The 288,358-nt window shown below is 40.0% G+C and overlaps 2 protein-coding genes across 6 annotated transcripts; one reads left to right on the top strand and one right to left on the bottom strand.

Annotated features, from left to right (window-relative positions):
* Positions 1-55,581: 55,581 nt before the first annotated feature.
* eipr1 (EARP complex and GARP complex interacting protein 1) lies at positions 55,582-151,784 on the bottom strand. 2 transcript variants are annotated; one of them, XM_059981992.1, is made up of 9 exons: positions 151,605-151,784; positions 139,903-139,986; positions 128,563-128,695; positions 102,732-102,888; positions 83,081-83,180; positions 79,844-79,980; positions 68,404-68,571; positions 64,117-64,284; positions 55,582-55,883 (listed from the first exon to the last, which is right to left on the bottom strand). In XM_059981992.1, exons 1-9 carry the CDS (start codon positions 151,644-151,646, stop codon positions 55,712-55,714), a joined length of 1,161 nt encoding a protein of 386 aa, XP_059837975.1. In that variant the 5' UTR covers positions 151,647-151,784; the 3' UTR covers positions 55,582-55,711. The 2 variants fall into 2 exon arrangements, with proteins under 2 accessions (XP_059837975.1, XP_059837976.1); XM_059981993.1 differs by lacking the exon at positions 151,605-151,784 and having other exon boundaries at positions 128,563-128,631; positions 139,903-139,979.
* A 19-nt stretch (positions 151,785-151,803) lies between these two features.
* trappc12 (trafficking protein particle complex subunit 12) lies at positions 151,804-263,476 on the top strand. 4 transcript variants are annotated; one of them, XM_059981990.1, is made up of 13 exons: positions 151,819-152,073; positions 157,237-157,303; positions 158,065-159,318; positions 173,916-174,032; positions 181,432-181,545; positions 182,226-182,364; positions 194,594-194,706; positions 198,750-198,822; positions 215,243-215,316; positions 231,406-231,504; positions 249,717-249,820; positions 254,676-254,763; positions 262,380-263,476. In XM_059981990.1, exons 3-13 carry the CDS (start codon positions 158,071-158,073, stop codon positions 262,620-262,622), a joined length of 2,412 nt encoding a protein of 803 aa, XP_059837973.1. In that variant the 5' UTR covers positions 151,819-152,073; positions 157,237-157,303; positions 158,065-158,070; the 3' UTR covers positions 262,623-263,476. The 4 variants fall into 4 exon arrangements, with proteins under 4 accessions (XP_059837972.1, XP_059837973.1, XP_059837970.1 ...); XM_059981991.1 differs by having other exon boundaries at positions 151,836-151,858; XM_059981989.1 differs by lacking the exon at positions 157,237-157,303 and having other exon boundaries at positions 151,804-151,858; positions 262,380-263,475.
* Positions 263,477-288,358: the final 24,882 nt, after the last annotated feature.

Genomic DNA, 288,358 nt, shown 5'->3' with positions numbered 1-288,358 from the left:
GTAATGTTTCTGTATGCTGATGGTCTTCTGAATGAGGTCACAGAGTCAAGCGCAGTTAGGAGCCAAGGGCTTGAGGCATAGCTTTTCTTTTCCAGAAGCCCTTAAGTGCAGAAAATACTGATGAAAGAGTATACTGACAGGTTGCATCATGGCCTAGTATGGAAAAGGCTGCAAAGTCTAGTAGATGTAACCTATTGCATCACGAGTAAAGTCCTCCCCACCACTGAGCACATCTACATGGAGTGCTATCACAGGAGAATGGTATCCATCATCAAGGACCCTGTTGTGTTCTTTGTATTAATACGTACCGTGGGTTTCTAATAAAGAACCATATTCTGGAAGAAATGGAACTTCTATTTAATGACAACCACACATGTTTACAATGCCATGTTTTCTCGATCTTTCTATCATCCCTGCGCATGCACAGAACTCTCTCCAATCATGTTCTTACACGTCATATCAGCACATCTTCATTTCCTTAAAATGAAAAACAATTAGCAACATTGACCAAAGCAAATGCATAATTTAACATATCCCTCTCAGTCTTTCTGGGAGTTTATGAACATGAGTTGACCTTGGTTCACACAGTTCTTGTGTTTCATTGTTATTTCCATGTTTTGTCTGGTCTGCATCAGTTAACTGAAACTCTGACGTTGGCTCTTCCTTGAGGTCTTTGCAAATTCTTCTCAACACTGCTCCTTCTTCTGTTTGGACCATGTATGACCTGGGTTGTACTTCTTCAAGTACTGTAGCTTTCTGTGTCCACTTTGTCTTGTTACTTCATCTCCTTGATGTAGTTCCGGTAATGGATGAGAGCATCTGTCAAAGTATGTTTTCTGCTTTGCTTTGTGTTCATCTTTCCAGCTTTTCACTTGTTCACCTCCTTCTGTTCTCAGAAGGCTCTCATCTATTGGCAGGTTGGATCTCAAACGGCATTGCATCAAGAGCTGAGCAGGTGAAAATCCACATTCAAGTGAAGTATTGTGATAGGCTAACAAAGCTTTATAAAAATCACCTCCACTATCTTTTGCTTTGTGGATCAGTTTCTTGATCATTCCTACCAACTTCTCAACTAATCTATTGGACAGGGGGAAAATGGACAAGATGTTGTAAGGACAAAGCCCCATTCATGAGCAAAATGTCTCATGCATTCACCACTGAATTGTGGACCATTGTCTGTGAAAACTTCATCAGGTACACCATGTCTGGAAAATAACTGATTTCATGCATGTAATTGCATTCTCTGCAGTTGTTCTGCTCAGACCACACACTTCAGGATACAATGAGTAGTAATCTGTTATTAATAGCTAATCTTTGTTGTCAGTTACGAAAAGATCAATGCCTACCTTCTCTTTGCTGATGATGTCACCCACAAAGGTAAGTTCATTCACTCCCAGATTTGCCTTGCGTGTTGCTTCAAAGACTTGTCTGAGTCTGGTGTCATGCTCTTGTTTAGGTGATCCCCAAACAACAATATCTTCCATGGAAGTATCCATGCCCTCAATGTGTTCATATAGCAGTCTCTTACAGGCAGATAAACCCAGTATTGACTGTACATTCTTTGGCACCATCACAAATGAAAGCATGTGCACAATATTTATGTGTGATACTTTTGCCACACATGTTCCTTTAACTGGAAGGTCTGCACCTGAATACCCAGTCAGTTTTATATTTGTCTCATGTAACTTTGGTCTTGGGTTTAATGCATTAAACTCAGTTTCTGCAAGAATATTTACTTGTGCTCCAGTACCAAGTTTATACAGAATATTGTTTTGGTTCAATTTCAATGGACTTGTCCATTCATTCTTACTTAGTTTGTTTTCACAAAGCACATCTGTATGAAACTCCTCAAGTTCATTTTGAAGCACTGCATTTACTTGTTTTATTTTCTTACAACTTCTGCAACAGCATGAAAAATGATTACTTTTACCGCAATCGTTGCACATTTTCCCATATGCTGAGCACTGTTTTGGCCGATGCTGCTGCCCACAGCGATCACAGTCTTGCTCTCTGTCGGTTTTGTTATTGTTTTATTATTTTATCCAATATGTTCCAGTTTCCTCACAGTGTCTACGTTGCAGCTCTCAATGAAAAGTTCTTTGGCCGGTGATGTCATGGTTTCCAAAGCTTTGCAGAGCATCAAAGCTTTTTCTAAGTGTAGGTCTTGTTCTCTTAACAGTCTTTCTCTCAGACCATTATCCAGAATGCCACAAACAATTCCGTCCTTAATGAGAGAGTCTGTCAGCTCTGCAAACTCACTTGTTTTACTCTGGTGTCTCAACTCAGTAACATATTGATCAATAGTTTCACCAGCTCTCTGCATACATGTTAAAAATCTATGCTGCTCATACGTCATTTTACGCTTCAGTGTACAAAATGCTTCAAATTTGTCCATTATCAATTTTAACTTTAAATCATCTCCATATTCAAAAATAAAATGATTATATCCCTCAATTGCATCATCACCTATTGCATGGAGTAGAAGCGCAGCTTTCGTTTTTTCCGGTTTTCTATCCACATCGATCGCTGATAAATACAATTCAAAATGTTGCTAAATTTTCTCCAGTTCTCAGTGACATTCCCAGACAATTGAAATGTTGGTGGAGGCTGCAAACCTTCCATTTGTAAAACTGTTAGCAACACCAAATCAGTTCAAAATCTTTTTTTCAGAAAATTATCTTTGATTCTCCTGTGTTAGGAAACGTATTATTCTTCCAGACCAACTTCTGACACCATGTTGTGTTTTTTATATTCATACATACCATGGGTTACTAATAAAGAACCATATTCCAGAAGAAATATAACTTCTATTTAACAACAACCATCATGCTTTTGCAATGCCATGTTTTCTCGATCTTTCTATCATCCCTGCGCATGCACAGAACTCTCTCCAATCATGTTCTTACACGTCATATCAGCACAGACCCCACCACCCAGGCCATACTCTCTTCTCGCTGCTGCCCTTAGGAAGATGGTACAGGAGCCTCAGGACTCACACTGTAATGTATGAATCTATTTCCTTTAGAGCAATGATTTCCCTTAGCACTACATATGGACTTATAATTTACCTATGTGTTGCCAATGCATGTGCATTAATCTGCTCTGTATCTCTCTCTGTCTCTCACTACAATGTGAATACACCAGATAAAGTCAGCTCCCACGTGGGTGCTTTTATTTATTTCATATGTAGCTGTACAGCCACAACAAATTGGCAATGAGTACGAACCTCAAAGATGGCAAGTATCATCAACTGCACAAACAGTTACGGGAGAGAGACAGTGAGAGGAAACAGTTAACCATGGCGGATCTGGCATGGATGCTATCAAATGACTGCATAGTACACAGTGAAAGACACGCTGATAGCAAAGTTAAAGTAAAAATAATATGACGGTGGCCTTAGTTGGAAAGTTGATGAACTTGATAGTCCTAATGAGGACTGGGAATTGAATATCGAGGTGGTTGAACTGTATTGTAATGAGAACAGCGTGAATGAGGAAAACAAAGTATCCGTGCCTCTTAGCTTAATGGATGCTAAATCACATAGGCTTTCATGTAACTTAGCAACTCCTGGAAAGCCAGTAAGCAAGAGCCCTAAACTGTTGGTAATAGCTAAAGGAATTGGATTTAACAAAGGGAACCAGCCAAAGGATAAAAGTGTTTCTGAATGCTTTGCAGAACTGTGCAAACTTTCCCAATACTGCGACTTCAAAGATGGACTTCCTGATGCATTAAGGGATAGGCTTGTATGTGGTATGCATAGCCAAAGCACTCAAAAGCAGCTATTGGCAGAAAACAACCGAACCTTAAAATTTTGAGAGAGACTGCAGAAAAGGATGCAGCAGAACGACAGAAAAAGAGTTTAGAACACAAAATGCAAGTGTCCCTGAATGATGCAAAAAACCAAAGATGTTATCGATGTGACAAATCCTCCCATGAGGCAAATGACTGCAGGAAGTGTCACAAACGATGTCACATAGAGAAAGTGTGCGAGTCAGATAAAAAGCACAATCAAAGAGAAAAGACACACAGTGAAAAGTGTCAAACACAAAACCAAACAAATGCATGAAGTGACTCAATATGCAACTGAATGAGACAACATAGTCTGATAAAGGTGAGCATCATGCCTAGAACTACATGACATTACTGAAGCAGGTCGGTCACAAAATCATATGGATCACAATAGATGTGTGTTTTGTAAAACTGAAAATGGAGATGGATACAGCATAGCCTTCGTCTATAATTTCAGTGGCTGACAAAAACAGACTGTAGAGAAGGCAGAGTTTAGGAAGGTTAATGGCACCTAACAGTGACTCCTTTGCTTGCATCTTCGGAAACAGCTCTATTCCATCTTTAGTAAATCTATTTTTTTCTTTCAGTGTTCTTTTGAAGACATTAACCTGGAGTTACGTGCTAACTACTGTTCTTTGTGGGAATGGGGCCCGCTTTTGGGGTTTCACAACTGGCCACTGTTCAGCACACCAAGGGCTCGGCCTAAGAATCCGCTTGCCTTTGGAGGCTCGTGACCTCGTGGCTCTGGAGACGGGGGATTGGAGGTTGGTGAATCTACAGGAGATCAGTGTGTCATTGAGGATGGAAAATCTCTGGCTGTGTGCCCAGAGACCCAAGATCTTTGGGCACAGAGCTCAGAAAAAAAGTGATGCAATGAACTTTTAACCTCGTAAACCAGCAAGTTGTTTGTTATGTCTCCCCTCTTGCTGTGAAACAGAGACACCCCATTCTCCCATATTAAAGAGAGACAGAGCCTATGGTATGTTGAATGCAGGATGTACTGCAAAACTGTTCTATGCCGTTGCCTTGCTGCTGTTTAAGTGCTCAATGGCGGGTGCTGATGCTTTTTTGCAGGCAGAGGGAGGGGGGGTTGTTGCTTGCTGCCATTTACGTGCAGGAGGAAGTGGAGCTGGGAGTTTACTTTGAGATTCTAACATTTAACTGCCGTCCATTCCTTTGGGGGTACTCCTCTGTTTTCATGGATGGTTGCGAAGAAAAAACATTTCAGGATGTATATTGTATACATTTCTTTGACATTAAAATGAACCTTTGTTGTCTAAGCTGCCAGTAGAAAAGATCTCAGTGATGCTAAAGACCTACACAGGTGAAAAAGTGCCTCCTAGAGGCAAACTAAAAGTAAATGTGACATACAGAGGCAAAACACAGTGGTTAGAGCTTTATTTATTGAAAAGTGGAGAGCCAGCACTCTTCAGATGTGAATGGTTGAGAAAAAACCAACTAGACTGACACACTATCAAAGAACTTAATGCGACATCAGCAGCCCAAACAGTTGCACTAACCAGGCTGTCTCAGTACTTAATGCTAACGAGAAGGTGTTTGAGAAGAGTATTGGTAAATTCAAAGGCATGAAGGCCAGAATTGAACTGGATGAAGCAGCAACACCAAGATTCCATAAAACACATCCAGTGCCTCACGCATTATGTCCTAAGGTGGATGCTGAACTTCAAAGCTCGGAGATATCCGGAATTCTCTCCAAGGCTGAGTGGAGCAATTGGGCCATGCCCATTAACCTGCTGATCAAGAAAGGAAAGGCTGTCTTGCATATGGTGACTCCAAAGTGAGCATCAACCCAGTGCTGCGTATTGTACAGAATATCCTGCCATGAATAGCAGACAATTTTGCATCTTTAGCAGGCAGGAAGAGGTTTTCAAAGACTGACTTGTCACAAGCCTATCTGCAAATGGAGATTGAGGAGTCAAGCAGGAAGTTCCACACGATCAACACACAGTAAAATCGCTTTGTCTTTGGTGTCATATCAGCTCCAGCAATTTGGGAAAGGGCAATGGACAAAGCGCTCCAAGATATCCCAGGAACACAATATTACCTTGTCATTGTGACTGGGAATAATGATGAAGAGCAGCTCGAGAAAGTGCTCACCAGGCTGAGTGAGTATGGTCTGCATGCAAAGTGGGAGAAATGTGAGTTCTTCAAGAATGAAATCTCATATTATGGGCATGTCACTGACAAGCACAGCTTACATAAGTCACAAGAAAAGATTGAAACAGTGCTGCAGGCACCCAATTCAGAAAATACGTCACAACTCAGGTCATACTGGGCATTGTAAACTACAACCACCAGATTCTCCTAAACATTGCTGCAGTGCTGCTGCATCTATTGAATGCACTGTTACAGACAGGTGCAAAGTGGGAATGGTCAGAAAGATGTGAAAAAGCATTCAAGGAAATAAAGGGACTAATAACCTCAGATGAACTTCTCACCCATTATGACCCATCACTGCCTATCAGACTGACATACAATGTGTCTCCTTATGGCATTGGAGCCATTTTGTCACAAACTATGAAGGATAGATCTGAACGCCCGATTGCATTTGCTTCAAGATCACTACTGAGGGCAGAACTCAACTATGCACAGATTGACCGAGAGGCCTTTAGTCTAGTACGGGGAATAAAAAAAAAACTTTCACCATTAGCTCTATGGAGAAAAGCTTACTCTAGTGACAGACTACCAGCCCCTTGTGTCCATTTTCAATCCCAGAAAGGAAATCCCAATTATGATTGCTACCAGGTTACAAAGTCAGGCACTAATAGTTCACTCTTATGGCACCGAGTTCAAGGTATCAAACAACATAGAAATGCTGATGGCTTTTCACTTTTTCATTGCTGGCAAATGAAGCAGATAAAGCTTCTTGCTGTGATCCAGCAGAAATGGTTCACACAGCATTGGTGGACCATTTACTGGTTACATATTCCTAAATCCATAGAAAACCAAACAATGACCCAACATTTTCAAAAGCCTACGGCATCACCATTCAAGGATGGCCAGCTCATGGTAAACCTGTTTCCAGAGTTTGCAGTAAGACAAGATCAACTGTCTGTATATCAAAGAATGCTGATGTGTGGATCTTGTGATGTGATTCCCTCTAAGCTACACACCAGCGAGTTAGACAATCTGCATGAAGGACAACTGGGTACAGTCAAGATGAAGAAACTCGCCCAGAGTTATTTGTGCTGTTCAGGAATAGATGGACAGATTGAGGACTTGACCAAAAACAACTTAGGAATCTAAGAAGTCCAAATGCATCCCTCCCACCGCCCCCCCCCCCCCACAGTTACAGCCTTGGAAATGGATGATTTCACCATGGCAAAGAGTACTTATTGACTTTGCTAGGCCATTCATGGTCTTCCTGTTTCTCATTGCTATGGATGCTCAGTCAAAGTGGCCAGAGGTCATACCAATAAAGTCAAACACCTCTGAAAGGACTGTTTCCACTCTGAGGACTCTCGTCACCAGAATGGCTTACCTGAGTGACAACAGACCACATAATATGTCAGAAGAGTTCTGACTATTCATGAAGAAAAATGGCTTCAAATATTTCAAGTCAGCTCCTCACCACCCAGCAACAAATAGGTTAGCTAAAAGGTTTATCAAAACTTTCAAGAAGTCCATTAAAGCAATGGACAAGGAGGACATTTCTCTACAGCACAAGGCAGACTAATTCCTTTTTGTCTATTGGAGCTCCATTCATGTGACAACAAATAAAACACCTGCAATGCTGTTCATGAACATGAATCTGAGATCTCACATTGACCTCATAAAACCAGATCTACAGAGGGTAGTGCAGAATAAGCAGTTCAGCCAATTGCCAAGTGAATCAACAAGGAGCTTCGAGGTTCAATAGGAAGTCCTAGCACATGATTACCAGGAAGACAAGTGGGCACCCGGTAGAATAGCTACAAGAACTCGACCACTGACGTTGGAGATTAGACATGGCGACATCATGTGGAGCAGATACTGTATGCTCAGCCAAAGAACATACCCGAGTTGACAAGCCTCTTCACAGATGCATAGACACTATCCTGAAAGAAACAAGCACCACCGAAAAGACTGAATCTTTAGTATAGTGAAGTTGGTTGTGGACTGTTATTGTGAAAGCATGTTTACTTGAATATGATTTGTTAAAAGGAAGTTGAATGTTTTGTTACGTACACAGTTTTATGGTACATTAATCTAAAGGGGAGGAAGTGTAATGTATCGGTCAATTCCTATCAGAGCAACGACTCTCCTTAGGACTAACTATGGACTGATAACTTACTGGTGCATTGATCTGTTGTCAACATATGCACATTGATCTTCTTTCTCTCTCTCTCTCACTGTAATGTGAATACACTAGTTCAAGCCATCTTCTGCATGTGTGTTATTGATTTGATATGCAGTCGTACAGATACAAAACATACCACCAGGTTCAGGAACAGTTATTACCCTTCAGCCATCAGGCTCTTGAACCAGAGGAGATAACTTCACTCAGCTTCACTCCCCCCATCACTGAACTGTTCCCACTGAACTGGACTCACTTTCTAGGACTCTTTATCTCATGTCCTCAATATTTTTTGCTTATTATTTATTATTATTATTTCCTTTTTTATCTTTCTTTTTGTATTTGCACAATATGTTGTTATTTTTGCACTTAGGTTGTTGTCTGTCCTGGTGGGTGTGGTCTTTCATTTAATTCTATTGCATTTCGTGTACTGCCATTGCCCACAAAAAGCAAATCTCAGGTTTGAATATGGTGACATATATGTACTTTGATAATAAATTCTCTTTGAGCTTTGGAAGGCATCAATGTTAATACATCCCTAAGATCAAATAGTTTCCAAATTCCAGGATTTCAAAGGAATCACTTGAATATATTGTGTACTGTCCAACTCTCAAAGACCTTCTGATTTGGAAGTGTGTGTGTGTGTGTGCACACGCACACACGTGCACACGCACACATTTGTTTCTGTCTGTACTACTTGACAAAGGTGAAAAAGAGGAGTCTAGAAATACTATTATCGGTTGTTGGGAAATAAATTGGTTTATGTTCAAAGGTGGAGTGAGTAAACATCTTGGAAGTGTTCAGGTATAGCCAACATTGATTTGTAAAGAACAGGGCTAACATACAAACCTGCTTTTTGAACAGTTCACTGGATTAGTTACAGAAGTAACATTAATGAGCTGAAGGCTTGAATTTTTCATGTATGCTCTGTGCTGAGTCAAATGGACATTGGTAGTTTCCAACGCTGTTTCATTTAGTCCATCTCATTTGCTGCATTACAAAGAAACAATAAAAATATTTTCTGGTGACATAATCTGTAAGTTTTTCTTTCAGCTGAATCTGTAGTCACGTGAATATCTTACAGATCAGAATCAGAGACCACGCCATCAGCCTTTGTCACACAACGATGTGGGAAAGCTATGCTGTGAGGGCAAACGTGTTCTGTACAAGTCGATGCATACGTCAAGAGAAAGGGCAAGAAGATGGCAAATGAAGAATAACGTGAGATCATTCATTTTAATAGGAAACATTTATAAAATATATGATGAGAACCTATAGTTAGAAAATTTAGCATGCTGGCCTGCAGAGAGACTGTGATGTGCTGGTAAAGAGGAAAATGACATGTTGCCTACATTGCTAGAGGTTCAGAAAACTCATGTAAGGAAGTCTGAAAGATAGCGTATGGGGCCATCTGTTACTTTTCTCCATGGAAGAGTTGTCTCAGTTACCAACACTGGGCTCTTTTTCATTGCATGTAAGTCTTATCCAAATATAGTCCTGTTTGGCTTCTTCTTTTAGAACACCACATCAAACCAATCAAATGTTGATGGCTATTAGATAAATTATTATATGCTATTAACTATATTAAGGTAACTGTCCTTCAGCTAGCTTAACTTTATTTCTCATCTTGTAGACCAAATTTGGGGTACTGCTGACACCATCTCCCTGACCCTATAATCATTTCCAGACAGTAAAGGCACCTCCATCAGACTATTGTTTATTGACTGTGGTCTGCTTTTAATACTATATTTCTAAACAAACCCAACACCAGACTCTATACTCTGGGAGTCTTCCTCTGTCAAAAAACTGCAAATAGCAAGGATAAGCAGCAACACACATACCATACACACAAAATGCTGGTGGAACACAGCAGGCCAGGCAGCATCTATAGGGAGAAGAGCTGTCAACATTTCAGGCTGAGGCCCTTCTCTCTTTGGAAGGGTCTCGGCCCAATATGTTGACAGCGCTTCTCCCTACAGATGCTGCCTGGCCTGCTGTGTTCCACCAGCATTTTGTGTGTATTGTTTGTATTTCCAGCATCTGCAGATTTCCTCGTGTTTACACACATACCATGACTATTCTCAACACTGGCGCTCCAGAAGTTTGCATTCTCAGCTCCCCACTCTACTCCCTGCACTCTCATGAATATGTGGCCAGATTCTGTCCCAACTCCATTTACAAATTTGCACATGATGCAATTGCAAGAGGGCTTCCTTTCAAATAATGATGAGTTAGAATGCAGGAAGGAGACAGTAAACTTAGCAGCATGGTATCAATCTAACAACCTTTCCCTCAACATTAACAAAGCAAAAGAGCTGGCCATTGATTTCAGAAAGGAGGCAGTGTATATGATCCTGCCTACATCAACAGTGATTATATCAAGAGGGTTGAGAGTTTCAAGTTCCAAGGAGAAAACTTGTAAGTGCCACAGCCAAGAAAGTTCACCAATGCCTCTACTTCCTCAGGAGGCTAAAGAAATATGGCCTGTCCCTGTTGACCCTTACCGATTTTATATCAATCTATTGTAGATTGTAGAATCAATCCAGAAAGCATCCAGCTGAATGCACAACGTCTTGGTATGACAACCATTCTGCCAGTTTTAAGAAACTGCAGAGATACGTGAACATAGTCAGTACATCATGAAAACCAGCCACCCCACTATGGACTCACTGCACTTCTCACTGCCTAAGTAAAGCACCCAGCATAACCAAGAACTCCACCAGACATTGTAACCCTCTTACATTGGTCCAAAGATACAAAAACCAGAAAGCATGTGTCCCCAGATTCACAGACAGCTTCTACCTCTCTGTTATAAGACTATAAAATGGTTCAGTAGTATGATAAGATGGACTCTTGATCTCACAATTTACCTTGTACTGATCTTGCAATCTATTGTCCACCTGAAATGAACTTTCTCTGCAGCTATTACATTTTATTCTGCAACGTTATCATTTTTCCTTGCTTGACTTCAATGCACTGAGTAAAGGTTTGATCTGTATGAAAAGCATGCAAGACAATCTTTTCTCTGCATCCCGATACATGTGACAATAATAAACCGATTCCAATTCCATTTCTAATTCTATATATACTGCCCAACCTGCTGTGTAGCTGCTGTATTTTCCATCCTTTCTTCAGATTTCCAGCATCTACAAAATTTTTCTTTTGGACCACAGATACAACTATTCATTTTCCCTGGTACATGTCGACATCTCCTTACATGCACTCTGTCAGAATAAGGTACCCAATCAATAATCCCATTTGGCCTCTGGCTCGATGTAGTTTGTGTTGTTTTAACTCTTATTTTGCCAAGTCAAAATTAATCTCTTATGCTTTTGGAATTGTACAAATAAATCCTAGAATTTAACCACCACTGATTAGACATAGTGAAACAGAATGGTGCATTTATCGATGAAACAGACACTTCCCTTCACCCCCAGTATTAAAATTAAGTCTGATCAGTACTTCGGAATCCACAATTAGTAAAACTAATTACCTCCTTGAAAACGGAACCACATAACAAATTGTAAAAGAAAAATTACCAAAGTTCCAAACATCATCTTCCGGTTTAAGATGGTGCTGGTGAAGCACAGCGACACCTTACTGGCAACAAACAAAACTACTAACTGCAGGATCCGTTTTCGAGCTTCTCAAACAAAACTACTAACTACTTTATTAATCACAGTGTTACTGGAAAACAATCACTGCAATCAATTGCCTGTAACTTCCCTTTCAGAGTTGAGCTTTTGAACTAATTGTATAACTTGGCATTTTTGCAGTGTGAACTAAGGTCTCGAAAGTGCAGGATGGTTGTGGCATAGCATGTACAGGCCAAATCAAGGAATTGGGGCCCAGACCTGAGAGAAAGAAATGAGTCAATGATTGGCTATTTCTGGAGCGGATTTGTAGCCAATATAAAATGACAGATCCAATGTGCAATAGAGTTGAGGCAGTGGGGTCAGGACCCAAGAGTGAGTAACAAGCCAACATTTGACAAATTTAAGAGCAGAGCTAGACTGGAAAGTTCTGGTATGGGCAAAATCAATGTGGTGATGTCCGGGCCTGAGAACATGTGAAAGTGGCATGGTCCAGATCTGAGAGTGGGGAACAAACAGAGGTTTAGCCAAATTAAGCACCAGGCCAGATTGAAAAGCTCGGGGTGTCAGGGCAAAGGACAGGCTGGTGTTTAGCTCTCTGTTCAGTGAGATTTACTCATCTCTGTGCTGAGCTAAGGCTGTGGCCTGCAACTAATTGGCTCCAGGATCTACTGCGGCAATGAACTGGCCTTGTGACTTAAGTGAACTTTAGTTCTGAATGTAATTTGATTACTTTTTATTGTTTGCACAATTTGTTCCTTTTTGGCACATTGGGTGTTTAACAGTCTTTTTTTAATGGGTTCTATTTTTTTTTTGGTTTTGTGGCTGCTTGTAAGGAGATGAATCTCAAGATAGTTTATAGTATATATATTTGATAATAAGTGTACTTTGAACTTTGAAAAATGGTATTCTGTTTGTGTCATCCCTCTGCACAAATTGAACAAGCAAACTATTATTTTTGATGTGATTTTAAATTATTTTTCTTTCATTTCATACTTCAAGTTGAAAGTTGGAAAATTACAATTATTACTATCAGCAATACTCTTCTGCAGTGTGGAACTGATCTAACCTTCATGCACTGATATGAAATCTTTACTACATCTGTAGATCAAACCCAAATGATGATTTTTCTATTTATGTTTGTTACTTTAGTGAAGTGTTCCCTGTTTGAGTTATTGTCTGTAGCAGTTTGATGAATGATAAAGCAGTATAACTCAGAAGTATGAAATACTTTGAATAAGACAGGAGTATGTAATGAAATATATAATAGACTATAAGTCATAGGAGCAGAATTAAGCCATTCAACCCATCGAGTCCATTCCACCATTTCATCATGGCTGAAATACACATATTTCATGCTATGTATGTACAGAAAGATTATATATTATTGTAATGGAACAGCTAAGGAACAGAAACTGGAAAAGGCACCGTCTTCATCATGAGAGAATTTAGAAATAAATTTTTGAAAGACGCTTTCAAAAGACTTTAAATGTGTTCATCGACTCACATTCAGAAATCAATAGAATGCTCTTTTCCTGGCCCATTTGTAAGCAAATTATCAAAAATATGCTCATCAAGAAAAATTCAACAAACTAGACCCTTAACAGAGGTAATTAAAATGTTAAAGGGTTTTGGAGTAGATGTAAGTAAATAACATCTTTATCGTGCATACAGTACATCAAAACATATAGTGAAATGTGTTATTTTCATTAATAGTCAATGCACTCAAGGATCTGCTAGGGACAGCCTGCAAGTGTCACCACACAGTCCAGCTCCATGGGCAGCGTTTGAAGTGAATAGTATGGGTTTCTTTTAAGATGGGACAAATATTTATACAGTACAGTAAGAGAGAATGGAAGTAATGCTGATAGGTTTAACTTGGGAAGTTCAGGAGGAGGCTCAGGTAAAGGGTACCAGTGCCAAGATCTGTTTGGGCTGCATGGATGTTTCTATATTGTATATTGTATGTCATTCTACTGTCTCCTCTTCACCCCATGTTCGCAGTTATGCAAAGAGGATGGAAACCCTGGACCCTGCACTTCCTGTCTTTGAGAAATCTTCAGGGGAAGAAGAAGAATCATGTTTTTACACAGGATTGCCCAGCAATTCAAAATATCGCTATGTACGTTACAAAGTGGCTCCTGTACTTACAAAACTCAGTTGTAATACTAACCCACTTATGAGAAACACATAATCAGTTCGCTTAACAGTCATCTTCCATAAACACCAGTTATATAATGACAAAATAACTTTTATTTAGGTGAGGTATAGAATATTGGGCAGGTTTTGGTTGTGGGGGTAGTGGTATCCACTGTATTGTCAGCACAGTAAAACTGACCATAACCCTCATACTAATTTCAACTTCCACTTGGCCATTCAAAGATTTGGACATAATATGTTTTCTTCTTTTGATATTTGAGGTACTGTTTCTTCTTTGGGAACAGTTAATCAATCTGGCATTTCTTTGGTGAAGTGCAACATTGTATTTTCGGGGGTGCCCTGCATGTACCCTAAATGTACCAATGTTATGCAATTAACATTTATCAATTGGCATCAATTAACATTAGATATTAATTACCAAACTGAAGCTCAGTATAACCATGAGTGGATGGAATCAATATTATACAGTGGGCAATGTACCTGTGAGGAATAGAAGCAAGAACCTCAATGGTTTAGATCTTCTACCTCTCTCAGAGCCTGACATTGACCTGAGCAGTTCTCTGGGCACATTCTTCTACTAGGAAGTTAATTCTCAGATTACAAGGGGCAGAATCTTCCCCTTCATACATCCCATGTTTGAGGCCTACCTGTCAATGCTGCAAAAGAGATTGCCTATTTGTGAATGTCTCTGGCATTCATATTCATTCAAAAGTTGATACACTGCTTTTAATATTGAGGAAATCATTTAAAATTATTAGTATTAAAAATTAACACATTAAAATTCTTGAAACAGTTGGACACAGTTTAATTAATTCAACGATAAAATAAAGAAATTGAATTTGTACTTTGGTCCATAGATGTTCCTTTCGATCAAAATGAATGAGTACACTGAAAACACGAGGAAATCTGCAGATGCTGGAAATTCAAACAACACACAAAAAATGCTGGTGGAATACAACAGGCCAGGCAGCATTCCTAACCTAACTACTAGGTAACCTGAAGTGTCTGTGCTTCCCCAACTCCATAAGTTGCCCAGCAATTGGGTACGTTTGTCCTTTGAGGTGCAATTGATCAGCTGTATAAAAGGCTGAAACTTTCACCTTTGCTCACAAATCCTGAAATCCACACATAGGGAAAATTAGCAGTTATGGGCAGACATGTCCCTTACTGCAGGGAAGGAGGCCAGTGGACCTAGTGAGTTTATGATGGCTCATCAAAACTATCCCATGACCCACTTATTTCCCTTTATCATATTCCATTGACATGACTATCAACCCCAATTGATTTTCCTCCTGCTATTACGCGAGGTGCTATCGAGAGTGGTCAGTTAAACTACCAATAACCAGGATACATTTGATGAAAGGAAACACAGATGGTTATGGGAAGTACATGCAAGCTCCACACAGACAGCATACAAGAGCAGAATTGAGGCCAGGTCACAGGAGCTGAAAGGCAGTAGCTTTGAAGGTTCAGCATTTTATAATATGTTTGTTTTTTAAATTATTTTTCCAAAACTCTCCCGAAGTCGAATAACATTACTGACTTTCCTCGTGATGTGAATATTTGCATGATCAATCAATTGTTTGGGTTGCCAGTGCAAAAAATTCAAAGGAAGGCAAACATAGCTTTATAATCTGTTCCAAATTTAAAGATTCCAGTCATTTATATGCACAGATTTAACATCTCATAAAAAGTAAGAAAAATACTTTACAAAATATCAAAATATTTTGTTTTATCTTGTATTTGATATTTTTATGTTTTAAAAAAATGATTACCAATTTATTTTATCATCTCTAAGAAGTTTTATTCTTAATAATTTTCCATTGGAGGAGGTGGGATTTGCATTAATCATGGTGTGGATTTTAAGTGGTCAATGGTGATATAAATCATAACAGAAATGTGAACGGGTGCCTGCATATTAATACTGGGAAATGGTGGCTGCTAAATAAGGTCTCTTAGAAAAATGGTGACACATCAGGGAACCATTACACAATACGTTATTCTGCTGATAAGAAAAAAAAATGTGCTCATTTACCTGACAGAAAATGGGTAACTAAGACTGAATCAGGCACAAGGCAATGTGCCGGATATACTCAGACGTAACCATCAAAGTATTCGGCTCCTTAAGCATGTTAATGAGAGGCTAACAGCTGGTCAATTGCCTTGTGAAATAGGCCCTTAGTGTGATGGTTGCAGACTGCCAACAATGATGTATTCTTCATTTACATGAGTCAAAGAGGGGGTGCAAGATTGATCCCCTCAAGCCCTACACTCCAAAAGGTCACTCCCAGCTGACAATGACTTCACTTTCTTTCTCCTCATTGTCCCAGAAAGCACAATGGTTGCTGGCAGCCGGTCAGCAACCACATATTTCAGATTGAGAAAGGGGCTTGAACTATTTTCCGAGCCCAGAAGATCTAATTACTGTTAAGTAAACAGAGGAAATGATATTCTCCTTGAATTGTAATTGCATTGTCAGCTAGTTTTATACTCTGCCTGCTTTAGTTCAATTGAGATTTTTTCTTTCCTTGCCAGGCAGAATTATGTGAAATATAGAACATTAAATCCTGCTGCATTTCAAGCTCAAGTCCTTATAGTTTGTGACACGTTATAAATGTCTATTAAATCTGTCTTTGATTTTTTTTATATAGTGGTAACCCAAATAAATGGTGGTTCATGCACAGCACTTGGGAAGGACTATAACATCTCACAGGCCTGTAAACAATTTTGAATAAAAATTATGATTTTTTGAAGACCCAGTTCTCCCCCATAAAAGACATTAACTCTGCCCAGACCAGCCAACTTTTACCGATATAACTTTTTACCAATACAAGTGCAAATCATGATGATAATACAATTTGTTCTTTTTTCTCACACACTGGGTGTTCAAGGGTCTTTGTTGGTTTTTTTTATGGGTCCTATTGTGTTTCTTTGTTTTGTGGCTGCCTGCAAGAAGATGAATCTCAGATATGTATATAGTATACATACTTTGCTGATAAATGCGTGTTGAACTTTGAACTGCTATGAGATATGGCATTGGGGGCAGGGTTTCAACATGGATAGAAAACTGGTTGGCAGATAGAAAGCAAAGGGTAGCAGTGAATGGGTGTTTCTCGGACTGGCTGGAGGTGACTAGTGGGGTACCACAGGGCTCTGTATTGGGACCACAGCTCTTTACGATTTATGTCAACGATTTAGATGAGGGCATTGAAAACTATATCAGCAAGTTTGCTGACGATACTAAACTGGGTGGCAGTGTGACATGCGAAGAGGACGTTAGGAGAATACAGGGAGACTTGGATAGGCTGGGTGAGTGGGCAGATACTTGGCAGATGTCATTCAATGTGAATAAATGTGAAGTTATCCACTTTGGAAGCAGGAACAATAGGGCAGAGTACTGTCTGAACGGTGTAGAGTTAGGTAAGGGAGAAATGCAAAGAGACCTAGGAGTCCTAGTTCATCAGTCAATGAAGGTGAATGAGCAAGTGCAACAGGCAGTGAAGAGGGCAAATGGAATGTTGGCCTTTGTTACAAGGGGAATTGAATACAAGAGCAAGGATGTTCTTTTGCATTTGTACAGGGCCCTGGTGAGACCACACCTGGAATATTGTGTACAGTTTTGGTCTCCAGGATTAAGGAAGGACATTCTGGCAATTGAGGAAGTGTAGCGTTGATTCACTAGGTTGATTCCTGGGATGGCTGGGATGGCAGGGCTGTCTTACGCAGAGAGATTGGAGAGATTGGGCTTGTACACGCTGGAATTGAGGAGATTGAGAGGGGATCTGATTGAAACGTTTAAGATAATTAAAGGATTTGATAGGATTGAGGCAGGAAATATGTTCCAGATGTTGGGAGTGTCCAGTACCAGAGGGCATGGATTGAGAATAAGAGGTCAGTTATTTAAAACAGAGTTCAGGAAAAACTTCTTCTCCCAGAGAGTTGTGGAGGTGTGGAATGCACTGCCTCGGAAGACGGTGGAGGGCAATTCTCTGGATGCTTTCAAGAAGGAGCTAGATAGATATCTGATGGATAGGGGAATCAAGGGATATGGGGACAAGGCAGGGACTGGGTATTGATAGTGAATGATCAGCCATGATCTCAGAATGGCGGTGCAGACTCGAGGGGCCGAATGGTCTACTTCTGCACCTATGGTCTATTGTCTATATATTGAGTGAACTGGCAGAAATTTGCCAAATGGTTTGCTAGGGCTACAGGGCAGACTTTAAACTAGTAAGATGGGGGACTCGGTGAGATTAAGAGTTCGGCACGGACTAGGAGAGCTGAGATGGCCTGGTTCCGTGCTGTGATTGTTATATGGTTATATGTTTATATGGAGTTTAATGTGGGGAAGTGTGAGATCATGCACTTGGGTAAGAGAGGTCAAAAGATTACCTTAATAGGAAAAGGCTGTAAAGTACAGTGTCTTCGAGGTATTCTTTTGCGTGAATCTTTATCTGGGTTAAAGCACAAGATGATTTTGTTTTCTTTATGATTTAATTGAGTTGTTTTAAATATATTCTATTCAATTTTTGTATTTATTCAATTTTAATAGTTTCAAACATTTTTTTCTTAGAAGCTGGGGAAGCAGGAATCTTTCCCCTCCCAATTCCAATTTCCTGCAGACACAAGCTTTCCCCAGTCTATTGTGGCGAGACAGGCTGTTGATTTCATCACTTACACTCATTGGTGATTCATACCAGGAGGCACACTCTGGTAAGCTGGTCCAGAAGGTTAGATCACATGGGATCCAAGGTGAGCAAGCCAATTGGATATAAAATTAGCTTAGTAGTAGGAATCAGAAGATGCCAATGGAAGATTACATTTTTCCAGATTTGTGTGTGACAATAATTAACTAATTCCAGTGCCAATTCCAATTCAACACTTGTCTTTGCACCTCCTCCTTCACCACCATCCAGGAACCAAAAGAGTCCTTCCAAGTGAGGCAAATGTTCACATGCATTTCCTCCAGCTTCCTCAACAACACTCTGTGCACCCTGATCTGGCTTCCTCTACATCGGTGAAACCAAGCCAGACTGTGACTGTTTCACTGAACACCTACACTCAGTCCATGATGGCCATCCCAAGCTCCCAGTTGGTACAACGAACCTCCACAAATTATTTTCTTCCTCTGTGCCGACACATGGATCAAGATAAATTGGGATGTGTGAGTGACAGAAAGGGCTCCGTCTTCTGACTGTGCAAGCCATGGATCTAAGTTGACAAACTGGAAATGGCTATCAATGATGCAACTAGATTAGGGAGAGCTCAAGCAGATGAAGCAAATTCCAAATCTCCCCCACCCCATTCCCTCACTGCTCTGTCCATTCGTGGCCTCCTCTACTGCCAGGATAAAACCCTATGCAAAATGGAGGTGCAACACTTTCTATTCCACCAGGATAATCTACAACCAACGGCATGAATATTGAGTTTGCCAAACTTAAGCAAACTTTCCCTTTTTTTTTATTCCCCTCCTCCCCCACCCCACCCACCACTCCACAATTCTCCTTCTCCTTCTGATCCTCCAGTTCTCCCCATTTTGTCCCCCTTAACATATTTACCCCAGACCCTCGTCATTCATCTTTGTCCCCATTTCCCTGACTCACTCCTTGCTCCTATTTCACACACAAGTTGCTCCCCTCTCCCCAATCTCATCTGTCATTCATCTCTCCCTTCTCCTCTAATGGTTCCCATTCTCACATCCAGTACAACTGACTCCAACTCTGGTCTTCCTATTTATTTCCCTTCAGTAGCTGTCTCCCACCTTCACACTCCCCTCCCCACACCATGATCTATCTGTTGTGTTCCTTTTTACTCTCTGTTTTAGTCTGCCTCCATCTATCATTCACCTACCAGTCTTCCAATTCCACCCCCACACCTCTGCTCACCTCCTCCACCTGGCACTACCTACCTATCATCTTACATGCCTCCTCAGTTGCCTCAGAATCATTCCTCGCCTCTCCCTTTTCCTTCTCTATTGAGGCCACCTTGCCTCTCCACTCTCTGTCCTGATGCAGAGTTTTGAACTGAAACATTTTCTTTCCTCCCACAGATGCTGTTTGATCAGTTGAGTTCCTCCAGAAGATTGTGTATTGCTCCATAATTCCAGCATTTTCAGACTCGTGTCCTCATGTAAGGAACGATAAACATCTGTCCTAACTGCACAAAAGATCATCAGTTGGTGCTAAGGTGTATCAGTCTAGCTTTATATTTCCTTTGGTTGTGATCTCATTACCTCAACAATGCTGTTTGCCTTCACCACATGAACAGTCAGGGCAGTCCAGTCAGAAAATTCCATGGGTTCATTGTTAATGCTTTGTGTTCCTGCATACTGACAACCTCCAGCAAATGTTTCCAACTTTCACCCTCCCCTCTTCTCACCTTAATCCATATGCATCCCATTTTTTTCCTTTGTCTGCCTTCATCTAGTATTCACCTCACACTATCTCTCAACTCCAATGCCCTTCCCAGCCCGTCCCCTAGCTGACGCTATCTACTCATCATCTTTCATCCATCTGCAGTACACCAATCAACTCAGGCTTCTGTCTCACCTCTTTCCCCTCTCAGTCTTGATGTATGGGTTCAACCGGAGACAACAAAAAATCCTTCTCCCCAATCCACAACCTTCACCCCCTCCCCCTCCCCCCCCCCCCCCCCCCACAGTTGCTGCTCAACCCATGGAGTTCTTCCTACAGATTGTTGCTTTAGAAATTTCCTCCATGGTCTTGAGCTCTCCCCAATCTAGCTGTATCATTGACAGCCATTTCCATTTTGTCAAATTAAATACATGCACTGGGGCAATTAAAAGACAGTACTTTCACAGTTCATCTCCCACACATCCCTATTCTTCTTGATTCTTGAGCAGGGACAGAGGAAGAGAAATATTTTGTGGAGGTCCACTGTAATATCTGGCCAAAGGCATTTGAATTCTGCTCATATACTATCAATACTATTGCAGCAGTGTCATTTTTGATCATCTTTTCTTCGATATTTATCAAAATATGGAATGTTCAAGTAATCCTTTGGACTTGCTATGAAGAGCTAATATAATCTCTCTGTCTAATTAATAGTTTATGTGCATGATACCTTTTGCTATTTGTTTCAATGGGAAAGTATAAGAAAAAGATTTGTATATGACTTTGTAGCTTGCATTTATCATGCTTTGGCTTTGCTTTCAAGCAAGCTGATATTCCTTGATACCACAAGTCAAGCAAACAGACTGCTTGTATACATAGCCATTAGCTCAAAGTCTTCAGCTCATTTAACCAATTGCAGCTGCAGATCTACCAAATGAGAGTAAATTAGATGTTGTTCCTACAGTAAATAGTATTGCTTCAGCAAAATGTGTGTTCTGACTTTCCCATATATTCAATGGAAATAGTTGAAGAATCAAAAGTACTATTTACAGTGTTATTGATGGTCCTGATATAACAGGTGAAAGCAGAAATGACTAAATCAATCCAATTAATTAAGTAAACAACGTTGCACCATAAAATGAAACCTCCCAAATCTCATGAACACCAAATAATGCTTTCCAGATAATATCCTGATAAAGTATCTTTAATTTTTGCAACCAATTAGCATTTTGATGTCATTCAATGTATTGAAATCGTAACGGGGGTTGGGGGGGGAGGGAAGAGAGAGAAGGTAAGCAGCGCCTTAAGAGGCACCATACCTGACCGACCGTTAGTAGAGCAGGCACTTCCCAAAAAAAGAGCATGAAGCACTGGAACACAGGAAGAATGATAGCTCTGCAAGCTGTGAGCACTTATTGTCACAAAGCACCTGAAACTCATCCGAGCTTACCAACCGTACAGACATTATTAGGGATGCATAAATTAGCAACCAGGGTGCCCAACAGTTCCCCTTGACTTGCAGCATGGAACATGTTCATGCAAGTTAACAGTGGTAAGTCAATACACCCTCTCAACTTTCTCTACAGATCTATGGAAAACACGCCGTTCAACAATACAGCACTGGCTGGAACCGAACAGTGAAGTAGCCAATCAGAGAACATGCCGAACCTGAGGATTCCTCGTGAGAGGTTCAAGGTGTCCCCAGCTTCATACGTGAGGTCAAGAACTATCTTTGGAGATACAAAACCTCATACGATTGGTCAATCACACTAATTGAAGTAGTATAAATGTAGCTTGCAGAATACCACCTTTATCCCAACTATTAGACCATTCAGATTCCAGTCTGAATCCTTGTCAACATAATTTTCACTGCTGTGACCGTCCTCAGCTCACCGTTCCTTTATGTGTCACTACCATAGTTCCATCCATGCCAACTTGCAGCTGCTGCCAACATCTGATGGGCATTCCCAGTTTGCGTTAATTTTTAATTTTAATTTAGCTCCATTAATGATGGACAAATACATATGGCATGATCTCTATGAGTCTGGAGATGGTAAAACCTTCAATTCTAATCCTGCTAAGAAACAGAAACTACAATAAGTGCATCAATACAATGATACGTAACTAGAATATGGTTTTAGTCCATTCCGGTCAGGTCAGCATCACCCCATGTGTCTTATTTGTAATACTGCGCTGTCTAATGAAGCCATGAAACCATCAAGATTGTAGGAACACTTCCATAAAAGACACCCTGAAAAGGTTATTTATGGTATTACTCAGTTCCAGAAAAGGAGAGAAGCATTTGAAAAGTGTTGCACACTAGAATCATTTGCCAAGAAAGCTAAAAATGACCTTGATAATGATTTCATTGCTTCTTATAATATTTTCAAAACGATAGCAAAGTGTGGAAAATTTCATACAATTGCTGAAAGATTAATGAAGCCTGCTGTATCATAAGGGCTCACCACTGTTCTCAAAATGGATGCCAGTATTTTAAAATCAATTCCTCTGAGTAATAACTCTGTAACTCATCATATTGATGAAATGAGTGAAGACATTAAGAATCAACTATGCACAGAGCTACAAAAAACAGAATTTGGGATACAACTGGCTGAGTCAACTGTGTGAGAGAACAAGGCATTACTAATGTCATTTCTATGGTTTAGCAAAAGTGGGAAAGTTTCTCTTTTGTAAAAAGTTCAAAATAAATATCAAAGGAAAATCAATCTACAATAAGCTCAAAGTATATATTGAGGATAAAAGTATTCTGATTAGCAACCACCTCGGATCACAAGACCCTGCAGCGGATAGGGAGGTCAGCTGAGAAGATCATCGGGGTCTCTCTTCCAGCCATCACGGACATTTACACTACATGCTGCATCCGCAAAGGAACCAGCATTATGAAGGACCCCATGCACCCCTCATACAATCTCTTCTCCCTCCTGCCGTCTGGGAAAAGGCTCGGAAGCATTCGGGCTCTCACGACTAGACTATGTAACAGTTTCTTCCCCCAGGCTATCAGGCTCCTCAATACCCGAAGCCTGGACTGACACTTTGCCCTACTGTCCTGTTTATTATTTAATGTAAATGCCTGCACTTTTTTTGTGCATTTTATGCAGTTCTGTGTAGGCCTGTCATCTAGTGTAGCTTTCTCTGTGTTTTTTTTTTAATTACGTAGTTCAGTCTAGTTTTTTGTACTGTGTCATGTAACACCATGGTCCTGAAAAATGCTGTCTCATTTTTACTATGCACTGTACCAGCAGTCATGGTCGAAATGACAATAAAAGTGACTTGACTTGATGATTTCCTGTGCAACAGATGGAGCACCATTTATGTGAGTTTGCCATGCTGGTTTAATGACATTTGTGAAAAAAGAAATTCCAAGTCTGGTCTCATTGTTAAATTCACCATGAATATCTTACAGCCAAAATCCTCAACCAATGACTTTTTTTTTTAAAAGTGTGACTATTGTAATATCTGTTATCGACAAAATTACAGTTCATCTATTAAATAGCAGAATATTTTACCAGTTGTAAGAAAACGATGAAGAGCTTGAATGCTTGTTTCCTCTCACTGAAGTGCATTGGCTGTCAAAAGGCTGCTACTTAAAATGTTTCTTTGATCTTTTTGAAACTGTGCTTGAATTTTTGCTTGAAGTTGGCAAGAGCTTGGGAAACAAGATTGAACTTCTATGTGGAAATGTGGCATACAAAGCCAAACTGTATGACAAAATGAACATTCGAAATATGAAATTGCAGGGTCAGCATTTCAATTTAATCCAGGCAAAAAATAGTGTCCACTTTTATCAAAAAATTGGAAATATATAAGCAAAATATTGGGAGAAGAGTGTTTCCACAGTTTTCCTACATGGTAAGTATGGCACTCTCTTTCACTGATGGCGATTTGTAAGAGTACTGCTTACACCTGCAGTCTCTGAAGAAGGATTTTCAGAATCGATTCAATGATTTGTTAAATCTGGAAATTCCGGACTGGGTAACTAACTGATTTCTTTGAAAGGTGAAAGAACAGGAAGATAGCTTTCAAAAAGAAATTATCAAAATTCAGAATGATGAAACAACAAAAATACTTTTCAAAAATATCAGCTTTTGTGTTACGTAGCTACACTCTCATACAAATTTTCCTGGTCTTTGGAGAGGAGCCAAACTGCTCTTCATTGCATTTCCATCCTCCTACCTTGTTGAAAGAGGCTTCTGTGCAGTGAATCACACATACATAAAAACAGAAACTGCTTGGACATTGTTACGCATGGGGCTTATGGCTTTGCTGTCACAACTTGAATCAGATATTTCAACTCTTGCTAAAGAGTTAAAAACCATCAAGCACAAGAATCACATTAATATTGAAGCTGCTGTACAGCGCTCAGGTACTGTGTATGCCAGGTTTAAAGACAAAAAATTAAAGCAGAATTGCATTTCTCATTTTAGCATATGGTAGACACGTTTTTACACAATGGGGGCACCAGAAAGTATATTGTGCCTAAGAGAGACTTAGGCAAGTATGAAGGTGCTTTAAGGGTGGCATTGGGCTAAAAAAATGCTGGAAAACACTGTGATATGGTTATTATTCTGTTATGGATTCATTAACTGTCCCCACAAGAAAATGACCTGTATGGATTTTAATAATAAATTTAATTTAAACTTTGAACTTTAAAAATGATCTCCATAAACTGATGATCAGTAGAGCGTAATTTGGACTCTGTCTCTTGGAGACTGTTCTATGCCTGAAATACTTCATCCACTCATTTTCCTTCTTCATCCGCAAAATTAGATTAAAGCTTATTTTACACTTAATTTTAATTTTGTGATCCTTATTATTTAATAATTTAAATTTAGAGCCATCTGGACATTTCAATTCTGGTTTTGTCTTATCGGATACTTATCCTTCAATTAACATCACTAAATAGACACAAAGTTATTATTACAAAGCTGGGACTTTGTTCCTTGGCTGCCACACTCTCTATAACAGAGACATACTGTATTTTAAAATAGCCATTTGGCAGCAAAGTGCATTGGGACTCATAATGGAAAGGGAATAGAATATCGAATTTTAACTTGAAATATTGGACTCTGTAGAGATGAAAAATTAGTTAAAGTGAAGGATTGGTACACATCTTTTTTTTTAAGCCATTTATAACATTATCTTGCGGTACAACTATTATGGGTACCTTGGTCTATAATCATGTCCAGGAATAAAATTAATTTATAAATTCTTATCAAGCCTTGCAAACTAACCTTTGGCACCATGGTAGCGTAGCGGTTAGAGTGACACTATTACAGTTTGGGTGTTAGAGTTTAGAGTTCAATCCCAGCATCCTCTGTAAGGAGTTTGTAAGTCCTCCCTGAATTTTCTCTGGGTGCTCCAGTTTCATCCCACGGTCCAAAAATGTAAGAGTTAGTAAGTTAAATGGTCATTCTAAATTGTCCTGGGATTGGGTTAGGCTAGGGATGAACCAGCAGATGCTGGGCAACACAGCTCAAAAGACCAGACTGGCCTATTCAGATTCTATCTCTAAATAAGTAAATCTGAAATAAATTGAAATCCTTCCTCTCCATTTCCTGTGTGAACTGAGTGCCCCAAAATACATTCCGATCACAATTTATTCCACGTCATCTATACTAAAACAGGAAGAGGCTAATTTCAAATATGTTTAGTTCATCTCCATTGTACAGAATCATTCCATCTCTCAATGTTCTCTTCAATGTCATCCAATCTGGTTTGCATTCTGCTAGACTAAGTTGGTTCAAAAGTTAAAATTTAGCAATTTCCAATAAACCATAAATGAGAACTAAACTCCAGTTAGAATCAAACTTACTATATTGAATTGGATAGTCAAGTAAATTCATTTATGGACCATAATCAGTTGACAATGTTAAGCACATGGATTATTTGCTTGTACATTTTTATGATTGTATTTGTAAATCAAGTCAGAAAGTCACATTACATTTGTATAAAATTGTATTTAGACCACACTTAGATCATTGTGAACAGTTTTCTTTGCAGCAGTATAGTAAAGGAGATAGTGACCATAATATGATATGCTTTAACCTACAATTTGAGAAGGAGAAGGGAAAATCAGATGTGTCAGTATTACAGTTGAACAAAGGGAATTATGGAGCTATGAGGGAGGAGCTGGCCAAAGTTCGATGGAACAATACCCTAGCAGGGAAGACAGTGGATCAAAAATGACAGCTATTTCTGGGAATAATGCAGAAGGTGCAGGGTCGGTTCATTCCAAAGAGGAAGAAAGATCCTAAGGGGAGTAAGGGGTGGCTGTGGCTGACGAGGGAAGTAAAGGACAGTATAAAAATAAAAGTGTAACATAGCAAAGATAAGTGGGAAACCGGAGGACTGGAAAGCTTTTAAAGAGCAACAGAAGATAACAACAAAGGCAATACATGGAGAAAAAATGAGGCACGAAGGTAAACTAGCCAAGAATATAAAGGAGGATAGTAAAAGCTTCTTTAGGTATGTGAAAGGCAAAAAAATAGTTAAGACCAAAATTGGGCCATTGAAGTCAGAAACAGGTGAATTTATTATGGGGAACAAAGAAATGGCAGATGAGTTGAACAGGTACTTTGGATCTGTCTTCACTAGCGAAGACACAAACAATCTCCCAGATGTAATAGTGGCCAAAGGAACTAGGATAATGGATGAACTGAATGAAATTTATATTAGGCAAGAAACAGTGTTGGATAGACTGTGGGGTCTGAAGGCTAATAAGTCCCCGGGACCTGATGGTCTGCATCCCAGGGTACTTAAGAAGGTGGCTCTAGAAATTGTGGATGCAGTGATAATCATTTTCTAATGTTCTATAGATTCAGGATCAGTTCCTGCAGATTGGAGGGTGGCCAATGTTGTCCTACTTTTCAAGAAAGGAGGGAGAGAGAAAAAAAAACAGGGAATTATTGATCAGTTAGCCTGACGTCAGCAGTGGGAAAGATGCTGGAGTCAATTATAAAAGAGGAAATTATGATACATTTGGATAGCAATAGAAGGATCAGTCCAAGTCAGCATGGATTTAAGAAGGGAAAATCATGCTTGACTAATCTTCTGGAGTTTTTTTTTGAGGATATAACTATGAAAATGGACAAGGGAGAGCCAGTGGATGTAGTGTACCTGGACTTCCAGAAAGCTTTTGATAAAGTCCCACATAGGAGATTAGTGGGCAACATTAGGGCACATGGTATTGGAGGCAAAGTACTGACATGGATTGAAAATTGGCTGGCTGACAGGAAACAAAGAGTAGAGATTAACAGGTCCCTTTCGGAATGGCAGGCTGTGACCAGTGGGGTACTGCAAGTTTCGGTGCTGGGACCGCAGCTGTTTACAATATACATTAATGATTTAGATGAAGGGATTAAAAGTAACATTAGCAAATTAGCCGATGACACAAAGCTGGGTGGCAGTGTGAAATGTCAGGAGGATGTTATGAGAATGCACGGTGACTTGGAGAGGTTGGGTGAGTGGGCAAATGTATGGCAGATGCAGTTTAATGTGGATAATTGTGAGGTTATCCACTTTGGTGGCAAGAACAGGAAGGCAGATTACTATCTAAATGGAGTCAGGTTAGGAAAAGGGGAAGTACAATGAGATCTAGGTGTTCTTGTACATCAGTCAATGAAAGCAAGCATGCAGGTACAGCAGGCAGTGACGAAAGCTAATGGCATGTTGGCCTTTATAACAAGAGGAATTGAGTATAGGAGTAAAGAAGTCCTTCTGCAGCTGGACAGGGTCCTGGTGAGACCCCACCTGGAGTATTGTGTGCAGTTTTGGTCTCCAAATTTGAGGAAGGACTTTCTTGCTATTGAGGGAGTATAGCGTAGGTTCACAAGGTTAATTCCCAGAATGGCGGGACTGTCATATGTTGAAAGATTGGAGCGACTGGGCTTGCATACACTGGAATTTAGAAGGATGAGGGGGATCTGATTGAAACATATAAGATTATTAAGGGATTGGACATGCTGGAGGCAGGAAGCATGTTCCTGCAGATGGGCGAGTCCAGAACTACAGGCCACAGTTTAATAATAAGGAGTAGGCCATTTAAAACAGAGATGTGGAAAAACTTTTTCACCCAGAGAGTGGTGGATATGTGGAATGCTCTGCCCCAGAAGGCAGTGGAGGACAAGTCTCTGGATGCTTTCAAGAGAGAGTTAGATAGAGCTCTTATAGATAGCGGGGTCAAGGGATATGGGGAGAGGGCAGGAACGGGGTACTGATTGTGTATGATCAGCCAGGATCACAGTGAATGGTGGTGCTGGCTAGAAGGGCCAAATGGCCCACTCCTGCCCCTACTGTCTATTGTCTATTATAAAGTCGTGGAGGTTTGAGAACATGCAGAGGAGCATGCACTGGACAACAAAGATTTTGATTCCTGAATACTTTTGGATGTCTCTTATGGATTTTGGGCTGCTGATCATGAAAGTCACCATGAAATTTCCATGTCATGTACCATTAAAAAAAACCAATATATTTATTCAATTCATAATTCAAGTCAATTAAAATGTTGCCCATGATGCAAGCTGAGAAGATTTCAATCTTGACCAGGTATGCCTGGGCATGCTTAGATAGGGTGGATGCTGCATGCTAGGACTGTTTTTAGAAAGGCTATAAATTTCCATGAAGGATTTTGATATTTGAGGCAGATGTTTCCCAGAATAACTGATACCAAGATTAAGGGAGGCATTTTTAGTTGGTCCACAAATCAAACAGGTCATCAATGACAAGCAATTTGAAGAACTTCTAGTGAGAGCAGAGAAAACTGCTCAGAAGGCATTCAAGGATTTTGTCAAAAATTTTCTTGGCAACTACAGTGCACCAAATTATGTTCAGCTGTTTGACAACATGCTTCAAGCATACAAAACCATGAAGTGCAATATATCACTAAAGATTCATTTTCTGCATTCCCATTTAGATTTCTTCCCTGAAAATCTTAGCACTGCCAGTGATGAGCATGGTGAAAGGTTTCACGAGAACATTGCAGTCATGGAGAAATTGTATCCAGACAAATGGAACCCATTGATGTTGGTCACTTAAGCAAGAAACTTCAGACACTGAGTACAAATGAAAATCATTAACAAAACATTTTTAGCTTAACTGAACTATTGCAAAGCCTCAGCACTGTTATGCAATTAAATGCTTTATATTCAATAAAAGTTAATTTCTTGTATCTACATGATACAAGTAGACTGAAATTATATTTGTGGTCAACTTCAAGTCGTCTATCATAAACCAAAAGAAATTCCTGAAGAAGCAACAATTTCAAAGAAAAAATTGTTGTCCAGTGTTCGTTATGTAAATTCAAGGATCCAACACTCTTGTAAGTATCAATGAAGGATATTATGAAGGAATTTTTTAAGGGCTTCTCTGAAGTTGTGGGTACAGGAGATGTGTTGCATCCTGTCTACTTGAAAAAGTTGGCAGTTTCCTGACAGATTTTTTATAAGAATGCTTGATCGTGAAAGCTATTCAGTTCCTTATTTAGACATCATTAGTTTTCAGATTTATATCCAAAACACGTCTCTGTCATATAGATTCATAGAAACAAATTTGCAGACAGGGAGGTGATAAAGGAGAGTGGCAGTTGTAAAATTCACTAAAATCCATAGGGAGCTTAAGGATGTATGTGCTACTGGTTACTTTGCATTGGAACTTATTTTTTGCTTTGCTCATTTCCAGTTCAAAGTGGAAAGAACTAACATTTAAAACGTGTTTCAGTTCTTCTAGCAAATGGTTCATTATGACAAAAAACATCTAAGGTTTTTCTTTGCAACACACACAAAATGCCAAAGGAACTCAGCAGATCAAGCAGCATCTATGGAAATAAATAAACATTTGATGTTTCAGACCGTGACTCTTCAACAGGTCTGGAAAGTAAGGAAGATTGAGGAAGGAGTACAAGCTAGAAGGTGAGAGGTGAAGTCAGGTGGGTGTGGAAGGGTGGGGGGATGAAGTAAATAGACAATAGACAGTAGGTGCAGGAGTAGGCTGTTCGGCCCTTCTAGCCAGCACCGCCATTCACTGTGATCATGGCTGATCATACACAATCAGTACCCCGTTCCTGCCCTCTCCCCATATCCCTTGACCCCGCTATCTATAAGGGCTCTATCTAACTGTCTCTTGAATGCATCCAGGGACTTGGCCTCCACTGCCTTCTGGGGCAGAACATATGGGACAGAATAAGAAATTAGGAGGTGAAAGATGGAAAAGGTAAAGAGCTGGAGAAGAAGGAGTCTGATAGGAGAGGAGAATGGACCACAGGAAAAAGGGGAGGAGGGGGAGGTGATAGATGAGGAGAAGAGAAAAGATTTTGGGGAGGGGGTATTGCAGAGAGGAGGGAAAAATTACCAGTTGGAGAAATTGATGTTGATGCCATCAAGTTGCAGGCAGCCCAAATGGAACAGCAGGTGTTCCTTCTCCAACTTGAGAGTGGCCTCACCCTGACAGTAGAAGAGGCCAAGGTCCAACATGCTAGAATGGGATTCTAGCATGGGAGTATAGATAGCATAGACAGCATAGATAGCCATGGGAGTAGGTAGGTTTATACAGATATCGGTGGACATTTTGTCTCCATAGATGGAGATGGACAGATCGAGAAAGGGGAGAGGGGTGTCAGAAATGAACCAAGTAAATATAAGAGCAGGGTGAAAGCTGAAGGCAAAGTTGATGAAATTGATGAGTTCAAAATGATGCAGCACCAAAGCAGTTGTCAAGGCAGTGCAGAAAAAGTTGGGAAGCATTACCAGGGAAGGCTTGGAACGTGGACTGCTCCACAGAGCCAACAAAAAGGCATGCATAGCTGGGACCCGTGTTGGTGCTCATGGCTACACCTTGAATTTGGAGAGAGTGGGAGAAACTAAAAGAGAAATTGTTGAGTTTGATGAGCAGTTCTGTCAGATGGAAGAGGGTGGTGGAAACTGGTTGAGCCTATTGTTGAGAAAGAAGCAAAGAGCTACAAGGCCTTCTTGATGGGGAATAGAAGTGTATAGGATCTGGACATCCATGGTGGAAATGCAGTGATCAAGGCCAAGGAATTGAAAGCTGTTAAGAGCAAGAACATGTGAAGTGTTGTGGATGTAGGCGAGAAAGGACTGAACCAAGCAGGTTAAAATGGAGTCAAAATATGTGGACACAAGTTCAGTGAAGCAGGAGCAGGCAGAAATAACGAGCTTACCCAGACAGTCAGGTTTGTGGATCTTGGGCAGGAGGAAGAGATAAGCAGTGTGAGATAAATGAACCATGAGGCTGGTGGCATGGATGGGCAACCTCTAGATTTGATGAGATTGGTGATGATATCAGAACAATGTCCTGATGGTCTTGAGTGGGGTCCTTTTCATGGGGGAAGTAGTCTGAGAGTTGCCGGTGTTAGATTTTTCTGTGAAGCTCTGTTCCATTGTCCTGTTATTACATGCAGGGATCAGCTGACAGTTTAAGTTGGGAAGTGATAGAGGCAAGAGGTCTTTTAATATAGGAAAAGACTATTACAGTACCAACTATAAATTTAACCAGTGTGCATGAAAAGTTAACATTCTTTCAAACCAATTTTGCCAGTTTTAGAAAGATGCAGCTGAAACACATGTTGGAGTAAAATGTTGCAGGGTACAAGATTTTTAACATATTGTTGGCATGAACGGGTGCAAGTAATTTCTTTAATTGTTTACCTTTCTACATCTACCTATTTTTAAAACTGATTAGTTATTTTAACCCTATCTATGCCCTTCATAATTCTAAACACCTCTGTATGATCACCCTTCATAGAATTTGTTTTAGCATTGTGTTGTTGTTGGCAAACATAATCCTAAGGCTGTAACACATGGGTAGTCACTTGTTCAATCTGGTCAGTGAAAAACAGTATCTCGTGATTACGTTCTTTAGAACATAAAAGAGTTCAACACAGGAGCAGGTTCTTCAGCCCAATACATCTGGCAGAACACAACGCCAAATTAAGCTAAATCTCTCCTGTTTAAACATGATCCATATTTTTCCATTTTCTGCATTCATATGACTGACAGCCTCTTAAAATCATTTAATTTGCTTACATTGTTTTGCTCAGTCATGAAATCTGTAAAATCTATAATATATTTTTAAAACAAAATTTAACTTGCAATTTGTTGAAATTCCAACTGTACCAACTTTAAATAGTGCTCTTTCAAATTTTTATAAAACTAAGTCCCAATTCTCCAAATTAACAGATCTTACAATTCACATATCATGAGTGAAAGAACAATAATTCGAAGAGACCAAACATTTCTTTTCCAAGATACTGCTCTCTACCATCAACCACTAGGAGGGGTGCTAGGTCAATCCAGTTTCTTTGTATTCCCTCACATAAATCACAGGGAAAAATCCCAGACTCAGCAAGGAGCACATGATATTGCAAACTTATCACTGTGGTATCCGTTATATGATTCCAACTATTAGATGGTAACTAATGCAACCTTAATTTCGGTTTTATTCAGTATGGAGGCATAGAATCACAATGACATGATGTGATTGAAAACTTAACTGGATGTATAAAAGGAAGATATTCATGAAGGGGTTAATCGTTCCAGTCAATACAGTTTTTTAGGAATTTGGTATTTTTTTGAATAATATATTAGCTGTTACAAATGGGATTATTTTAAAACATTCCAATATAGAAATATGATTTCAAGTGCAAGCATTTTCTTCCAAACTAATATTCCAATTAGTGACTGGCCAAACAAGCTTATCAATAATGTCTAAAAAGAAATTATCTACCACAAACCCTTTATCTCATTATTTCTCAGAATATTATGTTTTTCTGTTGTTTTCTAGAATCAGTGACACATCAGGACAGATTTAACCAAACCCCAATCTAAAATTTACAGCTCATTTTCCAGAGATGACCACACAATTTCACAGTTGTGTAAGTAAGAACACCGTTCTCAATGTGATAATGTTGATAAGGGCAGGCCCTAATTGACATTCATTATTAGCAATTTTCTTGAGTAAAGTGAGTTAGTTTTAATATCTAAAATTCCTGATTAAATATTTTAAGAGTTCCTTGTACATTAAGTATACTTTTTAGAAGGTCTCCTCCCACAGCCCCAAGATTTGGGTTGGGAGATTAGTTGTGAGTTTAGAAACTGGGGGAAGGAAGGGGGTGATATTGCAAGGAATATGGAGAGAACACAGTGAGACTAGTGCAAATAGGTGCTTGATGGTTAGTGTGGACTTGTATCCTTGCTGGGGGTTGGGGGGGGTGCTGTGTGTTCTGTGAGTACAGTTGTTTCAAATTACGTATCTAGAGGGATATCTGTGTCATACAGTTTTATCCATCTCTTATAACCCTGGCTTAAACTTCTAGCATTGTCACATTTCACAGGTGGCATATCGGCATTACGTCATTGTTTTGGTGACCTGGGTTCAGTGCTAACCTTGGGTTCTGTGTCTGAAGTTTACATGTACTCTGTGTCCACACAACTTTCTCCTAAATGCTCCAGTTTCCTGCCACATCCCAAAGAGGGTTTGGTAGATGAAGTGATTCTTGTAAAATTGTCCCTAGCATGTATGCAAGTGGTAGAATTTGGAGGTGGTTTGACAGAGTGGGAGAATAAAATTGTTTACTGTAGGGTTGGTGTAAATGGGTAGTTTGTGTGGATTCCATGGGCCAATAGACCTGTTTCCATACTGTGCCTTTCTGTCATTCTATGACAACAGTGACTTAACTTCGGAAATGCACTCTTTTTAATTTGGGAAATATCATGTACAATGGACAATGCTTCCAACAAGACTACATGTGAAGTTACTTAAAGGTATCTTGTAGCCAGAGAGGGAAAACAAAATGAGGAATCTCAAATTATCTTGGCTTTCTTCCATATCGAATTTAAAAGGACACACACACACACACACACACACTTTCCTGAATGAAATAAGGTAGTACAATATGACTTTCAAAATAAATTTGTTCACAGTAAAAGCATAAAAAAAGGTGTATGCAATTTGACCATGTGTATCAATAAAATGTATGTCAATAAAATCATGAATAATCTTTTAACTCAACACTGTTTTCCTGAACTAAATAATATTGCTTAAACCCTCTAACTATTTAAATTCTCTATTGATCCCTGCAATCACACATGTTCATATTCTCATTAAAATGATTACATCATTTAATACCACTCAGGATTCTGCCATTATAGTTATTAGCAATCCGATTGATTTATTTCCTCGTTAAATAACCTCTTCCCTCTTATTAGATCAGTGCCTCCCTGTTAACTTAAAGAAGGCTGGATGGTTCAACATCTAATGTGCCAGGAAGGTCACTTGGATGAGGAATGAGGTTATCTGTTTTCCTAGTGCCTCACATCTGCTACAAAAATTTTCATATATTTTTTAAAAAGTTGTCCTGAAATCTGTGATTCTTTTGTTTTGTGTGATCCTGCAACTTTAAGCAGTCTTTCACTTCTGACTGAATTTCCAGAACCATAGAATCATACAGAGCAGATTGCGAACACCCATTGGGTGGGCATCTGAAAGGTGACATTTAATAATGTTATTACTACAATTTTACTTTGCCCCTAAAACAGAAAATGAAATTGAAATTGGACTGTAGATTGCAATGTTCTTCAATTCCAACATAAAAAGAATTACAAACGAAAATCATTACAACTGTCAATTAGCGGAGAGCAGAACAAAACTCTATCTTAACAGCAGGAACCTATTTCTGTCAAGTATTAAGGTAAAAATATAACAGTTGTGCCATCTCCCATTTGAGAAAGCCAGTACCCCTCCCTCACCCTGCTTAGAATTTACAACCCACGACTGGTCTTGATCATCACTCTTATAACCATATAACAATTACAGCACAGAAACAGGCCATCTCAGCCCTTCTAGTCTGTGCCGAACGCTTACTCTCCTTCCACTTACATCCAGCTCAGAATCCTCCAGTTTCAGGACAGATCCCACTATGGATCTTCAGGCCATCTCTCACTGTACACTATTGACTGATTTAAAAGTTTCCCCACTCGTAGGTCAGTTTCCATGGTGTCAAGGGCAGAGTTCCTTTCATTCTGCACTAATTGACACGAAGTTCTGGTGAACAAGCCACAATAATAATGTAGTCTAAAAGACTGAAAGTGATGTTGTGTATTGGAAGTTAATGTACTTCTGTGAAAAAAAACAGTGCCTTAGAAATTTGAAGATATCAGTTCCTGATCAAGATATTAATGAATATTTTGGCTACACTTGGAAAAGGAAAAAAGCCTTTCATCTCACAGAATTTATATTTGCTTGAGATATCAAGATTGATCTGTCCCATTATGATTGAGTTGTCATTCAAGCTGACTATCAGGGTTTAAAATGCAGACAGCACCAAATGAAACCAAACATGCATTCTCATTCTTGCTGTGCCGACACAGATTCCCATTTGTCCAGTGTGAAAATCTGACGTTTATGGTTCTTGGAATTTTCTGAATTGTGAATCAGAAGTAGAATCAGGTTTATTATCACCGGCATATGTTGTGAAATTTGTTAACTTAGCAGCAGTGCATAATATACAAGAAAAATAATATAATAATAATAAATAAATCAATTACAATATATGGATATTGAATAGGTTAAAATAGTGCTAAAAACTGAAATAATATACATTAAAAAAGTGTGATGCAGTTCATGGGTTCAATGTCCATTTAGGAATCAGATGGCAGAGGGAAAGAAGCTGTTCCTGAATTGCTGAGTGTGTGCCTTCAGGCTTCTGTACCTCCGACCTGATGGTAACAGTGAGAAAAGGGCATGCCCTTGGTACTGGAGGTCCTTAATAATGGACGCAGCCTTTCTGAGACACTGCACTTTGAAGATGCCCTGGGTACTTTGTAGGCTAGTACCCAAGATGGAGCCGACTAAATTTAGAACCCTCTGCAGCTTCTTTCAGTCCTGTGCACTAGCACCCGCCCCCACCCCCGTACCAGACAGTGATGCAGCATGTCAGAATGCTCTCCACAGTACATCTATAGAAGTTTTTGAGTGTTTTTGTTGACATGCCAAATATCTTCAAACTCCTAATGAAGTATAGTCGCTGTCTTGCCTTCTTTACAACTGTATGTTGGGACCAGGTTGGATGCTCAGAATTCTTGACACCCAGGAACCGGAGACTGCTCACTCTCTGCACTTCTGATCCCTCTATGAGAATTGGTATGTGTTCCTTCGCCTTACCCTTCCTGAAGTCCACAATCAGCTCGTTTGTCTTACTGACGTTGAGGGCAGGGTTGTTGCAGCGACACCACTCCACTAGTAGGCATATTTTGCTCCTGTACATCCTCTTGTCTCTGTCTGATATCCTACCTACAACGGTTGTATCATCAGCAAATTTATAGATGGTATTTGAGCTATGCCTAGTCACATAATCATGGGCATTGAGAGTAGAGCAATGGGTTAAGCACACACCCCAGAGGTACACCAGTGTTGATCGTCAGCAAGGAGGAGATGTTATCACCAATCTGCACAGATTGTGGTCTTCTAGTTAGGAAGTTGAGGATCCAATTGCAGAGGGAGGTACAGAGGTCCAGATTCTGTAACTTATCAATCAGGATTGTGGGAATGATGGTGTTAAATGCTGAGCAATAGTCGATGAACACCATCCTAACATAGGTGTTTGTATTGTCTAGGTGGTCTAAAGCTGTGTGAAGAGCCATTGAAATTGCATCTGCCATTGACCTATGGTGGCAATAGGCAAATTGCAACTGGTTCAGGTCCTTGCTGAGGCAGAAGTTCAGTCTAGCCATGCGGGTGGGCATGGGTCTCCTCTGGCAGCATGACATCAGACATTCACCACATGGAGCAATTTTAAACTGGAGTTATTTATAATCAATGCAAATGACATAATGCAATTTGAAATATCATTTACAGAAAATTATAATAGTTTATTTAAAAAGAAAATTGTGTTGGTGCACAAAATGACTCAGATTACTGTTATTCTTGATGAAATATTAATCTTATTTGGATAATATTACAGGTCCTGATGGTGCACCTGGTAGGGCTCTGAAAATCCATGCTAACCACCTGGCAGGAGTTTTCAAGGACATACTCAGTCTCTCACTGCTATAGTTGAAGGTTTCCACCAACTTTAAAAGAGCAACAATCATACCAGTGCCCAAGAAGGGCAAGGTGAGCAGCCTCAATGACTATCTGCTGAGATGATGTGCTTTGAGAGGTTGGTCATGGCTAGAATCAACTCCTGCCTAAGTAAGGACCTGGAGTCACTGCAATTTTCTTATCACCACAATACATGGATGCAATTTCAGTGGCTCTCCTCTCAGCCTTGGACAATAGTAACACCTATATCAGGCTCCTGTTTAATGATTACAGCTCAATGTTTAACACAGTCATACCCTCCGTATTAATCAAAAGCTCCAAAAGCTGGACCTTTCTACCTCCTTCTGCAACTGGATCCTCGACTTCCTCACTGGGAGACCACAATCCATGTGGATTGAAAATAACATCACCTCCTCACTGACAGCCAACAACGCCACACCTCCAGGATGCATGCTTAGCCCACTACTTTACTTTCTCTACACCCACAACTGTGTGGGTGGGCAAAAGTCAAACACACCTATAAATTTGCTGATGACACATCTATTGTTGGCAGAATTTCAGATAGTGTTGAAGAGGCAGGAGTGCGATAGATCAGCTGGTTGAGTGGTATTGCAGCAACAACCTTGCATCTGATATCAGTAAGAATAAAGAATAGGTTGTGGACTTCAGGCTGGGCAAGATGAGGGAACACATACCAATCCACATTAATGGATCAGATGTGAAAAGGGTGAGCAGTTTTCAGTTCCTGGGTGTCAATATCTCTGGGGATCTATCCTGGGGCCAACATGGTGATGCAATTACAAAGAAGGCATGACAGTGGCTATATTCCATTCAGAGTTTGAAGAGAATTGTTATGTCACAAAAGACTCACCAATTTCTACAGATAGAAAGCAGTCTAACTGGTTGCATCACTGTCTGGTATGGAGGGGCCACTCCACAAGATTGGAAAAAGCTGCAGGAATTTGTAAACTCAGTCAGCTCCATCAATGACACCAGCCTCCCCAGCATCTCAGACACTACAAAAAGGCAAAATCCATTATTAAGGAGCCCTATCATGCTGGACATGTCCTCTTCTCATTGCCACCATCAAGGAGGAGGTACCAAAGTCTGAAGACACACACTCAATGGTTCAAGAAGAGTTTCTTCTCCTCTGCCATCAAATTTCTGAATGACTAATGAACCCATTGAACATCTCCTCAATACTTTTCTCCTTTTTTTTTTTTACACACTATTTATTATTTTTTAGATATATATAGTAGTTTATAGTTCTTTATTACTATGTATTGCAGTATTCTACTGCTGTAAACAACTAATTTCACAAGATGTGCTGGTAAGGCTCTGTGCTTAGCCCCTGCTGTACTCATGTTATACTTATGACTGTGTGGCTTAGCACAGCTACAATGCCAGATTTAAGTTTGCTGACAACAGCTTAATTGTGGAAATCAAATGGGGTGACAATACAGAACATAGGAGAGAGACTAAAAATCTGGCAGAATGGTGCCACAACAACCTCTTACTCAACGTCAGCAAGACCAAGCAGCTGACTACGGACTTCAGAGAAGGAAACTGGAGGTCCATGAGCCAGTGCTCATCAGGGGATCAGAGGTGGAGAGAGTCAGCAACATTAACTTCCTCGATGTTACTATTTCATGGGATCTGACATGGGCCCAGCACACAACTGCAATTATGAAGAAAGTACGACAGCACCAGATGCATCACAGCCTGGTATGGAAACACCAAAGTCCTTGAATGGAAAATACTACAAAAAGTAATGGATAAAGCCTAGTCCATCACGGGTAAAGCCCTCCCCACCAGTGAGCACATCTACATAGAGCATTATTGCAGAAAGTAGCATCAATCACCAGGGTCCCCACTACCCAAGTCGTGCTCTCTTTTCTTTGACTGGACAACAGAGGTTTTGACCAGAGGGGACTTCAATCATTTCCACTGCCCGAATACAAAAGGGTCACTAATGCAAAAAAGAGCTTTGACCAGTGACCAATTGGAATTTGGCATTAATTAGCAAGAACAAATTAAAGGAAGCAGGGCCAAGCGCCACACATGTCATCTGAGTGGACAGAATCAGAGTGGTGATCTTGAGGCTTTAGCTCTTTGTGGCTTCGGTCAGATAAAGCAAAGGAAAAGAAAAGCTCAAGTTTTTTTCCACTCCCTTTTTTATATCTGCTTAGCTAGGATAGTGGAGGTGTTAGGCAGGATAGTGGAATGACCACAACTGCGAGAAGTGCATCCAGCTGCAGCTTCCAGCAACCTGTGTTAAGGAGTTTAAGCTAAAACTGGATGAACTCCACATCATTTGGGAGGCTGAGGGGGTGATTGACAGAACACACAGAGAAGTAGTAACACCCAAGGTGCAGGACACAGGAAATTGGGTGACAGTCAGGAAGGGGAAATGGGTTAAGGAGCCAATGCAGAGTACCTGTGGCTCACATGGGAATAGGGGAGAAGAGGCATGTTGTAGTGATAGGGGATTCATTAGTTAGAGGAACAGACAGAAGTTCCTGTGGGTGAGAATGAGATTCCAAGATGGCACGTTGCCTCCTGGGTGCCAGGGTCTGGGATACCTTGGATTGAGTTGTCAGCATACTTGAGTAGGATGGTGAACAGCCAGAAGTCATTATCTATGTAGGTACTAATGACATGGGTAAGATGAGGTTCTGTATAGGGAGTCAGGTGCTAGGTTAAAGGGCAAGACCTCCAGGCTTGTGATCTCAGAATTGCTACTTGTACACGTGCTAGTGAGGCCAGAACTAGGAAGATTGTACAGTTTAACTCGTGGCTAAGGAGTTGGTGTAGGAGGGAGGGCATAAAATCTTTGGATCACTGGGCTCTCTTCCAGGGAAGGTGGGACCTGTACAATCCCCTCTGGAAGGGGATTAATATCCTTGCAGGAAGGTTTGTTGATGCTGCACGGTGGGGTTTAAGCTAGAGTTGCGGGGAATGCAAACCAAAGTGCCAGAACGGTCAGTGGAGAGGTTGCGGAGGCAAATATTAATAAGAGCTCAGACAAATTTAGGAATCAAAAGGTTGAGCATGGTGCAAGTAGTCTCCTGAGCTACATATATTTCAATGCAAGCAGTATGATAGGAAAGGCGGATAATAGTGCCGAAGATGAAGTGGCTGGTTTACAAACAGAAGCAATGTATAGTCAGGAGAGGCTTTTGATAGTGCAAAATTACAGTCAACAGGATGAGTTGCAATGTAAAAGGCAGACAAAATCAGAAAGTGTGAATACAGGTGTTATATTTGAATGCGCTCGGTATATGGAATAAGATAGATAAGCTTGCAGAACAGTTGCAGAATGGCAGGTCTGATGTTGTGGGTGTCACTGAATCATGGCTGAAACAAGATTATAACTGAGAGTTTCGTGTCCAAGGGTACACATTGTATCAAAAGAACAGGCAGAGGGGGGTTGCTCTGTTGGTAAAAAAGTAAATCAAATCATTAGAAAGAGGTGACATAGGGTCTATAGATATTTATTCATTGTGGATAGAGCTAAGGAACTACAAGGGTAAAAAGACCCTGATGGGAGTTGTATACAGACCCTCAGGCAGTAGAAAGGATGAGGCCTACAAATTACAATGGGTAATAGAAAATGCATGCCAAAAGGGCAATGTTACAACAGTCATGGGGGACTTCAATATGTAGATAGATTGGGAAAATCAGGTTAGTTCTGGATTCCAAGAAGGGGAATTTCTAGAGTGCCTATGAGATGGCTTTTTAGAGCAGCTCATGGTTGAGCCGACTAGAGGATATTATTCTGGATTGGGTGTTGTGCAATGATTAGAGACCTTAAAGTAGAAGAACCCTTAGGGGCAAGTCATAATATGATCAAATTGACCCTGAAATTTGAGAAGGAGAAGCTAGAGTCAGATGTATCAGTATTACAGTAGAGTAAAGGGAATTAAAGAGGAATGAAGAAGAGTTGGCCAAAATTGACTGGAAAAGAACACTGGCAAGGATGACAGCAGAGCAGCAATGGCAGGAATTTCTGAGGGCAATTTGGAAGGCACAAAGGAAGAAGTCTTCTAAAAGGAAGGTGATATAACCAGGACTAGCAAGAGAAGTCAAAGCTAGCAAAAAAAGCCAAAGAGAGATCATATAATAAAGTAAAAATTAGTGGGAGGTTAGAGGATTGGGAAGCTTTTAAAAACTAACAGAAGGCAACTAAAAAGTCATTAAGGTAAACATGGAATACAAAAGTAAGCTAGTCAGTAATATTAAAGAAGATACCAAGATGTAAAAGAGAAGTGAGAGTGGATATCAGACTGCTGAACAACGATTCTGGAGAGGTAATAATGGTGGATAACAAAATGTCAGATGAAATAACCAAGTATGTTGCATCAGTCTCCACTGTGGAAGACACTTGCAGCATGGTGGAAGTTCCAGGTGTCAGGGGTCATGAAGAGTGTAAAGTTACCATAACTAGAGAGAAGGCTCTTGGGAAATTAAAAATTCTGAAGGTAGATAAGTCACCTTAACCAGATAGTGTAGACACCAGGGTTCTGAAAAAGATGGCTGACAGGATCATGGAGGCATTAGTAATGATCCTTCAAAAGTCACTAGATTCTGGTATGGTTCTGGGAGACTGGAAATTGCAAATCTTACTGCACTCTTCAAGAAGGGAGAGAGGCAGAAGAAAGGAAACTATACGCTAGTTAATCTGACCTCAGTAGCTGCAAATATGTTGGAGTCAATGATCAAGGATGAGGTCTCAATGTACTTGGACACACATGATAAAATGGGCCATAGTCAGCATGGTTTCCTCCAGGGAAAATCTTGCCTGATAAATCTGATGGAATTCATTGAAGAAATAACAAGCAGGATAGACAAAGGAGAATTGGTTGATGTTGCTTACTTGGATTTTCAGAAACCTTTGACAAGGTACCACACATGAGGCTGCTTAACAAGCTACAAGCCCATGACATTACAGGAAAGATACTAATACAGATAAAGTTGTGGCTGATTGGCAGGACACACAGAGTGGGAATAAATAAAAGGAGTTTTTTTCCCTTTGACTGTCAGTGAGTAGTGGAGTTCCACAGTGGTCCGTGTTGGGACTGATTCTTTTTACATTATATGTCAATGATTTGGACGATGGAATTGATGGTTCTGTTGCAAAGTTTGCAGATGACATGAAGATAGGTGGAGGGGAAGGTAGTTTTGAGGAAGCAGAGATGCTACAGAAGTGCTTTGACTGATTAGGAGAATGGGCAAAGAAATGGCAGATGAAATAGTGTCGGGAAGAGTATGGTCATGCACTTCGGTAGAAGTAATGAAAGGGTTGACTATTTTCTAACAGGAGAGAACATACAAAAATACTGAAACTCAAAGGGACTTGGGAGTCATTGTGCAGAATTCACAGAAGCTTACCTTGCAGGTTAAGTCTGTGGTGAAGAAGGCTAATGTAATGTTAGCATTCATTTCAAGAGGACTAGAATATAAAAGCAAGGATGTAATGTTGAGACTTTATAAAGCACTGGTGAGGTCTCACTTGGAGAATTGTCAGCAGTTTTGGACCCTTTATCTTAGAAAAGATGTGCTGAAACTGGATAGGTTTCAAAGAGGTTTACAAAAATGATTCCAGGATTGATCAACTTGTCATATGAAAAGCACTAATGACTGTGGGCCTGTATTCACTGTAATTCAGAAGAATGAGGGATGACCTCATTGAAACCTATCAAATGGTGAACAGTCATGATAGAATGGATGTGGAGAGGATTTTCCTGTGGTGGGAGTGTCTAAGACCAAGGGGCACAGACTCAGAACGGAGGGGTATTCCTTTAGAATGGAGATGAGGAGGAATTTTCTTTATCCAGAGATTGGAGAATTTGTGGAATTCTTTGCCACATACAGCTGTGGAGGCCAAGACTTTATGCACAGTATATTTACGACAGAGATTGATAGATTCTTGATTGGTCAGGGCATGAAGGGATATGGGAAGAGCAGACTCGATGGCCCAAATGGCCTAATTCTGCTTCCACATCTTATTGTCTTTATGCTACTGCCATCAAGAAGGTACAGGAGGACACACACAACCGGGTTCAGGACCAGTTATTACCTCTCAAACATCAGGTTTTTGAACTAAAGAGGATAGTTTCACTCAACTTCACTTGCTCCCATCACTAAACTGGTCCCACATCCAATTAACTCAATTTCTAGCTTATGTTCTTGATATTTGTTGCCTATTTATTCATTATTATTTGCACAGTTTGTTGTTTTTTGCACCCTGGTCGTCCGCATTGTTGGTGTGGTCTTTCATTGGTTCTATTATGACTGCTCCATTAAATGAGTATGCTCACAAGAAAATGATTCTCAGGGCTGTATATGGTGAAGTAAATGTACCTTGATAATAAATTTACTTTGAATTTTGATATTAAATCTCATTCTGATTAGGCTGTACAGCTGTGTGTTTTGCATATCCAGATGAGTCAATCATAGTTCTATTTCAAGTTTTAGGTTTTCTTTCTCATTGAACCTTTTGAGTCAGAGCAAAGGATCATGAGAAAAGCTTAGGTGAGAGGAATCACTGAAGCATGAGTAGTGCAGTGAATGAATTGAGACAAATAACAAGATAAATTAGAATAAGTGCTCATGACTGATAATGAATGAACAGAGAGGACGTTTTGCTTAGAAGATGAAATACTGATAGAGGAATATGACTATTGGTTGTCATTCCTGCAACATGGTCAGGCCTTTAGTTTAAGTTCATTGGAGTGGGGTAGGGTAGAAAAGTTAAATGTAAATCATTCTGCTGCACTGTGCATATTCAACCATGCCAAAGCCCCTTTATCTAATCAGTGGGTCTATGGTTACAAGCCACAGCACAATTTTTTCTGCAATGCAGTATGTTTGGAAACCAGTTAATACTTACACTATGAAGACGTACAAGCTCATCTTTCCCCAGCTAAGGATCGTCACCTGCACACAAGTGTTTTCTGAATAAATACATGTGAACCCCGGTAAAATGTTAAGCTTCTTCTCCATAAAACCTTTTCATCTGGTCCCTTGAGCAATGTTGTCTTCCAGCCAAAAGTAATCTGGTCCTTTGAAAGCTGTACTCCCTTGAATTATCAAGGCCCCAGCCAAGGCTGTAATCTTTGTTCTTTTCATTCCTACTAAGTACTATAAGATTTGTTCTTTCAGCAGCTATTTGAGGTATGTAACCTCAAGTATTCATTAAGACCATAAGACATAGCAGAATTAGGCCATTCTGCCCATCGAGTCAGCTCCACAATTCTATCATGGCTGATCCCGGATCCTAACTCTTTTGACAGACTGATAATTCCAGTGTGAGCACTATGCTGCTCCTGGGCTGAAATAACAATGTCAAGTCCATACAGAGTTACCACCAGCAGTAAGATTCAGTTATATTTCAAAATTTGTTTGTATTTTGGAATTAAAATTGACATCAGATTATTCAGCAATTTGCTTTCTACATGCAGTCCTATCAGCCCCAGAATGAGTCCTTTTATCATCACAATCTTCCAATGTATCTCGTGTCTTCTTCAGGGTGTAATTGGTTTATGCTAAGCTTGCAGTGAGTGGTAGAGATGCCGCTGCAAGGCTTGTGACTTTGATGGAACCGAGATTAGCAAACTTTGCCTTTACTTTAGCAATCATATTTGATTGCTTTGAACTTTGTGAGAGGGAGATAAATCATGTCTCCATGAGCAGGTGTTGAACTTTCAGATGATTCCAAAAGCCACTGAAATTTAGGAAGAAGGTATGGATGAAATTTTGAATAGCAATGGATTTATATGGAAGCTTACCCACATGCAGGGATCTAAATAATCCTGTAGCAAGATTAGAAGATGCTAGAAGTACTCAGCAGCTTAGAAAGAATATATGGAAAGAGAAATAGTTAATATTTCAAATCTATAGCCGTGCATGAGAACTAAAAAAGGGAGAAAAATAGAGTGTTTTAAATTGTTGTGTGTGTGAGGGGCGGGGAGTGAAGTGGGAAGGGAATAACTGATCCAGTAGAGGCTAGGATTATTCAGGTCATTAAACAGAAGATGTTAATTCTGTTTCTCTCTCCACAGTTGCTGCCTGACCTACTTAATATTTCCAACATTTTTGTTTTTTTTCTTATATGCGATATCTGCAGATTTCTTTAACTTTTCAGCTGAACTTCTGTACCTGTAAGAAATGTATACTTGGTAGGGTAATGGGATGTGAAGATGATACAACCTTTATGGGGTTTCCTTTTGAGTAGCTAACTTTCCTCCCTATGCTGTAATTCACTCATTGAGGAAGTCAACAATAAATCCCCAGGTAGGAACTTGTTCATATACAGAGCTGTATTTTGAGAATTTGCAAGCATCAGTCACAGAATTAGCAGAAATCACAGAAATCAGAATTTGAAAGCATCAGCTTATGATTATTGTTTCAGTTATGTGCTAGGCTCCAGCCATCACTTTTTTAAAGTTATGATGCTACCTAGTCCTTCTGAATTTCTCTCCCAGCCAAAAGCCCATCTTTCAAATGACTGAGCTACATTTGATGGAGGTTTCTACTTCTCAGGCCCATGTTCTCAGTTTTGACCAGATCCAATAGGATACTCAAGTTATTGCAATGCAGAGTTTTAAGTAAGGCGAACTTACAAATCCTGGAAGATTGTTAAAAGTTGCAAAAATTACTAACACTTATGAGCGATGATATCTCAAGAAATAGTGACTTAAAGAAATTATGTGATTCAAATTTGAAGCAAGAAACACAGCACAAGCAGAGGTCTACAGAATGAACATTAAAAGAAAGTGCACATTAAAGAAACAAAAATACCATCAAGGCTGTGTGTTTTGACAGTGGCCTCATGGACTTGCCTGTTTCCTGCTCTATTTGCGCTGTGTGATAAATTGCAGAAAATATCTGCAAAGTATGAGAAGTTGCCCAGATACTCAAAACTGCATGGGTACAACTCTCAAAAGCCAGAGACATAGATTTCATCTGTCTCAAATCACATTACATTTGACTTCCTACTTGACCTTCCAAGCAAGCTCTTGCATTCAGTAAGTGTGCATTTCTCTGAGCCAACTGTTCAGACTGCTGTAAAACTAAACAGCATCTTTACTTCCAGGGGCAGGATGATCACATCTTTGGAATTTCTTTTCTGCAGGGATGTGGAAATTTATTTTCCACTGTTCTTATGATGTCTTCCCCCAGCCATTTCTGTAACCTATGGAACAAGATCACCTGATGTGGTATAAGGGAATAATCTTTTGAAGTTTGAAAAATGGGATTCCCTCAGGGACTCCGATGATTTATGATGAACATGTTGGAGGCAAAAGGAGCACCAGCAGCTGGAGGCTCCACTGGATTAGAAGGCACTCCAAGGAGAGCGAGTCCAACCCTGCAGTAACTTTGGTGCAGGAGTAATGGCAGGCAGACTTCCCAGCATCTTTCATGTGTTGTGCCCTTGGAGGATGTACTTCAACTAAAATGAAATTAGTCATGTCGCAGTAATGATTTTGCCATTCAAAACAATGAATAGCCTTCATTGTGACACCATTTACCATGCCTCAGAAATGTAAGCTTCAAAGTAATTGCTTCATATGTGAAAAATATCTTGAGGGATTTCTCCAAGGTTTAATGAGATATAGTATAAGCATGTTCCTATTTTTACATTGAGCTTATTGTTCTGGTTCAGAAAGACAAAAAAAAAGAGAAATCTGATACACAAGAAAAAAATGTCTCAGGTGAATAGTTCACTCTAGGCTAATGTCATATTTGACTGGATGGTATTCCAGGGATAGAATGGATTTCGGTGTTTATACTTATCAGTCTTTTTGCACAAAACCCTCTAAACTTGATTGGTAAATCATGTCGTTGACCCTGTGACTGAGAAGACTGGAAGAAGTTATCAATGTTTAACCTATGAACCAGCTGTTTGCAACCCAACCCTTGTCAATTTATCAAATATACATCTTCATAAAGACTCAGATTCCTAGGTTTGGATACTTAATCCAGCCACACTGAGGAATGGATCTGGCACCATCATGTGAGTCCAATGATTTAGGCTAATCAATCAATTTAATTTCCAGCTGAGAAACCTAGGCGTAGTTTTGAATAAAATCATGTTCAGCCAATTTATTGAAGTTTTTTGAGAATGTAACTAGCAAGGTTGATAATAGAGTAATGTAATGCATTTGGACCATCAGAGTTTACAGCACCAGCTAGTAGAAATCATTAGAATTCTTCAACACTGGATAACTTCATCTGTCTTTCTGTCTGGGACCAGTTTGGCCTGCCGTTCCTTCTTTTTGTTTTCATTTGCATATTCTGGCTTATTAGACTTCTTAATATTAAAAATCTGTGCAATGAGAACCTCTACTGCAACAGGCAAGACTCTTAACATTGACGATAGAGAGAGGGATCTTGGGGTTCAAGTCTACAACTCCCCGAAAGTGGCTGCACAGATCAATAGGGTGTAAAGAAGGCATTTGTCATGCTTAATTTTATTCGTCAAGCCATTCAGTACAGGAAGGTATGTGCAGCTGTATAAAGCTCTAATTGGGCAACATCTGGATTATTACATTCAGTTTTGGTCATTGCAGTATAGGAAGTATGTTGAAGCTTTGGAGAGGGTACAGAAGAGTTTTACCAGAATACTGCCTGGATTTGGGAGCATGTTCAAAAAGGAGAGGTTGGGGGTTGTTTTCTTGGGAGTGATGGAGGCTGGGGGGAGACCTGATAGAAGGTTATGAGTGGCATAGGTAGGGTAGAAAGCTGGTATCTTTTTCCCAAATGCTAAATACTAAAGCACATGCATTTATGCTGAGAACAGATAAAATTAATGGAGAGGTGTGTGGCAAGTGTTTTATGTAAAGAGTGGTGGGTGCCTGGAATGCACTGCTGGAAGTGGGAGTTCCATTCAAAGGTTCTTTGATAGGCACATGAAAGTGCAGACAATGGACCTTGTGTAGCCAGAAGGGATTAGTTTAGTTAGGCATTTAATTACTACGTTAATTAGTTTAGCACATCATGGGCTGAAACCTACATAGGTTTCATGAGGAGTCCTTACAGACAGTAGTGGGAATTGAACCCCGATCTTACAGCTAGTGCTGTAAAGTGTGACACGCACTGCTACACTACCCAAGAAGATCAACTGTTCCATTTGATGGCTACATTAATTCACCTTATCAGAGCAAATTGCCTTTGTTCCTCCCATTGCCCCTCTCTACCACCTAGATTAACTTAATTTCTCTTTCTCAGGTATTCAACCTGTAATGTTAACTGTTCCCACTTCCGTAGATGCCATCTGAGCAGCTGAGTTTTTCCAGCACTTCTTGCTTTTATTTTAAGAGTATAGCCAAGTATTTCCAATATCTGCAGTAAGTTGCTTCTCTGGTGTTTGTATCCCTTTGTTCTAGCTTTGCTTCCCTTTCGCTCTTCTATCCCTTAGGTCATCTCTCGTTTGCATTGTTTCCAGACCAATTAGCTATAATTAACAAGCCTTCACCCTCTCTCAGCCACAACCATTACTCATCATTTTTTAGCCTTCCTCCTATGACAGAAGTTCTCTCAACCCCCTCACCTTCTCTGCAATTTAGAACAACTGATTTATAACAATCCTTAGAGCTGATGAAATTTAGAGTGTTAGAGTGGTCAGGATTTAGCTCAATCGGCTTGGATAGGAACAGGTGGAGTTTCTAAGTTTACATTAAGTTCTTTTACTGTTAATGCATTGCTGGCGCACTAAGAAGCGGCAAGTTCCTTGTGTGAGATGTGGGAACTTTGGCAGACCTCCAGTCTACCTGATAACTACATGCTGCAGCTACTTAAAAACTGTGTTTAGGAACTGGAGCTGCAGTCGGATGACCTTCGGCTCATACAAGAAAATGAGAACCAGAATTAATATCACCAACATATGTCGTGAAATGTATTGTCTTTGTAATGTCGATGTAATATATAGTAATAAAGAAAAAATACAATACATAAGTATTCACCTGCCTTGGAAGATTATTGTTTTACAACATTTAATCAATGGACTTAATTTGGGCTTTTTGACACATCAACAGAAAAAGACTCTTTTGTGTCAAAGTGAAAACAGATCTCTACAAAATGATCTAAATTAATTACAAATATAAAAAAAAATTGATTGCATAATTACTCACCTCCTACAAGTCAGTAGTTACTGTATGAACCTTTGGCAGCAATTACAGCCTCGAGTTTGTGTGGATTGGTCTTTAACAGCTTTGCACAGCTGAACACTGCAATTTTTCTCCATTTTTCTTTACAAAACTGCTCAAGCTCTGCCAGATTGCATGGGGATCATGAGTGAACAGTCCTTTTCAAGTGCAACCTCAAATTCTCAACTGGATTGAGGCCTGGACACTGACTTGGCCACACCAGGACATTAATGTTGTTTTTAAGCCATTCCTGTGTAGCCTTGGCTTGATGCTTGGGGTCATTGTCTTGCTGGAAAACAAATCTTCTCCTGAGTCACAGTTCTCTTGCATGCTGCATCGGATTTTCCTCCACAATTTCCCTGTATTTTGCTGCATTTATTTGACCCTCTACATTCACAAGCCTTCCAGGGCCTGCTACAGTGAAGCATCCCCACAGCATGATGCAGCCACCACCATTCATCACTGTAGGGATGGCGTGTTCTTGTTGATGTGCAGTGTTTGGCTTACACCAAACATAACGTTTAGTCTGATGGCCAAGAAGCTCAGTTTTGATTTCATCAGAACATAAAACCTTCTTCCAGCTGACTTCAGAATCTCCCACATGTCTTCTGGTAAACTCCAGCTGAGATTTCATGTGAGATTTTTTCAACAGTGGTTTTTTTCTTTGCCAAGCAGCAACTGGTGTAGGCAACAGTTGTATGTGCAGTCTCTTCCATCTTAGCCACTGAAGCTTGCAACTCCTGCAGACTTGTCATGGGTCTCTTGGTAGCCTCCCTCACTCATTCCCTTCTTGCATGGTCACCCAGTTTTTGAGGATGACCTGCTCTGGGCAGACTTATAGCTGTGCCATTTTTTTTCTAATTCTTGATGATTGACTTTACTCCAAGGGATATTCAGTGACTTGGAAAATTTTTCTATAATCAATTGAAACAACTTGACTGCACACAGGTGATCTCCATTTAACTAATTATGTGACTTTTAAAACGAATTGGCTGCATCAGTGATGATTTGGTGTGTCGTTTTAAAAGAGGCAATCAATTATTGTCATAATGCAATCAATTATTTTGTTTTATATTTGTAATTAATTTAGATCACTTTGAAGAGATCTGTTTTTACTTTGACACAAAGTGTCTTTTTCTGTTGATCAGTGTCAATAAAACCCAAATTAAATCCACTGTGATTCAATGTTGTAAAACATAAAACATTTAAACTTCTTCAGTTAGGGATCCTCTGAAGGTCCAAATTGAGCTCGAAAATGGATCCTGAAGCCAACTGGAGTCAGTTGGCATTGGAGACACATTCCAAGGAAGGATATATGGCTGTAATAGCGAGTACTGACGAAGGGTCTCGGCCTGAAACGTCGACATCGCTTCTCCCTATAGATACTGCCTAGCCTGCTGTGTTCTACCAGCATTTTGTGTGTTGTTGTTTAAACATTTAAACTTCCAGGGAGGGGGGAGCCTGAACACTTTTTTATATGCACTCTAGGTATGTGTGTATGTATATATTTTATATAATAGTAAAATAAAATAAGTAGTTCAAATTTGAAGACAGAATATAGTATTAATGGTAAGACTCTTGGGTGTGGAGGATCAGAGAAATGTTGGGGTCTGTGTTGATAGGACACACCAAGCTTCTGCACAGGTTGACAGTGTTGTTAAGAAGGTGTATGGTGTGTTGGCCTTCGTCAAACGTGGGATTGAGTTCAAGAGCCGTGATGTAATGTTACATCTATTTAAGACCTTAGACCCCGCTTGGAGTACTGTGTTCAGTCTGGTTGCTACATTACAGGAAGGATGTGGATGGTATAGAGAGAATGCAGAGGAGATTTACAAGGATGTTGCCTGGATTGGAGAGCATGCTTCATGAGGATAGGTTGAATGAACTTGGCCTTTTCTCCTTGGAGTGACAGAGGTGACCTGATAGAGCTGTATGAGATGATGAGAGGCATTGGTTGTGTGGACAGCCAGAGGCTTTCTCCCAGGGCTGAAATGGCTAACACGAGGGTGTTTTAACGTGCTTGGAAATGGGCAGAGAGGAGATGTCAGGGTAAGTTTCTCACACAGAGAGTGATGGGGTATGGAATGCACTGCCGACGATGGTGGTGGAGGCGTATACAATTGTGTCTTTTAAGAGACTCATCAATAGGTACATGGAGCTTAGAAAAATAAAGGGCCCTGTGGTAGGGTAATTCTAGGCTGTTTCTAGAGTAGGTTACATGGTTGGCACAACATTGTGGGCCGAAGGGCCTGTAATGTGCTGTAGATTTCAATGTACTATATGCTCCAGGTGACTTACCTACCTTCAGACCTTCTCCTTAGTAAAAACAACTATATTCACTTCTGCCCTCCTGACACTCTTGAATTTCTAGCATACTACTCATGTCTTCTACAATGAAGACTGTCACAAAATACTTATTCAGTTCATCTTCCATTTCTTTGTCTCCATTACTACCTCTCCAGCGTGATTTTCCAGTAGTCCAATATCCACTCTTGCCTCTTTTTCTCTCTATATATCGGAAAAAAAAACCTTTTGAATACCTCTTTCATATTATTCTTTAGCTTACCTGCATATTTTATCTTTCTCTCCTTGTGGCTTTTTAGTTGCCTTTTGTTGGATTTTAAAACCTTCCCAGTCTCTAACTTCCCACTAATTTTTGCTATTATATGCCCTTTCTTTTTCTTTTTATTCTGCCTTTGGCTTCCCTTGTCACCCATGGCTGCCTCATTCTCCCTTTAGAATACATCTTCACCTTTGGGATGTACCTATCCTGAGACGTCAGAATAGCCCATAGAAACACCAGCCACGGCAGTTCTGCTGTCAACCCTGCTCGTGTTCCCTTCCAATCAACTTTGGCCAACTCCTGTCTCATGCCCCTGTAGTTTACTTTACTCCACTTTAATGCTGATAGATCTGACTTTATCTTCTTAGTCTCAAACTGCAGGGTGAATTCTATCATATTGTGCTTGCTGTCTCCAAAGAGCTCCTTTACCTTAGGCCAGGGGTCAGCAACCTTTACCACTGAAACAGCCACTTGGACCCGTTTCCCACAGAAAAGAAAACACTGGGAGCCGCAAAACCCGTTTGACATTTAAAATGAAATAACACTGCATACAACGTTTTGTTTTGCCTTTATGCTATGTATAAACAAACTATAATGTGTTGCATTTATGAAATTGATGAACTCCTGCAGAGAAAACGAAATTACATTTCTGCATGCAACAAAAACATTTTGAACTCCGAAAAAAAGACGTTGGGTTGAAGGTTACTTTTAAGTAAAATACTCAACGTCTATTTGAGTCCTTCTTGTATTTATGAAAAACGCCAAACTTAAATTTGCCACCAGCAGCAAACCAAAAATAACGTCAGCCAGCTGTCAACCTGAAAAATAAAAGGACTATTTCACTGAACAATGAAAACATATGAATATACGTAAAATAATAGGCAATTAAAATATTTATCATACTTGTTCAGGTTGACTCACACCTGACAATGCAGTCGTATTCAGTAGGGATGGATCGATGCTTAGGGGAGTGACCGGGAAGGATAATGTGTTTTTTTCCTCTCTGAACTCACAGAAGCGTTTCCCAAACGATGTTTGCATTGCGATGATTGCAGAATGTAAATACTCCGAATTTATCATGTCGTGACCTTGTTTGAACTCTCTCAAATTGGGGAAGTGAGACAATGTGCCTTTCTGTAAATCTCTGGCAAGCAACGTCAACTTGCGCTCGAATGCCAAAACATCCTCCAACATGTGCAGGGCTGTACGTCCTTACCCCATTGAAGAGCTGTGTTCAGCGTGTTCAGGTGCGCTGTCATGTCTACCATGAAGTGTAGCTTTTCCAGCCATTCTGGCTGTTCCAGCTCAGGAAAGGTGAGCCCTTTGCTGCCCAGGAAAGTTTTCACTTCTTCCAGACACGCGACAAAGCGTTTCAGCACCTCCCCTCTGGACAGCCAGCGATAAAAACACGTTGTAGTGGTGTGCTACACGCAGTCAGTAAACTGCAGTCAAAGATAGCTTTATTCGAACTAAACAGCCTTGCTTTTAAGCCTCCCTCAACCCACCCCCCATGGGCGCGGATGCTGCAAAAGACACGTACTCACAAACCCCCGTAGGCTATCTCCCTTAGCCTGAACGCTGGCCAATTGTGAGCCGGTTCGGATGTGTCAGGAAATGGGTCGCCACAACGTCTTATTTAGATTGTACAAGATCACCATAATCTTCAAATTTAGATTTACATTTCAAAAACTAAAAAACTAACATAAAATACATTTTAATTAAATACTGACCATGTAGCGGTGTGCTACACGCAGTGCTAAAATTACGACACGGAGTCGGTAACTGCAGTCGAAGGAAAAAACTTTATTCGAAATCCTCAGCCTCACTTTTAAGCCTCCCTCAACCTGCCCCCCGTGGCGCAGAGGCTCCAAAGCTCTGTGCTCGCAAACCCCTGTAGGCTATCTAATTGTGAGCAGGTTCGGATGTGCCAGGAAAAGGGTCGCCACAACCAATTATTTCCCAAAGCAACAGGGAGCCGCAGCACAGACGTAAAAGAGCCACATGTGGCTCCGGAGCCGCGGGTTGCCGACCCCCGCCTTAGGCTCTCGAATTAAGTCAGCTTCATTACACAGCACCCTATCCAGAAATGCCTTTCCCATTGTAGGCTCAATCATAAGCTGCTCTAAAAAGCCATCTCATAGGCATTCTACAAATTCCCTCTCTTGGTAGGAGATGAGTTACTAACAGACAGACATACTTTATTGATCCTGAGGGAAACTTCCTGTGTAATCACTCAAAGAGTTGAACTGCACATGCATGTAACGAGAGTTGTGTAACTCATCTCCTTCTACTCTAGGCCATGAACTTATCAATCACCCCTGCTGTGGACACTTTCTGGAGGTCCAAGATGCTGACTTCTACAAAGAAGGGATCCACATGCTCCATGATCACTGGACCAAGTGTGTAAATGTAGGAGGGGACTATGTTGAAAAATAAATGTGCTTGGTTTTCTAAAATTGACTCCTCCTACCTTAGGCCACAAGCTTATCAATCACCCCTCGTGATAACACCAAGGAACTTAAAGTTGCTGACCGTCTCCACCTCTGAAAAGGACTAGTTCATGGACCTCTGGTTTCATTCTCCTGAAGTCAATAATCAGCTCTTTGGTCTTGCTGACATCGAGTAAGAGGTTGGTGTTCTGGCCCCTCAGCCAGATTTTCAATCACCCTCCTAAATGCTGATTCATCACCATCTTCGTTTCGGCCTTTCACTGTGGTTTCGTCAGCAAACATGAAAATGGCATTGGAGCTGTGCTGTGCTTAGACACACAGTCATAAGTGTAAAGTGAGTTAGTGCAGGGGGCTAAACAGACGGCCTTGTGGTGCACCAGTGCTGATGAATATCATGGAGGAAATGTTGTTGCCAATCCAAACTGACCTGGGTCTGCAGACTCCAGCAAGTTTAAGCCCTCCCCAACAGCTCTAGAAAACTTACCCTCAAGGATAGTTGTACCCTTTGAGGTCAGGTCTAACCGGTTCTTTTCGCACTGGTCCTACCTTCGCCTGAAGAGATTACAATGATCTAGGAATCTGAAACCCTGCCCCCCTGCCTGAATTCATCTGACATATCATCCTATTCTTACTCTCACTGGCACATGGCACAGGCAGCAATCCAGTGATTACTACACTCGAGAAGATTAATTACTTTGTGCTACAATGCTTCGTAAGCTATTGAGAATGTGGAAAGAAGCCAGTCAGTGTTGAATGTTGTATTGTTAAGTTTGGGCTGATATTCTGACCATTATACTCTCCTTGAGCTGATATAGTTCTGAATGGGAAATAAGTTGTAAAATCCCTATCTGGAGATTAAATATACAAGCTATTTCAATGTGGTCTATGAAATTCACTGAAGATATACTACTAGAATGTTATTCAATTTCTTAACAAATTGGTGTAAATCTACCTGTTGTGATCTTGCACGTTATCATTGATCAGCAATGTACTTTTTCCAGAAATTTTACACTTCGTTCACCATTATTATTGTTTTACCTTGCACAACGCACTGTTTAATGATTCGATCTGTATGAACAGTGTGCAAGGCAAGCTTTTATACCGTATTGTTACATGTGATCATAAACTAATACCAATGCAAACACATCAAATTAATGTTTGTCATTATTTATTGTTTTCAGCAATGCAGCAGATATATTACAGTTCAATGTTAAGTTATTTTCAGAGTTTATATAACAAAAATTATACTTATCTAGTTTAAGAACAAAAACTGAAATTATTGCTAAGTTACAACAAAATACGATACTTTAATGCTCTTGGTACCCGGTTTATCACAAGTCTTCCATCATAGCTTAAAGATGCAAACAGCCATGGATCAGCTGAGGACCATTCCACTGCATAAACGCTATCCTCATGTTCTTCATATGTAGCTATTATGCTATCCTGTAGTGGTTCTTTCCTATGAAGAAAAATCAATAAATCACTAAATACTTTTAGCATCTGGTAGATATCTCCTAGTAGGTGCCTACATAGCATAACAATACAGCCTTATGGAATACTACCTTCAATTACATTATTTTGTAGTACTTATTGCATAATAGTGTTGGTTGTGTGATTAAAGCCACCGAGTTTCTTGCTCAGTGTACTCACACAGTCAATGTTATTAATTTTCCTACAGGTGACTCAAGACAAATTGTTTAGCCTCTTTGTATTTTTGATTTAATGAATGGATGTTAATGGATATTATCTGTCATAACTACTTCCATTAGGTGCAATTACTCTGGAATAAATGCATCCGCATTTACTGTGCTCCCTTCCCTTTGTATTTCCGAAGATAACATAAGTTTGTACTTCTTGTCCATAATTTATTTTGTTGCAATGCATATTTACGCTTGGACAAAACTTTCCCACTGTAAATTCCTTAAATTTCATCTAATTTTGCTATCAGAATCATCAGTATATGCTCCCCCAATACCCATCTTAAGGAGCAAGTTTGTGGATTATATAGTTTACATTACATTTCAGTTCAAAGTATGCAATTGTTTCATTTCTCATACACCAATGAATTACTCTATCCCCAAGAGTACTCCTTTATATATAATAATCATGCACGATACAGTATGCTACGGGTCCTCATATAATGGAAGAGAATCCAAGCTTCAAGTTCAGTGTCCACATACAGAACCTTTAACTTTCTTTCCTTTTGTTTCATTTCTAATATTCCACCTGTTTCTCATTAATATCCTGTAAAACATATTCCTAAATTTCTTTCTCCACAGCAAAATAACCATTGGCCCTTATATTGCAGACAAATTCAATGTGCAATGTTGTTTTCTTGCTGCTCTTAATTGGGCACTATTACCAGATGAAAACGAAGACAGAAGGACCCAATATTCTCAGCATCTCTCACAACCACCACTGCCACCCCGCCCCCCGCAATCTTTTATTTAGCAGTGAGATAATCAATAAATAAAAAGAACTAGTTAGTTGTTTCTCATTAAGTCAGAAGGCAAATAAATACACAAAATATACCCCCCCAAAAAATAAGTGAATACTTAAAGTGAAGAAAACGCTCACACAAAGAATAAGGGTTCAAATCCGGCTCTCTGAATTGAACATAAAACCTAACCTGGCATACTTGAGCAGATTAAGTGCTGCAACAACTTTCACGTATTATTAAACCAAGGCTCATCAACCTACTCAAGTGTACAGAAAAAATTCTTGTGGCATTATTTGATGAGCAGCAAGGTTGTTGTAGTGTGCTGACATTCATTTACCAACTGAATGGCATCAATAAAGAAGATCATGTAGTTGTTAATTTCATTGTTAAGACCACACTATTTTCTCACAGTGAGTATACATGAAATGTACTTCATTGCTTTTGGGATATTTCAGTGCCATGATGGAAGCTATTTAAATAGAATTTTTGTGTTTAATTGTTCTTAGTAATTTTCTTCCTAATGCTTTAATTTATTTTCAAACATATCTTCATTATAGAAACATAGTAAACCTACAGCACAATACAGGCCCTTTGGCCCACAAAGCTGTGCTGAACATGTCCCTACCTTAGAAATTACTAAGCTTACCCATAGCCCTCAATTTTTCTAAGCTCCATGTACCTATCCAAAAATCTCTTAAAAGACCCTATCATATCCGCCTCCACCACTGTTACTGGCAGCCCATTCCATGCACTCACCACTCTCTGAGTAAAAAACTTAACCCTGACATCTCCTGTGTACCTACTCCCCAGCATCTTAAACCTGTGTCCTCTTGTGGCAATCATTTCAGCCCTGGGAAAAAGCCTCTGACTATCCACATGATCAATGCCTCTCATCATCTTATACACCTCCATCAGGTCACTCCTCATCCTCCGTCACTCCAAGGAGAAAAGGCCGAGTTCACTCAACCTGTTTTCATAAGGCATGCTCCTCAATCTAGGCAACATTCTTGTAAATCTTAGCTGCACCCTTTCTATGGCTTCCACATCCTTCCTGTAGTGAGGCAACCAGAACTGAGCACAGTACTCGAAGGGGAGCCTGACCAGGGTCCTACATAGCTGCAACATTACCTCTCGGCTCCTAAAATCAATTCCATGATTAATGAAGGCCAATACTCCATATGCCTTCTTAACCACAGAGTCAGCCTGCACAGCTGCTTTGAGAGTCTTGAGGACTTGGACCCCAAGATCCCTCTGATCCTCCACACTGCCAAGAGTCTTACCATTAATATTATATTCTGTCATCATACTTGACTTACCAAAATGAACCACCTCACACTTAACTGGGTTGAACTCTATCTGCCACTTCTCAGCCCAGTTTTGCATCCTATCAATGTCCTGCTGTAACCTCTGACAGCCCTCCACACTATCCACAACACTTCCAGATTTGAGATTGTTCCTGTAGGATTACTGGAACCATTTTTGAATGAAAAGGTCGACAACTAGCTTTGAGTTCTAAACTTCGCACTGTGCTCAAGGAACATCATTATGTGACAAGCAACCTTCAGAGTAAAAATGGACATCACTTTTATGACAGAGTAACCTTCCATATGACATTTCTGTATTTCTTTCTTTCCAAAGTTTTTGTTTTTGTGCAGGTTATTGCCTATATAGCCAAAATGTTGTTAAGTGATAAAGATCTTATTTAAATTTAAGCTGGAACTGTTAGCTATAAAAATGTCATTAACAGTAATGTGAAAAGCTATCCTCAAGGATCAGTATATCTGAACAATGATACGAAAAGCATTTATACTAATGCAAAAGATCAATTTTTTCATCTGTTATCAACATTTCTCAAGCATATACACTCAGTAGCCACTTTAATCGGTACACCTCTGCACCTGCTCGTTACTGCAAATATCTAATCAATGAATCATGTGACAGCAACTCAATGCATAAAAACATGCAGACATGATCAAGAGCTTCAATTATTATTCAGATTAAACATCAGAATGGGGAAAGAAATTTGATCTAAGTGACTTTGACTGTGGAATGAACTGGTTAGCGCCAGATAGAATGGTTTGAGTATCTCAGAAACTGCTAATCTCCTGGGATTTTCACGCTCAACCATCTCTAGAGTTAACAGAAAATGGTGTGACAAACAAAAGATATCCAGTAAACAGCAGTTCTCTGGACAAAAATGCCTTGCTAATGAAAGAGATCAGAGGAGAATGGCCAGACTGGTTAAGGAGACAGGAAGGTGACAGTAACTCAAATATGCATGCGTTACAACAGGAATGTGCAGAAGAGCATCTGTGACTGCACAACACATTGAATCTTGAAGTGGATGGGCTACAGCAACATAAGACCACAAACATACACTCTATGGCTACTTTACTGGGTACAGGAGATACCTAATAATATGGTCACTGAGTGTTTTATATCATTCGTTAATGTAGATAGGTTGTGCTTATTTAAAATTATTTGGAAAACCCTGAAACACAAAGTCTAGTTTTTAATTCCCTGCATTTTTAAAGTACAGTTGTGGCACAGTGTCTTGACCTCACAATCTGTCTCGTTATGATCTTGCAGTTTGTTGTTACTCACAAAGCACTTTCTGTGTAGCTGTTATACCTGTTCTGCATTGCAAAAGGATCTAGTGGTTTCCTGGCATATATGATGAATAAATTCTCCTCCGGCTTCCAGACTAGTACAGATATCGAATTTAACCAATGTTTCGATGACAAACTCTGCCATCTTCATCAGGGATGATGCCGAGACATGTCTAAACCAGTGGTATATATACCCCTGTTGTCCGTCTCTCCTGATTGGTTCGTCCACAGCCAATCAGGTTTCTGCTGTCCCACCTTGTTTACAATCAAATTGCAGTTCTTACTTAGAGTGAGACCTTCATCTTTGTTAAAATTCTTTTCTTCTAGTTTTATTTCAATGGCTTTCTTCACCAGGTGGTCCAAAAACCCATTGGCCTGGCAGAGTAGTTTTGTGCATCAAAGTCAATCCTGTGGCTATGGTGAGCGCAATGTTCTGCTACCACCAATTTCTCTGGGTAGCCCAAATGGATACACCTCCTGTGCTCATAGGAACTGACTTTGTGAGGAAAGCCAGAAAGTAGTAGCCGTAAGTTGTTGCCTTTCTGACTTGAGGCCTGTGACTAGTTGGGTGCTACAGAGATCAGTGGTTGGTCTGTTGTTGTCTGACATCTATATCAACAATCTGGGTGAGCAGGCAGTAAACCCAATCAGCAAATTTGCAGGTGACACCAAGGTTGGGGGCACAGTCGACCGTGGAAGACCATCAAAGCTAGCAGTGAGATTTGGATCATCTGGGCTGAAAATGGGCTGAAAAATAGCAGATGAATACAGGCAAGTGTGATGTGTTGCAGTTTGCGAGGATCAATCACAGTAGGTCCTACATAGTGAGTGGTCGGGCACTGATGAGTCCAAAGGGATCTGGGAATACAGGTCCATAATTTCATGGAAGTGGCATAACAGGTAGATAGGGTTGTAAAGAAAGCTTTTGGCACATTAAAGTACAAGTATTGGCATGTTGTGTTGAAGTTGTATAAGACATTAGTGAGGCCTAATTTGGAATACTGTGTGCAGTTTTGGTCACCTGCCTACAAAAGTGATGAAAATAAGGTTGAAACAGTACAAAGAAATTTCCTGAGCATCTTCCCAGTCTCTGCACCTACTTTGTTTCCATGTTTCTACTTTACTTACCCGACATTCTTGAATGTCCAGTATACTGAAGATGTCTTCCACTATGAAAACTGATGCAAAATACTCATTCAGTTCCTCTGCCATCTCTGCGTCTCTCCTTACAATATCTCCAGCATCATTTTCTAGTAGTCCCAAATCTACCCTCAACTCTCTTTTATCCTTTATATACTTTAAAAGCTTTTAGTATCTTCTTTGTTATTAGTCACCAGCTTCCTTCCATAATTGATCTTTTCCTTCCTAAAGACCTTCTTGGTTTCCTTCTGCAAGTTTTTAAAAGCTTCCCAATCCCCTATCTTCCCACTAGCTTTGGCTTCCTTGTATGCCCTCTCTTTTGCTTTTACCTTGGCTCTGACTTCACTTGTCAGCCATAGTAGTGTCCTTCTTCCATTCAATATTTCTTCTTATTTGGAATATCTTGTCTTGTACTTCCCTCATTTTTCGCAGAAACTACAGCCATTGCTGCTCTGCTGTCCTTCCTGCTGGTGTCCCTTCCAGTCAACTTTGGCCAGTTCCCCTCTCATGCCATTGTAATTTCCTTTATTCCATCGATATACAGACATTGGAATTTAGTTTCTCCTTCTCACATTTCAAAGTGAACTCGATCATATTGTGATCACTGTTCTCTAAGGGTTCCTTAACCTTAAGCTCTCTTATCACCTCTGGATCATTGCACAACACCCAATCCAGCACAGCTGATCCCCTAGTGGGCTCAACAACAAGCTGTTCTAAAAAGCCATCCCTTAGACATTCTACAATTCTCTCTCTTGAGATCCAGTAGTGGCCTGGTTTTCCCAATCCACTTTCATGTTAAAATCCTCAATGACATTGCCCTTCTGACATGCCTTTTCTATCCCCTGCTGTAACTCGTAATCCACATCCTGGCTGCTGTTTGGAGCCTGTAGACAACAGTCATTAGGATCCTTTTACGCTTGCCATTTCTTAACTCAATCCGTAGAGATTCTGCATCTACCAATCATCCCTCTCTAATGATTTCATATTATTTCCTATAATCGGGGCCACAGCACGCCTTTGCCTACTAACCTATCTTTCTGATACACCATATATTCTTTGACGTTCACCTCCCAATAGCAGCCAGCCTTTAGCCCAGTTTCAGAGATGGCCACAATGTCGTACCTGCCAATCTGTAGCTGAATTTCAAGATCGTCCATTTTATTTTTTATGCTGCCGGCATTCAAATATAACATTTCCAGTCCAGTATTTGTTGCTTTCTGTTGTAAATCATCCCACTGGCTGTGATTATGCCTCATCTCCTGCCTGTCCCTATCATCTCTGTTGCACGCTATCTTCGATTTATTTCTGTTTTCCCCTTCCTCAGTCCTATCACTCCAGTTCCCATCCCCCTGCCAAATTAGTTTGAACCCTCCCTAACAGCTCTATTAAACCTGCTTGCTAGGATATTGGACTCCTTTGGGTTCAGGTGTAACCTGTCCTTTTTGTATATATTGTACTTACCCCAAAAGAGGCCCCAATGATCCAGGAAGCCCTGCCCTCTACACCAGTCTCTCAGCCACACAATAATATGTCTGATCATGCGACTCTTGCGCTCGTTAGCATGTGGCATAGGCAGCAATCCTGAGATTACTACCCTGGAGGTCCTGCTTTTCACTTACTACCCAACTCACTGAACTCTCTCTTCTGGACCTCCTCCCTTTTTCTACCTATGTCATTAGTACCAATGTGTACCAAAACTTCTGGCTGTTCACCCTCTCCATTCAGAATACTCTGCACCCGATCCAAGACTTCTCTCACCCTGGCACCTGGGAGGCAACACACCATGCAGATATCTCTATTAGGCTGACAGAACCTGTTGTCTGTTCCACTCACTACAGAATCCCCTATGACTACCACAATCCTCATCTTCTTCTCTCCCTTCTGCACCAGGAAATCAGGCTCAGTGCCAGAGAACCAATCACCGTGGTCGTCCTCTGTCAGGTCACCCCCCACCCGCCACCCCCCAATGCATCCAAAACGAGATAACGATTACTGAGGTGGATGGCCACAGGGGAGCTCTCTCCTATCTGAAGTCATATTGCAGCAAGATAAGATTTTGGTTAGTCCATACTTGATGTGGAGGCTTTGGAAATGGTGCAGAGAGGTTCACCAGAATGCTACTTGGTTAGATGCTTTGAGCTGGAAGGAGAGGATGCACAAACTTCGAGCTAAGGAAGGACCTTTTAAAGATTATAAAATTATGGACAGTATAGTAGACTGTCAGAAACTTCTTTCCACTGTAGAAATGTTGAGCGCTAGAGGACATCCATTCAAGGTGGGGGGTGGAGTTTAAGACAGATGCATGAGGTATTTTGTTTTATAAAAATGCAGAGAATAGTAGGTGCCTGGAATCAGCTGTCAAAAGTAGTGGTGAATACAGATTTGTCAGTGGCATTTACAAGACCGTTAGACACATGAATATGCAGCAAATGGAAGGATATGATTCATGTACAGGCACAAGAGATTAGTTTAATTCAGCATCATGTTTGGCCCACACATTGAAGGTCAAAAGGCCTGTTCCTGCACAGTTCTGCTCTATTTTTTGTTCTCCATGTGCAAAGGCACAGTGAACAGGAAATAGAGAAATGGCTAATTTATAAATTAATCCAAGATGCAGAAGCATCTTATCTGGCTGTTAACATTCTGATAAAGAATGAAAAGAGACGACAGAACACTTTATATAAAACATTAGTCTTTTGCAGTAATCTTCACAACCCTGAGGAACTGGTTCCAGAAACAGAAAGAACCAATCTCAAATCCAATGCCAGTCCTAAAATGGAAGGACCTTGTTCTATGAACTCAACATTTCTTGACTGTGCTATCTTATCTATCTAAAGCTGATTAGTATGATTTAGTTGCTGCAATAAAGCACAAGTTCAATTTGTCTTAGGTATTTGTGACTGACCTGTTTCAAAGGACAATGGTTAATTGAAAGAAATTTGCGGATGAAATTAATTGTAGGTTTTATCAACTTATTGATGATAAGTTGCTCTGCACTGGCACGAAGTCTCATGATAATAGCAACAGAGGAAGGGCTACAAGTTTATTAGCTTAACTTTTCCACTTGATTTTTGGCTAGGCGCCACATGTACAGTCTTATATAAAATCTAAATTGATTTGAACATTTCAAATTCATCTAAAATTTACAGTTTTATTTTTAAAACCACATTTTCTATTCCCACAAACTCATATTGAAAGGTACTTGCAGATGATGAGTAGAATTAAGATCAGTGATAATTGATGGAATTTTCATTTTGGATCTTGTGGTTTGGGTAACACAGGCAAGGCAGTAACCATTCTTGCTTCTCCCAAAGCATGAACCACACTTTGTGAGAATGGGGGAGGTTTCTTCAGGGGTTCCTTCTCTATTCTATGGCCAGAAAATTACCAAAATATTACAAGACTATTCATATTCATTAGTTGTTGATACTGCTATAGAACTTCTCATACACTTTTTAAAAGACAGTCTTTCAAAGGATATAATCATGTGACCATTGACATACTTCTCTTCATGCTGGTTCTCCTCTTGGTCACTTAAGTCATCATCATCCATCAAGTGGCCGAAGGGCTCTGACGAAATAGACACCATGTTGGAAAGAATGACTCTGCTGTCACTGCTGGCAGTCAACACTAACTGATCGTGTGAATGATTGTATCGGACACTCCAGATCCTGCACACAGAAGGAAAGAAATATTTTTGTAGTAATCATAGAGAACAATTTTGCTGAATACTCTAAATACATAAAAAGAGATAAAAATAAATGTAGCTATATACTTGCCTCTACTGCTGATTGATTAATTATTTTGACAAAGGTTGGATATTATGGCTAAGAAATTAGTTATTCACAGGTTTACCTAACCATTAACATTATGGCTTGCTCTAAATTCACCTTTAGTCTTCCTGTCCATCAGATCAGCACGTCACAGACTAATTAAGCAGTGGGACCCTTTGGAAAATCTGCAAAGCCACTCTCCATGCTAAATTCCAGGTCGGTTCAGAAAGTTTGAGGCCAGCTGGACAGATTATATGAGTTAGGATGGCAGCAATCCACAGATCTGCTGTATGGCATTTAAAAATGACCGCTGAAATCATTGATTTGGTTAGTGAGGAATATGAAGCAACAGGGGAGGGAAATACAGTTTGGCACCTTCACTACCTGTGCTGGATTGTATTACCTGCAGGCTGTATTTTTTTTAAAAATGTCCAGTACAAATTGTATTATTGAAAATTAAAGCTTATTGGAGAAAATAAAAGGAGAAAGACTGATATCTGTATTAATCTTCAGTACAAAAACTCTGTAGTTAATAACAAAGTAAATGTTAAATAAACACAATCCAATAAAGAAAACAAGATTTGGTAAGGAGAGCACAATAGTGATGCAACTCAAGCTTGAAAGCAAAGTACAAAAGTCAGCTACTACTGTAATACTCATTTCTCACACAAAAATGATGTTTTACCACCAATTTGTCTTTAAGTTACAGAAGTGTTCTGTATCTGAGTTAACTCATTGCATTGTTTCATATAATTTAAAAACTTTGAATTTATTAACTGCTCATGTAGTTTAATGAATACCCAAAGGAAAATCAATTATTGTGCTTTGAATCACAGTATATATAATCTTTGCATTGAATGATCCAATTTTCATGAGAAAACTGACATCATTGGGGAATGTACAGAGCATTTCCACGGGTCGGTGAGAGCTTCCCCAAGCAATCATTTTATTTATTGATTGAGATACAGTGCAGAATAGATCCTTCCGGTCCTCAGGCCATGCCGCCCGGTAATCCCCCAATTAACTGGTAACCTAATCACAGGAGAATTTACAATGACCAATTAACCGAGCAACCGGTAGGCCTTTGATCTGTGGGAGGAAACTGGAGCACCTGGAGGAAACCAGCACTGTCATGGGGAGAAGGCAATGGTGGGAATTGAATCTGGGTTGCCTGTACCGCAAAGCATTGTGCTAACTACTATGTTACTGTGCCGTCCTATGCACATACACAGAGAAAATCAGTTTCACTGTGACATCAATCTTTTCATCTGCCTCCATTCAATCCCCAGTCTTTTGCTTGGTCATTCTGGCCTTCTTGCTGGTATCGAATACAAAATTTTGCATCTCCTAACCCTACTGTAATCCTGATACTACATCGTGATCTCTTACTCCACGACTTTCTTCCACCCTCCACTCCCACTTTGACTTCCGCCAAAATAATTTCCTCATCTAGTTTCTACATTTACTCTTATTTTGAAAAATCATGGAGCCAAAGGTTGTAGTACATTTTGTACATAAATGTACATGGAGATCTGCAAATTACCCATCCAAACACTCTGGCTGCTTTGAACATTGTGTGGTAATGAATACTGGATCACTGGACCTTTAGAGCAACTGGTATATTCAGTCAAGTTCAAAGTGTGAAAATAATGTGCCAGAATTATTAGCCTTCCAAAAACATTTAAGATATATTTTTCAAGTTTCACATCAAACATCCAAGTTAGAAAACAAATAAGTAATTCTGATGGGATAGAAGCAGAGAATCAATCTCAGGAAAATATAACCGGCTACTTCTCTCTGAATTTCATTCTGCAAAAGTTACTTTCCAGTGCCAGTATCTGGGCCTTTGAACACAGAGCAGTACAGCACAAGAACAACCCCTTCAGAAGAGGATGTGCCAAATTAATTAAACTAAAAGTCTAAACAGTCTCTTCTGATTACAAGAGTCTGTATCACTCCATTCTCTGCAAATTCACATGCCTATCAAAGAATGACTTAAATGCCTCTATAGTACTTGCCACTACTAACATCACTGACAGCACGTTCTAGGCCCAATCACGCTGCATAAAATATTTGACCCGCAAATTTCCTTTGAACTTATGTCATCTCCCTTTAAATGCATGACCTTTGGTATTAGACATTTCAAATCTGGGAAAAAGATACTGGCTGTCTGCTCTACCAATGCACCTCATAACCTTATCAACTTCTATCAAGTCTCCCTTCAAACAACCCATGTCTGCCCAACCTCTCCTCAAACACATGCGCCCTAACCAAACTTCTTCCGTAATCTCTTCGCCCCCTTCCTAGAAAAGAGTGACAAACATTGAATGCAGTACTGAAAAGGCAGCCTAACCAGAGTTTTATAAAACTACGACATGACTTCCCAACTCTTAAACTCAATGCCTTAACTAATAAAGGCAAGCACACTTTCTTTTACTACCCGACCAACTTCAGGGAACAATGGACTTGGACCTCAAGATCCCTCTGCACAACACTGTTAACAACCTTGCCGTGTCCCACCTCAAACTTATCCAGATTAAACCCCTTTGCCACTTCTCCACCCATATTGAAATTGATCTATATCCTGCTGTATCCTTTGGAAATCTGCTACACTATCTGCAATGCAGCCAATCTTTGTATCCTCTGCAAACTTACTAACCCACCCATCCAAGTTTTCAGTTACAATGCATTATATGATTTGTATGTTTTTAAGTATTATGAACAATAAAATACACTTTGGTTAAAAAAGTAATTTTTCTGAAAGTTATGTTGTTTACAACGTGGTTTCCCACTCTGAGAACTGACAGACTGTTCAATGGCAAAAAGAACACTGCAGTTTAGTCTGAGTGTATCCTTATCTAATATGCAGGGACAACCAGGAGCAAGGATACACACACACACACACACACACTCTCTCTCTCTCTCTCTCTCTCCATCAGAAATTACTAGACAAAAGTTGTAACTGTTATCTCAAGCTCAGTTGTCAGTTGTCCTTGTTAACTCTGAGATGCTGTGTTATCACTGACTTGTACTTAAAGAGCAAACCTGGAGTGTTGATCTTCTGGTGTATACTGCCCAACAGGAATAAGCTCACTTTGGATGCCGAATAGCAGAACAAGTGTCTAATGGAAATTGTAACTCTTCAGCCACAGCACGAGCACAATACCATCCTGCATTTGCCAGAGTACGTGAACTAAAAGTGACCAGTTTTATAATTTGATAAGCCAATCAGATCAGAAACAAACTAATGTTAACATATTATCAGAAAAAAAATCCAAAGATATGATAGTAACAAGACAACCCAACTTCATGCCCACATAGCACTGTAGCGAGCTCAGTGAAACCTCCGTCTTTCCATAGCACTGTAGCGAGCTCAGTGAAACCGCCATCTCTTTCCATAGCGCTGTAGCGAGCTCAGTGAAACCGCCGTCTCTTTCCATAGCGCTGTAGCGAGCTCAGTGAAACCGCCGTCTCTTTCCATAGCGCTGTAGCGAGCTCAGTGAAACCGCCGTCTCTTTCCATAGCGCTGTAGCGAGCTCAGTAAAACCGCCGTCTCTTTCCAGCCTTCAGTGTAGTGGTACACATTTTCCATGACTACGGGGGTCTCCTCCCACACCCCTAAGAGAGGTAGCTTGGTAGAAAGTTGGCCCCTGTCTATTAACCTACATAAATGGATGGTTAAAATTGTGACTGGGGGAAAGAGGGTAGTTGATGATGATGTGGGGAGATTATTGAGGACATTATAGGGGGAAAATTGAGTTATAGTCATGTCATTGCCTCTTAGGTGGTAAGAAAGCATTAAAAGAGACTAGTCTCCATAATAGTAGACATGCAATTTCAGTGAGAAAATGTCAAATCCTGCTAAAGAAGAAAAAAATCAGCTCCTCGCATTCTAAACTATTTAGGCACAGCTCTGAGAAGATAGATCAAGAAACACTGCTAATTATATGCCTCAAGAAATGAATGAACTAATTGAGCCTGAAGCACAGTCTGAGAAAAATAAAATTGTTTGTTTACCAGTGGGAGTGTTCTTCTAAAGCCTTGACTGGCTCCTGGACATTTCTGATATCCCAAAATTTCACTTTACAATCATCACCACAGCTTGCTAAGTAGTACTGCTTGTTAGGATTGAAGTCAAGGTCTCGCACCAACTGGCCATGGGCATTTTCCACACAGTAGACTTGACTGTAGAAAGAAAAAATAAAGTAGTTCACTTCTGAACTAGCACACTGAATATACACTTACTTTGTCTTTTTCTGGATAAATAATAACCTTCAGAGGCAGTAAGGAAGAATTGTTCAAAGCACGTCATAACCATGCAAATCTAAACAACACTTTTCAGATGCAAACACAAGGAATACTGCAGATGCTGGAAATTCAAGCAACACACACAAAATGCTGGTGGAACGTGGCAGACCAGGCAACATCTACAGGAAGAAGTACAGTCCATGTTTTGGGCTGAAACCCTTTGTCAGGACTAACTGAAAAGACTGTACTTCTTCCTGTAGATGCTGCCTGGTCTGCTGTGTTCCACCAGCATTTCGTGTGTGTTGCTTGAACACTTCCAGATAGATATGTGCAAAATGACTGTTTTTTTCTCTGATATAGATAATGAAAATGTTTTGTGAGATGGAATTTTCCAAATTATCCTTCACGGGAATTTTTCTTTATCAAAATCATGTCTCTGAAAAGCCTAGCTAAGGATAAGCTTGTGGTTAAGAAATGTGCATCCTGATATTCATTAATTTTACGATGGAAATCTGTATTTGGACACCCTGGAAACGTGGCAGTTTATCCAGATCTTGTGGAAGACCTTGGGCACCAGCGCACATTGTCCCATCTTTCTTTTGGTGCTCAAGTTTGAAATGAATCAACTCCATGTTTTTCGTAAGTAATAATAATAATCATAATGATGTTATTTCTAGAACACTTTTCATCCAGATGATGTAGAAATTGCTTTACAATGAGATAAAGTGGAATCATGGAAATAAAAGATAAAAATGTTAGTTAAAAGCAAGGTTAAATAAATAAATTTTGAGCTGGCATTTAAAAGTGTCAACTGAGTCTGCATCCTTTATAGTAATTTTATAAAGAATACAGCCAGTACTCAGGTTACATTATGATTCACTTCCTGAGGACTGTTTATAATTTGATTTATTCCCATTCAGAAATATCTGCTTTCTATAGCTACTATATTGTATTGCTCTGCATATACTTGAGAGAATTCTGCCATTTCATTGTATAATCACCTTAACACTACCCATAATTAAACTAATGGAAAATATCCTGCATCCAGTCATTTATGAAAATCATGAAGCATATTATTATTATTATTAGCTTAAAATGCATTAAAATATATGGGAGAATTTATATAAAGTCAGAGTTCCATAAGTCAGATCATTTGTAGCCTGGAGGGCACTCATAAGCACTTAAAGACATAATAGCAATAAGCCACTGAAACTATTGTGCCTGCCCTACCATTGAATCAGATCATGGTTGATCTTTTTACTTAGTACAGCTTTCCTGTACTAACCCCATTGGTCTTGATTCTCTTAGTATAAACAAATCTATTCACCTTGTGGTCACCACGTACAATCACCGAGATCCCTCTGTATATGAAAGCTTCAAAGAGTCCTGCCATGTATAGTGCATTTTCCTCATATATTTGATCTCCCAAAATGTAATGCTTCATACTTGTCCAGATGAAATTCCATCTGCCCAAATTTTTCAAATAATCCCTGCTGTACCATTTAACACCATTCCTTGTTTTCTACAACTCCACCAACTTTCATGGTGTCCTGCAAACTTACTCAACAGACCTATTTAGTTTCTGGAGGAGAGAGGGGGAGAGAGAGGGACCCCCTTTTAAAGCAAGAGATCTGTTCAGCCCAACACTACACAATATTGTACATGCTAAAGATCAAAGGACAATTCCATATTTGCAATGCTTCCTTTGAACTGTATGTAATAGTTTCAAATGCCTGGATCTTCCCATCATCACACCTCCCTGTTTGTGCCTATATTACAGATACCAAAATTCATACAAGTAAGAAATTCAAATCAGCAACTTTCTATTCTTTCAATTTTAATTTGGTTCATGGATCTTAGGAACCCATTGTTCAGAGCTGCATTTTAGATTTAATCCACAATTCATATTTGAATTTGATGGCTAGTGTCTGAAATCAGTTGGTTATTTGCTACATACAGTATGTGCTAACCCCAAAAAATTGCTCTAAGAGTGAAATGTGTCATTTGCAGTAACAACCAACACAGCCTAAGGATGTGCTGGGGGCAGCCCGCAAGTGTTGCCAGACATTCTGACGCCATCATAGCATGGCCACCATATTCAGAGAACACACAAAGACAACAACAACAACAAACTACAGCCAAACAAGACCCTTACCTCTCTGTTAACATGCAAGATTCCAAGAGGCTGCAAATGGGTGGCAGACACTTGCTACTTATTCTGCACCAGACTACCATAAGGAACCTTATCAAATACTATGCTAAAGTCCAAGTAGGCAACATCCACTGCATAACCTCAGTCAATCAGCGTTCCCATCTCCTCAAAAAAACTCAACCAGATTTGAGAGTCAGGGCCACCCATACACAAAGCAATGCTGATGTTCCCTAATTTGCTTTTCCAAATGTATGTAAATCCCGTTTCTACGATTTTACTTCAATATTTTCTCTAAACACTGATGTAGGAAAATTCAAAGTAAATTTATTGTCAAAGCAGATATATGTTACCACAGACAACCCTGAGGATTACCCCCCAATTCATTTGTTTATCAAATATTGATACATTGTTACTGCTGAAATCATTTGAATGAGATCCAATCTTCTCACCAGGATGCAATACAACTGATGGTAATTTTGGAGAAGAGCAAAATGTTCTCCTAAATCCCTATGCAATATTCATCCTTTAAATAAAAATCACACAAATTATTAATTAAGTAGTTAGCACTTTTTATTTATTCTCAGGGAGCAATTGACACTGACAGGACTGTATTTATTGCTGTGATGATGATGATAGCCTTTCTCTTGCACCTGAACAACTCCAGGATGATAGATGTTTCATAAAGAGATTAGGTAATGAATTCTGCTACTGACTTTACACCAATGGAAGAACAATAAGTTATATCCAATTTCAGTTGCATATTAATTGGAAGGATATTTGCATAATGTTGTTCTCACAACATTCACACTCCAGTTCATCTCAACTCTAGATGTCTCCAGGGAGAAAGCTTCAGCCAAAGTAATCTTGGTTTTCTGCATGTACTGCAGCCACAACGCAAAGGTACATATTGGTGGATACTGAGCCTAAGATCATTGTCAAAAACCAATTAAGTCCTTTCAGCTTTGACAACATTGAGCCTTGATTGTTGTAGATATATTGTCCAGGCATAAAATGGAGTAAATTCTAGATGCCAGCTTTATTGTAATACTGGCCTCACAAAGTTATGATAGACAAAAATCTAAAAAGGGAATGAACTAACCACAATCTGACTTGTTAATTATCTTTATTCAGATATGCACTAGTGCCAAGCCCAGATGAAAGATCTGAAGCCAACTTTCCCTGTCACACTTGGAGTATAACTCCTCCTTTAGATAGTAGTTTGGCAAGATCATTGTGTCACTAGTCAAGTCTCTTAGATGGGGTAAAAACCAAATAAAGGGAGAGGATGGCCTGAAAATACCTTCTCTCTCTCCATAAGCCAAACTGAGGTCTGACTTGACTACCACCCTGACATCACCATCTGGGAATGGCAACAAAGAGTGATGGGGCAGTCAGGGTAGGGAAATCTAGCTTTATACTTAACTGATATTCCTTATATAGTTGCAAGAAAAACCTTCGCAATTACCTGGTCTTCTACATTGATTACTCAAGTAATGCCCTGGTTCACATGGTTCATATTTTTTCTTTGTTATGCTTTTCTGCTCTCTCTGTAAGCTGCTTGTTTGGGTTACTGTTGAAGATAAGAGATAGGAGAAACATGTGCCATCCATTTGGGATGAACAGATTCAGTGGAGGTTTCTCTGGTGAGGGACACTAGACAGACAGACAGACAGATCCCGAGGGAAATTGGGTTTTGTTACAGTCGCACCAACCAAGAATAGTGTAGAAATATAGCAATATCGAGTTTAGGGCTTTTGAGAGAGGAGAAGAGAGAAGACGCCAGAGAGAAGAGGTCAGAGAAGTCGACCCGGAGTGGGGCTGTGATGTGATGGAGCCCGGGGAGATCGAAGGAGGATCGGTGAAGGGGAAACCGTGAGCTCCAACTTGTGCACATTAGACTGTTACATTTAAAATGAGCCCTTTTCTTTATTTTTTGCATTTTCTTTACTACCCCTTTAGACAAATTAAGAATTATACAGCTAAATCTTTTAACTGTATGTGGTGTCCTACCTGTTATTTTGTGCTACTGATTTGTAACAGGGTTACGAATCACGCAGCACTCACACAAAACAGGGGGATTTGGGGGGCTTGCACTTCAATCTCCCACGTTTGGCGAGGCCGGTGGGTGTCCTTCTGCAGTTGACAGAACCAGAGCGTTACACTCATAAAATGTGGTCTGATCTTCATCCAAGTCGCAATAATAGGCAAACACAATCTGCCTAAACTAATAACGAATGAACGATTGTACTTCTCATCAATAATACGTACACCATTTAAACGATCACAGTCTTGCTTCAAAGAAGTCTGTGAACCTCTGGGGTAATGCCTTCTACAAAAGCTATTTGGAGTCAAGTGAGTCAATGAGATGAGATTGGAGGTGTGGGTTGCAGAGGTGCCTAGCTCTATAAAAAAGACACACAAAGCAGGTGACTGACAGAGCCTGCGCTTTTCAAGAAAAATCTATTCATGAACACCATGCCTTGATCAAAACAACTTTCATAGGACCTTAGAAGAAGAATTGTAGAGATGCATGAAGCTGGAAAAGGCTACAAAAGCATTTCTAAAGACCTGAGTGTTCATCAGTCCACAGTAAGAGAAATTGTCTACAAATGGAGGAAATTTGGTACTGTTCCTATTCTCCCTAGGAGTGAATGTCCTGCAAAGATTATACCAAGAGCACAATGTGCAATACTGGAGGTGAAAATGAACCCAAAAGTAACAAAGCTCTTCAGAACTTCCTAAGGTCTCTGTGTCCACTATAAGAAAAACACTGAACAAGAATGGTGTTCATGGAAGGACACCTATGAAGGAAACCACTGCTCTCCAAAAGAAACACTGCTGCACATCTTCAGTTTGCAAAAGATGTTCCACAGCACTTCTACGACAATGTTCTGTGGACAGATGAGACAAAAGTTGAACTTTTAGGCGAAAAAATGCACACTACTATGTTTGGAGGCCAAAAGGGCATTGCACACCAACACAAAACCTCATCCTAACAGTGAAGCATGGTGGAAAGAGCATCATGGTTTGGGGCTGCTTTACTGCCTCAGGGCCAGGACAGCTTGCCATCATTGAGGGAACAATGAATTCAAAATTGTATCAAGACATTTTACAGGAAAATGTCTGTGTAGCAGTCCATCACCTGCAGCTGAATAGAAGTTGAATGATGCAAAAAGACAATAATCCAAAACACAAGAGCAAATCAACAACAGAATGATTTAAAAAGAAGAAAATTTGTGCTTTAGGATAGCCAAATGAAAGTACAAACCTTAACCCAATTGAGATGCTGTGGCATGACCTGAAGAGGGCTGTTCATGCAAGGTATCCCAGAAATATTGATGAAATGAAACAGTTTTGTATGGAGGAATGGTCTAAAATTCCTCCTCGCCGTTGTGCAAGTCTGATCATCAGCTGCAGGAAATGTTTGGTGGAGGTTATTGCTGCTAAAGAATGTTCTACCAGTTATTAAATACAAGGGTTCACATTTTTTTTCCCAGCCTGGCCTGTGAATGCCTAAACAATATGTTCAATAAAGATATGAAAAGTTCTTGCAACTGTATCAGTCAGGAGTGCAACTTAGTTTAGGAAGTTTCGTCTGTATACCAGCACACATATGTGTGTGGGTGTGTGTACATGTAGCTGTCCAATGTGCTGAGTTTGACGTCAACTACCTTGCTAAACTCAGAGAGTAAGATATTCATGTACTTATGGTATTAATGGAGGGAAAGTCAGAAATTAAACTGATGAAATTTTCTTTTTTATTTTGGCATTACAATCCCCAAATCCATATATTTTCTAAGATACAGGATTACAAAGGCATGTTATCACTCTGAAATTTGAGCTGTTGACAAGTCAGGCTGAATTTATTTTATCTAAGACTCCATCGATGGTGCACTTCAATTCAAGCCATCTTTCCATTGCATGAACATTAACTGAAATAAAGCAGCCTTTAGACAGCTGGAATGATGAACATGTGTATTTATACTACAGGGATAAAACTGCTTCTTTAAGGTACCTGCTCAAAGCAGTCTCCATAGCAACAGGATTATCTCTCCACATTACCAAATTCATAACCAAAGAACATTTGAATTCTCTATTACACCCTGTGTCAGTCTATCAAAGCTGGTCAGGTTACAATGCCTGTGCTAAAGTGTCTTTAACTTTGAAAAATGAAATTGCTGTGGAGAGGTTCAGGATGATTTAAATATTTAAAGAGAGTGACCAGTTTACTGGATTTACAATTTTCTTTGTACATAATTTTTTCTTTTTAAATGTTGTTAATTACTGTCAAATTTAAATTGAACTATGTTGAGTATATTGAATATACTGCAATTCATTAAACTTTATATTTGAGGATCAATACATTTTTCAAAGCTTGAATATAGCATTCACAGCATTGTTTTACTTAAAGTGGAAAACTTAGACAAAAGTTGTTTATCCCCCTGTTTGAGCTTAAAAATCCCAAATTCTTAATTTTTAATCCCAAAGGTTAGGTCACAACAAAAGCATCAAATGATGTGTAAAGTTTCCTTATGGAAATGGAATTTTCTGTTGACAAATTTGGTTGTAAATGGCAATGTGACCATTAGCCCAATGTACCCAAGTACAATGTATTACAATGTATTACCAGTTCCAATGTCAAAGCATATTCTTTGGGTCCAGACTGCGCTATTTGCTGAAACTAATCTCAACATCATGCAACCTTTTACAATAACCACAGATACGCTGCTTTTATTAGCGTGAGAAAATGAAAACAATGCCTCGATTGGCATTGACGTCTACAGTAGAAATTTCAAATTTTAAGGAATTACAAATAACACACAGGGGACTAACATGCAGACCAAGGTAATTTTATTGACCCTAAATTCCATTCCATAGCCAAACTCAAAGATGCAAAAGATGCACCAAAACATGATGAAATATGTGAACTTTAAAATTTAAACAAATTGAGAAGAAGAAAATATCTGCAAATGCTGGAAATCCAAGCAACACACACAAAATGCTAGAGGAACTCAGCAGGTCAGGTTGCATCTCTAGAAAAAAGTACAGTCAACACACACAAAATGCTAGTGGAACACAACAAGCCAGGCAGTATCTATAGGACGAAGCACTGTCGATGTTTCAGGCCAAGACCCTTCGTCAGGACTAACTGAGAGTCAACATTTTAGACTGAGACCCTTCAGCAGGACTCTTTGAAAATTGAGACCCACTTTTTTAAGGAAATGTTTGCTTTACAACTAGCACTCAGCCACTTTGTTGCAGTTCATGCCACAGAAATGTAATTAAAACTGAAAAATCTTAATTTATTTGGATAATTTTGGTAACAATGACAAAATTATGATTACCATTATAAAATCATAGGATTATGACCTTGAAGAAACTGCCAACCGATTATATTTGTTCTGGTGATCACTCTTAAAAGTATGATAACATTATTTTTCTGCTCCTTCCAGAAATCTATAATCTATAATCTTATTATTAAATAATTAACTATTCCTTTTAACTAATGGAAACATATAATGCATGTTCTGACAACTGAAAAGTAGAAATGAAAAATGCAACTTCCCCATCATTCTTTTAACAATAATTCTGACTTTACTTCAGGAAGAAAATTTATTTTGTTGAAAGTGAATACAAGATTTGAGACTTGAGACTGTCTGGAATGGACTCACCAAGGCAATGAAGTTCACTTTCAAGATTGATGTCACATCATTGGTGTTGTCCTTGCAACCAACATTGACTACCTTCTATGATCCTGCTGCTGCTGACGACAAACCTCAACCCTTTGTGAATTATATTATTCAATATTAAAGGTACCAAATGGTTATAAACTAAATACATATACATGAACCACACATACATACACCTACACGTAGCTCTAGGTACATGGTTAAAAGAAATTCCAAAATTAGTAGATATTGTCAATCTCACAGGAAATAGGGGACTGTTCTTTTTTGTAAATCCTGCTACATTTATAAAACCATTAAAGTGAATGTTCTTTAAAAAATAATCAATATAATTCCTTGGATGGTATCTATTTGCCTTGGAGGAAAGTGCAACATAGAATTATGAAAATGATAATTGGGTTCCAAGGATTAAAATCCAGGGGAAAGAAATAGGTCAGATAGAGTTCAAAGTAAATTTATTATCAAAGTACATATATCACTAAGTACTACATTGAGATTCATTTTCTTGCAGGCATACACTGTCAATAGAAAGAAATACAGTAGAATCAATGAAAAACTGCACACAACAAAATGGACAAAAAGTGATGTACAAAAGACAACAAAGTGTGTAATTATCGAGAACATGAGACGACGAATCCTTGAAAGTGAGTCCATTGGTTGTGTTCAGTTCAGTGTTGGGGTGAGTGAAGTTATCCCCTCTGGTTTAAGAGCCTGATAGTTCAGAGGTAAAAACTGTCCCTGGAGCTGTTGGTGTGGATCCTGAAGCTCATGTACCTCTTCCTGATGGCAACAACGAGAAGTCAGCATGGCCTGTATGGTGGAGGTTTCTATGATGGATGCTGCTTGCCTACGACAGTGCTTGTGAAAACCAACTACCTCTAAACACTTAGAGTAGTGGTTGCCAACCCGTCGATCGCAATCGACCAGTCGATCTTTGAGACTTTCCCAGTAGATCCCGAAAACAAGAGTAAAATACACAAATACTGTTGAGAGATTGTTTCCGGGTTGCAGGGTTTTAGTTCTGTTCTTTCTGCCCAGTGTGCATGCATGTAGCTCCCCCGCACTACACAGTGTAATTAAGTGGTCCCCAACCACTGGGCCGCAAGGAAACAATATGAGTCAGCTGCATCTTTCCTCATTCCCTCACGCCCACTGTTGAACTTGAATGCACGCGAGGTCATCAGTCGCCTAAACACAGTGATACACTCATGCCAAGGATCACTGGTTGGCCTCGGGTAACCAGCCACCTCGCGCAGCCGGTGAGAAGTGCCATCGCTACTGGCCTGGAGCGCGAACGGATGGGCACTGACTCTAAACCTGTTTAGCACATTGAATGTTCGTGGGGAACCTGGTGCTAAAATTTTTCCAGATGACCTAATTCGGGCCCAGGGTTTCGTAAGTAGCAGAGCAGTTACCGCATTGTGATCTATTGATACAAACTTTTGTCGGCCGATAGATCCTACGGGGCGGTGGTGGGGGGGGGGGGGGGGTGTGTGCTCGCTCCCAGTTGCTCTCTCCAGACTGTGACCCTCGTGGCCCCGGTATGGGGACCTCCGGCCCTTACCTTATCCTCTCACCCCAGCCACGACCAGCCGCACCTGGCCAAGGTGTCTGGCGGCGGGCAGGCGGGTGAGAGGCTGCAGTTTGGGCCCGGAGGCTGTCTAATGAGGCAATGAAGCCCTCAAAACTGCTTCGATACCCTGAGTCCAAGCACCCCGCGCTGAAAGACAAACGCGTTGAGTTTTTTCAGCGGAAAAAACGTGAGCAAGCAGGACAGAAGCTAAGTGCTGAGAGCCGTGAAAACTAAATTGCGGAATAGACTGGACATAAGGAACCTGCTTCGAGTATCGCTGTATTCCAGTCATGTTTAACACCATCACCCCCGTCGGCCGGTCTACAAGAATGTTGTCAATATTAAACTGGTCCGCGGTGCAAAAAAGGGTGAGTGTTTATACATATTTCTACTTCTGGGTTGTGGGGTTTTACTTCTGGTCTTTTCTGCCCCACTGCACATACGTATAATGAATCGATCTGGGGTCAATCTCACCTTTAACTAAGATCGAGGTAGGGGATCTTGGGCTTAAAAAGGTTGGTGACCACTAACTTAGAGGATTTTCAGAAATGACATCTGCACATAGACTTAGAAATTTAAAAACCACCCCCATAAAAGGAAATTGATGCCACATCAATAATTAATATGTAAATCTGAGATTGGTAGGTTACTGTTATCCAAAATAGGGGATAATTGTGCTTTTGGGATTAGGCATGAATTTATCGAATGGGGACACCAGGCTTTGGTGCCTACTGGCCCACACCTATTCCATGAAGGTAAAATAGATACAATTCTCCATAACATCTTAAATTAATTAAAGTATTAGATGATTAGAAGAATGACCTCACATAATTTTCAAATTTAGGAATTCGAGTGTGCACCATTAAATAACTGAACATTACACGTATTATATTTTCAATGGTATTATATATTAGTAATAGATTTTATACAATTTTCTGTGTATTTTGTAATACTTTATGTACAGAATTTTCTAGAAATGTGGCTTTTATAAGAAATTGCATATTTTTCCAACCCCGCTAAATGTTACTCAGTATTATTTAAATAAGGGAATGTGGCCCTAAAACAAATTTTGGCTGCTATCCCTCCTCAAGGTTTCCTTGGGAAAATCTTTTTGTTCTTTATTAATGGATTTGACGCGTGAGAACTAGTACAGTTCCCTTTGAAATAAAGAACCTGCATTTGTATGAAAACCTTAGATGTTCTTAAATCTTTTCTGATGATTAAGTATTTTTGAAGTCTAATCACTGTTTTGATGCAAGTAATCAATGAGTAGAGCTTAGCAGGGAAATTTGCTGCAGCTTTCTGATCAATGAGGTGTCGCAGTGAAGTCAGAATTGCTTTGAAGATGTTTATCTGCAACATTTGCAAAAATCTGCTTGATTTTATGAAAACAGTATTAATTGCTATCTGTTTATGTGTGTCCAACAGAATTTTAATGATTGCAGAGGCATGACAAAAAATTATAACGTTACAGTTTTGGGACCAGGGTTGCACAAGCGACTCAATGAAATAGCATGAACTGATTTCCCATTACCAACTGAGTAAGACATTTGTACATATAGAACAACCTGTTTAAAGGCTACCTGTATAGAAACAACACTCAGTTACAGTAATATCAATTATGAACATGCCAGTTAATGAAAAGAAATTGATTTACTAAATAGATCAACAGAAAGGATGCCTAAAGATTGTCTTTACACAGGGTGCATTTTAATAAGTTTAAAATAGCAACTATTTCCAGATTATGCATTATAGCAAAGACAATGGAGCATTAACCGAGGGTCACTTTGTACTTACCTCATAGTCCTAGTGTCCCAGCCTCGAATCACAGTGTCATTAGCTGTGGCAAGTTGTGTGCAGTTGTGGTGAGGACTCCATTGTCCAGAAGTAAACTTTAACTGACCTTTTCCTTCCAGGGTTGCTGAATTTGAGAGCTAAGATTCATGACCCAAACAAATAGATGTGATAAAAGAAAAACAATTCAAGAAGCAAGTAAATTAATGAACTGTTCAGAAATACACAATCAAGAGATCTCGACTGTAAAATTGTAGAGAAATGCAGCACTAACACAGGCCTCTTAGCTCAATGACCCGCACTAAGCATAACACAGTACACCCATTTATGATAATCCGATATTAATTCCACATCTCAACATTCTCATGTTTCTTGCCAATCCAAAATAGCTGTAATAAATCTTTAGACTGAACAAGAGTTACTTATAATTTCACCAATAATTGGCTACTCAATAAAAGTAAACACACAAAAATAACTGTCTTTCATAAATGTATTCCTTATAACTCTGACAGGGAAAAATATTTGGCCTGAAAATGCTGCACTATCCAGTGCTCAGCCTTTCACTACGACCTACAGCAAGTAATTGTACCTAATCCAATTACCAACACATTAAGATCTCAATATGCCATACAAATAAAATTAAATCCAAGTGAAACAAAATTATAAATTTCACAATTATTATACTGAAATTTTGTGATGATATGATTATGACTTTTCTTCCATTCTTAACCACATTACCATGCTGGTTACAATTTATGAAAATAATTTTGCACTGTTTTTACCTTGCTACAATGCTCTGGAAGTAAAGCAGAACTAAAATTAGTAATTTCCTGTACAGTCTATTAAATAATGAACAATTGGGAATTACTTGCTTGTAAAATTGATTTTTAAAATTTATATGGGATTAATAAATAAAGCATGCTCAAGTACTTTTATTATCTTTTAAATCTTAGAAAGAATCTAGTAACCTCAAACTCAATAATAAAAGACTATGAAGCAAAACACATCACTATAAGTTTAAACCTCATTTAAAGCATTATACAAACGTAACTAACACAAACTTTATAATTTCTTTCTTTTACTTAAATTCTTTCTTTACTTTTCAACTTATTTTCCTATTCCCACTGTTCTCTGTAGATAGCCACACAGCGTAAAGTATGAACTTAACTGCAGGGTCACTGCTAATACCGTCAAACAAACTAGTTACTATACAGTAAAGACAATTAAAAAGTCCTGCAAGTAACTTGATACTTTACTGAGAACTCTTTTCACATTCTTGCCAATTTTGCTAATAGATTCTGATTGAGTGAACACTTACTAGAATGGTATTAGGGAATAGGAATTTCAATTTACAGAGAAAAGTGCTGGGATTAGTCTCTCTAAAGAAAAGGTTTAATAGATATTTAATAAAACATTCAAAGTTATGAGCAATTTTGAAAGAGTTCAAGAGAGAAATAGTTTCCACCAGCAAAAGTAACATTTATTAGAGGACAAATTCAAAGTAATCAATCAAAGAATCAATGGTTGATCTGGAGAATATTGCTTTTAAAATATGCAGCCGATGTGATCTGGAATGGAGTGCTGAAAGGATGGTGAAAGCAGAAAGGAAAAATTATGCAAGTGTATAAACCAGGTTGTATACCACTTCCAAAACACTTGACACAACAGTGCGCCAATGATTTTTTGAAAATTGGCTAAGTGAGATTGACTTAATGATAGCCACTGCTATTAGCATCTCTTGATGGATAGAAAACACCAAGGATTTGACTAACTGGCAGAGATCTCTTGAAGTAAAATAAATTGGGATGCATACACAGCATTGTTTGAGTTCACTGTGAAAAGTGAAAACTCAACAATGCAAGAATATATGTCTTGCTTGTTGACCTTAAAAACTCTTAACACAGAGATTTTGTTATGTAAATACATAATTATGAATTATGTGTATAATTTGTTTATAATTAAATCATAACATATTGAAATTCCACTATACACATAAGTAATAAAAATTAGCTTGATCCAGGGAGAATGTGCTGATTTAAAGGACTATAACTGCAGGGGCTGTTTGAGAAATCGTCATGAGGCTCCAAGTGTGAATAAAGGCCCCATGACCATCCGTGGAAAACGCAAACTTAGAGCCATTGTGAAAAAGTTACATTTCTGAAATACTCATCAGGTCTAGGAGCATCTGTGGAGAGAAAAGCAGAGTTTCGATGAAGGATCCCTGACCTGAAACTTTAATTGATTTTCTTTCCACAGATGCTGCCGATTTGCTTTTTCCAGCAATTTGCTTTTATTTCAAATTTACAGCATCTATAATTTTTAAAAACATTTACTTAAATAATTCCTGAATGTGGGATCAAAGAGAAGCACCCTGTAAACAGAATGGAGAATGATGCTACAGACACCCCATCACCAGATTGTCGGCAATCTCCAGTCTAGCTTGTTTCCAACCCACGCGTGTTTAAACGTGGATGTTGTGCCTTAGATTATACTGTCTTAAACTCGCCACAAAATTGCCTGTCATGAGTAATACGGCTTATATGAACTCTGGAGACTGATTAGAGGATTGAATGGGTTTGGAGACAGGTTTGCTCTGGGACTGTGAGGGGGCAATGTAAGATGGGATAGAGTGAATGGAAGGAGCTGTAAGTTTGCAGATTGGATTCTAAGAGACTGTGGGTCAAGTGTAGAGCTTATGCTGGAAGAATCTCAGGACCGTGAGCTTTCATGTTAAGTACTTAGCTCAATTCAGGGACAGTGTTTGGGGTTGTTTGGTCCAAGGCATTCAGCAGCAATGCAAAATAGATTTTTAATTTGAGTCTTGAGCATTTTTAAGCCCTTTTATTTAAATTTGCAAATGGTCTAATACCTGCTTCAGGAGAATAAGGCACCTTATCTGCCCTTATCCAATCAGAACTAGATACAAACTTCCTCCCTGAATTTTGGCACTTTAGGAGGATATGTACTACCTGGCAACAATCCTTGCACGGGCTATTTTAACTTCCACTCATTCTATCCTTACTTTAGCATATTAACAATTATAAAGAAAATCAACAGTATAAATTTATCACATTACAATTTTGTTGCCAATTTTGGCAATGCACATTCAATGGATAAAGTTGGTAATTACTGTTTAATAAGTTTACAAAGGACGTTTCCAGTAAAAAATGCAAAAATAACAACTCTGTACAGGAAAACATAAGGTTTTTAATCACAAAGGTAAACTCTAAAATTACTTACCACTGCCTTGCTTGAGCTTTCTTGCAAGTCCCAAAGAAGAAGATGATTATCAGCCAAAGATGCAATCTTTTTACCATCTCCCATTGGTTCCCATAGTACACTGCAGAACAAAGCTCCTTTAAAAACAATCCCAACAATACTGACCAATGCACTTTTACAGTAAAATGTAATTAATAACCACATCATACACACCTGAAGCTTTGGGCAGTTTAGAACATCAGGAGTCAATATGGAATAATAGTAGAGGAATTCTGAGGCACTTTGTTCCTGTTGTGTTTAAATTTGCTAACTTACAAAGGAAGAATATATTGCAATGTCCTAGTTATCATAAAAGTTCCATGTGGGGACTCACTGCAACTTGCAAATATTGGTGGCTGAATGCCTCACACTTCTCATTGTTAAAGCTAACGACAGAATACTCACTCAAATATACTCTCAATAGTTTCTTGATTATCTATTGTAAAATCTTGTAACAAGGTTTCTGCCTTGAAATCTAAGCGCACTGAACCGTTAGGAAGTGGATGAAGCAGAAGAGGTTAAAGTGACAAAGGTAAGGAATTTCAAACAAAACAATCCACTTTTCTGAAGACATGCTAGATCATTGGAACCTATTAATGGAAAGAATGATAATGTCTTAGAGTACATGTGGAAGTATGCTCCAATAGATTACAAAGCTTCACATCATCACTGGAAGAAAATATTTACAGATAATTTTGACTGCTCAAACTCATTGCCCCTGTAGCTATCACCTTACTTAAAACTAACTACTTCTAACGCCCTTGATGATCTCATTTTGAATGAAGTAAAATCTGAATTAATAAAAATGCCATTCACATTCAATGTAAAAACTTTAAAATCTAATTTCAACATGTCTGAAATAAAAGCTAAACACACTTAGCTACCAAAAGTGTATTTATGAGGATTCAAATTGAGAATCTTGTCTGTGATCAAATAGCTTTTCAGCTATCACTTTACTGGTAGATTCTTTTGGTGTGTTACAGTTTAGTGAGAGGAATGTTCACTGCACATAATGGATAGAACCAGGACCTTTAATTTTCAATAACTAAGTAACACAAATAGCACTCTTTCTAATATAAAGTTACTGATTCAAAACAAAGTACATTAAATGCAGGAAACAAAAAGTGCTGGAAATATTCAACAGGTCAGGCTGCACCTACAAAGCAACAGAAGTCCATTGCATGATAGGTTCAGGTGTGATTGAGGGATTTAAAATGCAGGGTGGGTTGCATTACTGGTCAAACAGGTCTTCATTGTAGTAACAAGGGAGGATATAATTTAAGACTCTTCAAATGAGACAGTTTAAATAAAAAAAAGAATTAAAACTATGGAATTACTTTGCTGGGATTACACTACAGGCTTCCCAATGGAGAGCAGGAGATAGTGGAGTAAATGTGTATCAAATTAGAATCGCTTGCAAGAGGAAAGTATTTGGCTGTAATAGAAGGGAATTTCAGTTTGCACAATATGAAGATGAATCACTTAGTGTGAAAGGATTACAAAGGATTGAATTTTTTAAGCGCCACCCAGAAGGGGTTTTTGTCCTAATATCTAATTGTCCTAATTCAGGAGAGGATTTTGCTTTACAAAGATGGGATAGTGTGAGACCTAATCCTGTAGAATGAAGCCAGACAAGTAGACAACATGTCAGTATGCAATCACTTTGAAGATAGCAACCTCAACTTGGTAACTTACAGAGTAGTTATGAAGAGGATTAATGATAATTCTGAAATTTAATATCTGAATGGGGGAAAGCCAAATTCAATATCATTTGACAGAACTTGGCAAACACAGACTGCAAGCAGCTACTTATGGTTAAATCTACATCTGGGATGTGAAATAGCTAGAGCTCAGAGCCAACCTCTCATGGTGAAATGCAAAGACAGCAAATCCAGGATCCCAGTTTATAGAAGGATATTGTGGGTTTGATAAAGAGTAAAAGGAAACATATGGCAGGTCCAGAACCCTGCAAAGAGGAGAAGACTTTCAGTACAAAGAGTGTAAGGAAATACTTAAAAAATGAATTTAAGAGAGAAACATTAGGCTGCAAAATATCGTTGGCAGATAAAATTATGGAAAATCCCAAGGCATTTTTTTAAAAAAGTACTTAAGAGCACGAAGTTAACTAAGGAAAGAATGGAGTTCATTTGGGAAAATGTGTGTGAATGGAACTAGAAGATATGTGTGAAGCCTTAAATGAATACATTTCATCTGAATTCAGCATCGAGAACCAGAGTGCATGCGCAGATTTCAGTTAAGTCATTTAGAGCACATGAAGCTAGAAAAAAGGTTCTTCATATTTTAACAGGTATAAAGTTGAAGAAATCCCCAGGGCATGATGGGATGTATCCTATGTTGTTATGGGTGGTGAGGGAGGAGGTTGCTGAGGCCCTGATTCTTTAAATCTTTACTGCACAAGTGACATGCCAAATTACCGGAAGGGAGCAAATGTGGTACTTTTACTTTTGAAAGACAGCATGGATAAGCCAGTGGATCTAACATCAGAAGTAGGAAAATCATTGGAAAACATCTTGAGAGAGGGGATTAATCTACAATAGGAAAGGCAATGATTGATAAGGATAATCATCATGGATTTAATGGTGAAAGATCCTATCTAACAAAAGAGGTAAATATACTAATGAAAGCAGTGCAGTTGATATTGTTTACGTGGACCAGTCCAAGGCAAGTTGGCAAACGGATCCAACATTGATCTGCCAGTAGGAGACAATGGGTCATGGTGGTTATGGTGGGTTGTTTTTATGACTGGAAGCCTGTGCCCAGTACTGTGCACAGGCATTTGAGCCAAGAACTTTACTCTGTTTTTATATACATTCAAGATTTAGATGTGATATAGGAGATATGATCAGTATATTTGTGATGACACAAAAATTGTTGGTGCTGTCAGTCAAAGGAATAATCTTAGGACACAGAACGATATTAAGCAGCTGGTAAATTGGCCAGAACAATGGCAATTGGAAATTACTCCTAGCTTATATATGATATGATATATTTTAAGAGTTTAAAAAGCTCTGGACATGTGTGTATTAATGCAAAGATCCTTGAGGGTGCTATCACATGCAGATTGAGTGGTGAAGCAGGCATCTGGTACAACACTACAGGAAAGATGTGACTATTCTGAGGAGATTCACCAAGATGTTGCCAAAGGTGGAAAGGTTCAGCTATGATGAGAGACTACACAGGCTGGGTTTGTTTTCCCTTGGAGAAGAGGAAAGAAGAAGCTTATGAGATACCTGATAGACAGGTACAGAATACTGAGAGGAAGATAGCAAAATGTTTCCCATGGCAGAGGTGTGAAAAGCCTGAGAACATAGATTTAAGGTGAGGAGCAAAAGATTTAAAGGGGATTTGAGCAATAACTTTTTTCTTCACCATTGCTGAAACCTGTAATGTGCTACCTGAGAAAAGTACTCTCACACCATTTAAGAAGCACTTGGGAACATCGGAATTGCTAAGGCATTGTTTCCTAAGGACCAAGTGTCAGTAAATCGGAATAGAATATACAGGTAATGATATGCACAGTAATGATATGGTGAGCCAAAGGTTTTGTTTCTGTGTTATATTTTGTATTTAATATTTCAGTAATACTTGAGTAATACTGTAAATTGTTGTTTGATTAAACATTCTTTATTTAAATAATTCATTACAGGCTATATGTAAAAGTATGTAAATGGCATATGTCATCATGACACTTTGTCATATGTGTGCGCCTCCCTTAAAGTAAAATCAAAGTTAGACTTGCATTCTGGAATCCTTTCAGTTTCTTCTAATTATTTTAAATTTGGGAATTACAAGACATAAGTGGTGAATAGGTATTTTTTAAAATGAACCCAAGATGACTATCTGTTGAAGTGCCGTGAGACATTTGAGTTTAAAAAAACAATGTAGTAAGTTTTCTTTGCAACAGGAAAGATGACAGTTAAAAAATGACAGAAGGTGAAAGAAATCACAGATTCATAAAGTGATAATAATCATTAAAACAGGCAGAAATAGCTGGCTTCATCTGAAAGATAGATACTTTTGATTCCACAAGTGATAACTAGATTTTCTATACTGAACAGATTGAGCAGTATTTTAAAGCAAATGGAATAGCCAATGAGAAACAAGTACCAATTTTGCTAAGTGCATTGGATTTAAAGGCACATAGTTTGCTTATAAATTTAACTGCTCCAAACAAACCAACCAAAATAAGCTTTGCTGATATCATTAAAGTAAAGCAGGAACCAAAGCCACTGTTCATTGAAGAATGCTGTAAGTGTCATTGGTGTCATCGGCAGAATCAAAAGTAAGGGGAGTCCATTTCAGCATACATTACTGAATTGAAGAAGTTGTCTGAGCACTGTCAGTTTGGTAATGGACTTAATGCACTGAAGCACAAACTTGCAGAAGGAAACTAAGAAGGAAAAGCTGAAGAATGAAATGAAGCTGGCGACTAATGTCAAAGAAGATACTAGAAGATTTTTTAAGTATATAAAGGGTAAAAGAGAGTTGAGGGCAAACATAGGACCAATAGAAAATGACATGGGAGATACTGTGATGAGAGATGCAGAGATGGCAGAGAAACTGACTGCGTATTTTGCATCAGCTTTCACAGTGGAAGACATCAGCAGTATACTGGACATTCAAGAGTGTTGGGGAAGTGAAGTAGAAACATAGAAACAAATAAGGTGCAACTGAGAAAGTGCTCAGGAAGCTTAATGGTCTGAGGGTGAATAAATCTCCTGGACCTGATGGAATGCACCCTTGTGTTCTGAAGGAAGGAGCTGGAGAGATTGCAAAGACATTAACAATGATCTTTCAAGAATCGATAGATTCTGGCATTATATCAGATGAATGGAAAATTGCATATGTTACTTCACTATTTAAGAAGGGTGGGAGGCAGCAGAAAGGAAACTATAGACCTGTTAGCCTGACATCAGCAGTTAGGAAGTTGTTGGAAACAATTGTTAGGGATGAGATTACAGGGTACCTGGAGGTACTTGACAAGATGGCCATGACAAGATGGTTTCCTGAAAGGAAAATCCTGCCTGTCTAACCTACTGCAGTTTTTTGATGAAATTACAAGCAGGGTAGACAAAGGAGATGTTGTAGATGTGGTGTACTTGGATTTTCAGAAGGCCTTTGACAAAGTGCCGTGAATGAGGCTGCTTAGTGAGGTAAGAGCCCATGGAATTACAGGGGAGTTACTTACATGGGTGGAGCATTGGCTGATTGGCAGAAAACAGAGAGTGGGAATAAAGGGATCCTATCTTGGCTGGCTGCCAGTTACCTGTGGAGTTCCACAGGGGTTGGTGTTGGACTGCTGCTTTTTACAATGTATGTCAATGATGTGGACTATGGAATTAATGGATTTCTGGCTAAATTTGCCAATGATAGGTGGAGGAGCAGGTAGTATTGCGAAAACAGAGAGCCTGAAGAGAGACTTAGCTAGGGCAAAGAAGTGACATATAAACTACAATATTGGAAAGTGTACGGTCATGCACTTTGGTGGAAGAAATAAACAGGCAAACTATTATTTAGACAGGGAGAAAATTCAAAATGCAGAGATGCAAAGGGACTTGGGTGTCTTTGTGCAGGATACCTTGAAGGTTAACCTTCAGGTTGAGTCGGTGGTGAAGAAGGCAAACACAATCTTGGCATTCATTTCTAGAGGTATAGAATATAAGAGCAGGGATGTGATATTGAGGCTCTATAAGGTGCTGATGAGACCAATTTGGGAGTATTGTGCGCAGTTTTGGGCTCCTTATTTTAGAAAGGATATCCTGACATTGGAAAGGGTTCAGAGGTGATTCATGAAAATGATTTCAAGAATGAAAGGGTTACCGTATGAGGAACATCGGGCAGCTCTTGGGCTGTATTCCTTGGAGTTCAAGAGAATAAGATGGGACCTCATAGAAACATTTCAAATGTTAAAAGGCCTGAACAGATTACGTATGGCAAAGTTATTTCCCATGGTAGGGGTGTCTAGGACAAGAGGGCATGACTTCAGGATTGAAGGAATTCCATTTAGAACAGAGATGCAGTGCAATTACTTTAGTCAGAGGGTGGTAAAACTAGGATTTGTTGCCATGACTGGCTGTGGAGGTCAAGTCATTGGATGTGTTTAAGGCAGAGATAGATGGGTTCTTAATTAGCCAGGGCATCAAAGGGTATGGGGTGAAAGCAGGGAAATGGGGATGGTTGGAAGAATTGGAGCAGCCCATGAATCAATGGCGGAGCATACTTGATCGACCAAATTGCCTACTTCTGCTCATATATTTTATGATCTACGGACTTTCATTTAAAAGAGCAGTTAAAATAGCTTTATCAACAAACAGCAAACAAAGACACATTTGAGTTACAGTCAGGAATGAAAGTGATTCTGAACAAAATTGCAGTGTCTAAACAGAAACTAGCCTATCTGAACAAATTGTGCTGCCATTGTGGCAGGGGCTTACATACACCAGACCAATACAGGTTTAAAGGCAAAACTGCCAGAAATTGCAACATACAAAAAGTACGTTGGGCAGACAGAAATTAATGGACTGCTCAGAGAAGAAAAAAAGAAAAAAAGTCAAGTTTCAAAAAGTCAGTTTCAAAAAGTGCACATGTCTATATCCTGTTGATGAAAAATCTGATAATGATGGAAATGGAAGAAGATGAAAAAAACGTAATTTCTCAAGAAATTAGAAAATGCAAAGATACTCACAAGAAACTAGAAGGGCGAAAAACAGAAAGTCAAGAAGTTGAAATGGAGAATGTGAGTGAGAAAGAGAAAAGCATAAAAGAAAAAAGGAACGTGGCAAAGAAAAAAAGAGCATGAAAAAGAGCAAGGAAGAAGCAAGGACTGGGTAAGAAGCAAGGATTGAAGTAGATCTGGAGAGAAAAGGAGAAGAAAGGTGTCCACAGCTGTCAAAATCACTTCCTGCAGCCTCAGAGTTAACTCCCACAACCACCACAGAGGAGGCCCACAGCCACAAGTCTCATCTGCCGAGCAGAGGGTCCTTTCTTGTTAAGAAATACGTTTCCCCGTAAGTGTAAGAAATCCTCCACGGCAATTAAATCTTTAGGCCTGAATGGAACAATTTAAAATTTACTCTGCCGTGAATGTTTATATAGCAGTTGTATTACATAGTATTTATATGTATATAAATTGAGATGAATTAACTTGGAGTTTATAGCTAAGTAGGGAGTAGTGTAAATACTGAAATACTGTAAATATATTGTTTGACTAAGCATTCTTTGTTTAAATAATTCATTATGGGTTATATGTAAAAGTACACAAATGGCATACATTATCACACCACTTCATCATACATGCGTGCCTCACTTAAAGTTTTTATGTTTTAGGGTTACAAAACATAATAGTATTATTGAATGACTCTATGATATTTCATCATAACACGTCCAATGACCTGTTACACTCGTTTTTTATTTGTATTTCTGATTATTGTTAATGATAACTTACTACTTAATTATTTACTAAGATTAGAGATGGAGGTTATCCACATCCCAGCATAATAATCATATCAGTCCAAAACCCTTTGTCTGTATTTCCCTATACCCTGCACCTTGATCCATCTCACATTAATTCCTTTGCCATTTTCCTACACTAGAGGGAATTTACAGAGGTCAAAAGCCTATCTTTGGGATATGACAAAGTTAGCGCTGTGCATAAACTCATGTAGTCACAGATGTTGGATCTGACTGTTTCATTGGTACTTTCTTTGCAGTCTGACAACTAATTGTCTGTTGGTATATCAAGTAGTTCTTATATACATGTGACTGTTCAGTATGTTTCCTAATGACTATGCAGTTGTTCAGTGTGTTCCATCGTGATTATATTTGTATGATTCTGAGAAGTTCTGGAACCTTCTCCTGGTATTGCATTATTTTAATAGGAACTTTTTGAATGGCTGGCTTTTATCTGCAAATTTGAATGGAACTTTTAACTATGTAGCATAAAAAGAGCTGCTCCACATTGGACATGATTTTTTGCCTTATTTTTTTTACTTAGTAAACCCTCTATCAGTCTATTTTCCATCTCCCTTTGCTCTATTAACACTTAATAAAACTATTGTGAAACAAGAAGTTTTGTGCCTCTTTCCTGACTTGAAGGAACTTTGGATTAAAACATCAAAATCCAACAATTGGTGTAGTCAGAGACCATGATTGCAAAGTCTTAAGGACTTGGAAAAATCACAGACAAAGTAGAAAATTTTCTGACTTGAAACTAAATGGAAGGTAAGAGCTTCCACCCTAATTCCAAATTGCCAGAGAAAAATTAGGTCTGGCTTCAATGCATTGTCAGATAGAAGTAGGATTGAGGAAACTACTACATTTGTAGTTTGAAAGAATAGATTTGTAAAAATCAAGACGAGCACTGAAATTAATATCAGGCTCGGCAGTACAAGCCAGCAGAGTAGGGAAGAATTTTCAGTTGCAGGACAATCTTTTAAAATTTCGGTCACACACGACCTATTTCAGTAAGTAGTGAAACTTCAGTTGTGTAATTCATTTAGTTGCAATCTATTAATTTGGTTGCTGGACAATCTTTTTAAACCTCAGCTGCAACCTCTGAATACTTTGAGATCGTGGACAAAATAATAAAAAGTACATACAAATTAGAATTGAATCAAAACAATGGTCAAAGTCCTGAAACCTACTAACAGCTCTTACTTGAATGAAACATCTTAGTTTGATAAAGTTAATGAAAAGTTCAAAGTAAATTAATTATCAATGTATATATGTCACGATATACAAGCCTGAGATTCACTTTCTTGCAAGCATACTCAATAAATCCATAATAGAATAATAACCATAATAGAATCAATCAAAGACCACACTAACTGAATGCTAGACTGCAAAAGGTAACAAGCTGTTCAAACACAGAAAGAAATAATAATGAATTAGCAATAAATATTGAGAACATGAGACGAAGAGTCCTTGAAAGTGAGACCATAAGTTGTGGGAACAGTTCAGTGACTGGGGGGAGGGAGTGAAGTTGAGTGAATTTATGAATTTATCCCCTCTGGATTACAGCCTGATGGTTGCGGGTAACAACCGTTCCTGAAACTGATGGTATAGGTCCTGAGGCTCCTGTAACTTCTTCCTGATGGCTACAGCAAGAAGAGAGCATGGACGAAATGGTGGGAGTCAATGTTAAGTTTATTAACAAGACATGCAATAAGATCTAGAGAATGCTTGAGGGAACAAAAATAAACATGGAATTATGATTTAGAAATAGGAATTCGTGATCAGTTTGATCAAACGTGCAAGAGAATAAAAGGTAATGGGCTGAGTATAGACTTCTAATCAATTGGAAAAGAATTGCGGAACTTCAGAAAAACGCTATGATATAGATTGTAAAAAGTCTAAAGAACAAATCTGCATTAACTGATTACACAGAAAAACATTGAAGTGGGACTTAGAAGCAACTGAAACAATATGGAGAAACTAAGCAGGGACTTCAAGGGAGCAGTCCTGCTAATGACACATCTGGTGACAATGCCAGTGGCACTACCTCTGGCACTCCGCCCTGGGAAACACGCTCTACATTGGACAGTCCCCCTAGGACAACACCACCATCAGAAATCTAAAGAATTACAGCCTACATTGGACAGCCTCCCGAAATAGAGCGACCATCTGAACTTCGAAGTTGGACATGGCAAGCACTCTATGGCGACCCCTTGTGGCTTGAGTGAGGATAACAGTGATGAAACAAAAAAAATTGACAGCTATGTCAAGAGCTTGATCTAATAAGATCAAGAAAGTAAAAACACACAGGACTGAAGATGAAACCATTGCTAAGCAATGTATTTTGATACAGGAACACCATTTACACTGTATGTCAACAAGAAACACATGATGGCTGTCTTAAATATGAAGACCGATGGCATCTGTTGGTTACTATTCCTCCAAAGATCTGATTCCGTACACTGATGGCTACTCAGCGATAGAGAGTGGAATTTGAATGGCTGGGTGGACTGTTGTTTCTGGAACTGAAGCACCAGCATCAGGAAGTATAGCTCCTGATACCTGTGTGAAACAGGCTACAAGGTTTGATTGAAGCCTGCAAGTTTGCAGAAGCAAGATCAGCTAAAATCTACTTTGATTCTCATTATTCATAATTTTTAAAACTTTTGGAGACAAAGAGGATTTCTTATGGTGGGAGGAACCCCAATCAAGAATGGCCAACTGGTACACAAACTCATGGATGTCATACAATTGTCATCAATTGGTGTAAAAGCCACTCCAAAATGATTACAATGGAAATAAATAAAAGAAGTAAAACAATTAAAAGAAATAGCAAGAACAAGTGCAGTGAACCTGAGAAATGGAATTATGAAAACAAAGTTGAAATCTGTATCTGACGAACATACAAGATATTTAAGAGGTACAAGCTCTAACTGGCAAAAGTGGTTCTGTGTGGAGAATGGTGGGAGGTCAAACAGTGGCAGAGTATGGAGATATGGCACTAGTCATCCACAGGTAGCTCCAACTAGAGTGCTTCCTTATCTGGAACAGCAGATACACTCCCTGGGACCCACTGGAGTGCAAAAGATTGACAGATTCTCCCAGTGGTGACAGAATCCAAAGTTCAGGGCAAAAGTTCAAGAAGTGTTTCAAAGATGAATGACATGCCTGAAAACAAATGCAGAAGCAGCAGAGAAGCTGTGATAATTAAGTTCTCCTGCCCCACCTGACCATTGTTACACTTATATTTTTCAAAATTTATTTTTTATTGAAATTCAGCATCATACAACCATTTCCATAAGATACTGTATGTATATATCATATATTCATGTTTGCCACAAATCTCCACATAGTGTTTATCTGAGGTACACACTTTTAGAGAAGAAAGAAAAGAATGAATAAACAAAAGAAAAACTACATACAAGTAGGGAGTGGTTTTTTTTTAAAACTTAATCGTTGATTTGTGAGAATAAAATCAGGCCTAATGGGGTATTATGTAGTTAAACCATTTTTCCCAGTATGATTCAAATTGTTCCAGTTTAAGATTGACAGATGCTGTTGTCTTCTCCATTTTATAAATGTCCATTGTAATTTTCACCCATGCGTTTAAAGTTGGGCTCTCCCTTGATAACCATTTCTTGGTAACAGTCTTTTTACCAGCCACCAGCAGTACATTCATTAAATATTTATCTCTTTTCAACTATTCTTGAGGTATATACCCAAAATATATGGTCTTACTTTCTAAGGGTATTTCTCATTTAAAAATTTCTTGTAGGGCATTGTGTGTCCCCCTCCAATAATCTTTGATAACATGGTGATCCCAGAAAATATGGTAATGGTCTGCATTTTGATTTCCACAATTTCTCCAGCAAACAGGGAGGTTACTATCATAATGGGATTTCTGAGAGGGTGTAAAAAAAAGTATTTTATCAGGTTTTTCCACCCAAACTCCCTCTATTTCTGTGAACTGGTTAACTTCCATTGATATCTCCATACTACTGTCCACTCTTCCTCAGATATAGTTATCCCTCCTTCCTTCTCCCATTTTTTTAATATATGAAGTTGAGTGTGTTTTAAGATTTGACAGACCCTCATACACATGTGCAATGATTCTACTACCATTATCTGAATCATATGCTTTTCTAAACAGTTCTATCAAACATGTACTTGCCTCGGTTACATTTTCCCCCCTCCAATTAACATAACATCACATCTGCAAATACCGATAAAAGTCTTGTTTTTCTATTAAGTGTTTCTCTTCAAGCATTTCAAAACTGAACAACGTTTCTTCATTATATTGCATAGAACTGTTATTCCTTTAGCTGCCCAGTCCTTAAATCTAGCATCCAGTTTATTCAGCGTAAAATCCGAGTCATATGCACACCATTTAAGAATTACAAAATCTCCCTCTAGTTTATATTCTTTTATAACAGTTTTCCATATTTTCAGAGTCCTTTTCACCTATGGGTTATCAATAGTATTTACATAACTTTGTAGGTTGTTATCAGCCAAAATTGCCTGTATGGGGATGGAAGGTAACTTCTCTCCAATGTTTTTCCATCGAGCAGCATATAATCGAGCAGGTCACAGCTCTCATCTGTGCTGCAAAGTAATAATCTCGAAGATAAGGCACGCCCCATCCCCCCTTTTCCTTGGCTGATTGCAAAGCTTGGAGACAAACTCTAGGTCTTTTACCTTGCCATACACACTGGCATGCAAAAGTTTGGGCACCCCGGTCAAAATTTCTGTTACTGTGAATAGCTAAGAGAGTAAATGATGACCTGATTTCCAAAATGCATAAGGTTAAAGATGACACATTTCTTTAATATTTTAAGCAAGATTACTTTTTTTATTTCCACCTTTTACAGTTTCAAAATAACAAAAAAGGAAAAGGGCCTGAGGCAATAGGTTGGGCACCCTGCATGGTCAGTACTTAGTAACACCCCCCTTGGCAAGTATCACAGCTTGCAAACGCTTTCTGTAGCCAGCTGAGTCTTTCAATTCTAGTTTGGGGGATTTTCGCCCATTATTCCTTGCAAAAGGCTTCCTGTTCGGTGAGATTCTTGGGCCGTCTTGCATGCACTGCTCTTTTGAGGTCTATCCACAGATTTTCGATGATGTTGAGGTCAGGGGATTGTGAGGGCCATGGCAAAACCAGCTTGTGCCTCTTGTGGATTTTGAGGTGTGTTTAGGATCATTATCCTGTTGTAGAAGTCGTCCTCTTTTCATCTTCAGCTTTTTTTTTTACAGATGGTGTGATTTTTGCTTCCAGAATTTGCTGTTATTTAATTGAATTCATTCTTCCCTCTATGAGTGAAATGTTACACGTGCCACTGGCTGCAACACAAGCCCAAAGTGTGATTGATCCATCCCTGTGCTTAACAGTTGGTGAGGTGTTCTTTTCATGAAATTCTGCACCCTTTTTTCTCCAAACATACCTTTGCTCATTGTGGCCAAAAAGTTCTATTTTAACTTCATCAGTCCACAGGACTTGTTTTCAAAATGCATCTGGCTTTTTTAGATGTTCCTTTGCAAGCCTCTGATGCTGAATTTTGTGGTGAGGACACAGGAAAGGTTTTCTTCTGATGACTCTTCCATGAAGGTCATATTTGTGCAGGTGTTGCTGCACAGTAGAACAGTGTAACACCACTCCAGAGTCTGCTAAATCTTCCTGAAGGTCTTTTGCCGTCAAACAGGGGGTTTGATTTGCCTTTCTAGCAATCCTACAAGCAGTTCTCTCAGAAAGTTTCCTTGGTCTTTCAGACTTCCACCGTTCCCGTTAACTGTCATTTCTTAATTACATTACAAACTACTTGAAACACTTTGCTATCTTCTTAAAGCCTTCTCCTGCTTTGTGGGCATTATTTATTTTAATTTTCAGAGTGCTAGGCAGTTACTTAGAGGAGCCCATGGCTGCTGATTGTTGGGACAAGGTTTGAGGGGTCAGGGTATTTGTAAAGCTTTGAAATTTGCATTACCTGGCCTTTCCTAATGATGACTGTGAACAGACCATAGCCCTAACAAGCTAATTAAGGTCTGAGACCTTGGTAAAAGTTATCTGAGAGCTCAAATCTCTTGGGGTGCCCAAACTTTTGCATGGTGCTCCTTTCCTTTTTTTCCACTCTAAAATTGTACAAAACAAAAATAACACACTAATCTTGCTTAAAACGATGAAAAGAATGCTTCATTTTTATAACTTTTGGAGATCAGTTCATCTTCTACCCACTTAACTATTCACAGTAACAGAAATTTTGACCAGGGGTGCCCAAACTTTTGCATGTTTGCAGAATCACTGTATACCTTGATAACATTTTGTGCCATTCATTGAATTGATTTTGGTTAATCTTTATTGGTAGGGCCTGAAAGAGATATAATAGTCTGCGCAATATATTCATTTTAATGGGTTCAATCCTTTAACTGAGACTAAAGAAGGGAATTAGATTCCATCTTGTTATGTCTTCCTTAATTTTTTTATATATAGGCAAATAATTGCATTCTGATAACTTTGCCAAATCTTTTGGCATGATGATGCCCAAATACTTGAAAGACTCTGTTTGCCATGTCAAGGGATATCTAAATTCAATTTCTCTTGATGGGCTATAATTATATGAAAGTAATTGGGTTTTACCTATGTTGATCTTGTATCCTGATAATTGACCATATTGTTCAAAGGACTGCATCAATTTAGGTAAAGGGTATGTTGGTTGCCCTAGATAGCTTACAATGTCATCTGCATAACAGGCCAATTTATGCTCTGTCCCTTTAATAGTAATAGCAATAGTAATGATATCTTCATTTTGTCTGATGTATTGAGCAGGTGGTTCCAGATATAATGCGAAGAGTAGCGGTGACCATGCACAATCCTGTCTCGAGCCTCTTTCTAGGGTAAAGCTATTTGATAAATATCCATTGATTTTAATCCTAGCAGTGGGATTGTCATTTCGTGCCTGTAAAGTTTTAATAATTGTGTAATGTGGAACAAATCCATACAAAACTCTGTAAAGAAAATTCCAGTTAACCGAATCAAATGCCTTTTCAGCGTCCATGCTTATCACTATTGCTTTAATTTTACTTTTTTGTATATGATCCATAATGTGTAGTGTCCTTCGTATATTGTCTTGTGCTTGGTGTTGTTGTATAAAACCTGTCTTATCATTACGTATCAGGGTGGGTAGAAACTCCTCTAATCATTTGGCCATGATTGAGGTGTTACACTTACAACAGGGCTACATTTCTTCACCAAAGTGTCAAGGATACTCAAGTGTACTGCTAACAGTGGACAAGTTTTTAAAATGAGTAGAAGCTAATTTAGCAAGGAAAGCCACTTCCACATACACAGCAAAAGCAGTAATCAAGGACTATATTCCTAACTGGGGATTGTCGTGTCACATCAGCTCTGTGCAAGGAAGTTGGTTTGGGAGTGTGTCAGGAATTGCTGACTGATGAACTTTGAATGGTCTTTTCATTGTCCACGTTGCCTAGAATCATCAGGACAAGTCGAACAAATGAATGGAACCATCAAACAACAACTAAGTATCACTAGGAAGTCGTACCATGGCTTACGGCTCTTCCTATGGTCTCAGGTGACAGAGCAACTTCTGATGAGAAAACTAAACTAAGTCCATTTGAGGTGGTAACAGGGCATCCTATGTCACTGCTGGGAGCCCTCAATCTTAGAGAGGCTGATATCATGGCAGAGAGTGTTGTTAACTGTTGTATGAAATTAACCCAATCTGTACCGACTGCTCCTTGACAAATTTCTGCCACTTTGAATGATCCAACAGGAGGACACACCCTGATTCGTGGTGAGTGGGTCTTGATTAAGAAACTATATAAGGAACCACCGGGAGCTCAATGGGAAGGTCCTGATCAAAAGCTGTTAATTGCCAACTCAGCAGAGAAGGCAGATGGCAAAGTAGATGCGTGCCAGCCATGGTAAGTGAGGTCAAGTGCACACACAAAATGCTGGAGGAACTCATGATCCATAGAAATGAACAGTCAATGTTTCGGGTCGAGACCTGACAAGGACAACAAGTGCCCTGGTAAATGTGCTAGTAAACTCTTGACCCAGTGTCCACACTGCTGAGATGCAATGAGCATATCACCAACCAGCCAGAAGACTTCGAAGAAATTCAGCAGCTACTGGACGTTATGAAGCTTACTCTAATATTATTTGTTGATTATATTTTTGTCAATTTTCCTTATTCTCGAAGTCCCAATTGAGATGACTCATAATGCATACCTCCAAGTATCGCCTGAATTTGCTGATGCTGTTAATGCCTCTTACTGTTGGGTATACCAATATATACCACACACTTCAATTATTCACCAATGCTGGGCATTCCTGCAGATCCAGAATAAACAAGCACCCTCTTTACTAAAGCATTACTACTGATTTGGTTTCTTCCTTTCCCAGGAAAACCCGAATAGGAAAAAACAACTGACAGGAATCTAGTTACTCATAGTGGAAGAGAGTGCTGGCTGGCAAAGAAAGCAGTAATGATCATTGGCAGTAATGGAGGGGTTGCTGATGGGTTAATCCATGCATCAAATCTTTTTATTTATTCCCCTGTCACCCTTTTATTCCTTCTGGCTGAGCTGTAAATGTTCCATATAACATATAACCATATAACAATCACAGCACGGAAACAGGCCATCTCAGCCCTCCTAGTCCGTGCCGAACTCTTAATCTCATCTAGTCCCACCTACCCGCACTCAGCCCATAACCCTCCACTCCTTTCCTGTCCATATACCTAACCAATTTTACCTTAAATGACACAACTGAACTGGCCTCTACTACTTCTACAGGAAGCTCATTCCACACAGCTATCACTCTCTGAGTAAAGAAATACCCCCTCGTGTTTCCCTTAAACTTCTGCCACCTAACTCTCAAATCATGTCCTCTCGTTTGAATCTCCCCTACTCTCAATGGAAACAGCCTATTCACGTCAACTCTATCTATCCCTCTCAAAATTTTAAATACCTCGATCAAATCCCCCCTCAACCTTCTACGCTTCCTTTATCTTTTTCCTCTCACAAGGTCCAAACTCAACTCATCGCTTTCCCATTTCAAATACTAAAAAAGTAAAACTTTTCTATTCATAGAAACATAGAAAATAGGTGCAGGAGTAGGCCATTTGGCCCTTCGAGCCTGCATCACCATTCAGTATGATCCTGGCTGATCATCCAACTCAGAACCCTGTACCTGCTTTCTCTCCACAACTTCCTCTTAAATATAGCCAATGAACTGGCCTCAACTGTTTCCTGTGGCTGAGAATTCCACAGATTCACCACTCTCTGTGTGAAGAAGTTTTTCCTCATCTCAGTCCTAAAAGGCTTCCCCTTTATCCTTAAACTGTGGCCCCTCGTTCTGGACTTCCCCAACATCGGAAACAATCTTCCTGCAACTAGCCTGTCCAATCCCTTTAGAATTTTATATGTTTCAATAAGATCCCCCCCTCAATCTTCTAAATTCCAGTGAGTATAAGCCTAGTCAATCTAGTCTTTCTTCATATGAAAGTCCTGCCATCCCAGGAATCAATCTGGTGAACCTTCTCTGTACTCCCTCTATGGCAAGAATGTCTTTCTTCAGATTAGGGGACCAAAACTGCACACAATATTCTAGTTGCTGTCTCACCAAGGCCTTGTACAATTGCAGTAGAACCTCCCTGCTCCTGTACTCAAATCCTTTTGCTATGAATGCCAACATACCATTTGCCTTTTTCACCGCCTGCTGTACCTGCATGCCCACCTTCAATGACTGGTGTACAATGATACCCAGGTCTCGTTGCATCTCAGAGTAGAAAGGAGAAGAAGAGGGAGAAGATAAAGTCATTTGATCTTATGGTATTGACCTCCAGTTCAGGGACTGACGCAAAGCCCATTTTAGAAATTACAAAAGAAAGGTAAATTTGTCAAATCAATCTAGAGAAGAGATTTGCAAATCTTGTCTGAAGTCCTGTTATCACTGTCAAAGAGTATGAAGAAATCCAGCAACAATTCCACATAGGGCTGAATCCAAAACTCAGGACTCGTTCTTTTTAATATGGAAGAGCCGCACAACCGTGGTACCATCAGGTTGCAATACTGAATTACCATGTCAAAAGAAGATTTTCATGCTGCTTGCAAGTCCACCCTGCTGCCATCTTTTTTCTTAGAAATATCTCGTTCATTACATTGTTATAAATAGATCAACAGGACTATGAAAGTGACAGCAGCTCTATAAAGATCCGTGCCTTTTTTCTGCATTTTTGCTCCCAAGCCCGAAACTCTTCAGACTCTTTGCTGTTGCTCATATGCTGAACAGAGTCCACATCTGTAGCCGAGGCCGAGAAGCTGTTCAGGCCACGTTGCTCAGCCCAGAACTCTCAGAAGTTACTCTCCAAGGCTATTTTTAATCTCAATTGGAAGGTTAATAACTTTGCACTAGTCCGCTCCAGCCATTGAGGAAGTACCTCAAGGGAGTATAAGGAGAGACAAGGGTGCAAAGAGGCACTATGAGAATACAGAAAGGTGATTAATTCCACTTTATCCAGTGATTGAATTTGGTTGAATGCACATGTGGTCATTTTCATTTCTTGTGTAACTGGAAAAAAGCTAATATGTTTTAAGTTGTTGAAGAATAGCAAGGAGTGTTGGTACATTGGGTTGCCATTCTGAAGTTACTTACTAAGGAATAATTTGAACTGCAGAGCTTGGACAGAAGGGTGAACGTCTCACTACCTTACTACTTCTCTACTTGCTGTTGTACTTCCTACTCCTTCATTTCCATATCCACCTCTCTCCGTGTAACTTCACATTAAGTCACGTCAGGAGGAGTTAACTCCAGATGTTTAAGAGTTTGTGCTTGAATTGAAGTGATGTTTGAAACATAAGCAGAAGAGAGGATGAGACAAAATGAATGAATAATAATTAGGTGTCTACTTCGATTAAAGACAAATGGCAGCATGGTGTATTGCCTATGGTTGCACCTTAACATTGTGAAATAATAACCCCACCCCCGTGAAATTAGCCAAGTTCACACAAACCAAGTTGTTCATAACCTGCACCATTAGAAGACCGTCTTGTGAAAAATGGTATGTTCATTTTGCCCACTTGAGAGTGAGAGGTGAAATATGATATTGAGTGCTGTTTGCGTGCAGACAGATCAAGTGACCTCCTTCATAAACCGATGACTTCACACTGCACCTTGTAGCTTGCAGCAGTTTGAAAGGAGCTGGATACATAACTTAAGAGAAACAATCACTTTGATCGCAATCACTCTGATTTGTGTATTTTGAATCTTATTGTAGCCAAGAAAACCGCCCCATAAACTCTATACCGGCTGGTAGCAACTTGTCATGTTATGTGCAACAAATGCTGAGCCTTAAAACATGTGCTGTAAAATCAGCGTTGCCTTAATTTTGATGCTTTGAATGCTAGCATAAGCACAAAATCTCTTATAAAAGTCTTTTTAGATGTGTGGCAAAGAGAATAAAGAGTATTTTATGGCCATCTTGGGTCTCATGTGTGAAAACTGCCATTTCAGTACCATTTCCAGGGAGTCATGGCTAATGCAGGTGCAGAGTCCAATTAAACATGCACCTTAAAAAGTGACTTTTAAAAAATGCATTGATTTGATTGCTGGTGTTATCAAAACCTGAAAATTAGGTTCTTCATTAAACACAAGTTAAAACATACCACCTTTAAGCTATATACTTAATGTTCAATGATTATCATAAACAGCCAATTATAATTGTTGCAGATTTATTAATGGATTAAACAGATTTGTAAAGGATATAATGTAAAGGATATCAAAATTATTGTTTCGTATTTGGCAATATTTCAGTCACTTATTTCCTATCTTGATAATGCATATTCCCCAGTAACATTTACCTTAATCAGCTGCAAGTTAGAATAAATGAAAGAAAATAACTTGTTAAACTGAGCAGAAAACTGATGGATAATTACTTAAATAAAATAAAACCGTTTACTCATGTAAGACATACACAAATTATATTTTTCCCATGTATTTCTCCTGGATTTTCATTTTATTTCTACAGGATTTTCATTTTATTTCTATGTTTTTTTTTATTGCTTAGATGCTGCAATTAAACATTTCACACAGTTCCATTCTGAAGGAAGCATTTGAAATCTTTTAAATCAAAACTGAGCAACCTACCATGAAACGTTGCCATGGGCTGTGTTGTCAAGGTGACAAAGCAGCTCTAAGTTCTGTGGGTTGCTTGATGAATCATCAGGAGATTCATGACTGCCTGATTCCAATTCCTTCGGCATTCGCCACACAGCAGCACACGTCAGGACTCTGCTGTCCGAAGCTAAGCACCAAAGGAAAAAAAATAGGCTGTCAAAAAATATTTTAATAAATGTGCTGAAAATTTAACCCATTGTAATCTCAGGTGCAGCTATCTTTACCATAATGAAAACTCATTATTTGATAATTTAACCAGCTTAGTTACAAATATAAAAAATGTGTTCACAATGTAATTAATAATCTAAGCTGATCTACTTGAAAAATTCTTTTTTTATAATCACTGTTTTTGCCAGTGTTCACTTTCCCAGTACTGAATTGGACAATGTGCAACTAAAAAGCAGGGTTAAATATAATTAACCATTTTAAATAAATATTAACTATCATTTTCCAATGAAGAGGTAGAGAGAGAATAATACAGCAGGTTTCATTTATAAAACTGCCGGTAAGTGCTGCAATCCAAACCAGCAGCTTCTGAGGCTATACAGATTTAATATTTTATGTGTTCTAGACACCCTCAGTGTTTTCAAAAGATCTTTGTGACAATCATTGCATAGGTATCATAATCTAAGCTCTCATCAACACCATCATTTTATCCAAAGTTAAGAATAGAATGATTCTACACTGGAGATTACTTAATTGCGATTTTAATAACCTTGGTAAAAATCTTGAAAATTGGTATGTTGGAATCCAGCTAAGCATTTATTTTCATTAAGAACATTTGCAAACATTTAAAAAGAATAAATCTTCCACTTCAAAGCCTTTCCAAAGTTCTTATTAATAAACTCCCTCGCATCCCCTCTTCAAAGTGCAAACTAAAAATGGGATGACAGTTCCCCACAAGCGTTCCTTAACCAAATCCAGGTGCATTTTCTATGAATAGTTTTGATGGTCAGTGTCTGCAAGTTCTTGAACTGTGGGTGCCATGACAGCAAAACCAATCCTTTCCTTACCTGCAGCGTGTACACGTCCATTTCCTGTATGATAGCACAGGGAACTTGAAGTGTGATTAAAATGGAAGCCCTGGCTGAGGAGAATTCTCTCAAAATCAAACAGCTAAATGCTAACTTTAGTGCTTGAATGTTTTAAAGAGCTTGCTTGGATTTGAGTTAGAAATGGATGAATCTGTCAGATACCACCAGACAGAATGTGAATAGGGAATTGCTCTGTAACAGTTCAGTGGCAGAAAAGAATAAAATGGGTTCAGTTTCTCACACAAAATACTGGTGGAACACAGCAGGCCAGGCAGCATCTATAGGGAGAAGCACTGTCGACGACTCGGCCCAAAACGTCGACAGTGCTTCTCCCTATAGATCCTGCCTGGCCTGCTATTTTCCACCAGCATTTTGTGTGTATTGTTTGAATTTCCAGCATCTGCAGACTTCCTTGCGTTGGGTTCAGTTTCTGATTCTTTAACTCCACTTTTCAAAACCTCATGTGCATTGTTAAAGAACATTTTGACCAACAGGGAAGAAATAATTAGTGTCCTGATGATTAGTACCATCCTCAAAAGATAGTTCAAAATCAACACTATTGGAAGCCTTGAGTAGGATCAATCCTTTTTTTCCTCCGGTTTAATCATAGAAACGTACAGTAAGAGGTCCTTACAGCCCAACTTGACCATGCAATCATAATGTTAATCCCATTTGACTGCATCAGACCTGTTGTCCAAATGCCTTTTAAATATACCAGTATCTACTTCCACTATCTCTTCTGGCAACTTCTTCAAACTTCATCAACTTCTGTGTGGAAAAACATACCCCTTGGATCATCTTTAAATTGATCCCATCTTACCATAAAAGTGTGCCTTCTTGGATTAGACTCCCTTACCCTTTGAAAAAGATTATGACTATATATCCTACCTGTGCTAGCCATATTACAAGCCTCTATAAATTCAAAGCTTAGTCTCCTGTGTTCCAGTGGAAATAAAGTCAGGCCATACAATCTATCCTTAAAATGACAGCACTCTGTTCCAGACATACTGTTCAATTTCTAACTCAAGGAGAGTTAAAGCTGCAAAGATTATGTATTTTAAAGTGATTTATGCGTACATATATTTTTTTTAATAATTGCAAGAACAGAACCAACAGATTTGCCTCAAATATGTTGCAAATTTGAACTATAGTTTGAATATTCTTAAAAATGACAAATAAAGAAAATTAAGCAGCAACATTTTAAATGTTTTGCTCAAGTATCTTTGCAAGTGCCATACGCTTTTACTGATAATGTTCATTCTTTTATTTGAGTGAAAGCTATTATTAAAACACAAAACTATTTTAGCATTTGCAGGAATTAATGCACATTGAATCAAAAATTAACGTTTCACAATTTTTTTTACATGATTTGTTTCCATATTTTTTGGTTCTGATATGGTGCAAGCTCCATGCATTTCTTTTTCAGGAAGCTATTGCTTAGGCTTTTCATTTGAGTGGGTTTTACTTGTTTACATCAGTTTTCAACAAATTTAAGATATGGTCACAACTCCTACTGATGCCTTTCTGGCTTGGGTAATGATCAATAGTCTTAAGATGTTGCCAAATTCTTTTTTTGTGCAGTGCATCTGTTTTCATGCTGAATCCAGGTATGGCTACAGGCAAAATAATGTATTGCTCATTTTTTTATTTAGCTATTAGCCACATACAAGCAGTCCATTCCATTTGATATGTGTAGGCTGTGATGTCCTGCCTCATTTCACTCTAAATGTTACTTTTTTCTTTCTGTTGTTGCTTTTTTGTTATTAAGTCATTGCATTACGTGAAGATGTATGCTTAGAAAAGTAATTTGCTAATTTGGCTACTGTAACTTGGTCAATAAATTGACTTCCTCACTTTTACACTATTTCATATTATGCCCATAACAAATTTCCTGCTTCTGTTTCAAAAAATTCCCCATCCACTCAACTTATAGTGGATTTTCCAGTGGAAAGAAACCTTGCGTTAGCAGCAGCAAGAAAGAAATCAATAGAGCTGATCAGAGAGACTCCATCCTGCTGCAGAGATAATGAGCCTTGAGAGGCAAAGGAGAAAGAAATGGGAAACAAGACAAAGTGGAACAAGAATACACCTGGAAGGAAGCCCACAAATAAATGAGATAGAGCCAGAGATTGGGAAGGATAGAAAAATGACAAAAAAAAGAGAACTGGAATAAATGGCAAGTAAAAGAGAAATTTGAAATTACTTTTTAAACTTTATATTTTTGAAATACATACAAATTAAAATGTCTTGCGTTTTTGTATTTTTGTCTTTTCTAAAAATATTTCCAGTGTTAGCATTTGTAAACGGAATTCTGTCAATAGAAGTACAATACACAGAATTGCTGGAGAAACTCAGGAGGTCAGACAGCATCTATGGAAATGAATAAACAGTTGATGTTTCGGGCTGAGACTCTCTACCAGAACTGGAAAAGAAGGGGGTAAGCAGCCGGGACACGAAGATGGAGGGAGGACAAGCTCAGAGGTGATAGGGACAAGAGGTAAGAGGCCAGAGTGGCAGAAATGAAGAGGGAAGGGGGAAGGAAAAAATATTTTAAGTTGGAGAAATTGATATTCATGCTATCAGGTTGGAGGCTACCAAGACAGAAAATGAGGTGCTGCTTTTCTGGCCTGAGAGTGGCCTCATCTTAACAGAAGAGGAGTCCATGGATCAATATGTCAGAAAGAGAATGGGAAGAGAAAGAGAATGGAATTGAAATGGTTGGCCACCGGGAAATTTTGCTTTTTGTAAATAGAGCTGACAAAGCAGTCCCCCAATCTACTTTGGATCTCACCAACGTACAGGAGGGCAGCACCACGAGCACCTGATGCAGAAGACGACACCAAAAGATACGCATGCAAAGTGTTGCCATGAATACTACCCATAGTGTTAATGCAGCAAAAAATTAATCACATCAAATTACACCAGACACTCAATTAGTATATATTTCACTGAATATTCCTTAAAGATTACAAGCTTTGTGATGCAACCTAATGAGTTCTGGATTACTTCTATGAAGGATAAAGGAATAATATACGCAGAAAAATTGAGATAACTATGTCTAATAGTAAGAAGTTTGCGTGCAGTAGAAAAAGCACAGAATCACTACTCCAATCAGAGCATTTTAATGATATAAAATTCAAGCAGTTCTATGTAAATACTCACCATAAATGGTCCCAATACCTGTCTAGTACGTTGATTGATAGTTTAAAGCATCACATGAAGTTCCTTCGGATATTCCTTCTATGCAGTCTAATTTATTCAATTACTTTCTACTGCCTGCAGTTCACAGTACTAGGTTTCATACTCCAGCACAAACACACTGCTCTGAAGCCCAAGTTTCCAGTTTCAGGCTGCGCAGACAAACCATTGCTTTGAGCAACAAATTATTACATGCCCTGAAAACTGTGCTACACTTTTTTTTAAATATGCATACAATGAATATTTAGAATGAAAATTTTTAAATCACACACCTTTGATTTTATTTATTTATTGAAGGGTATGATTGAACAGCATGTGACGTGAAATTTGTTAACTTAGCAGCAGCAGTTCAATGCAAAACATGATCTAGCAGAGAGAGAAAAAAAATAATAATAATTTTAAAAAGCATAATAATAAATCAATCAATCATGTATATTGAATAGATTATTTAAAATGTGCAAAAACAGAAATACTGTTTATTAAAAAAAGGTGAGGTAGTGTCCAAAGATTCAATGTCCATTTAGGAATTGGATGGCAGAGGGAAATCAGGAAGCTGTTCCTGATTCATTGAGTGTGTGCCCTCAGGCTTTTGTATCTCCTACCTGATGGTAACAAGTGAGAAAAGGGCATACCATGGGTGCTGGAGGTCTTTAATAATGGACACTGCTTTTCTGAGACACCACTCTCTAAAGATGTCCTGGGTACTTTGTAGGCTAGTGCCCCAGATGGAGCTGACTAGATTTACTACCTTCTGCAGCTTCTTTCAGTCCTGTGCAGTAGCCCCTCCAAACCAGACAGAGATGCAGCTTGTCAGAATGCTCTCCATGGTACAACTATAGAAGTTTTTCCAGTGTATTTGTTGACATGCCAAATCACTTCAAACTCCTAATAAAGTATAGCCTTCTTAATGACTACATCAATGTGTTGGGACCAGGTTAGATCCTTAATGATCTTGACACCCAGGAACTTGAAGCTGCTCACTCTCTCCACTTCTGATCCCTCTATGAGGATTGGTATGTGTTCCTTCATCTTACCCTTCCTGAAGTCCACAATCAACTCTTTCGTCTTATTGACGTTGAGTGATAGGTTGTTGCTGAGGCACCACTCCACTAGTTGGCATACCTCACTCCTGTCCGCCCTCTTGTCACCACCTGAGATCCTACCAACAATGGTTGTATCGTCAGAAAATTTGTAGATGGTATTTGAGCTGTGCCTAGCCATGCAGTCATGTGCATACAGAGAGTAGAGCAATGGGTTAAGCACACACCCCTAAAGCGTGGCAATGTTGATCATCAGTGAAGAGGATATGTTATCACTAATCTGCACAGATTCTGGTCGTCTGGTAGGAAGTCGAGGATCCAATTACAGAGGGAGGTACAGAGGCCAGGTTCTGCAACTTCTCAATCAAGATTGTAGGAACGATGGTATTAAATGGTGAGCTATAGGCAATGAACAGCATCCTGATGTAGGTGTTTATATTGTCTAGGTGTTCTAATGCCATGTGAAGAGCCACTGAGATTGCATCTGCCATTGACCTATTGTGATGGTACGCAAATTGCTATGGGTCCAGGTCCTTCCTGAGGCAGGAGTTCATTCTAGTCATAACCAACCTCTCAAAGCATTTCATCACTGTCAATGTCAGTTCTACCAAGTGATAGTCGTTAAGGCAGCCCACATTATTCTTCTTTGGCACTGGTATAATTGTTGCCTCTTTGAAGCAAGTGGGAACTTTTGCCAGTAGCAGTGAGAGTTTGAAAATGTCCTTGAATACTCCCGCTAGTTAGGTTGCACAGGTTTTCAGAGCTTTATCAGGTACTCCATCGGGACCTTCTGCCTTGTGACAGTTCACCCTCTTTAAAGACAGTCTAACATCGGCCTCTGAGACAGAGATCACAGGGTCATCAGGTGTAGTAGGGATCTTCACAGCTGTAGTTGTTTTCTCCCTTTCAAGGGAGTTCATCTGGTAGTGAAGCATCGCTGCCATTCATGCTATTGAGTTTCACTTTGCAGGAAGTAACGTCTTGCAGTCCCGCCAGAGTAACCATGCATCTGATAGTCTCCAACCTTGTTTGAAAATTTCCTTTCCCCTTGAAATAACCCTCCACAAATCATACCTGGTTTTCTGGTACAGGCCTGGGTTGCCAGACTTGAATGCCACAGATCAAGCCTTCAGCAAATGACGTACCTCCTGGTTCATCCAAGGTTTTGGTTTGGGAATGTACAGTAAGTCTTTGTGGGCACACACTCATCCACGCATATTTTAATGAAGTCAGTAACAACTGCAGCATACTCATCTAGGTTCAAAGATGAATCCTGAATACAGTCCAGTCCACCGATTCAAAGCAGTTCTGTAGGTGCTCCTGTGCTTCCCTTGTCCATACCTTCTTGGTCCTCACTACTGGTGCTGCAGTCTTCAGTCTCTGCCTATACTCAGGGAGTAGAAGTACAGCCAGGTGATCAGACTTCCCAAAATGAGGACGTGCAATAGCATGGTAGGCATTCTTAATGGTGGTGTAGCAATGGTCCAATGTGTTGTTTCCTCTGGTATTGCAAGTAATCTGTTGATCGTAGTTGCTTAGTGATTTTTTTTTCAGACCAGCCTGTTTAAAATCTCCCAAAACGATGGTGAAGGCGTTAGGGTGCGTTGTTTCGTGCATTTTGACCCCATTACTCAGATCATCTAAAGCCTGCTTGACATTGGCCTGAAGTGGAATGTAAACTGCAACCAGAACTCCCATGGTAGGTAAAAAGGACGGCACTTTACTGTTAGATATTCCAGGTCTGGTGAGCAGAACTGGGACAGCATTGATATATTCATGCACCAAGAAGAGTTGATCATAAGGCATACTCCTCCACCTCTGCTTTTGAGGGACTCTATAGATCTATCCTATAGCAAACCCACTGATCTGAATCGCTGCATCTGGTACAAAAGGGGTTATCCAGGATTCCACGAAACAAAGGACACTCGCGATCCTAATGTCCCTCTGATTCAGCACCCTGGCTCTGAGATCATCGATTTTATTCACCAGAGACTGCACATTCGCCAGCAAGATCGTTGGTCTCAGGTGTTTAAAGCTCCATTCCCTCAATTCTGTATTCACACAGCCACCTGCAGATTTTCTCTTGCTTGTGATTCTATATTCACACAGCCGATTTTCCCTGTGTCCAAAGCCTCTTGACTTTCTCAATGAGCCTACCATGGAGAAATTTATCAAATGCCCTACTAAAATCCATATGTACATCCACTGTGAAACTTATCAAATGTCTCACTAAAATCCACTGATACTCTGCCTTCATCAATGTGCTTTGTCACTTCCTCAAAGAATTCAATCAGGCTTGTGAGCCATGACCGGCCCCTCACACAGCCATGTTGATTATCCCTAATCAGACTTTGCTCCTCCGAATATTTGTAAATCGTGTTTCTAAGAATCCTCTCCAATAATTTGTCCACCACTGAAGTACTATAATTCCCAGGGTTATCCCTAATCCCTCTCTTGAGCTAAAGAAAAACATTTGCAACCCTCCAGTCATCTGGTACAACTCCTGTGTCCATCACCGAGGTGCAGTAATTTTCTCCCTTGCCTTCTGGAGTAACCTGGGGTACATCCCATCTGGCCCCCAGTTATTTATCTAACCACAAATATGGAATTTGCCAACAATACTAAGTAGTCCGGAGGTATAAAGATCACTGAATAGAATGCAGTTAAAAACTACTTGTTTTCTTAGGCTGCTTCTCAGTATCAAAGGGTTATTTACTTCCACACCAGTTCTGTGAGTTCTGAGGCAGCTGATGAGGCCAGTGTGAGAAGCACAGACTCTTTCACAGATGGTGCTCATAGTAGCTGAAAGGGTAAACAGGTGGGTGAGTTTTGTGAAGGTACATTCTGTCATATATGCAAGGTCTGTCTGGGCTTGTGATATATGACTCAGAGCTCTAACAACATCCTAAACGTTTCTCCTCTGTTTTGAGCAACGTACACAAGAAATTCCTAAGAGTCACCGGGGGTGTATTTCTTCAAGGAGGTTTTGAAGACATCCTCAATTTTTTAACTCTATCCGTAGTCTCTAACTATGGCAGATCCCTGAACTGTGTGTCCATTGTGCATACAAATGTTACTGAATGGTACCACGATTTTGCTGCATGCACAATGGACCTTCATTTTCTAAGAAATTACAAATGGAATTGTGTACAATCAGCAACTATTCTGACATCCCATCGTCTAAAGACAGCTGGAGCAACAATGTACTAAGGAAATCATGAGTCATGCAGCATCTGTGGGAGGAAAGAAACTGTTGATATTTCAGGTTAAAACCTTGCACCAGGGCTGAGAGTGCAGAGATGACATGGCTAACATAAAGAGATGGGGCGCGGCAAGAAGAGATTTTGGTGAGACTGCTGGCCTGAGGAGGGATGTAACGTGACAGGCATTTAATGCCAAGTGGGAAAAGTGATGGGGGGGGCGAGGTTATATAAAACTTAGTATTCAATATCCTTCTCTATTAAGCCCAATGTAAAGTGGAGAAGCAACACCTTACATTCTGCCAGGGTTGTCGACAACCCAATGAAATTAATGTGTTTATCCCCTGCCATAGATGCTCCCTGATTTGCTGTGTTCCTCCACCATTTTGTGTATTGCTCAAGATTTCCAGCATCTGCAGAATCTCTTGCATGGGATAAATATAGAGTTTTCCAATTTTTTTCCATTTCCCTCTCCCTCCTTCTAAATCTCCAATGTTCCACTTTTGTCCCCTTGCCTGTCCTCCCCCAGCCCTCCTTTGCCAACCTTCATCCCCTTCCCACTCCTGGCTCCATCCACCTACTTCACACACAAGTGCTCCCTTGCCCCCCCCTTCCCATCTGGTTCCAACTGTTACCCCCTCCAGTAATGTCTCCCATTCTCACCGGTATCTGAATCCAACTCTTGCAGCACTTTTTGCTCCAGCTTACCTCCCTCCAGCAGCTGTCTCCTATCTTCTCCCCTGCCCTCATCTTGTTCCAACTAATTTTTTTTTTCATTTTCCTTTCTCTCTCTCTTTGCCTCCGTCTGTCATTCACCTGCCACAGTCCTCCAACTCCACCCCCACTCAAATCCACAATGCGGCACCACCTTGCCTATCATCTTATACCCCTTCTTAGTCCACCTATTGCCTCGGAATCCTTCTCAGCAAATTCCAGCACGTGGCTCCTTTCTAAAGGAACTTCATTGTTAAAGCAATCATGCTCTATGGACCCAAGGCACTGCACTGAGAAATGTCTAATATTAAGTGACTGGCTTCCAACAACTATCATTATTTTCCTTTGGGTCAGGTAGGATTCTTACCCATGGAGTACTTTGCTATTATTGTCCCTTCGATTTCACTTTACTGGTGGCACACTTGGTGATGTCATTAGTCAGTCACTCTCAGCTCATCCATGGAATTCAGCTGCTTGGTTCAAGACCTTTAACAAATTTTGCAGCAGAGCACTCCTGATGAAATCAAACTGAGTAGCACCGAGTGGGTTATAAGAACACGAGAAATGGATGAAGCAGTGAAGCCTTCACTTCACGTCTGCTTCACCATTCATCAAGATTATAGATGATCTTCAAACTCACACAGTGTTCCTGCATTATCCTATTATCCCCTAATTCCCTTCACAGCTCCTTAGGGTGGGCAATTCCAAAGATTCAACTACCCTCTCTGCAAGTAAACATTATTTATTAGCACTGTCCACAACCCCTTCCATTACCTGCTTATGACTAAGAATTGACTGACTGGACAGTAATTACTGATATTAAATCTGTTCTGCTTTCTGTGGACAGGACATTCCTAGACAATTTTCCACATTGTCGGGTAGACGTCAATGTTGTAACTATAATAATTTCCAGTTTTGGAGCACAAATCTTCAGTGATACAGCCAGGTTGTTCACTCATAGTCACGCTGGTATCCAGTGCTTTCAGCTGTTTCTTTATATCACGTGGAGTAAGTCTAATGATGTTGCAAAGGATAGAAACTCTCTGGCAGAAAATGATTACAATTGCTTCAGAGTGATTTTTTTATGCAAATTGGGTTCTGCCATCATTGAAAATGCCAGAGAACTTCATGTTTTTTGAAATAATGCATGGGTCATAGTTCAATGTCCTATTCGAAAGTGTGACATCCAGCATATTAACACAAAGTATTGCACTGAAACATCAATCAAAATCAATATCACCAATTTGGATATTAAGACTCAATCCCTCACTGTTCTGCCATAATTTAAAAATGAAGTTGTAAAGCTCTAAAAAGGAAGGAATTTGGCAAAAGGACAAGCAGATAAAATAAGTAAAGTAAATTAAAATACCAAAGTTAATAAACAGATAATTTCTATTGTTACGAAGGATGAACAACTCCGATGGGCAGAAGGGTGCAGAGTTGCCCATGCCCCCTCCCCTTTTGGAAAATCGCAAATCGCTACTATTTCGATGCTGCTAACAAGGAAGTAAGAGAGACAAAAGGAAATCTGTCAGGGCAGTTGTTATTGATAACAGCTCATGAAAGTTAATGAGAGAGAGGCACAGCTAAGTTGGAATGTCTCCTACTAACAAAAGAGGAACAGAACCATTGATTACTGCTATTGTCTTTTGGAGAAGGATTGCTTACTTGCTACTGTTCTATTCATTGAAACCCCTCGGAGGGCAACCAGAGTGGGCTGGTTTGATGGGTTACATCACCCTAACCTGATTGACACCTGAGACCCCATGAGTGGGGATAAAAGTAGAGTCTGGGGAACACCCCTCCGACGCACCAGGAGAAACGCTAGTGAGCAGCAGAAACCCACGAGACAGGGTGGGAGATAGGAGACCGAACAAAGGGTTGGTAAATTTTAACTCACAGTGTTTTATAGCAAGACCGGTGGGGGCTTGTGTGTGTGTGTGTCCACCCTTGCCTGGGTGACGAGTCCACCACGGAATAACGGTCTAGCTAAAGGACGGAGGGGTCATACGTGAATGGCCACAACAACAACGCATCAATGGATTAAAATCATAAAGGAAGGTTGGCAAGGTAATAGCTATTACTGTTTGCACGTTTTTCTCTCTCTCTCTAACAATTGAAACACCGCGACCAACAACTACCGCAGCCTGCATGAACTGAACTGAACTTTATATTTCCATCTGACAATTCATTATCCCCTAGTCAACGATAGAGCTTGTTTCATTAGTGATTATTGTTATAACCACACTTTTAGGTTTAGTATTGCTAACGTATATTCTCTGTATATTCACATTGATATTATTTTGTATATTTTTGCCAATAAATATTGTTGAAAATAGTAACACCAGACTCCAACGGACACTTCTATCTTTGCTGGTAAGACACCCAGTTACGGGGTACGTAACACTATGTCTTCACAATAGAAAATCAAAAAAAAAAAATTTGAAGAATTAGTAACTTTAAAAAATTGGTATGGTATTCCTCAAGGAACAATGTTGAAGAAATCAATTGTACCAAACATCACAAATCTCTACCCTGTGGACAATTCACTAGAAATGTTTTTTGAATTCTCCAGATTTTACAATAATCCCCACATATTAAAATGAGTAAGTGCAATCTTGCTATTCAAGAAAGGAAAAGAGAGAGAGAGAATAGTAAATACAAACTAGTTAGTGTAATATCACTAGAAGGGAAAAATATTAAAGCAACACACACAGGAACTCAACAGGTCAGGCAGCATCCATGGAGAGGAATAAAGAATCAACGTTTTGGCTAAGACCCTTCATTGGGACTGGTCTCGGCTCGAAATGTCTGCTGTTTATTTCTGTCCATAGATACTGCCTGACCTGCTGGGTTCCTCAAGAATTTTGTTAAAAGTTCAAAGTAAATTTATTAGCAAAATATGTATATGTCACCAAATATTACCCTGAGATTCATTTTCTTGCAGGTGCTCAATGTAGAACAAAGAAATACAATAGAATCAATGAAAACCTAAACCAATGTGCAAAAGACAAACTGCAAATACAAAATAATTAAATAATTAAATACTGAGAACAGGAGTTGAAGAGTCTTTGAAAGCGAGTCCACGGGCTGTGAAATCAGTTCACTGTGAAGTTCTCTATGTGGGTTGAGGTGCCTGATGGTTGTAGTGCCATAATTATTTCTGAACTTGGTGGTGTGAGCAGTAAAGCTACTGTAGAGGCAAGAATAGAGCATAACCTCAATGGATGCTGCTTTCTTATGGCATTGCTCCTTGTAAATGTAGTCAATGTTGGGGAGGACTTCTCCTGTGATGAGCTGAGCTGTATCCACCAAGGATGTTCCGACTGTGTCTGTTGTTATGCAGAATCTCTTGTTAGGGAAAAATAACTAGAATCTATTAAGGATTTAACAAAGATCTTCCTGAAAAAACAGATTTGCAGAAAGGAAATCTTGCTTAATACCACACGTCATGGCTTATCTGATGCTTTTTCTCTCTATTATTATATATTGCTGTCACAAAGACAACAAACCTCACAACACAGGGATGTGTGCTTAGCTCATTGCTCTGTGCTCGCTACAGACGACTGTGTGGATAGGCATATATCGATAAATTTGCTGATGATACAATCATTGTTGGTAGAATTTTAGATGGTGACCAAAGAACAAACAGGAGCGAGATATACCAGTTAATGAAGCGGTGTCGCAGCAACAATCTTGCACTCAATGTCAGCAAGACTAAAGAGCTGATTATGGACTTCAGGAAGCGTAAGACGAGGGAACAATCCTCAAAGAGGGATCAGAAGTGGAGAGAGTGAGCAATTTCAAGTTCCTGGGTGTCAAGATCTCTGAGGACTGAACCAGGACACAACATATCAGTGCAATGAAGGCAAGACAGCGAGTATATTTGTTTAAACAAAATATATAAAAACACAGCTCCAAGCACTGTATGTCAATAATTAAATAAATAAATCTGTCTCATGAGGAGACAATCTGGGGAGTTGGGTAGAGGGTTTGTTATAATTCCCTCCTCATTATTTTGAACTAGAGTTCTGAAGAACCGCCTCCTTGTAACACTGTGCACATCTGAACTACCTTTATTATAATTTTTTGATAGGGGGTGTTTACAGAAATACCAAAGAACAGAGCAGGAAAGATTAACATACAGATAGTTGGGGTGAACAGAAGATCCGCTTCTTGAATTCCTTTAATTAACTTCCTCTGATGCCTCATTAAAATTTCCAGTTGTCAAAACAAGATTTGTCCCAAACCAATCCTTCCATCTCTCCTCACACAAATTAAACTTCTCTGTGCCTATTACTTTTTCTCAAATTATTTGCCCAAATGCTTTCCCACCACCAAAATTTAAATAACTAGCCGATGGCTACTGGAGATGCTTGTACAACCCCTTTCAAAATAATAAAGCATACAAGCCATTTTAAAGTCCTCTGGCATCTATAAGAAGCATTGGAAGATTACTGCAGGTCTTTCTGCAATTCCCCCCCCTCCACAACTTACTTTAAACAACACTGGATACATCTGATTTAGATGAGTTGACTTCTTTATGTTACATGCATGCTTGCCAGGGAGAAAAGTGGGATCGTGGGATGAAAGGATGGCGGCCTTCTAGTATTGAACTAAGATATTGAAAGTAAAATTGCTTCAACAAGAAAAACTTATCTTTGTTGTTTAGTTGTTAACAGTGGTAGCACAGGATAGCTTCCAATTATAGGATCCTGCCGGCATTTTGACAAGAGCAAGCCTTATGAAAGCTGGAAAAATCAAATTAGAATATGGACTCATATTACAGAACTGGAGAAGATGAAGCAAGAATTGGCTGTTGGATTTCGCTTTCAGGAAGAGCAAGGGAAACAGCGATGGGAATTTTGGTGGAAGACTAGAAAAGAAATGATGGTATGAATATGCTAAATAAATATGCTTGACTTTTTTTGAAGTAAGAAAAGGATCGGATTTATGAAACATATTCAGACTTTGACAAAATTTACAGAGACAATTCGAAAAATATGGCTGATTATATTACAGTATTGATTTTGAACAAAGTACAGTTGTATATGCAAATACAAATGGAACTTTTGGTATTAGCTTTTAATTGTTAGATACTGCATATCTGGACATAAAGGACAGGCAGCTAGCGTTAACTGCATGTATAGAACTTATATTTGCAACTATGAAATCAGCACCAAAGTGGATTTTTGGAGAAACGGACGCCAAGACAACAGTTGGAACTTGTTTTAGTCAGGAAATGGCATACCTCACTGAGCAGGAGCTAGAGTATAGCAGGCATAGATCCCAGGGTGACCAGACAAGGGTACCATTACCTGGCACAAATCCAATAAAAAAGTGCAGCAGGAGATCAAAATGTGAACATATCAAAGTATTTACCACTAGGCAAGAAGCTGTCTGATCAGAACCGAACAAGTTAGGCTAAAAGAAGAAAATAATAAATCTGAAGAGGTAGGAGAGTGCCATATCACACTGCTTGCGAAGGAATCGCTTACAAATGCAGAGACATCTGAGGCAGAGATTTTGATGATAGAATCTCCAGGATCTGCTGTTACTGATTCAGCATGCACAGGCACAGTGTGTGGAGAAAAACGGCATGAACTGAACCAGATAAAATGCAGGAACTGGTGAACACAGATACACTTAGTAACAAAGCATTCAAATTTGGAGATGGAAAGATTGCACATTCTGCAAAAAAAGTGAACATTCCTACAAAAACAGAGCTGACAAAATGCTACACTGAAGCAGAGGTGGTACCAGTGAACATTCCATTATTTTTGAGTAATACTTCCCTACAGAAAACAAGAGCAGTATTGGATAGGGAGAATAATCAAGCAACAATATTTCAACAGCCAGTGTCTCCTGAGTTCACAAGCTCTGGGCACTACAGTGTGATCATTCCAGATAAAGATAATACTGAGAATCAATTTGAGAATGAAGTACTAACTGTCACACAAAACATGACCATAGCTGAGAAATGCAAAGTGTTGCTCAAACTTCACAAGCAGTTTGGCCATGCTTCAATTGATAAGACTTCAGAAACTGCTCAGGAGTTCAGAAAACAAATATGCAGATTATTTTTCCATTCTAAAGCAATGATAATTGACAGTGAGACATTCCAAAAGTTTGGAAAGCCCAGGCCCAAGCCCAAGCCTGACGTTGGTCTGCCACTAGCAACTGAATACAATGAAACTGTAGCCATAGGCCTACATGAACTAGAGCAAGGAGAGTCGGATCTCCACAACTGTGATGAGTTCACACCTGTCAGTGCTGGTAGCATTGTAAGTACAAAGAGAATCCCAGAAATAGAAAAAAAACTTCATCCATTCCTGGATAAGTGTGCATGCCCCACCTCATAAAGTATTCGGTGATAATGGTGGTGAATTTAATAATGATAAATCAGGGATATGGTAGAGAATGTTAACATTGAAACAAAGACAACAGCGGCATATAGTTCTTGGAGTAATGAACTTCTGGAGCAACACAATCAAATGCTCATTGAAATAATGTTGAAGTTAAAGAAACTCAAAGACTGTGATTGAGACACAGCCCCAGACTGGGCCCTTATGGCAAAGAATACCTTACACAATGTACGTGGCTATAGCCCGCATCAATTGGTGTTTGGCCAGAATCCAAACCTTCCTTCTGTACTGGTTGACAGACCACCTGCTCTAGAGGGCACTACAAGGAGTGAGTGGGTTGGGTAACATATTTCAGCACTGCATGCATCAAGGAAAGCTTTAACTGAAGCAGAGCATTCACAGATAAATCAAGGGTACAGGTCCATCCTACAAATGACAAATATGACACAGAGAACAAATGTATTACAAAAGAGCAGACTGTACAGAATGGAAAAATCCTGGAGTTATCATTGGTTGGGATGGAGTTGGGGTATTCATGTGACATAGAGGTACATATGTGAGAGTGCATCAGTCCAGACTATGTAAAACACAAACAGAAGAGTATCAGAACTCCATGGAGAATCAACAGAGTTGCATTAACAGAAATTATCACAAGTGCAAAGACAACATGGAAGTTTCAGTCTTAAAACAAGACAAGTTGCGCCATTTGCAGACCAACACACAGCTATCTCACACAAAGCTGAAGTCACAGCGCGCTGGCAAAGCACTGGGAGAAACAAAATTTGGTGCAGCTTGAATTACCTAGAATCAGTCATGGTCGCCGGCATTACAGAGTCAGTTGATATGTCATGTAAAGACAGACTTCAGAAAGACCAGGCTGGACCATCTGAGAAATGTCAAGATGAAGACGTCCTAGTAACTGAAGAGCTGTAACACACACAAAGTGCTGGTGGAACGCAGCAGGGCAGGCAGCACCTATAGGAAGAAGTACAGTCGCCATTTCGGGTTGAGACCCTTCGTCAGGACTCAACAGTCTAAACTAAAATAAACTAAAGAGGTGTTGTTTGAATCTACAAAACAGGATGAAATCAGAAGTTGGACAAGCAATGGAGTATTTGAGGAAGCCAGAGACATTGGCCAAAACACAGGAACTACAAGATTGGTGTGCACTCTGAAAGAAACCCCAACAGGAATGATACCAAAAGCATACCTGGTGGTTAGAGGTTTTGAGGAACTGAAGATAAAGGAACTCTGAAAAGACTCATCAACATGTGCATCAAAGTCTCTCCAACTAGTTCTCTTAGTGATATGTCAAAAGCATTGGCAACCCCACCGTATGGAGATAAAATCGGTATTTTTACAGGGAATGCGGCTGTCACTTGACATTTACATTGAACCCCCTCCTGAAGGCAGAAGCAAAGGAACACAGTGGAAACTCATATGTGTGGTATGGTCTAGCAGATGTATCACTCCATAAAAAGGTCATGGAAACAAAGCTGAAAACAGGTGGAAAGATGTCACAAGTGGATCCAACTGATTTATACTGGCAAGTTTAAGGATATCATGTGATTGGAATACTTGCTTGTCATGTAGATGACTTCATATGGCCTCAACTTTGCCAACTTTGACAAGCTCCGCATGGAAGGCTAGTTAGGAAGGTTCAATCATTAGGTATTAATACTAAAGTAATAAAATGGAGTCAACAGTGGCTGGATGGGAGATGCCAGAGAGTAGTGGTGGATAACTGTTTGTCAGTTTGGAGGCCAGTGACTAGTGGTGTGCCTCAGGGATTTGCACTGGGTCCAATGTTCTTTGTCATATATATTAATGATCTGGTAATGGGGTGGTAAATTGGATTAGTAAGTATGCAGATGATACTAAGATAGGTGGCATTGAGGATAATGAAGTAGGTTTTCAAAGCTTGCAGAGAAATTTAGGCCAGTTAGAAAAGTGGGCTGAACGATGGCAGATGGCGTTTAATGCTGATAAGTGTGAGGTGCTACATTTTGGTAGGAATAATCCAAATAATACATACATGGTAAATGGTAGGGCATTGAAGAATGCAGTAGAACAGAGTGATCTCGGAATAATGGTGCATAGTTCCCTGAAGGTAGAATCTCATGTGGATAGGGTGGTGAAGAAAGCTTTTGGTATGCTGGCCTTTATAAATCAGAGCACTGAGTAGAGGTCTTGGGATGTAATGTTAAAATTGTACAAGGCATTGGTAAGGCCGAATTTGGAGTATTGTGTACAGTTCTGGTCACCAAATTATAGGAAAGATGCCAACAAAATAGAGTGAGTACAGAGAAGATTTATTAGAATGTTACCTGGGTTTCAGCACCTAAGTTACAGAGAAAGGTTGAATAAGTTAGGTCTTTATTCTTTGGAGCGTAGAAGGTTGAGGGGGTACTTGATAGAGGTATTTAAAATTATGAGGAGGATAGATAGAGTTGATGTGGATATGCTCTTTCTATTGAGAATAGGGGAGATTCAAATGGAGGACATGAGTTGAGAGTTAGGGGGCAAAAGTTTAGGGGTAACACGTGGGGGATTTTCTTTACTCAGAGAGTGGTAGCTGTGTGGAATGAGCTTCCAGTAGAAGTGGTAGAGGCAGGATTGGTATTGTCATTTAAAGTAAAATTGGATAGGTATATGGACAGGAAAGCAATGGAGGGTTATGGGCTGAGTACAGGTCAGTGGGACTAGGTGAGAGTAAGCGTTCGGCATGAACTAGAAGGGCCGAAATAGCCCATTTCCATGCTGTAATTGTTATATGGTTATATGGTTAACAGCGATCCCTCAGCTAAAGTCAGCCTTTCAGGTTGGGCGCGAGAAACATGACAGATTCTGCTACGTAGGGATAGACATCCTTGCTGTTGATAGAACAGTACAACTGCACCAAGAAAGCTACATTAGAAATATTCAGATAACCCCCATGGAATCCTCATATGCCACACAACAGGATGCACCCCTCAGTGAATCTTAAACTGAGCAATTTAGGTCAAAGCTAGGTCAGAGTATATGGGTGGCAAGGCAGAACAGATCTGACATCATATTTAATGCCTGGAACTTGGCATCTAGCATGAAAAATGCCACAGTACAAACTTTCATGAGGCAAACAACATAATGCACAGAATTCAATCGGAACAAGTAGTCTTAAAGTTTCAACAGCTTTGAAGAAATAACTCATTGAGGCTTGTCTTCAGTAATGCCTCACTTGGAAATCTTCCTGATGGTGGCACTCAAGGGGAGCATTTTATTGTACTGATGGGAGAAGAGGGAAGATTTTCACCTCTCTATTAGTAATCATAAAGGATCCGAAGAGTTGTACAGAGTATGCAAGCAGGAGAAACCCTTGCATTGTCTTGAAGGTATTGGCAATGCTGTTTTCTGGTCGCACTCTATTCTGAGCTTTTCTGTGATGACCCAAAGAAGGACAGTCTACAGATAACTTATATCACAGACAACCACTCTTCAGTTGATGCCACCAAGTCCACCAAGTCAGTTCCAGAGAAGAGGCTTCATCTAAAGATAAGCAGCATCAAAAAATTTGTCCAAGCACAGAAAATTCATCATATGTTATGGCCAACTACAAAGCAACAACTAATTGATGTCTCACAAAGAAGGGGGCGTCAGCTCGTGTACTGTTAAAGACAACGTCCTTGGTAGAGTGCTCACAGGATGTGCAGACCAGCTAGAAGATGTTCTCACTGATATCTTCAACATCTCCCTGAGCAGCCACCATTCCAAAGTGCTTCAAGGCCGCCACCATAATCCCCATGCCGAAGAAGTCTTTGGTGTCCTGCCTAAATGCACTTACATCCATCATCATGAGGTGTTTCAAGAGGCTTGTCATGAGGCATATCAAGACCCTGCTGCCCCCTCACTGGACCCCCTGCAGTTTGCGTACCGTCCCAACCGCTCAACAGATGACGCCATTGCTACCACCCTCCACCTGGACAAAAAAGACATGTACGTTTGGATGCTGTTCATAGACTTCAGTTCAGCATTCAACACAATCATCCCTCAGAAACTGATTGGAAAGCTGAGCCCACTGGGCCTGAACACCTCCCTCTGCAACTGGATCCTAGACTTCCTGACTAGGAGACATCAGTCAGTCCAGATTGGGAGCAGCATCTCCAACACCATCACACTGAACATGGGGGATCCCCAGGGCTGCGTGCTCAGTCCAGTGATGTTCACTCTGCTGACCCACGACTGTGCTGCAACACACAGCTCGAACCACATCATCAAGTTCGCCGATGACACGACCGTGGTGGGTCTCATCAGCAAGAACGACGTGTCAGCTTACAGAGAGGAGGTGCAGCAGCTAACGGATTGGTGCAGAGCCAACAACCTGTCTCTGAATGTGAACAAAATAAAAGAGGTGGTTGTTAACTTCAGGAGGGCACAGAGCGACCACTCCCCACTGAAGATCAATGGCTCCTCGGTAGAGATCGTAAAAAGCACCAAGTTTCTTGGTGTTCACCTGATGAAGAATTTCACCTGGTCTCTCAACACCAGCTCCATAGCAAAGAAAGCCCAGCAGCGTCTCTGCTTTCTGCTTTCCCACCCCTCATCCTCATCACATCTTACAGGGGTTGTATTGCGAGCATCCTGAGCAGCTGCATCACTGACTGGTTTGGAAATTGCACCATCTCGGATCACAAGACCCTGCAGCGGATAGTGACTACACGTTGCATCCGCAAAGGAAACAGCATTATGAAGGACCCCACACACCCCTCATACAAACTCTTCTCCCTCCTGCCATCTGGGGAAGCATTCAGGCTCTCACGACCAGACTATGTAACAGTTTCTTCCCCCAAGCTATCAGACTCCTTAATAACCGAAGCCTAGACTAACACCTTGCCCTATTGTCCTGTTTATTATTTATTGTAATGCCTGCACTGTTTTTGTGCACTTTATGCAGTCCTGTGTAGGTCTGTAGTCTAGTGTAGCTTTCTCTGTTTTTTTTTACCTAGTTCACTCTAGTTTTTGTACTGTGTCATGTAACACCATGGTCCTGAAAAACGTTGTCTCATTTTTACTATGTACTGTACCAGCAGTTATGGTCGAAATGTCAATAAAAGTGACTTAACTTGACTTGACTTGACCTGACCTAAGCAAAGGCATATAATACCTTCAAAGTTGTATTATCATCAAGGGTTAGAATTAATTCTCATATTCTAATGGACATTTGAATTATGTTTAATTTTTTTAAAATTTAATTTTAAAAAAGGATGGGAGATTGTTGAGTTCTGGTCATTTGGACTAAGTAAGTATTTAGTAGGCACGCGCACTTTCTCTGTTACACACAGGGAGAAAAGGGGGATTGTGGGATGTAAAGGTGGCAGACCTCATGTATTGAACTAAGACATTGGACTGAGACTGGCAGCAGCAGAATAATACTGGAGATCATGAATCTTAAAAGCGTTTACAATAGGTTTCAGGGGAAATCATGGTCAGGGATGGTTTGCAGTCCTTCAAGAGGGTGGGAATTGTGCTTTCTATGCTTAGCTTGTTATAGTGAGAAAAAGCTCTCCTGCAACTAAATGCAGTGCTGTAAAAGCACTTACAGACCTTGACTCTTTTTGCCAGACCATGAGAACTGAATGCAGAGGAGACCAATTTGTTGCATATGGTTTTAAAGGAGTGCTATAATTAAAGACAAATCATGATTCTTTGCAGTTCAATTGCTTTTGTTTACAGAATATTTTTGAGATATCATGAGAATAATCCTCTCCTTACTGTGGCATTATGAAAGTAGAATAAAACACAGAACTGTTTTTCCTTTATTTTTCCAAGACATGATATTTATTGTTAGTTTCATAACTTGTTATTAAATATATCCGTCTTTGCATTGTAGTTGTCCCTGCATACCTTCACTGGCAGAAACTGCCATAAAAGCCAGCATTTGCCACCTTTTCGGTCATAAGACGATCAGACCAGCAGAGTTGCTGTGCTACCACGAGGGAAGAATCTTTCAGGTTTTGCACTAGTTTGTAAAACTGCTGGCAGCAATCAAAGTTCTGTCAAGACTTTTCAGCACAGTAATAGGAAGCTCTGGCTGAGCAAGTCCCTGGGAAAAGTTCTCTGATCAGTCTGAGCATCCATGGTATTTATAATATTGTTCCAAAGGCAGAAGAAGGGCAGACTGAAAATTAAATCATGCTACACAGTCTCCTCTACATAAGGAAAGCCAAATGGAAATTGAGTAACCACTTTGCAGAACACCTACAGCATGTTCAAAACAAAAAGGCAAACCTGAGCTTCCTATTGCTGCGCACTATTTTTCTCCATCCCATTCCATCCTGATCTATCAGCCTGTGGTTCCAACTAAGTCCAACATAGGCCTGATGAACAGCAGCTCAACTTCCAAGTAGATGCAATGCAGCCATCGGACTCTGTATCAAATTCAATACTTTGTTTGCATCAGAACTGGTCAGTTCAGCTATAAGCCTATTCATCTGCAAAATTAACTGCATTATTTTTTTCTCTCCCCACAAACACTGCCTGATTTGCAAGGCATTTCCAAGGGTTTCCTCTGATTCAGTTGTCTGCAACAACTCCGACCAGCATTTCTTAGCTTTTGCATTTTTCTGTTTGCTTTCTCTCTGATTCCCTCATTATTTAATTAATTTCATGAAGAGTGTATTCCCATGGCAACCCTGTCCTCACATAGTCAAGAGATATTCCCTTTGTCCTATTCATTCTTCTATCACCTTCTCTGCATCCTACACAAAATAGTTTTCTCATTTTCCGGTCCTGATGAAATTCTTTGTCTTAAATGCTAATGCTTTTCTTCACCGATCCTACCTGACCTACTTATCTGGGATACAGAGTTGATAAGCTAATGGTATGAATTAAAGCAATGGCAGCACATTACCAATGTTTTGCCTGAGGCTCTCCATCTTCAAAGCAATATATCCTTAACTAGCACTCATGATTGCATAAAGTACATTAATTGTGCAAAAAAAAGCCTTACTGTTATGCCAAAAATATCAAATACCGTTTTAGACTCACAGAGTACTACAGGATAGAAACAGGCTCTTCAGCCAATCTAGTCTATGCTGAACTGTTATTCTACTAGTATTTATTATACTGTGATAAATACTGTAGTATTTAATAACTGTTATATATATTATAACAGTTATTATACTGTTATTCTACTAGTATAAAACCTAGTCTGATTTGCCCTCCCAAAGTGCAACACCTCAGATTTGTCTGCACTAAATTCAATCTGTCATTTTTCAGCTCAGTTTTCCAGCAGGCACAAATCTAGTCGCAAGCCTTGATAACCTTCCTCACTGTACACTATGCCCCCGCTCCCAAACTCAACGTCAACTGCAAATTTGCTGATCCAATTTACTACATTATCATCCAGATCATTGATACAGAGGACAAATAACAATGGACTCAGCACCAATCCCTGTGGCACACCTTGAGCCCAGCCAAAGAGGCAACCATCTACTAAAACTACACACACAAAATGCTGGTGGAACACAGCAGGCCAGGCAGCATCTATAAGGAGAAGCACTGTCGACGTTTCGGGCCGAGACCCTTCATCAGGACTAACTGAAAGGAGAGATACTAAGAGATTTGAAAGTAGTGGGGGGACAGGGAAATGCAAAATGATAGGAGAAGATCGGAGGGGGTGGGATGAAGCTAAGAGCTGGAAAGGTGATTGGCGAAAGTGATACAGAGCTGGAGAAGGGAAAGGATCATGGGACGGGAGGCCTTGGGAGAAAGGGGGGGGGGGGAGAGCACCAGAGGGAGATGGAGAACAGGCAGAGTGATGGGCAGAGAGAGAGAAAAAAAACAAAATATGTCAGGGATGGGGTAAGAAGGGGAGGAGGGACATTAACAGAAGTTAGAGAAGTCAATGTTCATGCCATGAGGTTGGAGGCTACCCAACCTGTATATAAGGTGTTGTTCCTCCAACCTGAGTGTGGACTCATCTTGACAGTAGAGGAGGCCATGGATAGACATATCAGAATGGGAATGGGACTTGGAATTAAAACACTTTGGTTTCTCCCACAAAGCCAATGTTTCAATCCAGCTTACTACCTCATCCTAATTGCCAAGTGACTGAACATTTTTGACCAGTCTCCTATGTGGGGCCTTTGTAGATTTATTAGCTGGAAGATTGTATTTGCTCTCTGCCTAACATCTCCACTGAGTTGGTCTTATTTTTGTCTACATGATTAAGTACAGCTGTCTTAGAAAATTAAAGTGACTGACATTTTCACTATTCATTAACTTTGCAACTGAGTTATTTTCCCATCAGAGCCTATAAATGTGAAAAATTGGAACTGGCTCAAATAGACAACTTGATTGGCAGGGATGAGTTGAACCAAAGGGTCTGTTTCCATTACTAACTCTATTTGAATATCATTCATCTGAATGATGAAACTGGTTTAACAACAGAAATATCCAAGAAGCAATCTTCCACAATCCCCAAGTCACAGCTCTATCAGTCACAATGATAAAGGGAGGAATGGTTTTAAATCTTAAAAATCAAGATATTACATATCACCATCTCAATTTCTGGTAATATATTACTTGAAATCCTTTAAAACAATAATGCTATATTTTTATAAACACAAGATCAATGAACATTTCAAAAGTTTTTATATAACAAAATTCATTTTATGCTATATGCCAGTCTCTATTTCAGAGAAAATCAACAGTATCTCTTCTAAATTCTAAATTTTTGTCCTATAATTAAATTCTAAATCTTTTACCTGTAATTAAAAAACCTGAAACCTGTTTTAGGCTCCCTAAAAGCCAAATTCTCAAGGACTTGTACTTTCAGGCATGTGGGGAAATTTTTAAAGAAGATATGATGGGTAATTTTTGTTTTTACACAGAGAGAGGTGGATGCCTCAAATGGGTTGCGGCATAGTGTTATAAGCAGATATCTTAGTGGCAATTAAGATGCTTAGACAGACACATGAATATGTTGGGACCAGAGGGATGTGGATCACATGTAGGCATACAAACTTCAGTTTATTTAGTATTGTGAGCCAAAGTGCCTGTTCCTTTGCTGTATGTTTCCTCTAATAAATTGAATAGGGATATATGGAGCAGTCACTGCAACCCAAGGGAAACCCTTCAAAATAATTTCTAGAAATGTTAAGTGATATTATGAGTCATGGAAGTGATATCCAACTAAAACATACTTACGATAGCCACCTTTCATCACCTCACCCGACATTCAGAGTTGTCTTTAGGTCTCTGATGGCAAGATAGGTATTCTACTTTTTAAAATGTGTAAACTGCCTGTATGTGAACGTTGTTCACATAGCTTGGTCTGTCATTCAGTATAATATCCAAAATAACATTTATTTCCAAAATATATTATGGTTCGGAACTTGGAGAACTAAGTAGATGGCAACAAGTGGAAGTATACAAATTGATTAAAGGCGGTGTAAAATAGAAAACGATATAAAAGCAAAATAAACGCTGGAAATGGAAAACTTGTCTAAAAATCTAATGTATCAGAATTCTTTTTAAAATTGTGTCAGTGTAGTCAAAGATTTTAATTGTATCAGTAGAGAGGAGGGATTAAGGTGCCCTCGTTGATATAATCACTGCAGGCTTGGCTCTCCTTTATACATAGGTGTGTCATGTGCACAGAAGTGATATTCTTGTTTTATAATTCATTTTACACATCTGTCAGGTAGTACATAAAATGTGTGCAATATGACAGAAATGAATTTCTGGTAACCAACTAATGCTGAAATGAGATTACATTGTACTTTATAATTTATGAAGGGATTGGCCTTGGCTTAGTTTACACAGCTCATGCGGTTTAAACGCTAATCACAACCTACATACAAGAACACAAGCATGCATTATGTCACATCTTTATCATAATTAAAAATAAGTCTAAACTATTTATACTGTTGACACCATGAAGTGATTTTAATTAAATCTTTATATCTTTATAGGATTAACATTTGTCTGAATATCAGTCAGATAATTAGATATTAGAAATTAATTGTATTTATTTAATTAACATACAACAATTTAAAATTTAATTGTAAATTAAAGCAACCTGAGAGAAAAATATAAATGAGAAGCAGAAACATCTTGTAAAGCACAAAGAAAATGGAAAACATTATTTTAAGTTCCTTTGTTTAATTAAACAATTTAGGACATAATATAAATGCACAGGATGAATTCTACTGTTTACTCAATTTCATGCCATCCACCCCACCAATAGTCAAATCATTTAGTCCACTTACTTTTATTGTAGCAGGTTGCCAGCACACCTTTATCTGCAGGGCTTGTGCTCATATGCCATATTTCTCCTACTTGATGCAGAAGGACATTCTTGTTAATAATGTTATTTTCATCATCAAAGTCTATGATGTGAATCTGAAAACATAATAATCCACATCCATAAATTAGTAATGAAATAGTGGCTGTCAGGCTTTTTGTAAAATGCACTAATTTAAGGAAAGAGTAGAGGTAAAAAATTTGATCCTTGGAGTGCAGGAGGCGTTCAAGAACGGTTTAAAAGAAAGGAGATTATCCATTGAAGGTAGAAGTCAGTCATCCATTCAAGGGTGATTTTAACCAGCATACATCTAACTGCAGGGCTTCTCAATAGCTGATACTGTCAATCTGATCAAACAATTTCATCTTAAATATATATGTTTTGCTTTTTAGAAACACTAATGTGAAGTACGTTTTTTTTTTAAAACAGCAATCTATACTTGTCCATGGCTTATTGAACAAACAACAGTACAGCAAGGAAACAGGTTCTTTTTCCCTATTTCCAATACTTTCTTCCCTTATATACAATCCAGTATTTTCTTCCCTTCTCCTGAAGAATACTTAATAGTAAGGTATAATTCCATGGGTAGCAACTGTCTCCGTAGATACAATCTATCAATCTATAAAATCCTTGGCAGGATACATAATTGTGTTCTCAGATGATGTCACTATTTCCAGCTGGGACAGTGACCAGGAAGCATAACTGAGGCAGAAGCTGATTGTGCAATCCGTAAACCTTCGGTACCATAAACATTTTACATCCTCCTTCTGCCTCTACTTATGCCAGTTGACAGCAAAAGTAGAGATAAAATCCAAGATTGATAAATTTCATGCATCAGACAAACGGGTAAATTTCTAATCATTATCAACACCTGTATCTAGCAATTAAGATCATGCTACTACTTTGGAATTTGTTTGAATTCGATTCTTTTGATTTCATAACTTTGCAATTTCCCCTTGTCTTTCAATGGTAATATCCAATATCCCCTAGGGCTTTGGGATTCTGAACTCATGGCTGCATCGTATTCGAAGTGTTATTGGTTAAACTCAGAATCAGAATCAGGTTTATTATCACCGGCACGTGTTCTGAAATTTGCTAACTTAGCAGCAGCAGCAGTTTAATGCAATACATAATATAGAAGAAGAAAATAATAATAACAAATAAAAAAGTAAATCAATTACAATATACATATGTTGAGTAGATTAAAAATCGTGCAAAAAACAGAAATATATATCAAAAAGTGAGGTAGTGTTCACGGATTCAATGTCCGTTTAGGAATTGGATGGCAGATGGGAAGAAGCTGTTCCTGAATCGCTGTGTGTGTACCTTCAGGCTTCTGTATCTCCTACCTAATGGTAACAGTGAGAAAAGGGCATGCCTTGGGTGCTGAAGATCCTTAATAATGGACGCTGCCTTTCTGAGACACTGCTCTTTGAAGATGCCCTGGGTATTTGGTAGGCTGATACCCAAGATGGAGCTGACTAAATTTACAACCCTCTGCAGCTTCTTTCGTTCTGTAGAGTAACCTTCCCCCCACTATACCAGACAATGGTGCAGCCTGTCAGAATGCTCTCCACAGTACCTGTTCTGTACCTTACAATATTTAATACTGATGCACTTCAGTTAGATATTTACTGCAGTCTTTATCCTTACCTTCATAAGTTATCATGTATTATGAGTGTTGTGTGCTTTACTCCAGGTTCAAAGAAAGAGTTGTCTCGTTTCATTAAACATTATACCCGTTATATACATGTTTGTAGTTAAACGACAATAAACTTTACTTGGCAGAGAATGTTCTTTGTACAAAGATGCTCAGAATTATTCAGCACAACAAAAAGCTGTGTCATCTATAAAGGGATTCATTTGATTTTCATTTCATTCAAATTACTGTAGAAGAATCTTTTTGGGAATGGGTTCAATATTTCTATTGTTGGAATGCCCAGGAAATCCATCAGAGGCTGTATGGACTGAAGAAAATCACCAGTCATGGAGTTATATATCATAGCAGGTTCTTCAGCCCAACATGTCCAAGCAGATCGTTTTGCTCACTTACACAAATTCTATTTGCCTGCATTATTACGCATCCATCTATACCTTGCTTATTTAAGTTTATATCTAAAAACTTCCAATACATAACTATTCTACTCAATTCTACCACTTCCTCTGGAAGAAAGCTCCAGATATAAATAATTTCTATTTAAAAAACTTACCCTGAGAACCCCTTTAAAATCCCTACCTTCTACCTAGCAATTAAGTCTTTTATATTAAACTTATAATACCCTACCACGGGAAAAATAATAACTATCTACTTTATCTAAGTCTCTCATATTTTTATGTAATTATATCAGATCACACTTCAGCCTCCTTCATTCCAGGGACAACAAGCTTTTCTAATATTGCTTCATAATTAAAGTCCTCCAATCAGTCAACATCCTGGTGAATCTCTTCTGCACTTTCTTCAGTTCAATCACATCCTTCCTATAGTGTAGCAACTAGAATAGCATACAGTGCTCAAACTGCAGCCTAGACAATGTCTTATAAAATTGCAACATGATATTCCAAATCTTATATTCTACAGAAGACCTTTAGACACAGGAGCAAAATTAGGCCATTCGGCCTATTCAGTCTGCTCCGCCATTCAATCATGGCAGATTATTTATGCCTCTCAACCCCATTCTTCTGCCTTCTCCCCATAACGTCTGATGCCCTTCCTAACCAAGAACCTATCAACCTCCACACTAAATACACCCAATAGTCTCTACAGCTGTTTGTGGCAATGAATTCCACAGATACACCACACTCTGGCTATAGAAATTCCTCCTCATTTCGGTCTTATATGGATGTCCCTTTGTTCTGAGGCTGTGCCCTCTGGGCCTAGACTCCCCAATATAAGAAACATCCTCTCTACATCCACTCTATCTATGCCTTTCAATACTTGACAGGTTTCAGTGAGAGATCCCCCCTCATTCTTCTGAAGTCCACTGCGTACAGGCCCAAAGCCATCAAACGCTCCTCATACATTAACCCTTTCACTCACTGAGTCATTCTTGTGAAGCTCCTCAGGACCCTCTCCACTGCCAGCATATCCTTTCTTAGAAAGGGGGGCCTGAAACTGCTCACAATACTCCAACTGCAGTCTGACCAATGCCTTATAAAGCATGCCTGTGTTGCCACATTCAGGGAAATATAGACTTTCCTCCCTGGGTCTCTCCATTCATCAACAAGCTTTAGAGTCCTACATTTTCCATATGTAATGACCTGATTCATATTTTTACTGTTATGCTGTATGTATTTGGGGCAGGTGAGGCTCGTCAGCCTTGGATGGCAGCCCACCTAGCAGAAGGAAAACTTTGATTTTAAACGTCCACTGCCTTGCAGCCATTCCCACCCATGAGGAAGGCTTCGGGGGTAAACCAAGGAAGAAATCCAGAGCCAGGGTCCCTAAGGCAGTTTGATGTTGTTCACTCTTCTTAAGAGCATGCTCTGTCAGTAACTTGACTTTGTGTTTCTTTTTTATAGGGCAGGGCACCACTACAATCCACACCTCCAATCTCATCTCATTATTTAGAACATTTGACTTCAAATAACTTTTTTTTAAGAAGGCATTACCCCAGAGGTTCACTTACTTGTTTGAATCAGTATTGATGACAAAAAGTACAATTGCTTGTGTGTTATTAGTTTAGGCAGATTGTGTTTGACTATTATTGTGACTTAGAGGAAGAGCAGATCACCATTTATGAGTAATTAGTGCAGAAAACCAGGTAATTGCAAAGAGTTTATGAACTTTTTCTTGCCACTGCATATCACAGTCTAAGTCCCATCACCAATCCCTGTGATACACTACTGGTCATAAACTTTCAATCAGAAAATTTTCCCTCCACCACTACTCTCTGCATCCTATCACAAAGCGACTTTTTGATCCAATTAGCCAGCTTTCCTGATTGGTAAGTGCAGCTTAACCTGAAATTTAATCAGAAAGTAAACTATATGTAAAAGAAAAGGAAGGCGCATTACCAATCATTTGTTATCATCTGAGGACCTGTCTATAGTCATGCCATAGTGAGACTCACAGCTGAAATATTGTTCTCCCTTCCTAAGCAAGAATGTAGTTAGAAGAGAATGTTCAAAGTTTCAAAGTTCAAAGCAAAAGAATGCATTGAAAATTTCATTTGATAGCAAAATGCATGGTCGATGATTCCCCTAGCTTGGGTGTCTAGAAACAAAGCTCAGAGTCCTAAAATACAAGGTTGCCCATTCAGGACAACAATAGGAAAAAATGGGAACACTGTAGGGGCATGAGACTTGTCCTTGCCTGGAGGCACAAAAAATTCAATGAGCTAAAAGGCTTCAGTCTATGATACAACACTTCCATAATTCTGTATATGTCAGAGACATTCAAATCATTCCAAACTCTTTGAGAGTCTTAAAAGTCAGTATGCCTACAGATATGGGCTAACATGTTTTCAAAGGCATTCTATGGGCAGAACTTGCCATTTTGATTAGATTCCCCTGAACTGCATTGGGCTTTGCTAGAAATCTGGAACAAAAAACACAGAAAATGCAGTAACAAGGAAACTTCTGCAAGGGTGTCATCCCAATTGAGAGTAGTTTTGTGGGAATGCAGTCGGCAACAAGATGATGCATCAATTCAAAGCAATGAAATGGTTCTACCTTAAATTACCAGGATTACAGGTTTCTATCTGGGTTAGCATCCTAAACTGGAGCAGGGCTAATTTTGAGGGAATTATCTAGCAGGATCTAGCGGAAGTACATTGGGTGAGCCTGTTTGAAAGGAAAAGAACGAACAGCAAGTGGGAGGCTTTCAAGAGTGTGATAACCAGGGTCTAGAAGCAGCAGGTTCCTTCTTAGGGTGAAGGTAAACCTGGAAAGTTTAGGGAACCTCAGCTGATGAGTGATATTGAGGCCCTGGTCATTAAAAAGAAGGAAGCTTACACTGGCTTTAATTATGGAACGATTAAGAACACTCTTATCAGGAGGGCCAAGTTAGGATATGAGTTGGTCTCTAAATCCCCTTGCACCTCTGAGATGGATCTGGCAAATCTTAAGAGGTTCTACAGCTTTATTAAAAGGATGGTGGACTCTAAGCAAAGCTGAAACATAGAGGGATGAGGCCCTCTCTACCCAGCATTTTGTTAGCAAATATGCAATCACTGGAGAACAGAATTGAGGACCTGAGGGCAAGATTGCTGGATTGAAGGAAATTGTTGTGTTTGGTATGTTACAATACATCAGATACAGCAATCAGACCCAAAGGCTTCTTGATACATAGGATGGAGTGAACAGTTGATTTAGAAAAGGCAGAAGGTGGATGTGTGTGTATCATGATAAACACTTTGTGGTACTCGGATATGGTAGCTTTGTCATTCTCTTGTTCCCCCAACCTTGAACCACTGGTATAGATAAGGAATGCCTACCATTACATGCCTAGACCACATTTCAGGAAATCTGACTGCTTGGCTATCTTTCTCCTAACTGCATACAGGCAGAGGCTAAAGAGGAAAGCTCCACAGGCGAGGACTACAAAGAGGCGGGCATGTGAGGCTGACCAGCGGCAAGAGGATTGTTTCAAGTCAGTGGACTGGGCCGTGTTCAAGGACTCTTCCGTGGATCTGAAAGAATACGTCACAGTTGTTACAGACTTCATAATAACAATAAGAGATGAATGTGGCCCCACAAAATCATTCAGTTTTCCTCAACTAGAAGCCTTGGATGAGCCATGGGATCTGCAATCTGCTGAGGATCAGAATAGAGGCATCCAAGTCTGGCGACCAAGGAAGTTACAAGAGGTCCAGGTATGATCTCCAGAAAGCTATCTCACGGGCAAAGTGGCAACTCCGGCTAAACTTGAAATAATGAAGGTTGCTCAACAGTTGTGGGAGGGCTTGAATGCTCAGAGTAAAATCAAGCAACATAGGGGGCTGCAGGGCTTTGCTTCCAGATGAGCTCAATGCCTTCTATGCTCGCTTTCACTGACAAAACATGGAGGAACCATCACAAACACCCACAGCCCACAATAATCCTGTTATTTCAGTCTGAGGCTGAAATGAAAGCATCATTCAGGAGGGTGAACCCACAGAAAACATCCCACCCATATAAGGTACCTGGCGTGTTCATTGAAATCTTTAACCTATCGTTTCGGCAATCTTAGGTACCCGCCTACGTTAAGCAGGCTTCAATTATACTGGTGACTGAGAAGAATGTAGTAACCTGCCTCAATTACATCCAGTCATACCTACATCCACAATGATGAAGAACTGTGAGAGGCTGGTGATGAAACATATTAACTCCTGCCTTAGAAGTGACTTGTATCCAATTCAATTTGCCTACTGGCACAGCAGGTACACAACAGGTGCCATTTCATTAGCTCTTCACTCAACCCTGGAACATCTGGACCACAAAGATGCATACATCAGGATGCTCTTTTATCAACTATAGCTTGGAATTCAATACAATCATCCCTCAAAACTAATTAATAAGCTTCAAGACTTCGGCCTTAATACATCCTTATGCAACTGGATCCTCAATTGCATCACATCATCACTTCATCAGTTCAAATTGGCAACATCTCTTCCACAATCTCCCTCAGCATAGGTGCACTGTGCTTAGCCCCCTGCTCTACTTGCTTTACGTTTATGACTGTGCAGCTAAATACAGCTTCAATGCCATATTTATGCTTGCTGACGATACCACCGTAATTTGCCAAATCAAAACTGGTGATGTATCAGCACATAGGAGGGAGACTGAAAATCTGGCAGAGTGATGCCACAACGAAATCAGCAAGAAGTAGCTGATTATTGACTTCAGAAGGAGGAAACCGGAAGTGAGCTCGTCCTCATTGGGGGATCAGAGGTGAAGAGTATCAGCAACTTTAAATTCCTTGGTGTTATCATTACAGAGCACTGCCCTGGGCCCAGCACGTAAGTGGAATTACAGAAAAACATGGCAATGCCTTGACCTCCTGAGGACTTAGTGAAGATTCAACATGACATCTATAACTTCTGTAGATGTGTGGTGGAAAGTATATTGACTGGCTGCAACACAGCCTGGTATAGAAACACCAATGCACTTGAATGGAAAATCCTACAAAAAGTAATAGATATGGCAATAGATAATAGTAATAGATACGGGTGAAGTCCTCCCCACTATCAAGCACATCGACATGGAGTTGTCTTTAAAAACTCAACTTCACTTGCCCCGTTACTGAACTGTTCCCTCAACCTATGGTACTCTTCATCTCATGTTCTCAATACTTATTACTTATTTATCTTTCTTTCTTTGTAGTTGCACAGTTTGTTCTCTTTTGCACACTGGTTGTCTGCCCTGTTGATGCAGTCTTTCAGTCATTCTATTATGATTATTGAATTTATGATTCTATTATGATTATTGAATTTATGCCCACAAGATCTTTGATTGAATTTAGGGATCAGCTGGGTTGTCTATGTTTGGACTTGCAGGACATGGATGGGATTGTTCTTGATGTTTTCTGAGAAAATCATGGCTGCTCAAGAGACTAGAAAATCAAGTTGGAAATATTCTGGAGGACATTCATTTTACCAGTGAGGAGGTACTTGCGGTGTCACAGGTCATTAAGGTTGATAAATCCCCAATGCATTCTTGAATTCTGTGGGAAGCTAAAGAAACAATTGTGAAATCCCTCATGGAGATATTTGCTTCATTGTTAGCAACTGGTGAAGTTTCCAAGAACTGAAAAGTGGTTAATGTTGTTTTGCCTTTGAAAAGGGTAGCAATTACAAGTTGGAACCAAAGGCCAATCAACCTGATAACTGTAGTGGAGAAAGTTGCTGGAGGAAATCCTGAGGGAGAGGGTCTACTAGCATTTAGATAGAGTGTCTAATCAGGAGTCATAAATGGCTTTGCACATGAGAAGTATTGCATGAGTAAACTTTTAGAGATATTTGAAGTAGTAAACCAAAAGGTAGATGTTGTGTCCTTTAACTTCAGCAAGGCCTCCACCAAGATAAACTGGTCTAGAAGGTTAGGTACCATGGACTCCAGTGAGAGCTTGTTAAGTGGATTCATAACTGGCTCCAAGATATGAAACAGAGGGTGGTGGTTGAAATTGTTTCTCATAATATGTTCACTTTGAACTTTCAATTGATACAGATCAATAGTCAGAAAATGAGTAAGGGGACAAATCAGCCATTATCTAAATGAATCGCAAATCTAGCTGATGGAGCTGAATGGTGTATTCTTATTTCTTCGAGTAGCTGGAAGGAATGAGATATGCATCTGGTGAATGCTCACTTAAATATTTTTCTGATGAATACTACACATTATTGATGATAAACTTTGGCAGAGGTAGTGAAGCAAAGTTTACAATCAAGGAATTATCACACTAATTTGGGAAGAAAGATTTGATACAGTTCTAAGCACAAGCATTATCATTTTCACGATGTTTGTTCATTTCTAGTTCAGTAGGAATTCATTTAAGATAAACACAGGACAGTGGAAGAATAAATGATTTATGTGGAGAAAACAGAGACAGCAATAGAAGGGCTAACACAAGAGATTCTGTAGATGCTGGAAATTTATCTGTCCTGGTTTTTTGATGAAGGGTCTCAGTGTGAAATGGTGACTGTTCATTCCTCTCTATAGACGTTGCCTGATCTGCTGAGTTCCTCTAACACGTATGTGAGTTACTATTAAAAAAAAGGCTTACTTTCATGACATAATCTTTCTCCAGAAGTCATTGTAGAACAATATTAAAGAATAAATTAATTAAAGAATAAATCAATTAATTATCAAAGGACTGAATTTATTTTTGTATTTTTGTACATTGAAAAACTACTGCACTGGATACTAACTAAACTATTTCTTGATGCAAAAACTTGAATTACAGCAACTTTATTTAGTGTTTCATTCACTGCATTCAAAATATCCCAAGATGCTTCACAGGAAGCACTTTTATTAAAGAATTATTCAAGACCAAGCCACACAAAAAAAACAGAAGGATGGACAGGTGATCAAAAACTTGGACTACTACATAGGTTTTAGAAGCTTAAAGAAAGAGAAAGATAGTGGGATAGAGATACAAGAGTGGAGAAATTTGGGAAGGGAAGGCGGCAGAAAATATGGTCACTCAAAGTTGAGCAATTAAATTCACAATGAGCAAAAGGCCAAAGATAAAGCAGAATGGACTCTTAAGGAAATTAGGGAGCTGAAGCTGATTATGGACATTGAAATGGCAAAGATTATTAGACAATGGCAAGGGTAATATGATGCCAGCACGTTCAACAGCATCCACCCAGATTCTCTCATTTTCATTCTTGCCTTCAGATTATGAATTTATAATGTCAAAGTAAAACAATCTTTTTGAAGCTAAGTACAAGCTTTTAAATTATATATGCTTACTTATTTTAAATTTATGGGAACCCACATGCAATTTTGCATATTTCAGATTCTTATTAATAAATTATAGACAATTCTGCATTCACATTTAGAACTCCACTCAGAACTTACCATGCAAGAGTATTAAATTTATATAAAGAAAATAAAGTTGTAGAGGAAACTGCTAAAAAGAGTTGTAATTGCCTATTTTTCAATTTCACTCCCCCCCCCCCCCCACCTCCCACCATTAATCCTTGTAGAAGAAATATTTACCAACATTGAAGCAAATACCACAATAAACCTTCAGGACCATTTCCTATTATTTTTGTCTTCAATGTTTCACCCACTCCTTCTCTCTAAGGAAATGAATCCTTTCTGATGTGCCAGGTCAAAATACCAAATTACTTTTTATTGTTTCATGTGAGTTTTATATCTGAGCCTTTTGACAGAACACATTTAACATGAACTTCACATAAAGCAGTCAACAAGTTATACTTTCAATAGGGATTCCTTAACAGCAGTCCAAACTGAATACCAGGACCAGATTTCTTTGGCTAAGACCCAATGATGTACTATTTACTTTGGTCCTCTTCCCTCCAGTTAAGTTCAGCCATCTTAAATTTTTCCAGGCCCCAACAGTGAAGATACGAACTAGGCAATCTTGTTAAATTGTAAGAAAGCCAAGCAATGCAAGCTTATATGAGATGCTACTTGCTTTACTTTTCCAAAGACAGCTTTCCATTGGCCAATCATTTCTCAAAGTAGTCATAAGGCTCCCTTTCCCCTTTTGCCAATCATCAAAGAAAACCATATTGAAAATACAGATCATAAAACTTTCAGAAGGCAGGATGTGCCATTGGAGCGGGGAGACCCATGGTTCAGGGGATCCAAATGCAGTTAAGGACAGTGAAAGCATTGGTCCATTTGAAATGTAATAGATACTGAGCTAATAGATATCATCAAGTGTGCCTTCCTTCAGCCGGTAGATTTCTCAAAGCCCAGCAAACTCAGTTCACAACAATTAAATCTAAAATGTTAAAATTTGAGTCATGCAGACAAATCTGCCTATTTTTCAATGACAGGATAGTTGTCTGCACACTCAGTCCTTAACCCACCTGTACATTGAAATCAGCATTTTCATTCTCAAAATATTATCACATCTGTTATGTCTAATAAGTCTCCTCATTATGTTCACATAGAGGCCATTTGGCAGAATGTCTTATCATTAGAACCCTCCAACAAGTACAGAAATATTGATTGGCTGCTGGCAAAAAAGGTCCTGCTTATCAAACCTTCCAACAGCCAGAATTGTAATAACACTGAACACCATCTGTGATGTGGATGGAGCTAACTGAAGAAATGAAAGGTCTAAAGAAGAAACTCAGTGGCTTTTGGGTTCAAGCTGCAAACCACAAGATTCCATTGGTTTACCTCGGAACACATACCAAGGCAAACATTCACTGATGTTGGAAAATCATACTTCAAAGAAGGAATCAATTTGATGTGCTCAAAAATTGTCAAAAAGTTGCTGGAACCACCAGTTAAGGGGCATACTAAGCTTGGTGCAGCTATTGTAAAGGCTCTGTGGGGTGAGTCCACAATACAGTGTCATTCTGTATACTAAGGGGCTGGGCCTTATGTAATAACTTAGCAAATGGTCATTACTGGAATATTTGGAATGAAGTATTCAGTCAATCTTGACATGATGTAAATTACAATGAATAAAACACTTCAAAATGTTATAATATAGAACTACATAAATGATAATAAATAAACAACATTTTATAAACTTTATTAGTATTTCATTTCATAAATCTACTGTATTTAGAAAAATATATACATAGGAAAAAATCTTCATCATGATCATTTATTATTCCATCATTTTTCCTGAACATATATACTGCAGTTTATGCTGTAAGATGTTAATGACATTTACCTGATTATCATACTTCAGAGACTGGGTGCCAACCAAGAATCTAATTGCATCTGTTTCTGCAGTCTGTGGTGCTAAAGCACGTGCCTGTAAAATACAAAATGGCACAGATCTGGGTTTTTTTTTGGTCTTGTCATTACATTATCTCATGTATTTGTTATATGTAAACCATGGATTTAGAGTTACCCAAATCACAATTTCCACAAATCAAGAAGAAAGGAACTATTTGGCACTAAAAGGCACACCTAATTTCAAAACAACTGTTCACAGCTGAGCTACTGTAAAAAGCTGGAACTATGGAACTAAGAAATACATTTAAAAAAAGAGACTGTAGATGCTGAAATCTGGATTTAGAAAAAATAAACAGCCAAAAGCACTCAGCCGCATTTCTGCAGGCAAAGGGATGATCATTTAATCTACATGCTGATGGACCAAACTCTGCATTGAGAGATGGATAAAGAATGGATAAAACAATTAAAGAATGTCTACTGTGATATTCTGATGGAGGCATTAATATACAAATCGGTCTATCTTATAATAGATCTATAATTCTGCTGTGCCTTAAGGTTTTGAAATTAACTGTAGACCTTCATGATTTCCCATCACTTTTGAAGCATTCACAATTGCGATGGAGACAAATAAAACAAGAGAAAATCTGCCAAAATTCAGTCAAAAATGGGCATTAATGCCTTATGCTAGGAATTATTTAAGCATCAGCGTCGGATAGCTTATCAGGTAAAATGTGGACTTGTTTGACAAAAGTGTTGTATTATTCAGCCTGTCACAGAGGCATGATTCAGAACACGTAGGCTTGTAATTTTCTAGCCAATTCAATGCAGCCCATTCACAAATTTAAAGTAAAATATTCTGTAAATTTGTTTTCAAATGGAACATTACATCTTCCATATACCAGGTATCAAATATTTCTACACTGATAAATATATTTAAACACACTGAGAGATAGCAGGCTTTATGGTACTTCTCTTCTGCTTTTTATCGTTTCTTTGCCCAGATAACATTCTCTCATGTGCTGATATAGTGCAAGTAAAATGCACATCTCAATGAAACTGACCATCTGCGACGGATGACCATCTATTCATTCTTGACAATCAATGGTATTGCCATAGCTAAGTGCTTCACATCAACACCGTGGGAGTACGCTTGGATGAGAAATGTATCTGGATCAGGCACATCAATAAAAGTGCAGTCAGAGACTGGGTATTTTGCAGGAATAATACCTTCTTGTTTCTAAAACCATTTCAGCATCTACAAAGCACAAGTCAAGAGATGAAAAGGAAATTGCAGCAGATGAACAATATTAGCAGAGCTAGGAAGGTGTATAAAACACACACACACACACCAAAGTTAATACGCAACACAGCTAAAGGAATTTTTGGAGGAGCTGCCATACATCTGTCCAAGGTCAACTGCCTGCTTCAGATAGATACTTTATTGATCCCAAAGAAAATTACAGTGTGACAGGAACGTTACAAGTGAACAGACATATAAATATACAAATATTATACAACCCATCGACAGATGATGCAACAGCCACAGCTCTGCACACCATTCTCACACATCTGGAGAAGAAGGATGCTGATGTGAGAATGCTCTTCTTGGACTGCAGTTCAGCATTCAACACCATAATTCCCTCCAGTCTTGACACAAAACTCAGAGACCTTGGCCTTTACCCTGCCTTGCACAGCTGGATCCTGGAGTTCCTGTCATATTGCCAGCAGGAGGTAAGAGTGGGCTCCTTCATCTCTGCCCCACTGATCCTCAACACAGGAGCACTTCAGGGTTGTGTCCTCAGCCCCCTCCTTTACTCTCTGTACACCCATGTCTGTGTTGCCACCCACAGCTCTGCTAATTAAATTTGCTGACAATACTACATTGATTGGCCTAATCTCAAATAATAATGAGACAGCCAGCAGAGAAGTAGTCATCACCCTGACACAGTGGTGTCAAGAAAACAACCTTTCCCTCAATGTCACAAAAACAAAGGAAATGGTTGTGGACTACAGGAGACAGGCTAACCCCTATTGACATCAATGGATCTGGGGTTAAGAGGGTGAACAGCTTCAAGTTTCTTGGCATACACATCACAGAGGATCTCACGTGGTCTGTACCTACCGGCTGTGTGGTGAAAAAAGCACAGCAGTGCCTGTTTCACCTCAGACAGTTGAAGAAGTTTGGTATGTGTCCCCAAATCCTAAGGACTTTCTACAAGGACACAATTGAGAGCATCCTGACTAGCTGCATCACTGCCTGGTATGAGAAATGTACTTTCCTCAATCCCAGGTCTCTGCAGAGAGTGCTGCAGACAGGACAGCCCAGCACTTCTGTAGATATGAACTTCCCACTATTCAAACATTTGTAGAGACAGGTGCATAAAAGGATCTTTGGGGACCAAAGTCACCCCAACCACAAACTGTTCCAGCTGCTACTATCTAGAAATGGTACTGCAGCATAAAAGCCAGAACTAACCACTCAGGGACAGCTTCTTCCACCAGGCCATCAGACTGATCAATTCACGCTGATACAATTGTATTTCTATGTTATATTGCCTGTCCTTGTATACATACTATTTATTGCAAATTAATATAAATTGCACATTGCACACTTAGACAGAGAAGTAACGTAAAGATTTTTAATCCTCCTGTATCTGAAGGATGTAAGTAATAGTCAATTCAATTCAATATTAGAAGAGAAATAAGAAAGAACAAAAAATAAGTTACCACAAACAGTCTAACAGGAGGGGGTCATCACTTCCCCAGCTATAGGTTGACTCATTATAGAGTCCAATGGTAAAGGGTAAGAATAGCCCCATATAGCGCTCTTTGAAGCAGCACAGTTGTCTTAGTCCATTACTAAAGTGCCAAGGGAGCACGCACAGGGAGAGAAACCTGCAGAGTGTTTCCAACGTGTGTCCTTATTTCAGATATCCATCATCACCAGGTTTTTAGATTCTCATTTACCAGAACAGATAACTGTACTTTGAGCTGATAGATCACTTCAACCTGATGCGATGCAACCGATGATGATATTGACCTTAATCTTATAAATCTCTACATATCTGAGATAGTACTAAGGTATGGAGGACTGCAGCTGTTACAGCCTTGTTCAAAAAAGGGAATTAACATAAGCCCAGCAACTCAAGTTAAAATTCAATTTTCAAGTTTATTGACATCTGACTACATATATACAACCAAACGAAACAATGCTCCTCTGGACCACGATGTGCCCACAAAACACATATCACATGCAGCACATAAGAAAAATTATTACCACAAATAAGTTAATAAAATATAATTCAAAGTGCATTTAGTGCACAGCACAGGTAAATGGTAAACAGCTCGCTATCGTGAGTGAGCGGGCCAGCGAAGGAGTGGAGATTTGAGGCTTTGATTGGAGAGGCTTCGACAAGAAGAGGCTGAGGATGAGCTTCACTCCAAGTGAGGTAAGGCCGGGTAAGTTCCTTTCAAAGGAGAAAGTTTCAAAAGTTGAGGCAAGTATTGGGTAGGTCATGGCAGCTGAGATCAGCCCCGTGGTTTGTTCATCCTGCAGCATGTGGGAAATCAGGGATCCTTCCAGTGTCCCTGACGACTATGTGTGCAGGAAGTGTGTCCAACTGCAGCTTCTGGCAGATCGCATTGAGCATCTGGAGCTGTGATTGGATTCATACTGGAGCATCCATGATGCTGAGAAAGTCGTGAACAGCACATTCAGTGAGTTGGCCACACCGCAGGTAAAGGCTACACAGGCAGAAAGGGAAGGGTGGCCACTAGACAGTGTAGCAGTAGGCAGGTAGTGCAGGAGTACCCTGAGGTCATCTCCCTCCTGAACAGATATACTGTTTTGGATACTGTTGGGGGAGATGTCTCATCAGGGGAAGGCAGCAGCAGCCGAGTTCATTGCACCATGGGTGGCTCTGCGGCACAGGAGGGAAGGAAAAGGAGTGGGAGAGCAATAGTGACAGGGGATTCGATTGTAAGGGGAATAGATAGGCGTTTCTGCCGCCGCAAAAGAGACTCCAGGATGGTATGTTGCCTCCCTGGTGCAAGGGTCAAGGATGTCTCTGAGCGGCTACAAGACATTCTGGAGTGGGAGAGTGAACAGCCAGTGGTCGTGGTGCACATAGGTACCAACGATATAGGTAAAAAACGCAATGAGGTCCTACAGGGTGAATTTAGGGAGTTAGGAGATAAACTAAAAAGTAGTAAACCACAAAGGTAATAATCTCTGGATTACCACCAGTGCCACGTGCTAGTCAGAGTAGAAATAGGAGGATATTTCAGATGAATACGTGGCTTGAAAAATGGTGCAAGGGGAGGGATTCAAATTTCTGGGGCATTGGAACCAGTTCTGGGGGAGGTGGGACCGGTATAAGCAGGACAGTCTACACCTGGGCTGGACTGGAACCAATGTCCTAGTGGGAGTGTTTGCCACTGCTGTTCAGGAGGCTTTAAACTAATGTAGCAGGGGGATGGGAACAAGTGCAGAGAGACAGAGGGGTGTAAAATGAGGGTAGAAGCAAAAAGTAGTAAGGTGAAAAGTAAAAGTGGCAGGCAGGCAAATCGAGGGCAAAAAGCAAAAAGAGCCACTTTTCAACATAATTGTATAAGGGCTAAGAGTGTTATAAAAACAAGCCTGAAGGCTTTGTGTGTCAATGCGAGGAGCATTCGGAACAAGGTGGATGAATTGAATGTGCAGATAGATATTAATGAACATAATATAGTTGGGATCACAGAGACATGGTTCCAGGGTGACCAAGGATGGGAGCTCAACATCCAGGGATATTCAATATTCAGGAGGGATAGACAGGAAGGAAAAGGAGGTGGGGTAGCATTGCTGGTTGGAGAAGAGATTAACGCAATAGAAAGGAAGGACATTAGCTTGGAGGATGTGGAATCGATATGGGTAGAGCTGCATAATACTAAGAGGCAGAAAACGCTGGTGGGAGTTGTGTACAGGCCACCTAACAGTAGTAGTGAGGTTGGGGATGGCATTAAACAGGAAATTAGAAATGCCTACAAAAAAGGAACAGTAGTTATAATGGGTGACTTCAATCTACATATAGATTGAGTGAACCAAATTGGTAAGGGTGCTGAGGAAGAGGATTTCTTGGAATGTATGCGGGATGGTTTTCTGATCCAACATGTCGAGGAACCAACTAGAGAGCAGACCATTCTAGATTGGGTATTGAGCAATGAGGAAGGGTTAGTTAACAATCTTGTCGTGCGAGGCCCCTTGGGTAAGAGTGACATAGTATGGTGGAATTCTTCATTAAGATAGAGAGTGGCATAGTTAATTCAGAAACAAAGGTTCTGAACTTAAAGAAGGGTAACTTTGAAGGTATGAGATGTGAATTAGCTAAGATAGACTGGCAAATGATAATTAAAGGGTTGACGATGATTATGCAATGGCAAGCATTTAAAGATGGCATGGATGAACTACAACAATTGTTCATCCCAGTTTGGCAACAGAATAAACCAGGGAAGGTAGTGCACCCATGGCTGACAAGGGAAATTAGGGATAGTATCAAGTCCAAAGAAGAAACATATAAATTAACAAAAAAAAGCGGCACACCTGAGGACTGGGAGAAATTCAGAGACCAGCAGAGGAGGACAAAGGGCTTTAATTAGGAAAGGGAAAAAAGATTATGAGAGAAATCTGGCAGGGAACTTAAAAACTGACTGTAAAAGCTTTTACAGATAGGTGAAAAGAAAAAGATTGGTCAAGACAAATGTAGATCCTTTGCAGTCAGAAACAGGTGAATTGATCATAGGGAACAAAGACATGGCAGACCAATTGAATAACTACTTTGGTTCTGTCTTCACTAAGGAGGACATTAATAATCTTCCGGAAATAGTAAGGGACCGAGGGTCTAGTGAGATGGAGGAACTGAGGGAAATACATGTTAGTAGGGAAGTAGTGTTAGGTAAATTGAAGGGATTAAAGGCAGATAAATCCCCAGGGCCAGATGGTCTACATCTCAGAGTGCTTAAGGAAGTAGCCCAAGAAATAGTGGATGCTTTAGTGATAATTTTTCAAAACTCCTTAGATTCTGGATTAGTTCCTGAGGATTGGAGGGTGGTTAATGTAACCCCACTTTTTAAAAAAGGAGGGAGAGAGAAACCAGGGAATTATAGACTGGGTAGTCTGACATCGGTGGTGGGGAAAATGCTAGAGTCGGTTATAAAAGATGTGATAACAGCACATTTGGAAAGAGGTGAAATCATCGGACAAAGTCTGCATGGATTTGTGAAAGGAAAATCATGTCTGACGAATCTTATAGAATTTTTTGAAGATGTAACTAGTAGAGTGCATAGGGGAGAACCAGTGGATGTGGTATATTTAGATTTTCAAAAGGCTTTTGATAAGGTCCCACACAGGAGATTAGTGTGCAAACTTAAAGCACACGGTATTGGGGGTATGGTATTGATGTGGATAGAGAATTGGTTGGCAGACAGGAAGCAAAGAGTGGGAGTAAACGGGACCTTTTCAGAATGGCAGGCAGTGATTAGTGGGGTACCGCAAGGCTCAGTGCTGGGACTCCAGTTGTTTACAATATATATTAATGATTTAGACGAGGGAATTAAATGCAGCATCTCCAAGTTGGCAGATGACACGAAGCTGGGCGGTGGTGTTAGCTGTGAGGAGGATGTTAAGAGGATGCAGGGTGACTTTGGTAGGTTAAATGCGTGGGCAAATTCATGGCAGATGCAATTTCATGTGGATAAATGTGAGGTTATCCACTTTGGTTGCAAGAACAGGAAAACAGATTATTATCTGAATGGTGGCCGATTAGGAAAAGGGGAAGTGCAATGAGACCTGGGTATCATTGTACACCAGTCATTGAAGGTGGGCATGCAGGTGCAGCAGGCGGTGAAAAAGGCAAATGGTATGTTGGCATTCATAGCAAAAGGATTTGAGTACTGGAGCAGGGAGGTTCTACTGCAATTGTACAATGCCTTGCTGAGACCGCACCGAGAGTATTGTGTGCAGTTTTGGTCCCCTAATCTGAGGAAAGACATTCTTGCTAAACAGGGAGTACACAAAAGGTTCACCAGATTGATTCCTGGGATGGCAGGACTTTCATATGAAGAAAAACTGGATCGACTAGGCTTATACTCACTGGAATTTAGAAGACTGAGGGGGATCTTATTGAAACGTATAAAATTCTATTCGACAGGCTAGATGCAGGAAGATTGTTTCCGATGTTGGGGAAATCCAGAACGAGGGGTCACAGTTTAAGGATAAAGGGGAAGCCTTTTAGGACCGAGATGAGGAAAAACTTCTTCACACAGAGAGTGGTGAATCTGTGGAATTCTCTGCCACAGGAAACAGTTGAGGCCAGTTCATTGGCTATATTTAAGAAGAAGTTAGATATGGCCCTTGTGGCTAAAGGGATCGGGGGTATGGAGAGAAAGTAGGTACAGGGTTCTGAGTTGGATGATCAGCCATGATCATACTGAATGGCAGTGCAGGCTCGAAGGGCCGAAGGGCCTACTCCTGCACCTATTTTCTATGTTTCTATCCTAGTGACAAGACCTCGATGGTGGCAGGGTATTCATTAGTTTAGCAGCCTGAGAGTTGAAGCTGTTATTCAGACTGGCAATCCCAGTCCTGATGCTCCTGTACCTCCTTCGTGACAGTAGTTGGTCAAAGAGAATGTGGGACAGCTGGTAGAGATCCTCAACAATGCATCAGGCCCTTCGTATACAATGCTCCTGATAAATATCTCAAAAGGAGTGAGACCAGCTCACTCGGAATTGGTGGAGGGCAGAGCTTAGAATGATGGCGCCTAACAGTGACTCCTTTGCTTGCATCTTTGGAAACACCTCTATTTCTATCTTTAATATCTCTTTTTTTCCTTCTCAGGTTTCTTTGGAAGATCCTGACCTGGAGTTACACACTGACTTCAGTTCCTTGCGGGAATAGGACCCACTCTCAGGGCCTCATGACTGGCCATTTGTCAATATGCCAAGGACATGGCGTAGAAGAGTAACGCTCTTTCAGGGTGCCGGATTTTCACGGCTCTGGAGGCAGGTGGATTCGGGGTCGGTGCTGCCACAGAAAACTGGTGTATCGTGGGAGTACACGGAAAATCGAAAGCGAGCTGGCTGCTGGCTGTGTGCCCAGAGACGTGAGATCTTTGGACACAGAGCTCAGAAAAAGCAACACAATAGACTTTTAACACCATAAATCGGTGAGTTGTTTTGTTATGTCTCCCCTCCTGCTGGAATATGGGGATACCTCATTTTCCCTTATAGGGAGAGAGAGAGAGCCTGTGGTATGTCAAATTACCAGGTGAACGAGGAGTCTTTGGAATACTGTAAGTTTGTAACTTTATTGATGCTTTGCTGCATGCTTGAGTGCTCAGTGGAGGGTACTGATGCTTTTTTGTTGGTGGGGGAGGGCAGGTCATGCTTTGCTGCTGATTATGCTGGGGAGCTTTAACATTTAACTGTCATTCATTCTTTGGGCATCCTCTGTTTTCGTGGATGTTTGCAAAGAAAAAGAATTTCAGGATGCATATTGTATACATTTCTCTGCCATTAAATTGAACCTATTGAGACCCCACTGATCCTCAAGGTGGTTTTTACTATCCTCTGTAGGGTCCAGAGGTTCAATGCTTTTCAGCTTCCGTACCACACGATACAGTCAGCAGGGTATCCTCAATGGTGCTCCTGTAGAATGGGGGTGCGGAGCCTTGCATGGCTCAATCATCTCAGAAAGTGTAGACGCTGTTGTTCCTTCTTGACAAAGGTGAATGTACTGCAAGTCCAAGTTAGATCATCCGTTGTGTGCACAACAAGAAACTTTGTACTCTTCATTCTCTCCACGACAGAGCCATGGATGTGCAATGGAGAGTGGTCAACTTGTGCCTTCCTGAAGTCCACAGCCTTTTATCTTATCCCCATTGAGATTCAGGTTGTTCTCACACCTTTTAACAAGCTTCTCTCCATCCTGATGAGTATGCCAACTCATCAGTGTCACTGATGAGGCCAGCCAATGTCGTATCATCTGGAAACTTGATGATGTGGGCTGAACATGATGGAGCTTGACATGTTGCTGCCAACTTCCACTGACTGGAGTCTTTCCATCAAGAAGTACAAGACCCAGTTACACAGAAGGGTGTTGAGTCCCAGTGAGGACAGTTTACCCATCAGCATCTGAGGGACGATCGTATTAAATGTCAAGATGAAGTTGATGAACAACAACCTGACATATGAGGCATCATTTTCCAGGTGGGACAGGACAGAGTGGAGAACTGAGGCTACAACAGCATCAATTTACCAGTTAGAGTAGTAGGTGAACTGGAAAGGGTCCGATGTAACTGAAAGGTGGGATTTTATAGTCAGTCAAAGCAGTTCATAATTATTGAGATCATGACAATCTACAAGACAGATCTACATGACTACAGTCCAATTTAATGTCAATGATGGAGAAACTTTTAGAAAGACGATCATTTGAATAGGTTTGTATTGATAAGGTGAGATCAGCATGGATTTGTTGAAAAAAATCACATCTGACTTGCTTGAAAACAGAATTCTATTGATGTAACAGAAAGGGCCAATGAGGAAAATGTAGTTGATTAAAGAATTTCAGATTTTTATAATCACTGACATATGAAGTAAAATTTGTTTTGCAGCAACAGTGCAGTGCAATGACATAAAAATCTATAAATTACAGAAATAAATAGTGATAAAAAAGGAATAATGAAGTAGCTATGCAACTTTTCTTTAGAATAATGGAGTCTATGTAATGTTTTAAACTGCATGAGTCTGTGCCTAACGTTGACCAAACAATCATGTATACTCTTTAAACACTCATCCCAGGCCTCCTCTTTCAGTTCTATACCCAATTCATCCACCCATGCCTGTTTAAGACCTGCAGTATTCACCCGAGCTCCATTATGTAGGATCTGATAAAAAAAATAGGATACCGCACTACGAGCAACAGGATCAAATTTATTTATTGCCTCCCGGGACTCCTGTTTGTCTAAATCCTCGAAGTTAGGTATATACTTCCTAACATTTGTAAATATCTAAAAAAAACTAGATGCAGGGATATTGTAAACTGCTTGTAACTGCGCAAATGAGGCAAAGTTTCCATTAATATATAGGTCACCTCTACTACAGAGGCCCCTCTGTAGTAGTGTTCATTTGCCACTCAGAATTCAGATGGCAGAGAGGACGACGCTGTTCCTGAATCATTGAGTATGGCTCCCGTACCTCTCCTTGATGGTAGTGACAAGAACAGGGCTTATCCCAGATGGATGCTACCTTACTGAGGCACCTCAATGATGGAAAAGTTTCTGCCCATGATGGAGTTGGTTGAATTTATAACCTTCTCCATCCTATTGCAGTTCTGAGTGTTGAAGGCTCCATACCAGGCTGTCATGCAACCAGCCAAAATGCTCTCCACCGTACATATATAGATCTTCGTAAAGGTTTTTGGTGACAAATCTCCTCAAACTCCTAACAAATTATTCTTCATGATTACATTAATGTGTTGGGCCACAGAGCAGATCCTCTGAGATATTGATAAACAGGAACTGGAATCTGTTCATCCTTTCTACCACTGCCTCCCCTTCCTAAAGTCCACTATCAGTTCTTTGGTCATTCAGTCATTTGATTGAGGTGCCTTGTCCTGAAAACTGAAGCTCATGGGATAAAAGGGAAAGCAAAATGGATAGAAAGTGGGCATTACAGCAAAGAGAAGCATTCGTTCAGTGAAGTGCCTTGTCTCTAAGATTCATGTGTACATTAGAATTTCAAATCATGCTTCTGAATTAGTTTATAGTGATTCTGCACTAATCATTCATAAAGCTATCATTGGCATAAAAATTATCTCGTCTCTGCTTGGATCTCCATGATTTCAGGATATTATCCAACAGACACTGGCAAATCAAGCTTTGCAAATTTCTTTATACACTGTGTTCGTGAGCCATATTTTTTGAACAAATGGGGTTGAAGAGGAAAACCAATGCATTTCCAGAAATGGAATAGGGAAGCAGTAAGAAAAAATGATAGCTGTGGCTTGGACTTAAGAAAATGTATGTTGGACCTCATCAACTTTCATTCTATCACCCTCACCTCCCTCTTTAAGATTTCACTTTTTTTTTTAATTCGTGTGCATGTATTTTTGTTCTTAAAAATGATCTGGGTATGTCTCGTTTCTTCTTCATTGTGACACACACTGGTTATGGGCAGGTTCTAAGCACTAGGCTTAATAATTTACATTTATATAGTAACTCGCAGGTTACTGCAAACCACTTTATAGCCAATGAGCTATTTCCATCCCTTGCCGTCAATTTTGCCAGAACTATCTCCCACAAACGATAAAGTAACTTATTTGCTTGGCTGAGTGATAATTATTAGTGGAAACTCCTTTTCTCATGGGTCAGTACACCAATTCAACAGACCAAGCTTGAGTTTAATACCCCACTGGAGAAACAGCAACTCCGACTGCAGATTACATGCACCACTGAAATGGGTTGGATTTGTTAAAAGACATACAGTTATCAGCTCCGTTCAAGTCCTTGTCTAAAACAAGAGGTTTACAGCCAATGAAATCTGGTAGTCACCTGTATCGCACAAGAAGCAAACAGGTTATACTCGGCACCTTTACCCCAAAATACCAGTTCCGGCCTCTCCCACAAGGATCCACCTTAACATATGTTTCAATTCCCCTACCTGAAATTCAAGCCCATAAATAACGGGTGCGTCATCTTCCATTTCCCCTATCTCAAATAAACGTTGGTGAGTATGCGAAAGAGAGGGAGGAAATAAAATGACAAACAACTGACGCGACAAACAACATACGCTAAAAACACTCAGATCGCGAAAGAGATCCTGCGACTTGCCGTCCGTACATTTCCGGTGTGAGCGGCGCAGGCGCAAAGCGCAAGCCGGTGACAGCGGTAGGGGGACCCGTTGGAGAGACGAAGGTGAGAGGAAGTGGGAGTGCGAAGCTGGGGCGCGAATGGTCATTTGGCCTTGTGAGCACCCCATCGGCGAGGGCACAGGGCAGGAGGCGAGGCTGTAATTACCCAGCGCTTGGGCGGCCGTGTTTGCTGTTATTTTGCACCGAGGACCGAAAACCAGGCCTTCCGTCCTGGACGGCGTTGACGGCCGCTCCGTTATTAGTCGTTGTGTACTGCAGGTATGCCATCGCTGGTTGCGGTGCAGAGGGTGTGATGTGGCGGCGGAGGTGCCGTCTTCCAGCTGAGATAGGTGCTTGTCTTTCTGGCGAATAGAGATCTCGTGACAGGTTTACAGGGGAGGAATTGTCCCGCTGACCTGACCCTAGTGAACCCCACAATATCTTGTTATTATCAGACTGCTTGTATCGTGGAATCTTCTTGTGTAAATTGGCTGCGGCATGACAGTGATTGTCTCTCAATCACTTCGCGACCACCTGAAGATTATAAATACAAAATCTGACATTGGGTTTCTCTATTCTAAATACAAACAAGAGAAAGTCTGCAGATGCTGGAAATCAGAGCAACACGCACAAAATACTGGAAGAACCCAGCAGGCCAGGCAGCATCTATGGAAAAGTGTACAGTTGACGTTACTCTTTTTCCATGTATGCTGCCTGGCCTGCTGATTTCCTCCAACATTTTGTGTGTGTTTCTGTATTCTAATATCCATCTTCTTCATTTTTTACTTTCCTCTCCAGCCAACCCTGCCCCACCCCATTCAAGAAAGCGCAGAATATAGATCTTGAATTTGACAGACTATAAGAGATGACCTGAATAAGATTTCAGAGAGACATATATGAGACAATGATAGAAAGTTTAAAGGATCATGACCTACTATTACTTCAGTTCTCCTCTAGAGTACAGCAATTATGTAGCTATGGTTTAATCCTTAACTTCAGTTGTGAGTTCTTGGACTTCTTCAATAGTACCTAGAGGCCAGTTAAATTTTTGAATTGGGTATCGAAAAATACTCCAAAACAAAATTAACAGTCATTTGTGCAAGTATGGACTAATTAAAGGGAGCCTGCATAAATATGGAAAAGGGAATTCATGTTTAGGCAAGAAAGAAAACAATACAAATGTCTAGCTGATTAAACAGTACCTGTGGATGGCAGAATGAGCATGTACAGGTCAAAGATCCTTCATGTTCAAGTAAGCAGATGAGGGTTTTCTTTTGAGGGCTGTGTGGTTACCGTGAACTTCCAAGAAGTATTTCTTAAAGCACGATGTAGTGGACTTGGCAGCATAGCTAAAAATCTAAATCAATTAGAGGAGCAGTGGCAGCATGAATAGGAAATAGCATTGAAAATCTTTTCTTTGTACTTTTGTCAGTTAAATAAAGGTTCACGTGAATTAACATAACACAGATTTTTGTTTTTATTGCATTTTGGAAAATATCTCAACTTTTCTGTAAATGGGGTTTGTATTTCTTATACTGCGTTCGAGCATAGGGAGATAAAAATGCTTGAAGAGTAGGCAAATTAATATAACGTGCACAAAGTGCCCGAGGAAGTCAGCAGGCCAAACTGCATTGATGGAAGAGAGTCAGCAGTTGACATTTCAGGCCAAGACCCTTCATCAGGACTGTAGAAAAAAGATGAGAAGGCTGATGAACAAGGTGGGGGGGAATGGTAGGAAGAAGTACAAGGTGGTAGTAGAGCTGGGAAGTCGAATAGTGAAAGAGATAAAGGGCTGGAGAAGCAGAGGGGATCTGATAGGAGAGGGCAGAAGGCCATGGAAGGAAGGTAAGAAGGAGGAGCACCAGAGGGAGATGATGGACAGTTGAGGTGAGAGAGGGAAATGGAAATAGGTAATGGTAAAATGGGGGAGGGGGGGAGAAATTACCGGAAGTTCAAGTAATAGGTGTTCATGCCATCAGGTTAGAGGCTACACAGATGAAATATTAGGTGTTCTTCCTCTAACCTAAGTGTGGCCTCATTGTGATAATAGAGGAAGCTATGGATTGACATATCAGAATGGGAATGCGCCTCCAACCTGAGTGTGGCCTTGTAGGTGCTCAGCGAAACAATCTCCTAAGCTATGTCAGGTCTCACCATTATACAGGTGGCCACACTGGCAGCACCAGATACCATAGATGACCCCTCAACAGACTTGTAAATGAAGTGTTACCTCACCTGAATGGTAACGGTGAGGGACAGGTGTAGTATTTGTTCCACTTGCAAGGTTAAATGCCAGGAGAGAGATCAGTGGGGAGGGTCAAATGGTCAAGGGAATTATTTAGGGAGAGATCCCTGCGGAGAGTTGGGGGAGGGAAAGATGTATTTGGTGGAGGGACCCTTTGGAGGTGGCAGAAGTTACGGAGAATTATGTGCTGGACGAGAAGGCTGGTAGGATGGTAGTTGAGGTCAAGAGGAACCATATCACTAGTAGGGTGACAGGTGGATGGGGTGAGGGCAGGCAGACGTGTGCATATTGGAAGAGATGCCAGTGAGGGCAGCGTTGATGGTGGAGGAAGGGAAGCCTCTTTCTTTGAAGGAGGGGGACATCTCCATACTTCTAGATACTAGTTCGAGAGTCTTTTGCAGAGACAGAGGAATTAAGAGAAAGGGGTGGCATTTTTACAAGTAATAAGATGGGAAGAGGTATAGTCCAGGTAGGTTTGAGAATCAGTGGGTTTATAAAAAATATCAGTAGATAAGCAGTCTCCAGAGATAGAGACACAGCGATGGATAAAGGGCAGGGAGTTGTCAGAAATGGACCAGTTAAATTTGAGGGCATGGTGGAAGTTGCAGGCAAAGTTGATGAGCTCAGGGCAGTTGCAGGAAACAGCACCAAGGCAGTCATCGATATAGCGGAGGAGAAGTTGGGGAGTGATATCAGTTTAGGCTTGGGACATTGACTGTTGCACATTGCCAAAAACTGGAACCCATGAGAATGCCCAAACCTTTTGTTTGAAGGATGTGGGAGGAGCTGAAGGAGAAATTATTGAAAGTGAGAACCAGTTTCATCAGATGGAGGAAAATGGTGATGGGGGATAATTGGCTGGGTCTGGTGTCCAAAAAGAAACAGAGAGCTTTGAAGTCTACGTTTCAGGCCGAGACCCTTCATCAGGACTGAAGAGGGAGGGGGCAGGCGCCCTATAAAGAAGGTGGGGGGAGGGTGGGAAGGAGAAGGCTGGTAGGTGCCAGGTGAAAAACCAGTAAGGGGAAAGATCAAGGGGTGGGGGAGGGGTTAGGCAGGAAAGGTGAAGAAGGAATGTAAGGGGAAAGCACGTTGGGTAGTAGAAGGAGGCGGAACCATGAGGGAGGTGATAGGCAACTAGAGGAGGAGGCAGGGTGAAGCTGGAATGGGGGAAGGGAGGGGGAGGGAATTACCGGAAGTTGGAGAATTCAATGTTCATGCCAAGGGGCTGGAGACTACCCAGATGATATGAGGTGTTTCTCCTCCATACATGGCCCCCTTTGCTGCCATGATAAGGCCAAACTCAGGTGGGGGAACAACACCTCATATGCCATTTGGGTAGTCTCCAGCCCCTTAGCATGAACATCGAATTCTCCAACTTCCGGTAATTCCCTCGCCCTCCATTCCCCTATCCCTGTTTCGCTCTGCCTCCTGCTCCAGCTTCCTATCACCTCCCTCATGATTCCACCTCCTTCTGCTACCCATAGTGCACTTCACCTTTCATGCCTATCCCCTCCCTGCTTCTCCACCCCCATCCCTTGATCTTTCCTCTTACTGGTTTTTCACCTGGCACCCACCAGCCTTCTCCTACCCATCCTCCCCCCACCTTCTTTATAGGGCTCCTGCCCCCTCCCTCTTCAGTCCTGACGAAGGGTCTTGGCCCGAAACGTTGACTGCTCATTTCCACGGATGCTGCCCAACCTGCTGAGTTCCTCCACTGTGTTGCTTTGACCCCAGCATCTGCAGAGTATTTTTGTGTTTGAACTTTGAAGTCTTCCTGACCGGGGGTTAGAAATGTTTAGGGACTGGACATCCATAGTGAAAATAAGATGATTGAGGTCAGGGAACTTGAAATTATAGAAAAGAGTAAGAGTGTGTGAAGTGTCATGGATGTAAGTAGGAAGGGACTGAACTAGGGGGGATAAAACTGAGTTGAGTATGCAGATTTAAGTTTAGTGGGGCAGGAACAAGCAGAGACAATAGGTCTACCTAGACAGGCAGGTTTGGGGATCTTGGGTGGAAGGTTGAAACAGGAGGTGTAGTATGAGGGAACTATGAGTTTGATGGCAGTGGTTGGGAGATCCCCAGATTCAATAAGGTTGGTGATGGTGTAGAAGAGAATGGCCTGGTCCTTTGTCGACCACTTTTCAAGAGGTAAATAAGAGATGTCTGAGAGTGGAGAGCAGTGTGTTTGGAAGAAGTGAGGTTAGAATTGAAGAGAGTATTGATGAAGTCGAGACAGTTGATGTCTCGTTGGTAGTTTGCAATGAAAAGATCCAGGGCAAGCAGAAGACCGGAGCAGGGTGTCCAGGAAGAGAAGCAGTGTTGAAGACAGGAGAAGGGGTCATTGGTGATGGCTGGAGAGCCCTTGCCGAAGAAGTAGGCTCATTGATGGAGGCGGCAGAAGAAGAGCTTAGCATGATGGCAGGCATGGAACTCACTGAATCAATATAACGTTATGCATTTTATATAATCTTACTGTTAATTAGATGTTTAAATATTTGGAAGCAGCCCAGACTATGTATATGAATATCCATCTGATAAAAAGATTAATTGCTAAAGCTGTTTATTTTCTGTATGTCAGACAATTATTTGTGTTCTCTGGTATAGGATCTGGAAGTTGTGTTCAAAATAGCGCTTAAGCTAACCATTAAAACCTGCTTAAAGACGACAGAATCTGTGGTGCATATATACCTTTAGGGATTGTCCTATCATTGACAAATAGTTGACAGTCTACAAAAAAAAGTTGCTGATTTGCAGCTCTTTTTTCATTTATTTTTATCTGAGTGTTTTGAACAGATTGTTATGCCAAACCTTTTAATATTTTCTTGCAGTTCTGAAAGCATATAGCACAGTATGCGTACCAAATTAGATCATCTGTTAAGATGGTGCAAATTTTTGTCATAAAATTAAATCATGCCTATAAAATTGTTAGTACCTATTATTTTTAAGTATGTTGGGGATAGAAGTTCCAACAAAGGTATATTAGCATTGCATTTTTAACAGCTAATTCAACATTGTTGGCATTTTTTTAAGTCAAGGAATAATACATGATTTGGAGGAAGTAACCTTTTTTATTAAGGGATAGTCATTTAAATCAATATAATTTCAAAATTGAAAGTAAATTTATTGTCAAAGTACATATATACCATTGAATACAACCCTGAGATTCATTTTCTTTTTCTTGTGGGCATATGCAGCAGCTCCAAGGACCATAATAGAATCAATGAAAGACTGCGCCCAAAAGGGTGGACAAACAATGTGGAGGTACAAATGTGACAATAAGTTGCTAGCAAAGAAAATAATTTAATTTAAACACGAAGTACACTGCGGATGCCGTGGTTAAATGAACACGTACAAACACGCTGGAGGAACTCAGCAGGTTGGGCAGCATCCGTAGATACGAGTAGTCAACGTTTCAGGCCGAGACCCTTCGTCAGGACTGAAGAAGGAGGGGGCAGGGGCCCTATCAAGAAGGTGGGGGAGGTTGGAAAGGAGAAGGCTGGTAGGTGCCAGGTGAAAAACCATTAGGACGAAATATCAAGGGGTGGGGGAAGGGAATAGGCAGGAAAGTTGGAGAAGGAATGTAAGGGGAAAGCACTATGGGTAGTAGAAGGCAGAACCATGAGGGAGCAGATAGGCAGCTGGAGGAGGAGGCAGAGTGAAAGTGGGATGGGGGAAGGGAGAGGGATGGAATTACCAGAAGTTGGAGAATTCGATGTTTATGCCAAGAGGCTGGAGACTACCCAGACAGTGTATGAGGTGCTGCTCCTCCAACCTGAGTTTGGCCTCATCATGGCAGTAGAGGAGGCCATGTATGGACATATCCGAATGGGAATGTGAAGCAGAGTTGAAGTGGGTGGCAACCGGGAGATCCTCTTTGTTGTTGCGGATGGAGTGGAGGTGCTCGACCATTCCATTCTCCTACTATTGTTAACAGGTGAATAATGTGGAGGCTGTAGTTTGGCCATGATGATGGAGCAGAATTTTAATATGCAATACACTAAAATTATGAATTTTGGTTGCAGGAAAAGATGGAAAATCTTCAACTCGCCTCCAAGGTTACTGATACTGTCACGTTAAGTATTGATGAGGAGATGAATAAAGAGAATATGAAAACAGTGCTCCAGGAACCTCAAACTCAGCAGCAGCAATTGTTATTTGGAACAGAAAATATTGACCTACGTGCTGATACATTTGTATCGGCGCCTACAGATAAATTGGCTGATACCTGTCAAATGAATCTGATGGATAAGCTTAATGAACAGATGATGGAGAGTGTAATAATATCTGACTCACCTAGTAATAGTGAGGGTGATGTAGGAGACCTAGCAATCCTGCATGACTGTGAAGAGGCTTTAGACATGGAATGTGGTGATGTTCCACCAGTACGTTCTGAGAAGGAGGATTATAAAGAGGCTTCTGCTCAACAAAGTGAACATGTAACATCTGTACATAATGCTGATGATGATAAAACTCCAATACAAGATGAAACATCTGCCTCACAGAATCTGGAACTTGCAGTCGGATCAGAAGATGATCTTCAAGTTCCAAAGGAAAGTCCTGAAAATGGATCAGATGGCCAGATTGACTTAGAATTGCAAGAGAAACAGGGTCAGATGCCAGTAACCACTCATTCAGCAAAGGATGAAAATCTGCCGGTATGCACAATTTTTAATCAGGACAAGCAAGATAAAGACCAGGTCAATACTCCTTTGAAAGCAGATGGCTATGAACCGCAGATGGTAAAATCTCCCAGCTTTGGAACTATCATTGATACTCCAAATAAACCACTATTTGGAGTTCATCCTAGTCCTAGCCTAAGCAAATTTTTCACAGATGATGTCTGTACAAGTTCATCAGCAGCAGAATTTTTTGACTCATTTACATCAACATCTTTAATTTCTGTTAGCAATCCAAATGCTAGTGCTTCAGTGCCTGATCGATTGTCCTCACTTTCTGTTCCAGGAATAACAAGTCCATCTAGCTCCACAAACAAATCCTTCATCATAGGAAATGGTATTACACGTTCAGCAGCATCATCTACAGAAACATCTCTGTCACCCAAGCCCTTCACTCAGCTCCAAGCAGCATTTGCAGGAAGTGACGATCCCTTTGCAACAGCATTGAATATGAGTGAGGTAGACAGGCGGTATGATGCTTGGCTTCCATCTGAAGAGACTAGAAAAATTCTAATTTCTGTAGCTACTCAACAGTATAACACAGTATTCATTGACAAAGAGAAGTTGACCATGCCTGGTCTAAAGTTTGACAATGTACAAGTAAGTCTGTTTTGTTTCTGTGTCGTGAAAATGCTGACTTGTTAATTTGGCAGCATTTCTAATATTGAGCCTGCTAGATGCAGGGATGCATTTCATAAGGGAAAAAAAATAATGTTTTTTTGGATGAATACAAAAGCTATATACAGTATATATTATATTTTTTTTCTTTCTAGGGATTTTTCCCTATTGAAAGCTTTGTAAAGTCTGTTCTTCACAAAAGTAATTAATTCTGATAAGTAATAGATTACCCTTTCATAAGTGCAGTTTGAAATCCCAGGCTTAGATAAGAAGATACACAGCAAGAAGTTTTTACTGCTTGTGTTGTGCAAGATATCAAATCCAAAGTTAGTGACGGAAGCAGAGACCAGATCTTTTAAGATTGATTATAGTAGCAGCTAAAGGAAAGGGTGAGTATATTGGAATAGAGCTGCAAGTTCCAGTCTCTTTGCATTGAACAGAATTTTTCTGTTTTCTAATTTCAATGTGTTTGAACTGCTTTTGATTAGAACATTTCCATCAGTTTTTCTGTGAACATCCTAACATCAGTGATTTGCCTCTAATTTGAGGTTATCACTTTTTCACCAGCTTTGTGTTAACTATTTTAAATACATCAATTAGATCATCTTCCTTAATTTTCTGTCTTTCAAAGGAATGCAAGTCCAGGCAATGGAATTTATCATCATTTAATATTTATACCTGATATAATTGTGAATAATTGTTTTAAATTATATGTCATATCTGTGCTACTTTTTGGTGATTTCCATACCTGGACTTCTAATTCTGTCTGTGATAGTCTATTTTTGGCTTCTTATAATTTAGAATAAACATTTATTTATCATCTGGGTTCAAAGTTGATAACCCTGCCAAGCATCTTTCACAATGTTGTAAACTTTATTAATTTGTTGATTTTCCTTTTACTACTACCCCCTTTAATTAAGCACAATCTAATTGGAAAAACTCATGTATTTAGAGCTGTTGTAGAAAAGATCACTTAAGGGTATTGTAATAAGTTATAGGGTATGGAGTTTCCATCTACTATGGTCTGGCAGTTTGCAAAGATCACACATAGTGAAGGTGGATAAGCCAATCTTGAAAATGCTGTTATTGACTTTTCAACAAGAGAATTTATTTTATATAAGATTGGGTCAAAATATTCTTGAACAAATTCAAGAAGATAAAAAAATTCAAACGGACCTTTGCACAGTGGCCAGTCAAAGATCAGGATTTATTACCAAATGCAAATTAAAATAAGGCAGGGGTAAATGAGGTGGCCTTTGATGGAGTGGACAGTGTCAGAGTGGGGATTTTGAGACTTTACTTTCTTGAAGCTTCAGCAAGGAAAGAGTTGAAGGAGAGAAGGTGAAAAGTTATAAGTAGATTTTTTTGTCAATTTATTTATTGTTTCCTTCTTTATAATTACACAGTTAGAACAGTAGGTATGTAAGGTAGGATAGTTGAATGCTCTTTCTGTGGGATGTAGGAAGACATTGAGTGTCCCTGACAACTTCAGCTGAAAGAAGTACATCCAGCTGCAGCTTCTAGTACTACACATTTAAGGAACTGAAACTGGATGAATTCCAGATCATTGGGGAGGCTGAGAGGATGATAGATAGGACATATAGTTACACTCAAGGTGCAGGAGGCAGGAAACTGGGTGACAAGAGGATGAAAGGGATTAACCAGCCAGTGTAGCCATCCCCTAAACAACAAATATACCACTTTGGATACTGCTGGGGGTGACTTTGTAGAAGAAAGTCACAGTGATCAGGTTTCTGTCACCAAGTCTGGCTCAGTGGCTCAGAAGGAAGGGAGGAGAAGAGGCACACAGTGGTAAAGGGATTTGTTAGTTAGGGAGATAGAAGGGAGGTTCTGTGCACGAGAATGTGATGGATGGTATGTCGCCTCCCAGGTGACAAGGCCTGGGACATCCCGGATTAAGCTCCCAGCTTTATTAAGTGGGACAGTGAGCGGCCAGATGTTGTGGTCCATGTAGGCTCCAATGACATGGATCACAAGAGGGACGAGGTTTTGCAAAGTGAGTTCTGAGAGTTAGGTGCTAACTAAAGGACAGTTTAAACTGTGCATCATAAATCAAAGTTCTTTATCATTTTTATGTAAAGGCAGGGCAGACACTCAGGACACAATCTGGGACCCAAAGAGCAAGCACGAGGAAATTTGCAGATGCTGAAAATTCAAACAACACACACAAAATGCTGGTGGAACACAGCAGGCCAGGCAGCATCTATAGGGAGAAGCACTGTCGACGTTTTGGGCCGAGACCCTTCGTCAGGACTAGCTGAAAGGAGAGATACTAAGAGATTTGAAAGTAGTGGGGGAGAGGAAAATGCAAAATGATAGGAGAAGACTGGAGGGGATAGGATGAAGCTAAGAGCTGGAAAGGTGATTGGCGAAAGTGATACAGAGCTGGAGAAGGGAAAGGATCATGGGATGGGAGGCCTCGGGAGAAAGGGGGGGTGGGGGAAGCACCAGAGGGAGATGGAGAACAGGCAGGGTGATGAGCAGAGAGAGAGAAAAAAAAAACAAATAACTAAATATGTCAAGGATGGGGTAAGAAGGGGAAATGGGAGAGATGCGTTTGAGAGGAGAGTTGATAGTAGAAGAAGGGAAGCCCCTTTAGTTAAAAAAAGGAAGACATCTCCTTCGTCCTGGAATGAAAAGCTTCATCCTGAGAGCAGATGCGGCGGAGATGGAGGAATTGTGAGAAGGGGATAGCATTTTTGCAAGAGACAGGGTGGGAAGAGGAATAGTCCAGGTAGCTGTGAGAGTTTGTAGGCTTATAGTAGATATCAGTAGATAAGCTGTCTCCAGAGATGGAGACAGAAAGATCAAGAAAGGGGAGGGAGGTGTCGGAAATGGACCAGGTAAATTTGTGGGCAGGGAGAAAGTTGGAGGCTAAGTTAATGAAGTCAACGAGCTCAGCATGCGTGCAGGAGGCAGTGCCAATGCAGTCATCAATATAGCGAAGGAAAAGAGGGGGACGGATACCCGTACAGAATTGGAATATGGACTGTTTCACAAAGCCAACAAAAAGGCAGGCATTACTGGGACCCATACTGGTGCCCATGACTACACCCTTGGTTTGGAGGAAGTGGGAGGAGCCAAAGGAGAAATTATTGAGAGTAAGAACTAATTCCACCAGACGGAGGAGAGTGGTGGTAGAGCGGAATTGGTTAGGTCTGGAATCCAAAAAGCAGCAAAGAGCTTTGAGACCGTCCAGATGGGGGATGGAGGTATATAGGGATTGGATGTCCTTGGTGAAAGTAAGGCGGTGGGGGCCAGGGAACTTAAAATCATTGAAAAAATTCGAAGTGTGAGAAGTGTCACGAACATAGGTGGGAAGAGATTGAACAAGGGCGGATAAGACAGTGTCAAGGTATGCAGAAGTGAGTTCGGTGAGGCAGGAGCAAGCTGAGATAATAGGTCTACCTGGACAGGCAGGTTTGTGGATCTTGGGTAGGAGGTAGAAACAGGAAGTGTGGGGTGTGGGAACTATGAGGTTGGTGGCAGTGGATGGGAGATCCCCAGAGCTGATAAGGTTGGTGATGGTATAGGAGACAATGGCCTGGTAAATAAGAGGAGATATCAGAGAGTTGTCGCCGTGCCTCGGCCAGGTAGAGGTCAGTACGGCAGACAACAACAGCTCCCCCCATATCAGCAGGTTTTATAGTGAGGTTGGGATTGATGTGGAGGGAGCGGAGAGCAGAGCGTTCAGAAGGAGTTAGGTTGGAATTGGAACAGGGTGTGGTGAAGTCGAGATGGTTGATGTCCTGTCGGCAATTAGCAGTAAAGAGATCCAGAGCAGGCAGAAGACCAGAGCGGGGTGTCCATGAAGTGGAGGAGGATTGAAGATGGGAGAAGGGGTCATCGGTGGGGGTAGGAGAATCCTTGCCAAAGAAATAAGCTTGGAGATGGAACTGGTGGAAGAAGAGTTCTGCGTCATGGCGTACGTGGAACTCGCTGAGGTGTGGGTGAAGGGGGACAAAGCTGTGGCCCTTACTGAGGACAGAGCGCTCTGCCTCAGACAGTTGAAGGTCAGAAGGAATGGTAAAGACCCGGCACGGATGAGAGATGGGATCAGAGGGGGGAGGGAGGCTGGTCGTGTCAGTGGAGAGAGAAGGGTTGGGGTGAGAGGAAGTTGGAGCCTCTGAGGGCCCAGGAGCTGACGATGGGATCTGAGGGAGAGGGGATTGCAGAGTGGTGGTGGGGGAAGGGGAGACGGGAGACACAATCACAGCACGTGAAGATCTGGTCTGGAGTTCAAGGCTGGAGTCACAGTCGGTGGTTGCGCAATCACTTTGAAGCTGTCCATGGTTGTTGGAACCCATGTTGATGGTGCTGGAGTCTGAGTTTTGAATATGCCCTGGGTTGCTGGGGTAGCCGAGATCGACGGCGGGGCCAATCCATGGTTGTTGGAACATGCATTGATGGTGCTGGAGTCTGGGTTTTCAATATGCCCTGGGTTGCTGGGGCAGCCGAGATCGACGGCCAGGCCTGGGGCTGCAATACGAAGTCCATGCTCTGGGGTCTGCAGATGGAAGATCTTGTGATCCTTGCAGGACGTGATAAAGTCAAAGAAACGGCGATTGCACGCATGGATCGAGGGAGGATGAAATAACGGACAGGTCCATTGCAAACAGAGAAAAAGGTGTCCTGGAGGCGTGGAAGGGATTGTGATGGGGATGCCAGGTAACCCAAAGAAAGCTGGGAACTCCTTATGTAAAAGGTTGTGAGGATTATGATGGGGCATTGTTGGGATGTAGAGCTGGGCTTCTAAAGTGACAGACGGAGGTCAACCAGGAAAATTCTGAAGGGGTTCACTTTGGAAGGTCGAACTGAAGGCAGAACATAGGATTAATGGCAGGATTCAAGGCACTGTCGAACAGAGGAATCCTGCCACATAGATCTTTCATTGGAAGAAATATTGTTTATTTTCTATATAATATACTGTTCATAGGAAACCTAGATCTCTCAGAGTTGCTCTGCAAGTTGATAGAGTTGTAAGAAAGTGTATGGTGTATTGGCCTTCATTAGTCTGTGGATTTGAGTTCAGGGCTGTGAAGTTGTTGTGGCTTTATAAAATTCTACTTAGACCACACTTGGAATATTATGTTCATTTCTGGTCATCTCATTATATGAAGGATGTGGAAGCTTTAGATAGGGTGTAGGGGAGATTTACTAGGATGCTGCCTAAATTGGAACACATGTCTTATGAGGGTTGGTTGAGCAAGCTAAAGCTTTTCTCTTTGGAATGGAAGCAGATGAGAAGTGATAAGGGACATAGATTGAATGGACATTAGATGATTCCAGGAAAGCATAGGGGTGTTTACAGAGATATGGTTCTTACACTGAGCAGTAGGTGTGTGGAACTTGCTGCTAGGCAGATATGTTGGGGACATTTAATAGGCACATGGATGATAGAAAAAATGGAAACTAATGTGCGAAGGAGGAGTTAGATTTATCTAGGAGTAGGTTAAATGGTCAGTACAACATCATGGTCTGAAGTACCTGTACTGTGTTGATTTTTTTCATGTTCTAGAGCTGTGGTTTTATGAAAATATCAGACGTCATAATATTTTGTTGTTAGTTTTCATTTATGGAGCAACACCTTTGATGGGAATAGTGAGGTCGTGGAGGTGAATCAGTGATGACCGAGAATGGAGGTTTAAAATGCCAAGTAAGATTAAGAGAGCAATTGTGATGGAGTTTGAATTTACATTTGGTAGTAAGTTTCTTAGTGCAGAGGCCAGGGGAAGAATGCAATGAAAATAGCATGATAAGAATTTTTTTATTACAGTTGGTAAAATGAAAGTCGAGAGGGAGTAGTGCAGTGAGCATGTGGAAAGTTAGATCATGGTGTGATTTGGTGATGAGAGCCAGTGTTAGTACATCAGTAAGATTGAGATAAGTATGAAAATGAAAACCCAAGTTGAAGATGCTTCATGCAGTACAAATTCTTGTCATTATTATATCCAGGTTTCTTTTGTGGCCATAATGCTAATATAATCATTCATGATAGACTAAAGAGTTGTGAAGACCTTTGGTGTGTTTTTTTTTTGCAAGTGAGTGATCTATTGAAGGGAGATGCAAAAGAAAAGGGTATTGATAACTCCTCCACTGGCAAAGTGTACAGGATCAACACTTGTTGGGTTAAGCTGGATGTGAGGAGATTGGCCACTGGCATGAGATTGGCATGCTGTGCCTATCATTGTGCAGTGCTAGAGGACACATTAAACAGGATAAGACCATTTTGCCGATGACATCTGTGCCAGACATGATACCTAATTAAATGAAATCTCTTCCAGCTGTACATGATCCATATCTCTCCATTCCCTGCATATTCAAGTGCCTATTTAAAAGCCTCTTAAATACCATTGTCACAACAGCTTCCACCACAACCGCTGGCAGCCAACTTGGGGCACCTTCCATTCTCTCTCTTTAAAAGAATCCTGCGTTACCTCCTTTAAACTTCACCCCCCCCCCCCCATCTTAAATGGATGCATTTGGTATGTCTCCCTAGGGAGAAAGACTCTGCCAACACTGTCTGTGTCTCTCATAATTTTATTAACTTCTAACTGTCTCTCTTCAGCCTCCAATGCGCCAGAGAGAAAAAAAAAACAAGTTGTCGCTATCTTTAAAGTTCATACCTTTCTAATCCAGGCAGCATCCTGGTAAACCTCATCTGTACCCTTCTGAAAGCTTCCACATCGTTTCTGTAATGGGGCAACATAATGGCGTACAATATTTTAAAAGTAGCCCAACCAAATTTCTGTTGACTTACTTAGAAACCACCTTGCTGTAATGTTCACTAAAAATGTTATGTTGGTTGTAAGGATTGGGTTAATACTTGGAAAATTATATGGCTCTCATTTATAATTTTATGAATATAGTTTGTCATAATTTCAGAGTCATAGAACACTACAGCACTGAAATAGACCTTTCAACTTATCTAGTCTGTGCTGAACCATTAATCTGCCTAGTCCCATCAACCTGTACCCGAACCGTAACCCTCCATGTACCTTTCAAATTTCTCTTAAACATGGAAATCAACCCCTCATCCACCACTTGCGCTGGCAGCTCAATCCACACACTCATCACCCTTGTATACCTCCATCTTCTACATTCCAAGGAATAAAGTCCTAACATTTTTTCTGCACTCTTTTTTAACTGTATTTACATCTTTCCTGTAGATAGGTGACCAGATCAGGGCAATACTCCAAATTAGGCCTCATCAATATCGTACAAAACAATTTCAACATAGCATTACATGTCCTGTACTCCATACATTGATTTATGAAGGTGAATGTTCCAGAAGTTCTCTTTCTGACCCGATCTACCTATGACACCACTTTCAAAGTGTATTTCAAATCTGTATTCCCAGATCCCTCTGTTCAACCGCACTCCTCATTGCCCTCCTGCTCACTGTGTAAGACCAACACTGGTTGATCCTCCCAAAGTGTAAAACTTCACATTTGTCTGCATTAAATTCCATCTGCAGTTTGCCAGACCTTTTTTCTGCTGGTTCCGATGCTGCTGCAAGCTTTGCTAGTCTACCTTGATGTCCATGACTCTCCCAATTGCTGATCCAGTTTACCATATAATCATAAAGATCTTTGATTATGGATGACAAACAGCAACAGAGCCAGTGGCACACCAACAGTCATGGGCCTCCAGTCAGAGAGGCAACTATCTACAATCACTCTATGGCTTCTTCCTCAAAGCCAGTGTCTAATCCAATTTACTACCGCATCTTGAATGCCGAGCAAGTGAACCTTCTTGACTAATCTCCAATGTGGGACCTTGTCAAAGGCTTTGCTAAAGTCCATGTAGTCCTTGCCTCATCAACTTCCCTGGTAATTTCCTCAGAAAGCTCTATAAGATTGGTTAGACACAACTTGCCAGACGCACAACCATGTTGACTATCTATCCAAATACTTCAGGTCCCTTAGAATACATTTGAATAACTAATCTACTACTGATGTCAGACTCATAGGCCTATAAGTTCCTTTCTTTAACAACATAACAATATTAGCTATCCTCCAATCCTCCAGCACCCCAAGGATGTTTTAAATATCTGTTCTAGGGCCACTCCAGTTTCTGCACTAGCCTGCCACAAGTTCTGAGGGAATGCCCTGTCAAGATGTATCTGCCCAAATTTGCCCCAAAACAGCAAAAACCTCCTTCTTTGCAAGCTGTATAGGGTCCATAACCTTACTGCTACATTGCCTCCTATCAATAGACTCTGTGTCCATCTCCCAAGAAATACAGATGCAAAAAAATCCACTTAAGATCTCCCCCATCTCTTTTGGCTTCATCCACAAATTACCACTTCAGTCTTCCAGAGGATCAATTTTGTTGCTTGCTTGCCTTTTGTGTTCAATAAGCCCTAAGGATTCCTTCACCTTGTCTGCTGGAGCAACCTCATGACTTTTTTTAGCCCTCCTGATTTCCTCCTTAATTTTTTTTTGCACTTCTGTATTCAAGTACCTCATTTGTTCCTACTTAAGTAGACTGTTATGCACCTTTTTTTTTCTTGACCTGAGTCTCAATATCTCTCAAAAACTCAAGTTTCTCTAAGCCTATTATCCCTGCCTTTTATTCTGACAGGAACATACAAATGCTTTACTCTCAAAATTTCACTTCTAGAAGTTTCCCACTTACCAAGTACATCTTTGCCAGAAAACAGCCTGTCCCAAACCACACTTGCCAGATTCTTTCTGATACCATCAAAGTTGTCTTTTCTCCAATTTAGAATCTCAACAGGAGGACCAGACATATCATTTTTCATAATTACCTTGAAACTGATGTCATTATGATCACGAGATGCAAAGTGTTCCCCTGCACAAACTCCTGTCTCATCCCCTAATAGGAAATCTAGTATCACACTCTCTCCAGTTAGGACTAATATGTACTGAGTTAGGAAACTTTCCTGAATACATTTGACAAACTCTTTCCCATCCAGCCCTTTTACAGTATGGAAAGTGCAGTCAATATGTGGAAAGTTAAAGTCACCAATCATCAAATCCATGTGTTTCTTGCAACAGCCTCATTCAGCATTCCCTGAATGTTAACTTGCAGGTTGAGTCAGTAGTAAAGAAGGAAAATGTAATGCTTGCATTCATTTTAGGAGGACTAGAAAATATGAGCAAAGATGTAATTCCCAGGATTTATAAGGCACTGCTTGGACTACACTTCAAGCATTGTGAACAGTTTTGGGCCACTTTTGAAGACTTTTGGAGAGGGTCCAGAGGAGATTCAAAATTATTCCAGGAATGAAAGGGTTAATGTGTGAGAGGCATTTTTTTGCCGCTGAGCCTGTCCTCACTGGAGTTTTGAAGAATGATAGAGGATCTCATTGAAACCTATCAATTATTGAAAGGCCTAGATAGAGTGGATTGGAAAAGATGTTTCCTATAGTGGGTGAGTCTTGGACCCTCGAGTAGAGCCACAGAATAGACAAATGTCCATTTAGAACAGAGATGAGGAGGAATTTCTTTAGCCAGTTGGCAGCGAACCTGTGGAATTCATTGCCACAGGCATCTCTGGAGGTCCAGTCATTGGGTATATTTAAAGGGAGGTAGATCGGTTCTTATTTAGTAAGCATGTTAAAGGTTATAGGAAGAAGGCAGGAGAATGGGGGGGAGAGACTATAAATCAGCCATGAAAGACTTGATGGACTAAATGACTTAATTCTATTTCTATACCTTATGGTCTTAATGTGTCATATTAACAATCTTTTTCATCAATGTCAGCAAGACCAAGGAATTAATTGTAGATTTCAGGAATGAAAAGTCAGGAGATCAACCACCAATAGTAATTGAGTCAGCAATGGAAAGGAAGAGTAGATTCAAGTTTCTTAACATGAATATGTCAGAGGATCTATCCTGGGCCCAACACATTGATGCAGTCCCAAAGAAGCCATCAAGAGGTTGTACTTCATTTGTAGTTTGAGGAGATTTTGTATGTCACCAAAAAAATTAGCAAATCTCTAGATGTACAGTAGAGAGCATTCTGACTGATCGTGTCACCACCCAGTATGGAAGCTCCAATGTGCAGGATCGAAAGAGGCAGCAGAGCATTGGCAATTCAGCCAGCTGCATCATGGGTATAACCCTTCCCACCACAGAGGACATCTTCAAAAGGTGTTGTCTCGGAAAGCAGTATCCATTATTAAGGACCATCATTATCTGGGACATGCCCCCTTCTCATTATTACCATTAGGGAGGAGGTACAGGAACGTGAAGACTCAAACTCAACATTTTAGGAACTGATTCTTTCCCTCTGCTGTCAGATTTCCAAACAGTCCATGAATACTATTTCTCTTTTGTGCTATATACCTGTTTATTTTGTGATTTATAGTGATTCCTATGCCTTACAATATACTGCTACCTCAAAACAACGGTGCCAAAAATCTAATTCTTCCTTCTTGAACAAATAGAAAGGCAGTCAGTGCATGCTGAAAGGAGTATTTAAAAGTACTTAATAGTACTTAATTCTTAATAATTTAACACATATACAGTATGTGTTTATCACATCCTTAATGTGATAATGCTTGAAGGATCCTACAGCAAGCCATTTGATTCAATCTTGCCAGCAGCTCAGTCTGGAAAAAAAATGAAGCTTCAGAAGCAAATATTATCCCTGCTCAGATTTCAAAACCTAGCAAAGAGGAACTTCTGATATATTCACAGATTCATCTCCTAAATACAGGAAAAAGAGCATGTGGTCGGTTCAATCAGTTAAAATTTAATTATGGCCATATTCAGGAAAGGAGAAAAAAATCGTAGTTATTATAGATATTCTTGCTGTCTGCCTTTGGAAATTCAGCACAAGAGTAGTTCCACTCAGCCTTCTCCCAATGATAAAAGAGTTGTTCCTTTAATTGTGGGGTGTGGATTCCATTTATCTGGATGTGTGATGGACATGATCTTCACCTCATGACAATTCCAAGAAGAATGCAGGAAGCAGTATCAAGCATTACACATGCTGTCTTTTAAATGTCACCAAAGTCTTTGATTCTGTCGATTGAGAGGGACTATGGTGTATGCTTCTCAAATTTGGCTGCTCTTAGAATTTTGACTTCATTCTACTTGATGGTTTGGAAACTACAATTTTAATGAGTGAATTGTCAACAGACCCAATCTCAGTAGGGTCTATTTATCAGCCTATGTAATCGTCTAAAGACACCCATTAGTCTTTCCCATCAGAATTTTGCATCTCATCTCCACCGAAGTTCCCACTGCAGTGAAACTAATCTTCAGGATAAATGGGAAGCTGTTCTACAATTCACCTCACTGCATTCTTAGACATTGAACTATTGTAAGCTAATGATGCTTGTCTACACAGTGATCAAAGGCTAAACTCCAAATCATTTACAGTATGTGTTTAGTGAAGTGTTGAAAGAATCAGTGACATCTGCAAAATGAGATTCTCTTATCAACCTTTCCCCGTGGCAGAACACTGACACCAAACAATAAAGGTTTACAGCAAGATTATGGATCACTTCCCAGACATCTAGCCATGTTTAAACTAAAGCAGAGATCTGATGAGTCATCACCTCAAAAATGTCAGTACAACCTTTGGCCATTTGGGGAAAATAAGGTTTGAAGATCCAAATCTCATCTTTGTAGAAAGGTTACAGTCTATAGGACACCGTCCTTGATATGGACCACCTATAGCAATGGTACTAGAGAAATGGTGTCAATGCCGTCACCACAAAATCTTCAGAATCTATTGACAGCATAGCCAAACTCTCCCTGGTGAATATCACAAGGATTGAGACCCTACTTACATTTATTTTTGTGTGTGTTGTTTGAATTTCCAGCATCTGCAGATTTCCTCGTGTTTACATTTATTCAGCCTTGATAGAAAAATATTTACATACTTGACAGCAAACTCTCAAAATAAGTTCTACTATTTCTATCATAGCAATAGTTTAATAGGAAGATAGTATTAATAATTCATGAATGTTTTGAAACTGTGGTTTGAAAACATGTAACATCACCATTGTCTTCTAAGTGTTCCTGGCCAATGTTGGCTGAAAAGATGAAAGTAGAGCAAAAGTATGCAAGATAGGCATTTAGAACCTGAGGTAGCTTCAGGAACATGCAAAGGCCCAAGCAAGTGCAGCAGATAAGCATACGACGTCTCATACTGACAATCCTCCTTCCAATTGGTGTTGTTTTGTCATCTGTGCCAAAATACAGTAAAAAGCCTGTCTTGCACACTGGTTATAGAGATCAAATCATTGCACAGTGAACTGAGTTAATTAAAACGATAATGACACAAAATGTGTAAAAGCTACTGAAACAGTACAGTGCAGGTGAATGATGAACTGCGAGATCATAAGGATGTAGATTGTGAGACCAGGTGTCCATCTTAACATACAAGAGGTCTGTATGAAAGGTTTATTCAATAGTCTGATAACGATGGAATAGTATTACCCTTGAGCCTGGTGTATGTGCTTTCAGGCTTTTGTAACTTCTGCTTTATGGAAGAGGGCAGAAGAGAGAAAGTTTGGGCTAAGTGGTGTCTTTGCTTTACTGAGACAATGAGAAGTTTAGATGGAATCCATAGAGGAGAGATTAGTTCCTCTGATGTGCTGAGCTGCGTCCACAACTCTCTCCAACTTCTTCCAGCCACATGCAGAGCAAATACCATGCCAAGCCATTATGCATCAAGGCAGAATGCTTTCTATGATGCAGTGATTTAAAAATTGGTGTAAGTCAAGAGGGACAGGCCAATTTTTTTAAGCTTCCTGAGGAAGTAGAGGCATTGGTGTACTTTCTTGACCATGACGTCAGTGTGGTTGGACCAGAACAGACTACTGCTGATGTTCTCATCTAGGAGCTTGAAGCTTTCAACCTTAACACTTTTGATGTAAGCAAGAGCATATGCACAACCCCTGATTCTGAAGTCAATGACCAGGTCTTGTTTCATTGACATTGTGGGAAAGGTTGTCATAACACCATGTCATTGAGCTCACTATCCCTTCCTGTACTCTCAACTAATCATTATTTGAGGTGTAGCCTACTACAGTAGTATAATCTGCAAATTTATAAATAGAGTTGGAGCACAATCTGGTCACACAGTCATGAGTGTACAGAGAGTAGAGTAGGGGGATGAGGATGCAACTTTGTGAAGCACCGATGTTTAGAACAATCATGATGGAGGTGTTGCTTCTTATCTTTACAATTGAAGTTTGTTGATCAGAAAGCCAAGGATCTATTTTCAGTGGAAGACACTAACTTCCACAGTCTGGAATTTGGTGATGAGTTTGTCTGAAATTATAGTATTTGAGGCTGAACAGGAGCCAATAAACAATGGCCTGATGTAGGTTATTTACTGTCCAGATACCCCAGAGATAATTGTAGGGCCAGGCAGATGGTGTCCACCATAGACTTGTTTTGACTGAAGGCCAGTTGCAATGGGTCGAGGTTGCCTGGAAAACCAGAGTTGATTAATGTGTCTTGGTCAACCTCCCAAATCACTTTGTGATGGTAGATGTTAGAGCCACTGAACAATGGTTATTAAAGCACATTATCTTGATTTTCTTGTGTACCAGGATGATAGTGGTCTTCTAAAGCAGGAGAGGTAATACCCAGCCAGCTGATCTGCACAAGATCTAAGGACATCATCCAGCCCTGATACCTTCTTTGGGCTTACCCTCCAGAAGACTGATCTTACATCTGCGATTGTACATTCAGGTGTACTGAACACTCAGAGTGTGTGGTGACATACCTGTTCCCTTCTATTTTAAATGTGTTAGGCTCATTGGGAAGAGATGTATTGTTGTCAGCAATGCTGCCTGATTTCAATTTTGTAATCTGTTAGAATATGTAAACCTTGCCACAGCTGATGGCTGGATCTAGACTTGATTTTGGACTGGTACTGTCTCTTAGAATGTTTGATAGCTTTACAGAAGTCATTCCTTGACATTTTATAAAAGTCAGGCTCACCTGATTTGAATACTGCTGACCTAGACTTAAGAAGAAGGTGAACCTCCCAGTTCATCCTGGTTTTCTAGTTTGTAAACACCCAGATTATACAAAAGGAATGCTTAGACTGAAACATTTAATTCATCAAAGATTTTGAAATAATATATTCTGTCCTTTTTATATGATTTGGATTTCATATGTAAATAATAAACTGTATGACACTTTTGGAAATGTATGAAAATCTTAAACATAGTGTTAACATTTAAAACTGAATACAATCATACCACCAGTCAGGAGGATTTAGTGCACCATAACATGGTTACATTGGTTATTTGCCTTATAAATGCCAACAGTAAAAAGTACTGTGAGTTTAAAATAAATAAATGAAGAAGCTCTAAGATCATAATTTCTATAGTTTTGTAAAGATCATTTGTGTATATGTACTTGTATTCAACTATAACTATTTCAATAGCATTGGGATTATCTAAAATATTTCCATGCGGCTTTACTCATCTGTGTTATATTACATTGCATAATTGAAAGCACTAGGAGCAATTGGAGGGGGAGTTTTCAAAAATCTTTTTAGCTTGCTACAAAAGATTCATTAAACAAACTGAACTGGGTCTGTTTTGATTCTTTCAGGGTGATGCTGTCAAGGAAGTAATGCTGCGGTTTTTGGGAGAAGAGGCTGCAATGAAGAGACAAGCTTTGACTGCAAATGCTGTAGAACAGTCCTTTGTGGGACTCAAGCAATTAATAGTAAGTAAACAGTTTTCTGTGCATAGTCTTAACAAACAAATATAAGGGCATTCCCATGGATGGCATTTCTGGAAATGCTGTGCAAAAGGGAAGGAATCCCAAAGGGGAAAGATCTGTAAGCTAATCTACAGGTTAATCTACGAGTCACTGGGAAATTCCCAAGTGAAAGTTGTAGTGCAACCTTCTGCTCAGCACAGTACTTCCACATTGCCTCGTCAGATTGGGCAGAGGGCGCTCTAGTGGATCTTCCGGCTCTCATTGGACCCATTTCAAATTAATGGGAGAAATTGGTTGCAGGAGAAATATAAATAAATGTTTCAATTTAAAAGCTCAAAGATCAAATTTATTATCAAAGTATGGTACTCTGCAAAAAGTTTGAGGTACATGAACAGTATATAGCTTGAGTGTCAAAGACTTGTACACAGTACTGTATTTGTCAACGTGATGTTTGGCAGGAGAAAAGGATATTGGGAATAACAAGTGTAGAATGCCTCGGGAGGGTTGTGGGCAGGTGACAGAGAAGGAGTGCCAGTGGCCAGCACAGGTACAGACACCAGGCAAGTTCATTTGACTCCAAACAATTGATTTATTGATCATTACAGAATGCCTCTGGTGCTTCCCACTCCCTTCCCTCTCCCTTCTCCTTTCCCCAATCATGATTGCCCTCTCTCTGCTTCCTTCCCACTCTGTCCACATAAGAGCCCCATATCAGTATTGGGTCTCTCATCACTCACGTCTTGAATAATTTTTTTGTGTGGCAGTGGTATGGTGCAATACATAAAATGACTGCAGTATTGTGTAGCTCTAGCTGTATCTTTGTACCTAAAACTTTGCACAATTGGCAGTCATTTTATGTATATCATATATATGTATACAACCTTGGGATTCATCATCTTGCAGGCACTCACAAAACACTGAAGAATTCAGTAAAAAAAACCACACACAATATTTGAAAGAGGACAAATCATGCAAAAAGTAACCAAAAACACGTGGAACATGAACTGCAGTGTGCTCAAAGGTGAATCCGCAACTGCAGTGTCCGTTCAGCGTTGAGGCGAGTGAAGTCCATCCAGGAGCTCGATGGCAGCAGGGCAACAACTGCTCCTGAACGTGACAACATGGCATCCAAGTCTTCTGCACCTCCTGCTGGACAGTAATTGCAAAAAGAGAGGGAGGTCTGTTAAAAGCAGTAAGATGGCACAGAACACCTGTTTGTTTCTGCTCATCTTCCACAATTTTAATCTTGTTTTGCACTTTAATCCACACGGAGTAGTCTTCCACTATCAGGCCTTGACACCATGTACACCCTCAGCAATGGCAGCCCCGCTGTACCTGCACTCTTGGGGGTCTAGTTTGCCAATGCCTCCAGATCACAAAAGTGCCAGATCATTTATTTTGTTCAAAAGTACATCTGAAAAAGGAAATTACTGCGATTGCAGTTCAGAGTATCTAGTAGTTTTGTGAGCTGTTTGCAAAACATTGCTGTTGGGCACTGGTGCCACCCTGCCATCATTTGATATAATCTTGTTACCCAAGTGGTTTAATAATGGTTAATTATAATTTTCATAATTTTGGAGATGTGGATGTCACTAACAGTTCTTATAATTATTGTCCAGTCCTGATTCTGCTTTTGTTCCAGCCCTAGTTGTGCCTCATCAGGAAAAGCAAATACAAATATGCATGGCGATTGGGGGGGGGGGGGGTGATCTTTTCTTATTCTTCATCTTTTAAATAATTTTAACTTTTAAATTTCTGATAGGTCCTCACTATGAATGTCAAAGGCATTCACAAACATTCAAATGGCAAGTTTGAGGATGAATGAACTATAACCTGACTGTCATTGTCATCAACTGTTCTTAAATAAATGTAGATAATAATGTTATATTTTCATTCCCTAACCTTATTTATATTAAGCCACAAACCACAAGTATAATTTATCAGCTGCTCTTTCACAGTACCCTTCAATGTATTTCAAATCTTCCAAGGGCTACTCTACATCTTCCTCCATCTAATCCTTACTCTACTCAAACTACTGTTCGTTCTAATATGGATTGTCTTCACCATTCCTCTGTGCGACCTCTTTCCCCTCAGTGACTTAACCTTTATCAACAGTGCCTGATTGGTAAGTAAATTAAATCAGTTGAATTTTGGAGAGGGTGCAAAAAATTTACTCAAGTGATGTTTATAGTTAAAGAAGCTGATTTTTAAGGATTGGAAGAAGGTTTAGTAGAGGTCTCCAAAAAGTTGAACTTTGATAGAAGAAATAAAATCTGCTTCTAATGATTAATGGCCTATCCAGCATAATCAATGGTTTGCAGACTTGCTGTTCAATATCATGAAGCTTCAGTACAAGGATGACAATGCCATCTTAGCACACTCTGAAAACTTCCAATGTATTCTGAATGCCTTTGCCAAGGCAGGGTCTTGTTTTGAATATAAAAAGGGCCATAGGTCCTATAGCAGCCAACGCACATCCAGCCATTTATCCATCCCTCCATAAAAATTGATGATTTTGCTCTTGGAAATGTACATCACTTTTGCTATCTTGGCAGCATTTTCTCCTCAAAAGAAGACATTGACTCAATCACCATCTGAGCAGTGCTGGTGGAGCATCTGAAAGATTAAGGAAAAGTGTCTTTGAAGACCGTGACTTTCAGGTCCAAATAAAACTTTTGGTCCATAGAACAGTCATCCTTCCTACATTACTGTATGGAACTGGATCATGGACCACATACAGTAGGCACCTGAAAGCCCTGGAAAATATCACCAAAGATCTTGGGGAAAATTTTGAGGACCAGCTCAATGGTCAGAAGCACTAACAGCAGTATACTGGAGGAGGCCAACGTGAAAAACATCTCTATCATGATAAAGGAACACCAATTGCAATGGAATGTCATGTCATCCAGTTGCCTAATTCACATCTTCCAAAACAAATCCTTTACTCCCAGTTGAAGGAAGTAAAGCTCTTGGTAAAGAAAGAAAGTGCTTCAAAGATAACATTAAAATCAGCCTGAAGAAATTAAACACCATACCTTGGAACTGAAAAGACATTGCAGTCAATAGATAAACCTGGAGGAAATCTGTTCAAGAGCAACCTGAAGACCAACAGACAGCACTTTGGAGAGCATTGCTCTGTGCACCACAGTTCTGAGAAGTGACCTCACATATGTAATGAGTAGAAGTTAATAAAAAGTAGAAAATCGCAGCATAAAGCGAAATATAAAGATCTCATTTGTGTATCATCAGAGTGAACAGGTATTCTGATCATGAGACAATCAGAGTTCTATCACGACCAACTAAAATTGAAGGTAATTCAGAAGGCTGGTTGCAGAAAATTAAGAAAAGGCACGACATTAAATTTTTAATGATTTGTGTGATAAAGCATCTGCTGATCACAAAGCAGCAGAGAAATTAATTGATGAGTTTGCCAAGATGAAAATCTAATATGCTGAATAGTTGTGTCAGTCACATATATGTGATAAACTAGTGTAAGACAAAGACTGCTTACCGGGAGCACATAATTTCAGAGTCAGGAATGATGCCAATGCCAAACAGCCACTTACTATCCACTTGGGCAGCTGAGATAGTGATAGCTTACCTTTCTACTGGTTCAATGTACACATTATTGTTTAATACACAAAATTGTTTATATATAAAAATGCCTTCACGTTATATAAGGTGGTGATTGGCGATTTGCAGGGTTTTGTTTTTGCTGCAGATATTCTATCATTGAATCATTGAATTTAAATAGTTTCAAAAAAATAAAATTGCTAATTCTAGGATGCAATTAAAATTACAAATCAATTGTAACAAAGAAGCATATTTTGAATTAGGATATTATGTTAAAAGGCTATTGGAAATAAGATTTCTGTATAGAGTGAGAAAATATGGATAAAGGTCAAGTGTGTTGTACATTTTGTAAGCAGATGAAGAAGACATTTGTAAACTAATTAGATAAGTGGTTAGAAAATAAAGGAATCTTCTGGCACAGAAATGCTAATAAATACAATTACTAATAACTACAAGTACTCCCACAGGTAAATAAGTATTTAAAAAGAATAAAACGGGATAGGTTTTGAAAGCAGAAGGATTATATTGGGATTTTAGAGTAAAGCTGCTAAAGTCTGAATGTACTTCACCTGTCCATGTTACCAATGTGTTCTTGGAAGAGATAAAGAAGTTGCAATAAAAGATTTCCTTGTATCACACCTGGACTGGACAGACGGCTTTTGAAATGTGACTAAAAAATAAACACAAGAACGTCACCAGAGATATAAGAGTGCATCAGCCTTTCATTACAAGTTTGTCCAGAAAGGGGAAATGAGGTAAATGCATCAGAGACAAACAATTGCTGAAATATCTATATGAAGTATGGAAGGAAGTTCCTGAAGTACTGAAGTTATCCAAATGACACATGGCTGATTTATTATCCCTCTCAACACCATTCTCCTGTGAATTCCACAGATTTACCACCTTCTGGCTAAAGAAATACCTCCTTATCTCCGTTCTGAATAGACATCGCTCTATTCTGTTGCTCTGGTGTCTTGTCCTAGACTCTCCCAATTTATGAAATGTCCTCGCCACATCAAATCTATCTAGGCCGTTCAGTAGTCAATAGGTTTCATGAAATCTTCTCTTTACTTCTAAACTCCAGTGAGTACAGGCCCAGCAGCATCAAATATTCCTCATATGTTAACCCTTTCATTCCCAGGATGATTCTTGTGAGCCTGCTGGACCCTCTCAACGCCAGCACGTTATTTCTTAGATATGTAGCCCAAAGCTGCTCACAAGGGCGGTCTGGCCAATGCCTTATAAATTATCAGCATTACATCCTTGCTCTTATATTCTAATCTTCTCGAAATGAATGCTAACATTGTATTTGCACTCCTTACCACTGACTCAGCCTGCAGTTAATCGTTAGGGAGTCCAGTACAAGGACTCAAAAGCCCCTTTGCAGCTCCGATATTTATATATAACCATATAACAATTACAGCATGGAAACAGGCCATCTCGGCCTTTCTGGTCCGTGCTGAATGCTTACTCTCACCTAGTCTCACCGACCTGCACTTAGCCCATATCCCTGCATTCCTTTCCTGTCCATATACCTATCCAATTTTTTTTAAAGGACAATATCAAACCTGCCTCTACTACTACTGGAAGCTCGTTGCACACAGCTACCACTCTCTAAGTAAAGAAGTTCCCCCTCATGTTACCCCTAAATTTTTGCCCCTTAACTCTCAACTCATGTCCTCTTGTTTGAATCTACCCTACTCTCAATGGAAAAAGCCTATCCACGTCAACTCTATCTATCCCCCTCATAATTTTAAATCCCTCTATCAAGTCCCCCCCTCAACCTTCTATGCTCCAAAGAATAAAGACCTAACTTGTTCAATCTTTCCTTGTAACTTTGGTGCTGAAATCCAGGTAACATTCTATTAAATCTCCTCTGTACTCTCTCTATTTTGTTGACATCTTTCCTCTAATTTGGTGGCCAGAACTGTACATAATACTCCGAATTTGGCTTCACCAATGCCTTGTACAATTTTAACATTACATCCCAACTCCTGTACTCAATGCTCTGATTTATAAAGGCCAGCATACCAAAAGCTTTCTTCGCCACCCTATCCACATGAGATCCCAGCTTCAGCGAACTATGCACCATTATTCCTAGATCACTCTGTTCTACTGCATTCCTCAATGCCCTACCATTTGCCATGCATGTCCTATTTTGATTAGTCCTACCAAAATGTAGCACCTCACACCTATCAGCATTAAACTCCATCTGCCATCTTTCAGCCCACTCTTCTAACTGGCCTAAATCTCTCTGCAAGCTTTGAAAACCTACTTCATTATCCACAACACCACCTATCTTAGTATCATCTGCATACTTACTAATCCAATTGACCATCCTATCATCCAGATCATTAATATATATGACAAACAACATTGGACCAATTACAGATCCCTGAGGCACACCACTAGTTACCAGCCTCCAACCAAACAAACAGTTATCCACCACTACTCTCTGGCATCTCCCTTCCAGCCACTGTTGAATCCATTTTACTACTTCAATATTAATACCTAACGATTGAACCTTCCTAACTAACCTTCCTTGCGGAACCTTGTCAAAGGCCTTACTGAAGTCCATATAGACAACATCCACTGCTTTACCCTCATCAACTTTCCTAGTAACCTCCTCAAAAAATTCAGTAAGATTTGTCAGTCATGACCTTCCATGCACAAATCCATGTTGACTGTTCCTAATCAGACCCTGTCTATCCAGATAATTATATATACCATCTCTAAGAATACTTTCCATTAATTTACCAACCACTGATGTCAAACTTATATTTTTGATTTTGAACTTCCTCCCCATTTAGAAAATAATCTACACCTTTATTCTTTCTACCAAAGTGCATGGCCATACATTTCCTGACACTCTGTTCCATCTGCTATTTCATTGCCTATTGTCCCAATCTGCCTTAAGTCCTTCTGAAGACTCTGCTTCCTCGAGACTACCTGCCTCTCCACCTATCTTCATATCATCCACAAACTAGGCTGCAAAGCCATCATCCAAATAGTTGACATATAATGAAAGGAACAGTCCTAATACCAACCACTTCAGAACACCACTAGTCATTGGCAGCCAACCAGAAAAGGCCACCTGTATCTCCACTGTTTGCCTCCTGCCAGTCCGTCAATCTTATATCCATGCTAGTATCTTTCCTGCAATACCATGGGTTCTTATCGTGTTAAGCAGCTTCATGTGCAGCACCTTGTCAAAGGCCTTCTGAAAGTCCAAGTATACAACATCCAATAACTCTCCTTTGTCTATCCTGTCTGTTATTTCCTCAGAAGTCCAATAGATTTATCAGGCAAGATTTCCCCTTAAGGAAGCCATCCTGACTTTGGCCTACTTTTATCATGCACCTCCAAGTACCCCAAAACCATATCTTTAATAATCATCTCCAAAATTTTCCCAACCACTGAAGTCAGGCTAACTGGCCTATAATTTCCTTTCTTCAAGAGTTGAGTGACATTTGCAATTTTCCAGTCCTCCATAACTATTCCAGAATTTAGTGAGCCTTCAAAAATCATTACTAATTGTTGAAGTTTAATTGTCATTCAACCTTACATGACTACCCATGAATGCAGCCTAACAATACTGCATTCCTCTGGACCAAGGTGCAAAGCACACACAGATAGCAAGCACATATAAGATATCAGAAAAACACAGACACACACAGAAACATAGTCCAAGACCATAAGTCCAGGTTACCCTGAATTAAATCCTATTATACCTGTTTACTAATTTTAGTTCCTTTTTCAAAGTGACATTCACCACTGTTCTACTAAAAGTAGTTGGTGGATTCACAATTTTATTTTCTTTTCCCAACAGAATACTAAGAATTGGAGAGCTGCTGTTGATCTCTGTGGAAGATTACTCACTGCACACGGTCAAGGCTATGGCAAAAGTGGTCAACCAACAAACCACACGACAGATTCTGTACAGGTAGATAGTTGTGCCAATTAATTTTGTTTTCTGATCCTCTCGCGATGATGCCTATCTTGTGAATCAGACAACATTGGTTTCTTTTTTTTAAAATAATACGTACTTCTCAAGAAAATAGCTGTATATAAAAACAGCTTATGTGGTAATTACTATAGCAATTAAATTATTTTAAAAATATTTGTTTTAAATAGCATTTGGGGTAAAAGTGCAATTTATACATATTTTAAGTACAGCATATGATTCAAATTTGTATTTTGAAGCTCATTTTGTTCATTATCAGCATCACTTGGGTCTGACTTTGTTATGTTGTGATCTACATAAAACTCGCCTTCAGTTTTGTTATAATGATACAAATGTAAAGGTACGTCACTGCACAATTTTAGAAATAGCTAAGATGTTTAAGATTTGAATGCTAAATTAAGTTTTCAAAACTCGGGATATACTGACTTAGTTTCACTATGAACGAAGTTACTTGTTCCTGATTTTTGTAAGTAATTTATTGTAATCTGGAATGAAAAATATACTCCTCTGCATCTCAATTGTGGATCTACTATTATATATAATTGTATGTAGAACAGAGCCAGTTTAGATTCAAAATGTCAGTGTTTAAACAATTATAGTTTACAGATGTAATTTAATATGGTGCAGACAAAATAACAATATTGTATTCATTCTTGCAGCTATGGTTTGTGCGACTAGCCTTGTTGATGAAGCTGAGTTTATTCCAAAATGCTGAGATGGAATTTGAGTCATTCGGGAACCTTGATCAGCCAGATTTGTACTATGAATACTATCCACATGTATACCCTGGACGCAGAGGTTATTTTTTGGTTATATTCAGTTAATGTATACTGTATGAAATAATGTCATTTTAATGGAGAGAAAAGATCAGTGTATCCAGCTTTAATATTTTTTATTTTCATTGTATTAAGTTTTTTTAAGTCAACTTCTCTTTCATGTATATTCAAAATTTAAATTCTTCAGGAGCTGTAACCTCTGTCATATCTTTTAGATAGTTAAAAACACCAAAGTTTAGGAATTATAGAAAGGGTGCATGAAGATTTTGTTGGAGCTATTGCCAAAGATGAAGGAAAAGCTAGGATTGTTATCAGATCAGAGAATATTAAAGGGACAATTTTGACACAATAAGTGGGAAACTTTTCATTAACTGGAGAGTTGGTAAACATAGAAAGTATGGCAACTTGCATTTATTGATCTGGAACACAGTGAAACAGGTTTGGTAAAAATTGAATGAATTGTGGAAGGGAAATTTAATCTGTAGGGAAGGCAGAATAGGCTTTTGTTATTATCTTGAACCAATAATACAAAACGTAGTTTCCTTGGCTAAATTTATGTTTGAATATAAAATAAAAATATTATAGGCACTGACTGATAATCTGAAACAGATTGTAAAAATATTCAGCATCTTGGACAGCATCTGTGATGAGAGGAACAGAATTTATCCTTTAGGCCAATTATGGTACACAATGAGTAGAAGTTAAAAGTGTGCTAAATTTTAAACTGAAAACAGTGGAAGGGAAAACCCAAGAGAACAAAATAGAAGGTCTGAGATGGGAAGGAAGCCAGAAGTGGTTAAATGCAAATTGTGCCTTAACTTGCTATCTTCTCAAAAAGACAAGCTATTGCATTGTATTGATTCATCCATAGGAAATAGAATTGGTATATTATTGTTATATGTATTGAGGTAAAGTGGAAAACTCGTATACTGTTCATATAGATCAAATCATTAGTGCATTGAGGTAAAATGAGATAAAGCAATAACAGTGTGTAGAATAGAGTGCAATAACTATACAGAAAGGGCAATGTAAGTAAATAGTAAGGTACAAGATCATAATGAGAGGTAGATTGTGAGGTTAAGAGTCCATTGTATTGTGGTAGCAAACCATTCAATGTTCTTAAAACAGCAGGACAAGGACTATAGTATCAACCTATATCTTTCTGCTCAAATGTCCAAATGGAACTTGAACCTACAAACTTTTGATTAGGATAATACCATGGAAATTAGCTGATCTTTGTGCTGGTAGGAATATTTTTGCCCATTCTCTATTCACACTCAATATGAGTTTTAGATTATGCTTTGTTACAGAGAAGTTATAATCTAATTATTTTAGAAGTCTTAATTATTTTATGTAATACCATATATTGGTATATGGTTGGAGCAAAATTAGGCCATTGAGTCTGCTCACCATTTGATCATGGCTAATTTATTTTCACTTTCAACCCCATTCACCTACCTTCTCCCATAACCCTTGACACCCTTACTAATCAAAAACCTGTCAACTGCCACTTTAAGTGTACACAATGACTTGTCCTCCACAGATTCACCACCCTCTGGCTAAAGAAATTTTTCCCTTTCTCCTCTCTAAAGGGACATCTTTCTCCTCTAAGTCTGTACCCTCTGGTCCTAGACTCTCTCATTATTTGAAACATCCTCTCCATGTCTACTCTGTCTTCAGTGTCTGGTAGGTTTCCATAAGAGCCACCCCCCCTCCCCCCCCATTCTTCTAAACTCCAGTGAGTGCTGACCCAAAGCCGTCAAATGCTCCCTTTCACTTCCGAGATAAATCTTGTGAACCTCATCTGGATTATCTCCAATTCCAGCACATGCTTTGTTACATAAGGGGCTAAAGATGTTCACAACACACCAAATGTGGTCTGACCAATGCCTTGTAAAGCCTCAGCAACCATTCTAATGATTCCCTTTGCCTCCGAAAAAAATTCTAATCCTAAATGGGTAGCCACTTATTCTGAAACTGTAAAGTCTAATTATAATCTGGGCCAGTGAACTAATTTTCAACCCTTTCAAACATTTTAAGGTGATTTTTTAAGGCCAACTTTCATTCTTTTAAATACTAGAGAATTTGAGTCCAGATATACAAAAGCTCCACATATGAAAACTCAGAAAAATCATTAAAACACAATGGGGAAAAAGCAGATTAAACAGATATAAGGATTTTTAAAAGTCTGCACTGTGTGTAACTTCAAGAAAACTTGATTTGAGTTAAGGAAGCAAGTAGTTTTTTAATTTTAAAATAATCTTGAGAATTGCTTTTGGATTCTTTTTAATTGTATTGTGTCAACAATCAATTCCCCTTGCCATATTTCACAAACCACAGGGTGCTTGTTTTTATCAGGCAACCAAGAAAATCAATGGCTGCTGAATACACTAGGCTTTGTTTACTGCATCTTTTAAGTACTATTATGTGGCCATCTTGAATTATTTAATTTGTCCATCAGAATTTGCCACATGGTGCTGCTTCGCTATGAAAAGCAATAAGCTTTGGAAGAAATATTACTGTGGAGCAAGAATACTAAGTGAGCAGAGAAGCTTAATCAGCACTCTTCAGCATCTGCTAAGAATAATGAGCTGTGACTGTTTAATGGCTCTTTACGAATTCCGTATGATCAATTTGTCCCATCACACTGCCTCCTAAGCAGGCCAATTTCAAAGCTGCAGGCTTTTGAAACTGTACATTAAGTGATGTTCATTTAAAAAGGAATTAAAAAACTTACATTTGTATGATGTCATTTATGACTGAAAATATTTTGAAGTGCTTTGCTGCCAGTGAGAATGTTTGTGGTGTAATTATTGTCAAAACGGTTAAAATTTTATTCGGATAATATTCTCAGTTCCTTCAAGTGATACATCTTCCAGTCTATGACATCTGTTGCTGTCCACTACTGGATTAAAATCCTGAAGCTCTCTGCATAACTGTATTTTCACTCCATGGACTGCAACAGTGGCTTATTTTCACTTTTGGTAGGGCAACATGGAATGGACTATGAATGTTGGCCTTGGCAACAATGCAAGTATCAAGAAAATAATTAAATATTTTAAAAAATCAAAAGGAAAAATTAAATATCCATTCCAATTATACAGTATTTTTTATTCTCCCACACTTATTACAACATTCCTAGGTGTGACTGCTTCAGCTCAATGATGAACCATTTGCCAGTGTACATTTTGGTGCTACAATGTGTTCTTGATGAAGGAATTATGAATTTTGTACTTAATGAATTTATAGTATCCCTGAATGTTTTGAACTGCACTGGTATAAGTCTTTTTCTACTGTTACTTAAATGAAATACATTCAAGTAGGCTTTCAAAATCTTCCTTGATCCTACTAGTCAAGGTTTTCACCTTCTGTTGTCTAATTAGCGATGGTAATTTTTTTTCAAAATAATTCTCAGGAGTCCTTTTTGGAGTTCCATTTCTTTTTATTTGGCAAAATTTACCTCCAGAGGAATTGCAAAGGCCTTAAATATGAAGATATGCAATAAAACTCATAATCCAGCACACTTAGAACTTTGGTGGTGCTGGACTGTTAGAGTCTATTCCTAATGATACACCTACATGCTCTTATTTCACTTTTACACATTAGTACAATAAATTCTCCAGTGAACTGACTGAAATGAAAGGGTGCAGGAAGTGTGCAAGCACTCTGCACCTTGGCTACAGCTGCAAACCTACCTACGTTACTGGTCGCTGCTGCTGTGCACCTCATCTGCAGCTGAAGTCCCAGCTCGCCAGCTAAACCCTAGACCCGACTGAAAACCCTGTCTATGTACCAAACAAAAGAATGAGCCAGATACCAAACTTTCAGGATTTCCAAACAACCAGATGCTGGATTATTGGAATTCTACCAAATGCACTGTAAATTTACAGCTAAACAAATTCATAAATTACTTATTTACCTTGCATCTTATGCAGAAAGTTGTATGAAAAGTTGTGAAAAGCAGAAAATTCTTACGTAGTTTACTATGACAAAAATAGGAAGCTATATTTATTCCAGTTGTAGTGTTACCAGAAAATATTCTCTACCAATTCACTTCAATTCAAATGATCTGGTGACTGTGTTCATGATTAACCCAATTTACACAGGGAAGTTATGAAGTACAGTCATAGGCTGTCTGATTGTCCTTGTGTTGATCTCACCAATGATTTGAATTGATTCTATCCACAAGAAGCTTTCACGTGAAACAGTTGAGCTTTTAGTCTTGGTATTGAGTTAAGGGTGAAAGTAAAATAATACTCTTCCACCAGATGTTTGAAATGATTTACATAAACTACTGTAAGGCTTTTGACAAGGTCTCAAATGGTAGGAGGCCCAGAAGATTAAATTCTGCTGTTTGTAATGTATGTAAATGATTAATATATACACAGCCACTCTAATTAATAATATCAGGTAAAAGCGGTGGAATTCCAGATAGTGAGGAAGGTTCTCCAAGATTACAGATGAATCAGCTGGAAGTATGGGCAGAGGGGTAGCAGATGAAATTTTTATCCATGCACTTTGGAAAGTAAACGTCAAGAACTTCAGGAGTATTGATATACAGTGGGACCTTGTGACGCAAGTCCACAGCATGTTGAAAGTAGTAACACAGGTGGATGGGGTGGTAAAGAAAACATTTGTTATGCATGTTTTCATTGGCTGAGGTGTAAGAGTACAATTGTTGGGACATCATGTACAGCTGTACAAAGCGCTAATTAGAACTCATTGCATTCAGTGGGATGAGTTGAAGTACTACAAAGGGTATAACTGAATACTGGATTGAGGCCAGTTAGCCTAACATCAGTGGTTGGGCAAGTGTTGGAGTCAAAGTCAGCATGGTTTCTGTGAAGGGAAATCTTGCCTGGAAAATCTGTTAGAGTTCTTCGAGGAAGTAGCAAGCAGAGTGGACAAAGGTGAGGAAGTGGATGTCCTTTACTTGGATTTTCAGAAAGCATTTGATAAGACTCCACATGAGGCTACTGAACAAGATAAAATATCATGGCATTACAAGAAAGATACGTGGATAGCAGAATGGCTGACAGGCAGGAGGCAGCGAGTGGGAATAAAGAGGGCCTTTTCTGGTTGGCTGCCAGTGACTAGTGTTGTTCCTTTTCACATTGTTAGTGATTTAGATAGTGGAATTGATGGCTTTATGGCAAAGTTTGCCTTTGATACAAAGATAGGTCGATGGGTAGGTAGTGCTGAGGAAGCAACGTGATTGCAGCAGGACTTAGACAAATTGGAAGAAAGGGCAAAAGAGTGGCAGTTGGAATACAGTGTTGGGAAATGTATGATAATGCATTTTGCTAAAAGGAACGATAGTGCATTGTGCTACGGGTATTTAAACTAGAATTGCTGGGAGTGGGAACCAAACTGAAGAGACAGAGGAAGGGGTGGTTGGCTCACAAATAGAGAAAGTTTGTAGGCAGTGTGAGAGGGAGGATGGGCAGGTGATAGAGAAGGGATGCACTCAGACTGATGGTTCTATGTAAGCATCATGAACAAAGTGGATGAGTTTGGAGCGTGGATCAGTACTTGGAACTATGATGTGGCCATTACAGAGACTTGGGTGGCTCAAGGGAAAGAATGGTTACTTAGAGTGCCAGGCTTTAGATGTTTTAGAAAGGACAGGGAGGGAGGTAAAAGAGGTGGGCTTGGCACTGATGATCAGAGATAGTACCACGGCTGCAAAGAAGGTGGAAGTCATGGAGGGGTTGTCTACTGAGTCTCTGTGGGTGGAAGTTAGGAACAGGAAGGGGTCAATAACTCTACTGGGTGTTTTCTATAGACCACCCAATAGTAACAGGGACAGCAAGGAGCAGTTAGAGAGACAGATTCTGGAAAGGTGTAATAATAACAACAGAGTTGTCGTAGTGGGAGATTTTAATTTCCCAAATATTGATTGGCATCTCCCTGGAGCAAGGGGTTTAGATGCGGTGGAGTTTGTTAGGTTTCCTGACACAATATGTAGATAAGCCTACAAGAGGAGAGGCTGTACTTGATCTGGTATTGGGAAATTAACCTGGTCAGGTGTCAGTTCTCTCAGTGGGAGAGCATTTTGGAGATAGTGATCACAATTCTATCTGCTTTACCATAACATTGGAGAGAGACAGGAACAGACAAATTAGGAAAGCAATTAATTAGAGTAAGGGGAAATATGAAGCTATCAGTGGAGGGATGGGTTAGTAAATTTGCTGATGACACAAAGTTTGGGGGTGTAGTGGATAGTGTGGAGCGCTGTCAGAGGTTACAGTTGGACATTGATTGGATGCAAAACTGGACTGAGAAGTGGCAGATGGAGTTCAACTCAGTTAAGTGTGAGGTGGTTCACTTTGGTGGGTCAAATATGATGGTAGAATATAGGTAAGACTTGGACTATTGTCAACTGTTTTGTGCCCCCTATGTCAGAAAGGATGTGTTGTCATTGGAGACAGTCCAGAGGAGGTTCAAAAGGATGATTCCAGGAATTAAGCAGTTAATGTGAGCAGAGTTTGGCAGCTTTGTGTCTGTACTCTCTAGAATTTAGAAGAATACAGGGTAATCTCATTGAAACATACTAAATGTTGAAAGGACTAGATAAGGTAGATGTGGAGAGGATTTTTCCTCTGGTGGGCGTACCCAGAACTAAAGGGCACAGCCTCAAAATTGAGCGGCAACCTTTTGGAACAGAGGTTAGGAGGATTTTTTCTTAGCCAGAGTGGTGAATCTATGGAATCCTCTGCCACAAACTGCAGTGGAGCCAAGTCCATGGGTGTGGGGCTAAGGAGGGGAAAAAGGATCCAACATGATTGAATGGCGGAGCAGACTCGATGGGCCAAATAGAAGCATAGAAACATAGAAAATAGGTGCAGGAATAGGCCATTCGGCCCTTCGAGCCTGCACTGCCATTCAGTATGATCATGGCTGATCATCCAACTAAGAACCCTGTGCCTGCTTTCTCTCCATACCCGCTGATCCCTTTAGCCACAAGGGCCATATCTAACTTCCTCTTAAATATAGCCAATGAACCAGCCTCAACTGTTTTCTGTGGCAGAGAATTCCACAGATTTGCTACTCTCTGTGTGAAGAAGTTTTTCCTCATCTTGGTCCTAAAAGGCTTCCCCTTTATCCTTAAACTGTGACCCCTCTTTCTGTACCTCCCCAACATCGGAAACAATCTTCCTGCATCTAGCTTGTCCAATCCCTTTAGAATTTTATATGTTTCAATAAATCCCCCCTCAATCTTCTAAATTCCAGTGAGTATAAGCCTAGTCGATTACGTCTTTCTTCATATGAAAGTCCTGCCATCCCAGGAATCAATCTGGTGAACCTTCTGTGTACTCCTTCTATGGCAAGAATGTCTTTCCTCAGATTAGGGGACCAAAACTGCACACAATATTCTAGGTGTGGTCTCACCAAGACCTTGTACAACTGCAGTAGAACCTCCCTGCTCCTGTACTCAAATCCTTTTGCTTTGAATGCCAACATACCATTTGCCTTTTTCACTGCCTGCTGTACCTGCATGCCCACCTTCAATGACTGGTGTACAGTGACACCCAGGTCTCGTTGCATCTCCCCTTTTCCTAATCAGCCACTGTTCAGATAATAATAAATAGCTTAACTCTGCTGCCATGTCTTATGGCCTTGTATTAAAGGCGGAAGTTGATAGTTTCCTGATTGGTCAGGGCCTCAAAGGATATGGTGCGGTGGCAGGTGTATGGGGTTGAATGGGATCTGGGATCAGCCATGATGGAATGGCAGAGCAGACTCAATGAGCTAAATGGCTTAATTCTGCTCCTATGTCTTATGGTCTTAAGGCCTTATTTAAATGCATGCAGTAAACAGAATAAGGTAGATGATCTTAGAGATTGGCAGGAATGATGTTTTGAGCATCACTGAGTCATGGCTGAAAGAAGCTCATTGTTGGGAGCTTAACATCCAAGGATTCACTTTGTATCGAAATGACAGGCAGGTAGGACGAGGGGGTGGGCTGGCTCTGTTGGTTAAAAATGAAATCAGATTTTTTTTAAAAAACATGTAAAAAGGGCAGTTTTACAGTAGTCATGGTGATTTCAATATGCAAGTAGGTTGGTAAAATCAGGTTGGCACTGTATCCCAATAGAAGGAATTTGTCGAATGCCTATGAGATGGCTTTTTATGTGGTTGAGTCCACTTGGGGGAAAGGCATTTCTGGTTTGGGTGTTGTGTAATAACCAGATTTGATTAGGGAGCTTAAAGTAAAGGAATACATGGGAGGCAGTGATTACAGTATGATAGAATTCACCCTGCAGTCTGAGAGGGAGAGGCTAAAACCAAATGCATCGGTATTACAATGGAGGAAAGGGAATTACAGAGGCACAAGAGAGGAGTGAGCCAAAGTTTATTTAAAGGGGACAGTAGCAGGGACAACAGCAGAACAGCAATTTGGAAGATAGAGGGTAAATTCATCCCAAAGATGAAGAAGTATTCCAGAGGGAGGATGATGCAACTGTGGCAAGAAATAGTCAAAGACAGCATAAAGACAAAAAATAAAAAGGTCATTTAATATAGCCAAAATTACTGGGACATTAGGGCATTGAGAAGCTTTTAAAACCACCAGAAAGCAATTTTTTAAAATTCAAAAGGAAAAAAAAAGATGAATTATGAAAGTAAGCTGGCCAATAATATAAAAGAGGATACCAAAAGTTTTATAAAAAGTAAAAGAGATGTGAGAGTGAATATCAGAATGCTGGAAATGATGCTAAGTGGAGAGTAAAGAGGGACAAAGTAATGGCGGACAAATTTAAGTATTTTGCAACAGTTTTTACTCTGGAAGACACTAGAAGTATACCAGAAATTTGAGTGTGTCAGTGGGCAGTAGTTGCTTTTACTAAAGAGAAGTTGCTTGGAAACTGAAAGGTCTGAAGATAGATAGGCCACTTGGACCAGATGGATTACACCTCAGGGTTCTGAAGGAGGTAGCTGAGAAGATTGTGGAGGCAATAATGATGTTCTTTTAAGAATCAGTTGATTCTGGAATGGTTCTGGAAGACCGGAATCTTGCAAATGTTACTCCACTCTTTGAGCAAGGTGGGAGGCAGAAAAAAGGAAAAAGTCAGTCTGTTTGACTTCAGTGGTTGGGAAGACGTTGCAGTTCTTTATTAAGGATGCGTTTCGACATACTTGGAGGTGCATGATAAAGTAGGCCAAAATCAGCATGGTTTCTTTTAGCGGAAATCTTGCCTGACAAATCTGTTGGAATTCTTGGAGGAAACAACAGGCAGGATAGACAAAGGAGAATCAGTGGATGTTGTATTCTTGGATTTGAAGAATGCCTTTGAAAAGATGTTGCACATGTGGCTTCTTAACGAGATAAGAGCCCATAGTATTATAGGAAAGATACTGGCAAGGATAGATCAGCTGACTGGTAGGAGACAAGGAGTGGAAATAAAGGGGGCCTTTTCTAGTTGGCTCCTGGTGACTAGTGGTTTTCTGTATGGGGTCTACAGAAAGATTTTGATAGAGAAAGTGAGCAAGGAAGTAGAAGATGGAATATAGTAATGGGAAATTTATGATAATGCACTTTGATAGAAGGATAAAGGTGCACTATTTTCTATATGGAGAAAAAATTCCAAAATTAGAGGTGCAAAGGGGCTTGAGTCCTTCAGTAGGATTCCTTAAAGATTAGTTTGCAGGTTCAGTCCTCCGAATAGAAGGACATCCATTTAAAACAGATGAGGAGGAATTTCTTTAGCTGGAGGGTAGTGAATCTGTAGAATTCATTGCCACAAACAGCTGTGGAGGGTAAGTTATTGTGTGTATCTAAAGCAGAGTGTGCTAGATTCTTGATCAGTTAGGGTGTCAAAGGTTTTGGGGAGAAGGATGGGGAATGGGTTTGAGAGAGAGATTAAATTTGGAAAAAATGAAATTGTGGAGCCTAATTCTGCTCCTCTTCTGGTTGCAACACAACTGAAAGAATATGGTTGTGATAGAGTGCAAAATAAAAACAGCAAATACAAAGAGAAAGAAAAATAATAAATCAATAAGCAATAAATATCGAGATCATGGAGATGAAAAAGCAGTAGACAATTTGGAACGGTTTTGCTCATTGTGGTGTCAAGCATTAAGGTTTGGAGATGTCAGAAATGGCCTGGGGTGAAAATGAAACTATTTCATTACTTCATCAAAGGAGCTGCAAAGTATTTGGAAGCATTGACAGTCATCTTGAGTGTTACAAAGAAAATGAAGATTTGGAGGAAGCAATTATTGATAACATTGTACGAAGACTCTGCATTACCAGCACTAGGTGTCTGCACTGATTTTGTTCATTCCATACACTGTAGTGTTCCATTTTATTCTGTGGTTCATTTAAATGCATAAATTTTATTAAGTTTGTTTTTTTATTCCTTTTTATCTATATCCATGAAATTTTGGCTAACTGGGCCAAAATGTACTGGTCCCGATGTGTCCCAATTAATCATAATCCACAGTATCCTAGTTGAAAATTACAACTGTTGCCATTATTATGGGATACCCTTGTTACATGCTGTTTCGTTTTCAACAGAGCAGCTAGTTGCAAGTTCATAACAGACATTCTATCTCATGTACTATATATGCTGAGGACAAAGTATTTTAGTTTGCAAGTCTCAGAAATGAAGGGCACAATTAGTAAAACATTTTCAGGCTTGAATTATTGCTAATGAAGTAATATAAACTAAGCAGACAAAATACTAAACATGATATCACTTTCCCCCACCCTGGGAAAAAGACTGTTACCATCTAGCTCATCTATGACTCGTAATTTTAAACTACTTGGTAAGGTCATACCTCATTCTATGTTCTAAAGAATAAAGACCTTGCCTGACCAGCCTCTCCCTGCAACTCAAGCCCTCCAGTTCTTGTAACATCCTCATGAATCTTTTTAGTATTCTGTACTCTGTACACAATGCTCCAAGTGTAGCCTCAAGATATGAATTGTACAACTGCAACATGCCCTATGACTGATGAAGGCTAAGTACCTTTTTCATACCTAGTCTAGCTTTGTTGCCACTTTCAACAAACAGTGCACATGTACTCTGAGAGTTCTCTGGATCATTACATTCCCTTGACCCTGACCACGCATAGTACAAGTCTTATTCTGTTTTGAATTTCCAAAATGTATCACCTCAGACTTACTGTGTTGAAATCCATTTACCACTCCTCAGCCTACTTCCCTAACTGATCAAAATCCCCTTGTAGTCTATGATTCTTCCCAATCTTAACAATCAACAACACCTCCTAATTTCATTTCCAAATTTACTGATTAAGCCTTGCACATTTGCATCTAACACTTCTGATCAGTCCAAAGGTCTCTAAGGATTTACATGAACAAGGCAACATCTTAGTAAAGTTACTTTTTCAGCAATATCTGTACCAATGATTCAGCAGCAGGAATTTAAACCCAGTGATTTAGTTAACTGGGAATAAAAAGCTAGTTTAGTTCAATTATTGTAAAAGCTCACCTGATTCATTGAGGCATTAAAGTATTTAGGGAGGAAAATCCGCTATCCTAACCTGCGTTTGATCTCTTTATCATACCAATTCAAATGGCATTGACTCTTAACTGTTTCCTGAAAATGCTCAGCCCAAAGCATAGTAGTGTAGGCATTAAATGTTGACCTTATATAAGAAGGTACTTCTGCTGAATTACCTGTTTCTTTGTCTTTATATTAGTTGTCATTAACGAGTAGCTGTAGTGTGTAGGTTGCTCCATTTTTAATTTTTTTTTAAATTTCTTGGATTGTGGGTGCGGCCAGCAACAGGTTAATCAGTTAGAGATGAGGTCTGGAACTGGGAGCTTATATCACTTCAGGCAAAACCTGAATATCGATTTCTCCTTCCTGTAAACAAATCCCCCCCATCCCCAACCTTGCTCTTTTCCCTCCTCTGACCTTTTACATCTTCTCACCTACCAACTACTTTCCCCTGGCTCCCTTCCTCCTTCTCTTCCTCCCACTCTCCTCTCCTATCAGATTCCTTCTTCTCCAGACCTTGACCTTTCCTACCCACCTGGTTTCACCTATCACGTTCCAGCTAGCCTCGTTCCCCTCTCCCAACCATTTTATTGTGGCATCTTCCTCGTCCTTTGCAGTCCTGAATGATTAATTGTTTATTTCCATTGATGCTGCCTGACTTGCTGAGTTCCTTCAGCATTTTGTGTGTGTTGGTCTGGATTTACAGCACCTGCAGAAACTGTTGTGTTTAAGAAATAGTTGATTCGCTTATGTAGTCATAACTTTTTTTGATCCGATTTGTAGGGTCCATGATACCATTTTCAATGAGAATCCTTCACGCTGAGCTACCACAGTACTTGGGGAAACCACAGGAATCATTGGATAGGCTACATAGCCTGAAAGTAATTTGTCAAAAGGTATGAACTTGAGATTTAAAAATCTACTTGTGCTTAGTCCAGTTGATCCATATGATTTGTGAAATAGTGTGTTTAACCACATTCATCAGTTCAGATGTGTATAATTCCTAAAATAAGCTGCCTACATGTTGTTATATCTCTGCAGGCTGATTCTCTCTACTCTTCACATTCTTTAGTACTTAATTCTATTTTATTTCTAACTGTTCTTTCATTTGTCATGATTGTTCTTGACATTGTGAAAAGGCAGTATCTCCTTGTGACTACTTCAAAACTGTTATGAGGTTTCAAAAGCTGATGGTTTGCTGCTCCTCAACGATTACCAGCCCTGCAGTGCAAACCGGAGTTCTACAAATACTTTGTGTATAGTATTGTGAAGTTTGTGACTTGTTTCCCTATTGCAATCAACCAACGTAACTTGTTGCTGCTATTAAATTGGTCCATGGACTTAAAATGCCACAACTCTCAGTGAAAAATATTGGTCTGAGAATCATACCGATTTCTGGACAGACTATCTTCACACACCAGAAATGCAAATTCACAATTGAAATATATATTAATGGAGCAGCATTTGGGGAAAGGGAAACTTTCATTGTTTTAGATTTGTGAAAGAGATGCAAGTTAGTATTCTAGTGGTGAGATCCTCCTGGCAGGCTAAACTTAGGTGGGGAGAAACAAATGAGCCAATAGGATATCAAAACAGGAAAAAGAAAATCACCACCTTACCATCTTGTCTTATCCTATTGGAGACATTTCTGTTGCTCTGAGTATTGCTCTACCACCTTCTCCTCAATTGAAAACTAATTTTCATCTTGCTCTTTCCAAGTTCTGACAAAGTGTCATTGACCCAGTATGTTGACTCTGACGTTCCACAACTGCTGCTTCATTTGCTTGACCGTTTTAGAATTCCAACATCTGCAGTTCGTTCCCCAATTTTCTTTTAGCTCTGTGATGCATGGTATAAAACACCTAAGCTATTTATTCCAGTCTTATGATCAACAGATATTTTGAAGCAATGAATATTCACTGAATTTGTTATATCATTGAAGTTGTAATATCATTAAAGTAAACCTAAAGCTTTTGGAATTTGGTGAATAAAAATGTTTGGGTTCTCAATCCAGCAGTGAAAATGGGTGGGGCAGAGAAAAAGCCAGTTGTGATGGCTGCAGAAATATGAAACATTACAGGAGCAGGTGGTAATTCATCCTTCTGGATTGTGTAATTCTGACAATGAGCTTTGTATATTCTAAATTTATCATCAGATATGGAGTCTCAATCTGAAATCTGTAAAAAAAAATATATCAATCTTACTGTATTTGACAATCTCTGCAATGAAACATCTAGTTAACATTTTTACAGAGCTTATACTGTACCTTGGCAGCTGAGTAAAGTTTGATGAATGTGAGAGTTGGTGATGATAGTGGCAGATATTATGTGGCCCTTTAGAGATGAGATTGAGGCCACTTTCCTTGCCCTCCTCCTCTGTTTTTATCTTTCATTTACTAACTTGCCACAACAGCACAGGAGAGATCAATCTCTTGCTGAATTGGGAATAATTAGACCGCCTGTCTGTGATGGTGATTGATTTTTAGTGTACTAGGCTATTGTGTTTTCCATAGACAGTATTACTGTTGGTCTATTAGCATTTGAGAGTTAGTGGTTGTTCTTGAAATTTTTAGGAATTCTGTTGACAGCGTACATTTTTTTTAACTTAAACCACCTTATATCCCTTCAAAAATAACTTCTAAAAGTTGTTAGGGGCTGTACAAATTCGTAAATTGCAAAACATTCTTATCAAAATTTTCTTTGAACTGTTTTCTAAACACTGTTACTCTGGTTGCTTAGCTTATTAGATGATTAAAATTGTTAGCATAGAAATGGCTGAATTATCCTAAGCAGATTGTGCATTATAGGATCAAAATGCTGACCAGGGTTGGCTTAAAAGCATGTAACTAATCTAGTTTGTTAGCCTATGAATAACATCGACCTCATTGTGAGGACTTTTATCCAGTTTCTTAAAATTAACTAGATCATGGGTACAATAAAAATAGTATTGACTGCAGTTCCCTGATTCTAAATTCTAAATGGTCTCCCCTTGGGTCACATAGATTACATCAAGTATGTGTTTAATATCCTTAAATGTTGCTTATGGCTATTAAAACACAATCTGGCTTGCTGCTTTAGCTCCAAGAAGCAACATTTAATTTTGATGGCACAGAAACAGTGGCAAACCTTAAACAAATCATTATACTATTCGGGTTACGTTTTAGTTGAAATATGGATAAAATCTTTCCTCAATTTAATTTTGTAAGTTCTCAATGATATGTTGAAGGACCATGAGTTTAAGTGATTTCCACATCACAGTCAGGTTGCATTCCTGGAAGACCGCAATGTCATGATTTTCCATACATCAAGAAATATTAGTGTAAAAGAAAACTGTGCAGACGATTGTGAATTCAAATTTATCCTAGGAGCTGCCTGTACTTGTAAACAGACCATCCTTGTATTATGAGAGTTTGGGTAATGGAAAGTTGCCCTGTCAGAATTTATAAATTACTGCCAAAAAATCGGGGACAAAAAATACAAAGTTGCTCTTATGATATTTGTGAGGGAGAAAAATAAATAAATAAACTCAAAGTTCAGCACTCATTTCCTGGTGAATGTACAGATGATGCGGCTCTGTGTTACGGAAGATTTTCAAGGAACACGACTGCCTCCCCTTAATGTAGAGCAAGACGACACTGGAGAGTGGCATCTCTTTGTGTGCAGCTCCAAAGGAAATATTAAATATTCTCATTTTTGGTTTCTAAACGTAACTGAAATCTACATTCACAACCATAGGTACCTCAATAAGCAACATTGTTGTAACCATTTAGAAAATATGTCGATCCTCAATCTGCTGTCTCTGGACTGCAGACCTACGCAAGAAGTGCACTTTCCTTTCAGGAAAACATGCTGAACATACTGGGCTGCAGCTAAAATGGAAACGTAGGGCCCTGAGGTCCCTTCTTATTACCATCCTCCTAGCTAAGGAACAGTGCCAGGAAAATAAAACTGAAGACATCAAAGCAAGATTGGAGTACCAGAGCAACATCAGGCACTAGTTGTACTTTGCTTTACGGTGACATGGCTAACCCCCAATGTTCAATAGACAGCATTCGCGTGAGAGCTTTGCTTTCCGCTGCATGAACCAGACCGCAGCGTCAAATACGGATGGTGGTGTAACAGTGGTCAAGTGTGTTGGTTGTACAGCTTTAGTTTGGGGTAGTTGGTCAGAGACTTCTTCAAGCTTCCTTGGTTGAAATCCCCTGCAATGATAGGGAAGGCATCAGAGGGTGCTGTTTCGTGACTGCTGATCACACTCTTCAGCTCCTCCAGAGCTTGTTGGTTGGGGTGGAATGTACACTGATTTACCACTAGATGTTCCAGATTGGGTAAGCAGGACTGAGATAGAATCACCATGTCTATGCACCACAATGAGTTCGTCATGAAGCATACTCCACCTCCTTTACTTTTAAAAGACTCAGCTGTCCTGTCTTTGCATTGGATGGTGAAGCCCTTGGGCTGCGTCTTGAAAAGGTGGTGAGCCGTGTTTCCATGAAGCAAAGACCACAGCAGTCCCTGATGTCTGTCTGTTACAGCAGACTTGCTCTGAAGTCTTCAGTTTTATTTATCAGAGACCTGTACATACACCAGCAGGGTATTTGGGAGTGGTGAGTCTAAGAACTCTGCATTGCAAGCTTATTTACAAACCAATACTCTTTCTTTGTTTCTTTTTTTTTAAATGTGAACTGCACTCATAACCTAAGTCTGCAGTCTGGGGTACTCCAATTTTCAATATCAATACATTTTTTTTAAACAGTTTTAATACATTATTGCTTACTGAAGTACCCATGAGTCTGACTAGATCTTAGCTGTAGTAGTCCTATACAGGAATATTCGGTGTTCCCTTCAGTGTTGCATGCAGTGTAGCTGGATTTTGGTGCCATCTATTCTCATGAATCTATACTTTTTCACCTTTAAAATTTTAACTGTGTTTCATGCAGGTTCATAATAACTTGGAAAATGGACTAGCTGAAGATGGAAGTATGATCAGCATATCCTCTGAGAATAGACAAGGTATGAATTTTCGTAGTACTATTTTCTCTTGAAGAGTAATACTAGTCTTTTTCAGGTATCAGTGTTTAACAAATAACAATTTGACTTTATTTTGAAATGAAGAACAGCCATACTAGAACTTAAATACTGTTACTGCCCCTCAGAATTAGCACTAAGCTTAAATTTTAGTTCAAAAACTTGAGTTTTTCAGATATTTCTTAATACAGGTATGCAGATAGTAACTTACAAAAACCATACTTAGTGTAAACTGTGAAAGAAATTCTGCATTGCTGAAAATTGAAACCTTAAGAGCTAACTTGCAATTTGAAGGTTTTGCTCTCTCCTGCCTATAAAGTCTGTAATTGTACATCAATCTTAGCTTAAGTTAAAAACATCCCACAGCTGCGTGGGGCAGATAATTCAGAATGGCCAAGAACTGACTGTCTTGTGCATATCTGTGAAGTACTGGATGCACACATTTTCACCAATTATGCATCAAGGGACACTGGCAGAACTGACAAGCATGACTGTAGGTCTGAATGCAGTTGATTTGACTTTGTGGGATTTCAGATATTGTTTATCCCTGTCATTTGCATTTGATTTTTACTGCTTGACTTAAAATATTTCAAATTCATTAATGTGCTAATATTGAGTGTGTTTTCGCTATTTTGACATGTTAAAGAAACAGCATTTCCCTGGTGAAACATGTTAACGTTCCCCTCCTCGCTGCTCTTGGAATTAAACCAGCAGAGGATCTTGAGTAGGATTATGCATGGTGCATCTGATCTCAGTTAAATCAACTGAGGAGGTACTGAGCCTGAGATCCAGCAGGCAAATTGATGTGGGGGGACTGGGAGGGTGGTGGAAGAAAAAGCTAGTTCTGCAGGACTAGCTGCAGGAATATGAAACATTACGGGAGCAGATGGTAGTTCATCCTTCAGGATTGCAAATAAAAATATTTTTAGGAAAAATGTCCTGTAATAGATAAAACATAATTGGTTTAATCAGGTTCATATTTGATTCTAGATAAATATTTGCTACAATAGAAGCACTCCAGGGATTTCTAACATCCTTCTGAACCCTAGAAAGATTTTAGTGAAATCTTTTACTGAAATACTTCAAGCAAAACACACACAATGCTGAGTTCCTCCAGCATTTTGTGTGTGTTGTTTGGACTTCCAGCATCTGTAGATTTTCTCTTGTTTCTGAAATACTTCAATGTTGTTACTAACAGAATCAGAATCTGGTTTAATATCACTGGCATATGTCATGAAATTTGTTAACTCTGTGGCAGCTGTACAATGCAATGCATGATGACATTGGGGAAAAAGCTGTGAATTACAGTAAATATATAATAATTAAATAATACAAAAACAAATCGGTAAAGTAGTGAGGTAGTGTTAATGGGTTCAATATTCATTCAGAAATCGGATGGTAGAAGGGGAAAATCTGTTCCTGAATCATTGAGTGTGTGCCATCAGGCTTCTATACCTCCTTCCTGATGACAGCATTGAGAAGAGGGCATGTCCTGGCTGGTGGGTATCGTTAATATTGGGTGCTTCCTTTTTGAGGCACTGCTCCATGAAGTTGTCTTGGATATGATGGAGGCTGGTGCCCACGACAGAGCTGACTAATTTTGTGGCTCTCTGCAGCTTACAAACTGATTATGATCCTCAAATAGACACATCCATTTGTTGCTTTGGAATTTGGGGCAATCTGTAATGTCAAAAGCTACAGTGAGTAAGTAAAAGTAGGCCATTTAATACTAGTTTTTCAATGGTTCTTCTCCCCCCCGCCACCCAACACCAGATGGTGATGCAGCCAGTTACAATGCTCTGTTATAGAAATTTGTAGAATACAGAGAGTATCTATCAATTTTATGGTGACACAGTAGTACAACTAGTACAATGTCAGAATCAGAAGTTCACTACTAACTTCTGCTACACTGTGGAATTTGCAAGTTCTACTATGACTGAGTAAGTTTCCTGCCAATGCTCTATTTCCCTCCATGTCCCAAAAATGTGGTTTGTTAAGTTAACTGGCCATCATAAATTTCCTACTGAGTGGTAGAATCAAATAGGAGATGATCAGAATGTGTGGAGAATTAAAGTGGGATTAATGTATAGTTGGTACAGATGAGTGATTGATGGTTGATGCAGACTCAGTGGGCCAAAGATCCTGTTTCTGTATCCTTTTGACCCTATAAAAGTCAGAATGGAAAAACAGAATATCTTATGGCTTTCTAAACTCCTTTCACTTTTTATTATTTCTTTTATCTCCTTTTAATTAAGGATTGGGAAAATAAAGAGATTATGCATTAGAATATGGGCAGGAGAGGCAAAATTGTAGTTAAGTAGAAGAGAAGCAAGAACATTAGGACTTGTAGAAGCAGCTGAGTAAGAACCAATTCAGCTGTGTAGAAGCAACAGTGAAGAAGATGGGGAAAACAGCAGTTTAATCGCAGAAAATATTGCTAATATAAGCTTTGCACAGACAAGGGGAAAATCTGTTTCTCATGTAACTTAATCCTCCAAATCTGTTTCTGTTCAAAAATTAATTTCACTATTTTGTTCTCTGTGTAATATTGTTAACGAGCAGTGCAGCTGTAGATTGACAATTAATATTAGTGTTAGTGATAGCAATAACAAAAACACACAAAATTTGGTTTTGGCAGGCACATATTAATCATTAAAATTGATGGCTTAGTGACGTTTTTAGTTAAGATTGAAGAGAATGCAGTAGTTTAATCCTTGGGCTATGTTTTATCTGTTAGCTGGTTTCGGGTTCGTTGATAAGTGCGCTATAATTGATAGTAAGTCAGTCATTCAGAATGTCAGCTTGGATTTGTTCAAGTCCACAAAAAAAAAGTTGGATGTGGGATATTCACTTGATTAGCCTAACACCATTTATAGTCAAACGAATACAAGAAAACCCTTTATCTATAGGGAACCTTTAACAAATGTTCCAGAACAACTTCCCATGTTTTTAAGCAAACAATACATAATACAGTGAGCCTAATAGCATGGTGTCAGTAAATTTTCACCAAAACTAAAGAACTGGTCATCCACTTCAAGAAACAGGTCATAAAACACACACCTGCCTCTGTCAATTATGCTGAGGTGGAGACAGTTGAAACTTTCAAGTTTGTAGATTCAGCAGGTCAAGCTTCCCGGGTCCAACAATGACCAAGAAAACCTATCAACACTTCTTCCTTCAGAAAACTGAAATACAGCATATTCCTGATGACTCTAATCAATTTTTACAGATGCGCCATAGAAAACATCCTTTAAGATGCATTGTGGATTAGTGTGCTAACTAGAAGACCACAACAAACTGCAGAGTTGTGGACACAGCTCAGCATCTCACTAAAACCAGCTTTCCCTCTATGGCTTCTGCCTATATGTCTTACAGCTAATGTAATTAAGAACCCCTCTACCCCTGTCATTCTCCTGCCCCTACCCTTTAGGCAGAAGACAGAAAAGCTTGAGAACACATACAACCAGTCTCAAGGTCAGAGGTGGGTATATGGAATAACCTTCTGAAGAAGTTCAAGTTCATTGTTATTCAACCATATACACGCATACTGCCAAACGAAACAACGTTCCTCCGGACCAAAGTTCACAACACAGTATGTATAACACACACAATACATAAAGTAAAATTATAACAAATAACTTTTTTTTAGAAAATAATAAAATATATTCTCGAAGATTGACATTTAGCATAAGGTGCATTTATGACACTTTAAAAAGTAAACTATATTATAATATACAAAAAAATTGGTTGGAATAAGGAGGGGCAGCCTCTCTTGCTTCAATCTTCTCTCAAAGTGGAGATGCTGCTGGGCTTCCTTGACCATAAATGTGCTGTTAAGGGACCAAGTGAAATTGTCAGCTGAGTGGTAGAGACAGGTCTAATTACAATACTTCAGTTACTTGTAATCATGAGATTCTGCAGATGCTGAAAATCCAGAGCAACACACACAAAATGCTGGAAAAACTCGGGAGGTCAGGCAGCATCTGTGGAAATGAATGAAAATTCAACATTTTGAGCTAAGACCTTTCATCAGGACTAGACAGGACTGGAAAATACCAGAATAAGAAAGTGGGGAAGGAGTAAAATCTCAGAAAGTGATAAATGAAGCCAGGTGGGTGGGGGAGGAGACGGGAATGAAGTAAGAATCTGGGAGGTGATAGATATTAAAAAGCTGGAGAAGAAGAAATCTGATCAGACAAGAGACTGGACCATGGGTTTAAAAAAAAGTGGAAGGACACCACAGGGAGGTGATAGGCATGGGAGGAGAAGAGATAAAAGAGGGGCCAGAGTGGGGAAATGAAGAGGAAAGGGAAGGAGGGAAAGTTACCAGATCGTGGAGAAATGGATGTTCATGGCATCAGGTTGGAGCTACCTAGACCAACCTGAGAGCAGCCTCAGTGTGGCAGAAGAGGAAGCCATGGATTGACATGTCAAAATAGGAATAGGAAATAGAATTGAAACAGTTGGCCATCGGGAAGTCCTGCTTTTTGTGGATGGAGGGAAGATGCTTGACAACGCAGTCCCCTGATCTATGTCAGGTCTCACCAAAGTAGAGGAGGTTACGTTGGAAGCACTGGATATAGTAGATGACCCCACAGATGTAGTGTTGCCTCACTTGGAGGGACAACTGAATGGGCAGGTTTAGCACCTTTGCCACTTGGGATAAGTGCTGGGATGGTGATTAATGAGGAAGAACTAATGGACTTGGGAATCACGGACGGAGCAATCCCTGTGGAAAGCAGAAAGTGGTGGGGGAAAGTAAAGATGTGCTGAGAAGATCAGATGTCCAGGGAGATTGTTTGAAGGAGGAGGACATCTCTAATGTCCCGGAAGGGAAAGCTTCATCCTGGGAACAGATGTGGCAGAGACAAAAGAACTGAGAAAAGGGAATGGCATTTTTACAGGAGACAGTGTATGAATCAGCAGATTTATAAAAGGTATTAGTAGACAGTTTGTCCCTAAAGATCAAGAAAGGGGAGGGAGATGTCAAAAATGGATCCAGTGAATTTAAGTGAACTTAAGTTATTTGGATAGGTTAATGGATAAGAAAGTTGTAGAAAGATTGGTTTTAATTGGTCAGCAATTGGTTTTAAGGGATAGCTTAAAAGAAGAATAAGGGTCAGAGAGACTTATGATAGGAATACAAGGTCTTTAGCAACCTGACAATGGTGAAGTAATAAAATCAGACCAGAGTTAGAAGATGCAAAGATATGTCAGATTTTTGGAGCTAGATAAGATTATCTGATAGGGCTAGATAGATACTGAATTGAATTGACTTTATTACTTACACCCTATACGTGAGTTAAAATCTTTACATTACGTCTCCACCAATGTGCAAAGTGCAATTTATAGTAATTTATAATAAATAGTATGCACACAGGATAGTCAGTATAACCTAGAAATACAGTTGTGTCAGCATCAGTTAAGCAGTCTGATGACCTGGTTGAAGGACCTGTTGGTCCTGGCTTTTATGCTGCGGTACCATTTCCCGAATGGTAGCAGCTGGAACAGTTTGTGGTTGGGGTGACTCAGGACCCCAAATGATCCTTTAGGCCCTTTTTACACATGTGTCTTTGTAAATGTCCTGAATAGTGGGAAGTGCACATCTACAAATGTGCTGTCCTGTCCACACCACTCTCTGCAGAACCCTGCGATTGAGAGAAGTACGGTTCCCATATCAGGCAGTGATGCAGCCAGTCAGGATGCTCTCATTTGTGCCTCTATAGATTTGAGTGCCCACACCAATCTTCTTCAACCATCTGAGATGAAAGAGGCACTGTTGTGCCTTTTTAACTTTACAGCCCGTATGTACAGACCATGTGAGTTCCTCGGTAATGTTTATGCTGAGGAAGTTAAAGCTGTTCACCCTCTCAGCCCCAAATTCATTGATTTCAATGGGGGTTAGCTTGTCTCCATGCCTCCTGTAGTCCACAGCCAGCTCCTTTGTTTTTGTGACATTGAGGGAGAGGTTGTTTTCTTGACAGCACTGTGTCAAGGTGGTGACTTCTTCTCTGTAGGCTGCCTCATTATTATTTGAGATTAGGCCAATCGGTGTAATGTCGTCAGCAAATTTAGCAGATTGGGGCTGTGGGTGGCAACACAGTCATGGGTATACAGAGAGTAAAGGAGGGGGCTTGGTACACAGCCCTGAGGGGCACCTGTGTTAAGAGTCAGAGGGGCAGAGGTGAGGGAGCCCACTCTTACCACCTGCTGGTGATCTGACAGGAAGTCCAGGATCCAGCTACACAAGGCAGGGTGAAGGCCAGGGTCTCTGAGCTTCTTGTTGAGCTTAGAGGGAATTATGGTATTGAAATGCTGAACTGTCATCCAAGAACAACATTCTCACATAAGCATCCCTCTTCTCCAGATGTTTAACGACGGTGTGTAGAGCTGTGGCTATTGTGTCGTCTGTTGATTGGTTGTGTCGGTAGGCGAATTGTAGGAGGTCCAGTGTGGGTGGTAGCACGCTGTAGATATAATCCTTGACCAGCCCCACAAAGTATTTGCTTATTATTGAGGTGAGTGTGACAGGGATTCAGTCGTTCAGACATATTACCTTGGTCTTTTTAGGTACAGGGACAATGGAGCATGTTTTGAGGCAGGAGGATACTCTTCTATGAGAGAGGGAGAGATTAAAAATGTCTGTAACCACACCTGTCAGTTGTGCTGTGCACGTCCTAAGTACCCGCCCTGGAATGCTGTGCAGTCCTGCAGCCTTGCGACTGTCCACTCGTTGGAAACATCTATGTATTTCGGCCTCAGAGACAACCAAGCTGCAGGTCGCATCAGCTGTGGGTCTCCTCAGGGGCTCAGTGTTGGCAGCATCAAATCGAATGTAAAAAAGATTTAGCTCGTCTGCGGGAGAGTTATCAATGTTGGAGACTACACTGCATTTAGCTTTGAAGTCTGTGATGGCGTGCAGACCTTGCCATAAGCTGTGTGTGTTGTTGGTGGAAAGTTGTGTCTGAATCTTATCCCTGTAATGTTGTTTCGCTGCCTTGATGACTTTGCACAGATCGTAGCTGACTTCTTGTGCTCTTGCTGGTTACCGGCAATGTAAGCTCTGTGAGGTGTGGTAAGTGCTGTTTGCACAGAACTGTTGATCCAGAGTTTCTGGTTTGGATAGACCCTGACATTTTCTGGGAGACAACATCCTCAGTGCACTTCCGAACGAAACTCGTGACCCCATCCGTGAACTCAGACACCCTCATCATGGAAGACATTCCAGTCAACGTCATCAAAGCAGTCCTGTAGCATGGAAGCTGAATGGTCGAACCAACATTCCACGGTTTTAGCTATTATGCAAAATAGTCACTCAGTCTGCACACAATCTTATCAGTGCAGAGGTGATTGTATAAGCAAATACAATAAAGTAACTTTATAAGCGGACATTTGTTTTACCTGAAACTGTGTTTGGGATACCACAGTATGGAAAGCTTTGAGGTAAAATTAATGATCTTGCACTCTTACGCTCAACATCAGTAAAGCCAAGGAATTGATTGTGAACTTCATGAAAGTGGAATCGAGGGATCGGCAGTGGAAAGGGTGAGCAGCTTCAAGTTCCTGGGTATTAACATCTCTGAAGATCTATTTTGGGCCCAAAATATTGATGGGATTACAAAAGAGGTATGACAGTAGTAATATTTTACAAGGAGTTTGTAGAGGTTTGGTATGTCACCAAAAATTCTTACAAATTTCTGCAGATATAATATGGAGGGCATTCTAACTGGTTGCATCACTGTCTGGTATGAAGAGGCCACTTCACAGGATCAGGAAAAAGCTCCAGGAAGTTGTAAACTTTTACAGCTTCATCATGGGCACTAGCCTCCCCACCATTGAGGACATCTTCAAAAGGCAGTACCTCAAAAAGGCTGCATCTATCATTAAGGACATCCATCACCCAGTGCATGCTCTCTGCGCATTACTACCAACAAGGAGCTACAGGAGCCTGAGGACACACTCAACATTTGAGGAACATGTTCTTCCCTTCCACCATCAAAGTTCTGAATGGTCTTCAACTACCTCACTTTTTTTTTGCTCTTTTTGCACAACTTATGAAATTTAATTTTAATATACATGTTGCTTATTGTAATTTATTATGTTTACAGATTATGTATTGCATCCACGGTTGCCACAACCAAGAAATTTCACAACATACTGTATGCCAGTTATTCTGAATATGTCATGGAAAGTGGAGGCACTGTTGATAGTAATTGAAAGTAATTGAAATTCTATTTGGAGTTCTATGACAATAAGGAAATATTTCTCAGTTTGCCAGAAATACAAGATAATTTGTTGAAAATGGAAATTGGTGGAGTAGAAGCTGAGGACAAGAGGATGAAGCTTCTAATTCCCTGTCACCCTAATTCTACATGCAGGCAAATTATATCTTATTCTCTTCAGTGTCCTTCATTTGCAGTGAGACTGAACTTAAAATAAGGAACAATACCTCAGCTTTAGTCTAGACACATTAAAGCCTTCTACATTGAGCATTCAGTTCTTTTTCCACTTTTGCCTCCTCCAAAACAAACTGTTGCTCATTATGTATAATAATTTTGTCATTTATGCTCTGTTCCTTCCAAACGATCACAATACTTTCTATTGATCTTTATTTTTTCTTTAATCTTTACCACTTTTAGTCAAAACATTAACTAAACTATTTTCACCACCGATGGTGCCTACCCTGCCATGGATTTCTGTCACTTTTGATCTTCATCTTGGACTAGCAGCATTGAAGATGTTTCTAAAATAGCGATCTTAGTATTTTAACTAAAATAGCTTGCTAATGCTTTTTTAGATGCAGCACTTATCTACAAACACTAGATACCTTGCAAAATGGTAGCTCTTAAGTACTATGCTGGAAAATACAGCACTGTGCAAAGTTTCCATTATAATTTCAAATATGGGATGGTGCATCTTTGTAGTAGTAGTAGTGAAATAATACATTCTCAATTTGTAATCATCAAATAAGGCACAACTTTGTGGTAAACTGTTTAAACAATAATAATACTCTAATGCTTTGCAAGTAAATGAAAAGTAACACCAAATCTAAATGTTGCCTATGTTACAAATATTCACTCAATCAATTCCTGGAACATGACAACTAATACAAGCGATAAACTATGTTCATGGTTTTTCTTTTATTAGAATCATCCCATTTTACAACTCCATTGCAATTTTGAAGATAAAGTTATATAGGCTGTTTTGTTGATAGTGACATCCAATTTCTTAATTGTTTTTTAGGCAATTGGAGAATATACAGTACTGTCACATATAGGATGTACTTTATGTATTTATACAAGTATTTATGTGGCAATTCCAGTTATGCTTCCAGTCAATGCTGACCCTAAGATTCTGATGATACACTGCATCATGATTCCAAGTGACTCCACTCCCTCGTGAGAATAAGTTTTGTCCTACAAGTAATGGATATACATTTTCCTTGCTATCTCATCAGTCCAGGCATAATTGTCTTTCTGGTAGTGAGAATGGATTGATATGTTATCTGAGGAGTTGTTGTTGGAGCAGAACACTATATAATCATCAGTAAATATCCATTTCTCAATTAAAAATGGGGGTACAGGTAGTCCCCATGTTACGAACGTCTGACTTATGGACAACTCGTACTTATGAACCGAGGAAGGAGAACGTCGCCAGCCATTTTAAGTCAGATCGCGATGCCATCTGCCATTTTGAGTTGTTGCCATTGACACTGTGTTGGGTGTTTAACTTTGTATTTGGCTTAAATTTTTCTTACCCTGACCCCGCCCCCCCCATTCTGGTTGGCTGGTGGCGCCATGAGATCAGCACCGGGCTCAAGAACAGAGGTTCCTGAGTTCTGTTTAGTGACAGACCGCTCCCGTGCCGGATTGATGTTGATCCAGTGACTCCTGTACCATCCATGCTGGGTTGATGTCGAGCTCGCAACTCCACTGCCACCTCCAGTTTAAATTCCCACGCGGAAAATTGTGGAGGATCAAATACCCAAACCCGGCACAGCCCCCACTTGTCCCATTTAGCCTGTCTCAGTGCGGTGGAGTTTCAGACCCGGGGAATTCAGTGAGGTGGTCCTTAGGACTCAGCGGACCTCAGGAGCCAGCACACCAGTGTTTCTGTTCCATTGATGGGAAACAATCACAATTGAAAATAAGTTGGAAATAATAAAGTGTTTGGAAAGAGGTGAAACGCCATCGATCATTAGAAAAGCATTAGGCTACAGTCGGTCAATGATTGGAGCAATTTTAAAGGATAACGGATAAATTGAGAATAATGGAGCATGTGAAAGGCCCTGCCCCGATGAAAGCTACAATTATTACTAGGCAACGCAGTGGTTTAATTATTGGAATACATACATTTCTTAAGTGTTTTATGTGCATAGAGAGGTAAAATATATACTAGTATATACTAGTATATATTAGTATAAAATATATACTAAGTCAAATGTTTTACTAACTGACGCTAAATAATACTGGATGTACTTGTTCCGAAGTACGTACAAATCCGACTTAAACACGGACTCCGGAACAGAACTCATACATAACCTGGGGACTGCCTGTATATCATTGATGCTATTTGGGTCTAGGTCGTTGACCTGAGAAGTTTTTACAGACTTGGCCTGGACTCAGATGATTCCCACTAACAATCATAATTATCATCCCTTATTATTTGATATGAGTCCAGTTTTCACAAGCCTACGCCTCCTCCAGATACATGTTGACTGCAGTTTTCCTCTGGTTTCTTGATACCAGGGATTTTCATTCTCATTTCAGCTCTAGATTCTGCTCCTTCGTCCATATCCGGCCAAGGCTAAAATGAAAAGTAAGAACAAAATGCCAGAGAGAAATGGTCAGTTGGGACAAGTTGTGCCAAAGAGCCCATTTTCATGTTTAATTACTCTAAATATTCAGGAGGCCAGGCAACATCTGAACAGTTAAGATTGACCCGAAACAGTTAAGATTAACTCTGTTTCTTCACACATACTGAATATTCGTAGAATTTTATATTTTTTGTCAATTTCCAGCAATGGTAGTATTTATATTTTGTAAAACCACTCTGATTCTTGTGGAAGTCAAGTAGGGCATTAATGAGTAGGTTATTGATAAGTAAGTGTCACTTAATTGTACCATCCACAACACCTTCCATCACCTGCTGATGATCAGAAGTTGACTGACGGTTCATTTAAGTAGATCATCTTATTTGTGTCTTTTGTGTATAGGGCAAGTCTGGACAACTAATTTTAGAAGGCAAAATTTCAAATCTCTATCCACTAGGCTGTAAGAAGTCCAGTAACACGTACACAACGCTGGAAGAACTCAGCAGGTCAGGCAGCATCCGTGAGAAAAGAGTAGCCAACGTTTCTGGCCGAGACCCTTCATCAGAAGTCTAGTATGTTGTTGGATCTCTGTTGTATTCAGTGCTCTCAACTGTTTCTGCATTACTATAGAGGAATGGTGATGGTGGGAATCTCTACTTTGCGGTTTTGACTGCAGATGTTTACTAGCTCTACAGCTTTGATCTTTTCATTCTGGAGGTACCATTATTAAATGTGGGAACATTCAAAGGTGTTTTTCTTCTGATTTGTTTAATTACGTGTAATCGTTCACCACTGTTTTTGATAAATCTGCAAGGCCTTCATCTATTGCATTGGAATTGATTTATTATTGTCCCCTCTGACCCTCAAAAATAGTTTCCCTCAGGGCTGTGTACTAAGCCCCCTCCCTTTACTCTCTGTATACCCATGACTGCGTCACCACCCACAGCTCCAATCTGGTAATTAAATTTGCTGACCACACTACACTGATTGGCTTAATCTCAAATAATAGTGAGGTAGCCTATAGAGAAGAAGTCACCACTCTGACAAAATGGTGTCAAGAAAACAACCTCTCCCTTAATGTCACTAAAACAAAGTAGCTGGTTGTGGAGTACGGGAGGAATGGAGACAGACTAGCCCCTATTCAAATCAATGGATCTGGGGTTAAGAGGGTGAACATTTTTATGTTCCTCGGCATAAATGTCACTGAGGATCTCACATGGTCTTTACATCCGGACGGTATGGTGAAAAAGGCACAACAGCGCCTCTTTCACCTCAGATGGTTGAAGAAATTTGGTGTGGTCCCCCAAATCCTAAAAAGCGGCACAATTGAGAGCATCCTGAATGGCTGCATCACTGGCTGGTCTTTGCAGAGAGTGATGCAGACAGTCCAGCGCATCTGTAGGTGTGAACTTCCCATTATTGAGGACGCTTACAAAGACAGGTGTGTAAAAAGGGCCTGCAGGATCATTGGAGACCCAAGTCACCCCAACCACAAACTGTTCCAGCTACTACCATCCGGGAAACAGTACCACAGCATAAAAGCCAGGACCAACAGGTGCCAGGACAGCTTCTTCCACCAGGCCATCAGATTGCTTAATTCATGCTAACAGAACTGTATTTCTATGTTATATGACTGTCCTGTTGTACATACTATTTATTAGAAATTACTATGAATTACACATTTGGACAGAGATGTAACAAAGATTTTTACTCACGTATATGAAGGATGTAAGTAATAAAGTCAATTCAATTCAGGTATTGAGATGCAGTGAAAAACTTAACTTCTTATAGATTATATTGTTACAGTGCACTGAGTAGAACAAGGTAAGTAATCATAGAATGTAGAATAAAGTGTAACAGCTACAAAGAAAATGCAGTGCAGGTAAGCAATAAGTGGGTATATTGTGAGGTCAAGAATATGTTTTATCATACTAAGAAGCTACTCAATAGTCTTGTAACAACCTGAGAAGCTGTGCTTGCGGCTGGTGATTAAAGTTTTCAAGCTTTTGTATCTTCCTCCCTGTGGAGGTGGGGGAAGAGAGGATGTCTGGCATGGGTGGCATCTTTGATGATGCTGTTTGATTTACTGAGAAAGTGAAAAGAATAAGCTGAATCTATAGAAGGGAGGCTGCAGTCTGTGATGTGTTGAGCTGTGTCCACAACTCTGTAGTTTTTTGTGCTCTCATACAGAGCAGGTGTCCTTCCAAGCAGTTATGCATCGAGAAAGAATGTGTTCTATGGTGCATCAATTTTTAAAAATTGGTAAGGGATGAATGGGACAATAATTCTTTAGCCTCCTGAGAAAGTAAAGGCATTGCTGAGCTTTCTTTGCCATGGTGTCGACATGCTTGGTCCAGAACAGGCATTTGGTGATTTTCTCTCCTTGAAACCTAAAGCTCTTAACTCTTAAACTCAACACCATTGATGCAGATAAGAATGAAGTCAATGACCAGTGGTTTCATTTTGCTAACATTGAGGGAAAGGTTGTTGTCATGATACCATGTTACTAAATTCACTATCTCCTTCCTATACTCCAACTTTTCATCAGTGGAGATGTGGCCCACTACAGTGGTGTCATCTGCAGGCTTGGTTTTAAATTGCTTAGCTTTTGCTCCTTGGCCTGGATGTATTGTAATTTCAGTTTGCCCATTTACTTTCAGGTGCAACTGCTATTCTTTGTTTGAACTCCTCACTGAGTCAAGTGTAGTTCCTTTAATTTAATAATAATGTTAATGGCAAATGCTAAAAGTGACAAAGTTCCAGATCATAGTTGAATAACACTAACACTGCTGATGGTTCAAAGTGCCTTGTGGATTCTCAGCTTTGAAATGCTAGATTTGCACTAAATTTTCCCATTTTTCACTGACAATTTTACTTAGTTGGGAATATACTGCATATGGACCTACACTTTTTTTTACTTTAATAACAGGTTACATTCAGAAACTGCAATTTTTGCTTATTGCTACAACTTATAAGCACCTTTCAGAAGTATTGTTTTAAAATTATGAAATTTTTTACAGAATAAATTAAGGCTTGACTCTGTTCAAAATGCTTATTAAACTATAAGCTGAAAAAGACTTAAGTATGCTACCGGTTGCTAGATTTGAGTGCCATACCAGTGAAAGTAGAACACAAGTTGTAAATTTAATGAAGTGGCAACTAACTTTGATATTAGTATCATAAAAGCAGTTCTTAGAATATTACTTTGCAACCATAGGCAGTGACATTCAGTTTCACTGAAATATTCACTTAAGTACTGTTTCCTTTTTTATTTTGCCCTCACTTGGATATGTAGTGCAAGGCAACATATAACTAAATAGAAAAATAAGCCTCTTATAGAACAATTTTCAAATTCAGTCTCTCATGTATGTTATGGCAGGGCCAACAGTTTGGATTTTCAAAATAAATGTTGGAGAAATGGTTTCCAATGGATTGGATATATACTCAGCAAAGAAAAGTTATATGAATTACAAATATCAAAGATACAGCAGGGTGGGATCAAATATTATCATAACTGAAAAAGGTTGCAGCATCTGGAAGTTTATATATTCATCAGGTCATTGAATCCAAATTGATTACAGATTTTGTTCAATAGAACATGTGCTAATTTTAGCTTGTTCTTCATAAAGAGTATGCGGGATTTGTGTATTGATTTGCTGAATAAGGCAGGCTATAGAAGCTCTAGTTCTCAGTAACTGATTTCAGCTGGACATAGTAATAGACGTTCAATACTAGTGCTTGATTTTTTTTTAGGATTAATGAAAGGAGGTCAGCCAGTATTACGTTTAGTAGTCAATAAAATTCTGTGAAGCCTGGGAAAAATACTTGTTTAAATCTTGTAAAAGAACAAAATTGGGTTTGGCTGTGATAACCACATTCAAATATTCTACTGATATCTCCATTCTGGGCTTGTGTAATTGTCATTTTGTACTAAGTATTAAGCAACTTCTCAGTAATTTATTCAGTATAAATTTTAACCAAAAAAAAGAAAATCTGAATGCGTTTAAGCAGATTTTGCATCATTCCACTGGCTGCCTATGTCCTTTTCAGGTCTGGAACTGATGGGAGAATAGTTTAGCTCAGGGTTGAGTGGCAGAGCAGGCTCAATTGGCCGAATGGCCTACTTCTGCTCATTTGTCTTGTGATCTTTTGGATCAATTTTAAAATATTCTTAATTATATATGAGGCTCTGAATAATCTAGCTCCTCCACCTATCTCCTTACATCCCTGATCATAATCTTAGATCTGTGAATACTGGTCTGTTTAGTGTTTAGTGTTTAGTGTTCCTAGAGCTAATCATAAAAGAACTGGTGATACAGCCTTTTACTCTTGTGCACCAAAATTCTGGAATTTTCTACTGACTGAGATACATACACCAGTTTAGTACTGTGGACCATTTCAAATCACTTCTTTAAAAACTTAATTTTTTAATTTGGTATCGTTATAGGATTACTTAATGCCTGTAATTCTGGTATATTCTATGTAATGATTGCCTTGTGATTTATAATTTTGTCTCATATTTTATGACTATGTTGATTTATCTTAACAATCTTGTAAAGCACTTTGAAAAATGCTAGATAAATAAAGTTATTTTTGGATTTTCTAGGTGGAGGAGTCATCCCAGTTATGCCTCCTTAATCATTGTTCCCTTTTTCAACAAACAGAATGAACAAAAAGCAAACAACTGGAGAACTTCAGCAGGTCAAGTGGCATCTGTGGAGACAAAATGATAGTTGACATTTTGGTACGAGATCTGTCCTAATGCATCGTTTTAATGAAAAATATTGACTATCCGTTTGCTACTTCAGATGCTCCTTGATCGGCTGAGTTCCTCCAGCAGATTGTTTTCTATTAGATCCAGATCCAGCAATGCAGTCTCTTGTGTCTCTAAAAAGAATGATCACTTGTTTTTTGGCCATAAGAAGGGCTAGTGTACTTCCAATATGGATCATGTCTTTAAATCCACTGGGAAATATTGCATGAGAAATTGGAGGGTGAAATTGGGAGTGAGGAAGTACAAGATTTTAAGCCTATCATGAAATATAGACCCTGTATATATATAAATAATGTTATACAGCAGCTGCCTGAGCAGTTCTGGTCATGTTAGCATCCCAGTTTAAATATTTGCCATTTCCACCTGAGTCAAAGCATGAGATCAAAACATGTAATATGGTTCTTCAGATTGATTTTGTATAGATTTACATTATTTCTTGTTTTAAATGTATTCTGAACTGAGTACCTATTATTGCAATAAAATTGTTAAAATTAACTATTGTGAAAATGTAACAGAATTTCCATAAAATGTATTCTTCTTTGTAAGCAGATGTTCTAACTGACTTCTAAAATGATATCAAAAATATACAGAGCCTCTTCTATTAAGAATTTTCTAAATAAATCTTTGTCCTTTTACAGTCCTTGCTGCATTATAAGAAGACTGCATAGGCAATATTTCTTTTCAGGATAGCAATAATAAAATTCATAAATTAATGAAATACATTGGTAATGCTAATTGGTAGTTAAATCAGTGAAGCTAGTAACAGAAAGCAGTTATTTGTCTGCCATATTTTTATGAGATTCTCCTGTATCTTGCAGCTTCTATGCAGTTGTGGAGGTCACGTCTGGGGCGTGTGATGTACTCGATGGCAAACTGCCTGCTGATGATGAAGGTACGTGGGTGGCTGTGAGCTGCAGGATTACCGTATATATCTGATAATCTGAGCACTTCAGTAAGCATTGCACCAGTTTATTCCTAATGAAGTGTATTGCAGCAGGTGAAAGAAACTGGATTGTGCAGATGATTTAAATCAGACGTATTGGAAAGTGAAGATTTCTTTTTACACAGAAAGGTCCTTTCCTAGCCTTTTAATGAAATCTAAAGCACCACTTTGTTTACATATTAAATGCCTTGTTCTAGAGTTACTATTTCCAGCAACACATGCAACTATGAACCAATATTCTAACATGCTGCAATATAGTCAAGAGATGAATAAACCATAATATATCTGAAAATTGGATATTTTTCCTTACTGGATACAAGATTGAATAATGGTTACAACAATTATAACAAGTTTACAAAATAAATTAAATATCTAGGGGCAAGAACATCAAAAACACATCAATTATAACTTTTAATAATATCTACATTTTAAGATAATTAGCAGGTCAGGTTTCTTGAATTATGCTCCTATACTGAAACTCAATACCTAAAACTATAAGGGATGCAGACTTAGTTTACACTTAAACACCAGCTCAAAGCCTATTTAACTAGCATCTTTTTGAGTTTGTTGTTTTTAACCAACATCTTTGTGTATTTTATTTTCATGTTTGCAGTTTGTCCCATTTAAAGCAATTTGAACTGCCTGGTTTGTATGAAAGATACTCTATAAATAAGGTTATTATTATTACTTCTAAGCCAAATGTTTGGTCCAGCATGCCAGTTATCTATCTCATTTGTGTTTTTTTTGTGACTTTTGTTCATTATGCTTTCCTATACAATAAGAAATGCATATTAATAGGCTAGTTGCTATTCTTAAAATAACCAAAGAACAAAAACTATTAACTGTTTAAATTTAGGAAACTAATAATACTAATTAAGTAGTATGATGCATTTGCCAATTGAACTAATACAAATTTTAATTTATTGAAGCAACAATCATTTACCTTTTTGAAAAGTTACCTGAGATCCCAATCAATCCAATTGATTAGTCAAAAGAGAAGATTATCTAAAATTCCTCTTCCAAGCATGCTTAAATTTCCTATTAAAGATGCTACGGATTTGTGCCTAGGCACCAGCTGTGTGGTATTCTGCATGGAAAAATTAGTAGAGAGCTATATAGGTCAGTTTATTATTGTGTAGAACATCGCCCTCTGCTGTTAGAATCATTGCATCAGTACTGAATTGGATAGAATGGATGCAGGTTTTCGGATGTTCCTGTCATACCATTTCCCTTTTATTTACTGTAAATCTTCTCTCACATTACTGTAAATGCCTGCTTGATTCCCCTAAAATTACGATTATCATCACTACTTTATATGACAGGAAATTTGTTTTGTAGCAGCAGTGCGGTGAAAAAACAAAACTTGTTATAAATTACAAAAAAAAATGCAAAGGAATAACAAGCTAGTGTTCAGAACTCTGATTGCAAAGGGGAACATCCACCCCTCCCCACTTGGATCATAGGTCAACTTATGGTAGCCAGTTCACTTACCAGCACATCTTTGGGATGAGTGATGAATTTGAAGCAGCAGAGGGAAACCATGCATGAAGTCTTGGGATGAACCTGCAAACTGCATATAGACAGCACCTGTTTTCTGAAGCTCTGAGATATCAGCATTACATGTCACAACACTGTGCTGTCCACTGGACTTGGAAACAAGCAACTCAATAATGATACATCAAAGCTTTTGGGTACAGTTAAACAGAGGACGAATGTGCTATTATCCATGTAAATGTTATAATCTTAAAGACTGACTATTCCTTGTTAGACTACGCTTCTCCAAATTGCTCATAAATCCAGTCTGTAAGAATCTTCAATAGTTTGCCCACCACTATCGTAAAACTCACTGATCTATTATTCCCAGGATTATCCCTATTACCTTTCTTAAACAAAAGAATAACATTTGCTGCTTTCCGGTCTTCCAATCCTCATCCTGTGGTTGGTCACAATGTAAAGATCATCGCAAAAGGTGTAGCAATTTCTTCCCTCATTTCCTGCAGTAACTTGTGGTATATTCTGTACAATTCCAGCGATTTATCTATCCTAATATTCTTTTAGTTCCAGCACATCCTCTTTCATCCAGCAATCCCCATTGACATGTTCCAGCACATTAGCCTGTTCTGCACTAACCCAGACATTTGTCAAGGTCCCTCTCACTGGTGAATACTAAAGCACAATATTCTTTAAATACCTTCCTGCCTCTTCCAACTATAGGCACATGTTTCCTCTTTTATCACTGATCAGTCCTATCCTCACACTAGTCATCCTCCTGTAGAATGCTTTGGGGTTACCTTATTCCTATTCATCAAAGCCTTCTCATGGCCCCTTCTAGCTCTCTTATTTCCCTTCTTAAGTTCCTTCCTGGTTACCTTTGTAACTGTCAAGGACCCTGTCTAATATTTGCTTCCTAAACTTTAAGTGTGCTTCCTTTCTCCTCTACACAAGATGTTGTTACAGTGATTCCTTCAGCCTAGGATATTTTCCCTACCTTAATGGGGCAAACCTATCTAGAACCCCATGCAAGTACTCCCTAAGCAACCTCCACATTTCCATTGTACATTTCCCAAGTACATCAGTTTCCAATTTACACACCCGAGATCCTACCTAATAGCATCATAATTAATTACCCTCCCATACCATCTGCCCCTACATCTGTCCAAGGCTATGCTAAAGATCAGGGAGTTGTGGTCACTGACTCCTAAGTGCTTATACATCAAGAGATCTGCCACTTGACTGGGTTCATTGTCTAGTGCTAGATCCAGTATGGTCTCTCTTCCATGCACATATAGCGTCAGAAATCCTTCCTGGAAACACCTAGCAAACTCTGCACCATTTAAACCTTCTGCTCCAAAGAGGTGCCAAGTAGCAAAGTTGAAGTCAATCATGACAACAACCCTGTTATTTTTGCAACTCTCCAAATCTGCATCACAATCTGCTCCTTGGTGTGTCTGTTGCAATTGGGGTGTCTAGAATACTCAAAAGAGTGATTGCTTCTTTCTTGTTTCTAACTTCCACCCAGACTAATTCCGTAGGTGATCCCTTTCTGCAGCCTAATACTGTCACTGATTAGCAATGCCACTTCCCCACCTATTTTACCTATTTCACTGTTTCTTTTGAAACATCTAAACTAGTGTGGGTGGAGCATTGACTAGTCAGCAGAAACAGAGAGTGGGAATAAAGGGATCCTATTCTGGCTGGCTGCTGGTTACCAGTGGAGTTCCACAGAGGTCAATGTTTGGACCACTGCTTTTTATGATGTATGTCAATGATTTGGACTACAGTATTAATGGAATTGAGGCTAAATTTGCCAATGATACAAAGATAAGTGAAGGAGTGGGTAGTGTTGAAGAAACAGAGAGCCTGCAGAGAGACTTAGATAGTTTAGGAGAATGGGCAAAGAAGTGGCAAATGAAATATAATGTTGGAAAATGTATGGTCATGCACTTCGGTGGAAGAAATAAATAGGCAGACTACTATTTAGATGGGGAGAGAATTAAAAATGCAGAGATGCAAACGGACTTGGGAGTCCTTGAGCAAGATACCCTAACGGTTGAGTCGGTTATGAAGAAGGCGAATGCAATGTTGGCTTTCATTTCTAGGGAGGTATAGAATATACGAGCAGGGATGTGATGTTGAGGCTCTATAAGGCACTCGTAAGACCACAGTTGAAGTATTGTGTGCAGTTTTGGGCTCCTTATTTTAGAAAGGATATACTGACGTTGGAGAAGATTCACGAGAATGATTGCAGGAATGAAAGTGTTACTGTATGAGGAATGTCTGGCAGTTCTCGGGTTGTATTCCCTGGAGTTCAGGAGATGAGGGAGGATCTCAGAGAAACATTCCTAATGTTAAAAGACCTGAACAGATTAGATATGGCAAAGTTATTCCCCATGGTAGGGGAGTCGAGGACAAGAGGGCACGACTTAAGGATGGAAGGACGTCCTTTTAAAACTGATATACGGAGGAGTTACTTTAATCAATTGGTGGTAAATCTGTGAAATTTGTTGCCACCAGCAGCTGTGAAGGCCAAGTCACTGGATGTATTTAAGGCAGAGATAGATAGGTTCTTGATTAGCCAGGACATCAAAGGGTATGGGGTGAAAGCAGGGGAGTGGGGATGACTGGAAGGATTGAATCAGCCCATGATTGAATGGTGGAGCAGACTCAATGGGCTGAATGGCCTACTTCTGCTTCTATATCTTTTGTCTTATAAACCCCGAAATATCCAACAGTCATTTCTGTAATAGTGACATCCAAATCTCTGTAATGGTCACAATATCATAGTTCAAGTACCCTTCCGTGCTCTTAAGTTCATCATCCTTGTTCCTGAAACTTATCATATTGAAGTAAATGCATTCAACCATTCAGCAGACAGCCTTTACCACCAATCCACTGATTATCCTTCTTTAGTCTCTCTACCTTTTATATCTGTTTTTACAGTAACTGCTCCATCCTCTGACCGGTTGTTCTGGTTCCCATCCCCCTGCAAAGCTAGTTTAAATTCTACCCAACAGTTCGAGCAAATCTGCCTGCAAAGGACATTGGTCCCCCTTGAGTTCAGGAATAACCTGTCACTTTTGTTCAGATCATTCCTTCTCCGGAAGAAATCCCATTGAACCACAAATCTGAAGCTCTGCGTCCTGTACCAATTCTTCATCTGTGCATTCAACTGCTATTCTTACTCTCACAAGCTCTTGGCAAAGGCAGCAATCCAGAGATTACTACCCTTGAGGTCCTGCTTTTTATCTTTTTATCTTCCTACCTAGCTTTCTACATTCGCTTTTCAGGACAACATTCCTTTTGCTACCCATGTTGTTGGCACCAATGTGTACCAGCTCTTCAGGTACCTGGTCAGTGTCGCTTTCCCCAGTAGGTTGTTTCCCCCAGCAGTATCCAAAGTGATATGTTTGTTACTGAAGGAAGCAGCCACAAAGGTACTCTGCCCTCTCTACCTGTTGCCTTCCCCCCCCCCCCACGACATTAAAAAGGCAAATTAAGTTTTACCTAGATAAATGTTAGATGATGTATGCTAATTGAGAAAACTGCGTAGATAGCATGCATTTATAATATAGCCAAGTCTCTCAATGCAATTCATGCTATCAAACAAAATTTGACACAAAATGTTATGTTAGTGTGTACTGTATGACCAAAAGCTTGGTCAAAGAGCTTGAAGACTATAAAGCAAATCGGTCTTTCAGATCTAGGAGGGAATAGGAGCCTGTAGAAGCTTTCCCTAAAAATGGCGTCACAGGTAGATAGGGTCGTAAAGAGAGCTTTTGGTACTTTGGCCTTTATAAATCAAAGTATTGAGTATAAAAGTTGAAATGTTATGGTGAGGTTGTATAAGGTATTGGTGAGGCTGAATTTGGAGTATTCTGTGCAGTTTTGGTCACCGAAGTATAGGAAGGATATTAATAAGGTTGAAAGAGTGCAGAGAAAGTTAACAAGGATGTTGCCGGGACTTGAGAAACTGAGTTGCAGAGAAAGATTGAATAGGCAAGGACTTTATTCCCTGGAGCTTAGAAGAATGAGGGGAGATTTGATTGAGGTTAGGGGAGAAAAAACCAGAGGACGTGGGTTAAGGCTGAAGGGGGAAAAGTTTAAAGGGGACATTAGGGAGGGCTTCTTCACACGGAGAGTGGTGGGAGTGTGGAATGAGCTGCCAAATGAAGTGGTAAATGCGGGCTCACTTTTAATATTTAGAAAAACTTGGACAGGTACATGGATGAGAAGTGTATGGAGGGATATAGTCCAGGTGGAGGACAGTGGGCCAAGGCAGAAAAATGGTTCGGCACAGCCAAAAAGGGCCAAAAGGCCTGTTATTCTACTGTAATATTCTATGGTTCTAATTCACCACTGAGTGAATTAATTACTTTGTGTTGTCACTGATCAAAGCGATTAATCTGTTCCAATACAAAAATAAAATTTCTGGCCCCTTGTGATTCATTATCAGTTTTGTTTACTTTTTCTTTCCTGAAATTGAGGGACAGCTCCACAAACTACTTATGGATGATTTCTAAACATAAAAATCAAAGCGTAGAGTGATAGAGAAATACAGTAAGGATAGAGGCTCTTTGGCCCAACCAGTTCAAGCTGACTCGTGTTTGCATCCAGCCAGTCTTATCTGGATGGGTTCGACCCATTTTCCTCTGAGCCCTGCCTCTCCTTGTACTTTATCCAAGTGCTTTTTAAATAACATTCATTGTACCTGACTCCACTGCTTCCTTAGCTCATTCCATGCACTCATCACCCTCTGTGTCAAACAGTTGCCTCACAGGTTCCTTTTAAACCTCCCCTCGTGCCCTAAACCTATGGCCCTCGCTGTAGTCAGCAGAAGATGGTGGTTTAATGTTGTTTCTCACCGTGGAAGCTAGTGACCCCTACCCTGGAGGAAAAGTAAATCTTCTCTGCACTCTTCTTAGCATGGCTTTCCAATTACAATGACCTAAACTATACACAGTATTTCCAAGTGCAGTCTCACACACGACTTGTACAATTGCAACATAAATTTCCCAGGTTCTACATTCAATGCTCTGACTGCTGAAGGCTGCATGCTAAAAGCAGTTAATGGCAATTTTAATGATGCTGCTTTCAATAACTATGTACTTGTGCTCCTGGGTCCCTTTGTTCCATTACCTAGTGCCTTACCATATATGGTACAAGTCCTTTGCTGATTTGACTTGCCAGAACGCAATACCTCTCATTCTCCTGTATTGAAATCCACTTGCCACTCTTCTGCCCACTTCCCAACCTAATTTCAAGTCATCTGCACTTACTGTCAAGCCTTGTGTATTTGCTTCCAAATCACTTATATAAATAACGAGTAACAAAGTGTCCCAAAATTGATCACTGCAGTTCACCACTAATCACCAGCCTCAATTCCAAGAAACAACCTTGAACCACAGCCCTCTGCTTCCAACGTCAGAGCCACCTCACAAGCTCTCTATAGCCTTTCTGGGATCTAACATAACAGACAAGGCTACCATGCAGAACCTTAACGAAGAGCTTGCTGAAGTCCAGATAGACAATCTTCACTGCCTTACCCTCAGCTACCACTTTGCTATCTCTCTAATAAGCTCTAAAAGATTTGTAGAGCATGACTTTCCAAACTTGTCTTCCATATACTTCCATGGTTTCTGATAGGATCTCCAGGATCCCAAAGAAATACCAGATTAATACCATCCACAAACCCACAAGGAAACTCAGGTCACAGCTTATGTAGATCAAAAATGGCCTGGGAGTCAAGTCAGCTGGCACTTACAGGATTCCTTGTGAATGTGGAGCAGACAGTGCAAGCCCACATCAAGGAGCACAGGAGGGGTATCCGTTTGGATTACCCAGAGAAATCGGCAGTAACAGAACACTGCATTCACAATGGCCATAGGATTGACTTTGACACAAAGCTACTGTGCTGTGCCAATAGCTTTTGGAACTGCCTGGTAAAGAAAGCTATTGAAATAAAACTAGGGGAAAAGAATTTTAACATAGACAAGGGTCTCGCTCTAAGAAAGAACTGGAATTTGATTGTAAGCATGGTGGGAGGTAGGAATCCTGATTGGATGAGGACTAATCAATCAGGAGGAATGGAATATGGGGTATAAGTACCAAGACTAGACACGTCCAGGCATCATCCCTGAAAAAGACGTCTAAGTTTGTCATTGAACTATCGATTATTATTGATACCTGTACCTGGCTGGAAAGTCGAAGAGTTTATTCATTATATACACTGGGAAAGCAATAGATCCTTTTTCAAGCTGATATGTGCTGACCAATCTGCCATCTATGCAGAAGAGACCATCACACAGAGTCTTGTCATGATGTTGTCATCATGCTCTGTACTATTACGCCAAATGCCAAATGAGTTAAATTAATACTGGATATAGCTATTCAAACCATGGCATCTATAAGGGTAGTTACATATCAACCAAAGTGTAGTCTACTTTATCTATAATCTCATGATCTGAAGCATGCTTTTTTTTCTGCTATAAAAACAGAAAATGCTGGAAATGCTCAGTAGGTAAGGCAAAGTATTTAGAAGGAGAAGTGGAGTTAACATCTCAGATTTCTCTTGTTAGGGTCATGATAAAGGACATTGAACCAGAAACATCAATTGCTTTTCTTTCTACAGATCTACCTATGTGTTGGGTGTTTCTAACATTTTATTCCTTCATTTCAGATTTCTGCCATTTGCTTTTATTTTTCATTCCTTTTACCATCATCACTAAGCCATCAAACCAACTCTGGTTCAACAGGAGTGTAAATGAGCATTGATTGAGCAATATCAAGCATATCCAAAATTAACCACAACATGTGCATGGCAATGTAGGAAATGGCATGCCTTTTCTCTTTGAAGTTTCTGCCAAAGTAGCCTGTATTCATGCAACTTAATTCACTCCATTTGATGGTAACAAATAGTTGAGTGTGTTGTTTATAGAAAAGGTTTCTGGGGCCAAAAAAAAAATCATCCTGGCAGTAGTGCTCAAGTACAGCATAGTTAACCGTGTATGCAGCCAACTTGTTCTAGCTGTAATGTGTCCATCAAACCAACAAGGGAGAAAAAATAGCTTGACCATATTCTCTCCGTGGAAAGCAGGACAAATACAGTCTGACCAATTGCTACTGCATCAAACCTACTCTCAGACCATCAACAAAATGATGAAAGCTCGTGGATCCTGCTATCAAATGAGATTCACTTACCAATAATCAGAACAGAAAATGGAAGAAACATTCAGCATGTAAGACATCAATGGAATAACGAACAGTATCAACATTTCACTTCAAAGATCCTTCATAAGAATGGCAAAGTGAGGAAATGACTAGACCATAAGACATGGGAGCAGAATTGGACAATTTGGCCATTGAGTCTGCTCCACCATTCAATCATGGCTGATCCTTTTTCCCCTTCTCAGCTCCATTTCCTGGCCTTCTCCCTGTAACCTTTGATGCCATGACCAATCAAGAATCTATCAATCTCCACCTTAAATACACACAACGATCTGGCCTCCACAACTGCCTGTGGTAACAAGTTCGACAATTTCACGACCCTCTAGCTAAAGAAATTTCTCCGCATCTCTATTTTAAATAAATACCCCTCTATCCTGAGGCTGTGCCCTCTTTTCCTAAACTCCCCCACCATGGAAAACATCCTTTCCACATCTACTTTGTCTAGGCATTTCAAGATTCCCCCCTCATCCTTTAAATACCATGAGTACAGGTCCAGAACCATCAAACGTTCATCATATGACAGCACTTTCATTCCTGGAATCATCCTTATGAACCTCTTCTAAGCTCTCTCCAATGCCAGCACATCTTTTCTTCAATAAGGAGCTCAATCTGTTCACAATACTCAAGGAGAGGCCTCACCAATGCCTTTATAAAGCCTCAGCATCACACCCCGCTCTTTTTTTCCAGACCTCTAAAACGAATGCTAATGTTACATTTGCCTTCCTCACCACTGACTCAACCTGCAAGTTAACCTTTTGGGCGTTCTGAACAAGGACTCCCAAGTCCCTTTGCATCTCAGATTTTTGAATTTTAGAAAATAATTTGCACATTTATTACTTCTACTAAAGTGCATGACCATGCATTTTCCAACATTGTATTTCATTTGCCACTTTCTTGCCCATTCTCCTAATCTGTCTTAAGTCCTTCTGCAGCCTACCTGTTTCCTCAACACTACCTACCCCTCCACCAATCTTCGTCTCATCTGCAAACTTTGCAACAAAGTCATCTATTCCATCATCTAAATCATTTATCTACAGCAGAAAAAGAAGTGGTCCCAAGACCAACTCCTGTGGAACCCTACCAGTTACTGGCAGCCAACCAGAAAAGGATTCTTTTATTCCTACTCGCTGCCTCTTACCAATCAGCCAATGCTGTACCCATGCTGGTAACTTTCCTGTAATACCATGAGCTCTTGACTTAGTAAGCAGTCTCATGTGTGGAACCTTGTCAAAGGCCTTCTGAAAATCCAAATATACAACATCCACTGCATCCCCTTTATCTATCCTACTTGTTATCTATAAGAATTCCAACAGGTTAGTCAGGCAAGATTTTCCCTTAAGGAAGTCATGCTGACTTTGTCCTATTGTGTCCTGTGTCACCAAGTACTCCATAACTTCATTCTTAACAATTCACTGCAATGTCTTCCCAACTACTGAGGTCAGGCTAACCGGCCTATAATTTCTTTTCTGCTGCCTCCCTCCTTTCTTTAAGAGTGGAGTGACAGTTACAATTTTCCAGTCCTCTGGAACTATGCCAGAGTCCAATATTTCTTGAAAGAGCATTAATAATTGCTCCACAATCTGTACTGCTATCTCTTTCAGAACCCCAGGGTGCAGTTCGTCTGGTCCAGATGACTTATGTATCTTTTGGTCTTTCAGCTTTTTGAGTAGCTTCTTCCTTGTAATAGCAATTGCGCTCACTTCTCTTCCCTCACACCCTTCAGCACCTGGCACACTGTCAGTGTCTTCTACAGTGAAGACATGCAAAATACTCTTTTAGTTCATCTGCCAGCTCCTTGTCCCCAGTTATTTCTCCAGCTTCATTTTCTGGCAGTTCTATATCCTCTCTTTTATTTTTCATATATTTGAAAAGGCTTTTTCTGTCCTCCTTGATACTGTTTGCTAGCTTGCTATTTCATCTTTTCTCTCTGAATGATTCTTATAGCTGCTTTCTGTACGTTTTTTAAAGTTTCTGAATCCTCTTTCTTCCCAGTAATTTTTGCTTTGTTGTATGTCCTCTCTTTTGTTTTTACATTAGCTTTGACTTCCCTTTTCAGCCACGGTTGTACTTTTTTACCATTTGAGTATTTATTTGTTTTTGGAATATACCTATCCTGAACCTTCCTGATTTTTCCCAGAAATTGAAGCAATTGCTGCTGTGCTGTCATCTCTGCCAGCATCTCCTTCCAATTTACTTTGGCCAACTCCTCTCATACCACTGTAATTTCCTTTACTCCACTGAATTACTGCTACATCAGATTTTACTTTCTCCCTATCAAATTTCAAGTTGGACTCAATCATAGCGATCACAGTCTTCAAAGGGTTCCTTTACCTTAAGCTCTCTAATTGCCTCCGGTTGATTACATAACACCCAATCCAGTATAGCTGATCCACTAGTAGTCTCAACAACCAGCTACTCTAAAAGGCCATCTCATAGGCGTTCAACAACCTCATTCTCTCAAGATCCATTACCAACTTCATTTTCCCAACCTACCTACATGTTAAAATTTATCATAACATTGCCCTTTCGACATGTATTGCCCTATTTCCCATTGTATTCTATAGTCCACATCCCAGTTACTCTTTGGAGGCCTGTATATAACTGCCATCAGAGTGCTTTTACCCTTACAGTTTCATGACTCAACCCACAAGGATTCAACATCTTCCAATCCTATGTCACATCTTTCTACTGATTTGATGCCATTCTTTACCAGTAGAGCCACACCACCCCCTCTGACTACTTTCCCATTCCATCCGATATAACATGTAACCTCGAACATTCAGCTCCCAGCTACAACCAGCCTATAGCCATGATTCAGCAACGGTCACAACATCATACCAAACAATCTATAAAGGTGCATCCACCTTATTTCTTGTACTTTGTGCATTGAGATATAACACTTAGAGTTCAGTTATTTAAAACAGAGTTGAGGAAGAACTTCTTCTCCCAGAGAGTTGTGGAGGTGTGGAATGCACTGCCTCGGAAGACGGTGGAGGCCAATTCTCTGGATGTTTTCAAGAAGGAGCTAGATAGATATCTGATGGATAGGGGAATCAAGGGATATGGGGACAAGGCAGGGACTGGGTATTGATAGTGGATGATCAGCCATGATCTCAGAATGGCAGTGCAGACTCGAGGGGCCGAATGGTCTACTTCTGCACTTATTGTCTATTGTGTACTGTATTTGCTACCCCTTTTGATTCTGTTTCTCTAATGCACTGATATTCACCCTTCTGGCTACAATTTTGTCCTATCAACTGTTTGCTCTTCCTGACAGTCTGACTGCATGCTCTCTTTGCTTTGTTACCATCCATCTTATCCTGAGTCCCTTCACTCTGGTTTCCATCTCCCTGCCAAATAAACCTTCCCCAACAGCTCCAGCTAACTTACTCATGAGAATATTGGTCCCATTCAGGTTCAGGTGGAACACGCCCCTTTTGTACAGGTCATAGCTCCCCCAGAAAAGATCCTAATCGAAGAACCTGAAGCCCTGCCCCCTGCACCAGCTTCTCAGCCATGCATTTATCTGCCAAATCATCTTGTTTCTACCCTCAGTGGCGTTTGGTACAGGTAGCAGTCCAGAAGTTACTACCCTGGAGGTCCTGCATCTCAGTTTTAAGTTATAAGTTTTAAGTTGCAGAGAACATGGAGAAATAGAAAGGATAAAATGATTATCTCTTTTAGAACGAGATAAGGGTTGCCCATGTGATTGTAATATTTACAGACCCCATTCTATTAATAGATTAATAAGAGCAGTAAGACTGGCAACATACAAAAAGCCATTGTTGTCTTGTGAAACCATGAACAACGGAAAATCTGCAGATGCTGGAAATCCAAGCAACACACACAAAATGCTGGTGGAATTCAGCAGGGCAGGCAGCATCTATAGAAAAAAAGTACAGTTGATGTTTTGGGCCAGGAAGGGTCTTGGCCAGAAAGTTAGACTGTACTTTTTTCCATAGATGCTGCCTGGCCTGCTAATGTCCTCCAGCATTTTGTGTGTTGTGCTGTGAAATGCAGGCTAGAGCTGCTACTGAACATGAAACCTGACTGCTTGATATTGATCATCTCAATGTCCCCTTAGGACTATGGCCCCATAGACCAGGGGTCGGCAACCTTTACCACTGAAAGAGCCATATGGACCCATTTCCCACAGAAAAGAAAACTCTGGGAGCCACAAAACCCGTTTGACATTTAAAATGAAATAACACTGCATACAATGTTTTTTTTTGCCTTTATGCTATGTATAAACAAACTATAATGTGTTGCATTTATGAAATTGATGAACTCCTGCAGAGAAAACGAAATTACATTTCTGCATGCAACAAAAACATTTTGAACTCCGAAAAAAAGATGTTGGGTTGAAGGTTACTCCATAGTTAGCCTACCTTGGATCGAAAAATTAAAAGAAATCGCGCACTGGCGGGTGTCAGGCATTGGCAGTGGTGACGTATATTAATAGCGATTAAAAACACGTTGTAGCGGTGTGCTACACGCAGCGCTAAAATAACGACACTGCAGTCAAAGATAACTTTATTCGAACTAAACAGCCTTGCTTTAAAGCCTCCCTCAACCCGCCCCCCGTGGGTGCAGATGCTCCAAAAGACACGTACTCACAAACCCCCGTAGGCTATCTCCCTTAGCCGGAACGGTGGCTAACTGTGAGCCAGTTCGGATGTGCCAGGAAATGGGGTCGCCACAACGTTTTATTTAGATTGTACAAGATCACCATAATCTTCAAATTTCGAATTACATTTCAAAAACTAACAAACCACGGAGAGCCGCAGCACAGAGATGAAAGAGCCGCGGGTTGCCGACCCCTGCCATAGACAATATAAACTATCCCCTTATTTACAGCATAGAACACTCTAAGGTAAACCCTGATAATGTTATGAGACCTGATTTTTTTTTTTGAAAAAGAGGGTTGAACTGTTGTGGTTTGATGATTGTGGTCTGCTGCAGTGGCCCAGCATCAGCTTCAGACTTTTCCCTACTGTCCTTTGGATCAGGACTCCCCCACTATCACAATCATTGTATTCCAGATGGTCATTGAGCTCATTTACACAGGTGATCCTCCAACTTCCTCCAGCCTTATAGTCATATAATTTTTCTCAGCTCTCTTCTACCTCCTCCTTAAGATCCACAAACAGTTTTTTTTTGCTGGGCAGATTCATTCTTGTCCCACTGAGATTATTTCCTCCAACTGTAACTCTTGTTTTTTTTTCCCTTTGTCCAGTTCATTCCTATTTAAAACCCTGACAGCCCTAAAGCCCCCACCACTTCAACAGTTTCCAGGCCACAACCATCTATAGCCTGGATATTAAGTCCTTTGACAGCTTCGTTCCAGACCAGGATGGTCTGCGGACTGTCTGCTTCATCCAATCAGTTCTCCTCTGCTCATTCAGTAAGCTGAATTTATTTTTGTATTGAACAACTTCAGCTCCATTAACTTTCTGCAGATCAAAGGTGTCGTTAAAGGAAAGGAAGTGTTATCAATCAAAGAAAGTATCAGTGCATTGTTAGACAGTAGATAGTAGTGCAAACATGGTTTGACTTGAAATCAAGATCGTGGTGTGATGAAGATGTGGGTGGGCAAAGTAGATAGAACCCTAAAATATGACCACTTGATAAATTGGGACATAAATGGAGAAATATCTAGGGCATGTTTGAAAGAAACTGCAACTTGCATGGGAGATTTTAATCAACATATTGATTGGACAAGCCAAAGTGCTGAGGATATTATAGAATTCGTGGAACAGGTTCTTAGAGTAGATTGTACAGAATTCCCAAGGAACATGGCTATTTTAGAGTAGGTTATAAGTAATAAGGATTAATAAGAGATCCTGTGGTTAAACAAAGATGTAGTAACCGCAATATAATAGAATTCAAAATACAGTTTGAGGGTGAAAACCACAGGATCAAAACCAGTTGTGTGTATGAAGGTGGAGTTAGAACATAGAACATAGAATAGTACAGCACAGTACAGGTCCTTCGGCCCACAATGTTGTGCCAACCCTTAAACCCTGCCTCCCATATATTCCCCCACCTTAAATTCCTCCATATACCTGTCTGGTAGTCTCCTAAATTTCACTAGTGTATCTGCCTCCACCACTGACTCAGGCAGTGCATTCCACACACCAACCATTCTCTGAATAAAAAACCTTCCTCTAATATCCCTGTTGAACTTCCCACCCTTTACCTTAAAGCCATGTCCTCTTGTGCCCTGGGGAAGAGGTGCTGGCTGTCCATGCTATCTTGTCCTCTTAATATCTTGTATACCTCTACCATGTCTCCTCTCATCCTCCTCCTCTCCAACGAGTAAAGCCCTAGCTCCAAGCTGCCTAAGGTAGACTGGGAAAATAAGCTAAGAAGCATAACCAATAAGTGATAGGATTTATGTACATTTAAAAAGTTTGTTTGCACAGGCATTGATAGCTGATAGTGGAATCAGGTACATTAAGACATGTATTTGAATAGGTGAAGTAAATGGACCCAATGTGGGCAAATAGGATTTGTGTATTTGGGCAAAATAATTGGCATGGATATGTTGTTGAAAAGCCCTTTTTTATGCTGCATAATTCTGTCTCTATTCTTACCCCACCCATTTTGTAACTTAAAACAAACTTATTTTCCCACTTTCTCAGTACTGATGGAATCTTTGAAACAGTAATTCTGTTTCTCTTTTTCTTAGATTCTGTCCAGCATTTTCTCTTTTTATTCTAAATTTCACAGTAATGACAATTTTTTTTTCATTGACCTGCTGACATTGGTCCTCCAAAGGAGATGCTTTCCCTCAACAGTAAGGTAACATTTTATCTATTTTTCTAATAAGAAACCCCTGTGAAATTGAAGTTGCTTGGAATCAGTGGGGTAATTCTTTAAGCTAACACTGCTGCCAGACGTGATTCTGTATCGTATTCATTTGGCCAGCTGCCATGCTATAACCTGAGTACTGAGTATCTGCAGTCACTTTGGGTGTTATGTGCAATGAGTCATAACATGAGAGACTGCAGCTGCTGCAATTTGTAGCAAGAAAAATATACTGGAGGACCTCAGCACGTCAAACAACATCTGTGGAGGCAAAGGCATGATTGACATTTGAGGTCACAGCCTAAAAGTTCAAAATAAGTTTATTATCAAAGTACATATTATATACTACCCTAAGATTCACTTTCTTGCTAACTTTCTCAGTAAATACAAAGAAACGCAATAAAATCTGTGAAAACCTGTGCATAACAAAGACCGACAATCTGCAAGTAGAAAAAACAAAAAGAAATTGAGATTGCTGAATTGAGCTGGCTCTCTTCTTCCTAGGACTATGTGCTTGCAGTGGACATGTATCATTCCGTCATTCAGTACCAACCAGATCAAGAACCCCAGCTTTTAAGTGGAATTGGAAGGCTGCTTTTGCAGGTATGATCACTTATGATAACTCAAATGTATTTTGTTCATTTTCTTATCCTTTAGACATTATCATTTGACCCTAATTTAATGAGTTTTACAATGTATTGGCTGAATTTATGTAGTATTGACTTGGAGAGTCAAAAATCATAGCTTATATGTATTGAAACAATGCAATGAGAATGAATCCCATGTTGCCAACTACAGTACTGTGCAAAAGTCTTAGGCACATGTACATAGCAAAACAAAACACATTTTGTGGCATAATAAGTGATAATAAACCTGATTCTGAACTGGATCACTATTGTGAACTGATAGTGGGAAGAGGACAGTGAGAGGGGAATCATGATTGGGAAAAGGGAAAGAGAGAGAGGAGGGGGCAGGAAGCACCAGAGAGACATTCTGTAATAATCAATAAATCAATTGTTTGGAATCAAATGGCTTTGCCTGGTGTCTCAGGGTTGGGTGAGTCTGCACCTGTGCTACTCATCCACCTCTGGCACTCCTCCTCTGCCACCTGTCCCACACCCCTCCTGCAGTGCACCACCTTGCTATTCCTAACATTCTTTGCTCCCACCAGATTTACAACCTCACTCTCTGCTCCAAGTGGACAAATACAGTACTATAAAAGAGGAAATTACGACACATTTGGATAGCAGTAGAAGGATCAGTCCGAGTCAGCATGGATTTATGGAGGGAAAATCATGCTTGACTAATCTTCTGGAGTTTTTTGAGGATGTAACTATGAAAATGGACAAGGGAGAGCCAGTGGCTGTAGTGTACCTGGACTTCCAGAAAGCTTTTGATAAAGTCCCACATAGGAGATTAGTGGGCAAAATTAGGGCACATGGTATTGGGGGCAGAGTACTGACATGGATTGAAAATTGGCTGGCTGACAGGAAACAAAGAATAGTGATCAATGGGTCCCTTTCGGAATGGCAGGCTGTGACCAGTGGGGTACCGCAAGGTTTGGTGCTGGGACGGCAGCTGTTTACAATATACATTAATGATTTAGATGAAGGGATTAAAAGTAACATTAGCAAATTTGCCGATGACGCAAAGCTGGATGGCAGTGTGAAATGTCAGGAGGCTGTTATGAGAATGCAGGGTGACTTGGACAGGTTGGGTGAGTGGGCAAATGTATGGCAGATGCAGTTCAATGTGGATAATTGTGAGGTTATCCACTTTGATGGCAATAACAGGAAGGCAGATTACTATCTAAATGGAATCAAGTTAGGAAAAGGGGAAGTACAACAAGATCTAGATGTTCTTGTACATCAGTCAATGAAAGCAAGCGTGTAGGTACAGCAGGCAGTAAAGAAAGCTAATGGCATGCTGGCCTTTATAACAAGAGGAATTGAGTATAGGAGTAAAGAGGTCCTTCTGCAGCTGTACAGGGCCCTGGTGAGACCCCACCTGGAGTATTGTGTGCAGTTTTGGTCTCCAAATTTGAGGAAGGACATTCTTGCTATTGAGGGAGTGCAGCGTAGGTTCACAAGGTTAATTCCCGGAATGGCGGGACTGTCATATGTTGAAAGATTGGAGCGACTGGGCTTGTATACACTGGAATTTAGAAGGATGAGAGGGGATCTGATTGAAACATATAAGATTATTAAGGGATTGGACATGCTGGAGGCAGGAAGCATGTTCCCGCTGATGGGTGAGTCCAGAATTAGAGGCCACAGTTTAAGAATAAGGGGTAGGCCATTTGGAACAGAGATGCGGAAAAACTTTTTCACCCAGAGAGTGGTGGATATGTTGAATGCTCTGCCCCAGAAGGCAGTGGAGGCCAAGTGTCTGGATACATTCAAGAGAGAGTTAGATAGAGCTCTTATAGATAGCGGGGTCAAGAGATATGGGGAGAGGGCAGGAACGGGGTACAGATTGTGTATGATCAGCCATGATCACAGTGAATGGTGGTGCTGGCTAGAAGGGCCGAATGGCCTATTCCTGCACCTACTGTCTATTGTCTATTGACTATGCAGAAGTCTTTGGCACCCCAGCTACATATATATATGTGCTTAAGGCTTTGGGACAGTACTGTTAATCAAATTAGATGCAGCATATGACAAGCCAGTAAGTTTTCCTATTAGCTGTATTTCTTTATTAATCATGATCAGTTCAAACAACTTAATGATTCACTATGTACCAGAGAAAGGAACTTTTAGTTACACAACTCTTTTAGTTAGCTTCACAGCTTCCAACACTGATTAAGACTATTCAGATCTTTACCCACTCAGTTTCAATGTGTGAGCTCCTCTCCGAGTCCGACTTAGGACCATCTTCTGCAATTTTTGCTCTCAAGAGTTATTGCTGTTGATTTCTTTTGAGACAACTTTGTAAAGCTTCCAGGCATAGCTTTGATGTTATAGCCAGTCATCTGGCTGTAAGTGACTCGTAGAACATAGAGATCTACAGCATATTACAGGCCCATCGGCCCACAGTGTTGTGCCGACCATATTACCTACTCTATAACCTGCCTAGAATTTCCCTAGTGCATAGCCCTCTATTTTTCTAAGCTTCGTGTACCTATCTAAGAGGCTTTTAGAAGACCCTATTGTATCCGCTTCCACCACCGCCACCCACAGTGCATTCCACACACCCACCACTCTCTGTGTGAAAAATCTTCTTGCCCCTGAAATCCCCTCAGTACCTATTTCCAAGCACCTTAAAGCTATACCCCATCTTGTTAGCTATTTCAGCACTGGGCGAAAAGCCTCTGGATCAATGCTCCTCATCACCTTGTACAACTCTGTCAGGTCACCTCTCATCCTCCATCACTCCAAGGGGAAAAAGTCAAGTTCAGTCAACTTATTCTCATAAGGTATGCTTTCCAATCCAAGTAATATCTTTGTAAATCTCCTCTGCACTCTCTCTGTAGTATCCACATCCTTCCTGTAGTGAGGTGACCAGAACTGCACACAGTACTCCAAGTGGGGTCTGACCAAGGTCGTATGTAGCTGTAACATTATCTCACGGCTCTTGAGCTCAATCCCAACACTCTATATGCTTTCTTAACAACACTATCAACCTGTGCAGCAGCTTTGAGTGTCCTATGGACACGGTCCCCAAGATCTCTCAAATCCTCCATACTGCCGAGAGTCTTACCATTAATATTATATTCTGTCATCAAATTGGACCTGCCAAAATGAACCACTTCACACTTATTTGGGTTGAAGTCCATCTGTCACTTTCAGCCTAGTTCTGCATTCTATTGATGTCCCACTGTAACCTCTGACAACCCTCCAGGCTATCCACACATCCCCAACCTTTGTGTCATCAGCAAACTTACTAACCCACCCTTTTCCATACATGTAGTTGTTTTGATATGTTCCATTCCTGAAGTGGATACTAAATAATGGATATGGTCCAGTCCATTACGGGTAAAGTCCTCCTTACCATTAAGTACATCTACACAAAGTGCTGTCGCAAGAAGGCAGCATCTATCATCAAGGACCACACAGGTCATGCTCTCTTCGAGCTGCTTCCATCAGGATGAAGGTACAGGAGCCTCAGGACCCATACCATCAGATTTAGGAACAATTATTACCTCTCAACCACCAGAGGAATAACTTCATTCAACTTCAATCGCCCCAACTTCCCACAATCTGTGGACTCACTTTCAAGGACTCTTCATTGCTTGTTCTTGATATTTATTGCTTTTTTCCTTTTGCATTTGCACAGATTGTTGTATTTTGCACATTGATTGTTTGTCCATCCTGTTGGATGGGGTCTGTCATTGATTATGTTGTACTTCTTGGCTTTACTCTGTTTGCCCCCAAGAAAATGAATCTCGGTAAATGGTGACCAATGTGTTCTTTGATAATAAATTTACTTTAAACTACTTAGAACTTTGAACTTTGTCTGTTCCATAATCACCTTAGCCATCTACTCTGCAATTATCAGAGTTTAGACTTGTACAATACTCTCCTTGATACACACTATCTCAAATTTCCCGTCTTTCTGGTATTGGCAGTTGTGAGGGGGAAACACAACACTGTAACATGCTCTCAGGTGGAAAATTACTACAGCTGCAATCCCACACTGATAGTGACCAAATGCTCAAATGCTAGTGTGACCATGTCTCTTCAACTTCATGCTAAGTCTCATTTGTTGTTTTCATTTCTTCCGCTTAACTCTTCTCTCTCTGACTGTTTATATCTTTTTTAAAAAGTTAGTAATATAATATTAAGTCCAAAATATCAATGGAATAAAAGTTAAAATGGTTGTTATGTGTAAACCTGTTTCATTCATTTGGTATTTGTGTGTAATTGGCAACATCAGCATTTCTTCCTTATCCCCATTTCCCCTTGATAAAGAGTTGGTGAGACATTTCCTTGAACTCTGCAGTGCATCTGATGAAGGCACACCCACAGTGCTGCTGGGTTGGGAATTTTAAAATATAAATGCAGCATTGAATGACTAGTGATATATGAACCCTTTAGTCATGTGGTATGCCCTTGTGCTTGCTGCTCATAGCTTTCATAATAGTGCAGATTATGAGGTTGATGCATTCTGTTGGAGAACTCGAAGTGAGTAACTACAGAACATTTTGTAGGTAAACCACATTGCTCCCAAGGTGCAACGCTTGATGAGGGCATAAATCTGTAGGATAGTGAGTGGAATTACGAGACAGTTGGGCTCATTTATACTGGATGTATCAAGCTTCTCGAGTGTTGTTAGAGCTGCACTGTTCTGGGAAAGTGGAGAGTATTCTATCATGCTTCTAATATTTTGTACATGGTTGAAAGGGTTTAAAATGTCAGATGATGAGTCATTTGCTGCATAATATCCAGCCACAGTATTTATGCAGACCATCCCAAATTGCTCCTCTCTGTGATTAATGATTCCTGCGAGACCCCCTCTCATTTGAAGAACTTAGCATGTCTGCACCTGATAAAAGGTTTCGGCCTGAAACATTGACTGCTTATGCCTCTTCGTAGATGCTGCCTGGCCTGCTGAACTCCTCCACCACTCTGTGCATGTTCCACAATATTTACAGTATCTGCAGAATCTCTTGTGGTTATGATGTGGGTGTAGTTTAAGACCCTTATCACTGACTTTTGCACCACCCCTCCTGCTCCTCTATTTGCACTGGCTGTTTCTCCTCTGCTGTTGCATTCCAGATGAATGAACTTCTGAAACTTGACTGTCCATTTTAGAAATGCTGCCTGACCTACTGAGTTCTTCCAGCAACTGGAGTCATAGAGTAATACCACATGGAAATGGACCTTTCAGTCCAACTCATCCATGCAGACTTTGTTACCCACCAAGCTTGTCCTATTTGCCTGTGTTTGGCCCATATCCTCTTAATCCCTCCTGTCTCTGTACTTACCTAAATGTCTTTTGATCACAAATGCCAAGATCACTTTCTCAGGCAGCTCATTCCATATATGTACCACTCTGTGTGAAGAAGTTGCTCTTTTAAATCAGTCCCGAAGAAGGGGCTCAGCCCAAAATGTCAACAGTTCACTCTTTTCCATAGATGCTGCCTCATCTGCTGTGTTCCTCCAGTGTTTAGTGTGTGTTGCCATGGATGAGAGCTGTGATTAGAGGGAGGAAGAGAGCTAGTTGTGTCAGAGGAGAGAGGAAGATTGGGGTGTTCAGGGAAGGCGGGCTGGGAAAAAGATGGGGGCTCCGAGGACCCAAGAGCTGATGGGGTCAGGGTGGGTGTGGCCGGAGAGACACTGAGTTGCAGAGTAGTGGTGGAGAAAGGGAAGACTGGAAGTCCAGCAGCAGTGTGTAAAATCTCGGCCTGGAGATGCTGGTGGCCAAGGTGTATACCTAGGTTCCTCTGTTCCACCTTCACCAGTGGTCAACTGTTCACTGTATAAGGTCATGCCCTAGTTTGAATTTCCAAAATGCAGCACTTCATGCCTTTTGCCTATCCTCAGTCCACATACCTAACTGATCAAGATCCTCCCCTATCATTTTTGATAACTCTCATTATGGTCTTCAATGCCATCTATTTTAGCAGCCACAAAATTACTACCTTGCCTTGTAAAAATGTTTATGTAAATAATGAACAACAAAGGTCCCAGCACCAACCTTGTGGCAGACTATTTGTAAAAGGCTTCCAGTCTGACAAACAGCCTTTGACCATTGTTCCTCACTTCCTATCATCCAGCCAATTATCAATCCAATTCGCTACCCTTCTTTGGATCTCATGTGAACTAACATTCCAGGCTAGCCTGCCATGCAGGATCTTGTCAAAGGTTTTGCTGAAGTCCATAGAAAATCTTCATTTGTTGTCTTGGTTATCTCTTCAAAAACTCCAAGAAATTTTATCAAGATATGATTTCCTGTGCGCAAAGCCATGTTGGCTATCCCTAATTAGACTTTGTCTAATTAGACTTATCTTTGTTTGATAGATCCTGTTCCTCAGAATCCCCTCCAGTAACTTATCCACAACTGACTTCTTTGTTATACTCCCTGCATATGAAATTGGTCTATAGCCAGAGGAGCATCAATAAATGCCTATAATTGGTACTGCCAATCACAGAATAATCTGTCAACCTGGCCTAGAGCCAATCATTGATCGTATTCTTTCTTACAGGTCTAAGACAAGCTGTCAGTTACACCTAATCCACTTATCTAGTTTGCTTGGATCTTTTATTAGTAATAATTCACTTTTCAATAGATGGGACCTAAAATCTGTAAATCAACTGATTCTATTTTTGTAACAAAACTTTGCTGCATTGCTCACCTTCATAACTATGCAGAGAACAATTTATTAAGAAGTTTAATCACTTGCTTGTGGACCAGGTTGCACTACCCCTTTTACCCACTAATTTTGTGTGGTTGTTAAAGGAGTACATTGTTTAATCATAGTAGTCAGAGTGTCAGTTCCATAAAACCTTCCACTGGAGGAAATCATTGTACTTCTCAGCAAATTTAAGGTGGTGAAAGATGCCAGAGTTATGACTTCAGAATGGGAGATTATTTGAATGGTGATATAACTTCTGAAGAGCAAAAATATGCAGATTCTAAAGCAGCAAATGCTGGAGATTATCATTTGCTCAGCTCCAATCTTTAGAGGGAAGACTAATGCTTCAGGTAGTTGTCCTTTCATCAGTGTCATCTTCGAATAGGATGAAGAATTATGGAATTGATAGTCTTTCTGCTATGTTTGAACAACAGCACTTTGTACCAACTACATAAGATTATATGAAAGTGAAACTGCTGATACTGGAACGCCATTGAGAGTAAACAGTAAATGCTGAAAGTACTCAGCAGGTCGGGCAGCATTGTAGAAAAAGAAACAGTTCATGTTTCAAATTGAAGACAGATATCTATGTTTCTCTCTCCATAGATGCTGTCTGACTTCTGAGATGATGGTCTAAAGTATCAGATTGATCCATGACAAGAGGTTTTCTTATATTTCCTTTTCTGTCAGTAGTAAGTCAGGTTTACAGGATTAGAGTGAAAAAGACAACTATAATCCCTTTGAGTGCTTATTCGTTAGAGAAGATTTAGTTGTTGGACCTTACGTTGTAATTGATTAGTGTATCTGGATCTCATACCAAATACTCCAGCACCTCAGATGCCAAGGCACCACAAATAATCCTTCAATCTATATTTATCATTATTATTGCTCATAACAATAATAACAACTTCTGCCGGAAGTAAATTCCTTGTATGTGCACAGGTCTGATTCTGATTCTGATTCTGATACATTTTGGCTTCACAAACAAACATTTTCATCAGTTAGATGCTGCCTGACCTGCTGTGTTCCACCAGCATTTTTGTGTGTGTTGCTTGAATTTCCATCATCTGCAGATCTCCTCATGTTTGCATTTTCATCAGTCTGTGCTTATCATGATTCTGAAACTTAGAAAAATCTTTTAGTTGAAAGCTTTTAGTTTGTTTTGGTCTGGCTTAGAATTGTTTCCATAAGCATTTAGCAATTACTGATCAAGTTTAAGTTCTACACTGCTCTGCATTGTCCAACATGCTTATCTTTGGTATGACCATAAAACTGACTAAATTAGGTAGGTAAGTTTAGTTTCTATCATCTTCATTGGATTGATATGTCTCTGTTGTTTTATGAAGTATTGATTGAGCAAAAGATGTATCCTGTTTTGCTCCTTTCACCTTCATATTTTCAGTTTTTCAAAAGAGTAATAGGTGGTTTAGGCTTTCTTAATAAAGGAATATTATAAACCAGTAGGAAAGTATTGAAAAGGAGCCAAGAATTGTTACTTTATAATATGTAAACAAAATGGTTGAATGAAATGCAGAGGTATGTGAGGGAAATGAAGAGGATACATGTGGTTTGGATTTCTATTTACATAGATGTACAACTGATGGAATTAAAGCAATACGCTCAAAATGCTGGAGGAACTCGGCAGGCCAGTTAAAATCTATAGAAAAGAGTTGATGTTTTGGGCCAAAGCCTTCATCGAGACTGTTCCCAATGTGAGCTAGTAAATCAATTCAGTTTTGGAAGAATTCCTGATGTTTTTGGAGGAAAATAGAAATTAACCTCAGAGCACGAGGAAAAATATGAAGGGCCAGGTTTGTTATCTTTGGACTAAAGGAAGCTGAGGGAAGATTTGGTAGAAATCTATGGAATTATGAGGTCCCTGGAGCAATTTCCCCAGAAAACTAGTGGGTATAAAATTCCAAGAATTTTATTCAAGGTCTAGAGGGGAACAAGGAAAAAAATGTCACCTTAAAGGTGGTAGAGGTATAGAACTCAGTCCATGAAAAAATAGTAGAAATAGAAGCTCTCACTGTATCAAAAAAGTACTTGAATATTTACTTAAAGATCTGACCTGCAGAGCTATAACAATGGAGAAAATACTGAAATATGGGGTACACTTCAGTGCCTTTTCAAATTGCATGGTAAATTTTCACTGAGTCTGGAAAACACTAGTCCAAAGCAACAAACTGCACTTAATTCTGCACTAAGTTTGTGAGGTTATGCTCATAATAAAGAACAGTATTCATTTTCAGAGATCACATTAATTGCCATTTTTCTGGGATTGGATTGTATTCATGATTTTTATGAACAAGTTGCATTAGATTTCATTCTGTTGTTCCCAGTACTTGTATTATTTCTTGGTTCTTAATTTGTTGTAGATTTTTTGTGTTTTCAGCTGCTTTCAAAAACAGTGAGAGTTGTGAAAGACAGTGTGTCAAAGAGGGTGACACGAGAGAGGACAGTGTGCAAAGTGGGTGGTGCAGGGGAGGACAGGAAGGCTGGAAGAATTGCACCTGAATTGAGATAGGATTGCTGTCCCTGATGAAAAGTTTGGCAATGCCAGGGTGGGGGGAGTTTTGTAGTAAGGAGATTGGGGTATGAGCACGTGGAAGATAGCATGGAAGAGGGGAAAAATTTGCAAAACAGATAGCAGAGCAGAATAGTGGAAAATATATAAATTTGGGACTAGGTAAAGAGAGTAGAAAAAGCTCAAAGATAGAATTACAGTGCAAATACATAACACAAGAAATGATAAAAAATTGGTGAAAAGCATATGCAATTAACCTAAAAGATTATTGTGTCTTGGTAATAATACCTGGTTTAAACAAAAGTGTTGGAAGTGCTTGCCAAATATTCCTGGATACAAGTTGCAGAGCTCTAAACCATAGAGCTTGGGAACTGGCCCTTCGGCACTCTGAATCCATGCTGACCATTAACTAACTGCTTAAACTATTCCTGCGTTAACCCCATTTGTTATTCTCCCCACATTCTTCATCAGCTTCTGCCATTTACCAACACACTAGAGAAAATTTACATATCAAACTGACTTGCATGTCAGGGAGTCATATGGCATGAAAACGGATCTCTTGGCCCAACAGCTCCTGGCCAACCAAGATGCCCTTCCAAGCTCATCCTATTTGGTTCATAATCTTTAAAACTTTTTCTATCATAACCCTATCCTGCCCCTACACCACCACCCTCACCCTCACCACTATTCAGGGCCCTAAGCAGCCCTTCCAGGTGAGGCAGCGCTTTGCTTGTGAATCCAGCAGTTTCATTTATTACATCCAGCATTCCCAGTGCAGCCTCCTGTACATTGGTGAGACACGACACAAATTGGATGTGCTTCATCAACCACCTTCACTCAGTCTGCCAAAACGCCAGGTTCTCCTAATAAACAATTATTTGAAATGTACTTCCCATTCCCACAGTGACATGTGTAAGGCCATCACTTCTTCCAAGTCGATGCTTGATGCAGATTAGAGGACAATACCTCATATTCTATCTTGGTAGTCTGCAACCTGCCAGCATCAGCTAAAAATTTCTCTAACTTTCAGAAACCATTCCTCTCTGTTTTCTATCCGCCCCCGTTTTGTTTTTCCTTATCTCTCTGGCCTCATTACTCTCATCCCTCCTGCATCCTCATGATAAGCCTATCACCAGTACTTCCTCCCTCTAGTTCCCCATTAACTTCCCTTTATTCCATAGTCCAATGCCCTCTCCTATCAGATGCACTCTTTTGCGGACTTTTGCCTCTTTTCCTATCCCGTCCCAGCTTTTCATGTCATTCCTTCTTCCCCCATCATCTGGATTCCTCTAATACCCACCAGCTCATGTTCAAGGTTGGGGGTGTTGTGGATAGTGTCGAGGGTTACATTGGGACATAGATAAGATGCAAAACTGGGCTTGAAAAGTGGCAGATGGAGTTCAAACTGGATAAGTGTGAAGTGGTTCATTTTGGTAGGTCAAATATGGCAGAATATAGTATTAATTAGACTCTTGGCAGTGTGGAGGATCAGAGGGATCTTGGGCTCTGAGTCCATTGGAAACTCAAAGCTGCTACGCTGGTTGCCTCTGTGGTTAAGAAGGCATACAGTGTATTGGTCTTCATCAACCGTGGGATTGAGTTTAAGAGCTGAGAGGTAACGTTGCAGCTATATAGGACCCTGGACAGACCCCATTTGGAGTACTGTGCTCAGTTCTGGTCGCCTCACTACAGCAAGGATGTGGAAGCCATAGAAAGGGTGCAGAGGAGATTTACAAGGATGTTGCCTGGATTGGGGAGCATGCCTTATGAAAACAGGTTGAGTGAACTCAGCCTTTTCTCCTTGGAGCAACGGAGGATGAGAGGTGACCTGATAGGGGTGTATAAGATGATGAGAGGCATTGATCATGTGGATAGTCAGAGGCTTTTTCCCAGGGCTGAAATGGCTGCCATAAGAGGTTTAAGGAGCTGGGGAGAAGGTTCAGAAGAGATATCAGGGGTAATTTTTTTTTACGCAGAGAGTGGTGAGTGCGTGGAATGGGCTGCCGGCGACAGTGGTTGAGGCAAATTCGATAATGTTTTTTAAGTGACTTTTGGATAGGTACATGGAGCTTAGAAAAATAGAGAGCTATGGGTAACTCTAGTAATTTCTAAGGTTGGGACATGTTCAGCACAACTTAGTGGCCGAAGGGCCTGTATGGAACTGAAGGTTTTCTATGTTTCCCCTTCCTTCCACCCACACTTTTTTTCTGGCTTCTGCATTTTTTCCCAGTACTGATGAAGGGTCTTAACCTGAAATGTCAACTGTTTATTTTCCACCATGGATGCTGCCTGATCTGCTGAGTTCTTTCGGCAATTTTTGCATGTTTTACCTATCCATGTACCTATCCAGTTCTCTTAGAAGTTGTTATTATATCTGCCTCAACCACTTTCACTGGCACCATATGTGACCTTCTGTTTTTTTTTAAAAAGCAAAATAACTTCCCCCTTCAAGTTTCTGTTGAATCTTTCCCCTCTCATCTTAAACCCATGTCCTCTAGTTCTTAAATAGGTAAAGATCAATGTGGTTTTATGAAAGTCAAAGGTGCAATAAACGTGATATTGATGTTAAGGATACTATCAGAATGAGCTATTCAAATGCAAAAAGATTTGTTTGTTTTATCAACTACACAAAAACATTTGTTAAAGTGAAGCACAATAAGTTATTTGAAATATTACAGGAATATCTAGATTCAAAAGACCTCTACCTAATCAGAAATTTGTACTGGGAGCAAACTGCCACTGTAATAATAGATGGAGAAGTGAGTCAGTTTATGAAAATCAAGAGAGGCGTTAGACAAGGGTGTGTTTTCACCCCTGTTTTGTTTAATGTGTACAGTGAAACAATATTACAAAAAATAAGGGACGTCTTACAGCGAAAACATATATAATTTCAGATATGCAGATGACACTGTATTAATTGCAAGTACAGAGGAAGGATTAGAAAACTTAATTCATATAGTTGTTGAAGAAAATACAATAATGGTTCTATCTATAAATTGCAAAAAGACAGAATGGTGATATCCAAAAAGAAGGAGAATCCTACCTGCAGGCTAAGAATAAACAGGGAAAACATAAAACAAGTACAGAACTTTTGCTACTTAGGAAACTGGGTGACATCAGATGGCAGATGCGACATGGACATCAAAAGAAGAATAGGGATGGCAAAAGACACCTTTACGAGAATGAAGAGTATACTGACCAACACTAAGCTAGGCATGACAATCCGCCTCAGAGTACTGAACTGTTACATTTATCCAGTTATATTATATGGTTCAGAATGTTAGACAATATCTAGTAACATAAGGAAACAAATTGAAGCAGGAGAGATGTGGTTTTTGAGGAAGATGCAAAGAATATCATGGATGAAATGAATATCAAATGAGGATGTCATGAACAGAGCAAGCACAAAAAGAGAAATAATGTATTTCTCTTTACGTTGCCTTTTCATGACATAAAAAATAGAAACATAGAAAATAGGTGCAGGAGTAGGCCATTCAGCCCTTCAAGCCTGCACCACCATTCAGTATGATCATGGCTGATCATCCAACTCGAAACCCTGTACCTGCTTTCTCTCCATACCCCCTGATCCCTTTAGCCACAAGGGCCATGTCTAACTTCCTCTTAAGTATAGCCAATGATCCGGCCTCAACTGTTTCCTGTGGCAGAGAATTCCACAGATTCACCACTCTCTGTGTGAAGAAGTTTTTCCTCATCTCGGTCCTAAAAGGCTTCCCCTTTATCCTTAAACTGTGACCCCTCGTTCTGGACTTCCCCAACATTGGAAACAATCTTCCTGCATCTTGCCTGTCCAATCCCTTTAGAATTTTGTACGTTTCAATAAGATCCCCCTCAATCTTCTAAATTCCAGTGAGTATAAGCCTAGTCGATCCAGTCTTTCTTCATATGAAAGTCCTGCCATCCCAGGAATCAATCTGGTGAACCTTCTCTGTACTCCCTCTATGGCAAGAATGTCTTTCCTCAGATTAGGGGACCAAAACTGTTTACAATACTCTAGGTGCGGTCTCACCAAGGCCTTGTACAATTGCAGTAGAACCTCCCTGCTCCTGTACTCAAATCCTTTTGCTATGAATGCCAACATACCATTTGCCTTTTTCACTGCCTGCTGTACCTGCATGCCCACCTTCAATGACTGGTGTACAATGACACCCAGGTCTCGTTGCATCTCCCCTTTTCCTAATCGGCCACCATTCAGATAGTAATCTGTTTTCCTGATCTTGCAACGAAAGTAGATAACCTCACATTTATCCACATTAAATTGCATCTGCCATGAATTTGCCCACTCACCTAGCCTATCCAAGTCAACCTGCATCCTCTTAGCATCCTCCTCACAGCTAACACTACCGCCCAGCTTCGTGTCATCCGCAAACTTGGAGATGCTGCATTTAATTCCCTCGTCTAAATCATTAATATATATTGTAAACAACTGGGGTCCCAGCACTGAGCCTTGCGGTACCCCACTAGTCACTGCCTGCCATTCTGAAAAGGTCCCGTTTACTCCCACTCTTTGCTTCCTGTCTGCCAACCAATTCTCTGCCCACATCAATACCATACGCCCAATACTGTGTGCTTTAAGTTTTCACACTAATCTCCTGTGTGGGACCTTGTCAAAAGCCTTTTGAAAATCTAAATATACCACATCCATTGGCTCTCCCCTATCCACTCTACTAGTTACATCTTCAAAAAATTCTATAAGATTCGTCACAAATCCTATAAGATTCTATAAAATTCTATAAGATTCGTCACAAATCACAAATTCCTTTCACAAATCCATGCTGACTTTGTCCGATGATTTCACCTCTTTCCAAATGTGCTGTTATCACATCTTTGATAACCGACTCTAGCATTTTCCCCACCACCGATGTCAGACTAACCGGTCTATAATTCCCTGGTTTCTCTCTCTCTCCTTTTTTAAAAAGTGGGGTTACATTAGCCACCCTCCAATCCTCAGGAACTAATCCAGAATCTAAGGAGTTTTGAAAAATTATCACTAATGCATCCACTATTTCTTGGGCTACTTCCTTAAGCACTCTGGGATGCAGACCATCTGGCCCAGGGGATTTATTTGCCTTTAATCCCTTCATTTTACCTAACACCACTTCCTTACTAACATGTATTTCCCTCAGTTCCTCCATCTCACTAGACCCTCAGTCCCTTACTATTTCCAGAAGATTATTTATGTCCTCATGAAAAGGCAACATAACTTCATTGGATATATGATTAGGAAAGAGGAGTTAGAATGTATGGTAATTATGGGAAAGATTGAAGGGAAGAAAGCAAGCAGAAGGCAAAGACAAATGATGATGCAGACAGCAGCCGGAGAACTGGAAATGAATATCAATGAATTGATCCACTTGACCTGAAACAGGAGTGTGGGGGCCATGGCAGTAAAAGCTCAAACTGGGCACGGCACCTGATGATGATGATGATGCTCAAGTATTTCCCTGTAATTTATCCCATAGAATTATTAAGAACATTTTCAAAGGCTTGTGGCACCAAATGAGTAAAATTTTAGCTTATGTTGCTGAATATATGTCTTAGTAATTATACATTTATTATGATAGTACTTGTCAAATAATTATGAAAAGTTCATTAATCACTCTTCTTGGTTGTCTAATATTTTTAAGTATACATGTTAAGGAAGGGATTTGTATATTCTGGTAAATTAATTTGTTACTGGTGATGAGGTGTAAATACTGTATCAACGTTGTCATCAGAGCTACATGTAAAATGTAAGGTTTAGTTACAGTAATCTGGATTGATCTATTACAATATTGAGCACATCTGTACACTTTCAAATTAAAAGCATCCATACACATCTAAACTTGGACAAAGTTGTTCAATTTTGTTCACTAATTATATGAATTCAGCAGCTTAGAAAATAAAGCTGTTCATGTTACTTGCAGCAAGACTTACGGTGACACTTTTGCAAGAACTGATAAGCAGAAAATGCCATTCCTGCCAGTTAAAAACTAACCAGCTGGAGAGTCAATTGTATTCCCACCCTTCTTGTCAGCAGCCTGTAGATTTCAGCTGGACAAGTTACGTAAATACACTACTGGCTGAACTCTGCTGTGCAAGACTCATTTCCAGCATCTGATATTTCTAAAGCAGTATTTTTATTCTGAATTAACAAACACTGAAATTTCCAAATAGTTCTCCATGAGACATAGGAGTAGAATTAGGCTATTCATCCTTCTAAGTCTGCTCCACCATTCCATCATGGCTGATTTATTATCCCTCAACCCCATTCTCGTGCCTTCTCCCCGTACCTTTGAGGCCCTGACTCATCAAGGACCTATCAATGTCTGCATTAAATATACCCAATGGCTTGGCCTCCATAGCCATCTGTGGCAATGAATTTCACAGATTCACTACCTTCTAAAGAAATTCCTTCTCATTTTTTTCAGTGAACAGCTTGCTATTCTGAGGTTGTGTCTTCTGGTACTAGACTCACCCACTATATAAAACATCATCTCCACATCCACTCTATTTAGGCCTTTCAATATGCCATAGGTTTCAATGAGATCCCTCCTCATTCTCCAGTGAGTACAGGATCAGAGCCCTCAACCAGTCCTCATATGTTGACCTTTCAATCCTGGAATCATTCTCATGAGCCTCCTCTTGACCCTCTCACATCTTTTATTAGATAAGGAGCCCAAAATTGCTCATGGTACTCCAAGTGTGGTCTGACCAATGCCTTATAAAGCCTCAGTATTACATCCTTGCTTTTTTTCAAGGTTGGTTAATGTCATTGTACAAATCATTATACAAATGTAAAGGAGAATAAAATAATTATTACTCCAGATCCAGTGCAGCACAAAAAAACACAAGATAAAGAACACAATAATAAAAAGCATTATATATATATATATAATTTATATATTTACATGATTTATATATTATATATGACCCTGACCATTAGTCAGGGTCAGCCATTATTTACCTGTTCATTTATTTATTTTTATTCTTACATCCAAGGGCATAAAAATCCTTATGTTGCATCTCTGTTGCAATGTACAAACAATAAAGAGTGGACATATGAGAGGATATTGCCCAAGCACTTAGATCGTATACATAATTGTTTTGTATACATGTATGTAAGTCAGATATGCATGAGATTAATAAATCTGATGGCCTGGTGAAGGAAGCTTGTCCAGAGCCTGTTGGTCCTGGCTTTAATGCTATGGTACCATTTGTCAGCTGAAACATCTTGTGGTTGGGGTGGCTGGAGTCCCTGATGGTCCTCTGGGTCTTTTTTACACACCTGCTGCTGTAAATGTCCTGAATAGAGGAAAGTTCACATCCACAGATGCGCTGGGCTGTCCGCACATCTCTCTGCAGTGCCCTGCAATTGAGGGTGGTACATTTCCCGTACCAGGTGGTAACACAGCCAGTCAGGATGTTCTTGGTGATGCTCCTGTAGCAAGTCTGGATGATTTGGGGACTTGTGCCAAACTTCTTCAGCCGTTTGAGATGAAAGAGGTGCTGTTGCACTTTTTTCACCACAGAGCCGGTAAGTACAGTCCAGGTGAGATCCTTGGTGATATGTGTACAGAGGAACTTGAAACTATTCACCTTCTTAACTACAGTCCCATTGATGTCAACAGGGGCTAACCTGTCTCCATTCCTCTTGTAATCCACAATCAACTCCTTCATTTTTTTTGCCACTGAGGGAGAGGTTGTTTTCTTGGCACCTCTGTGTCAGGGCGCTGGCTTCTCCTCTGTAGGCTGTCTCATCATTGTTGGAAATAAGGTCTATCAATCTCGTGTCATCTGCAAATTTGATCAGAAGATTGGAGCTTTGTGTGGCAACATAGTCAGCACATTGATGTTGCTTCCCATCTGTCTACATGATACACAAGCCAGAGTAGTACAATATGGAGAGCAAGCTCTTGCTCATGTAGCAGGCTGCCCACCTACACATGGCTGATGAATCCAAAGGAATGGCAGAGACAGATACAGTTTCAGGATATAACAGTTAGCATTGAACTCAATGTACAACTGCCGTAGGGACTCCAGCTTTGGAATTTTCCTCAGGGTTTACTGCCAAAGCCTTCCCCATGAGAGGGTATAGGCACAAGGCAGCGGAAGTTTGAGTTTTCCTTCTAGATGAGCTGCTAACTGCAGCTGGTGAGCCCCATCTGTTTGAATTGACTCGTTTTAAGCTGCCAGTAATCCACCTTTGCCCCTTCTTCTGTCAGTGGAAATGGTTCCACCAGGCTTAGTAGCTAAGCCACACATGAAGACCAGGAGCTGGACCTGGTTGTCAGAGGCTATTTGAGACACACGCCATTGGCAGCATTTAACATGTTGTGGGAGCTTATCCCCACAACCACCCCCAGCTTCAATAATCTTAACAAACTTATAAATACATACAAGATAATCTCTTTAGATATATTCTATGTCTATAAAGTAATGCTAGGCATAGGAGTGTACGTAGGATGACTGATAGGAAATGATAAAGTAGTGGTGGTGGGGTGTGGAAGGATGGGTTAGTGGGTGGAGATGTTGATCAGCCTTACAGCTTGTAGGCTAAGTAACTGCTTTTGAGTCTGGTGGTCCTGGCATAGGTGCTACATAGCCTCCTCCTTGTTGGCAGTGGGACAAGCAGTTCATGAACCGGGTCCTCTCTAGTCCTCATGAAATGAATTCTAACATTGCATTTGCCTTCCTTACCACCAGCTCAACCTGCAAGTAACCTTTAAAGGAACCCTACATGAGGATTCCCAATTCCTGTTACATCTCTGATTTCTGAAATTTTCCCCATTTAGTAAAGTCTACCTCTTTATCCCTCCTACCGTACACACTATCTTACACTATATTTTATCTGCCGCTTCTTTGCTGATTCTCCTAATCTAAGTCCTTCTGAAGAATCCCTGCTTCCTTAACCCTACTTGCCCTCTACTTTTTCCTTAAATTAAAGCTTATTTGCGCTTTAAATTTTTTAATACTGTATTCCTTTATATCTAGATTGGTGACATCAAAACAGCTGAGAAATATTTTCAAAAAGTAGAGGAAGTAATTCCGAAATTAGGAAATGAATTGCAGCAGAATATAATAATTCACATGAACAGGTAAGGCACAGAAAATACATACTCAAATGTGTAATTTGCCTGGTTGCTGTTATCAGACCAATTGTCACAAAGTGTTCAAAACCTGTATGCTAAATTGGGAGGAGATCGTGAAGTATGGCTTACGGCTTTCCTATTTCACAGCGGCTAGTGATCGCATAACTGCTGGGCAGCAAAATCTACCATGTGTGAAGGATGTATGAGCCGAACAGATTATGTTGTAGCAGACTACTGGTTCAGATCTGGGACACGTAGGGTTTATGTCGTCAAAGACTGACAGATTTCTACAGACATACTGTGAAGAGCGTTCTGACCGATTACATCAGTATTGGGTATGGAAGCACCAGTGTACAGGATCAGGAAAGAGCTGCAAAGGGTTGTAAGCTCAGCCAGCTACATATTCCCACTTCCATCGGGGATATCTTCAGAAATGATGCCTCAAGAATGTAGCATCCATCGTTAGGGACCCCTGCCGCTGAAGACATGCCCTGTCCTCAGTAGGGAGGAAGTACAGGGTCCTGGAGACACAAAATGGTTTAGGAACAGCTTCTTTCCGCTCCACCGTCATTTTTCTGAGCAATCCTTGGGTCCATGAACACTATTTCACTATTTTGCTCTCTCTTTGCATAGTACTGCTGCTACAAAACAACAAATGTCATGACATACAGTATATCAGTGATAATGATTCTGATACTGATTTTAAAGCAAGGAAAGCAATATCATGCCTTCTCAATTAATCCAATGAAATAATCATTGCAGTGTATTTAAAATAATATTCAAAAGCTAATTTATAGCACCAGTGTAAAATCATCTTCTGAAAAGATAGGTAAAGAAAAATAGTACAGAGGGCGAAGAACCAGAAGGAACTGATTATTTACATATTTCCAAGAATTGTTGATAATTAAACAAATTAAATGCTGTATTTTTATATTTAACATGTTCATTTTCAGTGTCAGGAAGATTGTTTGTTGCTATTAAGGTTTTTTGCTTTTAAAAATCTCCTCGGGCTTTGATTGGAAAGCCCAGGCTTTTATTGATTGAGATACAGCTTGGAACAGGCCCTTCCAGCTGTTCAAGCTGCAACTCCCATCACGGAACAATTTACACTGACCAACTAACCTACCAACCAGTATGTCTTTGGACTGTGGGAAGAAACCGAAGCACCTGGAAGAAACACTTGCAGTCACGGAGAGAACGTAGAAACGCCTTACAGGCAATGGTTGGAATTCTAGTTTGTTTCATAGTAGAAACTACAACTTGCGTTTGAGTGCCTTGTAAAGGTTCAGGGCAAATCCTATATCAAATTCTGATGTCTAAGTTTAACCACAGAGATTTCCATTTGACACACTCCAGTCAAACTAAATCATTATTCCTACAATTAAATCTGGACCATTAACCTGCTATCCATAAAACAAATTCTTCCCGAAGGATATAAGGGGATACAGTTATAAATCTGCTTGATGACCCAGAAGAGGGCAGTTTAATTTTATTAAATCCATCCCACTGTCCTTGATAAAATTGAATAGTTTGTTGCCCAAGCCATCAGTGCCTTAGCCTGTGATAGAAATGACCATGGCAAATTCTTGCACTTTTGAGATTTTCCTTTAGTGTATTCCACACATCACTTAACTGCTTTTTTCCTCTATTTATTTTATTTCAATGAAGATATATATAGCACAGAAACAGGCCCTTCAGCCATCTAGTCCATGCCAAACTATTAATCTGTGGAGTCCCATTGACCTACACCAAAACCATTGCCCTCCATAACCATCCCATCCATGTCCCTATCCAAATTTTTCTCGTAAATGTCAAAATCTAACCTGCACAAGCATATCTCATCTCTGTCTCATTTCCTAATAGGAAATCTAGTATTGCTGTTTCTCTAGTGGGAACCTCTATATTCTGATTAAGGAAACTTTTTGAACACATTTGACAAACACTATCCTATCCTGCGTTTTTACAGTGTGGGTGTTCCAGTCAATAGGTGGAAAGTTAAAATTACTTGCTATCACAGTCTTGTGTTCCTTGCAACAGTCTGCAATCTCTACATATTTGCTTCTCTAAATTGCACAAACTGTTGGGTGGTCGATAAGATAATCCCATTAATGTGGTCATTCCTTTCTTACTCCTCAGTTCCACCCATATAGCCTCAGTAGATGAGCTCTCCAATCTGTCTTGTCTGAGCACTACTGTGATGCTTTCCCTGACCAGTAATGCTGACCCTCCCACTTTATCGTTTAAGAACAATGGATCCCTGAAATATTAAGCTCCCAGTCCTGCCCCTCCTGCAGCCAAGTCTCACTAATAACTACAATATCAGAATTCCACATGCTCATCCATACCCTAAGTTCATCCATCTTTCCTACTTGTATTGAAGTATACACAACTCAAAACATTAGTCCCACCATGTTCAACCTTTTGATTCCTGCTTTTGTATGTAGGCTTAACACCTCTCCCCCACAACCACACCACTATCTGCTCTGGTGATCTGGTTCCCATTCCCCTGCAATTCTAGTTTAACTTCACACCTCTGCCCCCCCCCCCCCACCTCCATTCACCATCCGCTCTGTACAGGTCCCACTTACCCTGGAAGAGAGTCCAATAATCAAAAAATCTGAAGCCCTCCCTCCTGCACAATCTCCTTAGCCACATTTTAAACTGTATGATCTTCCTATTTCTGGCCTCTCTAGCTTCTGGCACAAGTAGCAATCCTGAGATCACAACCGTGGAGGTCTTGTCCTTTAACTAGGCACCTAACTCTATGAACTCACTTTGCAGGACCTCATCACCCTTCCTGGCCACATCATTGATATTGATGTACACCATGACCTCTGGTGCTCTCCTTCCCACTTAAGAATGTTGTGGGCTTGATCTAAGATGTCCTGACCCTGGTATCTGGGAGGTAAATACCAACCAGGAATCTCATTCTCATCCACAAAACCACCTGTCTGTTCTCCTAACCAATGAATCCCTTATCACTACAGCTCGCCTCATCCTCCCCCTCTTCCCATTTGAGCCACAGAGGTGGACTTAGTGCCAGGGACCTGATCTTTGTGACTTCCCTCTGACAGATCATCCCTACCAACTATATCCACAGCGGTATACCTGTTGTTGAGTGTGATCGCCACAGGAGTACTCTGCATTGGCTGTTTAACCACTTTCATCCTTTTGATTGTCAGGAGTTATCTGTATCCTGTACCATAAATATAACTATCTCCCTGTATGCCCTGTCACTCAACGCCTCAGCCTCTCAAATGATCCAAAGTTTATCCAGCTCTATCATCAATTCCCTAACATGGTCTGAAAGAAGCTGCAGCTGCATTTTCCTCTTGCAGATGTAGTCATCAGGGACACAGGAAGTCTCACTGCCTTCCACATTCCACAAGAGGAGCATTCCACTATCCCGCCTGGCATCCCCATTGCTCTAACTGTGTGAAAAATTAAATGAAAAAATCTACTTCCAGCCTCTGCTTCTCCTTGCCAAAACCTTTATAAACCAAATCATAAACTTCCCACTCTTAACACTGGCCCACTCACACTATGGCTGCTCCCACAATCACCATTTTGCTTAAATCTACCTTCTTTTTATTGGCCCTTGCCGAAAGCCTTACTATGCACAATCCAACATTTCCTTGGTAACTATGGCATGCAGAATGTCCTGACTGTTCCAGCTCAACTCTTTCCCCTGCTATGCAATCCAACCTCTCCTCAGGAACTGGCACTCAGAATGTCCTGACTGTCCCTGCGTGCTTCTTTAAATTCTCTCTCCTGCTATGTAATCTAACGTCTCATGGGAACTGTGGCACACAGCATCATGTCAATATATTTTGACACCAGTTCTTTGATGCAGATTAGATTTGAAACAGTTATTTTTTGTTATAATTCCATCTATATTTTGTTTTTCTGTTTTGATTTTTTGATCTTTCATAATATTTATTTTAATGTATTTCAGCCTGAATGTCTTGTGTACATGTAAATGTAGTTTGTTGCATTCTGCAATGTAGTGGTAAAACATAAGATCCACAAAGACAGTCTCCTGATAAGAGACTAATCTCATCAGAGGAGGAAACATGCAGAATGATTCATTTTGACAGCTTTTTTTTATATATATTAAGTGTTGGTGAAGGTCTAGCAGCATTCTATTTATCTCCATCATTGTGTGGGGGAAGCCTAACTGTAAATTAACGCTGGTTTGTTCATCCCTAATTAAAGCTATGTGAAATCTTGTGTGGGTGTTTAGAATTCAACGCCAATGTGGCTTTGTGTGAACGTGTGAGTCCAACTGCAAGAAATCATCTTCCTGAGGGAGGGACAGAAAGTCTTTGAGATGTTGGGTTGCTTAACGGTCAAATTAATAAATTAATTCATTCTGGCTACCTACCAATATGCATCTTACCATCACAGGGGAATCCGTTCTGCTAAACCATGTTTTGCTCTCTGCTTGAAACAGTTTCTGGATTACTCTTGTGAATTTTCTATTTTTATACTAAAATAAATTTAAAATTTGGCAACAGCTAAAGAATGACAGTGCACAGTAGGGCATGGGTTGAAGTAATTACATGACATTATAGCCCTTTATGGTGCTGAATATTGTTTTTTTCAAGTCCCAGAAGGTGCTTTATTTTTAAAGTATGTCATCCTGCAATTTTGGGTAGGCAGTACAACAAAAAGTAAATCTAAAAGTGAAAACATTTTGTTCCACTCCTGAGAGAAACAACTTCTAATTCTGACTATGGCATGTCGTGTTTCATTTTAGTTTGATAATAATTTGTTTTCATTTTATTGGTTTTAATTTAGATACATGTTATTTATAGCAAGCAACATTCAGCATTTGAAAGTATATTATTTCTGTCATCAGGGCATTCCTGCACCTTGGTCAGAATAACTTCGCTGAAGCCCATAAATTCTTCACAGAAGTCACCAAATTAGATCCAAGCAATCCAGTGGTGAGTAACCCTGTTATGTGTGGTTCACATTATATAGTGTAGTTCTAGTTTAATAGAATACTGTTGTCATTTACAATATATTACATATTTTCTTCCTGTTGCTTTCCCAATACTCTTCATGTAGTTGCAAATCTCTTTATGCAGCCAGTCACCCTATTCATTCCTGACCCAATTGTTAATGGTTCTTTTGACTTGAGACTTCTGACTTAAGAAATAGAAGCAGGGGTAGCCTGTTTTGTCCCTCATTGATTCTCTGCTGTTCACTAAAATCGTGGCTGATATCAGTGTTATTTTCCGACATGATTTGGATGATGGAATTGGTGGCTTTGTTGCAAAGTTTGCAGACAATATGGAGATAGATGCAGGAACAGGTAGTTTTAAGGAAACAGAGAGGCTACAAAAGGACTAAGACAGATTAGGAGAATGGACAAAGAAGTGGCAGATGGAATATAGTGTCAGAGAAAAAATACAAAAATAAAACTGAGGTGCAAAGGGACTTGGGAGTCCTTGTGTAGAATTCCCTAAAGGTTCATTTGCAGATTGAGTCTGTAGGGAGGAAGACAAATGCAATGTTAGCATTCTTTTCAAGAGGACTAGAATATAAAAGTAAGGATGTAATGTTGAGATGTTATAAAGCACTGGAGAGGGTTCAAAGGAGGTTCACAAAAATGCTTCCAGGATTGAATGGCTTGTCATATGAAGAGTGCTTGATGGCCCTGGGCCTATATTCAATAGAATTCAGAAAAATGAGAGGATGTGGAGAGGATGTTTCCTATGGTGAAAGAACCTAACACCAGAGGACACAGCCTCAGAATAGAGGGGCATCCTTTCAGATCAGAGATGAGGAGGAATTTTTTGGAGCGGTGAATGTGCGGAATTCTTTGCCACTGTGGATGCCAGGTCTTTATGTATAGAATATCTAAGGCAAAGGTTGATAGATCCGTGATTGGTCAGGGCATAAAGGGATTTGGGGAGAAGGCAAGAGTTTGGGGCTGAGAGGAAAATTGGACCAGCCATGATAAAATGGCAGAGCAGAATCATTGGGCCAAAATGACTTAATTCTGTTCCTATATCTTATGGTCTTCATTAATCCCATGAGTACAAATCCAAATATCCATACCTGAAATTTATTCTCCTTTCCACTTTGAATGGCAAACAGTAGTTCTGGATACCTCAGCCAAGCTAAACATTTCTGTCGAGCAAAATATGCTTCTATGTGTTTCAGTGAGATTACTTCTCATTCAGTTTTTCAAATAAGCAAAGACGCGGTCTGTTCAGTCTCTCGGCAAAGAACAAATTTCTGGAATCTATCTGTGAACCCTCATTCTATTTCTATCGTAAGTACATCAATTCATTAATAAGGCGATTAGACCAGGTGAAGCAGAACTCTGTTTAATTGCTGTAATGCATCGTTATTCTTCTGCTCTTGCACTAAGAGCCAATATCCCACTTGACTTCCTAATTATTTGTACCTCTATATTAAATTTCAGTGAATACCATTAGCTTTCAGTCTCTCGCCATTTAAAAATAACTGCACCTTTCTACTTTTTTTCTACCAAATTGGATGACCTCACATATTTTCACATTATTCCACCTGATATATCCTTCCCTACTTGTTTACTGCATTCTCTTAAACCTCTCTATATCCTCCACCCAAACCTCATTATCATCCAGATTTCTATAACAAGCAACTAATCCCTTCATGTAAATCATTGTCCAACATTAATTGTTGCAGAAACCTAACAGTCACCCCCAATCCAAAAATAATCCATCTGTTTATTCTTACTATTCACACCAGTATGTTATCCAATCTCAAGTGCATAAATTTTATTTAATAATGTTCTCTACAGCATTCATTGATAGCCATGTGGAAGTCCAAAACTACCATAATATTGGTTTCCTCTCATCTGTTTAGCTCATTATAGCTTCAAAATGATATGTCGAGTATGATTTCCCTTTCATAGGTCCATGTTGACTCTACCCAATGCCACAATTATTTTTTGATAAGAAACTGTACCAGAAGTTGGTTTAAAAAAATTAGAGTACTTGATATTGGAGTAACATACTGACATGAACAATGTAACTAATGAAACATAGATACATAGAAAACCTACAGCGCAATACAGGCCCTTTGGCCAATAAAACTGTGATGAACATGTCCTTACCTTAGAACTAGCTGGGCTTGCCCATAGCCCTCTATTTTTCTAAGCTCCATGTACCTATCCAGGAGTCTCTTAAAAGACCCTATCGTTTCTGCCTCCACTACCGCCGCCGGCAGCCTATTCCACGCACTCACCACTCTCTGCGTAAAAAAACTTACCCCAACATCTCCTCTGTACCTACTTCCAAGCACCTTAAAACTGTGGCCTCTCGTGCTAGCCAGTTCAACTCTGGGGAAAAGCCTCTGACTATCCACACGATCAATGCCTCTCATTATCTTGTACACCCCCTATCAGGTCACCTCTCATCCTTTTTTTTTGTCTTCCTCCCTTCTTAAAGAGTGCAGTAACATTTACCATCTCCCAGTTCTCTGGGACCATGCCAAAATCAAGTGATTCTTGAAAGATATAGCCAATGCATTTGTTATCTCTTCAGCAACCTCTGTCAGGGCTCTGGGATGTAGGCCATCTGGTCCAGGTGACTTACCCTCCTCAAGACCTTTGAGTTTGCCTAGCACTTTTTCCTTTGTAATGCAGTGGCACTCACAGACCTCTGGTACACTGCTAGTGTTTTCCACATATCCTTTAAGTTCATCAGCGATATTATTTCCATTTCTTGATGATTGATTTCACTGTGCTCCAAGGGATATTCAGTGACTTTGAAATGTTCTTGTATCCATCTCCTGACTTGTGCTTTTCAGTAACTTTTTCTGCGGTGTTGCTTGGAGTATTCTTTTGTCTTCATGGTGTAATTTTTGCTGGGATACTAACTCACCAGCAGCTGGACCTTCCAGATACAGGTGTATTTTTACTGGAATCAATTGAAGCGCCTTAACTGCACACTGGTCTCCAAAAACAGATCTCCGTTTTAACTAATTATGTGATTTCTAAAACTATCTGGCTGCACCAGTGATGATTTGGTGAGGTATATTAAAGGAGTGTGAATACTTCTGCAATCAATTATTTTGTATTTTATATTTGTAATTAGATCACTTCGTAGAGATCTGTTTTCACTTTGACACGAAAGTGTCTTTTTCTGTTGATCAATGTCAAAAAAGCCAAATTAAATCCAGTGTGATTCAATGTTGCAAAACAATAAAACATAAAAACTTCCAAAGGGGGTGAATACTTTTCTTAGACACTGTATCTTCCATGAACACAGTAAACTTGTCTTTTCCTTATTCATTAGTGTAATTCCTCCTTCCGTACATTTGTCTATAAGGGACCCTTATTGGCTTTTCATCTAGAGTACCTTTAGATGCTTTCAAATCTCTTAGATTTCTTGCTACAAGTTCCGTATCAATTTCTTAATCTGCCTTTAAATTCTGAAACTTTCCTAATCCTCTGAATTCTTTTTTTGGCTTTTTTTTTTAAATCTAATACAATGTTGAACTTCAGCCACTTTCTGTTGGAATTTGATGTCTTTTGAAGGACATTTATTTGCTGTAAATTATGTATTCTTTCTGTAAGCCATTGCTTACTATCACAATTTTTAATGTTGCTTCTCTGTCTACCATAGACAACTCACACTTCATACTTTCTTAGTATAATTTTTTTTAGATTTAAGGCCATGGTTTCATATTGAATTAAATCACTTCAAATCTTGATATGATCATTTTTCCTAAAGTCCCCTTAACTTATTAACCGTCAGCAGTCATGTACCATTTATGAAAGGTTTGGGTCTGGAAAAAACAAATCAGTGTTTTCAGTCAAAGAGAAAGGGGGAAAGAGATATATAAAACAAAAGGAATATATCTGCTGCAGTGAGTACAAATGGTTTGATGCAGCAGTTAATCTCTTTTATCTTTGCAACATGTTGTAAATGGTGAGATTCCAAAACTTGCCCAGCAAGCCAGGCTATATGATCAGAATTTTAAAAACAAGCCGATATGATGTCAAGAGTAGCAAGTTCTGATACATATATTGGTTGAGTACCCCTTACCTGAAATTGCAAAATCCAAAATCTTCTGAAATCCAAAACTTTTTTGAGTATTGACGTAACGTCAGAAATGAAAAATTCTACAAGGGATTGGGAAGGTTCCCAGACAATGCGCAGATCTCTGTGCATCACAGACAGTTCTGAGAAGTGAGCTCACAAATGTATTGAAAAGAAGTTATTGAAAAATAGAAAAACACTGCATAAAGTGAAAATTGAAGATCACAATAGTGTATTGAAAGCATGGATTTGTCAGTTTTGGAGTGAACATATCCTGCTTAACATGAAACAAGCAAAGATCTCTCACAACAAACTGAAAATTGAATGTAATTGTGAATATTCAGTAGGCTGGTTGCAGAAATTTAAGAAAAGGCACAGCATTAAATTTTAGCATGGTAGGCATTCTTGATGGTGGTGTAATAATGGTCCAGTGTGTTGTTTCCCCTAGTATTGCAAGTGATCGGTTGATGGTAATTGCTTAGTGATTTTTTTCAGACTGGCCTGGTTAAAATCCCCCAAAACAATGGTGAAGGTGTTAGGGTGTGCTGTTTTGTGCATGTTGATCCCATTGCTCAGATCATCTAAAGCCTGATTGACATTGACCTGAGGTGGAAAGTATACTGCTACCAAAGTGATCCCGGAAATCTTCAGCAATAGGTAAAAAGGATGGCACTTTGCATCCAACTTCCACCCTGCCCTTAAATTTACTTGGTCCATCTCTGATACCTCTCTCCCCTTTCTTGTTCCCTCTCTTTCCAGAGATGGAGACAGAGTATCTTTTGATAATCTTTTACAAAACTACTGACCTTATAGTTAACTTGACTATACCACTTTTCATCCTGTCACTTGTAAACATGCTGTTCCCTTTTCTCAGTTCCTCCAACTCTGCTGCATCTGTTCTCAGGATGAGGTTTTCCATTCTAGAACACCTGAGATACCGTCCTTTTTCAGTTTCCCTTCCACCACCATCGGTGCTGCCCTCATCTGCATCTCCTCTATTTCCCGAACATCTGCACTCACTCCATCCATCCATTCCCATAAACAAGGATAGGGTTCCCCTTGTCTATACTTACCACACCCCAAGTCTCCGTATCCAGCATATATTTTGCTACAGCTTCTACCATCAATAACAGGATCCTACCACTAAGCACATCTTTGTCTTCCCTCACTCTCCACTTCCTGTAGAGCTCAGTTTCTACATGACAACTTGTCCCCTCATCCCTTGCCATTAATTTCCCTCCTGGCAGTTATCCCTGCAAGCATAACAAGTGCTGCACCTGCCCTGTCCTCAGCACCATTCAGAGCTTCAGATTGACCTAGGTAAATCAAATCTGTCGTGGTCTCTTTTGTATCCAGTGTGGCCTTCTCTACATCAGTCAGACCAAAGTAGGGGAGGCTGCTAATTTCTGTAAATTCCAGTGATTAAGGTCAGGGTTCCTACTGCAGATGGAACATGAGCTATGCAAATTAAACACCTGATTTGCATTTGGGTTCTCCGCTCTAGAGGCTACATTATGAACACTGCAGTACAGTCTGCCCTCCTTATCCGCAAGAGATTGTTTCCAGGACCCCTCGCGAATGCCAAAATTTGCAGATACTCAAATCCCTTATTTAACCTGTCTCAGTGCGGTGAACATTAGGTCCCAGCGGATCCCCAGACCTTATTTAACCTGTCTCAGTGCGGTGGACATTAGGTCCCAGCGGAACCTCAGACCTTATTTAACCTGTCTCAGTGCGGTGAACGTTAGGTCCCAGCGGATCCCCAGACCTTATTTAACCTGTCTCAGTGTGGTGAACGTTAGGTCCCAGCGGAACCCCAGACCTTATTTAACCTGTCTCAGTGCAGTGAACGTTAGGTCCCAGCGGAACCCCAGACCTTATTTAACCTGTCTTAGTGCGGTGAACGTTAGGTCCCAGCGGAACCCCAGACCTTATTTAACCTGTCTCAGTGCGGTGAACGTTAGGTCCCAGCGGAACCCCAGACCTTATTTAACCTGTCTCAGTGCGGTGAACGTTAGGTCCCAGCGGAACCCCAGACCTTATTTAACCTGTCTCAGTGCGGTGAACGTTAGGTCCCAGCGGAACCCCAGACCTTATTTAACCTGTCTCAGTGCGGTGAACGTTAGGTCCCAGCGGAACCCCAGACCTTATTTAACCTGTCTCAGTGCGGTGAACATTAGGTCCCAGCGGAACCCCAGACCTTATTTAACCTGTCTCAGTGCGGTGAACGTTAGGTCCCAGCGGAACCCCAGACCTTATTTAACCTGTCTCAGTGCGGTGAACGTTAGGTCCCAGTGGAACCCCAGACCTTATTCAACCTGTCTCAGTGCGGTGGACATTCGGACAGCGGTGTCAGAGTTCTGAATCCACAGTGTTTCTGTTCTCGAAAATAATCACGATCATGATTGAAAATAAAGTGGAAATAATAAAGCAATCGGAAAGAGGTTAAACGCCATCGGTCTTTGGAAAAGCGTTAGGTTACGTCGGTCAACAATCAGAACAATTTTAATGGATAAAGTGAGAAAGGCTCTGCCCCGATGAAAGCTACAATTATTACTAAGCAACTCAGTGGTTTAATTATTGGGTTTTGGGGTTTTGAGTTTTTGATCCTCCACATCAACCCGGCACAGTGGAGAGTGCACTCAATAGTGGTCTGTCACTGGATCAAACTCGGGAACTTCTGTTCCTGAGCCCGGCGCTGAAATATACATTATTAAGTGTTTTATATGCATAGAAAGGTAAAATATATACTATATACTAAGACAAACATTTGACTAACCGACGCTAAATAGTACCGGATGTACCTGTTCCGACTTAGTAAGAGAACTTACGATTTTTTTCGATCCCGGTCCACGATAACCCACGCACATCTTCCTGTGACAAAAAAAAAGTCTGTACATGCTCGAACAAGTGCTGGAAGAGCACTTCTGGGTTTTCGCGATTCGCAGTTGGTTGAATTCGCACATGCAGAATTTGCGGATAAGGAGGGCCGACTGCTCACAATGAAGCTGACAGTAAAGCTCTGTTACATTGCTGCAGATAACAGACTACAGATTTCTCAAGCAGGGCATGATTGTGTTTAAATGAAAACCTTAAGGTTTTTGAAGAAGTAGTTTTTTTTTTGTAAGCATTATTCAACTAAACATCAAATATAATTGGACTGTATTAAGAGCCCAAGGTCCCCCCATTCTCACACATAGCTGCTGTGGATGTACAGACTCTATCTCATTGACTTGTATTGAGCTGGATTCAAAGGGCATTGCTTGAGCAAAAGCAGGGCCTTCAATTGTGCCCTCAGGGAACTCCATCTTGGATTTGTAATAGATTTTAAGTGTCTCTGACTTTAAGGCATGTAAAAATAATTAAAAACTGAGTAAATGCCAGCAATTCTGTTCAGAACCACCAGCATTTACTAGCAAGCTGGCCCTTTGATTTTGGCAGCTATTTGACAGCTTAGACACACGGCTACATGTGTATTTGGTATTTAAAATGTATCAACTAATATGCTCCCTCCAATCTAGGCAAATAACAATGCTGCGGTGTGCTTGCTATACTTGGGCAAACTGAAAGACTCCCTCAAGCAGCTGGAAGGACTTGTACAGCAAGATCCAAAACACTACCTGCACGAAAGTGTTCTGTTTAACCTGACCACTATGTATGAGCTTGAATCATCTCGCAGCATGCAGAAGAAACAGAGCTTGCTGGAGTCGGTAGCCTGTCGTGAAGGAGACAGCTTTAATATTCAGTGTCTAAAACTACTGTGAAACCATCCATGTTCTCCTGTTTGTAATTATTATTGTAACTTAATATGTAAATATGTAAATATTTTACTGATCTTTAACTACAGCTAACATGTCTATATTTGGAGTAAATAATTTATGGTTTTCCTTTCACAACTTGGGATAAGGGTAAGGGAACAATATGAATTTCAATTAACCCAACTGATGATTGTAATTTTTTTTGCTCCTGCTGGTTCATGCAACCTGGCCAGAGCTGTTAGATAATGTGTGATTCCTGTTTTGTGATTTTAAATAAAGCCACATAATCACATGGAATTCATTATTCCAAGGTACATTAGACTCAAACAGCAGAAATAAGCTTACAGGCAAACTATAATAACGTAGTACAGAAGCAGGCCTTTTTCCTCACTGACCATTAAGCACCTATCAACACAAATCCCAGTTTATTCTCTCCACATTCCACTATTCAGCAACACACCAGGGACAGTTTACAGTGGACAATTAACCCACCAATCTATATAGCTTCATGCTGTTTGAAGAGAGCATAGCACTGTATGACACCCATTCTGTCAGCGAGAAATTTGCAAACTCCACACAGATAAGATTGAAGGTCAAAATTGTATTAGGTGAAGGAGCTGTGAAGTATCACTGTGTTCAGGGGATAGGTTTACACATGCCATAAAATGCAAATGGATACATGGCACAAGTCACCAGTTTATTTTCTACATATGCTCCACAGCTGACCATCAGGTATGCAAAGTTTCATCTTTCCATAAAGGAGTACTCATTGTGTCATTTTCTATTATAAATATATGTGACTGCTTGCTGTTATACTCCGAATTTATTAAATATTACTCCATTGTTCCAGCCAGCATTAAACGGTAGATATTGGAAATCTGAAATAGAAACAGAAAATTACAGTATTATTAGCAGATCAGCAACGACAGTGGAAAGAGAAAAAGAGTAACTTCTCAGGCTTGTAACAGCATTTTCTATTTTAAAGAGACAGTTTATCTGGTATCCTGAGAATGTCTAGAACTCTCAGCATGGTGAGAAATTGAAATGCATTCAACAATATAGGAATTGTCTAGGGATTTCAATTTCATGTTAGGTCTTTTATTTTGTATGATGCAGTTAGCTGTGTGGATAATGTAAAATGAATATAACTGAAATAGTTCACTCCAGCAGTTTCTTGTTACACATAACGAAGTATCTTTGGAAGAAAGCAAAAGTATTAATTTTATTTCTAACTCTTTCTAGTTATGGTGAAAAAATGGTGCAGAAGCTGTAATTGATGCAAGTATTCCCAGCATATTCTGCTTATTTTTAGATTTCCAGGACCAACAGTGGTTTCTTGGTATTTCTCAATCAAGTTTTCGATAAAATCTGGAAATTCAATAACTACACCATCAGTACTTGGACTAGGAAAAAAAATCTAGGCCAATCAGATTGAACTCTGATTAATTGGATTATAGTTAAACAATTTGAAATGTCCAATCACTCCCTTCAGAAAAATCGAGACGAGCTTTGTCTGTGTCATTCAGATTGAGATTATAAAAACCCAGGAATGGTACTGAATAACAGGCTAAATTAGAAATGAAATACCAGTGAGAATAGACTTCATCATTTGCATTACAGTCACACATGTGCTAAGTAACATCCTGAACTGTACTGCTGAAAGCACAAGGGAAGAAAGATAATGGAACTGGACTAAAACACTATAGGACAAGAGAATTTTCATATCCAGACATCCTGAGAGTATTTTTCTGCCCAAGAAATACTAGTATTTAGAAGAATGAGAAAGATTCAGAATATTTGCAAACTACAGCTTAAAACAGTTTTTGATAGCATTTTGTATAAACCTGTAACTGATATCAACTTTTAGTAAAACAATGAAAATTTTGATGATATAAAAGCTTCACCCATTTGTCACTATTTGAGTATTACTATGTAAAATTTCTGTTTTAGAAGCTTCATCTATTCTGTTCACAGGCATTAAAACAGACGTGAACTACTTCAATTAGAACGAACCAAATCAGCTGCACCTTAATTCAATAAATCTTTACAAATCCCTAAATAATATTATAAAGTATTCAGTTGAACATTCAGAACAAGTTTCTTTGATTAAGGAGTAGTTTAAAAAGTAGTTTAGAAGGTCACTGGTTCGAGCCTCAGCTGAGGCAGCGTGTTTGTGTCCTTGAGCAAGGCACTTAACAACACATTGCTCTGCAACGACACCGGTGCCAAGCTGCATGAGTCCTAGTGCCCTTCCCTTGGACAACATCGGTGGCGTGGAGACGGGAAGGCCTGCAGCTTGGGCAACTGCCTGTCTTGCCTGCGCCCTGGAAACTCCAGGCGCAGATCCATGGTCTCTCGAGACCAACGGATGCCACCAACCAATATTTACAGTACAAGTTTTAGGATTAGAAAGAGGATCCATATTTCCTGAACATAGTAAATTAATACATGGGAACAGACAGCGTTAAAATTTGACACTATAAAATTTTAGTTAAACAGAAGTGAACTGCACAGTAAATATATTTTCTTCTACAGATAATGAATGATTTTCTAAGGTAATTGTTGACTATATTGAAGTTTTAGTAATGGCACTCTAATCTCAGTAATGCTGCTTCTTCTTTATTAAATTGAAACAAATTTGAAAGACAAAACATGAAAATGCAGAGTTAACTGGTAGAATTTTATGCTGCTTGGTTAAGAAATTGAACATAATTCTGCAAGCTTCAGCGGAGTAAGGTGTCCAAATAGGCTTTCTGACAGCCTCATGGTTTCCATATACTTCTGCAATACAAAACCTCCAGTTACCATATAATCTGTTTGTATAAGTTAGAAATCTATTTTCAATTACAATGTTAACATCATAAGTAGTGTGGAAACAATTGACTGGTTAAAAGAAAAAGACAAATCACAGAATTAGCAAGAAAAGCAAAAAAAAAATGCTAGAAATATTCAGCAGGTACAGTCGACATCTGCATATAAGAGCAACAGCAAGTGTTCCAAGTCAAAGTCTTTCATGAGAATGAGGGAAAGTAAGAAAACCGTGGATTTTAAGAGCACATGGTTAAGGTAACAAACACACATATGAACATACAAATTAAGACTAATCTGATTGTAACCTAAACTGTACATTCTCTGTGAATTTCATCCTCTAATCAAATATCTATCTACCCTTAAAAAAATTCTTAAGACTCTGCTTCCATTGCCCTTGAGGAAGATGCACAATATGCTGTAAGAAAAAATCCCTCAACTTTGTCTTAAATTATCTGCTCCTTATTAAACAATTTCCAAAAGGATTACTTTAAAGAAATATATTCTGTGTGTACTCTGAGGTTCCAGTCTTGGTCAGCCACCTCTAGGTTACATGTTGACCAAGTAACAGAAAAAAGAATCTCATGCTTTCCCAGCGTATATGACGAATAACCTCTTTTCAGGCTTCCATCTGGGTACTGGTATTGATTTTAACCGACATTTTGATAACTGTCATCTTCATCAAGGTTAATGCTTGGGCATGTCTAGTCCGGTGGTATTTATACCTTCATCATCCATCCCTCCTCATCCAATCTTGTTTCCGCTGTCCTAATCAATTAGGAGGGACGGATGACGAAGGTATTAAGAGTTCCCAGTTTTGGGTGTACCATCTAACAATATCAGTGTCATGTAAAACCACAGTGCTTGCAGTTATTTGGGGTAGGGAGTCCTAATAGCCATTAGTTGTCTGAATAATTTGGAGCACCAATTTGTTTCCAATATTTGTATTGTAGATGCAAAGAAAAGAATGTTTCAATATACTGTGTAAAACTAGAAAAGATGGATTTGGTGTGTTTAAAAAAAATTATGTTTTCCTCTCTTACATATGATGAAATCATGCTCCCGTTTTGCTGCTCCTCTCTCCTTAAGATATTGGGCATCCATAGAAGTAGAAGGGTTAAAGTGTGTGTACTTCAATGCAAGAAGCATCAGGAACAAAGGCGATGAACTGAGAGCTTGGATACATACATGGAATTATGATACAGTGACCATTACGGAGACACCAGGGCACCAGGGCAGGAATGGATTCTCAATATTCCTGGATTTTCAATGCTTTAAAAGGGATGGGGGGGGAAGGGGAGGACAGGTGGCATTACTAGTCGGGGATACTATTACAGCTGCAGAAAAGGTTGGTAATGTAGCAGGATCCTCTTTTGAGTCAGTATGGGTGGAAGTCAGGAACAGGAAGGGAGCAGTTACTCTATTGGGGGTATTCTATATGCCCCCGGTAGCAGCAGACATACTGAGGAGCAGATTGGGAAGCAGATTTTGGAAAGGTGCAAAAATAACAGAGTTGTTATCATGGGTCATTTTAACTTCCCTACTATAGATTGGCACTTGATTAGTTCCAAGGGTTTAGATGGGGCAGAGTTTGTTAAGTGTGTCCAGGATGGATTCCTGTCACAGTATGTTGACAGGCCGACCAGGGGGAATGCTATACTAGATCTAGTATTAGGTAACGAACCGGGTCAGGTCACAGATCTGTCAGTGGGTGAGCATCTGGGGGACAGTGATCACCGCTCCCTGACCTTTAGCATTATCATGGAAAAGGATAGAATCAGAGAGGACAGGAAAATTTTTTAATTGGGGAAGGGCAAATTATGAGGCTATAAGGCTAGAACTTGCGGATGTGAATTGGGATGATGTTTTTGCAGGGAAATGTACTATGGACATGTGGTCGAAGTTTAAGGATCACTTGCAGGATATTCAGGATAAATTTGTCCCTGTGAGGAAGATAAAGAATGGTAGGGTGAAGGAACTATGGGTGACAAGTGAAGTGGAAAATCTGGTCAGGTGGAAGAAGGCAGCATACATGAAGTTTAGGAAGCAAGGATCAGATGGGTCTATTGAGGAATATAGGGTAGCAAGAAAGGAACTTAAGAAGGGGCTGAGAAGAGCAAGAAGGGGGCATGAGAAGGCCTTGGCAAGTAGGGTAAAGGAAAACCCCAAGGCTTTCTTCAATTTTGTGAAGAATAAAAAAGATGACACCGATTAGAGATAAAAGTGGGAAGATGTGCCTGGAGGCTGTGGAAGTGAGCGAGGTCCTCAATGAATACTTCTCTTTGGTATTCACCAATGAGAGGGAACTTGATGACGGTGAGGACAATATGAGTGAGGTTGATGATCTGGAGCATGTTGATATTAAGGAAGAGGAGGTGTTGGAGTTGTTAAACTACATTAGGACGGATAAGTCCCCGGGGCCTGACGGAATATTCCCCAGGCTGCGCCACAAGGCGAAGGAAGAGATTGCTGAGCCTCTGGCTAGGATCTTTATGTCCTCATTGTCCATGGGAATGGTACCGGAGGATTGGAGGGAGGCAAATGTTATCCCCTTGTTCAAAAAAGGTAGTAGGGATAGTCCAGGTAATTATAGACCAGTGAGCCTTACGTCTGTGGTGGGAAAGCTGTTGGAAAAGATTCTTAGAGATAGGATCTATGGGCATTTAGAGAATCATGGTCTGATCAGGGACACTCAGCATAGCTTTGTGAAGGGTAGATCATGTCTAACAAGCCTGATAGAGTTCTTTGAGGAGGTGACCAAGCATATAGATGAGGGTAGTGCAGTGAATGTGGTCTACATGGAATTTAGTAAGGCATTTGACAAGGTTCCACACAGTAAGCTTATTCAGAAAGTCAGAAGGCATGGGATCCAGGGAAGTTTGGCCAGGTAGATTCAGAATTGGCTTGCCTGCAGGAGGCAGAGGGTTGTGGTGGAGGGAGTACATTCACATTGGAGGGTTGTGACTAGTGGTGTCCCACAAGGATCTGTTCTGGGACCTCTACTTTTCGTGATTTTTATTAATGACCTGGATGTGGGTGTGGAAGGGTGGTTTGGCAAATTTGCAGATGACACAAAGGTTGGTGGTGTTGTGGATAGTGTAGAGGATTGTTGAAGATTGCAGAAACTCATTGATGGGATGCAGAAGTGGGCCGAGAAGTGGCAGATGGAGTTCAACCCGGAGAAGTGTGAGGTGGTACACTTTGGAAGGACAAACTCCAAGGCAGAGTACAAAGTAAATGGCAGGATACTTGGTAGTGTGGAGGAGCAGAGGGATCTGAGGGTACATGTCCACAGATCCCTGGGTAGTTAAGAAAGCTTATGGGGTGTTAGCTTTCATAAGTCGAGGGATAGAGTTTAAGAGACACGATGTAATGATGCAGCTCTATAAAACTCTAGTTAGGCCACACTTGGAGTACTATGTCCAGTTCTGGTCGCCTCAGTATAGGAAAGATGTAGAAGCATTGGAAAGGGTACAGGGGAGATTTACCAGGATGCTGCCTGGTTTAGAGAGTATGGATTATGATCAGAGATTAAGGGAGCTAGGGCCTTACTCTTTGGAGAGAAGGAGGATGAGAGGAGACATGATAGAGGTGTACAAGATATTAAGAGGAATAGATAGAGTGGACAGCCAGCACCTCTTCCCCAGGGCACCACTGCTCAGTACAAGAGGACATGGCTTTAAGGTAAGGGGAGGGAAGTTCAAGGGGGATATTAGAGGAAGGTTTTTCCACTCATTTGGTGCGTGGAATGCACTGCCTGAGTCAGTGGTGGAGGCAGACACAGTAATGATGTTTAAGAAACTACTAGACAGGTATATGGAGGAATTTAAGTTTGTGGGGTTATATGAGAGGCAGGGTTTGAGGGTTGGTGCAGCATTGTGGGCTGAAGGGCCTGTAATCTGCTGTACTATTCTATGTTCTATAAAATATTCAGATGAGAATTACAGGCCACAGGGGAGACAGGTTTCATGGGGAAAACTGCTGCAAATGGATCATTCAATTCTTTTTTGAGAAAGCTGTTGCATACCAGTGTCACATGTGACTTCAGAAATACCACCATCAATGCATTCGCATCACCTGCTTTACCTCTGCACTGATCAATAAAGATGCTGTTAGAATTTCCATTTTCATCCGGTGAGAATCGATGATAGATCCCTGCATGATGGGTTATCATGCCTCCCTTTACTGTGGCAATTCTGATCTATTTGTCATCTTTATCTCACACATCAAAGAACCCACAGCCATGAAGAACATAGTGAATCTCTTCATCCAAGTGAATGTGTTCCCGAAAAAAGGATCTAAACTAAAACAAATGCCACAACTAATGCCACTTTAACAAAAAAGACATTTTATTCATTAATGACTTCCTAATGCATAGAATGTAAAAAAAAGTAATTCCCAGGATTATTGTCTTCTCAGTAAGGAGTACAAAAATCTGAATTGCAGTAATCACTTTTGACATGGTGCTGACAGCAGGATGTTGTGTGGCTGGAGAGTGGCTCGTGATTTTCATTTCCCAGAAGGGTGTTTGAAGCACAGTAGTGCGCAAGTCCACCTAAGAACCATGCAGATCCACTGAGGAGAGGCCAGCTCAGATGTTAGTGAATCGGTAATTCAGGCCCTTCTGGGAATTTTTAATGATTATATTTTCTTCTTATTTTGTGAAACGTATGAACACACAGGCAGTATTTCAATAAAAAAGGCGTCCTTTATTATAAATATTTCTTTTTAAAACAGTTACCTTATTTTCTCCCAATTCACAACAGCCAAAGGAAATCTTTTTACAAAAAGCATTGAAGAAAGCACTGTGATGTTTGACAAGGCATCGACGTTTGGTGTGATGTTCATCTTTTTAAAGCAGAATGCTGGCATCTACTGACCACACAAAGAAACAGCAATTTCTTCACTTCAAGCCACCAGCTCTCAATTTTCAAATTTATTATCCCTTATAAAATAAGCCAGATATTGTTGGAGCCAAATGCATTGTTCACTCAACCAGTCCCAATCCCTGCATTTGTCTCGTATCCCTCCAAGCCTCATCCCTCGATGTACCTGTCCAAGTGCTTCTTAAATTATACCATTGCACCTGCCTCAACCACTTCCTCTGACACCTCGTTCCACATACTCAGAATCACAAGATTCTGCAGATGCTGGGAATCTTGAGCAACAGACATAAGATGCTGGAGGAGCTCAGCAGGTCAGGTACCATCTATGAGGGAAAATAAACAGTTGACATTTTTGGCCGAGACCCTTCATCTGGACTGGAAAGAGGCAGAAGCCGGAATAAAAAGGTTGGGGGCAAGAGAGAAGCACAGGCTGGCAGGAAATAGGTGAGTCCAGCTGAGAGGGGGAAGGAGGGTTGAAAGGGAAGTACATGAGAAGATAGGAGGCAATAAAGGGTGGAAGAGGCAAAAAGCTAAAGAAGTAGTAATCTGATAGGAGAGGATAATACACGATGGAATAAGTATAAGGAGGGGACCAGAGGGAGGTGATGGGTAGATAGAGTGGAAGAGAAGGGGTGAGAGGGTCACTGAAATGAGCTCCTACCCAAGATCCACAAACCCAACCACCTCATTGTTTCTGCCTGCTCATACCCCACTGAACTCATATCCGCATATCACAATGCTATTTTGTCCCCCTTGGTTCAGGCTCTTCACACCTATATCCATGACACTTCATATGCTCTTAATCACTTCAACAACTTTCAGCACCCTGACTGATCACCTCACTTTCACTATGGACATCTAGTCTTTGTATACTTTGATCCCCATCGGAAAGGCTATAAGGCTCTTTGCTTCTTTCCTTGCAACATACTTAACAAGATCCCTTCCAATGCCACCCTCTTCCATCTGACGGAACCAGTACTTATTCTCAACAAATTCTCTTTTGGCTCCTCCCACTTTCTCCAAACTAAAGATGTAGTCATGGGTATTAACATGGGACTCAGCTTTGCCTGCCTTTTCGTAGCTAAGTGAAACAATCCATGTTTCAAGCCTACACCCATGCTGCTTCCTGCACCCATGCCAAACTCATCAATTTCATCAATGTTGCCTCCAATTTTCACTCTGCTTCAGATTTACTTGGTCCAACCCCGATACCTGTCTCCTCTTTCTTGATTTCTCAGTCTCCACCTCCAGTGACAGATTATCTACAAACATCTTTTACAAACCCACTGACTCCCACAGTTATTTTGACTATACCTCTTCCCACTCAGTCACTTGTAAGAATATAATTCCCTTTTCTCAGTTTCTCCACCTTTGCCACATCTATTCTCAGAATGAAGCCTTCCATTCAAGGATACCAAGATGTCTTCTCTTTTTTTCAGAAAATGGGTTTCAATTCTGCCATTATCAGTGCTGCCCCCACCCATATCTCCTCCGTTTCCTACACTGCTCTCAACCCATTTCCACTCCACCCCAAACATAACAGGGAATTTAGAAAATGAAGGTGCACAGGGAAGTGGGAGTCCTAGTACAGGATTCCCTGAATGAAAGGATTAACATATGAGGAGCGTTTTCTTTTCCCCTGGGCCTGTACTTGCCGAAATTTAGAAGAATGGCGAGAGCGGTGGGGGGAGGTGGTCTCATTGACACCTAACAAATATTGAAAGGTGTAGATAGAGCAGACATGGAGAGAATGTTTCCAATTGTGGGGGAGTCTAGGACCAGAGGACGCATCCTCAGAATACAAGAACATCCCTTTAGAACAGAGATAAGGCATCATTTTTTTTAGCCACAGGGGCTGAATCTGTGGAATTCATTGCCATGGACAGCTGTAGAGGCCAAGGAATTGGTTTTATTTACAGTGAAAGTTGATTGGTTATTGATTAGTCAGCGCATCAAAAGTTACAAGGAGAAGGCAGGAGATGCAGTCGAATAGGATAATAAATCAGCCATGACTGAAGGGCAAGCAGGCTTGATAATGGCCAAATGGCCTAATGCTGCCCCAGTGTCTTCACATACCATCCCATACATCATCCTCCACAACCTCTGTGATCTCCAACAGAATGCCAGCACCAGGTAAGTACTTTCTTCCCAAACACTCTCCACTCTCCACTGGGATTGCTGTTTCTCAGCTTCCTTGTCTCCTCATCCCTGCTGGCACTTATCCCCGCAAGCAGGTTGAGTGCTAGACTTGCCCCTAAACCATCTCCTTCATCACCATTCAGGGCCCTAAACAGCTCTTCCAGGTAAGGCAGTGCTTCATTTGCAAGACCATTGGGCCTGTTTATTGCATCCAGTGCTCCCAGCGTGGCCTCCTCCACACTGAAGGGAGGTGACACAGTTTGGGAGATCACTTTGTTGAGCACCTTCATTCCATCCATCTCTTAGAGTTGTCACATTTCAATTCATCTTCCCATTACCACAAAGACATGTCTGTCCATTGCCTTCTCTACTGCCATGATGAGGCCAAACACAGATTGGAAGAGAATTCTGTCTTAGTAGTATCCAACCTGTCAGTATGAGCGTCAATTTCTCTAACTTGCAGTAATCACTCTAATCACTCCCCCTTTATTTTCCCCCATTCTGGTAGCCTTTCCACCTCTTCTCTCACGCCTCCACCCTCATGAACAGCTCATCACATCCCTCCAGATCCCCACCTCCTTCCCTTTATTCCATCGTCTACTGTCCTCCCCTATTGGATTCCTTCTTCTTCAGCCCCTTACATCTTCCACCTAACACCTCCCATCAGCTCACACCATCTCCAACCCCCCACACTTATATCCACACTCTCCTTCATCTGGTCTTCACCTATCACCTGCCAGCTGAGTTCCTCCCTCCCTCCACCTTCTTATTCTGGCTTCCGCTCATTTCAGTCCGGATGAGGGGTCTTGGTTCCTCCATAGATGGAGCCTGACATGTTGAGGTCCTCCATCCTTTTGAGTGGGTTGTTCCATATACATAACACCCTATGCATAGTGGTTTTAAAGATTTGCTCATTGATCTTAACATCATAGAGGCATTGAGCAGCACAGCACAGATACAAGCCCAAAGAGTCCGTGGTGCCCACCCAGATAGTCCCAATTTCTTGCATTCAACCCATGCTGCTCTAAGCACTGCCTTGCAAGTACCAATCCAAGTGCTTCTTATATAACATTATTTTATCTGCATCAACCCACTTTCTCTGGCAGCTCATTCCATACAATCACCACCCAATGGGTGATTAGTATATGGAATGAGCTGACAGAGGAAGTGTGTTGGGACCTTTTAAATCTTTTGGGTACAGTCCCTTTTTAATCTCCCCCACCCCCAAAACTAAATCTAGATTTGGACTGCGCTATCCTGAAGAAAAGACTGTTACAAACCACCTTATCTATGACCCCATAATTAAATAAAATCATCCCTCATTCTCCTACATTCCAAGAAATAAATACCTTGACTGGCAAGAGTCTCCCTATAAGCTCAGGCCCACTAGTTCTGGCAATATCCTCATAAATCTTTCTGCTCTCTTTACAGTTTAACCACATCTTTCCTATAACAGGGAGACCAAAACTATACACAGTACCCTAAATGAAGCATCATCACATGACTATAAATGCAGCGTCATCATGTGACTATAACTGCAAATCACCCCAACTCCCCTTCCTTTGTCCAGTCTCTTTCCAAACATTGAGGTTATTCTAATCCCTGCCTGGAAATTACCGACGGTATTTCTACAGTTCTTTTCCCATCTTTCCTCAAACTCCTTCCATCTCACCTGGTTCACAAGCGCCACTATCTGCTGTCTTGAAATTAAAAAGCTCTCCACCTACCATACCTCTCAGGCTCCCATATTAGCTGAAATTGTTATCTTATGTGAAGCTTTTGAAGTTTGCAGACGACACCACCGTCATCGGACTCATCCAGAACAGTGATGAGTCTGCATATCGACAGCAGGTGGACCAACTGGCACTCTGGTGCAGTCGGAACAATCTGGAGCTGAACATGCTCAAGACAAAGGAGATGATAGTGGATTTCAGGAGACATCCCCCCATTATGTCCCCCCTCAGTCCTCAGCAGCCCTGTGTCCACCGTGGAGAACTTCAGGTTCCTGGGAACCACCATCTCTCAGGATCTGAAGTGGGAGCAGAACATCAGCTCCATCCTGAAGAAGGCCCAGCAGCGGATGTACTTCCTGCGGCTCTTGAGGAAATATGGTCTGCCTCAGGAATTGCTGCTGCAGTTCTACACTGCAGTCATTGAGTCTGTCCTGTGCACCTCCATCACTGTGTGGTTTGGAGCCGCCACCAAGCAGGATAGAACCAGACTACAGCGCATAGTGAGGACTGCCGAGCACATCATTGGAGCCTCTCTGCCCTCTATTGTGGACCTGTACTCTTCCAGGTTGAAGAAGAGGGCGGGGAACATCATAAAGGACTCCTTCCATCCTGCGCATGGACTGTTTGAACTGCTTCCGTCTGGTAGGCGCTTCAGATCCCTCCAGACTAAGACTAATAGGCATTGGAGAAGTTTTTTCCCTACTGCGGTCACTTTGCTGAACAGTTAACTGTCGGCTAACTGTCGGCTAACTATTACTTGGATTGCACTACCTGTATGTATAATCTATATTTTCATTTATATTTATCATTATTATTGTTATGAGCAGAGAGACAACATCTGCCGGAAGTAAATTCCTTGTATGTGCATAGGTACTTGGCGATTAAAGTCTGATTCTGATTCTCCCTCAAATACTGATTCGCTCTTCAATGGATCATGGCTCCCCTCTTCCTTGCAAACTATCATCTGTCTCCAGCCAGCCTTTTCTCAAGTATGCTTTATCACGCTGTTATCATTCTTACCCAGATTTAGCTCCTGATCAGCCAAGCTCTGGAAGAAGGGCTGATAAAGACCAGTCCTTCTTAATATCCTGACTGATGAAGAGCAGCACACTCAGTACCCTTTTCATCTCCTTGTCTGCCTGGGTCACCACTTTCGATGAATTATACACTTGTACACCTAGGAGTCACTGTTTCATTACACTCCTTTGTCACCTTCCATTCTCGGTACGAGTCATAAGCTGGTTTGACTTTCCAATGTGCATCACCTCATACTTTTCTGTATTGAAATCCATTTATCACTTCTCAACCTACTTCCCTAACAGATCCAGATATCCCAGCAATCTTCAATAACCTTCTTCACAATCAACAACACCTCCTAATTTTGTGAAATCCACAAACTTACTGATCACGTTCACATTCAAACATTTCAGGTCATTCTGAAAGGTCTCTAAGGATTTACATAAACATGACAGTATCATGTTAAAGTTACTATTTCAGCAATATCTGCTGCAATGGTTCTGCAGCAGGAATTGAAACTCGGTGGTTTAATTAACTGGGAATAAAAGCCAGTGAAGTTCAATTGTTGCAAAAGCTCACCCGCTATATTGGCGTTTAGGGATTTTGGGAGGGAAAGTTGCTACCCTAACCTGTGTTTGATCCACTTATCACTCCAACTCAAATGGGGTTGACTCTTAATTATCTCCTGAAAAATCCCAGCTAAGCTGCTCAACCCAGAGAATAGGGCATGGACAATAAGCACTGGCCTTGTCAAAGAAAGTGCTTATAATAATGTATGGAACAAAACAGGTAATTTTCCAGCAGATGATCTCCACAAAGGGCAATTAATAATATAATTAAAATTGTGTATTGTGATAGAAATGTGATTAATGGTACAATAAGTAGATGGGTCTCCAGTTTAAATTTCATCCAAAACAGCTTTTGCAATTGATGGTTCTCCCTCATGTCAATGTGCAGGTACTGCCACTAATTGCAAAGACAAAATATATGCTTTGAGAACATATGCTCACTAGGTTGGATTCTAGGTCAAGCGGTTGTCCTGCATGTAATGTTTGAAGAGGATAGGATTAGACACTTCATGTGCCCATGAGAATGAGATATATTCCCACTAAGATGTACGACGTAGATAGAATTTGAAGACTGGTTCCCAAGCTGGAGAGTTCAGATTTAAAGGACTAAGAGTTGGATGAAAGTACACATTTAAGACTTCTTTTTCACTCAAATGCAATTCTGCATCCCAGAGGGCTGTAATAAATTTCAAATTTTATCTTTAAGGATACAGACACAGCTGACAGGGCCAAAATCAATTTCCTGTACTTATTTACCCATGCAAAAATGGTGGGGAGGCTTTTTACTCTTAACGTCCAGCAGATGAGTCAATCCAAGATGAAACACAGCTTGGGACTCTTGGGGAAATCAAAGAATATGAAAATTAGATAGAAAGTGAACTGGAGGTGAAGGATCAGCTACAATCTTACTGAATAATTTAGCACACTCTTGGGCATATGTGGCCTACACCAGCACCTATTTTAAGTTACATAAAACAAGTCTTACAAACCACCAATAATGACCTTATATAGCAAAATATCTTTCCACATGCATGTTCTGTCCATCCATTTCTCTCCTTGTGTATCTTCTACAGCTTTGGATCATTCTCATATCTATCAGTATCCAACTGTGGAACAAGTTAGGTTGATGAGCAACAGGACATCACCCAGTAACAAATGAACTCTTGTTGGGCTTCCAACCGGGTACAAGTATCAATTATAACCAACGTTTCAATGACGAACTCTGCCATCTTCTTCAGGCATGATGCTGTATCAGCTCAGAAGAAGATGGCAGGGCTTGTCATCGAAACATTGGTTGTAATCGATACCTGTAACTGGCTGGAAGCCTAACAAGAGTTTATTTGTTGTAAATGCCAGGAAAGCACTAGATCCTTTTTCAATCACCCAGTAGATTTGTAAACACCCAAAAAACATGCCTGGAATAATTGATTGTGGCTAGAAAATAAACTGCAGTCCAAAATCAATTTGAAGAAACTTGCAAAAATATGTGTTATGTCAGGTTTTCTTTGATGTTCATTTACAAATGGGTCCTGAGCACCAGCTGGTAATTACAGAGCAGAACTTGTACAGCTGCCTCTAAGTGTCAATAACAGGACTATTTAACGGGTTAATATTAAAACAGGAAAACAACATTCAAAAGCATATTCAGCATAAATTTCACCCATTATTTCAACATTCTTCAGTTTTTATTGGAACTTCCTTCAGTACTCCAAATAAGATGCCTGATGAGAAATGGTGAGTCTGTCCACTCAGCCAATAGTAAGGTATTCATTACAGAGAGTAATTCAAAATAAGATGATGCACAAAACTACAAATTTCTCTCTCTCTCACACACACACACACACCCCTCCCCCAATCAAAACTAAAGGTTAAAAAGTTCAAGTTCAAAGAGGGAAATATTTGGATGTGAAAAAATACAAAAAACAGATAGAATGTGAGAAGTGTACTGATCACAGGGATATCTGGAGAGAGGTAAACCTACCAAATATAATAGATAAAACTGAAAAACAAAGCCACAGAAATAAAGATGCAGGATACAGCGGGCGTGGAAGAAGTAAATAAATCAAGTCAAGTTCAAGTCAAGTTGCTTTTTATTGTCGTTTCAACCATAACTGCTGGTACAGTACACAGTAAAAATGAGACAATGTTTTTCAGGACCATGGTGCTACATGAACAACACAAAAACTACACTGAACTACGTAAACCAACACAAAAACTACACTAGACTACAGACCTACCCAGGACTGCATAAAGTACACAGAACAGTGCAGGCATTACAGTAAATAATAAACAAGACAATAGGCACAGCAGAGGGCAGTAGGTTGGTAGTCCGACGGCTTGGGGGAAAATCTGTTACATAAGTAATCAGCTGAATATATAAATATATATATAAACAGTCTATAGAGACTGTTGTAGGAGACGTTATTTACAATTATTCAGTAAAGGAGACATGCAGCAAAATGGTAAATTAGCTCACCCTGTAAAACTCATTACTGCTCCCCCTCCTTTTTCTAGTCCCTTTCCAAATTTTGAGGTTATTCTAGTCCCTGCCTGGAAATTACCTACTGTATTTTCCCAGTTCCTTTCCCATCTTCCCTCAAACTCCCTCCATCTCACCTGGCTCACAAGTGCCACTAACTGCTCTTGGAATTAAACAGCTCCCCACCTACCATACCGCTCTGGCTCCCATATTAGCTGAAATTGTTATCTTCTCCCTCAAATACTGACTCTCTCTTCAGTGGATCATTTATCACCCATCCCCAGCCAACCTTTCCGCAAATATGCTTTCAAAGCACAGCATGAATTCATTTTAGAATTCCTCAGTGCAGGTCTTCCTCCCATTCAACAACCACTCTAATGAAAATCACAATGGCATCCAATTTTAATTTGATGAAGGTAAACTGGCTTTTCGCTTGGCTTTCATGCATCCTTCAAACACAAATGATCAGAGTATCCTGCTTCAACTAGGTGGGATCACACTGTTATCATTCTTACCCAGATTTAGTTCCTGCTCACCCAACCTCTGGCAGCGATCCTTCGTATTTCCTTCCCGCACGCTGCTCCTTGCTGATATCATCCTATCACATTTAAGGTGTTACATAAATAGAAGCTGTTGTTAATATACAGGCTCAAATTCTACGTATCAAACGTGTTGGCATTACAGGAGTATGGTTGGCAGGCTAGCAGAAATTGATCATGAATAGGAAACAGAAAGACTACAAGAAATCCTCGCAGAGTAGGAGGAGCAGAATTAATGATTTGAGAACAGAATTAATTCTGTTGCCAAGGATAATGAGTAATGAAAGCAGACTCTGAAGATGTTATGGGTGGAATAAGTAGATATGATTTAAAACAACAACGGCAGCTGTGTATAAATCTTCCCCTTGTAATTGCTGTGAAACGACAGAGTACAGAAATTCAGTGATCAGATGTGCTTGCAGCAAAGATGCATTGGATTTTATTTGGGGTTTTTAACTTTCTTATACATTTACCTAAACTGACAAGCTCACATCAGAAAGAAACTTCTCTTCAATGTATTCAGTACAGTTTTCTTCAACATTACATCCTAGAACTATCAGCAGACAAGCTATAGTGGAGCACTGAGTTAGATATAATTTGGGGGGGGGGGGTGACACAGCAGTTTAATGGTTAGTAGAACACTATTGCAGTGCCAACAACCCGTATTTAAATTTGCACCACTGTCTGTAAACAATTCCCATGAGTGTGTGGGTTTCCTCCTGGTGCGCCGGTTTCCGCCCATTTTCCAGAGATGTACAAGCTAGTAGGTTAATAGTTTCAATGGGTGTAATCAGGTAGCTTGGGCTTGTTGGACCATGAGGGCCTCTTACCTAGCTGCATCTCAAAATAAAATAAATATGGTGAAGATCCTATTGGTCTTGTGTCATTTACCTAAGAATGACCAAAATACAACTTTTCTTTAAAAGAAAAAGAGACGAAAAAAATTGTAAATTTAGGTAGGGCTAAATTCAAAAAAGACTGACCCTTTAATTGGCCAAATTAATGGAAAATTGAGCAACTCTGTGCTTACAAGGGGATGGACATTCCCAGATCTGGTTGTGAGAAATTAGATGTGGATGAGCACTTTGGGTGTAATGACCACAATGTGATGAAGATACCACACAAAACAGGGGCGACAGGAGAAAATGAGTGATCTGAGACAAATTGTTTAATAATGCAATTGATTAAGTTATGGAAATAATGCATGTGAATACAATAAGTCTTAGTTTAATATGGTTAAAGACAGGGAGGTAGTCATGCCAAGGCTAAAGCAGACAGATTAATGGGTGACTGTCAGGAGAGGGAAGGAAGAAGATTAGATAGTGAAGAGCACCCTGTGGCCATCCCCCTTAGCAATAAGTACTCCATTTTGAGTACTGTTGTGGAGGCCAACCTACCTGGTGGAAGGAACAGTGGCCATGCCTCTGGCACTGTATCTGGCCCTGTGGCTCAGAAAGGTTGGGAGCTGAAGAGGATGGCAGCTGTAATAGGCTCTCTGTAATTAGGACAGATAGGTGATTCTCACTGCTATGGGCAGAAGTTCCCACTTGCTTCAAAAAGGCAACAATTATACCAGTGCCTAAGAAGAATAATGTGAGCTGCCTTAATGACTATCACCCAGTAGCACTCATATTTACAGTGATGAAATAAATGCTTTGAGAGATTGGTCATGACTAGACTGAACTCCTGCCTCAGCAAGGACCTGAACCCACTGCAATTTTCCTATCGCCACAATAGGTCAACGGCAGACGCAATCTCAATAACTTTCCATATGGCTTTAGACCACCTGGACAACACAAACACCAATGTCAGGATGCTGTTCATTGACTATCTCTCAGCATTTAATACCATCATTCCCACAATCCTGATTGAGAAGTTACCTAACCTGTGCCTCTGTACCTCTGCCTGGAATTAAATCCTCGACTTCCTAACTGGAAGACCACAATCTGTGCAGATTGATGATAACATCTCCTCACTGATGATCAACACTGATGCACCTCAGGTGTGTGTGCTTAGCCCACTGCTCTACTCTCTATTACCTATGACTGTGTGGCTCGGCATAGCTCAAATACCATCTATGAATTTTCTGAAGATACAACCATTGTTGGTAGAATCTCAGATGGTGATGAGAGGTCGCACAGAAGTGAGATATGCCAACTAGTGGAGTGGTGCTGCATCAACAACCTGGCACTCAACCCCATTAAGATGAAAGAGCTGATTGTGGACTTCTGGAAGAGTAAGATGAAGGAACATATACTAATCCTCACAGAAGGTTCATAAGTAGGGAGAGTGAGCAATTGCAAGTTCCTGGGTGTCAAGATCTCTGAAGACCTAACCTGGTCCCAACATATCGATGCAGTCATAAAGAAGGCAAGACAGCGACCATACTTCGTTAGGAGTTTGAAGAGATTTGGCATGTCAACAAATACACTCAAAAACTTCTATTGATGTACCATGGAGAGCATTCTGACAGGCTGTGTCACTGTCTGGTATGGGGGGGGGCTACTGCACAGGACTGAAAGAAGCTGCAGAGGGTTGCAAATTTAGTCAGCTCCATCTTGTGTACTAGCCTACAAAATATCCAGGACATCTTCAAGGAGCAGTGTCTCAGAAAGACATGCCCTTTTCTTACTGTTACCATAAGGTAGGAGGTACAGAAGCCTGAAGGCACACACTTAGCAATTCAGGAACAGCTTCTTTCCCTCTGTCATCCGATTCCTAAATTGACATTGAACCCTTAGACACTACCTCACTTTTTTAAAAATATGTGGTATTTCTGTTTTTGCACGGTTTATAATCTATTCAATATACGTATATTGTATGAGGTATACTGTATAAGATTTACTTATTTTTTTCTTCTATATTATGTATTGCATTGAACTGTTGCTGCTAACTTAACAAATTTCACATCATATGCCAGTGATAATAAACCTGATTCTGATTCTAGATGCAAAAAAATCACAGATGGTAGCGTGTCTCCAAGATGCCAGGGTCCAAGATGTTTCTGAACGTGCCCACAATATCCTGAAAAGACAGTGTGATCAGCCAAAAGTCGTGGTACATATTGGTACAAACAACATAGGTAGAAAAAGGGAGGTGGTCCTGAAAACAGAATACAGGGAGTTAGGAAAGAAGCTGAGAAGCAGGACATCAAAGGTAGTAATCCCAAGATTGCTGCCTGTGCCATGCAACAATGAGGATAGGAATAGAATGAGGAGGCAGATGAATGTGTGGCTGAAGAATTGGAGCAGGGGGCAGGGATTCAGATTTCTGGATCACTGGGACCTTTTCTGGGGCAGGTGGGACCTACATAAAAGGAACGGGTTGCATTTGAATCTGAGGTGGATCTTGTAGGCAGGTTTACTAGAGCTGATGGGAGTAATTTAAACTAATATGGCAGAGGAATGGGAGCCAGTATGATAGAGTTAATGATGAGCCAGCAGGTTTACAAGTAGACAATGGGTGTAGCATGAATCTAAGGGAAGACAAGCCAGTGATAGGGTACAAATACAGACAGAGCAAAGAGTTGAGTTGTACCACACAGGCAAAATTCAAACAGGCAAAGAATGCAGAACTGTAAGTGATGTATTTAAATGCATGTAACATTTGGAATAAGGTGGACAAACTCATTGCGCAATTAGAGATTGATCAGTATGGTGTTGTGGGCATCACAGAGCTGTGGCTGAAAGAAGGCCATAGTTGGGAGCTTAACATCAAAGGATATACTTTGATTCAAAAGGACAGACAAGAAGTCATAGCCTGGGGCACATCTCTGTTGGTAAGAGATGAAATTACATTTTCAGAAACAGGTGACATAGGGTCAGAGAATGTTGAATCCTTGTGGATGGGGCTAAGAAACTGCAAGGGGAAAAAGTCCAATATGAGAATCATATATAGTCCTCCATATAATAGCCAAGATGTGGGGTTGATATTGCATTGGCAGAAGGAAAAGGCATGTGTTTATAATTTTTACTGTGATGCTGTATGTATTTCATTTTGTGCTGCTCTGTACGAGCTGCTTGTTGTCAGCTAATGCTTAGGTTATTGTTGAAGATAAGAGATGTGTGCCATCCAATTAGGATGGTCAAGTTGAAGGGGAGGCTTCACTGGTGAGGGACACTAAGGTTGGGCTTGAGGGTTTTTTTGGTTCAAGAGAGGTGATGGGAGAAGACGCTGGAGAGAAGAGGTCATAGGATTTGCCCCAGAGCAGGACCGTGATTCGACGAAGCCAGGGTGAGATAGATTGAGGATCAGTGACTTGGGGGAACTGTGATCTCCAACTTGTGCACATTCGACTCTTCTATGTTCTTTTCTTTACTAATCCTTTAGACAACCTAAGAATTATAAAGATAAATCTTTTAACCGTATGTGGTGTACTGTCTGTAATATCGTGGCTCTCATTTGTAACAGGGTAGCGAATTACACAGCATCCACACAAACAGGGGGTTGGGGTGGGATCACGTTTGGCTGGGCTGAAAATTGTCTTCCCTAGACTTACTCAGCTGGGAAAACAAGGGTGGTTCACAAGGGTAATATCACAATTGTAATGGGGCACTTCAATATGCAGAGATTGGGAAAATCAGGTTGGTGTCGGATTGTAAGAAAGGGAATTTGTTGAAGGCCAATGAGATAGCTTTTTAGCAACACACTCAAATTGCTGGAGGAACATAGCAGGCCAGGCAGCATTTAATGAGTTTTGCTGGAGTTCCAGCAACTACAGATTTTCTCTTGTTTGTGAGATGACTTTTTAGAGCAGCTTGTGCTTGAGCCTACTGGGGGAAGGCTACTTGAGATTGGGTGATGTGTAATAAACTAGATCTTAGTAGGGAGCTTAACGTAAAGGAACACTAATGGGACAGTGATCATTATACGATTGAATTCATACTGCAATTTGAAAGGAGAAGCATAAGTCGCATGTATCAATATCGCAATGGAACAAAGGGAATTAGCGGAGCATGAGAGAGGAGCTTGCCCAGGTGGATTGGAGGAGGATACTGGGGAGGATGATGGCAGAGCAGAGGTGGCTGATGTTTCTGGGAATAGTTCACAAAGCGCAGGATAGATATGTCCCACGGAAGAAGTTCTGAAATGGCAGGGGTAGGTAACCGTGGCTGACAAGGCAAGTAAAGGACTGCATAAAAGGCAAAGAAAGGACATATAAAATACCAAGTGTGTGGGAAGCTTGAAATTCAACAAAAGGCAACTAACAAAGCTATAACAAGAGAAAGGATTAAATATGAGGGCAAACTAGCCATTGATATAAAGAAGGATGCAAAAAGTTTTTTCAGTTTTATAAAGAGTAAAAGGGAGATAATAGTTGATATTGGACCACTGGAAAATGATGCTGGTGAGGTAGTAATGGGGGACAAAGAAATGGCAGCTGAACTTAATGAGAACTTGGCATCAGTCTTCACTGTGAAAGACTCTAGCAGTGAGCCAGAAGTCTGTGAGTATCAGGGAGCAGGAGTGAGTGCCACAGCTATTACAAAGGAAAAAGTGCAAGGAAAACTCAAAGGTCTCAAGGTGGATAAGTCACCTAGACCAGATGGACTGCATCCCAGAATCCTGAGAGAGGTTGCTGAAGAGACAGCGGATACATTAGTTACGATCTTTCAAGGCTGAAAAATTGCAAATATCACTCCACTCTCTAAGAAGGGAAGAAGGCAAAAGAAAGGAAATTATAGGCCAGTTCACCTAACCTCAGTGCTGGGGAAGTGTTGGAGTTTATTATTAAGGACGAGGTTTCGGGATACTTGGAGACAAATGATAAAATAAGTTAAAGTCAGCTTGGCTTCTGTAAAAGGAAATCTTGCCTGACAAATCTGTTCTTCGAGTAAGTTACCAGCAGGGTGGACAAAGGAGAGGCAGTGGATGCCATTTACTTGGATTTTCAGAAGGCATTTGATAAGGCGCCACACATGAGGCTGCTTAACAAGATAAAATCCTATGGCATTACAGGAAAGACACTGGCATGGATAGAGGAATGGCTGACAGGCAGGAGGCAGCCAGTGGGAATAAAAGGAGCCTTTTCTGGCTGGCTGCCAGTGACTAGTGGTGTTCCTCAGGGGTCAGTATTGGGATTGCTACTTCTCAAATAGTTTATCAATGATTGAGATAATTGAATTGATGACTTTGTGATGAAGTTTGCATATAAGATAGGTGGAGGGGATCGGTAGTGCTGAGCAAGCAATGCAATTGCAGCCAGACTTAGACAAATTGGAAGAATGGACAAAAAAGTGGCAGATGGAATTCAGTGTTGGGAAATGTATGATAATGCATTTTGGTAAAAAGGACAATAGTGCAGACAATAGACTATTATCTAAATGGGGAGAAAAATCAAACATCAGAGGTGCAGATGGACTTATGAGTCTTCATGCAAAATTCCCAGAAGGTTAATTTATAGTTTGAGTCTGTGGTAAAGAAGCAAATGCAATATTAACATTTATTTCAAGGGGAATAGAATATAAAAGCAAGGAGTTAATGCTGAGGTTTTATAAGACACTAGTCAGGCTGCTCTTGGAGTATTGTCAAAAGTTCAGATCAGAATCAGGTTTATTATCACCAGCATGTGACATGAAATTTGCTAACTTAGCAGCAGCAGTTCAATGCAATACATAATCTAGCAGAGAAAAAAATAATAAATAAAATAATAATAATAAACAAGTAAATCAATTACATATATCGAATAGATTAAAGAAATGTGCAAATCGCTGAGTGTGTGCCTTCAGGCTTCTGTACCTCCTACCTGATGGTAACAGTGAGAAAAGGGCATCCCTGGGTGCTGGAGCTCCATGTCTCAGAAAGGATGTGTTGTCACTGGAGAGAGTCCAGAGGTGGTTCACGAGGATGATTCCAGGAATGAAGGGGTTAACATGATGAGCGTTTGGCAGTTTTGGGCCTGTACACACTGGAATTTAGAAGAATATGTGGGGATCTCATTGAAACCTACCGAATGTTGAAAGAACTAGGTAAGGTGGATGTGGAGAGGATGTTTCCGATGGTGGGGGTATCCAGAACTACAGGACACAGCCTCAAAGTTGAGAGGGCGACCTTTTAGAACAGAGGTAAGGAGGAATTTTTTTAGCCAGAGAATGATGAATCTGTGGAATGCCCTGCCATAGACTGCAATGCAGGCCAAGTCCATGAGTATATTTAAAGCGGAAGTTGATAGCTTCCTGATTGGTCAGGGTGTCAAAGAATCTGGTGAGAAGGCAGGTGTATGGAGTTGAGTGGGATCTGGGATCTGGGATCAGCCATGATGGAATGCAGAGCAGACTCAATGGGCTGAGTGGCCTAATTCTGCTTCTATATCTTATGGCCTTATAGACTGAAAAGGACAGTTTCTTTTTGATTCAGTAACAATGAGAAAATAAAGAGACAGTTAAAGGAATGATGTGGAGAAGACACAAGTGGACTTCACCCTGAATGGGGTTTAGAGAAATGGGTACAGATATAATATTAAGTACCAGAATTCAAAGTTAGTTTTAAGTTTTACACAGCTTTCAGATTACAACATATTGTACCAGAAATAATGACTGAAATAGCCAAACAGAGAATAAAAAGACAATAAAGCATACACAAAGGGTTAGGGTTGCAGCTCTTGTGGAGGAAAACACCAACATAGGAAGCTTGGAATGAAATGGAGACATCAACTGTTTAATACCAGGTTCCTCAATTATACTTTCAAAACCCAGCTTCACCTCGCCACCAGCGTTCTGAGTACCACTACTCTTCCTGTTGACGGTGCCTGGGTGAGTTACTTGCTGAGTAGGCAGATGCCATTTCCTTCACCTGCCGACACATACTGTACCCGGTCCTCCAGCCACATAATTTCAGGTAGCCCTCACTCCTGGTTTTCCTTTCTCGCACACACTCATCCAATCCACCAAGTTTTCTTCTCACTTTGCTGACCTCTCACACTTCCCTTCCACCACCTGACCCCATCTGGATCCACCTATTATCAGCCAGCCTTATCCTGTCCCCCTCGTACTGTCATACACTGGCATCCTATCCTCTTCCTTCTCAGTCCAGATGCAGAGTTTTGACTCAGTGTTCAGTTATATCTTTTGCCGCTACCAATGCTGTTCAACCAATGGAGTTCTTCCAGCATTATGTTTTGTTTCTTTTTTTGGTTTACTTCAATAATCTATTTATAGCTGAAACTCTCATCCTTGTTCTCCTTATTTTCAGGTTCAAATTCCTTCAATAAGCTTCCGATCTCTCTCTGTTCTTTACAATTCCCCTCATGTCTTCTGTACTGCACTGGGTGGCTTTAGTGGCTTATATGAAAAACAGTGTGAAAATGTATCAGGCAGCACATATATCCTAACAAAATGCTGCCTTGTGGCTGAGTTTTGTTAAAATAATCCTTCTCTGGAAATAGGATTTATCACTTCATTATTGTAAAGTGCTTTGAGATATGTTGAAAGTGTGAAAGGTACTTAATAAGTGCAAGCCTTTTCTATTTTTACATACAGGTGTAAGATGACCATCTAATCATAACCTTTCATGCTGGATAGGGATTTGCTCTCTCGCCTCTCTCAGGCAATGGGTAGAGACCAAGAGTGGCTGGCAGCTGGAGACAGCAGGGAATTGAGAGGTGAAGAAACACAAAAATTAAAAGAGACAGAATGTCGGAGATGGGGGGGGGGTCAAAAGGAAGAAGGAAGGGGAGGAAGAGAGGGAGAAGGTGGTGAGAAATGGGTAGAGGAAAGGACAGAATGCACTACAGAGGGAAGACTGAGGAATTAACATGGTGGGAAGGAGGTTGGAGCAATGGAGGAAGGAAGAAAACAGGAATAGAGTGTGAACTGTGGGAGAAGGAATGAACGGACGCAGAAAGGAGAACGACTAATCAAGTGGTGGGGGGAGGAGCAACCCACGGTGGCAGTTTGGGAAGGTGACAGGTGGAAAAATGAAGGTGTTGAGGGAACTGCTCATCAGGGCCTTGAACTGTAATCGAGGAACTTTGCATTTTTTGTAGATAACCTCCACATCTCATACAGCACACTCACAGGGACGTGGTGCCTCTGCCAGCTCAATTTGTAATTCCATTTCCCCATTAATTTTCCCTGTGATCCTTTCTCTTCATATCTGTATAAACTCCTCTAGATCCTCTCACCATTTTACCAACGTCTTTGGGATACAGAGAGAAGGAGCTGAGATGTTAAAAAAATCAAAAGGGCCAGGGCAGATGAGTGAGGTTGGTGAAGATGCAACAGGTTACAATGTTTTTAAACTTCTATGGCTTTGAACTGGACATCTTCCCTTTGATCTGCAGAAAAGCAACAAGCTTGTGTGAAGCACACTGAGGACTTTTCAATTGGAAACTGGCAAAGGGTAGGGAGAGGGAGAGGGAGAGGGGGAGAGAGAGAGAGGGGGGAGAGAGAGAGGGGGAGAGAGAGAGAGGGGGAGAGAGGGGGGAGAGAGAGAGGGGGGGAGAGAGAGAGAGAGAGAGGGAAGGGGAGAGGGGAGAGGGGGTGGAGAGGGAGGGAGATCGAGAGGGGGAGGGGGCGAGAGCAAACTGTCAACTGCAGTGAGGGGACAAGGAACAAGGAAATAGGAACTGGGCA

Source organism: Hypanus sabinus, chromosome 10 (genome assembly GCF_030144855.1).
Source record: "Hypanus sabinus isolate sHypSab1 chromosome 10, sHypSab1.hap1, whole genome shotgun sequence".
Taxonomy (NCBI): Eukaryota; Metazoa; Chordata; class Chondrichthyes; order Myliobatiformes; family Dasyatidae; genus Hypanus; species Hypanus sabinus.
Note: the sequence above shows the minus strand (reverse complement) of the source record. Positions and strands in the feature narration are given on the sequence as shown.

What these genes read in the sequence shown, in the direction of transcription:
- eipr1 (XM_059981992.1), bottom strand. Translation starts at nt 151,646, where the DNA reads ATGGAAGATGACGCACCCGTTATTTATGGGCTTGAATTTCAG. An exon ending in GCCCATGGCAACGTTTCATG is followed by an intron (nt 83,181 to 102,731) that starts GTAGGTTGCTCA and finishes TTTGTTCTGCAG; the next exon opens with TGTACTATGGGAACCAATGG. An exon ending in GAGAACCAGCATGAAGAGAA is followed by an intron (nt 55,884 to 64,116) that starts GTATGTCAATGG and finishes TTTTCTTCATAG; the next exon opens with GAAAGAACCACTACAGGATA.
- trappc12 (XM_059981990.1), top strand. Translation starts at nt 158,071, where the DNA reads ATGGAAAATCTTCAACTCGCCTCCAAGGTTACTGATACTGTCACGTTA. An exon ending in TGGGACTCAAGCAATTAATA is followed by an intron (nt 174,033 to 181,431) that starts GTAAGTAAACAG and finishes TTTTCCCAACAG; the next exon opens with AATACTAAGAATTGGAGAGC. An exon ending in ACACGACAGATTCTGTACAG is followed by an intron (nt 181,546 to 182,225) that starts GTAGATAGTTGT and finishes TCATTCTTGCAG; the next exon opens with CTATGGTTTGTGCGACTAGC.